Source organism: Chroicocephalus ridibundus, chromosome 1 (assembly GCF_963924245.1).
Source record: "Chroicocephalus ridibundus chromosome 1, bChrRid1.1, whole genome shotgun sequence".
In the NCBI taxonomy this organism is placed as follows: Eukaryota; Metazoa; Chordata; class Aves; order Charadriiformes; family Laridae; genus Chroicocephalus; species Chroicocephalus ridibundus.
Window position 1 is genome coordinate 170,878,097 of NC_086284.1, and position 232,688 is coordinate 171,110,784.

Consider the following 232,688-nt stretch of genomic DNA (forward strand, 5'->3'; position numbering starts at 1 on the left):
TGGAGTAGACTTTCAGTAATGAAGGTATCCATTACGTTTGTTTAGCCAAAAACACAGAAATATACCCATAGGCATCCACCTCACATATCAGTATACGCCCTCCAGAGTCTACGAGAGCACTGTGTGCAAAACTAATTTCTCAAGCACTACTGAAGGCTCTTTTTCCACTGATGTGAGACAAGGGGGAAAAGGATACAACGCTTTTTCCATCCCAGTCGTGTTCCACAAAACAGCTGTCCACAGTCATGAGCGTCAGGCACCCAGAACACCTGGGGTCTTCCAAGGGCCGTTAATCACAACCCGTCGGGGAGGAGAGGCACGCAGACACCAGCGTCAGGAGGACGGGCTCCGCGCATGGGGCCAGGGCAGCCACTCTTTGAAGGTGGCGTGAGACCGCTGCTCCAGCTTGCTTTTTGCTAATGCTCCAGGAGGAAGTCTGCACCAGCCAGAATTCCTCCAAGGATCTGGGGGCAGGCAGCAAGGGCTGTAAAAAAAAACCACGTTAGTTGGTCTCAGGCCATAAGTCTGCATCTGCATAGCAAGATGCTGTTTGCACATGGGTAAATTCAGGATCTCTATTCCCTTTGCTCATTTCAATACAGTCTGTGAGTTCGCAGAGTGAACCTTAAATGCAGATGTGGCTGGAAAAGATTGCCTTTTGAACTAACACTTCTCTTCTGTTAATTCCTTCTGGAGTGTATTGCCTGGAGTAGAGAGTTTACAAGTGCCAGGCTTTCAATTAATTTTGCCTACATCGGGAATCATAAATTAGAGATGGAACACATCTTCAGGTCGTCTAGTTTATCTGCCAGCATAACATTTCACAAAGAGAGGACACAGGCTGTTTTTCAATTGCTTTTTCACTCAAAAGAGGGCACTGTTTTTTTGTAAAAAAAATAATTCCTGCGATATTTTGGTGCCACTTGAGCCCCTGTAGGGCGTAATAGGTGTACAAAATGGGGGCGTGCACACGCATGTGTGTGTACATGTGTATGTTTGTGCACCAGGAGAAACAACCGATGAGAGGGAGAAAAACAAAATTAAGTGCTTTGTATGCATAAGGCATGTCTACGCAGATGAGTGCAGACAGATGTGGTCTCCTCTGCAGGGCATGTTAGCTTGGGCACAGAGCTGCAGGAACATGGCTTGATGGTTTCCAGACCAGAACTGGCTCCCATTCGATCAGCTCAGAGCATGGCAGATGAGCGTACTTGTCTGGGCCCATCCATGTAGACATGCCCAGACTCACCTCCAGACTTTCAAAATACTCCTGGAATGGAAAGGAGCTTTTCCAGTTAGGACCTAAAACAAATATTTGCTGGGATAACATGCGTGCTTGCTAAAGCGTTTGAAGTGGAGAAAGACAAAAATGACAGTAGAAACCAAAATTAGATGATGATGAAACGGGTTGTTTAAGGAGGGTTCACTTCTCACGAAATCATGGCAGATCTCCAGACCAGTGATAGGTATTTATTTCAGAAAACAGAGGGACGTGAAATATAAAGAGTAAAATTTGGCAGACTTCAAAGGAGAAGAGCACAAAAGGAGGAGAAAAGGCAAAAATGAATTCCCTTTATGAGGCTTATAGTCTGAGCTTTCCGTTGAGTACCTTGGATGCCACTGGCAGTCTTTCTCTCCTTTTCAGCTCTCTGACTTTTGGGTAAAAGAAGGCGTAAAGTCATCATGGTCACTAGCATGTTCCTTGATCAAATTTACCTTAAGCCATGGGTACCCTCATGGGTCTATGGTCTGTCCAAAGTCAGTGAAGAGGGAAAGTCGCTTCCAGAGGCTGCATTTAGGGTGATGAGAAATGAAACTTATAATAAATGACATGAATTACATATACCCTGTGGTTGGCATCTCTCTCCTTCTATTGACTGTAGCAGATGAGTAGCTTAATCTAAATCACCTGAAGCCAGGGGGAGATGAATCTTCAACTTAAAGGGAGTAACAGAAAGAAGAAAAGTAAATAATGGTCATGGAGGATTCTGCACACGCTGGGTCCACCTTTGTCTCTGGTGTATGCCTAAGAGTATCTCCTGGTGTAAGCCTAAGAGTATCTCAAAGATCAATGAGGGTCAACACATCTGCAAATTTTGTAGCTGAAGGAAAGGCCTAAAATTAACATCCTCATTTAAAGCAGAACTTGGAGGCAGTGCTGTCAGAAGAGGAAGACTCGCTTTTGACCAGCTCCCCATCTTACAACCCACATTCCTTGTCTAAATAAGTATCTCAATCTATTGAGGTACTTCAAAGGCATAATTTCTTTTTATGCCAGTGCTAACACTCAAAGGCTTAATAGAAAATTGCAGCTTGTGCCATGTGTTTCCTCTGCTTATACAGATATTGTCAGGTCAAATTACAAAAAAACACCACCTCTCTTGCTCCTTGTAAGAGTCTTAATTTAGGCTTTTTCCATTACCCAGTTTAGTAATGACTGAAGGTCAGATTCACCTCCAGGCTTCCCATAACAAATACAATCTGCCCATGATGTAATCTGAGACACGCTGGTATTCGTAGTACCGCATATTTGAAAAATTCTTGGTAAACAAAACGGACACTTGCTGGTTCTCTGTTCCTCACCACTTACCTGACCGATTCTAGCTGAAAGAGTGGCAGATACAGTGGCATCCTTGACCATCCTCACACGGGCTTTGAGCAAGGACTGGACCCAAGCGTCTAATGTTTACAACGTACGAGGATGAATGCACACTACAGGTCTGTTTGCCTCGGCGCTGCTCTTGCAGTTTATGAACTCCTTATGTTAGAGAAAGTGAGCAATAATAAGCGTGCTTAAAACAAAGGCCTTAATAACGCGGTAGAGGGGCCATCCTTTCCCCTTTGCCCCATAAGTGAGATGAGATAATAAAAAGTCGGTGCTGTAATCCCCTTTCAGGTAAGAAAAAGCCAGGATTTTCATTGCTACCGCTTGGTAAAGAGACTAGCACGGAAAGGATGGAAATTTGCCATATACTGTAAAGATGGTAAGTATTAGAATACCTGACTGAAAAAAGCCAATAAAGCATGGCGAGCCTAAGAAGGGAAAATCGCATCCGCAGCAGCTAATTATGCTGCTTGGCTGTAACGACCTGAAGGCATGACTGTGCTGTGGGGATGAGCGGTCCAGGCCTGCGTTACGGCTTGTTGTGTGTGTGGTATAGTAAAGGCTGGTCATGGCTAATCCTGGTCCTTACCCACTGCTTTAACTGACAGGCCTCACAGTACTCTTTGGGAATGAAGTAAACATCCAGCGATGAACCACTTCTCCACGGCAGGACCCATTGGCCCTCCACCCTCGGTCCCAGAGAAACCTCTGTGAAAAGTCCCTGAAAAGATAACATCATGGCACTGGGAGTATTTTAGATAGGGACCAGCTGTGATTAGGAGATGGCTATCATCTGAAAATCTGTAATTATTAGAATAACTAATGTTAACGTATTCCACTTGGGCTAGACCATCCATGCCGGAGATTATTGCAGTTTAAAAAAATAAAATGAGAAGCCTGAAGCAGTTGTGTTTCTCCAGGAATTTTTTTTAATGAGTGTTTCATTTATAAAGTCCAGATTTTAGTATCCTGCACAGCCACAAGACGACTAGGCCTACCTCAAACTGATCAAAATGGAATTTTTCCATTGGGTTCAGTGTTCAGTTGATCCAAACATCTGTTTTGTGGTTCGTTCAACCTTATACGTCAATATGATGTTAATCTCCTTTATACACAAAAGCTGAAGCAGTGCCAATGATTTAACTTCCTAGGAAGATGGAAGATCCTTTCTCAAGCTGTAAATCCTTCTGGCCTGTGCCCAAAGCGAAAAATGTAAATCACCAGAGTGGAAACATGGCAAACATGATTTTCTGTCGAAACAAGGGCAGTTTTAACTTTGGAAATTAATCAGACTCTTTCTTAGAAACACCTTCAATGACAATGAAGAGAAATCTCCCAGAAAATTACTTTGGAAATTAATCAGCCTCTTCCTTACACATTTTTTCCAGTAATTTTCTAGGAGACTTGTCTTTGTTGCCATTGTAGGTGTTTCTAAGTCAGTAAAAATCTCTTCTTCAAGAACAGAGCCAGCAAAAGCATTTTTTAATGTATTGCAAGCTTTCTTTCTCTACACTATTTTCTAAATAATACCATTCCTTCCTTTCCCTGAAACCAAACTGTTAGTCTGCGCAGAGGTGGACTTAGTGAGGGGGTCGGGGCAAGGGAATTTACAGGCACCACTCCTGCCCCCGCAGCTGGCGCTGTCCCACTTTGGAAGCAGCCACTTGCACCTAGACCTGCAGATACGAGTCACTTACTGTGAGACACAAAGCCCTTTTTTCTTAAAAAAGATGAAGACTCTAGTGAGAACAATCCCATCTTAACACGCTTATCATTCACTTTCAAACCTAATAAAGTTTCTGTTAGGAAGCTGCAGCCCTTTGCTTTTTCTGCCCTTATGTACATGCTTTATGGGTTCCATACACTACAGTGTCATTCCTAATAAATGATCAAATTTAACTGCCCCTGCCCCACCTTGTTTCTTCATTCCCCACAATTTTCTCCAATAAAACAAGCTGGGAAAATCACAGTTTCCCCTTGACACGGGCTGCTTCAGCCCTTGAAATCTGAGAACCACCACAAGCAATTTTTGTCACTCCTGACATAACGTGATGCCAAAGAGGAGCTGGACAGTTTGGGAGCGCACACTCAGGGATGTGGAACTGGGGCAAAGGGAAGTCTGGAGGGATTTTGAAACCGCAGCAAGACTTTCACAGAGTTTTGAGGAGTAAAGGCTCAAGCAAGCAGAAATGAAGGAAGCATGGCAGCATCTGTAGGGTGGAGGTGCAGGAGAGGAACGGAGGAAGGGAGCAGCTGCGGAGAGGGGAGGGATGTGAGCAGCAGTGTGAGGTGGGAATGCAGGAAAGATGTGGATGCGGAGGAAGGGAATGTGGGGAGCACATGATGCCATAAAGCAGCAGATCCTGCAGAAGGGCTCACAAGTCCGGAAGGGCAACCAGAAGTAGATGAGTGACACGGGAAGTGGGATTGTAAGTAAAAAAGTTTGGAAACTGCTGCCAAAAAGTTATTGAAGTTTAGGAACAGGAAAGCAGCTCCTGCTCTGATTCAGCCTGGAAACCTTGTCATGTCCTTCATAAATTCTGGCAGCAAATGCTTCAGGGGAAGGTGTAAGAGCTGTAAGTGGGTGCAGAGGTAAATGCAGCTGTGCTGAGGTTGGGAGGAATGGCCCGACTGCGTTGCCCTGATACCACCAGCGGTCAGAAACGTGTCACATGTGGCAAAGTTTGGGGCTCAGAAAGCTTCCTTAGCTCCTGCGTAAAATTGCTTATCTTGGGAGGGTAAGCCACTTCAGCACTTCATGAGTCACTCTGGCACTTTATCTCTAGAGACTGGCATGAATCTCGGAGAATGAGATTTAGCATCTTTCTTTGACACTGTTTTCAGTACACATGCTATCTGGAAATGTACTCTATCCACATCCATGCCCTCTGTGGCTTTTTGAATCTTACATCTCAGCTAAAAAGAGTTCCCATGGCAATGAATGGTCAAATTATAAGTCTGTGGAAGAAAAGGCTTCCTTTTATCCATCTCAAATTTCTTGTCTTTTACATGTCAGTGATCTATTATTAGAAGGGAGAAAGAACTACCCACATCTTCTACCTAACAGAAACAATCCAGACCTGCCTTATACTTTCACAGACATCAAGTTGCAGAGTAAATAAAAAGGAGAAGATTTACACAGGCGTGAGCACAGCAGGATTTTGCAATAGCAGGAAGATCGGATGAATGCAACTTTTTCTCAGCAACTAATAGAACCACCCAAAACACAAGACTTGCTGTTAATGAGATTAACTCCTACACAGACGCTTGCTAGAAGAGGAAAATAGCAGGGTAGAGAGAGTCCACAAGAGCTTGTGATGTGTCATGAGCAGCATTGTTAATGCAGAGGGTGTAGAAAGCAACTAGAAGAGAGGATCTTCTTCATTTGATTCTATACAAGAACATGGAAGTGAAGGCGACCTGTACAAGTGTCACCATGATATGACATATCCTATAACCCTTAGAAAAAGCAGGAAGAGAAAAGACTAAAATAAAGAGAACGGACTTCCTCCATGAGGAACGGAGAAGCAGTCCTCAAAATACTCAAAGACCTAGCAGGCAAGATCAACGTAGAAAATAAGTGTAAGAGAGAAAGGACTGAGGGAAAGTGGAAAGTCCCTGAATGTTACAGTAAGGCCAAAAGCATGATCTACTCCAGTGAGGAGAACAGCTAGAACTGAGTGTCAGAGGCAAACTGGGATAAATCATGAGACTAAAAAAAAAGGTCAGTGTAGTCTCACCATTATAAGGGAACAGGGGAATTACAAGGCAACCAACTTTTCTTCAATTCATAGAAAAATGCTGGAGCAAACAATCAAAGAATTTGGGGCATCTGGATGATAAAAACCAGATGAATGACACCTAAAAAGGACCTGTCATGTTGAACTAATATAATTTACTCTCTGTGGCAGGGCAACAGGTCTTGTTGGTTAGAAGGAGGAAGTTAATGGCACGTACCTTTTGTTTATTAAGGTTTTCATGTGTGACGTTCCCATAAATAAGCATGGAAAAAAGGAGTAGATAAATGTTAGGAAGTACCATAACTGGTTAAAGCCGTGTACTCAGAGAACAGTGATCAACAGCTCATTCTCAGATTTGCAGAAGGTATCTGCTGAGGTTCAGCAGTGCCTGTACTGTGTCCAGCACTATTCAAGATTTTCAACAGTTACTTACATGAGGGAGCAGACATATGCTTTTTAATTACACAAATGACTAAACTGGGAGAAGCTGCAGTGATGACAGAGGACAAGATGGGAAGGTAGAACAATCTTGACAAATTGAAGAAATGGCTTGGACGAAATAGGGTGCAAGTGAAAAGGGATAAGTTAAAAGTTTTACTAATTAAATAGGAATAGCAAACTCCAGAACGTTAATGCAGGGTAAAGCAGCTTGGACGGTACAGTAGTCTGTAAATTCACTACCAGCCAAGAATTCAGACACAAAAATGGCAACAGCTGTGTTATGATGGATAAAAATGACCAGTCCATGAAATGTGATGTAGCTCTTTTGCTATACGTGGTGCTGTAAAAGTTGTGTCCCATTTAGGTCTCAGCGATGCAAGAAGGATTTGTCCTCTAGGGGTTGGTAGTAAAGGGTCAGAAGAATTTGGCTCATTATGGAGGAGACTCCAATGAGAAATGATGAGACCTTAAATATTTCATGACGAGTCCTTAGACACACATAATTCACTAAACATAAAAATAATTCTTTAATAGGCAAAAGATAAGTCATAGGAAAGGAATAAACTCTTCTCGGAGTCTGCTGGGTGTTGGATAAAGAGTAATGTCAGGCATCACAGCAAAGAAGACAGGTTACTCATCAGGAAAATTTCTGCAGTGGTAAGGACCCTGCAGCCCTGGAGCAGACTGGCAAAGGCGGGCAGTAAAATCTCCATCACTGGAGCTTTTAAAAAAGGATTACGCGAGCATCTGCCAAGAATGTCATGTGTTTAATTAATCTGTCTTTGCTTCCTTCTTTAAATCACCCATAATTTTGTTACCTGACAACCCACCTTGCTTTCCAAAACATTGATACACAGGCACCAGGACAGGATCTTCTGCCTTTCACCATTTTGTCATAATGAAAATAAATCTTCAGCCCTACCCACTGCTCTCTGCCTCCTGCACAATGTTCAGCTCATGATAATGCTCCGACTCTCATTTTTTCTCTATTTAGCTGCTTGGAGTGAGACCTGACTAGATGGCTGCGGAAATCCAAACAACTTATTCTGCTTCCAGACATCTCACTGCTCTAGCTTCAATGATAGTTTCAACCAGTACAAATGCGTCAATTAGTGATTATGGCCAGATTTTTCCTTGTGTGTGGGTAAATACTGGATAAGCTTGCCACTTGAAGTCCTCAGGCACACAAAAAGCTTGCTTTCTTTCAGCCCATCAGTCTCCTTGAGGAGTGGAGCACCTTCCCGTTCTTGGATATTATTATCTGAATGTAGCAATATACAACTTTTTCAGTTTGCTCCAACATTTGGAGACCTCAGCACAAGAAGGACACGGACCTGTTGGAGTGGGTCCAGAGGAGGGCCACGAAGATGATCTGAGGGCTGGAGCACCTCTCCTATGAGGACAGGCTGAGAAAGTTGGGGTTGTTCAGCCTGGAGAAGAGAAGGCTCGGGGGAGACCTTATAGCGGCCTTCCAGTACCCGAAGGGGGCCTCCAGGAAAGCTGGGGAGGGGCTGTTTGCAAGTACATGTAGCGATAGAACGAGGGCCAATAGTTATAAACTAGAGCAGGGTAGGTTTAGATTAGACATTAGGAAGAAGTTCTTTACAATGAGGGTGGTGAGACACTGGCACAGGTTGCCCAGAGAGGTGGTGGAAGCTCCGTCCCTGGAGACATTCAAGGCCAGGCTTGATGAGGCTCTGAGCAATCTGATCTAGTTAAAGATGTCCCTGCTTACTGCAGGGGGGTTGGACTACATGACCTTTAAAGGTCCCTTCCAACCCAACACGTTCTATGAGTCTATGATTCTATGACCTCAGTTGTGATATTTCCTCAGCAGCTTCATCGCATCCTTAGGAACAGAACCAATATCGCTGGTGGTAAAGACTTGCACCAAAAGATAACTCCCAAAAAACGCCCTTGTCTTCCTGTCGTTGCTTCCTTCGGTCCCTGGTGCTCTCACAGCCCCATGGATTCTTTCCTATGACTTACACTTCTAAAGAAAACATCGTTTTATCTTTACTAATTTTTTTTTGCTATATTCCCTTCAAGCCTACGTTGATCCTTCTGATTTCCTGCTAATTTATCACCTACTGTAATTTATAATCCTGTTTATTGCTCTCAGTAGGGTCAGATTTCCAAATGCTGAAGGACTGGCTCAAGTTACCTCTTAAATCTTGCCACTTGGCATTCCTCTGCCCGTCTGGTTCCCTTTTATTCAGCCCTAGGCATATCTTCTGACGCTACATACCTGTTTTGAGTAGGCAACTTTCTAGGGATTTATTTTTTTTTAATTTTAATTTTAAAGCCTTTAAAACTAACCTGTTCATCTCTTTTTTTAATGCTTACCAGAACCATGTCACTTTCCGGCGTTTTATTTTCCCTTTGTGAGTCTAATTATATGGTTGTCTCTAATTATTTGAAACTCAGCTACTGTCATTTTCTTTGAATTAACTCCTGTGTGTTAATTAAGACTGCATCAGGAATAGCTTTCCCTCTGATGTGCAAGCTCTTGGCCTACTTACAGTGAGATCGAACACTTACATCCAAGGAACTGCCTCTCTAGGGCTGGTGCAATCTGTCCAAGCCATGGGTACGCTGATGAACTCCCCTGCCATTGCCTCTTCCCTGCTGCTGGGCTCATTTCTCTCTGCTCTCACTTTCCTTCCTTTGATCTGGAGATGTGCAAATCCGCCTTGATTTTCCTGTCAATCTGGCAATGTCATTTTTCTTTGCATTTGTGATGACATTATAAGCTTCCCCTTTCTCTCCAAAGGTTGGGCATATCTAGGTTTTGCTCAGGTTGGTGAGTTGTCAGCAACACCTATTGAATTGTGTCTGCATCGCCCGCAACTATTAATTCCTCTCCTAGCTGAGGAAGCCCGTAGCCCTTGGGCGGCAAGGATACGCTGGCCACGGCATGCTGCTGGGCAGGAGGAAAGCCCTGCTTCCCTCCTAAGCTTTGAAAAAGCTTCCTTTTCCCATGTCTGTCTTGCAGGGGTGAGGAGAGTCCGTGTCCCAGGGTGTATGAGGACCTCTGTGGCAGGGTCCAGCCCTCGTGTAGGGGTGAGGAAGCACAACGACTCGACTCACAGCATTTCACTTGGCCAACAAAGAGTCCTTCAGAGAAAGAGTTCACTGCTGTCAGTGGCGCTGGGGCTGCCTGGACTGGTGTGCCTCTATTTTAGTCCTGAGCAGATGATGTATCTCGTTAAGGAGAGAATACAGGTGACTATTAATACACTTCTTTTGAAGAGTTCTCATTTGGGGAGTTAATCTCATTAAATGCATCTGCAGCAGCCTGGGCAGTGGCAAACATCTGCTCGAGAGGCTGCCGTGACAAGGCTATGTCTTCTCCCCACTCAGCTGCCACCGGCACGGCCTCACCGCCGTGCGGTGCCCGTCACGCACTGCCGGCGACACGCGTCCGACTGTCTTTGGCAGGAACATGCTGCACAGTGTTTGGCACTAATCAGGAGGATGCGCTGGGTGCATGGACACATAAACCCTCCCGGCGTCAGGTTACGTGTTGCACAGCTGTTTAAATTGTTGGGAGGCTTTCCCTCAGTGATTCTTTTATATGGTTTATACGGTGTGAAGGGAGCATTACTCTTGAAGGGACTTAAAGACCTTGGCCCGGTTTGTCTGTGGTCTTTAAAGATCCCATGACGCTTTTTGCGAGAGCTGGAGAATTAATCTCGTTGTGCTGCTTAAATTTCAACAGGGAAAATTATATTTTGCTTTTCTATCCTTTCTCTTTCTGTGCTCTGCTTTGTAGATTCAGGCATTATTAATACGTTTTATAGTATTTTAAATGTACACTGTGTGTGGCACTGTGAATGGAAACCTGAGGGGTTAAACGCAAAGGAAAATCAGGTCCCGAACAGTTTATGTGCTGGGAGAAGATCATGGTAACGGGCAAGAGGCAGCGCTGGCAGCTAACATATGGGCATTGTGAATATTGCATGAGAAATTACATCAAGTTAAAGTCCTGTTAAGTACATAAAATATTTTTTAATTCCAATATGATTTTCAAATAGTTTTTTTATTTAAAAAAATGAATATTTGCTTCACAAGCTTATTTCTTTGACATTATGATGGAGTTCAAAGGATAACAGACCTCGCATCTGATGAAAATACAGAATACCGTGAGTAGGTGTCATAAAACAACTTGGTTTATATCAGTGTAAACGAAAGCAGAATCTATCCCGCAGCAGTACCCACATGGCAGGGCGTGTTAACAGGTCGGTTGTCTCACACGTGGATTCTTTCTCAATATAAGAAACAATCAAGTGCCAAATTCACAGAAATAATTTGGCTTTGCGTAACAGGTACATAATATCCATTAAATAAAAGGTGACGAAATGAGGGGAAATTAAATGGAAAGAGTTCTTCAAAAATGCAGGAAGAAAAATGGACAATGAGAAAGAAATGGCCTCAAATACAGGATTTTAAAACCCTCAATTAATTTCTAATAGCAGTCATAGGACATGCCTGAAGGTTTTCTACACTAAATAACAGCTGTAATTCAATTACTGAGGACAGAAAGACTATCAACACCACAGACCGCGTCTCTCCCTAAAATGGCCTTTCTACGAGACGTGGTGGTGCCCTCCAGACCAGACACTAATTGCCGTCTATGCCAGTCCTAACAACCACATCGTGCCCCAAACGGCACGTCCCAGAGGATGTTTTCTTGCCGGTGTGCCAGCCAGCCGTGAGCTGCCTACCACCCACCTCTCAGCCCCACGTCCCCACCCCACTGCCCCCCAGCATGGCCGAGTTTGGGGATCGGTGTGTAGCACCTCCTTTTACTACAGCAGGCAAAGCTGGGGAGCAGAGGAGATGCATTTGGGCAGAAGCCTTCGTGCCAAGCCATGGTGCGTGGGGACCCAGCCACACCGAGCACGGCCACCACCGGAAAGTGCTCTTCTAAAAACACCACCAAAGAGCCTTAAATTCAAACGGCATGTTCCCCCTGCTTCAGGAGAGACCGTGGTAGCAGCAGGGAGGTGGAATGCCAGAAATGTTATTGCTTCATGTCTAATAAGCAATAAATGGATTTTATTATTTGCCTTAAATCATAACCCCTATACTAGCTTTCAGAGCTGCTGCAATCCAAGATAGCCATTATATGAGATAATATATGGCTTCCTGAGGTTCCAACTGCCAAATCACACCCAATAGCTATTGTTCAAAAATTACGTGAGTGTTATAACTGTAACAGATGACACGGGGAAGCTATGTTGAAGTGCTGTAGTCAAATATCATCAAGTATTAGTAATCGCGCAGTGGGGCCATTCTGATTTAACAGAAGCTGGAATTAAGTTTGGAGCTGTATATCCTGATTTCTCTTTGATTTAACACGGGCCATGACATATGTTGTTAGCTTCTTCTCTTCCAGGCTGCGTGGAGGAAGCCTTCTGTCTAGTCAGTGGGTTAAAAACCTAATACGACGCCGCTACAGGAAAAACAGAAGCTTTTAAGTGAAGAAGCCTATACCTGGGCATGGGTTTCAGGCTAAAGGCTGCTATTTATTCGTAATCTAAACACACAAGACAAAGAGTTATTCTAATACTTGTCCTACAGACCAGGGATAACATCCAGAGGACATGTGGCCTCCTCGGGCTGACACAGGAGCTCCAGCTTTGCAACTCCATCTGACACGCAACAAGAGGCACAAAACTGCCAGTACCTAATAGAGAAGAGGGTTTGCAGCAGACTGATTTGTCTGATCAAGGGCATTTCCACTCAGAGTGAAAGAGAGAAAACATCAGTTCCCAAGGACTCGAAAGGAAATAAGGGATTATTCCAATGTTTGGGAAACTTCCTTAGTTCACTGGAAAGATTTCACAACTCTAAACCTGACACCTTCTTTGAGTCTTGCAAAGCTCATAAGCCTTTTCTCCAGACATACAGGCCAACTCCTACTTCTGCACAAACCCAGTTTGCCAGGGCAAGGGGGCTGCTCCGACTCCCCCGCCAGCAGCCACAGAGACCACGGGGGTGGTGACCAGCAAGGCACCCCAAAACTTAATGTTCTGGCTCTGCCGGACATACCCACTGACGGTGGCCACGTAACAGTGTCTAAGCTAAAATCGGCACTGAGATTTTCCGTGTGATGTGCCGTTTGCTCCCTTCTCCCCCAAACGGGGCAACTTAAAGCAACCAGGTTGTTCCCTGTTAGAAGCAGGCATTGCCCACGGTCCCTTATCCCACCCGGTGAAAGCACAGGAGCGCTATTGTCCCCCACCACTAAAAGTGACTCACTTCCCCAGGTGTAAGCATTGATGGGACCCTTCCCTTGGCAGGGCTAAACATGCTGGACACATGCCTTGCCACAATTAAAAAAAAATAAATAGCCATACCGCTATCTGAGCAGATTTTTCTCTAGCTTTATTCTAACAATTAAAACAGTAATGGCTCCCTCAGTGTTTCCTGCAGAAGTTGGAAGACGGCTTTTGAAACGGACTCAGGCTTTGCATTCAGGCTATCCAATCTTTGTATCATTCATTTGATTTTGCTAAATGCATTTTCAAATGAATGCTAAATACTATTAATTTTCATTTTCTCACAGGCACTGCAGACAGACGCAGCTGAGTGTTTGTAACCTTCCCATCGTGCACAAACCAGAGATTTTTAAAAACTTATTATCATACATTTTGAAAAGCTCAGTTGATTTCTCCGTCTTCCAAAAACTGAAACATTTATCCACAGCTGCTTTTAACAAAACCTGATTTGTGCACTTCACTGCATTTGAAAAATGTTTGCTCCAAATGAATATAAATGAAATGTAACTGTGAGGAGAAAATGGGCGCTCGCATGTCCTCTCTCTCCTACACACATATAAACACACAGACGCAGAGAATTAGGAAACTGAGGAGCCAAATTTCTATTAAATAGTTTCATTTGCATTTCCTTGAGCCCTGGTGAATGCGGATAGAAATTCTATAAACTATTTGTACAAGAAAAATTAAGATCAAAATTATGGTACCCACTGCCCCCAATACACTCATGCTGTGAAAGCTAATAATATTAGGTATTGTTTTTTATTTCATACCCTGTGCTTTGCAACCAAAGAAGATAACTAGGCTTTGTAATTTTGAGTACTGAAAGGGCTTGGCTATCTGCTGCCAGTTGTAGCGGCACTAATCCAAAATAATTCTATTACGTGCAGTTGTTTCACATTTGCTCCATAACGTGGCCATTAATTTTACCATCAAGGAAGCTTACTCCTACTAGAATTTAATTGATGTTAGCAGAGCATTTACTCCACGAGGCTGTACCTCAGCGCAAGGAAGTGAAATAATGAACTCCGCACCGCAGAGGACTGGGAAGAGCACACACAATCAAATAACCAAAAAGCATCCAAACAACTAATGGCAGAAATCATTATCTATCCTAAGGTTCCTTTAGCCGATGGAAATGAAGCATCTCCACGCGATTTTACACGGGAACAGGCTCTCCCGGGCTGTTGTACAACTGCCTGGCAGAGATCATCGCAGCCTCAGCAGAGGGGCGGCCGTTCCAGGGGGGACAGACCTGTCCTCACCCCAGGGGTGAGGATTAGGAGGTGCTGCTGGGGGGAAGAGTTACCTGGCTGCTCTTCAGGATAGTACCTGTCCTGGGACATATTCAGGGTTTCTAGCCTTGTAAAGTGACTTCACATAACTTTTTTTCCTCACAAACCTCTCCTTTTCTTCACGCAGAGAAACACATCTTCACACTTGTTTCAGTCCATCATATTTTGCATTTCTGTTTGCGTAAAGTGAAATCTAAATGTGAAGCAATGCCCTCCACCTCCCCAATGTGGTCTAAATTTCTTTGCTACATAGACCAAATCCTTGGACGTTAAAAACCCTTGGACACTGTTGTTAGAAATAAAACTTGACACACAGGTCATCACCCCCCAACACCGCGCTCAGCAACAGGCCCTGGGGACCAGGATTTTTGCCTTGCTGGCAATGCCCCAGCCATCACCATCGCCAGTGACTGAACGAGCCACAGCTTGGTAACATGCTCTCTTCTCTCTGCAGCTCGGGTGAAGCCATAAGCCAGAGGAGCACCGGTGGGTTAGAGATGTCAGGTGCTATGGGGGCATCTGACCAGCCCAAACCTACCTGATAAGGGAAGAAACCCCCTTCAGACATCCATCACTCCGGCTGTGCTCCAGCGCTCTGCATGTGGGACTAAGAACCAGTGGTATTTTAGGCTTGCTTTCACTAATCCGTCACAAGGTCCTCCAGGTTGTGCTTTGCCTTTCTGCCTCAGGTTACCTGCCCCTGCATGGCCAAAACACCCCCTTTGGCCACCCCTTCCCTGCTTTGCAGCTCTGGAAACGGTTCTGCAGTTCAGCTGGTCAGAGGGTTTAATGATGAAAAGCCATTAGTGTTACTCCACCCTCTTCCAGGCTTGGCTGACTCGGTAACCTGAAGAGAGAAGAAAGTTACAGAGGTTTTTACTACTTTGGCTAATGTGTGATGGGCCTCCTGGGTTATTTTTCGCTAAGTTTGTTTTTTAAAAGCCCATGGTGGAATTATGCAGAGCCTGCCCCACCTGCCAGGCAGTGGGGTGGCAGGAATGGGCAATGCCCGGGCTGCCCAGAGCCCTTCCTCTACCTTCTCTTGCAATTACTCATCCTTCCCCCAGTCCCCTCCTCCGCAGGCTCCTGACTGGAGGCGTTATCACACATTGTTCTTACGACAAATAATTAAGAATCAATTCTTTGAATTTACCTCTGGCACGATCAGGTTCAAAGTCTCTTACTGTGTTTTGCAGAATCTTTTGTAACAGGATTAGATACGGCTCTGCAGTAACGGCACCGTAAATAAGTCATGACTTAGGGCAATTTTTTACTAGAATACCTGTCTTAGTGATTTGTCATAGCTCAGGGTGAGCTGCCCGTCCTGACCTACACCGGCTTCGGGCCATCAATATTACGGCCTTACAGCCTTTACCTCTGTGGGCTGCAGTTTTTCCACTTTCAGGTTGCATCAGACCTTTCAGTTTAGCTTCGAATCCACTGCTGAGTTTAAGGGCCATTTTCAAAAATCACTTAAATGCCTGGAAACCAAAGAACTTACCTCTACTGATGCTCTTACTATTTTTATGTCTGTGTACTCTTGATGGATTTTCAACTTTTGTACCCGCCTGTGAAGACGGGAGGAACATCCGAGCACGGGATTCAGAGCTGCATCTCAGAGGCAGAGATTTTCAAGAACCAATCTTAAGCTGGTAATTGCAGCAAACCCCCTAAGGACTGCGTATAGTTATACTGATATCAAAGTGCTAAAAATGGACTGTTTTGCTGTAGGACCGGCTAAACTAAGGTTTCCCAACTGAACTCTGCCCCTGCAAAATCTTTTACTGACATAAACATGTATGAGGAAAGAAAAATCAAAACCATAGGAGATGCAATTATATCAGGAAAGCCTGCATTTCTTAAGGATTTCAGGCATGTAATAACTTTCGAAACAAATGAAATCTGCCCACCACTCGCAGATTTTAAAGCCTATCAGGCACTTGCACACCTTTAAAGAGCTGGTTCTAGGAGTGTTTTTGGTCTCTTCTTGCTTTCATTTGAAGCCAACGAGACTGAAGTGGTGCTGAGGATTTCTCTGTAGCTTCTCTGCCGGATGGGGAAAACCTGCATGCTGTTTTTGGCATCGGTTGCCCAATATCTGGCCCTCTTGGAATGAAAACATTGTTAGGGTCACTGTCGTCAGTGCTACCTAGTTTACTGGGCTGCCAAAAACTGAACAATGCTCACAGTCAGTGCAAATTAAAAAGAGGAAATCTTCAGGAACGCATGCAGTTTTGACACCATTCAGTTTTTGATGAATTACCAGCACCAAGACCATACCAGGGGACACTTTTGGTGCCATTCCCAGTCCCACCAGGAGGGTATGAGCGCAGGAGAAAAAAAGGCAAAGCATCCCATCACCCCCACATTCCCACAGCCAGGCTCTCCAGCTGGCCCATGGTGCATGAACCTTGCAGGATGGCTGCCCGGAGACACCCCAGGTGCCACGTGGCCATGCTCGGAGTGATCCCTCTGCACGGAGTGATGGCCCATGCCACGCGTGGGGAATGACTCCACACAGGGGCAACCACCCCAAGCACCTTCCACCATTTGCTGGGACCCCTCTGCTACCCGACGGGGGCTGTTGCCTCCTGTCCACCCCCACAGGGCAGGGCTGAGTGTGGGATTTTGGAAAGTGTGTTTATGGCAGCTCCCATACTCCTCCAAATAAGCCCTCTGCGGGCAGGACCCTGTGCTTCGGAGGAGACTGGCCCAAGGATTACCACCTCACCACTCTTTGCTGCTTTTCCTTAACGCAGCAGTCCTGATTTAGGGCTGCAGCTGGGCTGGGAGGCAGTTAAACACTTCTCATCGTATTGTACGAGATGGGGACAGACGGTAAAGATGATCTCTGAATTAGTACACATGGCAAGTTTATAGCATCAAACGCTTCTCTCAGTGCTTCTGGCATGCAGACCTGCTGCGGAGGGTAGTCAGAGCTGCAAAGAGCTCAGTGGGAAACCACGCGTGCAACCATAAGAGGTGCACACCCTCACTGACTAATGGGCAGAGCTTAGAAATGATGTTGTGTACGGGAGTGGAAGGAGCTTTAGCTGTTGAAACATGGGTGGGGGATGCCTGAGCATCCCCGTGGGCACAGGTGGGGTTGGAGCTGATGAAGCCCTGAAAGGGGCTGGGGCTCAGGCTTCCTGAGAGGGATGGCGAGGCTCCTGCAGCCTGCTACGGCCAACAGCCTGGCTGGGGGCTGGGGGCTGCGGGGGGACAAAGGCAGGATGGCGCCCAGGGCTTGAGAAAATCTCAGTGTTGGGAAACCTCTCCCCATCTTTGCTGGGGGAAGAGGCAGCGGGGCTGTTTTGGGGCCAGGGGCAGGCTGCTGCTTCAGGCTGCAGCCTGCTTTGCCTCGCTAACACTAGCTTTAAATAGAGGAGCTTGCCTGGCGAAAGCATCAGTTTTTACCGATTTCCTAAAGGGAAAAAAAGTTTATTGCAGTTTTGCATAACTGATGGTGTTATCTGAGAGGATAATTGTTGGGTGTAATAGCAAACATTCCTGTTCTCCACGCAGCCAGCAGGTTTTGGGAATGAATAGAGGAATCTTGTTCGAGCAGTTACCCCTAATGGGTTCCAGCTCCTTCCCTGAGACATGGCTCGCTGCACGCTGCGCCAGTTTGGGACTCCCTTGTCTCTCGAACGCAGTGTGCGTTTCAAGACTCTCCCAAAGGTCAGCAAGCCCACAAGGCAGCGGTTGTGATCCTCACCCTCTCCCATGTTTATTTTTAATCAATATGGATTATGTAGTTGTGGTGGGAACCACTGTATATAAAAAGTCTAGAGACCACCCCACAAGTGAGTTACAAGACAGCCCACGTGGGTTTTTTTGCCAAACACTCAGGTGGCCCTTCGAGCCCTCTCTTGGCCCATGCTATCTCCATAGGCACAACCAAGGGGTGGCACTTTGCTACCAGCGTGCAGAGACCCAAACCAGCCCATTCTGGGTGAAAGCAGCATCGGGAGGGAAGGTAAATAAAAAGGCAGTGGTGGAACAAGAGAGCAGGCCCACACACTATCAGCCCCGGCGTGTATGTTGCACGCCTGCTCCACCCCAGTGTGTCAGACGAGCAGGTGCAGACAGCGTCCTGCTCCTCTGCCAGGGTGCCAGGGGTGCCGGCCAGCTCGGGATCAGTCCGGTGTTAGCACAGCACTGACCACAACATATTAAGCTGGCGGGAGCACAGGGACACGCTATTACGGTAGCAGGGCTTGGGGACGAGGACTCGCTTGCATCTGTTTGCTCCTGACTGCGAAGACATGCTCTTGAGGGGGGAGTGGTGTCACGCTGGGGCATGAACTTTGCTTTACTAAGGTTTCCTCTTCTCTCATCATTGTGTCCTGACAGCTTTCAGAGAATCGCTGCGGATTTCCCTCCACCGCCTGCGGCCCTGGGCAGGTGTGGCTGGCTTGCCAGGCTGGCTCACCTGCCTGCTATTTTTTCCACAAGCTACTTTTTTAACTTGTACCATTGCAAAAGCTGGATGGGAGCACGAACTTTCATCCTCTTGCTCGATAAGGCTATCAAAAACTGTTGTGTCCCCTTTCTGGTGACAAGGAGCACGGGCAGGCTCCTTGCCCAGCACGTGTGGGAATGGTCAGTAAGTGCTATAAAAAGCCTTTGCGCATGGCAGCTTCACATCTTTGCTGGCATGTATATATACTGCCGTAAATTATCGGCCATACAGGTGCCTGCAAAGTTGATGCAGTACCCTTGAAAGCAGCAGGGCCTCTGGACATGTGCTTTGGCTTTGCAAAGTTGCTGCAGCCTACAGCTTACCTGGGGAAAGGGCCGGCCGCTGCAGATGGACGCAACCAGGCAGCCAGAGCCCAGCGTGTTCCCCCGCATGGTCTGCCTGGATCTGTAGGGTCTGTCCACAGATAGGGCTGAGGGGGGAGAAGGTGCACACCCTGCTTGGCAGGGGGAAGGACTGTGAGCAAGCAAACGAGCCATCTGAGCAGAGAGTCTGCAAAATCTTACCTTCTCCGTGTTTCTGTCTTGTCTGCCTTTCCCTCGTGCGTTGTCTCTGTCTATCTTGTTTTAATCTCTCTTTATCCATAACAAAGCAAAGAAAGGCTTCATTGTGCTGTCTTTACTGAGCTAGCTACCTGCTTCAGTGAGTTAGTTAAAGCACAGATTTTATAATTCCAAGATAAGGAAGCAGCAACTCAACCAGCGTAAGCAGTGGAAGAGGGAAACACAAGAAACCTGTTGGTGGGGACTTGAGCCTAAGAGAGGTGAAGGAACAGGCATTCTGGCTGTAAATAATTTGAAATGGGAAGATGCCACGTTCTCGGGTCACAAAACATGAAAATCTCAAGGGATGGAAAACCAGGAAAAAAAAATCTACATATTTTTCAGATAGGGTGTCTGTGACTTTCTGTGTCCATTTGTGGTACAACGTGTGCCTATGCACACCACTCTCAATAATTTCACAAGCGAGTCATTCTGGTAACGCATTCCTCCAAAAGGCAGGCAGCAACAGCTTCAGGAATCTCAGGAGCTGCCTCCAGCAGCCATCTCGGCACAGCATCTTCTGCGTCAAGCAGGAGATGGCGGAGGCAGGCAGAGGGTCAGTGTCCCTAGACAGGCGCTCAGCGCTGGGGCTCTGAGCAGGACACACGCTCCCCGTGCCACCAGCCTTGCTCCAGCACTGCCCATGGCCATGGCCACCAAGTGCAAAGGGTGGGTGGGCTGCTGGGGTGAGACATCGCATCACAGCATCTGCTTGGGCCCTTACGCTGCTCCAAAACACCAAGGGCTATGAAGCGCGATGAAAGCTTGAAGCCATTGCCCAGGGTTTCACCCCTGCAGCGTCCTGTGAGATTAAGTTCTCATTCCAGACACAGAACTAGTCAGATGTGAGCCGACAAACATTGAAATGAGCCTCAGGTCTGAAGCACTTTTTGTTCTTGTTGACAGCATTCAAATCTCTCTGGTTTTAGGCCAAGCTTGTTTTTAAAAAAATGCCTTGTTATTATTAGCACACCTCTGCAATTCTTTCTAAGACACTTCAAGCAGAAAATTCTTATGTGAGTACACCAAAAGACAACCGAGTTTCAAAATTACACTTCAAGCCGACCACAAAATAAAAGCAGGAAAAGAAAGGAAATCACGAAGATAATAATGAGCCCTCATTCCCCGAACAGGCATGAGGTTGCCATTTGCGCTGCAGTTCTTGGCTCTGACGTGAGCCCAGCATGTTCCAGAAGTGCCTTCGACCCAAGCGTGATTTGATTAGGAAGCTTGAATTAAGCGGCTACTACTTAAAAAGTAGCCTACCAGACTAAACTATGGGATTTTAATTAAGGCACTACCTTACGAGGAACAGTAAAAGGGCACTGGGAACAGGAGCTGTTTAGTGGATGAGCTCCCGGGCGGGAGCCAGGTCTCTGAAGGGGCATCGGCTGCAGTTCCCCTGGTCTTGCCCTCTGCCCCGCCACACAGGCAGGAGGGTTTCGGAGAAGGAGTCCTGGCCACACCTGCTGCTGGTCTTGCTGGCTCACATGCAGCATCAGCAAGTCTGGTCTTGAAAGCAGCCCTACGGCGGCTCGCACCAGCTGGTGTAGACATAACTGTGGTGGCCCAGAAAGGAGCCGCAGTGCAGAGAGAAGCGCCTTCTTTAACAGAAGCAAAGAAAACTGCTGGAGTGCACAAAGAGGATCTCTTTCAGGCACGCAGACCTAGAGGACTTCATGAACATCACAGTTTGCATGAAGAAGGGTATGGTCTACAGGACAGGGTGCACAGGGGATTTGATGTCAATGGCAGCTAGGCAGAGGTGTCTGGAAAATAGCAAACTGTGCTAACAGGAGACGAATAGATAGTCCTCTGACTGGGTTTATGAGCAGTTGCTGCTTGGTGGGGAAGAGATGAGAAGTGGAAGATTAGTATAAAGGGTGTCAGAGGCATGTTTTATTCCAGGTGCATCAGAGTGGAGGATATGCTGCTTCCTTGGGGATTTGCATTCTCGGTCCCTTCCTTCCCCTACCTTTGTCCCCTTGTGCCACAGCAAATCTAGTTCCCATCTTCGAGCTCCAATGACTACCCCCAGCTACGAGACTTCCAATTCCTCCAACATCTCCTAGATTCCTCGCTCCCCTCACACCCTTATCCCCTCTCTGTATCAACTGCTTTCAATGTCCCTCGGTTGCAACCTGGAGAGAAGGCAGCACGTACTATGCTGTGTAGAGCTGTAAACGTTAGATAAAATAATTGCTCCACTGTATAGATGCCATGAATTTGCATCTCGTTCCTCTCCACGGCTGCCTGTTACCCCAAGACTTGCAGAATCTTTGAGATTTCTATCTCACCGTCAAATATGGCAGAATCTAGTCAACCCGGTCAAATCTATGAAGAATGGGCTAACAGACACATAGGGACAGCACAGATCCATAAATGAAATTACATTAGGAAATCAGCCAACAAAAGGCTTCACTGCTAAACATAAAATGGAATAAATAAAGAGCTTGGTTTCAATTGCAAAGAATTTTTGATCTGGCATTTGTGGTTTTCTGCAGGAAAGACTCTGATAAAGGCTTGAATTCCAGTCAGGGGTGTAGGCAGAATAAAAGAATTAGTCTCCTCCTTTAAATGATGGGAAAAATCAAAATGGCTAGCCCAGCAGACTTGTACTAGGAAACAATTTTCACATCTGTGCTCAAATAACAATGATACAGTCTATTTTTATGGTATATATCAGTGGAGGATCACAAAGTGCCCTGGAGCTCAATGAGCACTCATACCTCCACTTAAAATGCACCATCTTTGGAGAGATATGCAATAGCCGTTTTGCACAAGAGCTGGCAGGAAACATGGAAGACATCCATATCACATCTTTCCTAAATGGGGATTGATCAATATGCTAAGGGTAATGGGTTGTACAGTCAAGAGAAAGGCTAGGGACACGGTTGTTTCACTTTGTGGGTTGCCTCTCTTGACCTAGCTAGATATGCCTACACATCATTTAGACTGTGTACAGAGCAATCCCACGGCGCCCATGAGGATTTGGCAATGTCAAGTCACCAGATGGCAGAATTGAGGACTGAAAGCCAGGATTTGTTGGTGGTGACCAAAAGTTTGTCTCCCAGGATGGCTGTTTCATCACCCATGGGACACGAGTTGCTGATCTCAGTGCAGTTCTCAGGGAGTAAGTGATCAAATTACCAACACTGTCACCAAGGTCAGTACAATTAGCTTTCTTCCTGGTTGCTTCAGAAATTAGCCCAAGGGTTGTCTCGAGCGTTTTCCCATTTACAATCTCATTGGGTTAAATCTAAGCCAGACCAAAACCTGGAGAGTCCTGGAGGGCGGATCTTCGTGTACCCTTAGGAAATGGCTGCTGAAAGAATTGGGAAGTACAATGGCAGGCAGCCACCAATGCTGATTTTCATCAGTCCGGCCTCAGCCTTGCTCTAGCTATATTTAAGCGGTCACATCTCATGATCTCTGTATGCGACTCTCACAGCTACCTTCTGCCTCACGCTGCCCTGCTCAGAAACCCCTCATACATGCCCAGTGCAGGGCTGTCATTCTGCCCAGTTTGGACTTACACTGGGGCCAGACACAACCTCCTTCGTCACACCTGCCCTGGAGAGCTGCAGGGAGACATGGAGCAGGACTGCCCCAAGGTGAGGCCCATGCTCCATCAGAATCCCCAGCCTCAGCCTTTGGGCACCAGCGCTGCTGCCCGACATGATCCGGTGTGCCATGACCACCAAACAGCTGTCTACAGCTCCTTTCGGTGGTAGTAGGGGTTGTGGGCAGTTTTAATCAGTGTATTCTTCCCCCAGATGAGCACAGGACTCTTCATATACTCATGAGTTAAGCTACTGGTCTACTTTGATCATGCTTTTGCAAGACAATTGTGCTGTTATTGTTCAGGAAAGTTTCCTATAATAGCTTAATTTCATACTCATGACTGTGTCAAATGAATGGCAGCCTCCATAATAAATTGCAATAGCTTTGCAAACCCCATTAAGTTCTTCATCCATTGAAGGGCTTATTTCCCTTTGTCACTGGCACAGGCTTGTTGATGGTTGTCTTAATAGAGCTAAGATCTATCTACGTACTTTGCAGCACTCATGCTTTCATAGGCACTTAGGTTTGCAGTTGTTTACTTTATTTACTACCACTGGTTTCCAAACTCCTCTAATCTCTTGGTTATGCTCTTCCAAAATTTATCCCAATTTATAGTGCCCACATGTGAACCTCTGAATTATCCAAATAATATCTTCAGTGCTTGAAGTGTTTGCAAGTGATCTGCTTTCTTCTGTGTCCAGCTTAAGCTGCTTGCACATAGCAAATAGTTTCCGAGTGTCTTTTGTTTATCTGGGGAAGCTGGCCTTCAAAACTACAGTCCCCTATGCCGCAAGCCTGTTTGTTAACACCATTGCATTGCTAATGCAATGAGAATGGAGCCTTATGGGGAATAAGAGGGCTCAAAATCTCCCTGTGTTCAAAAGAGGGTCCCCAGGGTCTAACTCGTGTTCTTCCATTGCACTTATGCCCTCTGAATCTCACTTGCAGGTGCTAAAGCTCGAGGCCGGGTCCACAATGGATAGCCCGCGACTGTGCAACACAAGGGAAGGGGTGGGGGCAAGGCTTGGAGACCACTCAGATATAATGGTGCAACCTAATACCCACAACAAATCCTCCTTACCGGGAAAACTAGAAGAAAAAGTGCTTAATGCAACCCTTGCTAGCAGACACCGTGGTGGGTGAGTTGGAGTCACTCAGAAGAACACGGGCGAGTCAGCCAGGAGATGCTCACGGTTCTGTTTGTTCATTCAGTAAAGAGAGGATCTCAGCCCCTCTTTTAAAAGAACAATAAATTTAATAACAATATTTTTTAAAAAAATCAACAGCATTAGAGTGGCACAGCTAGTGACGCAATCAAGTGAAAACTGTCAGCTGTGACAAATGACTCTGCTGCAGACAACCCATTGATGAAAAGCTGTCCTTTTAGATAAATTCCTTTATAGACCCCTGACACTCAGGTGGTGGCCTTTTCCACCGCCCCCGTTTTATACATGAGCTTCATAGCGTGCCCCCCTCCCCTCCCAGACCCCTCTGCCGTGTGTTGAAAGCGTCTACATGTGAAGCGGACCGAGCATCGAGCTCCAGGGCTCTTTGGAATCGCTACAACAAATTACAAATGATGTGATCTGATGGTATGAAATGAATAATCTCTGCAGACGGCATGGTGTACTAGCCTGTTTGCTGCATTAGTCAGACACACGCTTCGGTTCAGCAAAGTGCTGCCAAAAATTCTGACCACACCCAGAAAGAAACATGAAAATATTCCTCCCAGGAAAACAGAAAGCTTATTTTAGTTAATTTTTGAAATGAGATGGTTGCCAGCTAACTGGATTTGACACAGAAAGAGGGAAAAAAAGCAGTATAGCTCTCCTTCCTCACAAAGGAATTATAAATCATTCAAAGGGTTTTTTAATTACTGGGTCTTTCCAAAAATGCAGACAAATGCTGGATGTGCTTGAGCATATACAAGTGCGTGTGTGAATTTAGGGGTAAAAGTGTACATAGATCCTAGACAAGTGCGCTGCATATCATTAATGTCCCCTTTGAGGGTTTCAGGGTTTCAGAATATAAGAATGTGAGAAAAAAAAAAAAAAAAAGAAAAAAGATCCCTGTCAGGTCAAACTTCAAACTCAGCCTCGGCCAGCCCTGTGTCCTGACTCGAAGAGTCGCCAGTAGCAGATGCTTTGGAAAGACTATAAGAAAGCAAGCAACTACAGAGCGATCCTATGCTTCCAACAAGTCATGCAGGGACTGAGGGGACTTCCTAAGATGCAGGCTACATCTGGAGCCCAGTTTTTAATAGCTGCAGAGATGCTTACTGCTCAGGTGGTCTCTCCGCACGCCGGGGAACTTGGCCTTGTAAACAGCGATGGAGGAACGGCCCCCGGGACTGCACTCGGCTGCTGCAGAAAGAGCTACCACCTGCCCCCGCTTCTCCAGAGAGCCCCCACTTTGGGGCATATTCAATCCCGTGTTTCTTTGCTGAGACAGCCAACAAAAGTTATTATAATTAAAATAAATTGTGGTGATGGACTGCCTAATTCTGTTCAGAGAGGTTATTATGCAGCTATTAAACTGCAACAAAATGTGGCCACTACTGATCTGGCCTGGTTTGAATTAATGACCCAGAAATGAAAGACTTTATATCCTATTAACAGTCCGCCGAGCCATGCCAGATCCCATTACTTCGGTTTATTTGCAACCCGTCAGGAAGGACCCAATGCAAATCCAGATCTGGAGTCGATCCAGAACATCTCCAAAAGGCCCCTCCATGGTCTCTCTCGCATGGCAGAGCAGCTTCTGCCCAGTTCCACCCGGCAGGGGGGAAATGTTCATTTCCATGGGGTCTTGTTCACCCCGGCGCACGTCGGAGGACGACGGTGGAAAGGGACCGGTGAGACATGCAAAGGGACTCGAAGCCCCACTTTGCAAAAGCCATCTGCCGCACTGGTACCATGTTATAAATGTGTCAATGCAAGGCAATCACCTTAAATTTCTACTCCGGTCGGTGTGTGACCCTGGTTTGTATGTTGCTGGTTCCAGCTGGCAAAAGAGAGGTGGGTTTGGCAATGGCAGGGCTGCAGGTGACTGCGTACGTGGTGGGTACAGGCCCCAGCAGGTACCACCCGCCAACCCCTCTCCCTGCCGGTCGATTGGAGCCAGTGGGACCCTCCAGCCGGGACAGGGCCACCGCAACAGGACCTTCCCAAGGGCACGTTTCAGCCCCGCTCCCCACCCTGCCACCCAGGCAACTGTTGGTGCAGGGAGTGAAACCTCGGTGCCGCAGCAATAACTGCAGGTTATCGCCTTAATTCCAGCAATAAAGCGATAAGGGAATTCCAAGAATACCACGCCGGGAGCGAGTTATGATTGTGGGGGCCTGTGCCGGACTTGGCAGCAGATGGTAGTGATTGCCTGTGGAATAGCCCAGGTAGGTTGTGTGCCAGGCTGACAGCCCAGTCGCGTGCAGCACCGCAGGTTTTCCTATCTGCTCGCTGCTGGAGACGGCAAGTAAGGATAAACATACTAGTGTGCTGAGACGATCCTCAAAAATAAATAATAAATCACCCCTTCCCACCCCATCTGATGTGAAAGGAGGAGGAGAAAGGGGAAAAAACGCATCCCCTCCGCCCCGGCCCCCTGCATCCCCGGCTCCCGAAAGAGCTGCTGCGACAGCATCACCGTCTGGGCATCTGACTGCAGCCGTGATCCAGTCCAGGCTTTCTGCAGATCCCTACTGGAAGGAAGCCATTTTTCTTGAGTGTATTTCCAAGAAACAGTCGACAGGCTTGGCACAGCTATTCCTGGAAATGTTCAATAGGTCATCTTCTGGAAGAGAGTGCTGACTGATGGAATTGAACAGATCTTGTTCTGCGCGCCGAGCGCTGCTCGCTCCCTCTCTTGCGACAGCTTGGCGTTCGCCTTCACACTGTGCCCGGGGGGTCCCCCCTTTCCATCACCTTGGCATCCCCCCCTTTCTCCCCCCACTAGCTCCACCCAACCCGTTCTGCACCCAAGTGTCCCGCAGGATTCGGTGTGCTGCGAGCCGCGTCTCCCCTCCTGGCAGCACCGCCGTGGTTGTCCTGCGCTGCCAGAACAATTGCTGCGTGAAGGCGAACGGCCCCAGACTATAAATTAAAGCTCTGCCCCTTTGCACACCCGCTGGTGCGGTGGAAATCCCGTGCATGTACACACGCACACACACACACACACACACACACACACAGAGGCACGTGGTGGCCGGGAGCAGGGCGATGCCAGCTGTCCGACCCTGCTGTGCCCGGGTGTCCCTGGCCATCCCTCTGCGCTGAGGCGCACACCGGAGATGGGCTTTGAGCTTTTGCAGCGTGCAGCTGTTTGCCAGCCGCGAAAGCAGCGCAGGGTGAAGTCACGCTAGGAGAAAGTTGCTTTAAGGTGAGGCACGCCGGCGAGGAGAAAAACACCCAAAGATCCATGTTGGGTGGGTGGTTAAAGGCTTCTCCTGCCTTTAACCTGTTCCTGGTTGTAATTGCCCTGGCGAGGTCCACTTCTTTCGCTGATTTTGGGGCGGACCCTGGCACCTCTTGGGGACTGAGGAAAAGGTCTTGGACAGTCATCCCGGCCCAGCCTGAGCCAGGGCAGGTCAGGATGACTTGCTGGCATTCCCACCCAGGGCAAAGAAGTGCTGCCATGTGCCAGGACGTCCCCTCCAGCGGCAGCCGGGAGGGCCTGTGAGCGTGGTCAGTCACCCAGCCTCCCCAGCCCCTTTTCACCAGCCTCGGCATGTAGACAGTGACAGGGGTCGTGCCCTCAGGGCACCAGCCAGAGAGCAAAGTTGCTCTGTTTTAGAAAAGCACGCAAGGCCGCTCCCCGCAAAGTGCCACAGCCTGGCTCTGCCATGTCCCACCCCAGCCGGGATGCAGAGGACCCCCCCCGTGCCTTAGCTCCAGGGTCAGGCTTGCCCTTCTGCCCACGACAGCTATTTTCTCCTCATGTTCAGAGAGATTTAGCTGGCTGTGTTTAATGCTGGCCTAGATAGCTCCTTATCATGTTAAAGGATCTTTGCTTCTGTATCAGCACAGCTCAGCAGGTATATGCCGATATCACCGGCGGCAGCCACGTAATGCTCCCTGCTCCTGCTCCACGAGAGGAGCATGATCTGGGCTTGTCTTCATGTCCCTTCCCAGCAGCGTGAGGTGGATCAGGGCCAGGAGGGACAACCCAGGTGCTTAGCTGAGACGTGGTGCAAAGAGCCGCCCTGGCCTCCGCGTTTGGGCTGTGGTGATTCTGCAGGTTAAATGCTGTCTCTGCCCGGAGTCCCATGAGCTTTTTCTTTCTCTTCTGTAGCCTGTGAATGCAGCTGTTCACTAAAATTATTTTTAAATAATGCTCTGCAGGTTCTGTGTTATCCCTCTTCAACTCTATGAACAACAAATAATGTACTCGCTCTCTGCCAGGAATTAAATTTCATCCATATCTGTAAAAATATCAAGACAAAACACACTCGGCTCAAAACAGTTGCCAGAGCTGGCACCTGCTGGGTCCCCAGGCAGAGGCTCAGAGAAGCCTTCCCTTTTCCCCTCTCACATCATGGATACGTTTCAATACTGCGTGATTTCCCCCTTTTTGCCCCGCCCCTGATTGGCAGTGGCCCAGAGCTCATCTTGTCTGTGGGTTCCTGAAACTTGTTTAGCATACAACTGCAGAGGTGTAACAGAACCATAGAAAATTGCCTGGTTTGGAAGGGACCTTTCAGATCCACAAATTTTAAGACAGGAAAAATAAGGACTGGAAGGTAGTCCTTGTGCTAGCAATGCAAACGGAGGCGATCACGCAATGGACACTTGGTCCCTACACCTCTGGAGAAGACCCACTTCACACCTTCCCACTTGCTCTTGGATGTTGCAAGTCTTCCCCATTTGAAAAATGCAGAGTAATTTTCAAGGAGACAGTAAAACCACTGCCCTTGTTTACCGGTGAGCGGAGAGGTGTGAAGGGGGGCTACGCTGGGCTGGGGCACCCAGGCCACCGACTCCAAACTAGAAGCTCCCTCCCCCCCGCCAAAGAGGACCATGGTGCCCAAGGCTCTCCACCCCATTACCGTGAAGTGTAGCCCAAAACGAGAACTTCCCTCAGAGCTGGGGGAAGGTATGAAACGAAAGCCTGATTTTAGAGAAACTCAAAAGGAGAAAGTTGTAACCCTTCCGAGCAGAGAACAGGAACGCGCCTTTACTCTTTAGGCTTTACTCTCTACCTCCGAAGCGTGGGACTGAGGAACGCTTCTCCCATAAACACCCCCTTACGCGTGGGTGTGGGTGACTGCTGCAGCATGTTGGGGCGAGAGCCGTGTCCGTGGCTTCCCCCTCTCCTTCCCTTGCCCCAGCCCATGTGGGTCCTCTCATTTCCTGCAGATAACCCCAGGCGCGCAGACACCCCAGACCTAAATTGAGCTCACTGTGGGATGCACCTGCTCTTCAACACTGACAAAGCCATGTTTTTCCAAGTCTACGTCTCCTAGTCCTTTTCTTTATGCATTAATAAACATCTCAAATCATCATTTGTTACTGACTTAATTACCGGTTGTCACCACTCAGCAAATACTTCAAACAGCTGACAGCGGGAAACACCCTGTTATGAGCGGTACACAAGATGAGCTCTTCAAAAAAGATCCCTAAAAAGAGGAGTCGTTCACAGTGATGCTTTTTGGTGTCCTTGCCTCCTAGTGGGTGGGCATACAGAAAAACGTGCAAAAATCCTTCATCCAGCATTCATTCCGAAAAACCTTCTCAGCGGCTTCACGTAATTTTCGGGAGCTGATGGATAGGCAGTGAGACCAGCTGCCGTGCCTTCCCCGGGGAGGCTGCGGCTCCGTGGTCCCCTGGGCACAGCGGTGGGAGGACCTCCTGGAGCTGGAGACCGTGCAGGGCCGTGTCAGGCTGAAGAACGCACCTTTCACCTCATCTTCAAGAGAGCACTTTCTTTAACGTGAGACTTGCCGAGGCGGCAGGAAAAGCAGTTTATGGCTAAATGCAAGGAGGGTGGGGTAAGAGTGGGGAAGGGGTATAGCAAAAGGGGACAAGTTGTGGGTGTTTGAGTGGCTGCAGGAGAGCTCATCCTCCTCTGGCTGAGAAAGAAATCCTAGCTTACAGTTTGGGATAGGATTCATGTGGAAGATACAGCTTTTAAATCATACAGTGTTTATTAATAGATTACGCTCTCCTTCCCTAAACCTAGATCCCCTATAACGCAGTGTCTGCCGACGGGCAGCTAACACTCAGTATTGCTTTGTCATTTTTGTTCAGAGCTGTGGTTTTTTAGAAGCTATTTAGAAACGTCTCTTCCATTTTACTTGCCTGTATATCTCCCTGCTCTCTGGCCAGCTTGTGGCTGATAATTCTCAGTGACTCACAGATAAAAACTATTAAGAAAAAAAACCCCTAAGCAGTGATGCACCAGATGTGCAGTGAAATTTTAAAAACATGTTATGACTTTTTAGGAATACATGCAATTAATATTAAACAGATGCTCGAAGTTTCCTGCACAGCTGTTTCTCTATTACGTGTCATGACTTTTAATGGCACTGAGGTGAGACACACAGACATGAGGAAATGCAAGTCTATTCCAAATTCAAGCTTTTAAAATTCTAGCAACAAAGAAGGGCGGGGGGGGGGGGGGAGGATAAAAAAATCCAAACCACCAAACTTCTCACAAGGCGCAAAATGGAACATTTTTACTCTGGCACTTCACAAAGCAGACAGTGACGTACCTCGGTAAAGGTAACACATACCATCTACTGCTTGGTAGTTTATCACCTTTGTTAGGCACCCTTGTCTTTATTGGCTTCCTCTCATATATCTATTTTTGTAGCAGAGATCCACTCTGTGTTTATACACAGCTAGGACTAGAACTGGATTACAAGGCTGCGTTTTGTTCCAGAATCCCTCTTGCTGTGTGTGAACTGTTTATACAAACTGAGTAGGTCTTTTTCCAGGGAAGCTTGTCTACCAAGTTTCAATTTCCTTTTATTGGATACACGAGCCATTTATTACCCCCTGAAAGGCCTCCCTGAAACTCACGTTGTCAGGACCTCCACAGCTGGCAAGGTGGCAGCAGTACTGCAGGGGCTGTCCACGTTGGCAGCCAGAACCATCAAGTCCCTGATTGACTGCACTGTCTCAAAAAATCAGGACTTTTGGGTGGGATTCATTTAATCTGACGTGAGGGATGGGATTCATCTCAATTAACATGCATACCTACAGCTGGGCTAGGCATCAATTATAGTCACTGGGGTGTGAATTCATCCCATCCTAGCAAAAACATATGGAAAGGTAGATGAATTTGGCCCAAAAGGTGCCTGCTTCTCTCCCTTGACTATAAAAGAATGTGACAAGGATCAGCTCTGATGTAGGTGTCTCTACGGTAGATGTCTAGATGGATCCTTCTCTGGCTTTCTAACACTAAATGGTTGGCCAGATGAAAACTAGAAGGGATGAAGTCAGGGCTCCACCTCGTAGGGTTACTTTGCTTCAGGATCACACCCTCACCCACGACCTCAGTAAGGCCTCAGCCCACCTTTTGGCTGGCATGGTGCAAAGGCATTGGTGCTTTTCCGTTTCCTCAGGTATCTTTTCTGGCTTCAGGGTGAAGCAGTTAAAGCGACACGGGAAAGCCTCTGGATGCTAAGCAGCTCCACCCTGGGCACCCTACAGACCCTTACCCTTAGGGTGCAGTTCCCCCTCCCTCCCAAGGGGATCTCTCCTGCGGCCCCAAATTCCTCCGGCAGCGGCAGTAGCTGCTGCCGCTCCCTGTGTCCCTTTAGAGGCTCATTATAGTTCTGATATTTGCTCTCGCTATTCATCGTGCCTTCTGCGGGGAGTCACAGCCAGTTTATCAGCTACCAGGAGCATGCTTTCTGGGCTGAAAAGCAATTTCCTTTTCTCTTCTTATTGCAGGAGCCTAAGAAGGGTTTGATTTATGCCATCAGTTTTAGATTTAAAAATCTTCAGCTTCACCTAGGTACATTTCCTGGAGATCGGCAATGCTCAGTATAGTAAGCGTTTAGTAATGCTTAACAGATGAGCAATTCTGTTATGCCGTATGATCACCTCTTATATACTAGGTCTGGATTTTTCCTACCACGTTAGTTATAGCCGCTGTCAAATGGTGCCGTTCATCCTTTCCTCGTTCTCTCACCAAGCTCATGTTCCCAGGAGGGTTCACAGCAGCAAAGGTGGCAGCCCGTCGATGCTGCTTCTGATCAGCTGCACTTCTGGCTTACTTTTGTGCAGCACTCCTACTTGGTTGCTGCAATGGCCCTTAAAAAACATAAGGGTTTGCCAACGTGCTCAAGTACAGGAGAACACAATGGCACTATTTGCGAAATGCTGGCTTTTTAATGAAAAACACTGCTGTTTGCCAGGGGAAGTGGCATTCACCACCGCATGGGTAGCTCCAACTCAACGGGCCGCACTCGCCGTTGCTGGATCTCTGCTGGGCTCATCAGCAGGACACCGGGGGGGGCCATTACTCTGGCCATGCCCACGCTGTGACTCGGGTATGGAGCAGTGCTCCTGTGAGCTCCAGGGCACTCGCACAGCTCACCCAGCCACCAGTTTCCATGTCATTAAGATCAGTGAAGCCCAGGCTGCCTGCACAGTTGGTCTGGCCTGGCAGACGGCCACCTTCAAGTCCCTCTAGGAAGGCACCCAGATGACTCCTGTGCCCAGCACGTCCCAGTGGGGTGGACAGGAAATGGGAGTGGGCGGGTGATGGCACCATGCACAGCTTTGCCTTCCAGCAGGGAGGTCTCTGCTCATGGGGATGGTGAGAAGGAGCAAGATGGACTAAAACATGCCACCATGGTCCACCCTGAGGGTCCATGCGGGCCCATGCTGAGAATGCCCATGGTGGGGCAGGCAGAGCAGAACTAGCCACGAGCATGGGTACAGTAAAGGGGCATCCTGAGGAGCAAGCAGGAGTATGGGCCTCCACGTTGGGCCAATGCTCACCCACTCCTCTTCTCCTTGATCAAGGTGCTTTATTTATATCACTGAAGAGAAGAAACCTGCATTTCTAAGACAAGACACTTGAGAGCAGCTGATGCTTCTGTTGACTTATTTCGGTTCCCAAGGAACCAGATATTTCATTTGCCAGTTTGTTGAAGGCAGAAGGCAGGTTTCTCCAGCTGATGGAGCCTGACATTCTCGTGAGGCTTTCCAGCTCCAAGAAAGCTGCACCCAATGGCTCAGGTGGTTAAACACGTCCCAAAACTAGGCCACGACAGCCAGCAGGAGGCCATGGATGGGGTGGCGAGGGCTCATCATCCAGCCTGGCACGGTGCATGTCCCGAGGTTGGCCCGGTGCTCACGTCCCCCATTCAGGGAGGCGGTGGTGGCCACGTGCCCCTCGGGGCGGCGCTGGGCGGGCAGCAGCCATGGCCAGAAGTGTTTGCTGTCGGCCATGCTTGGCCAGGTGCCTGCTGGCGCTTCTTTTGGGTGACGACTTTGCTTCAGTCGCTCATGGTTTGTCCCCTCGCCAGGATGCACGCCTCGTGGGATTAGCTTTTGGAAATCGCAGCCGCGTGCCCTGTGAGCAATGTCCCTTCTAGGAAAGCATGTTAAACCTGGAGGCAGCCCGTCGGCTGGATTTCAGGGTGAAATCTGATGTGTTGGGTTGTGTCTGCCTGGGAAAAGAAAAAAAAAGAGAAAGAAAAGGCCTACCTGCTCTGGCATCTGCTGGTGTCAGAGGACACGTCTCCCAGCACGCAGCCTCGTGGCAGGGACAGGGACCTGGGGCACTGCTGAGGATGGGGTGATGCTGGGAGTGAGCCCTCAAGGAGCTCCGGAGCTCATTCTCTCCTCTCCCAGTCCCTTTATTTTTGTCCTCCACATGCTCAAGCATCCGTGTTCCTCTCTGATCTGTTTGCTATTCCCTGTCTTTACCAGGCGCCTGGGGGCTGACTCACCGGAGCCCCGAGCTGGCATGGAAGCGGAGAAGCCCACAACCCATGACACAGAGCCCACTGAAACAGAACAATCACAATCCTCAAATTCACAACAGGCTGGTCATCAAGACTCGGGGTGTTGTTTCCAGTCTAGTTTTCTTCAGATCTTTGCTATTACTCTTGCTTGCTTCTAGGATGTGACTCTCACTTTAGATAGCTAGTTTCAGGGGGTTTTGGTTTTTTTTTTCCCGAGTTCTGTGAGACCCAAATACTTGGTGCTGGGTGAGAAAACGTGTGCGTATCACAAGAAGGAAAACCTCTGGTTGCCTCCTCAAGAGCCGTGTTGCCACGCTTTGCGCCATGGCTGAGAAGCACGGCCACGGTCCTCAGAGCTCCCTCTGCTCTGCAGAGCTTTCTGTGCTCCACCCTGCTCGCCCTGCGATGGCCACTTGCTCGGACAGCAAACCCCAGGCGTGCATTAAGTAAACAATCTCAGGCTCGCTATACCTTCGTCAAACTCTGCTCATCAGAAGTCTGCATTCGCTCTACAAGTTGCAGCCTGAAGTGGTTTCTCAAATGTTGCAAAGTCAGGACCAGCAATGGAGAGGAAAAATATGTAATTATTGAGGCTCATTTCACATGCAGACATCAGACCTGATGGCACAGCGAGCCCAGTGCGAGGCAAGTAAAATTCCTTCAGAAGGCTTGATTTTCCAGGTCCCTGTGTGGCTTGTTTGTTAATGCTGAGACTTTTTCTCAGAAGCCCTTATTATCCGGAACAGGGGTGTGTGCTGATCGCACACGGCTTCTTGGAAATTACTGGGAGGCAACTTACTGGGAGGTAATTCTAGATGGGAATCTGAACAAAAGGTGTTGCTTAAGCATTTTGAAGAATAATTGAGCACTTGCTATGCAGTTTGTTTAATAACCCAAAAGACGGATCCTTATCAGCAGTCTCCACAAGCTCTAGTTATTCAATTGCTTTCTTATTTAAATAAAGCCTAGCAAATGTGTCCATAAAAATAAAATTACCTCATAAACGGCGGTATCACTGAGGTATGCCTGCTCAGATAATTGAAAGTTTTATTTTCCTGTTAGTATGTCTTTATATCCTTTATTTTACAGGGCTGTTGGGTGCCCATTGGGCTTTCAAGGCCAACGACTGTGCCATTCCTGTTAAAGTGCAACAAAGGCGAATGTGGTTGTGGGCTCATCCCGACCAGCCTCAGCCAAGTGGGAACACTCCCAGCCCCTTCCTGGTGTTCACAGGGTTGGGAGCGGGGACGCATCACCCTCCCCGCAGAGAAAGGGTAACTAAAAAATCAAAACGATCATCAACGGAGTGTAAGAGTTTGCGTGTGTCTGCTTCCCAGGGAACAGTGCTCAGCGTGCGCGCATAAAAATACCCCCACTCCGGTTTGCAATGATATCCTTCAGGACAATCCAAAATTAACGGTGCAAAGACAGAAGATTAGAGACAGTAAAAATAAAATAGCTAAGGATTGAAATCACAGTGAACAGCAACATGCAGATGTCACAGGTGCTAGAAGAGTTCGCATATTTTGGAAGTCAGAATGGCTACTTTTGAGGCCCGCGCCTGAGCTGTGTGCCGTGGGGCAGGCTGACTTACAGCTATGGAATGGCCATGCACAAGCATCCTGATCCCGGGGGCAAAACTCACTCTGCCACCACAGAACTCAAACCAGGAAGCAAGTGCTGGGTCAGCTCTGAATTTAAGGAAAAAAAAAAAAAGGCATTGTTAATCAGAAAACAACTCTGCCTCTGGAAACGTATCTTCAACTAGAAACACTACTGATGGGATCTGCCCGTGGGCAGCGCTCCCAGCTAAGGTGTTGTCCTACCCTGCCCTGAACCCGCTCATGGGAAGAGACTCTGTCATGCAGAAATGGGACTTTGGGCAGTTAAATATTATGCCTAGACACACATTTCTCAGGAAGGGCTATGACAGCACTCACAGGAGAGCAATAACTAAGCAACAAGTGAAAACAGCTTTTGAGCGTATGCTGCAAGGAGTTGTTACGGAGGTCCCTGTGTGTCCTCTCTGTGAAGGAGCTTGCTGTCGGTGTGGAGGAGGTCTGGGTGACATCTCGGGAAGCTGATGGCCTCTCTGCATGCACCATGTGAACACTAACACTGGCTGTGGCAATTCACGTTGCCTACTTTGCCCTCCCAGGGTCTAATGGGTTTGTCCCTCTTCTGGGCAGAGGGCAGGTCAGGCACTTGGCTCATTTAATCCTCTATGCCCTTTTCTAAATCTGATAGCAAGGGCTGGTGCTGCGTAGGTCAGAAATGAAAGTCCTAAAGAAAGAAGAAAGAAAATGCATAGTTCATTTTGCACAAGCTGCCACTAGGTTACATTTCTTCTGGGTCAGTGTGGGTTTGGATCCTTGATCTCGAGGTGGAAAACTCCATGAATCTATTAACAATCTCCTGAGCCATCAAATCCCACCTCTTAGGCGATTATTCACATTCCAGTACTCCAAACGTTCTCGGTTTTGGAAACATACCGATATCCTTTGCTGAATGGCTCCACTCCTCTGTTCTTTTTCCTTTCTTATGACGCTTACTTTGAAGTGAATAGTGCAAAGTAGCACTTGAGGCAGTGAAAAGAGGACCCCATAACCTAGACTGCTTGCTACACCCACAAAAAAAAACCCTTTTCTTTTTATTGCCCCAAATCCATAAAGACTGCTTTTCAAAGGGAGGTAGTAAAAGTACCACGCTTCAGCAGGTTCCAATTAAAGAAGGCCTAATCCAAAGCGCACTTTTTTGCCTCTTTGCTGTTGGGGCTTGGACCAGACGTCAGTGTCAGAAATGGTATCTGTAACACGTGCAGACGTGTTAGTGCAGTCACTGCTGCAGGAGTGCCGGGAGTCTTCCTGCACCCCGATCAGGTCTATTGATCATCCAGCTCTCCCCAACAGCTTCAAAGGGAAATTGCCAAGTCATCTCTTTTTGCAACTGAAATGCTAGGTTCAGAAGTGAGTTCTGCTAAAACACACGCTTCTTTTTTTTAGTCTGGAAAGATATTTTGAAAGATTATTTCCTTTTCCGGCAAATGTTCATTTTTTCTCAGGAAATCAGTTAAAAAAAGGCACTGTATTAAGGCCAAAGAAAAGGCAAATCACTGGTTTTATTTTTAGATCTATTTATCAGGCAATAGAAAGACACCTTGGAAATCAAAATTCTTTTCATTTAGGGAAATTTGGACAAAGCTTTTCAATATTCATTATAAATACAGAAAGCTTTTACTTCATCTCTACTTCTTCTATGCCTTGACATCAGCCTATGGCCATGGAGAATACGGAAGTTTATAAACAGATTAGCTCTCAGAGACTGTTTTTATTGCCAATAAGAAACAAAACTGGCAGCATGACCGCATTTAGCATCAGATGAGCGTGCCCATTATGTTCTGTGAATATAATATGACTTTGTTTATTTTTCCAGCCTTTTGCAAAATGTTTTATTCCATTGATCAATGACTGCCATAACATATGACTCAAGATGGAAATTTCCCCCACATCATCTGGGAGAAGCGGCTCAAAGACAACTGCATTTTCATTTTACTCTACAGTCCAACTACCGTTCAATGCAGCATAAAGCCTCCTTGACATGGTTCTGCCCTGAGGAGATCCCTCCTTTGTGATCATCCATGCTACTTTATACAGGTGGGAAGCAGTGCTCTTAGATCTTGCCTGTTGCTATGCTAAGAGTCCACCTGTACTTGCAGAGTACAAAACAGCTTTTATAAAGCCTGCTTACCACTTAGGAAAGTTACATGGGATCTCAAAGTGTCCTTTACAGACCAAGGAAGAGAATCAACAACTACTTTTTCCAAGGAACAGAAGTTAAGCCATCCATTTCAGTGGAAGGTCCAACAGGGGCCACCTTTACGTTTTCCTCTCTCAGGGCTCCTAAACACTGCCATAGGTAAGTAGATAGCCATAATACCATTTTTACTAGAAAGGCTTTTTCAACATCAGTTAAGAAACCCAAACACACCAGAGAACAGTTGCTGCTGCCTAGCCTTTGTCCCTGAGCCCACGCACTAGCCGGAAGCCTGGAGTGGCCACTCAAGGTAAGCAATGAGCGGTGGAAGAGGGACGAGTCCTTGCTGGGGGGGCTGCCCCCAGCTCTCAGCCTGTCCCGTGCACCAGTCCTGGGGGCACAGGAACCCCTGCGCAAGCCCCTTGTCGTCACCCAAACTGGTGGCGCAAGGCAGTTGAGGCGAAGGGAGAGATGGGGAAATTCACTCCCTGAGTTGCCTCACTCCTGAACAATACTGAAGTCCCAGCCTTGTCCATGAGTGAGATGTAAATAAATAACATTTGCTCCCAAATTAGCCAGAGAAGAATAAACATTTTAAGAGCTTTTGGCTGTCCTAAGAGAGAAAGAGAGGTCTTGCTATACATTTGAAGAATTAAATTGTCTTAATTGCATCCTTGTGCAAAATAAAGCATTACATACAGAAGAAAAATATTTTTAAGTGGACGGAAAAATCCACTGGGTTAAAGGAATACTACTGTCAAGTTAAATGTGTCCCTGCATTTGTGTGGTGCAAAAACAAGCTTTAATAAAACTGAAGAGTCTAATAGGAACATTTCCATGAATTTAAAAATAACAGCAATGGAAACAGCCTCATAAAATAAGTAAACCTCTCCCTTCAGTATTTGCAACTCAAGTATTACAGCATTAATTTAGGGCCTGGGAATGTGAAAGTAACTATAAATTATGAATTAAGTGCTTTGTTCTACAATACAAGAGGCCAGGTTTTAAATTCCTTGCTCAGCCATGGCTCCTGTCACTTCGGTACCACTGCCGGGATGCAGGATTCAGCCCACCTAAAGCCCAGTTTAAAGACTGTGGGGAAACTACCTGATGAGATAGTGACCCATCAGGTTTCCAGTGGCCCCTAGTAGATACACAGAAGGATACCTGGCTTGCAAGGAAGGCTTCTTTGGCGTGAGACTTCACACCTACTCCAGGCTGTTTTCTTAATCATTAAAAATGCTCTAAATATATTAGTTATGGATAACCTGACATTGGTCTAACAAATCAGGAACATGAAATACAAAGTTCATGCAAAGAAGGTGGTACTAGGGCCCTGTGAGTGTGCCCATTACACTGCTCTACCATCCAGACTGGTTGCCTTCCCGGAGCACTGCCTTCAGGCTGGGTTAACTGGGGATGTCTCCTTTGCAGACCAGTCTGTATTAAGACTTGGTCCGTGCCAGCTCAGAACAAGGTAAGCTACTTACATTTATATGACCGGGAGCCAGCTTCTTCCTCTACGTGATTTCAGTAGTTTCTTCCATCTCTAGCTTTTGTTCCTCCAAACTGCTGCCAGGGACACTGCTTTTCCCCTCTTCCCTAACACGCAGACCATGCTCCTGCTCGTCTCACGGGCAGAATTGCTTCAGAGTCCTCATCACGCTCCCCGTGCTGGGCCACGCTCATCTCAATTTGCCAAATGCCTGTACACCACCTCTAGGATGATTTTCAACCAAAAAGGAATACGCTGGCATTAAAGCATCATGAAACAGAAAAATAAATAAATCCCAAGGCCTAAATTTATTTACATTGTTTATTTGGGACTTGTTGATAGCCTTAAACCCTGTAAGTAGCCGTAACAGGATATGATTAGTTAAGATCTGAGTGAGGTATAACAGGATCATGATTTACTGAAGGTCAGAACTGTATGCAGAAGATTAAAACCAAAATACCATCAGACTGCTCTGGGACCTGTAGGAGCTGATACTGCCAGGATATGTTTTCTGTTTCCATGCTTCTTAAAAACAAGGCAGACAGCGTGTCCTTAAAATCTCTTTGTCTTTCCTAATTTCCCAGACGTCTTCCAAAATCTGGGCACAGGAAGAATTAAAAAAAAAAAAAAAAAAAAAGGCAGTAAAGTTCATTCATGCTCCAATAAAGACTTCTGACAAGGCTGTTAAGCTGTTAAATTATACGGGGCAGATCGTGTAGGATGGGAAGTAACTTGGCAAAGACTCTGCAGATGAAAGAGTCTACCAGAACTTGCTCATAAATAGACCTGGAAACCCTGCATCCAAACTTTGTTCCTCGTTTACTGTACAGCAAACTGCCCAGGGAGAATTAAAATGCATTCTGCCTCTTATCAGCAGGCCTCAGAGAGCAGCTGGTCACTTCCATTGCCTTTGGATGCGTACCCTGTGGACTGATCCCCACTTACCTGATCAGCAAAAACCTCAGTGGTTTCTTCCAGCAGGAAGAAAAACTCCCTGCCAGGAGGGGAGGAGGAGAAAAGCCCAAGCTTTACCATTCTTCTGGATAAAATCTAATCATCACTGGTGGTACGATTACAGCTGGCAAAGAACTAGGGACGGGAGTGTCGAAGCTGCCCCCATTAGGTGCAGAAAAGCTGGCAGAACACAAACGAGCCTGGTGGATGGCACAAGCTGGAAGGAGAGGAGTGGGGAGTTCATCTTGACCAGCAAAGACCTGCAAGCTTCAGTACCCCGTTGGGCACGCGGTGGTCAGAGAAAGGTGCCTATGACACTCAGCCTAAGAGTAAAACTCCTGTGAAACAAGATTGCCTGGATCCAGAACATAGTATAAAGACTCAGCAGGCACCTGATTGTCTCCCAGTTTATCAGCGGAGACAAACACGGACAACTTAGAAGTTGTCTCATTTTTTATGCCCCTTCTTGCTCTGTTTGCCGTCTCCTGCCTATCTTCTGGTCACTTTTAAACCATGTGTCTTACTAAGAACTCCCCACCCATGCTATGCTAAGAGATGGCATATGTGCACACTGCCTGTCTCCTTGCAGAAACGCATTAAATAATAACTGGAAAAAGCCTCACAGGCACACTAGGTTCCAGTTACTTCCACTTAGGGCCAATTTCAAAGGCAGACTAAGGTGGCAGCCATCTATCCTAGCAAGAAACCGTAGGTGCTAAAACTTTTATAAATGTGAAATTAGCCACCTGCAATAACCGTTGTAAAATTGTTAAATTAGTAACAGTGATTATTCTCATTTCTTGCTGGGATATCAGGGAACTAGCATGGAACAGCAGTAAAAAAGGCTCCTACGTAGTCCAGAAAATAGGTTAAACCAAGTGTTGCTCCCGCAATGAAACCAGAAACCTCGCTGAACTCACTGCAGGGCCTCCTGCTTGCAAGGACTTTAAGTGTCACCCTATATCCCCACTGGAATAGTACAAAAGCGAACAGGAAAGAGTGATCCATTTTTTAATGCCTGCTAAAAATTAATCTGGCATGAAAAGAATTACAAGTCACAAGATGCCACAGAAAACTGGAATGTTTAAGCTTAATAAAACCACACTTCCCAACCCCATTTTTTTCCAGTTTGAGGTGTCAGATCTTCAGTATACATTTCAGTGAATCCTCTAATTAATTTAACAAATTACTTGAAAGCTCGCAATCAATAGCAAAGCTTCACTCCAGCATGTACTGTATCACAGAAGGATCCACTTCTTCTGCCATCAGACCGGCTTGGAGATTTTGGATTGTGGCTTTTTTCCCCAAACGCTGTCTCCACAGGACAAATGCAGCTACGATCTGTGACTGCAGGTTGTGAGGGTGATTGACTTTACATCGATAGATGTCAGTATGGGACAAACCCAGGCACAGAACTATATGCTCCCATTCGGGTCCCAGTCTCCTCGCAAGCTTGTTCAGCTGCTGATCTGTTGGTGAAGTCTTCAAAATACATGGTGCGATTTCAGTTACAGCTGTGAAAAAAGAGAAAGAAAATGCGTACACATCTCACTAGGTAATGATGTAAACACCAACATAAGACCTTGACAAAAGAGGGAATAAGCAAAGCTGAGGTGAAATAATTCATTAATTAAAGAAACAGAATACATACTCACATGGAAAAATTAACTACAAAATCAAGCAGAATATTAATTAGAAGAAAAATAACGCTCTGTGGACCATACTAGGGAGCCTTGAGGGTTTGTGTGTCAATAATCCAGATACCAGAATTCTACTCCAAAGCCAAGACTTCCAAAAGTAATTACAGATTTTGGGGAACACGTTTCCAGCAGCCATCACCCTCTGAAAATCAATCTGCTTGCACCAGTATGATATAGTGACTAATGACAAATATGGGACCAATAACATCTTATTACTCCTATCCTGTGACTCTGGTTATATACTTCAGAAATAACTTTGATTCCTTAGTTACTAGGTAGTACTCCATTTTTTGCTGAGGGCTCTTCACAGGAAATTCTTCTGTCTCCTAAGATGCTACTTACCCTTTGTGCTCTGTCATACACGGCAAACTCATCTTGAGGAGACCAGCTCTGGGGGCTTTTCCTCTATTTGAATGAACCCATAAGCACGGTTCAGGGGAATCCAAATGAACAGGGCATCAGCACTGTTCCCCAATACAAATTATGCTTCCTTATCCCTCATCCCAGTTGTAGTTACACTCCTGAAAACAGGCATGTATATCCTACAGCCCCACTCACCTGGCCTCCTTGAGGCTGTTCTGAGGAGAGTGCAAGGAAGACCCATGTTGTCTCAGAGATTTCTGCCCTATGTCCCTTCGTATTGCCCAAGTACCCAACATGCTCCAGAGCGCATTCTTCACCCGAGAAGATGGCTCGGTACCATCAAAGTGGTACCTGAGCCATGGAGGACAGGACCAACACGACTATCAAACCAGCTTTCACAGGAAGCATGAAGGTAGCTGTAATTACCAGCGGTAAAAATCTCTTAGGGACCAAATCAAGTATTTCTTACAAACACAAGTGATCCCTTTGTGTGTGCCCTACAGTAATCTGATCATTTAAAAAAAAAAAAAAAAAAAAAAAGCATTGATACAGTGTTAATAGAACAGTGAGAGAATACAGTGCTATTCAGAAACGTGCTGTACGGGATCCATCTCACGTAACTACAGATAGCCTCTTCTGAACTAATTATACTAGGATTAGTTATCGCTTAGGAGAGAAACAGACCGTTCTAGAACACAATCCATCTCACTGGAAAGAAGATGCCTAAAATAATCAGATGAATTACTCCCCTAAACGTGCACATTTCTCTCCATTGACTGTAAAAGGAGCGCTGGGAAAAAGCTCAGATGTTGACGTCGACACTGTAAACACCCAGTGCTGGTGAAATGATTCTCTGCCTGTAAATTCAAGCCACATACCAGTTGCTTTAAAAAGGTATATTTAGAAAAGCAGCATAGGATACCTATAAAGCATATTTGCTCTTCGATACCCTTTGCGATCACAAGCTGAAATGAAGGGTCAATGTAGCCCTGCAATTGCTGCTCTACTTCTGTTGCTGAAGATACTGCATCAAAACAGAGCAAAAATATCCCCAAGAAAACGCTAATTATAGCCTGTCGGTCTGAAGCAGCAGACTCCCTACAGAAGAGCCGCTTTGCAAAATCTAATTTATAGCTCCAATATCATGCTCGCAGTCTCCACTACAGCAGAACAGCAACACTAGAAAGCACCACTCCTTCATTTTATCAAAAGTAATTGTTTTTGCATAGAATACCCAGAGCCTGGAAACGTTTGTACAATTTAAGCCCAATCATACATAAGTACTATACAAAGCTGCTTTGAGTAAAGGGAAAATTGCTTTCTGAAGAGTATTTAGGTCCCTTTGATCTTTCTGTCTCCAGATTGCCAAAGGAAGCCGGGGCAAGTGGCTGGTTCGGGGACAGGGCAGAGGATGCACGGCTCCTGAAAAAGGCTGAGCAATACTGGTGGGGCTGCGCTACGCTGTCACATCCCACGGGACACCAGCTCCGCAGGTAAGTCAGGACAAGGGGATGCCTTTTGTGAATGCAAATACTTGAGAATAACTAAAATTTAAACTAAATATAGCTACACTGTGCTGTCGGCAACACTGCCTTTTGATATTAAATCCTTGTATTGTCTTACTGAGTCTAAAGCGGCGTGCCCGAAGGAGCGCTACCTGCCAGCCTGGGCTTTTTGCTCTCACGCTGGAATTTTTATACTTCATGCTCACTAGCAGAATGATTTTATGATACTGAAATGCGATCAAGCAGGGAGGCCTAACAATAATACATGTCAGCTTGTCCATCCAGCCTTTGATACTAGGCAGATTTTTTTACTACAACAAGTATCTTGCCTTCAGCCTGTTATCAGCCCTTTAATAAGAATAGGAATAAAACCCATCCAGGAAATCTTTTCATCTTACGCTACCATCTGATTCTAATATGGATGTGGAAAATCCTGGGACAGAAGCCAAATGTTAAATTTAATACAAAGGACTGTTATTTTAGTCCCATTTTATTTTCTGTGATAGCTCTTTTTCAGCTCTGATACAAAGTCACTGAGGAAAATCTGAGACAAGTATTACATGATGGGTGATATTATTTAGAGGTATGGAGAAATATTTAGTGAGAACTTTTAGTTATGACAAATGCAAAATCACAAAAAGATTTGGATATGTTCTAGGATTAATGCCACTCTTAATTTAATAAACATAATGGCATTTCAGGTAAAAGGGAAATGTGTTTTCTGTGCTCAGCACCCAAGCTTCTTTGAACACATTGCAAAAACATTAAAGATGCCTTTTTTTAGTTAGGTTTACTACAGACCCTCACTTATAATCTCCATTTGTCAGGAACTGCCTGAGGGAAGTAATGAGACTAGAGCAAAAGTTTCAATTATGCAGATCCTCCAGTTGCATTTGAAAGGTACGTCGTGGAGACTGAGACCTCAATTTTGCAAAAAATGTGAAGCTCTTCTTGCTTTAGGTGGATCCGATGTGGAGGCATCCATGCTTACATCGGGTACATGCTTCAGCTTAGCAAAATGAGCACTGCACTGTCAGAAAGGGGAAGAAGCGGCGCTTGGGGCACCACTGGAGGGTGTTTAGGGTTTCCTTGGAGAAGGCGATTTGTGGTGCTGCCACCTCCAGCGAGGACATCGAGTGAAACACCGTGTCCAGCTAGGGACATGGTCGAGACCGCGAAGTGCCAGGGCCACACGCTGTGGAGATTTAGAGGCTGAAGTCTCGCTGCTCACGCTGAAGCCACGAAGTCCCTGAGGAAATGGGGAGCCGACAGCTTTGTGCTGGGGAGCGAGCCAGCCTGGTGCAGAGCTGCTCTCCCGGGACTGACGGCCAGCACGCTGGCACGGCGCTTGGGACCATGAAAATCCCCTTTCTCCAGGTTGGCAGTGGGGAGGACACTCTCCATCTTGGTTTTGGAGATTAAACCGACCCAGAGAAAGACCTGCAGCTCCTTCTATTCAAAGTTGCAGCACAAGGGAATGCGCTTCTCCCCATCTCCAGCTCTCACTGGTCAAGGAAGCTCATCCACCCTAAGCTTTCATCCTAGCTGTCCCAGTTAAAAAAACAGGAGATGCTGACAACTTCTGGCCTGTGTGTACATCTGTGCTTCCAGACCACTGCACAGACCAGGAGACAGGAGCTGGTGAGCGTGGACAGGAAACAGAACTGGATATAAATAGACAGTATCACAGATATGCACCAGACAAAACAGAGTAACCCAGATACCAAAGCTACATATGGGGCAAAGGCTGCCAGTCGCCGCTTTTGCGTTTCTTTTTCTTCAGGACCTCTCCAGCCTGAAGTAGGAGACTCCAAGAAGATGTTGCAACAAACAGGGGGACGGAAAATAAACTCACCCCAGCTCCCGCTTGGCACAAGTGGGAGGATGCAAGATAAAGTCCAGTGAAAATGGGCTTTGACTCACTTAAAGACTTTTTTTTTTTTTGCTTTTGCTTTCTCATGACATCTCTAGGTGATGAAAAAAAGCTGAGATCATCTCTTAGGCTGTCTTGTGCCATGGGAATATCTTTATCAGCATCGAGGAACTGACCTCCCGCTCTCCATGCTGTTGGAATGCAGTGGGGAGCAAGCGAGATTGGCTCCAACACAGGACACAGCAGTGAAAAGTGCTGAGGCATTTTTGGGTGATCTGTAAACTACCCAGCTGATTCCTCCAGACTGCTGGCAGCCCAAAGTGCCTTACGGTTTTGTCTAAAGGACCCCCCTCCATGTAAGTATGACTTCTCTGCACAACAAAAATGTGTAGAGACACACAAACCAAAAGCATCTGTTGGGAGTTTCAGGGAGTCTTCTCCCTTATGCAGTCAACACATTTTTACATGATGCAACACAAAACCAACTATTTAGCTTTTGCTCTTTGCTGTGTAAAAAGGACTTTGATGGAAATGATGTACCTGAATCCAAAATGCTGAAAAAGTCTCAATCAGCTGCTGCCAAATCCTGCAAGGACAACTCCACAGGCAGTTCAGGAGACAGCTGGGGAGCCAGGGATACAATGGCCCACCTCTTATCTAATAACTACGTAATAAATCTGTCCCTTGGGAACAGATGTTCTGGGGACTGGTCTCAGCTTCCAGTGCTGCCTCTGTATTTTATCCATTTAAATGACCATGTACATACTCAGTGGATAAGAAGACAGAAGCAGCCCTGGAAGCAGAGATGGGAATCCAGGTCTCTCTGAGCTGTACATCCTAACGCTGAGGCGCACAGTCATGCTCCTCTTAATTCCTTTTCTCCTGATAAATCATTCCAGCAAAAAATATAAAGATTTCCCTGGGAAGGGCCAAGAACGCTTCCCAGCCTCTAGAATGGAGCCTGGTGGAGAGAAAACTCTCCCGGGAATCAAGGGGTGTGCTGAAACAGAGCAAAATTGAATGCAAGAGCCCTTGGCAGAAACAGTGCTAGGCAAATGCTCTAATTTTTATATAATCACATCGGAAACAGGTAGGTGATTTTGGGCTTCAGACCCTGCATAGCTGGAATGAGACTGTAAAAAGGAGTAGTTGCTTAGGCATGCATCTGGCCTCAGCATCTCCTACTGATAGGTGTACAGAGTCCTTCAGTGATCTGGACTCAAGTCACTGTTGTTCACTTGACCCTCTTACCAGATCCTGTTCGTAATTTCTGAAGAGTTCAAAGCAAGCATTTCAGAGTCCTCTTTAATCATCTTTCCTGGCATCTGGAGTACAGTTCTTCCCTGAGAAGTGCTAAAGTTAGATCAAGCAGTTCCACAAGCAGCAAACCGAAGAAGCCTTGTTTCCCCCAGGTGCGAGTTCTACAGCTGACTCGTGCTTCAGGACGTCTCTCCTCCAGCTGCTTACCAATTCGCAAGACATCATGAAATTGCTCCTTTCCACAACAGCAACTAGGCAGGCTTCTTGAAGTTGGCCAACAGGTTCAGAAGCTACTAGGGGTACATGAATACACACAACGGCCCGCAGCAGAGGAGTACACAGACGTGGTTACTATAGGAAATTAGGCTAAAAGGGACTTTGAAGCTCCACAGAGTCATCGTGGCTACCATGCCAGCAGCCAGTGACATTTGGGGCACTTCAGCTAAAGGCCAACATATATAATAGAGAATCTAGCGTCAGGCTCTGCTTCCCTCCTGCCCCCTCAGAGCACAGCGCACTTGTTCCACAAACGTGAGCCACAGACCCAGCAGTGGGCACTGAACGGGCATGGTCATGGTTGCCAGACTGTGTGCTGTGTGTTTTGGCAGCTGTGCGATGTTCCAGAAATTATTTAATGACTGCATGTCACAATAGCAAACACAACTTGCACACAACCAGGTAATATTTGCTTTAAAGTGAAATCCCCTTGGCCTGAGCACCTCGGTAGAAGTGGGTCAAGCGGCAGAACAACACTTGGCGGATCAGGTTGGGACAGGCTTTCAAGAGCAATGAGGTGGGGTTGCACAACCTGAATTGGAAGGTAAGTATGCAGTGCTCCCACTAATGGAGAGATCGGAGACTTCTGAGAGCCGCAGCCCCCCCTTGAGCCACCAGAGATGCTGGATGGAAGGGAAAGCAGAGAGTAAGCATTTTGAGGGATCCCAGTGGGGGCTGTAGGTCACTGAAGTCAAAGACGAGATCACGGTGGAGGTCCTGGAGAGAAGGGTCAAATAAACAAATGGTGCTGGGAAACAGCAGGGGGTGGCTTAGCTCAATTTGTTAGAAAAGGGGATAGGAGGTGACAGTGTACGGCTGCTCCTCTGCTTTCTTTTTCAGCTGTTCTCTCCCAACCCTGTCTGACCAGGTGGAACTGCAGGCAAATGCCTGTCCCCTTCCTACAGCGCATCCAAATTCATGAGCTCTAAGCCAGCCTGTGGCAATGAATGACTGGAGTGCCAGATGAGAAAGTATCACGCTGGATGTAAGATACTTGGCAGGCCTGCATGGAGAATGCAGCGCTTACTCCCTCCTGTGCAAGTTAAAAATGATCATGGAGCTTTATAAGGTTATTTCATTGCTGTGAACTTTAGAAGACCCTTTAGAAGGGGCTGATTCGGGGCCTGTTTAAACACAAGAAGCAAGTTCAAATCGCTAATTGGTGAAAAAAGTAGAAGAGACTACCTAGAAACCAACCCCTGCTATATAATTTATGTGTTTCTTTTTTTTCTTGTTGTCGTTGTTGCTAATTAAACACCAGACTGATTCAAAGGCTGGGAAGGGAACATTAGTGTTTTGCAACAGCTCCAAATAATCATGCTCCAGGGAACATGGAAAAATACTTCTCTTCTATGTATCACCTTATATGTATCTTTTCTATACATCTGCAAACAGCATGGATCACGCAGCCCATTGAAAAGCCACCAGGTCCTCCTCCTGGTGTTGATGGGTTTCAAAAAGAGCTCGACCAAGAAGCGAGAAAAAATTGAACTGTAAATCCTGTACTACTTGAAGACAGATAGCTGACCCCATTATAGATAGATCTTTCCATATATAAAGTTAATACACTCAGATTAAAATAACTTACACAAGAAGATTACAATATCTTGGAGAAGATGTAGAGCCTTCTCCCGCTTTCAGCATGTACATAGCTGTTTCTCTGTCTCTCCTGACAAATGTGAGTGGTGAGTTACACGGGTAGCTGCGAGGCGGAAGACTGTGGTAGCTGTTCCACTTATCCATGTTCGTTGCCTCCTCTGTAGGCTTCTGCTCACTACCAAAGAGCTGCCCACCTCCTTCATCCCATTTGAGGCTATCGGAGGACACCATTTAACGATGGCTGCCAAGCATGTGCTGATCTCTGATCTCTGCTTGGGAACTTCTGCTTCTTCCCCCCATAGAGCTGACTCAGCACAGGGAAATCCCGGGAATGGAAAAACTGCACCTTTGTAGGAACAACAGGCCCCGTTACCTTCCTAAGAATAAATACTATCATCTTCTCTGATGCCATCAGAATCAAATCTTGGTCAGTTAAATTCCCAGACTAAACTGCAGACTGGACTCTGTACCATAAGCACATTAAAAGAAAAACACCTAAAACAAGGGTTTAGAAAGCAGCACATTTTTTTCAACTGACCACGTTACAGTAAAACAAATTTGACAGAGAATTTTATGTTCGTCTGAGTATATGCCGCAGTTATGCTTCACAAATGCAGGATTGTAAAGTTTTCGTACCTTGATAATTTCTGATCTGATGAATGCAAACAGTCATTAATATACAGAATGTGTATGAATAAAACCAATCTGTCAATTAATGATCATAAAACACATACTCGTAAGCATACTTCTATCATGGTAATTTACATTTCCATGTCTTGTAATTAAATTATGAAAGGCACTTATCAAAATGAAAGCAAATATGACTAAATTTTTAAGACTGGCTGCATTCCTCCGCATCGTGCTGTTTTTTTAAGACTTGCATTAAAAGACAGGAAGTTCTCTGTCTTATTTTAAATAAATTGGAATCTAATCCTATGACAGCCAACTTGCAGAATAAATTGTGGCCATGATCCCATGATAATCAAATCTATGGCAACTTTAAACAGTCTGCCTCAAGTGACGCAAAATCCACCCATGGTACCACATTCAACTCCTTCCTGCCAAAGGCTTGCTGGGACTCAGCATCACCGGTGTAATTAAAAAGTACATGTATCTTCATTTGTTGGCAATCTCTTCTCCTGTGCGAGCTCTAAAGCATCACGCTTTGTGACATTAAATACATTTTGGGTATTAGGGCAGGCAAAAAAAGACAGCACAAAATTTTTTAAATCTACAGGCAATTCAAGAACGCAGATGTTTCTATTTTGGCTCAATACCAGCAGCTAATTCGTATATTCTTTATCACTTGCTAATGACTGCCTAGTAGCTGCGGATGTGGCAGCAGACTGCTAAAACCTGAAACATCAACATTCAGATCTCGTGACAAAAGTTTTCAACTGTATTCCCACTATTCAGTTCCAGTAGCTACGCAGTTTTCCTGAACTTTTTTTTTAATCTGTTTTACAGGTTTTGTACCACAGATCTCTGCTATACTGATGGCCTTCAGTATTAATCCACGTTAAACAGATTGACAGAGAAGTCCCTAAATAAATTCATGCTGTCTTAAGTTTTCATCCTTTTCAAGCTGTAGGGAGCAATCCCTGGATTTAAGGAGTTGAAAGAAATTGGATTTTCACTTTTTCATTTGTATTTTATTGGGAAGAGCAGGGAGGAAGTTTCAGCAGTTAATAGCGTGGATTTTAATCTGTTTCCCATGCAAAAAATTCAATACAATCCCGCCTAGTATTTCTCTGCTGTTGCATACCATGAATTCAAATAATTAATTTCATAAATAAAGTGGCGACTGCAGATGCATGCAAAGAAAAGAATACCTATGCAAAGAAAACACAAACACAACACACTATAATAACTGTTCTCTTTTCAAGCAGGAATACCCTACGTTACAGACAGGATTAGACTTAATGATACTGTATTTTTATACTTTTTTACTTTTAGCAGCACTTGATGCTGATGTAGGCCCTGAAATGGAAGTGAAATTAGCTTAATATTTCCTATAGGTTTCTATATTGCTATAAGTAAATAAGCTATATGCATCAGCACTGAAGCCACAGCTAAGACTGGCATCCTTGCGGTGATACCTTTGCTATGAAAGCATGAACAGGTTCAGCATGCAGCATTAGACTAATGAAGAAAAAAAATTTTTACTCAGTTGGGAGGTTCTGAGGAATACCTGAGCTTTTAGGAATTATTTGGAAGAACTGCTGAAATAGAGATACTGAGCGTTCAGAGCTCGGCCAAAGATTTTTTTTTTTTTTCCCAAATGAACAAATACAACTTGAAAAGTTAAATGGAAAGAAGACGTATGACCGCTTTTTGGAAGCCAGGTGCTACCTTGATTGCCTGAGAGAGGAGAGGTGAGAGTCTGCAGTTTACATGCTGGCAGTTGCAGCAAGAGTCAACTCTAGAAATAATGGTGAAAAAATCAAATTCTGAAGTATGCCCGTGGATTTCTATACACTTTTGAATGCTCTGCAGTTCTTAGTGAATTCAATGGAGTTTGATAATACTCATGACACTTTCAACCATTAATTATTGGTCTGAAGCACACAAAGCCAACATTTCCCTCAAGTAAAGTTTCTTCTCCACGCTATCACAAATAATAATTAACAATCAGCGGATGATAATCGTAAAGCACATTCATATTTGCAGTAGATTTCTCACGGTTTCATAGGAGGCAAATGTTTACCCGGGTGGGCAGGGCAGCTCTGACAGGGTAATTCACCCACTTCAAGTGCAGAACAAAGACAACTGGAGCAATTAATGATTATTTTCTCAGCTAGGTGACAAACTCATCTATGCAACTTTTGTCAGGGGACTGGAAGTTAGCTTCTTTCGACAGATGCTACTTGAATGCTTATTTCAAATAGCCTAAGCTGTCTTTCAAAGAGCTGAGGCAAGTGTTAATCCTACTGCTCCTCTGCGTGCAAGAATCACGGCTGACTCCTTGGGCTTTTTATCTGCTGAGTACAATAAGTGAGTAAATTTTTCACTAGCAACTTTTCTACCGAGAAATCTTTCTAAAGGCTGCAGCATTTCAACAATAAAATCATGTGCTTGGACTTTAGCTATCGATGTTCCTTTCACGCAACAACAAAAATCATACTGCCAGTATAAAGGACTGTTTTCTTATACAACGCAACTAATCGCACATGTTTCCCTTACAGGACTTAAACCAAGTATGACAACAAGCCATTACATTTAGCCTTGATAAAACTGTTCATTCCTCCTAGAGATTTTTTTTTTTCCTTCAAGTTGGCTCTTCTTTTTCCTTTGGCTCGAGTAGTTAGAAATATCAGAACCGAAGATCTGCACAACAGATGGAGCTCGGTTGAGAAGAATGCCTTTGGCTGGTGAGGATCTTTGCCTGGCAGGTGTCAAACCAAAATTAATACTGCACATATTATGCTTTACCGAGTTTCAGATTTTAGCGAAGTGAGACTGCGTTCCTTCCTGACCACAAACATATATTAATAGAACAAGCCATGCAGAGCAAGCTAAAACAGTACAATCATTATGCTGAATCTTCCACTGCTTGGCATTTTAATTAATCATTTACACCCATGCAAAGCAAGTAAACAAAATGCAACGTGGTTGTTTAGTGTCTCTTTACAGACATTTTGTGCAGGTGCAAAAGGCTTCACAAAATGCCATAAGCAACACAGACCTAGACCGCTCTTGCTTTCTTTTTTTTCCTCCTTTTCTTGTGTCAGTGCCTTAAAGGCTTACGAAATGTAGTAGACTTTTCAACATTTCAAAATCCACAGGAAAAAAACAGGTACTGGTACTAAAATACACTGCCCAGCCACAGCCGGTCGCTACGCCCAGCTTGCCAAGCCTGCGATTCAACAGCCTGAGTCAGAAGACGGGACTTTCCATAGGTGTCAGGAAGGAGAGCTTCAGGTGGCATCATCTGCTTCTCTGCATTTCCAGCGGGAGTGGGAGGCTTAGCATCGCAACCAGCCCTCTCAAGTGCCAAGTCGCTTGAAGATCTGAAAGAAATTGATTTGGAATCTCAAGGCTGGTTTGACAGACCCGTACTGTCCGAAAGCAACTTTAGCTGACTGATAGGGCAGTAATTTTAGAAGGTCACAGTCACAGGACTTTTAATTATCTGTAAAGCAAATGTGAGATTATATTTGTCTGTGTGCATAAATAAGTAAATAAATAAACAAACATTTTCAAATCCTTAATAAAAAAAGATGAGAGTCTTAGACATCTACAAGTCAAACTCATCCCCTTTTAGACTTCCATTTCCACCAATTCAGGTCAGGGAACTGTCACACCACCCTGTGAGCAAAAAAGGATGAGAACGGGAGCATGGGCGAAGTCACTTCATAAACAGAGGTCCTAATTCACAGAGCACTTTACATTGCCAGGGGTTTGATGAGTGCTCCTTTCCCCTCTGAGTCAGCACTGACGCAGTATCCCGCGCCATGTGCTCGCTGGCGTGGCTCGTGGCTGCCCTGTGACACGGCTTTTCGCAGGTGACACCCCGTGCTGACCCGCCACCGCCATGACGGACCCCAAGACACTCCTGAAAGTCATGAGGTGACTCACAGCTGCAGCCACGCACTTGAAGGCGCTGCAGACCCAATTACTCTTTTACTCACTCAGGAATAGTAGTTTGCCAAAGCAACTGAAGCAAGTTGGAAAACAAACAAGCTATTAGCAAACATTTATATTACTTACAGCGTTTGTCAAAGATTTATGCTAGTATTAGTGGGACAATTCATACGCAAAACCTAAACATCTGAAAAAATCTTTTGCTTAAACAATTCGTTTTCATGTCTCATGCATACAGAACAATGTTTTCCCTCACAGTTTTGTAGTCTACCAGCTGCCAGATTTTGATCCAGAATTGAAATTTCAGTCATTTTGGCTTTCATACATAGCAAATCAGAAATAAAAATGTTTTAACATCAGAAATGAAAAGGCTGGAAGATCAGACAGACCATAAAAGATTTGTTTTACTTGGTTTGGGATTTTTACACAGCTATGCCTAACATAAGTGAGACTGAAACAAAACCAAAAGGCAAAACAAAAAACTAGACAGATCTGTTCTGTCCCAGAGATGCAGAAATACAAATGATGCTTGTGTCCCTGGGGCAGACAAATCCGAAATCCTGCTATGAACAAGAGAGAAGGGCTGTTATTTCCTCGACAACTGTTCCTGATATCACAGCTACCTCCTGGAGGTAACAATGGAAAAGCAATCTTAAGAAAGGATATTTTTTTTCCCTTAAGCAAACATCTTTTCAGTTCTACAAAGTCGTAAACAAAGAGACCAGGTTGGTTTTTTATAATGCTGAAAACTTTAGTGCCAGAACTGTAAACATCAACATCTTTCTCTTCCTTCCTTCTTCAGCTGTAACTGCTGTGCGTTGGTTGACTTTAGTAAAGAAATCAAACATACCCTGCAATGAACCTTCTAATTGACTTCGGTGTTAGACAGGGCTAAATATTTTGAGCTTCATGTTCAATGTGTTAACTGATTTTGAGTGTTGCGATCCTCAGAGCAGAGCCGAACGATCTGGCGATGCGAGGTTAACACATTCTGCGAAAGCGGCCTCGAATTTCCACCCGCGGAAACGCGCCGTACCACATCGGCGTATGCAAACGCAGCCTTGCTGGGTATGAACCACACAGACAGTGCCCAGCTACCTAACCTGACCTTCCACTTGCACTTTAGTGTGTGTAAATATGCTAATGACAGGCACGGAGGGTTCATGCGCAAGTTCACAAGTTCAAGTGCAGAAGACAGACGAAAACTTGGCTGCAACACTTTGGTTTTCCCTCATTTTGGGAGATGCCAGCTTTCCAAGTCTGTTATGCAGCCTAGGAGTTGCGTCCTAAAGCCACAAGACTGAACTATTTAAATATCTTTATTCAGTTCTGTAGATTGAAAATGAGGGCTTGTTTACTCGAAAGAGGTTGACAAGAACATGAAGGTACTGCTATGACTCAGGCTTTTCAAGATACATTATTTACTAGCCATTATTTAGTGATATTTATATTGTACCTGAATTGTTTGAGAACTTTAGGCAACCCATGAGAAGTCCTTGCTCAAGGCATCTTGGAATTTAAAGATTTGTGAAAGTGTTTACCTCCAAAATTGCCAAGTGCATGGGAGCAGTCAAGCTGAAAACTGTGAAAAGCCTCAATGCTTCCAGGACACACCTGCACAGTCCATGCAGGTGGATTGTCAGACTCAGGACAAGAATCCCTGGATCACCACAAGAAGCCACTAGTCCTTTTTAAACAACCCAGGTCCAAAGCATTCGACAAAGCGACTCAAGAGACCCCTTCTGTAAACCAAGCAAAGAAAGCAGAAGTGATTTTTAATACTGTTCTTTGTGTCATGCAATTATTTCCACATGCAATTAGAGAAATCGGTCAATGAAAGACTTCTGTGTCTGGAAGTATGGCAGGAGCACACCTTTTTCAGGGAACAGTATGTTTGGAACAGCTGAACATAAGCTTAATGGAGTAATTTCAAACAACATATAAAATCTGATATAAAAAAAAATCAGATTCACAACTGCAAAAAATTTGTAGCTCTGTAAACCCATGGACTGCTATTTTAAAGACAGTTTCATTAAGAAACACAGCTTGAGAATATCTATCAAATAAGATCAGAGCTACATGCAGGGACAGCAGGAGGCAGCTGAAGCAATCTGCAGCACAGCTCTTCTGCTCCTCAGTCTCTGACCCTGAGAAAAAATATAATCACTGCATGAATACACATATTAGACCAAAAGAGAAAGCCTAGGAAAAGACAAAACTCTAGTAGAAAGAGATGGTGAGAACTCCTCAGGTTTTATGCAACTGTCTCCAGCTCTGTATGTCCCGATCCGGTACACTTTGTTACACTGACAACATGGCTATGGCTTTAATTTTGAAGTCCACATTTTTCTATGGGAATCATTAAATATGACACACTTGTCCTGTTCGACAGAAAAACAAAATCTGCCTCTACTTTTTATTCCTCTGAAGCCTTAATTTAATTGTGCAACATTTGCTTTAGAAACATATTTGAAGATGTTTTAGATATTACCTCATTTGTACACCATCCCAGGCTTTCCAGGAACTCTGAACCAACAGCCTCCCAGCCTTTCTTATATCTGAACTACTGTATTTTATGGCTGCCACACTGTACTGTCTGGAAACTCCCCGTGAGACTGGCCTTGTTGTGTTAAATACAAACATGTAGGGAGGAGAGATGCTGCACCGGAGAGTTTGCAATCATCTCAGACGTGGCTTGTGAAAAAGGGCTTTGCATGTATTAGTTTATGTACACAGAGGTTGCCATGATTATGCTCAAATAACTCCAAAGAGCGCAGGTCCAAAAGGAAAAGCACTAGAGGAGACAACAGCCCAGCAGCTCATCCGTGCTGGATTCCCAGCTCATGACCACTGCTTCGAAAGGTGCCCATCGTCAGCTGCTGATGGAGCTCTGCAGTTCTAAACAGAGAACCTAATTTACCAGGTTCCAGAAGTGTAGGTAATAAATTGTCCCAAACGATCTCAGGTATGGAATCGAGCATATTGGAATTTGGAAATCCACTGAGGTACTGATAACCAGAGGGAGCAGACAACCAAAGGGGCCAGCAGCTATTTGAGCCAGAAAGGCTGAAATGTTACTGGAGACAAATACGCACACGTGACGTGTGCTTGGGACGAGGCTGGGGCTCCGACCGCGGGGCTCTGTACAGAGCAGATCCTCCTGAAGCTTTTGACCCATGGAGCTAGGAAGGCTCTGCACAGAGGAGCTCCCATGCGTTTAAGATGGAGACTTTAAGTGAAGTTTTGCCCTGTCTGTTGCCAGCCATCCAGTGACCGCAGGTAACTCACGAAAGTATCTGAAAACCTCTCCCATCTGTGCTCGCTGTGCATGCAGGTGCTGCCATGACCATTTCTCGAAAATTCATGAAAAGCTACACAAGACCGTAGCTGATCCACTGTCACTGCTTACCAAAGCATCCTCCAACGTCTGGACCTCACCTCTATTCTGCCAGTTGCTTCACGTGGACTTTAAGGCATTGGGTTTAATCTGGAAAAAAACACCTTTGAGTTAAATGCCGATGTCTGCATTTACATGAAGCGAGAGATTTTCCCAGACAGTTCACAGCATGGATTCCTTCTGGTCTCTCACGCTTAGCATTGACTTAGCCTATTCCCGCTGTCGGCCATCTCCTCCATCTCTCTTCTCCTCTCTGCCTTGTGCTGCGGCTGCTGGAGGACCCTGGAGCTGGGGCAGGGCACTACCACTGTGTCCCTCCATCACAGAAAGGCAACTGGTTTGTCTCCTAACCCACGCCGGGCAGGCACGCAGCCCTCCCACCGGATGGGTGGACTTGCCTGTGTCAAAGGTATGTTGCAAGTTTTTCCGTAACAAAACTCCCCTCCTACTTTTAAAGAATGAATTTGGTTTTTTCTTCTCCAGCTTTTTCTCTCCTTCCCCGCCCACTTTTTCAAGCAGGAAGGAGAGTGACAGGGAGAATAATGATTCCCTCAGCTTCTGTTGGAAAAAAAAACACAAAAATTTTCCACCAAGACAGAAATTTTTTTCTGGGTGTTTTTTTTTTTTTTCAGTGTGGTTCAGAAACCATTTTTTTATTTGAAATTTCCTAAATAAGTGTCCAGTTAATACTGGCATTTGGTGTGGAAGGTAGCAGGGAGCTGGTACCTCTGTTTCGTTTAGCACGGATCCCAGCCTTAAGTGTGGCAAGAGGTCAGCTTGAATTTTTCCTCTTGAATTGTATCTTTGCAAACCTCTTTTCAGGGTTTCGGCTGTATAAATCAAACCCCGTAGCCCAGCGTGGATGCACAGCTTGTGATGCTTTCCTGCTGCCAGTTGGCTTCGTGCAGCCCCGGTGTTAATCCCTGCTGCCTCCACATGTTCGGGAAGGAGGGAGGAAAGCACTGGTGAGTGAGGAGACGACCAGGGCGGCCAAAAGCTGGGGCAGCCTTCCCATGCACGGAGAGAGCGGCGGAGACCGGAGTGGCTGGTAAAGGAGAAGAAAAAGGCACTGGAAGCTATTGATTTTCCAATGGCGTTGAGGGACAGGGATCTGAGCAGGTCAGCGGTGAGAAGGGAGTGTGTGGATACATCGCACGCTGTCTCTGTTTCTGCTCAGGAGTCACCCTTGTTTAAGGCGTGCTTTGCCTGAGCAGATGGCAAAGCATGATGGCTGCTGGGTTAACATTTTGCTGCCAAACAAGCCCCCGGCTGTTTTCAAAAATAAAGACTGCTGCTCTCTTTAACAATGCAAAAATAGCCGTCTCTCCAATTCCCTCCTTGAAACTATTATGTATTACAGGAGCGCATATCTAGCCAGACTATATAATTAACATTACACAATTTTTAATTAACTACCTACAACAATCTTTTTGCTTTAACTGGTGGTGGTGTTGGAGTGTTGGTTGGTTTTGGTTTTTTTTTTTTGAAGCTACTAGGAAAATCCGAATTCCCAGCTAGAAAATCACATGGTTCAGAGCTGAGCCTGCACCACCAGGTGCAGAAGGTGACCCATCGCTCTGGCTATACCATGTCTCCCACGAAAAAAAAAAAGTGACACAGGAACAAACCCAAACTTAATTTGCAATAGCAAGTACATAAGGCAGGACTGTACCAGAAAAGACAGTGACAGAAACACATACTGATTTAGTTTATTCCCTCGGCAGCTTTTTTTTTTGGGTTGGTTTTTTTTTTCATTTATTTTTGGCCAGGAACCTCCTATAAGGCTTGGCTGTTAACCGACCGAGCCCTTTCCAGCTGAGTCTCCAAGGGTGTGCTGCGACGACAAGGCAGCACGGCTTCCTTTGGGTATCCCTCCTTCCGACGGTGCGGCAGCGCTCACCGGCACAGCGAGATGTAATTCAATGCCAGCCTGACCCAGCAACAGGGCGTTGGCCTCCTAAAACTCAACAACTATCTACAAAACATGAAATAAGTGAAAGTCCAGCGACCATCATTGGCACAAGTAAGTTCCACGCAAACCAAGACAAATAACAGCTCTTGGAAACATGACGAGTTCTGGGGACAAACAACAACCATCCTCTTTCCTCCGTGACTCTGAGTCTGCTTGCACCTGGAAACAGGAATGGAAGAAACATCCCAACCACACGCGCACACACACATGCAACTTCTCAGCAGACCACCAGCAACTGTTGATCCAGCAACTGCAGCTGGAACACAGCAACCCTACACCAGTGATAAAACACCGATGGGTCAGATTTTATGGTGTCAGCCCAAATTCAGTATCACGGAGCATGCATCAGCCAAGCCAGCTGTTCTCTCCAGCTTCAGTGAGGCTTGAGCTGTGCTGTATGGAATTGCTGCTTTCCACATGGAATGTCTCATTAAAAGCAGCGTCTGCCACAGCAACTGCAAGAGCACCACACATTTTTGGTGTGATAAGCTGTATTTAGAGTGGGAAAGTATTGCTTTGTGAACCGAAAAGCAAACCAAACGAGCGATTAAGTCCAGAGCTTCAGGCCACAGGCTTTATTAGGTTTATCCCACCTGAAGTACTGCATCCAGCTCTGGAATCTCCAGCTTAAGAAGGACATGGACCTGTTCGAGCAGGTCCAGAGGAGGGCCATGAAAATGATCAGAGGGCTGGAACACTTCTGTGAACACAGGCTGAGAGAGGTGGGGTTGTTCAGCTTGGAGAAGAGAAGGCTCCAGGGAGACCTTATTGCAGCCCTTCAGTACTTACAGAAGGCCTACAGGAAAGATGGGGACAAGGGGTAATGGTTTTAAACTAAAAGAGAGAATATTCAGACTAAATATAAGGAAGAAATTTTTACAGTGAGGGTGGTGAAACACTGAACCAGGTTGCGCAGAGAGGTGGTAGATGCCCCATCCCTGGGAACATTCAAGGTCAGGTTGGATGGGGCTCTGCGCAACCTGATTAGTTGAAGACGTCCCTGCTTATTGCAGGGGGGGTTGGACTAGATGACCTTTAAAGGTCCCTTCCAACACAAACTATTCTATGATTATCTGATTCTATGATTTAATAGCTGATGTCGGTCTCATTTCCCAAAACAAAGGATAGTTTACGCACGCTGTAGACATTATCTCTTTACTTACACTGCACATGAAGTGTCCTGCACCCCCACCCACACAATGGCCTGAATTTAAATTCACCCTGCTGTTGCTTGTGGGAGGAAATCTAGGTGTGTTGCAGAGCTGATGGGTGCTAATATTCTGCAACAACATCAGGCAGAAAAGACAACACGCGTCCTTCCTCACAAGGCTCCAGGGTCCTCCCAGAATGATTTTACTATCACCCGTGGCAAGGAGAGGGGGGAATGGTAGACAGAGCTGTGGCAGAGCTAAAAACTGAGGATTTCTGGAGTCTCCGTCATACGCCATAATTGCAAAATCATGCTTCCACATACACAGCAAAAAGTTTTTTCCCTTCATCCTGGAGGGGATGAGACAATTAGGAAATTCCCGAAGCTTCCCTTACTTAGGTTTTTTCCCTTGTTTCAGAACCTGACTTCAAAAAAAGACCAGGCCATTGAACGCTGTCTGGACTTTTGCTTCCAAATACTTCTTTCAGCATGGAAAGGATCAAGCAAGGAATAACCAAGCAAGTCACCCTATTATGCAACAGATGGGAAAACTATTTGTGCTGTTACGCTGTGGTTTTCACTCCTCTGAAGGCTCCTTTCCTCCAGGGAATTCCAGTAACTGGACTAATTGAAGTGTGTTTTGACAAGTTATAACAGCCCAGAAAACCCACCTATGAAATTACATCCTGGTAGCATCTTCCAAAGTAAACTGAAAATCTTGGTATCGCAGCTCCTTTGGGAAACTAGTATGCCATAGCTTTCATTTGTTATGAGATCATAGCTTGAGTTTTTGTTGTAGATAACAGGTGGTGTTACACCTAATGACGTGGGTAAATCTTCCCCTGTAACAGGTTTTTGTACAAGCAGAGGTTCCATGGATCATCTGCTGAAACTATAACCAGAATAAAAACATATAGTCTTAGTTTATTCTCATTTTGTCTACTTTCTTTCACTCTCACAAAGTCATCAGCTCACCCCTAAGGTTGTCCGTCTTTCCCCAGTAGACAAAATAATGGAAGAAAATCAGAACAAGCTGCCAGCATAGATGCCAGCCTGTTGGGAAGACAGGGACTCTGGCAGAGTACAAGGACCAAGCAATGTTACTCTGAGAAAGCTTTCTTACTACTAAAACCAGCAGTGCCCATGAGCCCCAGACACGTGCCACACGCCAGGCACAGCACCCGGTTCCCATCACTTAGGTTTTTGTGGTTTATTCCACTACTCCACAAGCCTAGTGGTCTTATACTGACTTTTGCTTGCTGCTGCCATGGAGAGAAAATATTTGGATGGGGGGGGGGGGGGGCAGGAAGCTGTTATATACAAATAATTTAGGATTCGGAAGGCAGAAGCTTTAAAATGCTAGAGGTTAGAACATTTTGGAAAGTGAGCCACAAGAGGTATGGATGGACCAACTCCTTTCTGGCTCCTGGGCTCAGCTGCAGCCTGGACGAGTTAGCACGTCCTGGAGATATCTACCAGGAAGACAAAGGAGACAGAGGGAGCGAAAAGGAAGGAAGTCCCAGACTAAAATATTTCATTTTTCCATATTTTTTTTCATGAATATCCCAGAACAGAAAGCAGACAGATTTTTTGCAGAAGTGACCAGGATTTATTAAAGACAGGATATTGATATGAAACATTCATGACCCTCAACTTCGCAGTATTTCTCTTGGAAGGGGTAACGAAGCGAATTTATTACATATCAGTGCCAAGAAGCTCATAATAAAAATACAGATTATAGTTCTCAGATTCATCAACTCAAACCAGATATTTTTGAAAAGACACTTCAGCAGGAAGAATGTAAGTCTCATAAGATACTTGGGCTACCAAAGCAGCATATGAAATACGTATTTTATCCAACAATAGGATACAAAGTAAATGATTTGATTTAAAAACCCTGGAACAAAGACTGTCTGTGAAGACATGAGGAGACCCCTTGTCATGTTATCCCAGGTGTGGGGCATGCAGAGGAAGATAGATATATGTGTTAGACATAAACAAAGCAAGCAGAGATTTTATTGCATTGGGAGCTGATGATTTTACAAGACTTGAAATAAAATAATAAAGCACGGATAAAGCAAGATTGAGAAACACTGAAACTTCATGGGAGGCCAGGTTTTGGGTTTTGGCAAAGGTTTGGACAGACCACAGCCACAGCAAACCTTCACATCTGTTCTACCCTGACCATTTGGTCTCCTCTTCCCTTCCTTTTCTGACCTTCATTTCTTTCTCTACTGAGACACATCTAGTGGCAAATCAGCCAAGGAGGTCCCGTTTATTAAATTCCTAATAGTGAGCTTTGAATATTTCATTCAGCTTCTGCCACGCTGCCTGCAAAAAGGAAAGATCTCTCTTCAAAATGCCCCCAGAGCTTGCCTACATCGCATCTGCATGGTCTGCATGGCTTCAGGAAGACATTAGCATTCTGTGAAAGAGGGAACTTGTATGTCCCTAGGTACGACTGAAGGCATTGTCACTACCGAAAGTTTCCATAAATCAGAGTGTAACAGACTAAGCCATCTCTCCTCATTTCCAGACATACTACCAAGGGGAAAAAATCATTTTGATTTTAGTGCCAAGGATTTCCAGGGTTTCCAATTCTTCACTTCTCCCAGCCCATCCTCAGGAAATACAAAGCAAAAAAAAAACCTCCAAACAAATCTCCCCCAATCCCCAAAACCCCAAAGCAAAGAAAAATAAAACAAACCAAACAAGTAAGTATTATAGTGTTTCTAATTACCTTCCAAAACACAACAAACAAAAAAGCATTTAAAATTGCTTTAGTTTGGGGAAATTACTAATCATGAGATCTCTAGTGCGTGTATGTGTTTAATAGAGAATGTAATGGAAAAAACCATAGAGCATTAGTGACCATCCAAGAAAGATTTCATGAAAAACAGGGTGGAAGGGAGTTTGTTTGGATTTAATATTTCCCCAGAAGCATCTCTAGTCCAAACATTACACCACAGGTCAAATGGAGGGGAGCCAGGAAGTGAAACATTTTAAAAATAGCCCTTAAAAAAGGAAAGTGAAAGTTGCCAGTCTAGTTCCACCTTTTGTGACCACGAAATGCAAATTCTGTGATGAAAACCAAATTTGGGCTCTGGTACCATCACTGAGTGTCAGTAAATACTGCAACCTATGCATGGGAAGTCCAACAAAAAAAAGCTTCTAAAATTCTTCCAGGCTTAGCAATCCAAGCTGGTACTACTGCTTATCAGTAAGCTCACATGAAAATATTTCCGTTTGGAACTGACAGTTTAAAATAGTACGAACTGTCCTCAGCCCTTTGCTGTAGCCCTTCCAAGCCGCCCCCTTGCAGATGGAGAAGCTCTCCCAGCTCCGTCTCCCAAACGGAGCAAAGCTCTTCCATGAGACTGACTGCCACCGAGATCAGAAAAAACTGCATGGGGCAGCTGCCTTGGTAATATTTTATAGCTGTAAAGTTAGTTTTACCAGCCTGTTTCACACATTTCAATACTTGCTTTACTTTAGACATTCCTTCCAACTGACGGAAAGTAACTTTGTTAATGTTTGGTAACGCTCAGACTTTGCATCCTGATGCTCATTGTAGGTTCATTTCTCCTTTACAGCATTTCCCTGGGCCTCAAGGTTGAAGATGCTGAGTGAAGAGAGAAGGATGGTGTTGGGCAATGGAAAGCAGTCACATCCTCCCTAGTAGATTCTTGCAGACAATCTCCGCAATCCCCCTCGATGCCTCTCAAATTGGTAAGATTGCAAAATGCCTGTAAGGCAATTTTTCTCTCTTCTCCAGCTGCTCTTTGAGAAAGACATGTGCACCATTAAACGGGGAACCGGAGGGTTAAGCATTAAATCGCCTGAAAGACAGAGCACTTGAGGCTCAAACAAGCTTGAAGTCTTAGTCAAAGAAAAGGCAATTCCAAACTTGTTGTCAAGCATCATTGAGAAAGAAGTGATCTTACTCAAGGATGAAATGACCAGCAGCTTGCAGCACTGAAGCAAGAAACACAAGCTCTGGGAGCAAAGTCTGACACGTTCTCAGAGGATGCTGGGAAAGCTTTGAAAAGGTAATCTCTCCTGAGGCTCATGAGGCTGAAGGGGCACCCCCTGAGAAGGCAGGGGAGGTGGCACCTATCTACTCTGATGTGTCATCTTCCGGGAAAAGTCGTAGCCCAATAAAGTAGCAAAGGAGAAAAACTGAGAAAAGACAAGTTCTGTATTTTGGAATTGACCCGGAGGGGGAGACCTGCTCCAATACTGCAAGCTGAGCACTTCAGGCTTCCGAAGTAAGCTACCTCTGCGTTTCTGAAGAGGAACAGGCAAATGTAAACAATGCTCCAGGGAAAAGACCATGATGAAAGGTATTGTGTGCTTCAAAAGAAAAAGAGCAAACTGCTCCAAACAGCTAAGGGCTCCACAAAGGTCTGAACAAATGCAAAGTGGGAAGTGCAAACTTGCCAGATTTCAAAGACTGGATTTTCATGGGACCTTTAGATGCCTTCCTGAAGGCAGAGGCTCCATCTATGCTGTGCATGGGGCAAGCGAGACTTGTGAGAGCATGATCCACAATAGCTGGCAGACTGAGCAAAAACCAACTTAACGAAATGAGAAGTGCTGAGCCGTTCTGCCCTCGAGAACAACGTAACACAGGGCCACAAGGAGGTATGTCTCCATTCAAGGTTCTCAGCCTAGAATCCTCTTCCAGAGCAGGATAAATCCTTTATTTCAAAATCAAGCAATGCCACGGTCCTCGCAATGAGATCCAAAGACCGGTGCTGTTGCTGACCCACCTTGCCCAACATCCCTAGGCACCTGCAATTCATTTCTAAGGGGGTTTGAATCCACACCTCTCAGTTCCCACAAAAATGCCTACGTAAAGCTGTTTTTCTGGCTGCCCTCAGGCACCAAACGCGCGCATGGCTTTCTAGCCTCCTGCCTCGGTGTTCACCGCCAGTGGCTGCTTGAGGGTCTGCAAATGACAGCAAAACTCTGGGCCTGAGCTGCAAAAGGAGATAAGACTCGAGCAGGGCGCAGCAGAACTTCCCGTCCCAGCACAGCTGGCGGAAGCCAGGGAGGAAATGGGAAAATTGAGTCAATTGAGGAAGCAGTCCTGGCCAGGAATGTCTTTGGTTTCTAAACTGCATGATTTAAAAAGAAAAAAAAAAAGGGGGGGGGGGCGGCGAGGGGGGAAGAAAAAAGAGAGAAGGAAAAAGAAAAAAAAAGAAAAAGGCTGTGGTAGAAAAAGCCCAGTCAATCAATTAGTCAGTCACTTCCAGTTCAAATATTTCCATAAGTGCTTGGCAGTGTTTTCTACGTAAAGGATGTCTACTGCTGGTGAAAGATTTCTTAGATGGCAGAGAATTCCCCTTGATGACAAACTCTCCTCAGACAAGCTCCAGTCTGGGCAATTTCCCTTTGGAAGCCCTCACAACTTGTTAATTTGTTCGAGCATTTTGAGTCTTCTTAAAAGAAACGCCAGTTGGCTATCAATTGCATTTCCAAGCCTGATACAAACCTGATACACTGAGAGAGACGGTGCTGAAATGTAGGAAAATTCCTAAATTTAAGACACCAGGAGCATGTTCTGTACCTGACCTGAATACTCTACCTTCACCAAAAACATTTACACAAGTCCTAGATGTGTCCCAAACCGGTCTGTGTTTCAGAATAATTTTGTCTGTTACTGAAATTCAGCCTCATCTGAATTATAACCTGGCAGCTGAAAACTGGCAGTTCTTACATAGAAAAGTATATAGCTAAAAGCAAAGAGAAATACTGCAATCTTTTATATTCTGATAACCTAAACTCCCACTGAAGTTCTAAAATCTAAATAATCTGACATTTGGCTGTGGTTTTGAATTTAGGCATCTTTTCTTACAAAAAAATATTGTGGGTTTTTAGACAGCCCCATGAGCTCAGCAGAGATTTACAAGATAAGGAGTTCACAATCTGGCTCTGCAAGCAGGCAGCAGTATGTTCCACTTCTAAACTTATTAAGGCATCTATGAACATCACGGCTGTTCTGCCGTCTTCCGCTCTGCTGCTGAAGGGCTATATCCTTTGAGATCACCTTCTGTGCTTTCCGCGTTAATCAAATCGGTCATGCAGGTTTGCTGAAAAACTAGAAGGTTTTGCCAAGAAGCTAGAAGCTGTTCTCTCCCATCCACGTTTTCCCTCCAATTCCTCATCACAGCCAGCCAGCTGCCTTACGTGTCAAGCGATGTGCATATGAGCACAACACGCCCGAGTCCAAACTGGAGAGCAGGGCACGGCCAAACTCTCATTATAAATCCTAGATCAGGCCATACTCCCAGGAAGGGATGTACAGGCCAGCCAGCAGGCAAGGAGGATTATGAACACTAATGACACAAATTTTAATTATGGTACATAAGTGTCTCCATTGGGCAACAATATCTAAAAATATCTACTCATTTATTCCCAAACTTCAAAAAGTGGTTGCAATGCCAGTAACACAGGATCTGCAATCACAGCATTAGGTGGCTTTGTCTTATTTTCCTTTATTGGTTATGCCAGCAAATCACATATGAGGATAGATGATAAATATTCTTCATACTGGAGAATGCTCTAATGCTTTCTTATAAAGAGATCTAAATGATGCAGTTTCTCTTTTTTTTTTTTTTTTGCTTGTTGTTGAGGATTTTTTAGCTTTGAAATGGGAAGTGAAGTGCTCACCAGCTGCAAAGTGTTACTTTAATATCACCCATGCAACAATTACCTCTGCAATAACCTTCATTACTTTAAATAACATGTTATCCTCCCTCAGCTCAGTGTGAAGACTAGCTGGAGAATAAAACAAGAAAAAAACCCAACCCACTGAAAAGCCATTGTACATTACTGTGCCTACACAACAAAGGTGAATGTACTTCCTGCAGGGAAACTATCACTTGAGAACTGCCTGCCTTTGTTTGAAGTCTTAAATAAAACCTAAGTGAAGTCCCCTCACCTATTCTGATATTCGTTTCACCGTATTGATGCGGTGCTATTGCTGAAAATGCGTATCTATGACTGCATAACTCAAGAGTGGTGCAATATGTAGTCATAAGGAGTTAAATAGTGAAGATGATTTTGCTTTCAGTGTTTTCCTAATTTTTAATAATTCTCTTAGCAACCCCAATAGGTCTCTTTCAGTACAGAGCAGAGATATACATATATTCCATTACTTTCTCTGAATAACCAGTACAAGTTTGTTTCTTTCTATTCCATTCTAAAGATATGTCTGTCTGTACTTGCTGGCTTTTAACAAACAGAATCACAGAATCACAGAATGGATTTACCTATTAAAACACATTTATAAAACATATTTACCTATTAAAACATATTTACCTATTAAAATTCTGAGTTTTTAAAGGTATTTTTTTTCTGAAAAGTGGCTTATCGAAATGACATTAAAATTCTGCACCTTGTATATCTCAGTGGCTTCCAGACAAAATTAATTCCATTTACAAAATATAAACATTTTTGGTGGTGTCTTTTCTTAACTCTCAGCCTTATTCACTGCCCAGGAGCTGAAAGCTCAGCTGCATTCTTTTTGATTCTGCCATTAATGCTAGTAGTAACAGCTATGCAGGACAAGACGAGAGAATGTGTCAGAATGCAATAACTCAGGAAAAGATTTAATTCAATTCAGTGACATCGAATAGAAAGCAGTTCATAGTTATGCAAAAAAATCAGTATTCTGAAAAAAAGGAAACAAAAAAGGAACTAGTGAGTTTCAGGACATTGTGGGCAAGGCACATTCCTCATTGATGAACAACCTCGTAGCAAGGCCATGAGAAACCGCAGCACCATGAGTGGAGGTAGAGTGAGACTGCACAACAGAGGTGGACTCTGATCATAGACTCATAGAATCTGTTGGGTTGGAAGGGACCTTTAAAGGTCATCTAGTACAACCGCCCTGCAGCAAGCAGGGACATCTTCAACTACATCAGATTGCTCAGAGCCTCATCAAGTGTGGCCTTGAATGTCTCCAGGCATGGGGCCTCCACCCTGGATGGAGCTGAATGGAAAGATGAAGAGTTCTGCTCCAGGATCTGCAGCCCCAGAGCGAAGTCTGAATATCGAATGACAAATCTTGTCCATGTCCTTGGACAGAAAAGGTCAGTGGAGGGCAGATTCCTCGGGGCCCTCTCCATGGCACCGTCCTGCCCCACGCCGGGCTCTGCGCTGCCGGAGCCTTGGGCTCGGATCATCTATCTGGTCATAACTCTGTGACGTCCTGGCTAAGCTGGACCAGTAATAATGATCATGTGTATGACCAATATGTTCGCTGGAAAGAACTTGGAACTGCGTATGCTCTTTGACATATGTTTATGCTGTGAAGCAATCACCACCTGCTGAAGTCTCAATGGAGACAGGGTATTGCCAGCTCTATCCCAGCCAGTCTGGATCTCTGAAAGTGGTCACGGCTTATTCTCTCCAGCCTTTAGAAACCTTGTTGGAAATTGGAGGAACTGGTTGAGAAAGAAAAAGAGACCACAAGCAACAAGACTATGATCAGTGTCCCTGAACTCATGCTCCTGAAATTCAAGTGTTGCTACTGTTAACACCTTTGGCAGCAAAGAGATCCATCACAGGAAGCCCCACTGATGTTTATCAGCTCTCTATCAGCTTCTCATGAAACTGCCCTCCTACTCAGCAAGTTCACAAGTTTATTTTTCCCTCCTGAAAGTGAAGAGCTCACAGAGGTACTCCATACTGCAAGCATTGTTTTGGGAGTTTGAGAACTCCTCCATTTCCAGAGAAACAATGAATGGGCATCTACTTGATTTTCTTGTCAAGCATCACAGAGATAATGTCCATCAGGGTCTGCACTGTGGATTTTTGACAAAAGTGAGAGAATACAGTACCATATTCATGGTTCAGAGTTCCAAAGCATTCATAGGATGTGATGTCTTCTAAATACCATGCCTGAAACTACATATTCATGTAGGCTCCCCAAATTATTATGGAAACATCAATAATCAAATCCTCTACTGGGGACTGGTAAGCTAAGAAGGAAAACCTGCTGTGGGAGTTTAACTTATCTGTCAGCTGGGGAGACATGAACCAGCATGAAAACTTTTCTGTATATTAGCTGTTAAAATAAGGAACAGGTGCACCAAAGTTAGAGCTTTAGGACACACAGGTAATGTCCAGCAAGCAGCAGCACATTCATGAACATCAAGGTATCTTACAGCACAACAAAGCATATCTAGATTGTCACAACTGGATTTTATTTCAGGTCATGTAGCACTAAAAGCAGCAATCATTAACACGAATAATTTTAATCTTTGTGTTTACCGTAGCTCCTATAAAATTTGTCATTGTTGGTTGCATCAGAGATGACATTACGGCATTTTTTTAAGACCCAGCACAAAACCCAAGAGAACATGTTCTAGGCTGTTTGCAGTTTGTTTTCTTTCTCTTGGGCAGAATTTCCAACTATCACATTACAAGACAGTAGGAATTTAATTGTTATTACATTTGAAGCTATGTTGAGGAATCATACATGAAAGTGTACTATGGAAAAATTGATTAGTACTTTCATTTATTTATTTGCAACATACAAAAATAAGCAGAGGAAAGGAGAAAGGAGGATAATCTTTATTCACCAAACAAATCTAGAAAGGACAAATTTGAAGTCTGATAAAAATACCCGGTTGGATGCATTTCATGGTCCGTCTCAGGACTACAGAAAGAAAAGGGGAGCTGTAATAGGATCACATTTGCTTTATTCTTTCACATCCTCATTGGAAAGACAAGCAGACACACAGAACATGAGTGACCCTGACAAACAATACCCTTAAAAAAACCTTTGCCAAGCTGACACACACCTATTGCAGGATGGGACGCTGACACATACTTAAAGAAGAAACAGTTTGGCCTCTGGCTTCTAAAGGAGCACCCATTAGGCACTGAACCTATCTTTATGCAATCCACATAGGACTGATGCTAACTGCCCTTAACACACATCAAGCTTGCCAGTGACTGGCACGTACAAATGCACCGTGGGCGAAATCTTGGCATAACTGAAGGATAGAATAATTCAGACTGGAAGGGACCTCAGAAAATCTCCAGTCCAACCTCCCACTCAAAGCAGGATTAGCTGTGAGATCAGATGAGGGCGTTATCCAGGTGAGGCTTGAAAACCTGCAAGGACAGAGACCACACAGCCTCTCTGGGCAACCACTGCCTGACCGTCCCAGTGGAGAAAAAGTATTTCCCTACATCCAGTTTGAATCCCTCTTGTTTCAACTTATGCCTGTTGACTCTTACCCTACCACCGTGCATTGGTGTGAACAGCCTGGTTCCCTCTCCTCGATTACTCCCACGTAAGCAGTGAGGGGCAGCTACCAGGTCCCTCTGAAGCCATCTTCCCTCCAGCTTGAACCAGCCCTGGTCCCTCAGCCTCTCCTTACACGTCAGGTGCTCCTGCCCCCAACCATCCTGATGGGCCTTCACTGAACTCATTCCAGTTTATCAATGTCTTTCCTGTGCTCAGGGGACCAAAACGAGCCACGATATCTGTATGTGCCCTCATGAGTGCTGAAGGAGGTAATCACTTCCCTCAATCTACTGTCTCAGCTTCTCTTGAAAGAGGCCAGGATGCTGTTGGCCCTCTTTGCTGCCAGGGGACAGCGCTGGCTCATGTTTGCTTGCTGTCTATTACATCCCTACATTTGCTTTCAGCACAGTTGCTCCCCACAGTCAGCCCCCAGCCTGTGTTGCTTCTTTCCTGGGTGCAGGACTTGATGTTTGTCCCTATTGAATTTCCTAAGGTTCCTGTTGGCCCCCTTCTCCAGCCCGCCTAGGTCCCTCTGAATGGCAACCTTGTGCTTTAGCATACCGGCTGGTGCCCCCAGTTTGATGTCATCTGTGGGCCTGGTGAATGTGCACTTGGTTTCCTCCCCCAGGTCACTGATGTCAAACAAGGCATGTCCCAGAACAGACCCTGTGCTAGTCCACTTGTCACAGGCCTCCAGGTCGAGTATGACGCATTAACTACTAAAAGAGTCTTTCCAACCTCATACCACCACAGAACAACAAGAGATTGCATCACCTGTGTAAAAATTAGTATTTTCGCAACAGCAATATCACAAACTGCTTTGTGGGCTACAGTGAGTTTCAAAAGATCATAAAAACGTATGTTCTCATTTTATTTGCAACTGAGTCTGTGAACACTAAAAAGCCACCATCTGTGCAGAGAATATATAATCTTCTTGAGAAGATTATTTGTGCTCATACTTTCCATTTGGTAATGATTTTTTATATTTAGTATCTATCACCATGTCAGCAACGCTCACTGAAAACAAAGGAACAGAAAGACAGATGCAAGCCACCCTTGAGCACAGGTGCTTACCATACATACCTTAACAGGCTGCGTATAACTAAAAAGCAGGAAGGAAAAAATTAGCTTTTTTCCTCACTACAATTTGCCAAACTCATAGACACAGGATGTTTTGGAGGCTGAAGTATAACTGGGTTCAAAACAGATTAGATAAATTCAGAGGATAAACAGTCTTCAGTGACTACAAAACACAGTGATTCAAATGCAGCCTTTGGACACGTTCAGGCCCTATACTTCACCACCATCTCCCACCAGCCTCTTTCAAAGAAGCAACACTGCGCCAGGTAGGCTCTTTTTCCAAGCCAGTCCACAGCTTTTCTCAGGCCTCTCTAACAGAGAGAAATGCTTAAAAATAGGGCCTCCCATAAAAAAAACAAACTTCCCATCGACTGCCTCAGAGGTTCATCTTAAGTTCTAGCAGAAGGATCCTACCATTTTCTCTCAGCATCACAGAATCACGGTACTCCAGGCTAGTGCTAAATACCCCTATGGAGCTATCATGTGATATTAGGCACCATGATGCAAGAAACAAATCAATCCAGAGGCCCAAGTCCAGATCATCTGAATACCCGGAGTAATTACAAGAATGCTTGCAGAACTTCTAGAAATGGGTATCTCTGTTAACAGGTTACATCAGCATCTTCTAACAGACAGCATCCATTCCTAAAGCAGCCGGCTAATCTGGAGGGAAAATCTGTCATTTGCTCCAGATAAGCTTCTTGCAACTCTTTCTCCAAAATTCTCCTTTGCTATGCTGCCTGCAAAACTTCAGCAATATTCAGAGCACAGAGACGCTGAGTTCAGTGCATACCATCTTGCTGACAAATATCACTTTATAATGCACCGTGGAGCATGGTGGCATGTTTGTTTGTTTGCTAAGTAATTGCAGTGGCGTAAATAAAGGTTGGGATTTCTGAGAGGCCCAGGAGATTAAGATCTCTGTTGGCTGGCCTAAAAGTCAAATAATTTCTTTTTCCATAACACAGAAGAAGGAACTGTTTCCTGCTAATTAGGTAAGAGGCAATGAAATGTGTTATGTGCTAATTGGGTAGCTTGGAATGCATTGAGAAGGTGGGGAAGATGATGTGATATAGGATGGGGAAGATGATGTGATATAGGATGATGAGAGCATTAGGGTATGACATTATGAGATAAAAAGTTTGCATAAGATATTTGTAAGGTCACTGTGACACTGATTATATTCAAAATTCAAAAGCAGGGTGTCGCGGGCGGAGTACATTACCCACACAGGGTAAATGTAATAAAAGCAGAGTTCCTATAATAAAAATCAAATCTGATAGTTTGATTTATATGGTTTATAAAAGGCCGTGTATGTGGAGCTTCCTCCAAAATGGTGACTCTACCTCTTTATCTCAACAGAACAAGATGACCAAAATATATGTATGAAAATTATCTCAAACCTCTGGGGGAGTTATGAATTTTAAGAGTACCTCTTTGATTTTAGTAACAATGAATGTTTCTGCTTACACGAACTAATAACTTTCCTTTAAGTATCAAATGATTTATTCTGTGCTATAACAATTTATGTCAAGAATGACTTAAAGCAGGAGATATCTGCAAAATGAAGATGACACTTCGCATTTGCATAATAACCCCTGGTTAGTCCCTAAGCCCGTAATAAAATGAATATAAGAAAAATAACAACAAAACCACACAACTTAAAGTAATGTTTCACAGTCAAAAAACATATCTCACAACAAATACCAATTTCCCAACAATGTATTACTCCCTGTCATCTTCCCAGCCCTACACAGAAGGATGAGAGCTGTTCCTGTGTTCTGAACACAAGTTCCTGGGAATTATAATTGATGGATTTCTGAAATGCACTATAAATGCTGTTTTTATTTTTAGGCCAGTTATTTGAATAAACAGCTTTTCTCATAGGTGGAGTTTCTATAGGTGGGTCAGATAACAACAGGTGATCTGCTTGGAGATTCATGTCTGAGATTTCTAGAGAAGACTAGTGGAGTTCAGTGGGAGCTAAACCCCAATGCACTGACATGTTTTTGGAAGAATCTCAGACTTGGCTCACAACAGTCTGTTACTTCTGATCCATGGGACTATGGTCACAATTCAGTACGATGTCCAACACTATCACTGCCACAGTGATTTCAGTGGGAGGATCACAAGCGGTGACAGACCTATGACCTAGCTACAGCAGTCTCAGTGTACTTTCTGCTGCCCTAAGAAGATAATTTTGCTAAATTATATGGGTTTCTTAATTGCTCCCCACATTATTAATTCATAGCTGACTCATCTTCAAGGTCTTACACACGCCCAGGATTACAAGAAAAAACCAACACATTGTAATTGTTGCACCTTCCATCGGAGGATCAGAGGGTACCCTATCCACACAGCTACGCCTTTGTGAATTAGCCAAATGTTTTCTCCATTTTATAAATGGACACGTTGACCTACAGTACTTTTGCTCCTTGCCCATCCTTGCCTTGCATCTATTTTTCCAGAAAAGTCTGACCAAGTTCAACAGAAGTTATGAGGTTCACGGAAGAATTACTGTGCAGAGTATGTGAGCTATAACGTGGGAGGGCAGGCTAAACAGCACCTTACAACTCCCCACTTCCCCCGCCTAGCCCAGCCTTAAAATTGCATTGACAGGATCCTTATCTTCTATGTTTCCTTCCTAGGCCTTAATTGCAGGGCCATCTTCTATCTCTTAAGGGGAGTTATGGGGTTCCTCAGCTCCATTCCTGTATGGTTACACTTTCCTGGGGCAGTTGCTACTCCCATATTTTCCAGTCTTTGAATTTTGAGTGTGGGTAGACCACCTCGTCTTTCTAAATGATTGTATCCACGTCTGCCCTCTTCAATCTTTTCTGCATATCTAATCCCAGACTTTTAAGCAGACGTTTTACAAGTGTGGCACTAGCTGAATTTCAAGGGCTGGAGTGAGGTACAACTAGGCTCCTGCATGCTCTTGACTGTCCTCAGACAGAGACCTGTGTGTCTTAGCAGAAGTAGCTACTGGCCACACTTTTCCCAGAGGCATGCTAGTTTTCACTCCATCTCATGATGGACGAGTGCTACAGCAACAGAGGGGGTCAGGCTGGATGAGGGGCCATGTATGACCCAGAGTTAGATGCTGAACCTCCCCGCTCTTGTCTAACCTTTTGCATTATCACAAACCGTTTTATTTCAGATTGTTGCTCTTGCACTAAGTTCAGCTGTGTTTGAATACAGGGCAAATTTATGTTTGGCTACAGCACATCTTCCGGAAAATTTTCTAGTCTTCAGTAGCAGATATCAAGAAATATTTAATTTGTCGACCAGCATTTTACTCCAAAGGTTAGCCACCTCCCTTATTAAAAATATGAACCCTGCTTCTAATTTGAAATTTTCTGGCCTCAGCTTTCAGCCGCTGATTCCTGTTATGCCTTCTGCTCCTGTTCAAGTGACCTTTAGTAACCCACTATTTTAGCATCCCATATTTTCTCCCCATGAAAGTACTTAGGCATTACAAATGACCCAATGCTCTATTTTCATTTTAACAAAAGAACTCAAATTGATAAGTTTAACTCTCTCCTTAAGTAATTGGAGGTCATATAAAAAAATTCCTTGTTTTCCCTCATTTCTTCATTCTCTTAATTAGAGCCAAATGTTAGAAATATCCTTAGAAAGACAGAAATAGGCAAGACATCCCTGCTTGGCCTAGTTACACAGCATGACTCAACAGTGGCCACAGAGTTGCAACACATTAAAACGTTAAGAAGAAAAAAAAAAAAGAAAAAGCACTACTTATGTAGGCAGTGAGCCAAAGTTACTCCCTGTAAATCTAGTATAGTATTGAACACTTATAAATTATTAACTAGCACAGAAGTTAGAAAGTTAAACTACAGCAAGAGATAAAAAAAGACCCCAACTGGAATAGCAAAACAGTACACAAAATCGCAAAGTCCAGATTTCACTCTGATATAGTTTACAGTATGAACAAATTTAGCCACATTTGAAAAGCCGTAATATTGCGGTGTTATGTGGCCTTCTTCCCTCTGATACCTAAAGAGCTCATAAATTATTGTTGCTAACCTGCGTGATCCAAATTTCAAGAATAATTTTTTGCACTGATTTTATGTCCTTTTTTTTGCAACTAGAATTATAAAAAAAAAACAGCTTGAAAAGTTTTACTAATTATTTGTTAAATTAAATTAAAATACATTTTTCGATCTTAAAAGTAGCTGGCTTCAGGCTTAAAATCGCATCTGAGTTTCACAGTCCACTGAGATGCTAGCTAGCAAATCCACTGTCTGAGAAAGTAATGCAACAGTGTTTTAGCTGCTGCTTTTTTCCTTGGTCCTTTCATGGCAACCTGATAGCCCAACCTGATAGCCTTCTATGATAAGATGACTGCTCAGTGACCAGGGGAGAGTAGCACGTGTTGTTTATCTCAACTTCAGTCATGCCTTTGACACTGTCTCCCATAAGATCCTAGCAGACCAGCGATGGGCTTCAGTCTAGTTAGGTGGACAGTGAGATAGACCAAAAAGGGAATGAGCTGGTGGGCTTCAAGGGTTGCACAAAGTCCAGCTAGAGGCAAGTCACTAGCGGCGTGCCCGAGGGGAAGATAGTGGGGCCAAAACTATTTAATCTCCTCATGAATGATCTGGATGATGGGACAAAGGGCACTCTCAGCAAGTCTGCAGACGATACAAAACTGGGAGCAGTGTCTGACACACCAGAGGGTTGTGCTGCCTTCCAGAGGGACCCGGACAGGCTGGAGAAATGGGCCAACAGGAACCTCATGCAGTTCAACAAAGGGAAATGCCAAGTCCTGCACCTGGGCAGGAACAACGCCAGGCAACAGTACAGGTTGGGAAGCAGCTTCTCAGAAGGACCTTGATGAACCAGTTGACCATGAGCCAGCACTGTGCCCTTGCAGCAAAGCAAGCCAACAGCCTCTGAGGCTGCATTCGGCAGAGCATCGCCAGCAGGCTGAGGGAGGTGATCCTTCTCCTCTCCTCAGCCCTGCTGAGACACAGCTGGAGGGCTGGGTCCAGCGCTGAGCTCCCAAGAAAAAGACAGACATAGACACTGTGGAGAGTCCACCAAAGGGTCAGGAAGAGGATGAAAAGGCTTGGAGCATTTGACATACAAGGAGAGGCTAAAAGAACTGGGAGCGTTCAGCCTGGAAAAGGGAAGCTCAGAGGGATCCTATCCATGTGCGTAAACAACTGATGGGGGGAAGTAAAAAAGATGGAGCCAGGCTCTTCTCAGTGGTGCCCAGCAACAGGATGACAGGCAATGAGTGCAAATTCAAATATAGGAAACTCAAACACAAGAAAATTTTTTACTGAGTGATCAAACAAACAATGGAACAGGTTCCCCAGAGAGGCTGTGGAGTCTCCATCCTTGGAGATGCTCAAAATCTGACAGGTCATAGTCCTGAGCAACCTGCCCTGGCTCACCCTGCTGTCAGCAGGAGGGTTGGACTAGATGCTGTCCAAGGGTCCCTGCCAGCCTCAACCATTCCGTGATGTCGTGACTGTGCCTATGAAAGTAGTAATTCTTTTCATTAGGGACATCGTTTTGCCGCTCTGAGAAGTCACTTGCCCCTTGCTGCAAACTAATGTGTTTTGAAACTTCCATGCTCTGTAGAATTTTGTTTTCTTGGTCTTTTTGATAAACATTTCTTTTTCCGTGCCTCATCCACTCCGTTAAGAGGAATGAAATCCTTCCAGTCTGAAAAAGCCTAGTGTGTTTTGGGGGTGAAAAAGCAGGAAGAGGAAGATAATCCAGGATGAAGGGTCAAATATCACTTCTTACGCTAGCAGAAAATACTATATTTAGAAAAGTCAGAAAATGGACTCTTGGAGACAGCTTTGTCAACACCCATGATAAGTGGGACTATCCCTATGCTTGAAGTTAGGCTTGTGATTAAGAACTCCATTGAATAAAGGCCAGAGTATCAAACGAGGAAGCCCCATGCTCAGCATATGGACAAAGCTTAGAGCAATAAAATCATCCAGACAAGCCAGACTAACTCAAATGCAGCTGTATCACTTGCTGGCTTTTCACTAACCATTCCTAGTAATGAGGATATACCCATTAGCCCTTGAAGTTACATCCAATTTACATGCCACTGATACCAATTCACAATTGGTTTGTTCTATATTCATAAAGCTGCTAAGAAATTATTTCTGTTTCAAACACAAGCCATTAGAAAGGGACACTAAGGTTCCTGGACAAACCCAGCTAGAGCCAAAATGGCAAAATAGCTTTGCTACCAGGAAACTGAGGTCATTCTCAAACACACACACACACGCCTTACAGTGCAAATCATCCTGAGATATCCACTGATGTGCACCACAGCCATATGACAGACCAGGCCATATATGCACAACATGTACAACATGCCAACATACAGTTATACTCATTACAGTGACATTTTAGCAGAAACAGGGCACCAGGGATCACAAACATGAAATACTCTGATCTCCATTCTGCTTTAACATAAAAATGGTCCTTAAGGTCAAGAGGACTGAGGGAAGAAGGACAGGGCAGTTTTAGCCAGTTTTGCTATTACTCACTAATAAATCAGCTTGGCGACTTGTCCTCATTTTAATTTAGATATTCTGGAGGGAAATTGGGGATAGATAATTTCAGAATAGGTAGCTGTGTTGCTAGGGAGTCCCACTCTGGCTGCAGTTTGGTTTGGAGAGTTGGTTGTTTTGGGTTTGTTGGGTTGTTTTGTGTGTGCACGTTGCTCTTCTTGTAACTTTGAGAAGTACCTGAGAGCTGTGTGGTTTTATGCTGCACAGAAGATACCACTTCCTACAGGGCTGGTGAACAAATACACGCTAACCACACTCAGAGAGATCCTCTTTTATTATCACCTTGAACTACATTTGAAGAGCTGTTTTTTTATCATTAGCTTGAATAAAAGAAATACGTGAGGAATCGGTTTCTCCCTTGCTTGTTTTCTCCCCTTCACATTAAAAAAAAATAAGACCGCCCCAAGATTAATTTTATCATTTAACACTCAAATTCAAAAGTGTAGCTCAGGTTCCTTATCAAATGCCAGTAAATTTTCTAAAGAAAGGACTGATCAGCCTCCCCCACCTTCCACAGCCATCCAAGGGCCCCAAGGGGCCTCCAGTCCCCTCTAGTAAAAGCAAACCCCAGTTCAGAGAGGAAAAAGAGACATATTCAGTATTTTGGCCTTGATACACAGATTCTATTAAAATGAGCAAACAAACCTCAGGGAGAAAAGAGTAACAGGAATGGGGGGCATGCTCTGAACACTGACGCCACCTGCTCTAGTCTCTCTAACCTCACTGACTGCACCTAAGTTTCAAGGTTTTCTTTACTTATGCTGGCTTTAGAAAGCTCTGATTTACCACAGACAAAAAGTACTTCAAGTCACTTCAAAAGCCTAACAGCCTAATAGAAATAAAAAGCAAAGCAGCAACTTCAGCTGACAGTCCCTGGTTTCTGCGAGGACCTCTGCTATTTGTATCACTCCACCAAGCAAAGCTCACACTAAATGGATGTTCTGGCAGAGGTCCCAGAGACACATGCCACCAAGTCACACCACTCTTACTAATGAGAAGGAGCAAGCTACAGCAGCAGTTCTTCAACATCTTTTCCTCTCTGCTCTCCTGGGATACATTCCTTATGCCCTCTCCTGCCTTCCCCAGCCAGATGGAGAACTGCTGAGACCCTGGGAGAAACAAGGAAAAGAGAGATGGGGAACTGCAGCCTGTGTCCTATAAGAAAGAGGCTGCTCTTCCAAGGAAAACCATGGAGAGGGCAGCTAGCAGTGATGACTGGGCAGGGGTGGCAGGAGGTAGGCACCCAGAACTGACCACAGCTAGAGGAGGGTAGGCTGGCAGCCTCCATGACTAAAGACTGATGCTGCGCCAGCCACTAGTTACCATGTGCTCCGGCTTCTCCTGCTTGCTGTGTTCTCCTGCTCCTCCTTCATCTTCCCAAAAAACCCCCCCAGCCCTGTACCAGCCACTTCTTTCCAGGTACTCCCTTTGCTCCACTCCCTGAAGCACACCACGGTGCAACCCGCCCTGGCCCCTCCAAGTATAGTCCACATTCCCCGTCAGACAGAGGTGTGTCCCAGCTTGGCAAGCCACCGTGCTGCATCGCTGGGAAAAGAGAACAGCAAAACATTATACGGTGTGAAAAACTACTTGGATGGGAGGGTAGGCAGCTGGTATGTGAGAGGAGGAAGATTCAGAGGGAAAAGTTGCAGAGCAAAGCCAAGCCCAGATGAGACACTGAGCGGTAGACACAGTAACAGCAGGAGCGAGAAAAAGTAAAGACAAAGATCTTCCTTCAAAAGAGCTGGAAAGGCTTATGTAGGATTGTGACCACATCTTTCCTCAACCATCCAGACCCGCCTTCCAGCTAAGCAGAAAAAAGGAGAGCTCATTTTTCATTATGCACAAGAAAGCTCTGGGAAGTTTCTTTTGAGATGAGTGGCTATTCCTCATTCAGGGGACAAGAAACAGATTTTCCTTTTGCAGATTGCTTCAAGCACTGAGATAATCCAGGTGGTGGTTTCTTCCTGAAGCCTGGGAGCCCTAAGCGTGTACAAAACATTCATGAGCAGAATAGCTAGCTCATTCCAGAAAGCAATGGGAAGGAAGAGCAAACAGATCCACCAGACTGTGACAGCATCTGTGCGTGCTGGAAGTGAAGTGGGACACTTTTGGGAGCAGCCAGAAAGGGGGATGGGTGAGGGCAGAGGCCTTGGCCACAATCAAGGCCCAGAGGTCTAATAGAAGGGACTGAGGGTTTGGAAACCAGGGAGTGGAAGCATGAGCAGCTTGAGGATTCTAAGGGGGAAATCACAAAGAGAGTCATGACTGGGGGAAAATGGAGAGAGCTCTCTAAGGAAGGAACTGAAACTTATATATATATCTCCATTACATCGTTGTCTTCCCCTCTAGGGAATTAGCATCTCTTCTCAATGCTCCATGCTGGTCACCCGGGTGGGGCTGGGGAGACACCGTATCACCAAGAGGGGGGAGACCCTGCTGCTGAGTATGCAGGATCCAGCACAGGTCTCATTATCCACTAGAAGACACCAGAGCCCTGAAGCCAGATTTATCATTCTGCTAAATCAATGCAATTTACCCTATGTACAAGGCAAAGTCAACGGAGGAAGAAGGCGGTTTCTCAATGCTGTTTTGGGGTGCGACATGAGCCACACCATCTAGCCTTGAATCAGTCTCTTTCCTTCTGCAGGAAAGAGGTCCCTCTTCCCACAGGCCCACTAGTGGGAGGGACTGGCAGATGAACCTGCTGGCACAGTCTCAAGGGGAGGGTGGCAGCCATTCAGAGGATAGGCAGCATGAAAAATCACTGTGCATCTCTGGGTTACGAGATTTTGGATGGTTTATCTTACCCACTTCTGTGGTCAACGTTGCTGAATGGCAGAAAAAGTTGTGATGTGTTCCAAGAGAAAGAAGGCTTCAGCAGGAGAAGGGGATCACAAGCTTGAGACCGACCTAGTAGGTGCCAGTAGAGGCACTGTCTGCACAGGGACATCGCGAGGGTGGTGATTTGCTGCCTTTTCCTGTCAGGTGTGCGAGTCCAGCAGGGCTGTGGCGACGGCAGCCAGCACCGAGTCCTGTATGAGGCGCTTGGGAGTGGTACATCTTCAAGGATCCAGCACGCCCTTCCCTTGAAAGGTGTTGTACAGATTACGTCACATTTAAAACACACTTCATCACCACGGCATACACTCTCCTTTCTTCTTTCCACTTATCTACCAATAAGTCATTCAAATGAAAAATTACTCTCCAAGACAGCACAGGAATTTACCACACCCAATTTCAACACCTGCTCCCAGCAGCACAAGCACAGAGACATTTTATGGAGGGATCTTCTTTTTTTTTTTTTTTTTTCCCTTGTTATTTTTACACGTTTCAGCTAGCCAGAGACTTCTGACCAACAGAATCATGATATGTGAGAAAACACTTCAGGTTTAAATAATTAATCTTAAATATTGGAAGTTCAGTACTCAAAGGGAACCTGATGGGAAAAGCAAAGACACAACTGATACCAGCATTAGAAGTAAGTCTGCACTAAAAGGCCAACTCTGCTGCTCCTTGGCAGGGAGAAAATTGCAGGTTAGGAAGAAGATATGTCTTTCAAATACAGAGCTTCACTCAAGTGACCTGCTACAATGAAGTGAGAAAATGGATGTTGCTCCTGTCACCTGTAACTGCTACAGGGTGGACTCAAGCCAGTCTCTACACACAACTACAGGTGCCAACATGTCAAGCAAAAGCATGCATATCAACAGGAATGTCGTTTCTTCTGCATGGAGAGAACTATAATTTAATTTACTATGGTTGACATAAAGCAAACACCAGCTATCGGAAAGGAGATTGCCTGTATCATTAGAATCTACCAAAGAAATTCAGCTGGAGAAAAGGAAAAGCTTTTACCCAGGAAAGTGCAAGTGATGAAAAAGAAGAGCAAGGCAATATTCAAGATGCCATTAAGATCAATTATCTGGCCCACCAATCCAAAAGAGCAGCATTAAATCTTGAAATGGGTAATCATGTATCTGGTTCTGAAGGCACGCTGCAGAACCTCAAAGAAATGCAGATATTACATACTGCTTACTTAGGATTTGCTTGGCTAACAGCACACAGCCAGTATATACTATAGTATTGGCCTTCAAATGGGACAAGTGTGGAATGCATCCCAGGACGTGCGCCAGGACAAGGAGTAGGAAGGTATTGCTTTGGGAGGCAGCGAGTCTTAGCTTTTTGAGGGCCACGTTAGGAAGGTGAGATAACGGGCTCTAATGAGGGGCCCGTTCCTGCTGGAGGAGAAGCTGCTGAGACCCAGGTCTGATGCAAACGGAAATGGTCAGCCCCCTCCGGAGCTGTGGAAGAGCCAACTTGGCTACCAGTTGTTGTCTGTTTCAGACCTGCTTTCCCCTTACAGACTATCTCCTCTTTGCACACATCAATAATTCTTACTCATAAAATAAACCTGGGCTGTGACAAATGAAGTATTTGTCACCGTGCACTGACTGACTCCTGGGAGAGCACTTGTACTCTTGACTGACAACTCTTTTAGGCTGGGCTCAGAGTCTTCCACCAAAGCCATTATTCACTTTTCTTGGATGGCAGAAACGGGTGTAATCCCAAACAGGATTAGCAGAGCTATATCATTTTACATCATGTGGGAACCAGCCTGTTTACCTTAAACTGCATTTAACTTCATAGGCTACTTATTTCATCTTTTCCCAGGAGTGATTACTGTGATCCTGAAAAGAGAAGGAGGAGAACCACACTGGGTATTAAAATCCAACAAGATAGGTCTGGCAGCTGAGAGGTACATTCTGAGATAACAGGACAAGTGAATTTCAGTTCCTAAAACCAAGCTTGAATTCTGCTGATGTGATAACCTACTTGTGTTTCACATTTACTAGCCCGGTGCTTCCTTCCCTCTCCTCTCTTTTTTTTTTTTTTTTAAATTTAAAATAATAATAATAAAAAAGTAGGCATTAATAATAGATTTCTGCTTGCAGCCCCCGGTGCTGGTGACTGAGGGAGGGATGTCTTCTACTCTTCCTCACTAAAAACAGGATGGGATCTGAAAGCCTAAGGAAAATACTGCCGTGGTTTCCTCTGAATACTGAGCATCATTGGACTTGGGCCCTGAGAAAAGAAGAATGAGGGTGGAGAAAATATGAAAAAGGCAGAAAAGGACTAACTTCTGAGGAAACAGCTGGAAAAAGAAAAGAATCAAATGAGAGAAAGGTCAAGTTTTGGCAAGTTTAACGTGAAAAACAAATTAATAGGAAAATTATAGGAAAGAAGGAACTTCCTACTTTCACAGAAGCCAGTGAGAATAAAAAGCAGATATGTTTCATTCAAGTGCAGAAGAGAATGGCAACAAGCTATTACATAATTTCCGTATTTTAAAAAATGTGATTTTTATTATTTAGTTAGTTACCCCTTCCTTTTTTTTTTTTTTTTGTTATTAAAATCACTCTCTTTTGGAGGGCAACATTTGTTTGTTTAATGTAGCAAGAATGTATCTGCAATTACTGCTTGTGGTTATTTGCTTGGTAAAGTGCAATTAAAGTATATTAAACAAGTTTACAAGATAGCACATAGACTAACAAATTAGAAACCTCTATTTCACTACTTTCCAAACTTAAAAACAAACTCACTGAACTGAAGGCTTTATGTTTTCAAATTCTAAGTAGAACATTTCTTAGTTCCAGAATTCCTGGAAAACAGTAAGAGTAACTGAGAAAAAAAGATAGGAACAGCAAAAGCTCAAAAAATAGCAACCGTAACTTAATTAAAATTTACCTAATTTCATGCTCAGCTGCAGGAGACATCTGCAATTGTAACAGAAATTTTGGTCTCTTATTCAACTATCAGACTGAACTAATTCATCAATATTGTATACTTTAATAGGTTTTGCTGGAGAGGGAGGAAAAATCCACTAATTTTTCACAAGCTTTAAACTATGCTGTTCTATAGAAAAAAAAATTTCGTCAGTCTTGAGAAAGAATAAGAATGTAAACCTCTGACTGCGACTCCACCAACAAACAAGCTTAAATAATTTCCCAATTACTGTAACAGATTTCTGTGAATGATAAGAAGTTATTCTGAACGTTGCCTGCATTCTTTTCAGGCTCAAACATACAATGAGAATTTATCTTATTAGAATCAGCCACATTAAAGAAATATGCTGCTTTTGTCTATTACTTAGACTTTTCCACAGCTTCAAAGAGAAACGCTTAATTTATAGAAGCATCCTCATTTTTCAGGAAAAGAAAACATTCTTTGAAATTGCAGCTTTAAAGTATCTCTGTCAATACGTACAGTCAAATAGTAAAATGCTTTCCCACAATGCTGCTACGCTGGGTTTTTTGGTATGCATTGTAGTCAGAGGTTCCTTTAATACAATAACAAGCAATATTAAATTCATCAACTTTTACTACGCTGCGTGCAATTCCTCAATGTAAGTCTTTCTATTAAGCAATTCACCAACTGATTACGGTATGTATTTTCTCGAGAAAGAAGCCAGTAACCGTGGACCAGATCCAGCAGCCTTGGAGCCAGCAGCGGAGAGAAGGAAAGAGGGCAGGCTGTTCAGGAGCTTGGAAGGGGAAGGCTTTTCTCATTGGTTTTGTTGTTACAAGTTCAGGGCAAGGATGAGAAAACGACGACAGTGACTACGGCAGCAGTGGGGCAGACCCAAATAATTACAAAGACAAGAGGCATGACTGGATATAGAAAGTGAGGCGTCCCACATCCTTGACGGTGTATTTGACAGATGCTTTTTTTACACAGGGAGACAACCAGTACAGCTCAATACCGTGGCAGGGACTTGGCACAGATTTGCCAAAATAAAACAAACCAAAAATCCCCTAGATAAGGGTGATTGTGTAAGCAGAGAATGAGACCTATGAGCAGTGGAGGGAAAGGGAACATGAGGGAAATAGCATTACAAGAAAGAAAAGAACTGAAACATGGAGGGACTGGATCCTGACTGTTCTGGAGACTGCAGCTAACACAGCAAGCAGGATGCTCCACTGACAGGAGAAAGGATGGAAGAGAAAGGAGTCAGTGTCCCCCCCACAATGGGGGACTGTCCTTAACACGAGCTGGAAACCTGTCATCTAACCAGATCTACAGATAAGAATTGTGTATTGAATGGATATAGGATATCGAGTTAGGCTTAAAAACGATCCTGAAAAATCATGCACTTAAAAGATATGGCAATGGGCAAAGGAACGTCAGTGAGTAAAAAATGAGAAAGAAAACAGATTCAACACTGCCGAGTACAGTGATTGAGAGGAAACACAGGATTATGCCTAATCCAGCAAGGGAAATGGATGCGGTTAGTGAGAAACAAGTAAAATGTTTGTGCACTAATACTTAGGCCACTGACCGAAGAAAAAGGGGAAATTTAATCGCTGGTGCAAAACGTGAAGCAATACGTTGCAGGAAAAAAAGAAAATGCAATCAGGACTAGAACACGACTGTGTTTTCTTAAGGTAAAAACAGAAGTAAAAATGATAGACAAGAACTGAGCATGAATAATATCAATGGCAATGTGATAAGAAGGAATAGCATCAATAATACAAAACCCATTTAGGGGAAATGCTCTGCAGTAGGCTCTCATTTCCTCTGCAGAAGATTTCTTCCATTTTCCCCAAAGAAATTTATACCTGCCACTCAAAAGACACAATTCCTACTAGAAAACAGGATTTTAAATTATGAGGTACAGATAGCAGAACAGCAGGGGCCCAGTTATTTCTGGATGTGAGATCCTGTGTATTCCTTTACCAAACACTGGTTAAACAAGAGGGTCTGTGGACAGTCTTAGGGTTGATTTTTGGAGTAGCAAAGATATCTGTAATACAACTGTATTAAGAAAATAATCATGAGTTGAAAGATCTTTACTTGCTTTTGTTTAAACTAAACAGAGATAAGCAAAATGCCTGTAATAAAAGTTCAGGACTTCAAAGGGGCAAGTTTGATAAACTAAAAGAAACCAGTTTATTAAATAATCACCTGGCCTGAGGAGATATCAACTAGGAAGAACTATCTGAGCTGGTGAAGCATTGCTTTAGAAATGCAACTGAAAAAGCAAGATCACGAACAAAAGGATTGAAAGCAAAATTTCTGCTATAAACTGGAAACTCATCAGCTAGAAATGTCAAAGAAGACAAACCCATAAAATCGCACAGAGAGTCACCCTGATATAAGAGACAAAGACACTGCTAAAGTGTATCAGATGTGATTCTGCTAGATAAAGATCGCTGCAAGAGCTCAACTGGAGCACTGAGCAAAGGCTTTCATTACCCATGTTGAAGGAAACTGGTCCCCAAACTGGTGCACAGCAGGGTTATTGGGGTGGTCAAGGGAGCAGACAAGCTTCTCCTAGACGAGAAGAGGACCTGAGGAGCTTGGCTCGGTTAGCCTCGGAAGACGTAGGTTGAGAGGGCTACAAGATTTGTTTCTATAAATATATTGCAGAGGAAGTAACAGAGCTATTTAAGCAAAATGACAATGTTCACTCAAGAACAAGTGGATATAAACAGGCCACAATGAAATTTAGGCTGAAGTTAGAAGAAGGCTTCTAGCCTGACCGCACTGAGGTTTTGGAACATATTTTTAATGACAGTAGTGAAGACAAAGAACTTAACGGGATTTTGATCAGTTTGCAAATGGCATAGCAGGAGGAGGTTGCCTGGAACAGTAAGAGAACAAATGCTAGGTTCAGGAAATCTTTTCCATTCCTAATTTAAATAAAAATTTGTTCACTGAAACTTGGCAGAAGTTATTCAATGCTGTCTTTTAATGGCTGTCTTTGTTACTTCATGAAATATACTTAAAAGGATTGTTAAAAGGAAAACCTTTCTGTTGAAAGATAGCATGGTGTTTTTATGATGTACAAACAATAAGTATCCTGGAATCCTAACAAGCACTCCGAAAGCCTCTAAAATAAGCCGCAGCAAATTCATTAGGAACAGTGATAACTATAAAAATGAGGAATTATTGAAACAGCTTAAACTTCATGCATTCTGGAGTTATGTATTTTGGTAAGTTTCCCCAAATCCAATTCCAGATTCCAAGTGAAAATTCTATGCAAATAATTTGATACCTATTCTTCATGCCCATTGGAATCTTATGTTCAGACATGTACAACTGTACTGCAAAAGAATTTCTCTTTTTTTAACACATTCATCTCCGTGCCGCCTAATTCCCGGAGCAGGAGTAAGCCCCTGGATTTACAAGGAAGGGAGTAAGAACGATAGGAAAAAAGATATTTAGAGCTAATATAGGGTTCCAATCTTTCAGGAATTTAAAGAATTATTTTACCAGGTTTCCTAGAAAACATACACACTGATGGTTTTGAAATACTACCTCAAGAAATTCTCTACAGAGGAAACAGCAATCTCTGTCTTCTCTTGGGACCATGGAAGAATTCAGAAGTGAGATAGTAGGAGACTTCAATCTCAGAAGTTAAATTCCGGCAAATTTTGAAGTAAAATAGATACCAGACATTAAAACACTCACAGGTTAAGATGGACCAGTGCCGTCAGCTCTGAGGTATCCCTGAAAAACAGCCTTGAAAGCTTTTCATTTAATTGATGATAAGAAAAACTGTCTGTGGTTAGGACAGTGGACTGGGACTTAATACTTCAGTTCCTGAATGCGCCATGAACTTTGGCGAAACTATTCATTCTGGTGCTCAATTTGTTAGCTGCAAAAGCAAAATAAACATCTTTTTTTCCCTTGCCCTACGTATTGAGGTCTCCACACCTGGAGACGGTGACTGCTGAGAACAACGGAGCCGGTTCTCATTTTACATTTCTCCTGTTACCGCGACCAGCGAGTTGATCCCGCAGGATGACTTTGGCTCCGTTGGCTTATTCCCACTGTGCTGACTTCTAGCAACTGACAGGGCTAAGCTTTTACATGTAAAATTGCACAACGACCTGGAACCCAACCATGTCAGAAGTTGACATATCAACCATATTAGGTCTGTATCAACTGGGAAGATCAAAGCTCTGGCTTGGAAATGAATTATACATAAGTGAAAGGCAATGCGATTATGATCACACTTCACAGGGTCAGTCACAAACCTTCATATTAATAGCCCCTAGTCTTCGAGTTCAAAGGTCAAACTCAGTCATACTGTTAATATTTAAGTAAAAATAAAATGTACATTTTAACTTCATCTTTAATATCTTTTTTCTTCACAGAATATACCCTAAATTTTAAGGCATCTCTCTGAAAATGCTAGTTTCATTCAACTTCAGTACCTTCACAACAATGTAACAAAAGGAAATGGGACAAAACACAAGGATCTCAGTGTGTGAGCAGAGACCTGCTGCACGTCTGAAGAAGTTTTTGTGAAAACAAGGATTACCACATTTGAATAAAAGTTGACTTGTTTTAATCCATATTTTGTAATGGGAGGCCTTTCATAATTTTCTTGCTGGTTATTATTATTCTTACAACCTATAGGGCAACATGGAAACCCATTCTACCCCCTGTGAATTAAACACCCACAAACTTTCATCTTCATTTAAAAGCACCTCAAGTGGCTATGAATTAATAAGCACTACTTAATAGGACATAGGACAAATTCTATCTGTCTGGTATGCAGAGAGCACCGTTTTATTATCTTCCTTATGACTGTCAAGAAATCCATCGAAGAGAAGAAGTGGCAGAGCAGATGGAGTGGCTCTTTCGATAGACATGGAAGACTGCCTGCGTTAAGCAACTTCCACAACACAGCACATACAATTTCGCATTACTGCTGAACGACTACGCAAATGGCATTGATTAATCCTATGCAGAAAAGAGATCATCAATGCTGCAAGTTTCAAGCTTTGTTTATATGGGTCCAAATTTATCGATGGACCTTTTACAGTAGTATCTTGTTTACAGGACTTCAGAGTCCTTCATTACCAGTTATCTACAAGTCACATTCACTTAGCGACATGGTTTAGTGGTGGTTTTGGCGGCGTTAGGTTGATGGTTGGACTTGATGATCTGAAAGGTCCCTTCCAACCTGGGCAATTCTATAATTCTATGATCCTAAGATGTGCCAGCCAGAATGCAGCCACTTATAGTAATGCTGCTAGGGAACTACTTTATACAGGGGAGACAGACAGACAGACAGACATTGCCCTTCCACGTGTGAAGCTGGTTTGTCACGCATCGCACAGTGACAAAAGGAAATGCTTCAAGTCTTCATGCGAGGCTTTCTGTAAGTAACACCAAACTGATACCTTTGGGCAGTTGGGTGCCATTATTCTTTATCAGAAGCATTTGTCAGACTAAAGCAGTCTCACTACATAACTCTACAGAGCCAATCCTAAAGAAAAAAGGCTCACTTTGGTCTCCTGAGCCGAGCAAGACCCCTGGTGAAGGAAGAGGAGAGGAAGGTCAAAGAGAAAGGGCCTTCCTGCATGCATCTCTTTGTACAACTGGACCTTGCCTTTGTGCTTGAAGGTAGATGATTTATTACATAGTCATCACAGGCTACATCCTTAGTGAGAGTATACTGCTCTCTCTCCTTCAAGCCAACCACGCTTGGGGAACAGAATGGGAGAGTAGGTCAAAAGTCGAATCCGTCACAATCTCCCAGCACCAGATTTCAACAGGCACATTCTCTAATTCAGGGAGAGAAAAATCCACGGAGTACTGTACAACACTGAGATACAAACGGCAGCTCATGACGCCTCCAAGCCCCAGCCTGAAGGAAGAGCAAGGCAGGTACCCACTGCTACAGGCAGATCCTGTTCTTGCTGCTTTCCCTCAGCCACGGGGCTACTGATCTTAATCAGAAACAGGTTGCTGAGACAGATGGACCTTGGTCTGGCTTCATATGGCCATCCTTAGCTTATTTTTATGTTCAGTTTTCTCGAAGTCTGTTCCCAATACGCACACAATATGTCGTTTCAAAGAGTTAACACATGGGTTAGAAGAAATCAGTGGTAACTTTGTACAACACTGCCAACCCTGAGCGGCTTACGCACCAGCACAACAAAATAAAAGAAAAATCTGGAAATGGCAGGGACGGGAGAGGAAGTTTAGTTTGCAAATTTTGACAGAGTAGCCAATTTGTTTTTTATAGTTTGTTTCCTTAATTGGTAGGGGCAACATTTTGACATTATCAAGAATTCTTTGCAGGATTCAAGTACCTTTGCAAAGGGAAAATGAAACAAGAAGCTCTAAAATTGCTACAGATCTGAGCAGCACAGTATTCAGCATGTTAATACCCTCTAAAATCAGAACTGCCTTCTTCTTTTTCTCTCCCAGCACTCCTCAATATTAGCTCATCTAGCGCACATTGCAAGCAAAAACTGAACCTGCTGATGAAATGGATGCAGAGGTCTCCCTCCTATATAAAACCAAAGAAAGAAGGTTTAGGAAGAAAGTCAGGGCGGCACTTCATCTACTGCAGCATGAGATTTGTCTCCCTCTGCTTATGTGGGAGGAACAGCTGTCCCTGAAGAAGATTCCCAAGATATTTCCTTGATCTTGGGAGCGCCACGACATCCCACTCTGGCGTCAGTCCCACGAAGGACCAATTTCAGAGCCATAAGCCTAAACCATGAGGGTGACTCCAGGGGAGCTGCACCTGCCCTGGCCTGGCAGCAAGATTCTCGATGGCACACCTACAGCTCTTTGCTAAATTTTCTTTCCTAAGCTATATGGCACCAGGGCTGGGACCAAGCATGTATGATAAAGGGCAATGCTCTTTCCTTCTGCCAAATCTCTGCTCCTGCCACATGAATCTGAGATCCTTTTGGCCTACCCAAGGAGTAGGAGAGGAGATGGCTCAGCCTTTGATATTGTCCCTGCCTTTACATAGTAATGAAAAAAAATCAATGACCAGAGGAAAAGTATCAGTCCATCAGGATGTTCTGTATCACAACAAGAACAAAGTTACTGAAAATTTCCTCCCGTGCCAGGCAAACTACAGCCAAAGACAGAAGAGCCTGCTGGTTACAAAGCATGCTGTTAATTTTTGCTTTTCCCTTCCTCTTGCGGGCAAAACAGTCTCAACTCTGGGAATTTTACTTAATTCACTTAATTAACACAAAGTTTTAATTACTGATTCAGATGTTGAGGTGGGGAAAAAAAAAAAAAAGATGACATGAACTTCTCCCCCTTCCTAGCCTCAATTTCCCTGGTTTTCCCCAGGTGCCAGGCTCGTTCTGCGGGCTGGGATCCAGTCCGGCAGCTGCTCCTTCCTGCTGCGCCTCCATCGTTCCTTCTCCTCCCCACATCTCGTTCTCCCCCGGCCCCTCCGAGGGCCAGGAGTGGGTCCCCAGCCATGTCCCCAGCGATGGTCCCCTTCCAGATGTCTCCTCCCGGTGGCTGCTCGTCCCCCAGCACGTGTGGGCCAGGCGGCGGGAGCTGCTCAGGGACACCCCCCTACCGTGGGGCACCCCACGGTCCCCTCCACCCAAACCCCACAACTTACACCCCCAAATCCTCACTGCCACCAAAACCCCAGAAGTCAGGGCTGTTGCAATTTCAGAAATCAAACTGTGAAGCCTTTTTTTTTTTTTTTTTTAACCAGCAAAACAAGGAAAAGAAACAGCGAGAGGCCAAACCACGCATTGCCCAGGCATCTCCTAAAGCTGCAGCGGCAGGGCTGCTCACAGGCTGCGTTTTTGCTAGCTACTCGTTCTGTAATTCTTTTTTCCAGGCAAAATCAGTTTTAGCCGCAAAATCCAGTTGTCCAGGTGGGTGTCTCTGGTCTGGGGGGAGGGAGGGGGGTGTTTCGAGCATGGGGAAAAAGCACGGGCAGGGTTTGGGAAGGGGCAGGCGTGTGAATTTTGTGCCAGCAAAACTTCCAGCGTAATGCTCCAGAAGTAACAGCTGTAAATATTTATCTTTTATGCTTAAAAAACTTGACTGCACAGAACGGGTAGATGCTGGTGCATGCACTGGGGGACAGGAGAAGGGGAGGAGAGTCGAGGCCCTGAAGGTTGCCCGCTAAGCTCCTTCTAAGGTAAATTTTCTGTAGCCTGTTCGCAAGAAATCATCCGCTTTAGAGAGAAGCATGCATTGGCGTGTTTTGTTTTCTCAGAGAAGTGTGGAATTTGAAGCCAGGTCCTTTGGCTTATCTGTTGTAAACCATGACTGCTTCTCAGTGCCACACCACTCAGTATTTCCTAGAGAAGGGATTCTGAGAAAAAAGAAAGAGCCCCAGTTCCCTAGAAGCATTAAATTAACACAAGGGATCTGTAAACGAAACAGCAGAGGTTTGAAAGCCTTACCCTTTACTGTTTCCTGCTTTCTTGGAAAAATCTCAGTATTAAAACAGATTGGATTACATTACAGGACTAGTTGCTGCTGAAGAATTTTATTTTGGGTTATAAAACACAATGTTTGCTGTTTTTCTAATTCAATTTGCTTTTACCTTCGTTATGTCACACTGTTACTAGGGTTCCTGTGAGAAAATGCAGGTTGTTATTGCCTGCAAACTACCCCAATTATCATCTGCTCTCACTTTGCAAAGTAATCGTGGGTAGAAACTATGTAGTGAGTATAATCCTGACCTAAAGAAATATGTCATAATTTCGAATCTATTTACAGCTTTTACTTTGGGCATATAGAAGAATTACATTAAGAACCTTTCTTCAAAAAAACCACCAAACCCTCCAAAGGTTAACACATTTCCAAATTAAAACAAACACTGACCATAACACTACCAAACAGTTTACATCTCTGAATTATAAAATGTAAACAAGTGATCTTGTAAACTTTATTTTCAAGGGCTTGTGCCTTTGTAGAGAAGTTTTCAGCTAGAATAACAACACCAGCAACCTTGCGTGGGCTCAGAATAATTTCACCACGAAGGGCTGACTGTAACTCCAGCCCTACTCCTGCAGTCCTGACACAAGGAAAACTCGCGTTTAATAGAGTGGGAATTTTTGCCAGGTGATAGCCACAGGATCAAGCTTCCTGGGCAGGATAAAAATCTAAAGCAAATTTTTATATTCACTTTTAAATGTTTTAAGTAGGTGAAGTGAAAATTCTTGGCACTCCCAAATTACATCAAAGATTGAGGGAGGAAAAAACCAGAAGATTCTTGGTAGCAATATATTTAGCACCTTTCTTGGAATGTAATTGTTACTGGAAAGTTTGGGGGTGTATCCATGTGCGTTAACCACTCTTGTACAGTAAAGTCCAGTCTCTGAACTCATAAAAGTATTACACAATATTCTAACTACCTCGAGAGGCCTGATAATGATCATAAAATCATAGCGCTGCACCATAATCCTAAAGATAAAGGGAATAATTAATTTGCAGCTGGAAAAAATATGCTACTGCATGTGTTACCGCAATTACAATTTCTCTGCATACTGCAGTGATGCTTCTCACATAGCAAGAAAGAACAGAGTTAAAAATATAAAAGTGGCAGGCCCAGACAAGAAATTGACTCTGCCAAATTTATAGATGCATGTAAAAATTTGATTTAGCAATTTTTTTTTTTCAAGTATTCATGAGCGATGTGAAAAATGGGGGATCAGGGGGAAGTTGCAGTGAAAACAAGCGATGCAGGTCAGGATCAGATTGTTTTTCCTGTCGTCTTTTAGTAATATTATTCATCTGCTTGGCTTAATCTTCCTACTGCCACCTGTATGCTAAAACAGTGAAGTTTTAGTGAAGAACATTTAATGATACTATCATGATTGTAACCAATATTCCTTCTTGAAATGGCACAGCACAGCACTATCAGATTTGAAAAAGAGGGAATTGTGTGAGTGAAAATCTCTAGCCACTGCCCAGTCTGTGAGCTTGTTCTTGAGTGTTTGTAAGCAGTTTTGTTCAAAGGTAAGAGAACAACAGGACAGGCCATCAAAATCCCCTGTGCATTCCTCTTGGCAAATATTTCGCCACCACCACCTTTATATTTAGACAAGACATACACCAATCCAAAACCAGACTGTAGAGCCATTTTTAAGCTAGACATGAAGAAAATATAAATGACATGAACTAACTAATGAAAATGACAGGAGAGCCCTGCAGATTTTTAAATTATTTAATTCTTGTTCCCTTGTACATACTACTGTATTTTCATATGCCACAAGAAGAAAATATAGACATCCAAACATACAGTTATTACAATATTAAACACATACCTAGAGAGTAAAAAATTCTGCATTTGAAACTGAAATACCGAGATTTTTTTCAAAAAGCTAAACACAAAAATTATGGCTCAGACCTGCCTACAATTTGCAGGTGACCTAAAATTACTTGAAAAATAAATTAAGATACTATTCACCCAAATGAATTCCTAACTGAGTATTCAGACCAAACAGCAACAAGGACAGTAGCTTATATCATCTTGAGGATGTACTTTTTAAAACTCAGCCATGGAATTATAGCAGTTTTGACAGCACAAGGAATATAATTATGGTTCATACAGAAGCCTTTCTGTCTACCAGCTTCACATGTATCTACTAAGTTATAATAAGATAAAAAGGTACTTGCTGAAGGAAAAAAATTATTTTAATTTTTGTTGTTCCATACAGAATATTCCTGTTCAGCTCTCGATATTTTCAGAATTATTTTCTTTTACCTCATCTCCTTCAGAGTACGTTTATCACTGACCATGAGATTTTTCTAAGTGCTGCCACTGTCTGCCTCAGGACATGAGGGGTGCTCCTTATTTTAACAATTAAGCCCCAACTACATTAAAAAAGCATGGAAAACATTAGTGGACTGAAAATTATTCTAGGCTGTCACAACCAATAAATATCCACGTCTGAATGTTTTTAAAGGAAGTTAATGTTAAATCTAGGTACTCTATTTGAGTTACAAACATACCCACTATAGTGCAAGTCAAGTAGAAAGGAAACAGTCCGAATTCTTCCCTCTCTTCTACAACGCAGTCCCTACCAACTTCAGGGAAACTTCGTATTTCAGGAAAATCAGACCAATGTTACATGAGAACACAGAATTTAGGGAAATAAAACATTTAAACTCCTTGTAAGGTTCTACACCCATGTCTTATTTTTATATATATATATACACACACACACACACAAATATATATGGGTGGGTGTGTATGCACATCTATTTTAGACATCTGCATACATCTGACCTTCAAAAAACTTAAATATTGATCACATATCGTGTGATAACCATGAAGTGCTAAGCTACCCACAGCCAACAACAATAACAAAGCTATTCTCAGAAGAGATTTTTCTTAGGCTCTTGTAATATTTGCAGAAAACAGTTCTGCATGGTTAATATTTATAACTAAAAATTATTCCACTAGCAGATTTGTGTGAAAAATACAGACATACTTAATATTTGGTATAAATCTTCAGAATAAATATAATTATTGAATATGGTATAGTATCAGTTATTTTATATAAACATTTAGATTTTGAGAGTATGACACACTTTTTTTTCAAGAGGCTCTTCTAGCAAACAGGTTTTAAGAAATTACTGAACATATAAAATATATTTATCATGAAAATTATATGCTTGGAGGAATACAATCCTGATTTAAATGTGGATGATATGACAAAATATTTGCTTCGAGGACAGGGAGGGACAGAATTAGAAGAGCAAACTCGTTCTGTCTGAAATATTTAAACAATTCATCGAACTTCCTACTCTAAATCCTACTCACGATATTCAATAGGAAACCAGGTCAATATAGCTTGATAATAAAACCAGAGGTAGTGCTGTAGCTGGGAGCCTTGGGTGCAAAGGAGTAAGTTGCTCAAATGCAGAACGTGGGGCAGGTTCTCAGTTGACAGTCCACTGGTTTAGCTGCTTTCAGTGGGACTATGACAATTTAAACCAGCTGAAGGGCTACCCCACCATTTTGTTGTTCCAACAATTCAATATGACCCCTGCTTCAGGGAGAAAAGGAGGGCAAGATTTCTAATAAAATGAATACCACCACCTGATTTTGTGTTTTCTTTATTTTTAAAATAGGCAGAGCCCTAAAAGTCAATAATAATATCACATTGTAGATGCAGGACCGAAGTCAATAAGACACAGTAAATTCAGTTATGGGAAACAGCTCTGAATGGTTTTAATTATATTTTCCTAGAAAGGCTTATAGAATGTTATTGATATTTGACCTGGATAATTCTGTTTTCTATTACAAAATACATAATATCAATACAGCACCATATATGTCTGCATTCAGCAGTCCTTAACCCTTTGTAGGCCCCAAATGAAAGGAGAGGCAGGTGGATACATTTACTTTTTTTTTTCATCTGAGAAAAGCAGATGCCATCAAACCTCTCACCTGTCATAAAGCATTAAACCTCAGCTGAAGTAAAGAAGTAATGAGGTCTGAAACACCATCACATTCTAGCATGACAAAGAGAGCAGACTAGTCATTTTGTGTAAGGTATTTGTATGTTAACTGCATTAGACATCTTTTATTTTACCGTTGCCTCATTCTTTCTCTCTCTTAAAGCCGGCTCATGCGCCCAGCCTCCCCTGGGAGCCTCTGCTGTCTGTCACTTTGCAATGTGCACATTCCAGCTGATCGAATCCTTTATTAAATTAGATACCCCCATACTGAAAAAAAAAAAAAAAGGAAAAAAAAAAGAAAGAAAAAAACCCCCATACAGTATGAACAAAGGAATCCAGTTTCTCAGAACTATAAATTTCAAATCCATCTGGCCTGGGAGGGGGACAATAAAAATATAGAGAAAGTGATTAAGAAGTACTCCATTGATACGCACTGCAGCTAGTTACTGCAGGTCCTGTGGGTCCATCCACCCTGTGCATTCATACCGCAGCTGAGCAGCTCCAGGAGATGCATAAATGAATATCATTGCCTCCAGTGAACGTAAGGGAAAGCAGACCAGCAGTCACTTGCCCAAGGCCACGCTTTAAATCAGCGCTAGAACTGGGAATAAAATTCCCAAATCATTCTGTTTTCCTGGTTCAGGCGCCATTCAGTAGATTGCAGCACAAAAAAACCAAACAAGCACACAGACAAAATTAACAGTTTGATGGAAAGGGAAAATTCTTTCAAGATCGGAGCATTGTGGCAAGGCTGACGGCAGCTGAACACCACACATTTGGGCTCAATCAGAGCACCCACCTGAAACGGGAGTGCTGATAAGCCTCAAAGAAAAGTGGGCAATTTTAGGAGGCCTGGGCATTATCAGCACACCGGTTCAGGAAAAAAGCAGGATTTTTACACGCTGCGGCCAACAGTAACCACCCCACTACTTACAGTATATATACTGTATACATACTTGTGTGTGTGTATATATATGTCCACATAGACACAGAAGACAGCTCGCCATGCTGATTCAGTAAAGTTAGAAGTGAAAAGGAGGTGCACAGCACGCGACGTGATGACAGAAGCAAGCAGAGACAGCAGGGTTCGGATCCATGCCCCTGTCAGACATCGGCAAGACACAGAAAATCAGAGCTACAAGTTTGACAGCAAATATAGGTTAGAAATACACGGGAGTGACTGGTGGAATAGGCCAGGGGAGTTGTTTCAACACCCTGGCGCGCTGCTCACAATGATCTTTAAAATCCATTAAAAAGAGAATATGCAGTGAGAGTGAAAAGGCAGCAAATGTAAAAGATTAAAGAAAACAGCCTCCTGCCCAGTTAAGGCTGTGCTAGGCTGTGTCCTGCTCCGACACAGCATCAAACTGAAACCAAGGGGGCACCAACACACACAGCAACTTTTCTCCCCGGTTTTCCTTTTTGTTTCAAATACCAAAACAAGCTTCCTTCTGCTCCACCGCTTAAATGCAACTGTTAACCCTAAGAAGGCAGGGAAGCAATTTTTCATGGAAGAAGTTATATCCGTAACTTAATAATATGGGGATTCTTGAATATTTCTGAAGAAGCTCTAAAACTAACCAGCCTGGTATTATTTGGAGGGATGGCACATCTGGGAGTAGTTTGAAGAAGCCATCTTCTGAAAAGGTAAGCAAAGGGCTCTTAGGGTAGTTTTTTGATGCTTGAGGAGGAAGTCTTCGGAGGGACCATTTACAGTGATTTTAAGGGCAGGGAGTAAATTCAGTAATCTTAAAGGAGGAAGGGAACTGCCCTCAAACTATGACAGGATCACTCTTTTGGAGTGTAAGACATATGGCACTCGGATAAGTACACCAGATCGGGCCAAAATGCAAAACAGAACATAGATGAGACCACACGGTGGGTTGAGAGGCAGCTCGACAACAGCACGTCAGGAGACGGTTTGTGACCTGCGAGACGGGACGTAAAAAGGCACAGTTAAGCTCGGGTGAGTGAGCCAAGAATGACGAATGCAGGAGAGCTACCAAAGTGCCCTTTAATAAATAAAAATCCGGCTCACTACTGCAAATAAACGGAGATTTGCACGTCAAGGAAGGCGTGAGTTGAAGAGGCCGTCTGAGGAGTGAGGCTGCTGTCTGAAGCAGGAGGTAGCAGTCTGGTCTCCATGTCTTAAGGCCGTGGTGTCCACATCTCACCCTTGCCTTCCCTACTGACCCAGGACCGGCAGCAATTTCTCCACAGGAACAACACCCTTTGCTCTTTTGCCTAAATGCCCGGCTCCTGCCATCATTTTGCCAAACCCACTGCCCTTGGTTTTCATGAAGAAAAAGACCCCTCCATTCTTCATGATGAAGGGAGGGAGTGAAGACTTGAAAACTTTCACCTCAAGAGTCAGAAATGAAAGCCATGCATTGCCCCCTTTGCCATGCCCTTGGCTGGGGGTCACAGGCTCCAGCTACCCCCCATGACACCCCAGAGAAGAGGCAAGTGATCTCACAATGGCCTCAGGAGACAGCAGATTTCTGGGATCTCGGTTTGGCATCCAGACAAAGTTTAGTCATGGTCCAGATCGAGACCAGAGTCCCTTGTTTAAATATCTCTTCTGCAGGCACAACTGTCATGTAAGCAATCATCTAAAACCCATTTTCTTTGGTAACATCTTTTAGGAGGAGAACAATAAGATGGCACGTCTGACTGTAGCCCATCTCAGCCACCCATGGCAGTGGAGCAGACAGTCTACATTAATTTTTTTACATCATTTTTTGCTATTGAGTTGAAAGGGGAAATTTCTTTTCCAAACAATTTTTATGGGTAGTCAGCGTGTCCTGGACAAAGATCCATGTAGAGTAAATTACAGAATAGTTTGGGAAGTTCAAGTGCTGTAAATCACTCGCATCAGAAATTCTGAAAAAATAGCATAAAGCAGCAATGACCCTTGCTGGTAGAGCAAACTGAACCCTTTAAAAGAGCAACTATTCCTGAAAAGTCAATTATGCAGTGCCATTTTTAAAAGTAGTCAAGTCAAGGCAGAACACGACAATTAACACACCAGACATTACCAGCAGCAAACCTTATCTCAGTCCAGGGGAACGGAGCAAGACAAAAACATTAGGTTACACGTAATATCATACAGTCAAATCAAAACAGATTGGGTAAAGGAAAATTGAGGTTTGCACAGCTACTGAAACCATGAGCTCAGTCGAATGACAACGTGTACTTTAGACCAGTTTCCTCTTCTCTTCCAAATGCAATACAAGGTGCTGATCACAATCTGAAACCCTAAAAAAACTGTACTACAGTTAACAAAGATGTCTCCCATGGCAAGTTACGAATACCTGGCACTTCCCGGCTTCACCCCTGGTGTTAAACTCCCCTCCAGCAGCGAGAGGTGCCTTGCAAGAAAAGTTCAAATCTTTGCAAAGTGCACCCTCTGAAACACCATGCTACAGGGCCCCTGGGCCCTAAGGATCTTCTGTATTATACCAGTCAGCTGTATGTTCTTTTATGAGTTTTAAATATGAACCACTGTAAAAGCTTCAGGGCCTAAGAGTAAAGTGCCTATGCAAGATCAAGGCTTTCAAGATTTTTTTTATGTGCTTCTTAATTAAAAAAAATTAAATAAATCTTTGCTAGCCTTTAAGAAGCCTGGGAGCTTTGTCCCTCTTAACAAGAGCTTTCTCACTAATCCCAGTGTCTGGTGGGAATATGAGATGTTTATACTCTGAGATGTTACCTAACACTAACTCGGTTTGAAGTTCAGGTTTCTCCTGCATATTCCTTAGGGGAGGTCACAGAGTAGACTTGAAATCCAGCACTTTCAGCTTGAGATGTATGTAATAAAAGTCAGCAGGTGATGCTGTGACTTCTGCTCCACAGGCAAGGTTCTTTATAGAAATTTCAATAAATTGTTATCAAATTAAATGATTTTTTATGTCACTGTCTAAAGGTCCTGCTATGGATTTTTCTTTACAGATTACAATCCGACTGTTCAACCACAGAAAGAACAAAAAACAAAAAAAACACATTATCATGGAAAGACAAAGGAACGACAAAAGACAGCCTTGCCTTGTTCCCAGAAGTGTGTTGGTTTACCAAAAACTTTGATAAAATAGCATGTTCTACCTGTGGTTCACGTTTCTCATGGTCTGCAAGAAAACAAGAACTACTAAGAAACATGATGAGAAAACAGATGGACAGAACTTCATACATCAAAATCACCTTTTCCTTAATCTTTCCTGATATTAGAAGAGTTCATTTGTGTTCAGAACAAAACCAACCAAAACTTGAATCTTCACCTTGTAACAGAGAGAGTTATGACTGGGTTTACCTCCAGACAGGAATGATTCTTTAAAATTCCATTTCAAGACTTCGTAATGAAATTAGACCAATTACTAGGCTTTGAACATTAACTGAAACTCTACAAAACAGCTGTAGACAAAAGGCAAACTTCAGCTTCTCCTCTGGCTTTAGTCACAAAGAAAACTACCCTGAAATTAAGTTTTGGTGTATTTTACTGTATAAATGTAACACACACAGTACTTTTGGTACTGGGGCAAAGCTCCTGCTGCTACGTACTGCTTGTTCAAGGTGCAAGACACTTTTCTGAGAAGACTCAGCTCAGCTGGGTGCTGCCTGGAGCGTAACACACCCAACTTGTACAGACGGAAAAAAGAAAGTGATAAAAAACCATTCTAAAGACAAGCCATTTAGCTTTCTTCTGTACAAAACATAATTCAGTCATGCAGATTTTCCCATGAGAAAACATCAAGAACAGCAAGAGATTCAGCTGTTTTTCCTCCCAAGGCCAAAGGTTCACCAGCCAGCCTGGGTACATCACAAGCGAAGAGAATTGTGGTCTGCCAGAAGCAGCAGTTCTCTTGAACAACCTACTTTCAGCTACTTAAACATACATTTCCCGTTGGAAATAAACTACTTAGGTATGTATATGTATTCTGAATTCACGCTACCAAAACCAGGGTGACCCACTCAAAGCTGAGAACAGCTCTCAACACTTTCTCATAACCTGTAGGCAAAAACAAGCGTAGAATTGGTTGTAGTTCTGTCAAAATAGCTACATCCTCTTTGGCATCCCTAAAGCACCAACCACATTTGTGTGCAGGTGCCAATACTTATTTTATAAACCTGGAACGGTGGACGAAGATTATCTAATAGCGCATTTCCCATATCTTGATCCTAAATCGTACCTTGTTTTGAGTGATTGCCTTCTGCCTGTATGTCTGAAGTAATTCATTTTGGTGTTCCAGACATGGCATATGCGCTTTCTTCAGGTATGTGTTGTATTATCACTTTGCATGAAAATAATGATGACTGTGGTGTTAAAAGACAGAACTTTGATTAGCTGCCTCCAGTGAAATAAAAAAAAAAAAGTCAAACTGAGTACTAAAACCTATGCCTAAAAAGGCAGTCACTGAAAACCCTGGAATTAAATGCTCACTCTCAGCTTACTTCCTACACCACTATCCTGACTGACTTTCCTACCTCGGACAAGCAACAGATGGCTAGATGTAGGGGAAACAAGAAAATGACCGCGTGTGACTATCAAGAAAAAAGGAGAGAGGCTTGAGGGTCATGGAGTTCAAAAAATGTAAGAATAGGGGGCCAAAGGGGAGCTTCAAATAAGGCATCCCTGACACCATTTCCCAAAGACACATAAGAAACTATCAGGTGCCACCTGGCACCTCTCTGTCTGGAGACAGGACAGCAAAAGGGAGTGGAAAGAGGTCCTACCCCACTGCTGGCATTTCCCCAGTCAAGCTTCCTTCTCATGGTGGTGTGCATGTCTGGCTTGACAGAGCCTGGCAAAGGTTAATGGTGAGCTCCTTGGCACGGTGGACATATTGAGCAAAACAGACCCAGCATGACTGCCCTTTCATCATCTCTCATCCCAGTGGCTATATTACAAAAATGCTGAACAAAACCTCAAGCATCTCTCCTTTTACAGCTAAGACTTCACGGGTAAGGAAGTTTTCTGAGCACCTGCGAGACTACTACAGGAGAAGTAATATTACTAACAACATAATGGATCCCACAGGCAGAAAAAAAACCATCAAAGCCCATATGCTCCTACAAGGCCCCAAAAGGCAAGGCAAAGAACACTGGTAAGTTTGTAATGTAGGCTATGCAAGGATAGGATAGGTTAATGATTACGTCTTGAGAAAGACCCTTTTTCAAAAACAAGGTGAGGAAATCTATAAAACATAGTACGAGGAGTAAGCCCACCAGCTGTGGTCAGGAATCAGTGAGTGTCTGCTACACAGCTGCAATGATTCAAGGACAAAGCAGTAATCACAACTGTACATTAGAATTTATAACAGATATATTACAAACTGGAAAAGACGAAAGACCATGATGGCAAACATGAATGTTACCACTGCAAAAGAAAGATGAACAGCTTTTGTAGAAGGAAGATACTTCAGGGTCATTTTGGTGTTGACAATTTTTAACACAAGGAAGAAATTATATCCAAAAACCCAAATGCAATATCCATTTGCAGTGTCATGCAGAAAATAAGCACATAGATAACTCACAGCAGTTCCCTATGGTGAGGCAAAGCAGTCAATTCTTCATACTTCATACATTCTATGTGCCAATGACATTTGTTTTGGCCTTGTAATACCACTGGACTCAGAAGCCGGTAAGAAAGGACATGAAATAATAACGTGACTGCTCCAAACATCCTGACAAAGGGAGAACATGCAATCCTAGAGAAAGGCCCAAGTAATAACTTTGCTTTTAGGTCTTTAAAGAAGATGCAATACAACGATGTTTGGTTTCTTCACAGAAATGCTATTAAACTCTTCTCTGGAATGTATGACCAACGTGCTTTGCATCTCAGAATTAAATCAGATATGTTATAATGTTAACTGATCTGTGAAAGGGTTATGTATATGGAAATAGTAAACTGAGAAGGAAAAAGCCGTCCAGAATGGAGAAAGGCTCAATAGTTGTGGCTCGGAGATGCCTGAAACCAGATAAGGAGAAAGGGAGCCATTTAGAACTGGGTGTACATGGAAGGCAAAAATTTCTATACGTACAATAATGGTAAGAAGACGACTAGGGAGGGTGTGGGCCCCCTCAGAAACAGGAGAACTGGTGACAAGTGATATGGAGAAAGCCAAGGTCCTCAACAACTTCTTTTCCTCGGTCTTCACTGGCAAGGGCTCCAGCCACACTCCTGGAGTCACAGAAGACAACGGCAGGGGTTGGACAGAACTGCCCATCATAAGTGAAGATCAGGTTCATGACCATCTGATGAACCTGAAAGTGAACAAGTCCATGGGACCTGATGGGATACACCCACGGGTACTGAAGGAACTGGCAGAAGAGGTTGCTAAACCGCTCTCTATTATATTCCACAAGTCATGGCAGTCTGGTGAGGTCCCCACTGACTGGAAAAGGTGAAACATAATCCCCATTTTCAAAAAGGGAAAGAAGGAGGAACCAGGGACCTATAGGCCAGTCAGTCTCACCTCCGTGCCTGGTAAGATTATGGAGCAGATCCTCCTGGAGGCACTGCTGAGGCAGAAGAATAACGAAAAGGTGATTGGGTACAATCAACACGGCTTCACCAAGGGCAAATCGTGTCTGACAAGCCTGGTGGCCTTCTATGAGGAGGTCACAACATTGATAGACAAGGGGAGAGCAACTGGCATCATTTACCTGGACCTGAGCAAAGCCTTTGACACTGTCCCGCGTGACATCCTGGTCTCCAAGCTGATAAAATATGGGTTTGATGGATGGACAATTCAGTGGATAAAGAACTGGCTTGATGGCCACACCCAAAGGGTGGCTGTCAATGGGTCCAGGTCCAAGTGGAGGCCAGTGACAAGTGGAGTCCCTCAAGGATCAGCACTGGGACTGGTCTTGTTTAACATCTTTGTCAGCGACACGGACAGTGGCACAGAGTGCACCCTCAGCAAGTTTGCTGACGACGCCAAGCTGTGTGGGGCGGCTGACACGCTGGAGGGAAGGGATGCCATCCAGAGGGACCTTGACAAGCTGGAGAGGTGGGCCCATGCCAACCTCATGAAGTTCAACAAGACCAAGTGCAAGGTCCTCCATCTGGGTCAGGGCAATCCCAAGCACCGATACAGGCTGGGCAGTGACTGCCTTGAGAGAAGCCCTGAAGAAAAGGACCTGGGGGTGCTGGTAGATGAGAGGCTCAACATGAGCCGTCAGTGTGCACCAGCGGCCCAGAAAGCCAATCGTATCCTGGGCCGCATCAGGAGAAGCGTGGCCAGCAGGTCGAGGGAGGTGATTCTCCCCCTCTACTCCATTCTTGTGAGACCCCACCTGGAGTACCGCGTCCAATTCTGGAGCCCCTACTACAAGAGAGATATGGACATCGTGGAACGTGTCCAGAGAAGGGCCACGAGGATGATCAGAGGGCTGGAGCACCTCTCCTATGAGGACAGACTGAGAGAGTTGGGGTTGTTCAGTCTGGAGAAAAGAAGGCTCTGAGGAGACCTTATAGTGGCCTACCAGTATCTTAAGGGGGCCTACAAGAAAGGTGGTGAGGGACTTTTTAGGATGTTGGGTAATGGTAGGACTAGAGGGAATGAATTAAAACTAGAGATGGGTCGATTCAGACTGGACGTTAGGAAGAAGTTCTTCACCATGAGGGTGGTGACACACTGGAACAGGTTGCCCAGAGAAGTCGTGGAGGCCCCATCCCTGGAAGTTTTTAAGGCCAGGCTGGACGGGGCTCTGAGCAACCTGACCTAGTGGGAGATGTCCCTGTCCATGGCAGGGGGGTTGGAACTAGATGATCTTTAAAGTCCCTTCCAACCCAAGCCATTCTATGATTCTTTGATTCTATGACAAGTGGCTTTCCAGGGGATATTATACCCTGCTCCTGTACTAGCTTACTCAATAAATCAAAGGATTTAATCTATTCAGAGGGTAGCTCTTCACTAATAATATGACAATATGAATGCTCTTCTTGATGTGTAAGATTAAATTAGCAGTCTGAGTAACTAAACGGTGGTAGCTCTATGGGAGGAAAAAGGGCTACAACTTATACAGTCAATAGGAACTGCACAGTCAAAAAAAAACCAAAAGGCCACACTTATGGCATAAAATCGGAGAAAAGGATTTTGTTTGTCAGTGCAAACCCCAGAGGTGTACAAATGTTAGCTGGTGCCAAATCAGAAGGCTAATTAACGCCTGGCAGCACAGAATCTCTTACCACGTCCCTCTCCCCACCAGGAATAGGCATGCTTTGGGACTGTGTGCCCGCTCTGATGCTCCACGATTAACAGTTATTGGATCCCCAATTCCAGGACTTCTGTTATTCTCCAGCCTCGTGTGGAAGAGTTCATAATTACCACAGGCAGTAATGCAAGAGAGCAATGAAGTCTGAACAGCTCCAAACTTGTCTGGATATGTCTGTCTCAGACAATGCTGCTGACATGATGACAGTTTCCCAGAAAGATCCTACAAGGTAAGGACAGCACATAGAAAAAATAGTGTCCGTCTGTACATAAAACTGGAGAGGTTTTAACTGGACAGCATATTATTTAGTACAAGAAAAACTAATAATGCTGTAACCTGCATAAGTAATTCATAACCCTTCCTCGATTCACACCAGGAGGAATCAGTAGGCATGAAAGCTGTATCAAGACGCGGACATCCTGTATATTTCCTTAACTTAGACCTCTGAAGCTTTATGGACAAAATATTATCCAATTTTTGATAATACTCAACAAAAGGATGCTGAAGTTGAAAGACCAAGATGAAGGAACGTACAATGGTGAACTGCACCTTGGGGCACGCTATCAGGAGGTCTACAGGAGGAATTTTAACAAGTGCATGGGCTACTGAGCAGTGGAAGGGAAAGCTGCTAAATTTATGGTTTCACTCGATGATCTTAAAGGTCTTTTCCAACCTGAGTCTATGACTCTGTGATTCTAAATCATAAATTCATGGCTGAAAATCACACTTCCCTTCTTATCTGGCTTCATAAAACAAATGGGGAGAAATCTTCTAAACCAGAGCCTGGTATGCCAAGAATTTTGTAAGAGGGTGCACGTACACTCTGCAGTGGACATATAATCACACTAGGAATGCCTCTGATCAGCATTAGCCAGGAAAACACCTTGTCATGCAGCAGGCTAGAGCATGAAACTCAAGTGAACAGCAAGGTTTACACTCCAATTCTTCCTGATATTAGTGTGAATGGAAAGGCACCACACTACACAGTTGCACAAACAAACGTTTGCAGGTTGAGTTTGACAATAAAAATATACTAGCTCAGGCCTTTTAACTAGCTATTCCAATTAAACAAACTTTAGCAACACATGTTTCCACTAATTGAAAATGGACACCATGTAAGATGACCATTGCCTTCTGAAGACTGAGGAGCTCCTTTCAGGCCTTCGTCTTGTGCAAGATATCAGATCAATGCAGTGCCACGACAGCAGCTGGCCAACTTAATTTTATCTAAACAGAAGTATGGTAACACACTTCTAATTAAAGGGTAGAAATTTGGGCTGAGCATGTATTATACATTTCTTTCTTACCTATATTCTACGGATTGATCATACTGGAAGCTGAAAAATCCCTAACATAGATAACAACTTCAAATAGACAGGAGAAGTGTATGTATTTATAGTTTGCATAGGAGAAGAAAGATCACATACTCAACTGAACAATTTAAAGATACAATAGAATCATAGAATGGTTTGGGTTAAAAGGGACCTTAAAGATCATCTAGTTCCAACCCCCCTGCCCTGGGCAGGGACACCTCCCACTAGACCAGGTTGCTCAAAGCCCCATCCAGCCTGGCTTTGAACACTTCCAGGGATGGAAGCATTGCTATATACGAGAACTAGGATCAATGAATTATATAAACAAATAGTGATCAATGAAAACAAGACTCTCTGTAACAGGGTCAATTCTCCTGGATCCAGATGCAAGGAAGAGACATGGGTTTATCATCAAAGCCCTTCCCCCAGAACAGGTCTGAATTATTTCTCTCAAATCCATGCACAATTTCTGGGGAAAGCTAGGGGCATTAAGAAGGGGATTCACAAAGGCCAGCACGCCGACTTAGAAGCTGCCTCAATTAGCCCAGACGAAACAAGGAGGAGAGGAAGTCAAGCCCTACCTTAACTCTTTCTGGAACTTACACTCATTTCTTTCAACTACTAGGAAGGACTTTATTCTAGTCAAAATTCAAGATTTCACAGAATCATAGAATGGTTTGGGTTAGAAGGGACTTTAAAGATCATCTAGTTCCAACCCCCCTGCCATGGGCAGGGACACCTCCCACTAGACCAGGTTGCTCAAAGCCCCATCCAGCCTGGCCTTGAACACTTCCAGGGGTGGGGCATCCACAACTTCTCTGGGAAACCTGTTCCAGTGTCTCTCTCTTTGAGCTCTCTCTTGGAGCTACCCCTCCACCAAAGATTTATAAAACACAACTGAGGGCGCACCGCTCATATAAACCATAGATCCGCTTACTTGGGGAGTGCCTAAGAGGTCAAGTCGCAAGGTGGTATCCTACCCATTACAATGTGGGGTCCTATTAATATTAAACTAATCCATGCAAAGAGCTGCACCTCGCTGCCAGCTGCTGGCAGGGATGCAGCCCCATCTGACAGCTGTGTGCCGCCACCGCCCATGGGATTTGGTCCTGCGGGCAAGATTGCTGGAAAAAGGCCTGGCTGCGTGTCCCGACACTGGCCCTGAGCGAGGCACGGTGCTGCTCAGCACTGTCAAGGGGGCAGGCAGCCTGGGACCTGCCCAGAGCAGGCTTTGAAGTGCCCGGGGAGCTCCCGCACCAAAAGCTGCGGTGCCCAGGGACCTGGCTGTGAGCACAGCCAGCAGCTGGGTGGGAAAAGATTTAAGGCTTCCCCTTTTTGGATGCGGGTGCCCGCAAAAGGAACGCTCCAAGAATCCTGAGTTAATTTCTACTGCAAACAGCCGGCTAGCATTTATAGTGATAACCTGATCCTGCTTTTAAAACGAGCATTTTGTAGGTGAACTCCCCTGATCCAGCATGAGGACACGAGCCACGGGGATGATGCGAGCATTTTGCAACCCTAACTGCAGCAATCGCTGTTCAAGGGTACGAAGATGAAACCAATTTCATGTGGGATGTGGCAGAACTGGATCACAGAAAAATACATGATGTTTTAATTAAACAGAAGAGGAGTAAGAATAAAGAAAATGTCTTCTCGCTTTGAAAAACTGAGCAAACACAGCCATCGCCTACAGTAAATAAAAACATATTTATATAAATACTTTCTTCACATAAAAATACTAGAAAGTACTGGTTTTCCTTTTTGCTCCAGCTTTCCTTTCTCAACAGTTATTCTGCTGAGGATTCCTATGCCCCTGCTTAAATGCAGCTTCCCGTGGAGGAAACCCACCTCCCACCAGAGCCAGCCAGAGACACCCAGGGCCGGCAAGGGGCTCCGTCAAGCCGTTACCTGTGTAAAGTCCTTTCACTCAACTGTAGCACATGTTTTATTAGAAAGATCCAAAGACTGAAACAGGCCGTTCGTTAAAGAGCTCAACATATTATTAACTGCAAATGAAAGGTAAGACTTTCAAAAGCATCAGCACAGGACTAAAATTGCCTTCTTTAAAGCCAAGGGGAGCTTACCCTTGACCTTGACGGGAGGAGGGTTGGGTGAGCTTGGGTTAACTATGAGTCCTTTTGAAAATCCCAGGCAAGGTGGTGAAACACGAAGATTAAGAAGGCTGCCAGAAGAAGTGGTGCACTAATGGCAATTTATTCCCCTTGACCCGATGCATTAATGCTTATTTCCTGCACACACAAACTGTATCATATAAATCAAATCGGCTCCTTCTCTAAATGCAGATTGGAAGAAACACCAAAGCTTCCCTTCAGTTCGCAGCAGAGGTGTTTGTTAAAACAGCTGTACAACTCCTTGCCAATACATCGATATATGAGGGAACACAAATCTATTCACAGACAAAGCAAGAGCAGGAGGAAAACTTACAAAGAAAATTTGGCATTATACTGGAACAATGGTCCAATGGCTAAAAGAAGCAACAAGATTGGTTTTCTGTTTACACAGACAATTGCCAAATAGATAAAAATTGGCTTTAGAAGCCTTGTATACAGACGCATAAATCTTCTAACAAGATAAACTGCAGCTACATCACTCTGAGGTAACAATGAGTGATACTCAGCCGCTCTAGTTCTCATTCATATAAACACATATATGACCGTAAACAAATCTGGAAGGAGAGCTTAGTTGCATATGGCAATGCAGGGAGGGTTTCAAGATATAATAACCATGCATAATTAACTGTATCCTAGAGGACCGTCCTGACCTTTTCCATGCAAGTGACATTTCCCAGTGAGAAGTAAGTCACATCACCGCTGATATTCTCAGTCAACAGGAAAAAAAGTGCAAAGTCTGAACTAGTAACAGCTTTTCAGCCGCAGAAATTATTTTTCTTTGAAGGTCAAGACATGCTTCCACATCAGTGTAGGGAAGACGGCACAGCACCCATTCCCTCACCAGAGAGAACATTTCAGTCACCAGTGGCGAGACCTTTGCCCTGCCCTGGTCAACAGGACTTCACAGGAGTCAGACTTTCACTGTGAAACATGGGTTAACATTTTTGCTGACACTCGATGGCTACGCAGCCTCCACAACACACAGAAACTAAGGTGAACGTGTTTGCTGCTTGGTTGTTTTTTTTTTTTTTTAAAAACAGCATTCGTAGACTTAATTTATGAAAGACAATAGATTTTCCCCACAATGGGAATATAAAAATTAAACAAACATTTTCAGATGGAGCTCCAAGACAATTCTGGAGGTGCTAAAAGAAGAGCTGGCCAGCTCTGAAGGAAAATATTAATGAAGAAAAATTTCATTAAAAGAAGTCTACAAAGTCTTAAGTATGCAATTCTCTCAACTGCTCTGGAGCATATATTAGTGTGTATCAATGGGCCACAAAGGCCATTAATTAGTATCAATTGAATGCCTATACTGATGACATAATGCAAAAATAACAACTGCATCTTGCTTTTTCATGTTTACAAGTAGCTTTATCAAGCTGCAGGATCAGGTCCTTACAAGAAAGTTTCCAGTCTATTCTAGAAAACTATCATTGTCTGTACAAAGCTTTTTCAATGGTTCCTTTGCCACATCCTGAGACAAGACCAACAGTGGGAAGCTGGCAACAATTAACAAAAGATCTCAAGGATCAGAGAGGACTGCAACTATGCATGTTTTTTTGGAAATACAAGACGCAGGCATGATTTTATCACACTGTGATGTAAGTTGAGGAGGAAAATGGACACACAAGATTATTTTGTCTAATGGAAAACTAGAGGTAGGGAACTCTGTAAGCCATTTAGAATGGACATACCCCAAGATGAGAAACAGTACTATAAACTCCGGGAAACAGAGATGCTTAAATAATTAAAGAAAAGAAATGCATTTATTTGCATGCAGTAGCATCCCTGATGTGATGCACATCTACATCTATGTGTAGGTATGAACACAGAATTTTGGGAAGAAAGGATTCCAAGACTGCAGGTGTTTGTGGACAAAACCATCACATTCACTGGACAGCAAAGGCTACGTCTATATTAGCAAGCAGTACAGATCAATCGAAGAGGACCTACAGACTGATACAGACTATACACAGCTGGAAGGTTTAATTTCCAACTGGCTCTAGACTGGTCCTGCGGACTCTGTGAACACCCAGAGTTCATTTTCCTTTTTAGACTCACCTGAGAGAAATCCAATTCAAACACTCCAATATACTTAAAAAGCACCTTCCTAATCTGAACTAGAAGTCATGCATACATATCCAAAGTATCCCACGTCAGCACCAGTTTTATTTGGATTAAAATCCCACATACTGAGTACAGAGAGTGTGATGCCAAGTTTACAGAATCACAGAAAAATTTAGGTTGAGAGGGACCTTTGGAGGTCACCTAGTCCAATCTCCTGATCAAAGCAAGGCCAGATACAAAGTCTGGTCAGGTTGCTCAGGGTCTTCTACTGCTGAGTGTTGACTGTCTCCAAGGACAGAGATTCCACAGCCTCTTTGGGCAACCCTACTTGGGCTGCAGCCTCTGGTGTCCAGTGCTTAACCTGTCTTGTGAATTTTTTTTTCCTTATATCCAATTAGAACATCCCTTGCTACAACTTGTGGATGCCTCTTCTTTTCCTTTGGCTGCATACCTGTAGGAAGAGTCTGATTGCACCTTTTCTGAGTCTACTTGGCCTTCTCTTCTCCGAGAACAAATTCACTTGTCTCAGCCTTTCCCTGTACTTCACGATAAACTAACCACTTTAGTGGTATTCCACAGGACTCTCTAGTTTGTCAGCCTCTCCCTTGCACTGGTGGCACAAAGCTAGACACAGTATTTTGAATACGGCCTCCTACTACCAAGTACAGGGGAATAACCGCTTTTTCAGCCCTCTGGCTTTGCTCTTGCTGATGCAGCTCTGTGTGCGGTTAGTCGTCTTCATCATACTTGCTGTCTATCATGACATCCAGCCTCTTTTCTGCAGACTTGCAACTGGCCAGTCAGTGCCCATCTTGTGTTATTTTGCATCCCAGGTGCAGGACTTTACGGTTACTTCTGCTGAACGTCATGAGATTCTTGCTGGCCCATTCATCCAGCTTGCTGGGATCCCTCTGAGAGGCAGTCCCACTCTTCTGCGTCAAGTGATCCACAAGCCCTGGAGTCATCCTGCCTCCCTCCTTTAGGCACAGTTCAGAAGATCCCAGAACACAAAACTGACAAGTGTGCCAACAAAGTTAATTCACCTACAAACTTCCTGAAGATACCATCCCTCCCATCACCCAGGTCACTGACAAAGAGGTTAAACAATTGGTCCTACTGTCAGCCCTGAGGAACGCGACTCGTAACTAGCCTCCAGTCAGACAGATATTGAACCACCGACCACCACCCTTTGAGCCTGGTGGTCAGGCCTTTTTTTCACCCACTGTGCAGTCCACCCATTCAGTCCATACCTCCCCAGTTAGCCACAAAGATGCTATGAGAATGTGCTGAAAGCCTTGATGAAGTCAATTAAACAAAATCTACTTCTGTCATGTACAGTGGCCGTCATTTTATCACAGAAGGCAAGAATCAAGTTGGTCAGGCTTGATTTACCTGTGGTAAACCCAAGCTGGCTGTTCCCAGTCACTTTATTGCACTTTGTGCATTTGGCTTTCTACAGCCTACCAAACATGACAGAAAACAGCTTCTCAAAAGCTGTCTCCCCAGCACTCTCAGACACATCCCATCCAGCTCTGTGGATTTGTGTATGTCCACTTTACTCAGGCAGTTCCTAACTCAATTCTCTTCTACTATAAACACCATCTCCCTCATCCAAATTCCACTACTAGGCACAGAGACCAGGGCCAACTGACAGCAGACTTTGCATATGAAGACCCAGCCTTTTCCGTGCCCTTCATCAGTTTTTGCCTTCTACTGCCAATGTACCTGTAGAAGTCCATCTTGTTGTCCTTCACATCCTTGAATGGTTTCAAACTCAGATAAGCTTTGCCCTTCATAACTCTATCCCGAAAAGCCCACAGAACGCTTTTACATTGCTTCTGGGTAGCCTGTCCTCACTTCCACCTCCAAGACAATTCCTTTTTGAATTCGAGCTCAGCTGGAAGTTCCCCTTTCAGCCAAGCTGGCCTCCTGCCATGCCTGCTGCTTTTCCTGTATGTAGGAATGGACCGGTTTTGTGCTTTGAAGAGGTTTTCCTTGATCAGTCAGCTCTCCTGGGTGCTTTTGTCCTTCAGAACTGTCTCCTACAGTGTCCCATCCATCAGTTTCATGAACAAGCTAAAGTCCAGGACCTTTACTCTGCTACTTGCTTTCCTCTCTTCTCTCAGTATCTTAAACTTGAGCACTGCATGGTAACTGCAGCCAAGAGTGACATGAACAAATACATCCCTAAACAATTGTTCCTTGTTTGTGAGTAGCAAGGCCAGTAGAGCACCTCCCTTAGTCTACCCCTCCAGGACATTCATCAAGATATTGTCCCTTCTGCATTCCAGAAGTCTCCTGGATCGCTGTACTGCGTCACGTTCCCAGTAAACACCAGGGTTATTAAAGTTTCCCCAAGAACCAGGGCCTGCAATAGAAACACTCTTTTAAGAAGACTTCATTGTGGCCATAGAGTTCAAAGTGCTGCCATGACACCAGGTGCAGAGAGAGGTGAGAATATGCAGGATGCATCCACCCTTTCCCAGGTTTTTCCCCTTGAATGGCAGGATGGAGAACACTGCTTGGGCTCCATCCCTTCACATGGGATCACTGAGCCCCGTAGTCATCCTTAATTTGATGAAGTATTACTAGTGCCCACATGAGAGAGTAGCAAAGTCTGATGATTGGCCAGGCCTTGGCAACCTCTGTGATGTCCTGGATCCAGTCTCTGGGGAAGCAGCAAACTTTGGAAGTTGTCAGATGCGGTCAGCAGACGGATGTCTCCGTTCCCTACACCAGGGAGTCTTCAATCCCAATTACCCGTTGCTTCCTCTTAGTGGCACTGGTTATGAGTAGCTGATCAGGCACAGCTGGCGCAAACACCTCTCTTGCCAGAACTCACTCCTCCTCTCCTGTTTCCAGGGACTATATGTTTAATTAAATCATTATTATTATTACCTTCACATATTTGTGTTACTGAGGATGACACCAAGTATGGTTATATATTTCCACTAACTTACCTGAAAAAAAGCTGTTTGAGACTGTTCAGAAAATATTATAGTTCGTAACAGTGATGCCTAAGAGGTAGGCTTCAAAAAAGTGAAAAACATAGATGTAAGCAGCATAAACACAGCTGCTTATTAAAGGTCAAAAAAGCAAATATCCCTTAAACGGTTAAAAAAAAATAAAAATAAAATCTTATGTTCATATACACATTACAACCAGAATACATACACAGAATGCTCTGTAGAACGAGGGACGTTGATTACTTGTCCATGTCACGATGCATGCTGTTAATATTGAGTGTGTGCACAAACCTTTAATGCCAGACTTCACAGATCTCACTGCGGTCAGGAACAAAGCCAAAGCTGTAAATGTAACACCCGATTTTCAGGAGGGATGGGAATGTGGAAAAGGGTTTGGGAAATTCTCCTACGAGGATGCCTTTGAATCTCTCCAGAGAACATTTTCTATAGCCTCCAGGCACTGGGATGTGGCACAAGGGCAATTCCTTCATCTCCAGGTCAATCCAGTGCAGCCAAGGCTGCTAAGCCCATCCCTTTCCTTCAGACATACATGGGAGGAAACTCCCCCTTCTGCCACTGGACTATACAAGAGAGGAGAGGGAAAGGGAAGAAAGAAAAAAAAAAAAAAAAAAAAAAAAAAAGCACCGTCTTCTATCCACCATTTTAGAGAGAGAAAAGGAATTCATCAGCTGCTCTCCTATCTGACATCCAAATGGAAAAGGGCAAGAGACCAGGCTGTTTCCTTGCTGCATTAGACATGAGAGGAAGCAGGATAGGAAGAGGGCAGGAAGCAGCCAACAAAAGGTAAGAAGAGATGCTAAACTTCCCCGTGTCCTAATGCTGTTGCATTTGAATCTGAATTCTTAAAATCCTACAACCTGGCTGTGGAAAAAGGACTTTGGAAAAGCTGGGGGGCGGAGGGAAGGATTATTTTCTCAGCAAAAGTACATGTTTTGCTTTGTTTTGTATTTGCATGCTTCATCCAAAGGGTTACACAACATGAGCTTTATATAGCTATATGAGAACACACGCTCCCCACACATCCAGAGAAAAACCCCAACCACACCAAAATCTGTTCAAATGAACAAAAAACCTCACCCAAGACTAACAGGACCCTAACGCAGACTGCTCACTAGGTACCACAACAACAACAAAATCATGGATTCGAAAATATTCCTTGCTTAGTTGCGAGAGAACAGCCTTCCCAAGACAGTTCTGTGTAACTCCATGCCCCAAATTCACTAACATTTGCCAGAGAGCAACGGCTGCTGCAGGATTCCTTTGGCAAACACTGTATCTCAGACTTTTCCCTTTCTCAATATGCTGCGATTTCCTGTGGAATGGAGAAATCATCTATATTACAAAGAGGTGCAGTACTAACACTTTTGGAAGTAAATAATTTTATAGCAATATATAGTATAGAGAGAAATATAATACTTGGGCAGAAAAATTCCTGAGTGGAAAGAAATTAGAAAAACAGTCTGATAAACAAACGCTGTCAAAGCTTATATTTTTTTATTCAGTGCAAAAAATACTGAGTAACTGTTTGCTGTTCCTAGAAAGAATGGAATTCTGTTGCCAACAGCTGTAGTTTTCCATAGGAATTATAATACTATATTGAAGATTTATGTTTCTGACAAAGGCATAAAGTTATCCAAACTAGGGCAGAAAAAGCAGAATAGTCTTTTCCCAATGAAGCAGACCCACATTATTTTTGTTAACTCTTACTACGGCAGAAGTTTTGATCTTCAAAACCAGGAACTCATGCTGCAGTTCATGCTTATAATGATTAAGTCTTGCAATGCCACTCTGCACAGGGTGAACTGTTTTATCACAGGTTCTTACACAAGCGAGAAACACACCCTATCACCTTGAAATCAATTAAAGTCATAAACATTTACCTCCAAAAGCACATGACTTTATATTTACTTCTTGAGATTCTGGGGTTTTACAAGGATGCTTTCCCTACCTTAAGAAAAGTTTTCCCCAAAGCTGTGGCATTCTGCCAGACCCATACGAGAGAGGAGAGAGGTGACCCTCGGCAAAAGGCTGCCCTGTGCATAAACAAGCAAGGGGAAGGAATCTGGGGCGTCTCTGCTGCAATTACACAGATACAAGTGGCCCTACCTGCCTGCACATCACTCTCCTGATTCCCATGCAAAAACTATTCCTCGTGCTCTGCAGGATTAGGCTCTTCTGTGTTTCTTGGAACTACGGCAGATAACAGTATACAGAAATGTTATTTTTTAAGTCAACTGACATTCAGCAATAAAACTCAGGATATCGCAGGTTTTAAACTTCGTTTATTTGCAAGCAGCCAAACTGCGTACTCTGGGTTGAATCCTGGGCCAATTTACAGTTACACTCTATGCTGCTCCGTGAACATTACACCCAGTTACACAACTTGGGAATCAATAAATCCATTGCCTTGGAAGAATTTGCCCAAAGGCTCCCGATGAGTCAGTGGCAGTCAGTTTAGGTCTCAGACTTTAGCTTCCATTTTGTAGTTGCTCGGTCCACCAGATCGTATTTACACTACATCACCAAAAATGTTTTTATTTCTGTCCTTCTGAAATTGCTGTTTGTTTGGTTCAGTTGGTTTGTTGTTTTGGTTTGTTTTTTTTTTTACTAGGGGAAAAAAATAAATTAAAAACTTCTTAATAATTACAGTTGTGATTTATTTTTTTTAACTGGGAACCAACAAACTATATTTCTCAGCCAAAGCAAAGATAGAAAGCCTGATCTCTTTGAACAAAATGCACAATAATCCAAAGGCCGACATAGAAAAATCACTGTGCATGTGCCACAGTTTTTACATTCAGATGGAGAAAACGTAATAGTCTACTTTTACTGACTTTAAAAATCCTACGTGCAGTCAGTGAGAGGTGAAAGACTATAGAATAAAACCTTCCTTCAAGGAACAACTTGCCACCAGTCCTTAGTCCTGCAAAAGATCTGCAAAAACTGAGGCTATTTTGCTTGAGTAAACAGAATTTTAATTGAGCATAAATAAGTGAACAGCAGGAATGTGATTTCCATAAGTATGCAGGATTCAAAGGAAAAAAAGATTTAAAAATCTGGGGTCATAAAACCAACTTCAATTTTAAAAGTTCTAAGGTCTAGAATAAGGTAGTGTGTATGTGGCAGGCTTTTTTCACTACAAATGGATTCTTTAAAAGAAATTGCCACTGACAAATCATCATTTATAAGGACTGTTTCCAATAAGGCAGAAGTTATCTAGCATGGCACTGAAGAACACATTTAATTTTAAGTATGCTTATAGTTTTATTAGAGCAAATGGCTTTTTCCATGCTTAAGGCCAAGCATATGCTCAAGCACTCTGCCGAGACAAAAGCTTACAAGTTTGTTGTTTAGAATGCAAAGCTAGGCTTTTTATCCCAAACCACATTTTCTTGCATGTAATCAGCACTGATGATGCCGCCATAGTTTCCAATTCATTCCAGGGTGCACTCAGCATTTATTAGGGCACAGATGGTGCTCTCTTTCTTTGGCTTCTAAAGAACATGCCTAAATATTAAAACAAACTTGGCTATCTGCCTCTTATCGTGTTCTTACACTCCGTATTGCCACAGTAAAAATAACAGTAACCTTTGATCTAATCTGGAAGCCTTTTCTAATTTACACACAAAATTTGGCAATAGGATTATCAAGTACAGTCAGCCCACTCGAAACCAGAGAACCTGATACGCATAAATCCAGCACATTAGTCACAATCGATCAAGAACAGGAACAAGCAATCCACAAAACAATCAAAAAAACCAAAAATCAGAAACAATTTTTCTGCTGACAAAGTACGTGATCCTGACTGTACTCGATGGCTATGTGTGCGTTTCTGGAACCGTAAGGATTATTTCACAGCTTAACCAGCAATTAGCAAAGGAACAGGCTGATTTGTAAGGCAAATAAAGAGCACTGGCATGACAGGATTTGTCATAACAACGAGCAAGGTCTCTTCCATCACACTCAATGCTGCAAGTTTGCGTTGTGCTGAGAACTTGCAGTGTTTTCCCGGATGGGTAGCATGGGACATTTATTTCCCAAATTCTGAAAATTATTCACCCATTTCTGAACAAGCATAATGCAACCTCCACAGAGAGCCAGCAGAAAGACAAGCTGCCACAATATTCCGTTAAAAATGTCCTAAGGTAAGATAATGTCAGATTTGTCCAGCAGATCTTGACAAAATGTTCTTGAACGTGCAGCTAACTGGGATGCAGGTGCACATGGCGGTCAACGGGTCTTAGTCACCCATCTTCACAGGCTTTCAGTCTCAGGCAAAGCACATTGACACTGGAAAAATCACACGTCACGTGCATCAAAATACATACGACCAAACTCTAACAGGGTGGGGGGCTGGGGTTGGAGGGCTTGGAGAAAGGTTAATCAGACTGCTCGGAAATGATGTGCCCAAGTGAGGATTATTTCACTATCTCACTGGTAACATGAGGTTAGCAGCCAGCGCATGCTGCCAAAATCTAGGGCAAGAAACGTGCATTTTAAGCAGTCGTCTTGAGTTCAAAACAGCTCAACAACTGCGTGCACAGATTGGCAAAGAAATCACTTCTGAACAAACACCAAGTCTAGAAAACTAGTTCTAGAAGTACATTTAAATGTCAGAAAGCCAGAGATTTGACTAAATGAGATTATCTAACACCCACTAAATCAGTTAGCTCCTAAATTTGTTTTAAAATTAAGCAATGGCTAGTAATTTTGGAAGTAATGATCCTAGACATTGGTACTCCAGTAAACATAAGAAACTGAATAAATCTAAATTAGCACATGGTACTAAATCAAAATTACATTAAAATCATAATAAAAGTAAGCAAATAAAAATTCTGTCAGTATGTACAATCCAGAAACAGACCACTGTAAAACACACATAAAACAAACAATAATCAGGTATGGATGGCAAAAAGACTGTTCTGTAGCTAGTCAAAACTACTTTTTATACCCTGTTCCCTTTGAGGTAATGGAGTCTGGGTCCTCCTACATCCTAGCCTCTCCCAAAGCAGCCCCTCCTGCCGTCTCCCAGTCTCCTGAAACTCAGCCCTGCTCACTCCCCAAACTTTGCAATACTTCCTGGGGTTTGGCTGGCTTCCCCTTTTGTTGGCATCCTCCTCCATATCTATATGACGCATAACTTGAAATTACTGGTACATTCAATACTTTCAAAATTCCGGCTTGAGAACTAGCTTCGAAATATCAGTAACAACAATGCTGGCCTTACCTGCAGGATCTTGTACTGTCATTTCCTTACGCTTCATCATCAGCTTCTCTTTAACCCATGGGAACTCCTGCAAGGAATCCAGAAACGCATCAAAAGCCTTGGGTCCTCTGGTGGGGAGAATATCAAGGAGCATCATAGTTTTCCTCTGACTGGTGGTTTGGGACTTTATTTCTTGAACGTGACTGTCCGTGAGAATCCCTTCTTGGTAGAGATACTGAATAACAAGTCCATCCACCAGCACCTCTGTGCAGAGCTCCAGGCGCAGGGAGCGTAAAAGCTGCTTGTCTCTGGCATCCATCTGACAACCTAGAGCGTGAGAAAAGGAGTAGGGAAATGCGTGAAGGTTAAAATACTTCAACCTTTAACATCCAGAAGTGATGTCTGATACCCGGCAATCTTTAGAAAGAATGACAAACTCAGAATCACCAACCTTGGAAAACTATTAATGATCCCCACCATCTTCTTTCCGCTCAGATTTCACTGTCTCATGAGCTAAAATGCAACCATATCTGGGAAATATTAGACAGGAAGAGAACCTTTGGCATTGTGAAGACCAGTCCTTCGCTGGGATAAAAACCACGCCAAATAATCCCGCTCACTAACTGGTCAAGGCCCATGCTAAAGGCAGCTGGAGCATTTGCCAGCCCTTAAGAGACTCTAGCCCCCCAAAGTCAGAGAAATGTCACACCTGACCTCTGTTACCGATGCCTGTGACACTACTGCTGTTGCAGCACTTTTGCTGCAGCAGTGCAAAAGCAGCAGCCAGACTGGCAGAGGCAGCACAGACAGGCGGCAGCAGGGACAGAGTCAGCAGGTAGCTTTGGCCTACGTGATGCATTTTAATTTTGCAAGGGGTGGAAATGTACCTCAGGCACCAGGTCGTTCTTCCCCCTGACTCATCCTGGAAGGCTGCTCTGGAATTCCACTGATTTGATGATGAGAAACTTTCTTCGAATTTCCATCTCAAATTTATCCACCTTCTATTTATAGGCATTTGTTCTGCCAAAACTGTTCTTTAGCTTAAGTAGCTCTTCTCCCTCCCTGGTATTTACCCTTCTAATGTGTTCACAGGAAGCAATCGGATGCCCTCTGCCAGCTTTCATTTCACTTGACTAATACTCTGACTAGACAAAAGCTGGAAATGATGCATTTTATAGCCACTCTACAGAAGAGGAATCAAGGTCCAGAGAGACCAAACAACTCATCCAAGATCATACTGGGAGTCTGAGCCAGATCTATGAACTGAATCAAGATGTCTAGTCTAGACCTTAACGACAAACATATCCCTGGGCCTATTAATGGAACTTGAAAAGGAAAATGACAGAGTCATACAATTAAATCTCATGCCTAAATAATGAAGTCAAAAAACTGCAGCAGGTGTTGAGTGTAATTACCAAAAGAGTTTACGATAATTAAACTAGAAGCTGCCGTTTGAACGGCTAGACCTTGCAGAAACTGCACTTGATTCAGCTTGAGGATACAAGGAGAGGCAGAGGTTTTCAAAGCTTTTCTAAGAAACCTGCTCAAGTCTTTATATCATCAGAGCTGCCTACTGACTCCCAAGGCCCTATCAAAGGTTGGGTGGTTGGCCTGGTTGTTAAAATCCAGGGCAGGCAACCAACAGAACATATAGGCACATAAATGGCATCTTGGACAGAATGCAAGAGCATAGGACCACAAGAGAGAGACTGGAAAACCCTATCTGTGACCCTCTCTGATAAAGCCACTTTCCAAAAATGCTTCCCCCAAGTGCTGAAAGCATTGCTGGATGGCACCTTCCCAGGAGGACTCCATTCCATCTTCCCTGGGCTACCCAGTATGTTTCTTCTATACTGAAGTGAATTTTGAGGTGCCTACCTTCTGCCTAGCGGTCATTCGGGGATCAAACCGCTATCCTGGCACATGTCCTTAAAAAATGTGTTTGCTAAGCATAGCTCAAACATCAAACTCCACCACAGAGTGAGATGATAGTGCAAGAAAGGGGCTGGGAAAAGAGCAGGCAAGGAGAACTGGATTTCCCCATTTGATGTTAGGATGCTCATCTTGGACAGGTGAAGCTGCAGATTCTGGTCCCTAGCACGCACTACCTTTACACTACTGGGAGCAATCACCGGGCTAAAGCAAAACCAGATAAAATTCAGGCAGCAGATTCCTGCCATTTCTCCCATCCAGGATTCCCTGACTGCCCCCGAGCTTATGAAATGCTCAGAGTCCAAGACAGGCATCCAGTGGCGGCTCTGAGGGCCTTATCTCAACCCAGACGGAAAAACCCAGGCAGTTCCAGACGAGGAACATTGACTTCTCCAGCCACTGTACAGCACTTGATGAGCTCCCCTTCTTCATGACCAAAGCAGTCAACGCTTTTCAAAAATAAGGCCTTTTCAAACCATCTCAGTTTGCACCTTTGTGCACTGAAAAAATGCCTATCAAGCCACGAATCTGAAGGGGGAATTTCTGCTGAAAAAGGCCTTTGGCTCACTGACTGCAGAGTGAGCACAACTGAGGCTTTAAAGCCCTTAACACCAAGGCTGGTGGCCCAGTAAACTTCCAGGATGGGGTGTACTGATTTTTAAGGTCTTTTTAAAGATTAAGTATTTCCTTGTGTGTGTTTACTGTGAGAAGGAAATGTCCAAGTCAGTAGCTAAGCAGCCCAGATATGTAAATGTATCAGGATTTTGGTGTGTAACAATGTAGGGACGGAGCTTAGTGCAATGTAGAATTAAATTAAAATTAATAATTTTAATCACAGTCTATATCTGGAGATCCAAAGTAAGCTCTAAAATAAATTTTCCTCTAGTAATGCTGGTGCTAGAGGGAATGTAAAAAGATGAGATGTCCGTTTACCCAAAAGATTACATGGCTCAGACCTTCCCCAGATGCTTCTAAAAATGCATCTTTTCTGTAATAGAGCCAAATTTTACGAAATCTACCCCCACGTCCTGCTGAATGAGCATAGTCCTTGACTTATCACCACACCAAAATGGGCGCATTTGCATTTTTCTGGATCCAACGCAGAATCTGTCCGTGAACGGGGATAAAACTTCTGAAAGCCTCGACCCTAAAAAGACCCCTTCTGATCCTAAAAAGAGTACTCAGTTCTTGCCTGGAAACACCTTGGCACTTTCCCAAGCACCACCTGCACCGGCTGCCCGTGGCTCCCGGTACGTTCCCACGTGCTAAGGGTAAGGTCCACCCTGCCTAATTAATCCATGAGTGATTTCTGCTACTGGCTACACGCCTACGGGTTAAAAATCGCACCCCCACCCCAAAAAAAAAAAAAAAAAAAAAAAAAAAAAAGTTTAGCTTTCAACTCCTCCCCCGTAACACAGGTCGGGAAGCCGCCGCTCCTGCCGCCGCCAGGGTCCGGCTGCCCGACCTGCCGCCACCCGGGCCCCCAGCCTCCCGCCGCGGCCCCGGCCCCACGGCCGGACCCCGGCCTCCCTCCTCTCCGCCTCCCTTCGCTCCCTCTCGCCGCGGCTGCCGCAGCGGAGGCGGGCGCTGCCGCCGTCCCGCGGCCCCCGCCGCCCCGGCCCGGCCCGCCCCGCGGAAGCCCGTCCCCTGCCCCAGCGTCCGCAGCGCCGCCGGGGGCCGCCGCCGAACGGCCCCGCTGGGGCTGACGCCGTTACTCCCGCCTCCCCCTCAGGGCGGCGGGAGCCGGGCCGAGCCGGGAGCGGGGCGAGAGAGCGGCGGGGGCGGCGAGCGCCGTGAGGAGAGAGCCCCCTCCGCCCTCGCCCCGTACTTACACCAGGGAAGTGGGGAACTACACGGGGCGCCCCGGCGCCCGCCGAGCCTGCGCGGGGACCACCATCTTTGTTGAAGGCAAGAGGGCTTCGCCGGAAGCCGCCGCTGCCGCCGCCCTGCCGCGGGCAGGCTGAGGGAAGGCCGCCGCTGCCGGCTCCGCTGAGGGCGGGAGTGTGGGGGCCGCCATGTCAGCTGTGGGCAGCGGTGGGCTGGGCGGCCCCCGCCGGTCGGGAGGCACTGCCGCGTCCCGGCCGCCTCCCCGCCGGGAAGGTGGGCCTCGGGGCGGGGGAGGCGTGCGGCGGGGAGGGGGTCTGCTGCCGGGTTTGAGGGACGGGGGAGTGGGGGGGTGGCAGCGGGGAGCCGGCCCACGTCCACTTCGCGAGTGGGCAAGGGGGAGCAGCCCCCGGCCCCACGCCGGCTCGGGAACGGGCCCCGCCGGTTGCCGGTGCCGAGGGGGGGCCGGGGATACTGGGGTGAGTGGTGGCGTGGGGGGACCCCGCGAAGGAGGCTCCGCGCCGGGAGTTTGGAGGGAGCTGCTGCGCTCTCAGCCGCTGGGTGGTTTTTTTAGAACGTGGAGGAGTTGTATCTAAAATTAAATGAGAAACTACAAAACTCGCAGTTTTCGGGGCATTAGAAACAGCTGATCTCATTGCTGTCTAGGGATACTGGTTCCTATTTGCAGGCATACGCGAAGCCAAGCTTCGTGCGGGTGCTGGTATCAAACATACAGCGATGTTGTGTGGAACACTATATGTATTTAGCTTGATTACTTTCATCCGAACAGCCTAAAAATGAAGAAGCTTTCACAGATGAAAACCGCTGAGTAAGATCCAGCCGGTGTCTACCACATTTCAAGTGCTGTGGATGTTCTCATAGTGTTCTTCATCCATTACTGAATACAAAAACATCTCTTTCACATAATTTTATGTGAATATTTGAAACCCAAGTACAGTAGAAGAGGGGAAAACTGTGATTCATAGGGCTATAAAAACGAGGCGGTGTCATTTCCTATCGCATCTCATTGAAGAACTTTTTCCCATATTTACGTAGGAGTCAGGTGTCACACGGGCTTCAGCAGTGTCAGCCCTTTTCTTTCATGCCGGGACCGCAATAGCGATGAAAGAAAAGAAAAGGGGGAAAAAAAAAAAAAAAAAAAAAGAAGATCCTGCAGAGCTGGAACGCGCTACCTTGAAGCTGCCGGCAACCGCGGCGAGCTGACTGTGGTCTGCTGGGCTTGCGAATGCCTACCCTCTGGAAAAGCAGGGAAGGTAGTTGCTGCAGCTGCTGCTAGAAATGCTGCCACTGTGTGAATCCCGTTTGTACATTCAGTGTAGACTAATCATACAGATTTAAGGGTATTTGTGGGATTTAAGGGTATTTGGAAATTAGTTATGGAAACCTTTACATGCCTTTCCATGATGTTGTACCCAGGAAATATTTGCCATGGAAAAATATAGCTGAAAGTATTATTGGTAGAGCTCGTGTGCTGCGTATGCTCAAGATGATATTTATTTACAAAGTTTTGCATACAGATACACACCTTAGGCATGCTCAGAAAGCTTAGATCCTTTTCCTTCGATTTTCCTGTGGCTGACAACAAAGTTGAGAATTTATGTGGACGCAGAATGTAAATCATAGTCTTAAAGGCAAAGTTTGTACGCTGGATTTGAGAAATGCTTAAAAAATTATATACGTTTATTATGTGTCCAGCTTCTGCAGAGATGCCAGTTATTTGGCAATTTTTAAGCAATATTTTTGGTTTAATTGACATAGGGCTTTTATCTAGGATCATTTCCAGACAATAAATTTGATACAAGGGCGTTAAATTGCTTTTAAATAATTGATAAATAATACCTTGTTCCAATACACCTGTTAAACCAAGGTAAATGGTTTTTTGTCTCAGGCACATGTGTTAGTCTTCTAGAAACACAGATATCAAAAATTTAAATACTCCTATGGGTTGTTTCAGAGTGATGCATTAACGTATTTACTATGACGTGACAACACTGGAAACCACACAAGTCGTTATCGGTAACTCTAAGACAAGAAGTATGCTGCTGTTGTAGCCAAAGGACAGCAGAGGTGGTTTTACATTTTCATGTCATGGATAGTTTGTAATACCGGTTGTGAGAAAAATACATTTGTAAACAACACAAACGGGCACCAGGGAGCAGAGAACAGCACAAACCATCTATATGATCATTGCTCAGCACAGCGCTCTACAGCTGCTGAAAGTTTCCTTTCTTAGCTTCTTGTATTTCTGATTGCCAGCTTTTTTTTTTTTTTTTTTTCAGTCACGATCTAAGGAACTGTATTATATCTGGAACTGGAGTGACCAAACTTGGAGACTTAAAATATCACATCATTGTGATCCTGACAGCTGCATTTAATTGCAGATAATGTGCACATTAAAATAGAAAATGAAGACAAGCAGTTACATCACTTGCATTACTGTATCTTTTTGCCAGATGAGGCAATTAGGATTATTTATTTTATACTGTCCAAGAATATCTTAGAAAGTTAGTAAAACATATGGATAGGCACAGAGCAACTCCGGTTCCCGCTCAAGTAAATGGTAGCAGTCGTACAGCCAGCATTTAGTCACGTCTTTGCCTACAGCCTAAACAGGGATGCAAGGAAGGAAACCAGTGAAAGGAAACAGATAAGCCTGGGAAGGAAGAGGATGACAGCAGATGTCCAAGTCTAATTAAAGGAAAAATCTGGCGTTTCCTTTTCCTTCCACGAGTTTATACCTAGTGCTGTGAATTCACTAGCGGATACTGTAAATGCGCTACTGGTGTTCCATCTTTAGCAATGCCCCCCAGGCTCACTGATTATACTCTGCAGCTACAGAGTAAGGATGCGGCACAGGTAATACTTGAAGTTCAAGGAGAGAAGCCCTTGAACTTTTCATTTCAGTTCTGTTTGGGTTCAGCCGTGACAAGTTCTTCCAGTTCAGTTCCGGTCCAAGTTCAACAAAACTTCAGAAGGACAGTTCAGCTATATTCCTGTTTTAGGGAAAAAAAATAACAAATATATATATATGTATATATTTGAGCCAGTTTGGGTTCAGCTCAGCTCCCCACTAACTCTGCTCAAATCTCAAAGCCATGTAAATTAAAAAAGTATTTCCTAAACTTTGTGGATCAACAAACCACAGTCAATCCTGCACATCAGTATCATTAGACTTTTAGACTTAAAACCTTGTTCTTTCTGGTTCTGTGGACTGGGGAATCGCCGGTGGTTGTCAGGCCATGCTTTTGAGGACTGCTGAATTTGGGGTAGCGAGTCTGAATCTGTAGGAACCAAGTGAAAGCAGCATCTCTTCGGACAATGCTCTTCTATTTAATGTGGGTTATTCCAGGTCAGAGTACCAGAATTTTAAATATACCATACAGTTTTTTTAAAGCTTACTTAAAAGTCCCAAATCTTTTTAGAAACTGTACAAGTATAATGAGATTCGAAAAAAAAAAAAAAAGCTTTTGAGAGGATCCTTTATGCTAATTAAAGTCAAGCTGTATCCTAGCATGTTCGTATTTTCTTTGTTTTCTACAGACTAATTTGTTTCTGCTGATAACGAGAGCCAAAATGTGTTTTTAAAACTGGTGCAAGCAGATGTAATCTATTAGGACTACGCTGTTTTCAATTGTCTGTAGGACAGCATTCCAACTTTAAGGACAAAAGAAAAGAAATATGAGCCTCTAGATTTGTTTATTAAAAACACATCTAATTGGTTAAACCTCTCACAAAACCTCTGAAATGAAAATGGAAAAAAAAAGAAACATGTATTATATGGTTGCCTGTCATTTTTAGAAAGAAGAACACAGAAAACATTTCTGAATGTGATGTATCTCAAAAACACTGCTAAAACACGAGTCGGGGTGGACCAAACTCAGTGGCCTGAAGACCACATTGAGGGTCTTGCAAGCCATTGCCATCCCGGCAAGAATCCCTTCCTTTCCTCCCTCTCCTCTTCCTCCTCACCCTGGTCCCCGTTGCGCTCCCCTTTGCAAGGGTGGCCCTCCCTAGTGCACGAGCCACCGAAAACCAGGCTGATGCCAAGGAAGGGAAGGTTTTTGGTATGGGAAGAGTGTCCAACTTGTAGACGGAGCTTAGGTGCGCTGTGCCGGGTGCCGGCAGGGCCTGAGGGCACTGGGCTGTGGGTTGGGAGGGGGTGTCACTCTTCAGGTGGCATTTGCTACTCCAAAAGTGATTCCGCATCGCTCCTGGGAAAAGGTGACGGGCAGGACTGAAGGGGATCAGCCCCTGAGCTGCAGCTTACATTATTCTGACACTTCGTTAGTTTCCATCCATTTAAATAATACAGGCTTTAAATTAAACACAGTTCAAAGAGAGCAATGGCTACAAAATGAAGGTGACACATCATGAACTTCCTTAAAAGTAGTATTTTATTAAAAGGCATGTCCAGCATGTAGGTAAAGTTTCAAAACACAGAAAGTTTCAAAACATTTTAAGCCATGGGGTTTGAAGTGACCATGTAGTGTCTATATATTTACATTTGTTTCAATACTAAAAATGTTTATTAGCCGTACTGCAATGACTTAATTCTTAATGCTGTTTATTTTGATACAAATAATCTCTAGGCAAAAGTTGAATGCAGAATAGTTATACGAAAAGAAGCAGGCATCCAGTGTGAAACTTTTGTATTCATTTCAGAAAAAAATATAATAAATCTCTGCAATGAATTGTAATAAAAAACCCGCAACTAATATTTGCAAAATGTGACTCAGTATTTCTCAGAATTTTTAGTCCATTTTCTTTAAATATATGAATAATGTAGTTCTCTGGTTTTGAAGTTTAATTTAAAGATGCTTTGAGGAGAGAGATGAAATAGTGCAAGCCTCTAAATATTTATTCCAGACTTACGAAACTGGTTTTTAAATGTAAAACAACCATTTTAATAATGAGAACAAACAACGAAAATTCAGAAATGAGCCTGAAAATCAAACATTGACAAATAAGTAAAAGGAATTTAAGATTCAAGTCTGAAACCTTTTCCCAAACCCAGCTTCTTTTATTTGCAAATTACAGCATATGAAGTGGTGGTCTAGCATTTTAGATAAAAGACTGGAAGGTTGGTTTTACTTAGGAGGAGAATAACTACTGCTTTTTGTCATCTTCTGTTTCTTTCCCAGCCTTTGAAGTGGACAAACTCATAAACAGTACTTACATTTTTAAAGGGTCTTACTTTAAGATTAAACTTTTCAGGAGCTAGTAAGGAATCATGGAAAGATTTTACAGATAGCCTAGCAAGAGATTTGCCACTGCTTATACTTCTTCCATAACGTCCCATTTTCAAACAAAAAATACCCTTGGATTAAAAATTCACTTACGCAATTTTGTTCCCTTTCAAAAAGCAATCTGTCTGCAGGCGTGGTTACGGTGGGCGAGTTAAGCAGCCTGCAGTAGGTACTGCATCCTCCGTCAGGGGAGTTAAACAGATGAATTTCCAGAAAAGAGTTCTCTTGCAGGCAGTTTCCCTCGCAGACAACACGCCCCTGAAGCGCTTCAGCTCACCAAGGAGCTGCGATGCCACTTCCACTGCAATCGAGTGAGACAAGAAACTCACTTTCCTAACTTATTTTCTTCCCGCTTCCGAGCAATGCAGCCATTCAAAGACATAACCATCACTGCAGCTGAAGTTCCTATCAATGTTAATAGAAATATACGCGACTTTTCACCCCACACTGATAAATTACAAAATGTTAAGCCTACTTTGCAGGCAGGTAAATTGTAGCTAACGTAGGCTCAGTCTTATTTAATATTGCTCTTCCTAAAAGAAAGCGAAACAGCTGAAAATGCCATAAGCAGTTAACAGTTGATCCACAACTTATTCCACCCTCCAGACTGCATCAAGGAGCAGCGCGCTAGGTAAAAAAAAGCAAATGCATGATATGCGTAAACTAGGTGTCCAGAGCAACCCCTCAGATGCGGGGATTCCCCCTGGGACAAACTGAGTGTGGGTTCAGAGATTAAGCTGAACAGATCCTATTTCAGGGCTGCAACCTAAAGAGATACAATGAAATTGTAACAAAGCATTTTGAAAAGTGATTTTACAGCCTTCAGATATCAGCCTTGCAACTGTTTCTTATATAATTCTTGTTATCATGCCTGATCCAAATAACCTCAATAAAGGCAAAAGAAGAATTTGCGCTGGGCTTTGAACCTTTTCCCATGTTTACCGTAACCTCCGCATTTACTATTTTTTAACCAACAGTGCACAAATTGCAATCCTCAGCTATGAAACATCAATTATGGAACAATTTGACTGCAAACAAAAGGGTTTACTTATATAAACCCTGCCTGACAGCGAAAGAAAACTTATGGCAGGCACATTGAATTTGGGGTTTTTTTTTTAATGTATTTTGTTCTTTGCAGCACTCGGCACTAAACTTTTCTTGGGTATTATCTGTCTGAACTTCTTCCTAATAAATGTCAGCTTGTTTCTTATGCTAACATAAATAGCTTTTGCTCCTGCATTTTTTTACTCCTAATATCATAGAAAGTAATTATATTATTTTGGTGTTTCAGTTCCTGGAGAGTTAATGGCTCCAACTCTGAATGAAAAAAAAAACAAAACAAAACACAAAAACAAAAAACCACAAACCAAAACACAGGTGCAATCTTTTTTTTTTTTTTAAATAGGATTTAAGTAGAATAAAATCACAATTTATCAGGGAGATTAAACACCATAATTATGGTGATATGTTTTTACATTTCCCTAGACTTTCTCATAGGCACTGGCTACTTCAAAGCCCTGTAGATAACCCAATTAATAAACACAGTTAATCCCTCCTGCCCTTGGCAACCCTGTGACCAGGACAGACTGATTTTGATATAAGCTTCATTTTTTCCCTGAAGTTCAGTTATCTAGCCAGACTTTGTTTCTATGTGGTTTCAACTCGTGTTGATCCTAGTTACTCCCCCGGAGCTTTCAGCACAGCACTAGTCCCGATGGTTAGTTATTTGATACACCGTGTGAGAAGCGCCACCTCTCACAGGAGCTGCTGCCTTTTCCACGTTCTTTCCTTTCGGTCCCTTCTCAGCCACCCAATAATGACCAGCGATGTCCGGCACCGATGCCTTTCACAGCCCTGGGCACCGACGACTCTGTCTCCCAGTTTCATGGACGGATCTTCAGCCCCTTGTAGAAATTACCCCATTTCGGTAACACCGTGGCGAAGCGCCATGTTGTTGTAAAGCGAGCTCAGACCTTGGTGATCTGAAGTTACGTGTCAGTGGAATGTTGTTTCCAGGCATTTTCAGTCATGCTAAGGGCTTAGCAAAATACGGAGAGCTGCTGAAGTCAACACTAATAAAGAAGCGGTTTTCAGGAGCTCGGCTGAGATACCAGAGTAACTTGTCATCCCCATTTCCTTTGTGTATACAGCGCTAACTAGCTCAGACCTTTCAAGTAATTTCTGGTTATTCTATTTGGAAATTTTATGGCTTATGTACTAAACGTTTCCCTTATTTCTATAGGTTTTTTTAAATAAAATTTCTCCTTTCAACAGAAAAGCTTCTTGTAATTATTGAGAATCAGTAATACAACCGTTAGAATCCCTCAAGCCATTACTTCCTCTAGCAGTCAATATGATACTTAGATTTATTTTAGTGACAGCAAAGTTAGCAGAAGTTTTACTTTACTTTATCTTAAATAACTGTTAGACACGATACCCACGTCTAAAGGCATCTTTTCCCATTTCCATCATCCGTTTTGGCTTTAAAAGAACAAAGCCCTGACACCTCTCAACTTACTTTCTGCTAGATCCTAAGCTTATAGACAAAGGAAAAATCCATAGGAATTTTATCAGAGATACCGGGAAAAGCTCTTGAATAGCACATATAAGTAAATAAAGCTTTTCTATGATCTTTAACAAGGTAATTCACACACAGAAACACTTTGCTAAGGCATGAGAGGTGGCTAAAATACAGGAATTCATCCAACTGTAGAACCCTGTCCTTCCTATCATATGTAGATTCTGTTTTCTTAAGGTAATGAGACTTAGTAAGAGTCTCAGATTCTAAAGCTCCACAGTCTTTAGTAGGCAGTAAATTCTGGATTGTTTTAAGGTGTAAAAACTCCTCTCCCCCCATATTCTAGTGAACAATTTTTCCTTCTTGCTAATAATTGTATATTGTTTATCTAGAATGTGGTTACATAAAACCTAATTAGGACAATACTGAAGAGATCAGATTAAAATAAAATTAATTACAATGCAATGGGCGCAGCTGCTTGGTTACATTCCCACTCTACCCACCCGGCTTGTACTTGAACCATTTTCTGTCTCTGCTGATAGCACTAACAGCAGGGAAATACCCATACAGCTAAATTGGAGCCACAGTTCACACTTCTGCTAGGTTTAGTGCTAAACCAAATACAGTAACCAATTCCATTTCCATCATTCATCTTGCAATTATATTTTTTATTATTTTATTCAAGCATCACTTTTAGGATTGTGGGATTCTCGGCTTCCTTTAATTAAAATGAAGAGGTTTTCAGCAACTAACATTATAAACGGGAAAATCTCAAACCTCAAGCCTCAAAAATGAAAAACCAAACCAAAACATGGGATGAAACAAAAAGTCTTAGGATTAAAATCCTTATCACGATTTTCAGTTGACTCATGGGCATCGAGCCTGTGAAACTGGCTTCACTGCACACTCTACTAGCAACTCAAGATGACATATATCAGTTAGAAGTCATTTTTGGAATCTGAAGAGCCAGCAATTTAAAAGATAGTGCTGTGAACAAGCCACAGCAACTTCCATAAAGTAAAAAGAAAAAAGCACTGGAAGTTTGAAAAAAATGTTTGGAAAACATGATCGTGCCTGAAAATTCATGGGGTCTACATGAAAGATTTTTGCATCACCGTAACCTAATAAAGTGCTATCCTTGGATTTTTTGTACCAGAAGAAGTTATTCCTCTGTGCTGTGTTAGAATGAAGCCGAGCTTGCAGCAAGCCATAGTGTGGTTTAGTTTTACTTGTGCAGTGCATCAGCCCCAGGGCTGGCATCCTAATGAGGACAAGAACTACGCTTTCATACAAAGAGGACTAGTTCCCCCTCCAGTCTGTTCAAAAAATTGTTCCCTGCTACGCGCACACCATAGATCCAGACCCTACTTATTCCTCGCAGTAACCAGTACAAGTGATAGGAGGTGTAAGTCGGTATGCTCAACGTTCGGTGACTTGATTCCACATCACAGTAACTACTCTTGATTATTTACAAGAATCGCCACCTTTCAGTTTACTAGCGCTCCCTGCCTTCAGCCTGCCGTTGCCTTTGTGCTTTGGAGAACCGCTAACAAAAAGCCCAGCGACCTGCCCTGCATCTGCCCCGTGTCATTCCTCAGAGCTCGGCTCTGCTGTGGGGTACACCCGGGGCCTGTGTCTGCTTACAGCAGGCTGCCAGCAACGAGCCATACATCATTTCTTATATGTACAACACGACTGTCTCAGTGCACCCCAAAGCTTTTGTCTTCTCAGTCTGCTTGTTCCAGCATTGGTGTCCGGGATTTTAAATCCCCAGGCCAGGGGCTAGCCTGGAGGGAAATTATTTCAAAGGACCCAAGTATAAGTGTTCGCCACTGAGACCCCAAGCATATCACAGCTAGGTATTGCCTTGGCTAAAAATGCCCAGTAGTAGAAGGCTGACGTAGCAGCGGTTAGCGTGTTTCCTTACTGTAACAGGAGTTGTTCCATATAACAGCTATCTCGGCTCAAGGTAGAGCTAGACAAGAACTGTAAGAAAACAGATTCATCTGCATGAAAAGGGTTCCCAGGAATACATCTCTCTCATGGGCACTGCTCGCAGGAAAAGCTCCTCAGCTTCAGGGTGGCAGTCCCTAGCAAGACAGATGACAAGCAGAGAATAACCATGTGATTATGACACACACCTGGAATACAAGAGCTCTTCTGGGCTGTGTTACGTGAAAAACTTCCAACAATCTACATTTTGGCAGGGCATGGGGAAAAAAATTGACATAACAAAAGCTTTTGTTTTGTTTTTTTTCGGGAGAAAACTCACCCCATTTCTATACTAAAGCTTCCATTACAAACGGGGAGAGAGAATTGAAGTCGTGGAGGAGAAGGGAGAAAAGGCAGGTGGCTTTTCCACAGGGAGAACAACAACGTATCAAACATTTGCCATACTGAGGGACCATCCCCTCTGCCTTGGGTTCTTGGCGTCTTCCTGGTCTCAATGGACCCGCTACTCATTTCTGCCAGCGTGTTAATGACAAAACTGTGTGCATGACACTGGGAGTTTAGATGCAACAAAATAAGCTGGTCAGTGCCCCAGAGTTTATGAGAAGGGACAGAGCATCTTGACTCTACTACAGAGCAGTTAAATCACAAGGAAAACAAGATTATTATATGTTGTTTCTATTTCAGCCTGGGCAGGGCTAGATTACAGCAAGTCTTGACAACCCTCCTTGTTCAAACACAGGTCTATTTGCTTTAATTAAAACATAGGCTAGGGAAAGAGTTAAAACTATGAAATTGTTGGCTGAGGATGAATCTATGTCCTTGTTTCTCTCTTTACTGCTCTCCTATTACTCTCATCCTGGATAATTGTTCTATTAAATACTTTACATTTAGACTGAGGAGCGGGTACTGAGGGTCTTAGTCCCTTCTTCCCATTTGGGAGACTGCTGTGACACAAAAAGGGATGTCCTACGCTAATACCTAACTACAGGAATTCAGCAGGCACCCTCTAAGCCGCTAATCTGAACATAATCCGGCTATACCTTGGAGCAGCACCACAAAGGCAAAGCAGGGGTATTCATCCTCACCAATACATATGCATTTATTTGAGTATTAGCTGGGAAATTATATAGGTTCATAAAATCACTGTTTCCTGAATAGCAGCAAATCCACACATACAAAGATCGGGAGACTGTTGTGCAATTTGATTTACTTTATTGAGTAATAGTCTGATAGCTACAATGGTGAATTAGAAGAAAAGGGAAAAAAAAAAAGAAGAAAAAAGAAAAAAAGAGAAAAACCAAAACCAATCCCCTCCAAAATCAACCCCAAATCCGTATTTCCCCACATTTTGGGAAACAAGCTGAAGAAAACATTCTACACTGTAGAAGACAGCTGTAACTGCTGATATCCATGTTTTGGATTGGAACTCAGCAACTGCAAGTCTGCAGCATACAGTCCTAAAGCCTCAACCAAAAGAGGCTTAATAGTAATAACATGGATATATCACCACTGGGAAGATGTTAACATGTTAACAAACATTCTGGGATACCAATCTGGTATAATCAGCAACATACTGGGTTCCTATGAAAGATGCGGCATTTCTCCTTAAGGTCAGCTTTTAGAGAACTTTGAAAAACAATGTTTTAAACTGATTACTTACAGTACTCCTTTGCTTGCAGAAAAGCACAAGAATTATAGTTCAATAAAAACTGAATAGATGATCACTTTTTTGACTGGATTTGATTAGTTGCATAACTTTGGCAGATTATCACAGTGTGATCCAGTTAAACTTTCAGGATTATACGAACACCAGCACCAAATTAATCTTGGAATCAGACAACTGAGATACTTATGGACTCTCATACATCTGACCACTTCTGTAGTCTCTTCCAGTCTCACTGCTTCAGTTAGCATTTGATAGTGCAGTATTTTATGCCATTGACAAAGCAACACAATCTGGACAGATTCCTGGCTTCTCTCTCCTCGCAAGAATAGCGTGCCACCTTGTCGAACTCCCGAGGATGCAATCTGGGATCATTCCACATAAAGTCACCCTTTGTGGCATCTGAAATAAAAACCTTTCCCCCAGAACTGCCACTGTTTTGATAGGGAATTCCATGCCGAGTTGTACAACTGGTTACTCAGTTCTTTGGCTGATTTTAAGAATTGCATTTAAAAGTTACTCTACATTAGAGGCATTTAGAAGAGATATTTATACCTGGTATTGGTACTCTTTCAAGTACTCTTTTAGTCTTGTTGGTAAAGGCAGCTCCCAGATCTGATTTGTACATTTGTTTATAGTTATTCTGCAGCGGTGTTGCAGAGATGGAGCAGACATATAGAGAGGTTTGTTCAAGTAAAGATGAACAGTTCCGTTTGAAGGCGTTTCGGTTCTGTCCTTGCACATAAGAACATAGTACTCAATCAAATGCACAACACTGTTGAACTGTTTAAGTCTAGACCTGACACAAGTGATAGAGTCCAGTCTAAACTTGCCATCTTGGTATTCTATACGTAAATTGGTCGGTCCTGCTGATGTTTTTACCGAAATAGTCAGTAGATACTCTGAATGTGAACTATCCCTAACCAAGAAGGTCCCTTCGGGGGCATCCTGTAATCTCTCCTTGGCTTCAGCAACAGTCATGTTGCCCCAGTACCACCCTGTTAAAAGAGGAGACAAAGAAGGGTTTTGTTTATTCCTGTTTGCTTAAAAAGCTGTTCTTTGGCTGATACGCTTGTAATAACCCGTTTCCTTTATTGTTTGAAAGCTACAGTCCTGCAGGCATAGTAAGTTTTTATTTGCTATTTAAATTAATTTGCTTTACAATGCGTCTCGTTTTGACGGAGCCTTTCAGGTCACTGTTTATTTTCATATCTGCCCATACACACGCACAAACTTTCCTGCAGCTTCCTGCGAGGCTAATGCCGAAGCCGCCGACCCCACGGACCGCCCGTGAGGTAACGGGGACGCGCCCCGCGGCTCCGCGCTGCGCACACGCCGGGGCGAGCGCTGCGCCCGCATGGCACACGCCGGCAGCCCGCAAAAACCCCGCTTTTGGTAACTCTAGGTAGGCTGTTGTTGAAATGAGCTTCGTTTAACAATCGTAAGCAGAGAAGGGTAAGAAAACAACTTCGGCGGTGTGGATGCGGTCCTAGAGGGAAGACGATGAAGAAAAAAGCCCTTCCCTCCGCCCGCGGACAAGCCCCGCGTCCTGCGGGGCCGGGCGAGCCGCCGCCACGCCGGCGAGAGAAGCGCAGGTACGCAGGGCCGAGGGGATGCGGCGGCGGCGCCGCCCGCTCCCCGTGCCGCGGCCGCTCCAGCCGGCAGCAGCGCCCGGTCCTTGCCCGGCCGGCGATCCAGGGCTGCCGCCGGGGCGCGGCGCTGCCGCTGCGGGCGCTGCTTTCGCTTCGGCCGCCACAGCCCGCGGAAGGTCGGAGCCGCCCCTGCCCCTCGCCGCCGCGGGGCCGCGACCCCGCAGCGCCCGGCGGCGACGGCCAGCGTCACCCCGCCGCCTACTCCCCCCTCCCGGCCCGGCGGGGCTGCCCGCCGCCCCGCTCCGCCTCCCCCGGGACCGCGGCGCGGCGGCAAGCCGGACACTTCGGCGAGCGCCGCCGCTCTGGGCGCTCCCCCCTTCCCCACCGGCCGCCCGGGCTTACCTGCCCGCCGCAGCTCCTCCATAGCCGTGGCCAGCTGCGCCGCCTCACGGGACTCCTCGGCAACGGGCGCCGCCGCCGCGGGCTGCCCCCAGCGCGCCCGGGAGCCCTCGGCGCTCTCCAGGGACCCGGTGGAGCGCAGGGTCATGGGGGGCGGCGGCGGCGGGCGCGGCCCCGCTCGCACGCAGGTCGGGGGCTGCCCGTGGGGAGAGGGCTCCGCTTGGCCGCCGCGGACCTCAGCGCCGCGCCGGGTGCATGGCCCCGGTCCCCGGCCCGGGCGCCGCCTGCGAGCGGAGAGAGAGCGTGGTTAGCAGCGAGCCCCGCGAGAGGAGCTCCCGACGCAGCCCGTGCGTTTCTGGCGCTCCCGCTTCGGAACTTCCCAGCATCCAGAGGAGGGACCCGAGGCAAGAGATCACCTCCCGGCGGAGCGGGGGAGGGACATCTCCTCCCCACCCCCCGCCGCCCAGCCTGCCCCCGGCTCCCCTCCGCCGGGGACGAGGCGGAGGCAGCGGCCCGCGAAGGTGGGCTCGCTTTAACGCAAGGGCAAACCCGCTGATGCGCCGCTCCCTCGGACGCGGTAGGCGAGCCCGGCCGGCAGCGCTGGGGAAGGGGCGTCTGGGGAGGGACGAGGTCGCGGGGCAGAACCGAGCAAGTAAAGGTGCGAGTGGGGAGGGGTAACCGAGGAGCAGGGCAGGTCCCAGCGCCGGAGCGCAGGAACGGCACGGCACCGGGACGCCTTTCAGTAAGGTCATACGCTAAGTCGTACCTCTAGGAACGGGACCCCGGCGTCGGCCGCGCTCCCGGGGTGGGAGCGAGCCTCTCCCGGGCAGCGGCGGGCCCGGGGGCTGCAGGGCGGGTGCGCGGACAACGCCGGCTACCGGGGCTCGGTGGCCGGTTGGGCAAGGGAAGGGGTAGCGCAGCGGAGGCCGCGATATATTTAGCGCAGGGCAGGAAACGTGCTTTTCCCGTTCCATTAAATGCTGATACTATAAAAAAAAATTACCTTTCCGCTCGGCTGGATAGGGACGGGAGGGACAAAAACAGCCTCTCGTTCTCCCACCGTCACACCGTCACGCGAAGCCGGGCAGCGCCAGCGAGGGGGAGCCGAGCAGGCTTGGCCGGGGCCGGGGAAGGGGCTCACGGGGAAGACCGGGACCCCCGCCGGTGCTTGCGAAGCGGGCAGAGTTTCTACCCCCAGCTAAGCAGCAGCCGCAGGTGAGGGGTTATGCCGAGGTGGCTCCTCCCGTCACAAGTTCCGCGGCGGCGCTCAGAAAACTTTTCCAAATTAAACTTTATTGGCAGCCGATAGGTTGCTCTGCCGGGTTTCTATCGCAACATATGCGAGCACACACACGGCAACCCCCCGACAAAGCCCATCCCAGTCCCCATCTCCCCCGCGCTGGACCTGCCGCCGCCGTCTCGGGGACCGGGCGCAGGTGCGTCTGTCACCGGAGCGGCGGCGGGCGCGGGGCCGCCGGTCGCAAGAGCCCCGGCGCAGGTGGAAGCAGCCTTGCCGGGGATGCCCGGGCGCGACCCGTTGTGAAAGGAGCTTGGCGGGGACAGAGGGTTTGCGAGGCGGTGGCAGCTAGCTGAGGCGGGGCGTCCCCCAGAAGGGACGACGAGCGCCGGAGCAGCTTGCCTCCGGCGTCGGGGGAACCACCATCCCGCCTGCCGGCAGCTCCGTCCCGGAGGCAGGGCGGCGGGCTCCCCACTCTCGAGGAGCGGCGGGGCACCGGGCGCAGGGGGACGGCGACGACGGGACTCACCCGGGCTCGGCGGTACGGCGTTTGGGGCCGCCGCTGACGCCGCCTGGAGGTGTGGGGGGAGTCAGGTTGTTCTCGCTCCCGGCGGCGTTAAGGGGTTGGGGGGGCGAAGCGGGGCGGGCGGGGAAGAAGCGTTGGGGCTGCGCTCGGGTAGACAGACAGGCTGCCGCTGCCCGAGGAGGATGGTGCTCCTGGGGAAACAACACCCTCCTCTCCCCCACTCCTCCTCTCCCCGGCGCGGGCGGTCTGTTCGCCTTTGATTGCGAGGCGAGGGCATCCTCCCCCCGCCGCTTCCCCCCCCCCCCCCCGCCCCCCCCTTCCCCTCCGCCTTTCCCGGGATGGCTACATACAAAGGCTGCTTTCCAGGAACTTTCCAGGAACCGCATCATGTGACAGGACCCGCTCCGGCGCCTCCACCGCGATCGCGGCCAGCCCGCCGGCCGACGCACCGAGCCACCGCCCCTGTCACGCCGGGGCAGCGCTCGCCTAACCCTCCCCCCAACCCCGGAGCTTCCCCCCACCCCCTCCTTCCCTGCCGCCGCCGCGCCCCCCCCCCCCTTCACCTCCGCCCGCGGAGCCGCGGCAGCGAACAGGTCAGTGGCCGGGACCGCTGAGGTACCGGCGCGCGGGCGGCCGTTGGAGCCCGCCGGCGGGGCCGTGCCTCGCGGGGTGGCGCGCGCCACCCCGCGAGGCACGGCCCCGCCGGCGGGCTCCAACGGCCGCCCGCGCGCGGGCCGCGCGGCACCTCCTGAGGTAACCGGGCGAGCGCGGGAACGCCATTCCCCCCCTCTGCGCCTCGGTCTATGGCGGGGTGAGGGCGAGAGGTTGCCGGCCGACGCTGTGTAGCCGCGGACTGAGGTCGAGGGGCTGGACGGCCTGCCCCGGTAGCGGCGGGCACCTGAGCACGGTGGTGGTGGTGGGGCCCGCCCTCAGGGCCGAGGAGCCCGTCAAGGGCCGGTGCCAGGAGCTGCGTGCCAGGGACTTGCGGCGGCCGAAGCTCCTGGGACACCCCACCCTGGTCTCCACCCCCCTTCACCCTCCGGCGCTAAATACCTCGTTGCTACAAACAGCCATTACCCGCCGATGCGCGCGCCGCTCCTTCCCCCCCCCACTTCCCCTCCGCGATTTTTTTTTTTAATTATTTTTATTTCTTTTTTTTTTTTTTTTTTAATAAACCCGAAGCTGTGTTTCGGCGCAGAGATGATTGATTGCACCGCGGGTGCTGCTCGGTAAACCAGCCGCCTTCCGCCGCTGCCCGGGCGGCCTCGAGGAGCCGACTTTAGGAAGAGGGGGAGAAAAAAAAAAAAAAAAAAAGGGAAAAAAAAAAGAGGGGAAACAAAGCAAGAGTAGCCGCATTAGTCTCACCCCTGCCCCTGGCAGCAGGTCAAGGCTCCCTGCAAATTGCACGGGGGCGTTTGGGAGGGAGTATTTTTCGGGTTTGACGAGAGAAGGATTAAGGAGTAGCTTTTTAAAGTCCTCGGGAAACAAAAAAGAATATAAAATGATACAAAAGAATCTCTGTAAAAATCCGGGGGGGTGGAGGGGAGCCTTTGTTATCATAGAGATAAATGAATATGTATTAGGCTGGACGGTCTGGCTGAGGAGCGGGGCAGCACCGGCACGCCGGCTCCCCTGCACCGCAGGGAGAGCTCCCAGAGGTACATCCCTGTCTGGGGTCGTAGTCCCCAGTAACTCCTGGAAATCAACGTTTCTTTCCCCCTCCCAAAAAAAAAAAAAAAAAAAAAAAAAAAAGGACCGTGGAGGACAGTTCCTGAAGGCTTTTGTAATAGATATTATCTAGAATTTTCAAACATAAAGTAAAGAACATTTAGAGTTAATAGTTCTAAAAAATAAGTGCTGTATTTAGTAATTAAGCAGATTCACCTGAGGGGAAAAAAATAATCTACTTTGTTCAAAGTGAATTGGTCAGTATGGTTTCATCTGTTTGTAATGCCTGGGTGCTTTTGAATTTAATTTATTTGGTTTATGAAAAAAGGTGGTTTTAATCACTGACAGTATGGCAGATTTAAAATGAGGTTTGAGAAACAAACGTGGGCTTTCTTACTTAAGCATTCTCAGAAATGGTTTAAAACAATTTAGGTCTTGAAGGTCTTTCTTGTTCCTGTTTTCATCCGTGCAGTTTGGATAGCCTCAGATTCAGCCTCCAGTGACTTTTGTGGAATCCCCACAAACTTTTAATGGGATAGATGTGAAGATGGGAGAGAATAAGTCTGTGTCCTTTGAAATGTAGTTGACAGTTCTGCTACCTATGACATGAGAGATTGCATAAAATCTGATTTACTTTTTCAGAATTGCACTGGCTTCACTATGCTCAGAAGAGCAAAAAAAAAAGGAATACAGAGCTACTTTTATTACTAAAATAATTCCCTATATGTGTACACAGACAGAGCTTTTGCTCAAAAATATGTTATTTTGATAAATAGTGTTCAGATTAGGGCTGTCCCTTCAAAGTTCACTAATTCATCTTGGAGAAATGGAATGCATCTTGTCTAGATACAGAGCTGCTCTTTTACAGCTTTGCTGTAGTTCCTCTTCCCCTGTGTTATTTATTAATGGCATTTTTATGTGGATAGTATCTCAAGACTTCCTTTGCTTCTGCTGTTTATTCGTCACTTGAAGTCATAATAATTTGTTTCTAAAACCACAGCTGGCTGCTATAAAGGCAGAGAGAGGAAGACCATGATTTATGTGGTGAATGAGAAACAAGAACAGAAGAATGTAATAAATATTTGTTACTTAAAACTTCAGGTATTGTTATGAAAAAGGCAGAATAAAAATTAAATAGGCAGTATATCAGCAGGATCTTTCCTAAACAGAGTTCTGTCAATTTATTTTCATGAGAAGTTAATGTCTTTTAAAAATAGTACTAAAGATCTGATAAATTTACAAGAGTAATGAAATTCAAACTTAAAAACTGCGAATCGATTTGCAGTTTTTAAATGACACTTTTGGCACCTCATAAGAGTACTTTGGTTCACAGTTACCTTTATTCTGTGGTATGAGACTTCCCTAAGTACTATAGGCTCGGTGGAATAAGTATTTCACTATTTCTTTCAACAATGTTAGTTAGTTGGTTTTCTCCTCTGTCTGTGTGAGTCTCTCGCACAGTCACAGGGGAGAAAAAAAATAATTTTTAAGTGTAAGAAAAGGTGATTAAATTAAATTACTTTTGGGATTATGGGCCACATGTGGTGAATTAAACTACTTTAAGCTACTTTTTAGCTTCTTTGGCATTAGGATGTTTAATACATACTTGGTCTGCCTTAAGTGTTTTACTGTATAAAAAATTAGAATGGAGTAGGAGAAAGATGTGAAATGGAGAAAGAGAAAATAAGCATCACGGAGATGTCAGACTGTGAAAACTTAGCTCTCCATCATGTAAAGAAAACAAGGTTTTTTCATTTGCCATATAACAAACAGTAATTCTTCTAAACAGAGTCACTGATATGAAGAGAAAATTAGTATATACAAATCAGGATGTAAAATTTCTAAGTACAGTTCAAGACAAGTTCTTTATTTATTTTTAGTCTGTATGTTTCGGGGTAGCAATTCTAGGACAAATAATGCCTGTATGTATACAGTTATGAATTTTTCTGAGCCAGTTTTAGAGGCGTATCATCCAACTGGAGATGAAAGGCACAAACTTAAGGAATCTCTGATTTCTTTTCCAGATACTTTCTACTGTGCCTGAATGTTTTGGTTTGGGCAGTATATCATCTATATATTAGATATTTTTAATCGAGATTTATACTAGTAGTGAAAACATGAACATTAAGAGTTCTTGAAAATGACAAGCAGAATTTATTATGTTTCTGACTTGTTTTCAAACGTGTGTGCTCAAAAAGAGAAGGGGAGGGACAAGTGGATTTATTTTTTATTTTTCTTTTAGGCAAAAATCCCTTTCACGACCAAGGAAGGAGGCAGCAACATTTTTACAATTGCCTGAAGTGCCTGTTGCTAGAAATGCTTTTCACTTTGTTCCTGAAAAGTATGCCAAATTTACTGGAGAGCTAGCACGCTGATTTATTTATATAATATGCCGTGAGTGGAGGAGGGGGTAATGCATTTTTGCCTCAGCTGCTTTTGCTAAATTTGCTTTGATTTGCTGAAAAGGTTTACTGATTTATTTATCTAGATTTATCTAGCTACCTGAAGGAAAACAAGGGGCCTTTCCTTGCTCTCTGCATCCTCACTGATGCAGAGAGCAAGGAAATGCAAGATGCAGCACAGAGTATCCATTATCCATACCATTTGGTCAGATAAAATCTGCTTTAGTTAAAAGACCAGCTATTGCTTATCACATATGTCTATTTATTGACCATATTTTGACAACTGTTTACCTGAACTGATCTAAATAACAATGTATTACTGCCACGGTTCCTCCCTCTCCTGTGATTACAGTGGCCAGGCAGCATGTCTGGTTGTTGAGCAAAGAAATATGAATATTGAGTTTTTATCTCAAGCAAATTAGAACAAGTTAATTGTAGCTCTGCACCACAAACAAGGTCCACAGTGCGAGCCCTTAGAGAATTTTTCACTCAGCAGTCAGGAGGAAGGTTTGCTTATTTCACAGAGTTCCTAAAACATAATACAGCAGAGAGAAGACAAGTATTTTCGTAAATGGGATCACTTGGCTCTTTCCAGCTCCCCAAAGAACAGAATGTTTTGATTAAATAAATTATGATGTATACCAAACAATTTTACTCTTAACCAGCTGCCACCTTATTTCCTGCCATTTTTATCTATTCAGATGTGAATGCTTTGTCTTTCCTGAGAAAATACATTTGGTAAAAGAAAATAATCAAAAATTCAGTGAATAATTTCTATGAATCAGTGGTGTTCTAAAAGAAAACCAGCACTTGTAATTTAAAAGCAAACCATCAAGCGATAGCACTCTGAGAGCAGTACTTTGAAATAACATCCAGATTATTTTCTTTCAGGGACGGTCGAGAAAAAGAAGGACCATTTGGTTTAGTTCAATGGATAAGGTAGATGGATAATCACTGGCAAGCATGCAACTCTGACCATAGAAAGGTGGCATTTAAGTCCCGCTCTCATCTCGTCATGTGCTTTATACTATTTAAAACTTACGGTAACATCTGAAGGCCTCAAACGCATTGAATAAGAGGTTATCTAGCCACACTTAGCATCTTTAATTAAAAACATTAAATACAGTGCTTTTATAATTTCCCTGATTATTTACAATTTAAAGAAAAAAAAAATAATTTGGCTGGACTTGTTAAGGAAAAGTGGAATGTGGCAACACAGATTATGAAGTATAAAAAAGATAATTTACACAGCAGTTTTCACCTTATACTATGTTAGGCTTCTTTATAAACAGTGAGCAGAGTTCTGTTCTGTCACTGTTATTCTGTGAACTATGCAGTTTCACTCTGACTACAACTAGCTAAATATTGCTGAAAGTTACCCCAGGATCATTTGTAAACATACATGCTTTGACAGCATTTTCTTCCATATCATGCTTCCTTTTTATGAGCACGATAGAAAAAAAGACTACGTGCAAGAACCATTTTGATAGCAGTCATTTAAAAAAACTTCTAGGAGAATATTTGCTATGGATTTTAATATTCAGATTATAGTATAAGATGCCGTGACTGTAATATTTATTTACCTTGTTTTTTTGGCTGAGAAAGTGTCTATGTGCCTGAGAAAGAGTGTATAGGTGCATATATACACATACACCTATATGTACACATGTCCAAAACCACCCTCTTTGAAGTTCTGGATTTTTGGAGAAATGTACACTCTGGTCTTTGTTTTAGAAAAATCCTAGAGATAGCACAGCTGAAAGCACTCTGAAATCTTGCATTCTCGTCCTAGGTGCTGCCAGAAAAAACAAGCCTTTTATGCCTGAGGAGGCTTGAGATGTTTTCTTGCCAGTTGCGAGTCCTACTTCTCAAAGTCAAAGAGAGCGAGTAATGTCTGTGAAAAACGTTTTGCTGAGACGGCATGCAGGCAGCAATCCTGTGCCCTGCCAGTCCATAAGTAATTAAAGTTCCTTTGTTGCTGAAGAGTCAGTTCTGAAACTAACATGGAAAATTAAAACAGGTGATGCAGCGGCTATCTCCAAAGGAGAGTTTTGAGTGCAAAGTTAAATGAAGATGAAACTGTGTTATATGTCTCTGAATAAATGGTCTCTCATCAGAAAAAGATTAATTTTAAATCACTGTTCTAGTTCTATTATTAAAGATGGTTTAATTCACCCAGAGCTATTTGGCCTTGAGGATGAATTCCTACAATTAAGTGTTTATGATTGAAAGTGCTGCCATGGAAAGCAGACAGATGAATATCATTTCAGGAGTACTGTGAATCATTAAATGAGTTGTAGAACCTTTTCCTGGGCATGAGCCACTTTTAAATTTCAGACTAAGGCTATAATAGACTTGAGCATAAGGCCTGGCGTGTTGCTGTGTTTAGGAGTTTGAATAACAGGATAATCAACATGTACTAATGTGTTTATGTAATTTTAAACTTCTTATAGTTAATAGAAAATATGCTGCCCATGGTATGTCTATATGCTGCTCGGATCAAATACATTTTTCAGATTAGCGCATTAAGTGTTAGTGTCAGGCAATGAACTTAACCTGACTCTGACGCGTTGGCTTCTTTTGGCTCAAGACAGGCATGGCTGCTTTCCCCGCTGCAGCATGAAGAGAGGCTGGACATGGAACGTCATACAAACCTGAACAGATGACAAGAAAACACTGCTAGCTGCCAACTACCTTCTCTCTCTTTATTTATCACGATTGGTGCTTGTTTCTTGTCAGGAAGGCTCAAGGCACCATCCTAGAACTGATTGGCATGTTGGGAGGACGTAAACTGAAATACAGGCCCGACAGACAGACTGGCATTTTTGGGGCTCAACAGAGGAAACAGACACAGGGCTACTCTTCCTGGTTAAGGAAAGAGCATTGGTCCACAGCCTGCCTTTTCTTGGCACTGCCTGCCCATTCCCAGGATTGCTCACCCTTCCTGTAAGCAGTTTTGCCAGGTAAGTGCAAATTAAAGCTCAAAGAGTACTAGATAAAATTGAATAGACTGCTTGAGGCAGTAGTATCTCCCCTTATACTGTACCCGAACCATCCTTCCTGTGGCTCTGACAGAGTGCTGCCTGCAGCAGGGACGAGAAATTAACTCGCGCATCTCCTGCTAAACAACTCCAGCTTTCAGGCTGGCATGTTAAGATCAATCCCAGTTTCAGTGTGGCTCAGAACTGCAGTCATTCAGGAGCGGCTTCACGAGCTGTTTGGTCGTGAGGTGGCAAATTCTGTCACGGGGTGGGGTGAATGGTTGAGGATGAGAGTAGTAACTCCTTCAGCCATCTGATTTTAATCCCTTACCATATGTGACTTGAAGTCCTTAGATGCCCTCTACTGCCATATACCAGAATTAACAGATGGCTCTATGTAACCGAATTCAGATTTGCTGAAGTTTGTTATTATCTCTCTGTCTTCGTAAATGAATGGGGGAGGGGAAATAATAGCCCTAATTATTACAAAATACACAAAGCCTTTTTATAAAGTGTGAGTTTGGGCTAGACATCTTTTCTGACTTTCAGTGCCATTGCCCTGTATTTCAAAATTTTAACACTATTTTTAGCATTCTCATCAGAGCTCACTTCTCTGATAAATTATCCCTCAGGGAATAAATTTGATCCAGAAAGATGCCTGAGGCACAGCAGAATTTCCTCCCCGGCATTTCAGGCTGCATCATGCTAGACAGAAGGAAGCTGCAAAACCTGCTGCTGTAGATCAGTCTCTGTTCTGGGAAGGAACTAAAGGATGCAATTAGCCATTGGATGTGTCGTTTGCATAAGACAGAACAGCAGGCGGGAGTCTGTATCTAAAATGGAACAAAAACGAAATTCCTGTCCCGTGTTTGCCTGTGTTATGGACAGGTTTTGTGTGCTGGCAGACACAAAGCAATCCCAGGTCAAACAGAACTAATCCTGGAGGGAATCACTCTACAGGCTCTAAGAATCAAGTGTTTCTGCGGTGCTTGAACTTTAGCTGTGTTGATTGTATCAGCTCCTTTTCCCCTCTGTAAGGAAAACCCAGCAAAACAATCCCACCTTTAATTCCCCATCCCACATTCCTAATGCTGATGTGACTGAATGGGTTTGGTCCAAATAAAATTAGCAGCTATGTTTTGTGTACATTTTTAAACACGCCTAACCTTTTCTGAGGACAGTCTATCGCTGTTCGTTTTACTCTAGGTGGTTGCCAGTGATGTTACAGAGAGAAGCAGCCAGGGCGGGAGGGAGCGTGAGCTTTCCAGGGGAACACGTGGCAGCGGGGATCTGCTGCAGGTAAGCGAAGGGGGACGTGTACAGGGGACATGCAGAAGGGCCTCTGCCAGGCGAATACAAAGATAAAGCCTGGGTTCATTGAAGGAGTGAGCTTTCACACTGTGCTTTCTTTTCCCTCCAGCACAGTCCTCCACTTTCAGGCACACTCATCTAGAATATGCTACTTACATTTTTCAGGAGCTTTTGTAATTTTTCCAGAACCTAATCTCCAACTAATGGAGGTCCATAGCAAAATCTTGTTGTGAAAGGGGGCTTTGTTCTGTGAGACTATTTCTGAAAACGCCTGACGCTCTGTGAACCATTGCATAAAAGGCTGAAGCATGAATTTGTTCATACGCTTTTGTTTTCAGCGTGTTCATTCCTTCAACTCCCCGCCTTTCTTCAAGAAACAACGTGAAGCTCTTCAAATCCTTCTGGCAGGTGGGCTATATATTGTTACGGTGGTAAATCTGTGAAGCTATACCGATTTATACCATTCGGCAATGTGGTCCATTGCATATATTTTTACTAGATCCATATTTTTCCAATTTCTTCATGTTCTTTCAGTGGCATTTATTTTTCTGTCCATCAGGGAGTGGAATCCTGTACCCAGAGAATGTAAATAACAGCTGTTTCCACTCAATTTGCATTTAAATACTTAACACTTCAAAATAGATTATTTCTAGAAGCTTTCACAATCTAGTCAAAATTCCTACTTAGTCAGAGGTACTAGTGAGATGTTAATGAAATCCCTTTGGACTGGTTGATGGAAAAGATGCAGCAACAACAATGAAATTCCCCAAACGACTGATCAGTTATGCTTCTGACAGTTAATCTTCAACAATCAATTGAAGCTTGTCTTTTAATCTCCTTGGGTATTCTCAGGATCAGTTCCTTGGGCTGTTCTAAGGGGGCGAGAATATGCCAGGTAAGGAGATGAATTGTTAAAAAAACTATGCTGAACGGGTAGTGTATTTCTAGCAAAATTATTTTATCATATGAGTACAGCTGAAAAGCAAAAAAACCCCCAACACCAGGCAAGCTATTTAAAGTGAACAGCTTATTTGCCAGTGTTAGAGATTTTTAAATAAATAAATCCCTCTGTCCTGAGAATAACAGAAAAACAGCTTTGGTTTTTATACCACTGTTTTCTTTTGTTGACATTTCACTAGCCCTGAAATGGAAACACAACATTTTTATTTAGTAATGCCTAAGTGAAGATTTTAAGAATTGTGTCCAATTACTGCTTTTTTTCCTCCAGAAAACTTTGAAAGCCTTTCACCTCATTATTTTGCCAAATGCCTCAACTTGAACTATTTCTTTAGATTTCTTTGATCCTCTGAAGGCTGAGAATTACAGAACATTGACATTTAGTGACCTTTGGTATGGTTCATTTACTCCAATGTGGACTGTTCAAGAAGATGCTTGCTCCTAAATCCAGATTTTGTTTGAAGTTATAGAAATGCATTTTCTTCTCTGCATGTTTAATTTTGTTTATTCAGAAGAAAAATCCTTTTGTTTTTACAGGAGTCTCAACTGGAGCACCTCTGAACTGGATTGGACAATCTTGATGACTCAAGTTGCTTAGAGAGAACAGTAATTATGTGTGTGTTGCTGGTTTTGCATATCTCGATAAGCCTGTGCCAGACTCATTCAGATTTAGTAGCCTCAACAAGGACAATCTGAGCTCAGGTTACCTATAAAAATGATGTGGGTCCCAACTACCTGATTTCAGAGGGCATGCTTGTGTTTCTAAATAAAAAAAAAAGTCCCCGAGGCCAAGGCTCGGCTTGTATTCACACTAACTGGAGCTAGTTCCCTCAGGAGCAGACTCCTGTATTTGGATCCCACAGTTCTCATTGGACCCTTCCCGGTGCCCAACATGTAATTCTAATTTTTTGTGTATCTTTTTCAGTTTGAAGTATCTGAAATTATGTGAAACTGCACTGCAGCCCGTGAGAATGGTGCTTTCCTAGCATGAGGGTGTGGGTACGTATTACATGTTTTGGAACGTGTTAATGTTTGAGGGCACACAGTCAGCTTGAGCAGTTTAGAAGAGCACATGGGGTAAAATCAAACAAGATGTGATCTTGGGAGCAGTGCTTGGTGTGAACTCTCCCTGCAGCACTGTGCAGCCATTGCTTTAAAGAGGGATAGGCGGAACAGAGGGAAGGAAGAGGGGTGGGGATCAGCAGCCGGAGCCTGAGGTTGCTCCCCAGCCTCCAGCAGTAGGGATGTACTCAGAGGGACCCCGAGTATCACTCTGCTGCTGGAGACCACCTGCCTGAGGTAAAGCGTAGACACAGGTATTTTGACTGCAGGATAAACGCTTCACTCTTACAGAAATTTAAGTCTTCTCCTGTATCATCTCCACAAAGTCATGAGTTAAAATCTTGGTCATACCGAAGCAGAACACTCACCCAGTTCCAGCGATCCAAAGTTTTGCCCTCGGTCTGGACAAGGGCTGGCTAAGCACTGTGTAGGTACTAACCACAGCTGCTCTCCATCAGGACTGCCACCGCTCTTCTCTGCACAGACCATTGTGTCACCTTTCAGCCGTGCCAGTGGCCTCTTTGGGCTCATTTCAAGTATTTTTCTTCAACAAATATGGCCATATAAAGTCAATGAATTGTAACCCATGCAGCCAACATACGGCATGTTTATTTTAGATTCGAACATACAAATACACGCTCCAGAAAGAGAATTTCTCTGCTATTTTTCTTATCTCTGCTTATGCTGCAGTTACCATGAATTTTGTTCGCACTGTGCCTTTACTCTGGATAGGAAATCCTTTTTCTTAATCCAATTCTAAAATTTGTAGAAGATGCTGCCACCCTCAGTTTCTTCATCACTAATGCCAGGATTTTAACTGTATGAAAAACAGCACAGGGGAAAGATATGAGGTGTCCTTGCAAAATAACAAGTGAACCCATATTTAAACCAGACAGGATTAAAAATTACAAAATAACAAAAAATACAAAGAGGGGTGTGAAGCCTTATGCGACTGTATACCGACCGATTGTTAACTAATGAGGGAGGGGTCAAGGAAAATTTTTTCCTGGCATTAGTTTATTATTCAGTTGAAATCCTCAGTGTGTCTTAACTAAAGCAGAAGCTGAAGAGGATGAAGCTCTGATCCGGTGTAACTCCTACAGATGTTGACTTCAGAAAAATGCTACTGGCTTATTATTTGTTTAAACAAATGCAACATAAATTTGAATAACGAGAAAGAGTAGCGGTATTTAAGAAACACTAATCTTTACAGGAAATGTATTATGAATTTACATGAATTGTTAGCAACAACTCACTTATTAGCATCAGTGAGTACAAAAATATATGTTTGTACAGTAGGCTCATGCTTTAATAGCTTTATCTTTTGCTTGGGTTAATTTTTATTCTACACGATAATGGCTTAATGCAGTAGCCTAATTTAACAGTCACTTTTCACTGTTCATTTATGTTTTCTGTGATACATGGTTAAACTTTCATTAGCTTTGGCAGAAGAGATGTTAGAAAACAGCTCTTCCAGATTTTTTTATTTCTATGCTATCTCATATTTTGCTGGTAGGGAGATTCTTTTGATGAGGAATTGTAAACTTTAGTAGCAGTCAAAGCTGGTCTTAAAATGGTAAACTGCCTCTGACCCAAGACTGTTTTTCATCTTGACAAGCAGTAAAGCTGAATATAAGCACAACTGCCTTCTGTATTTAATACTTATTTAATATTTCAGAAAGACTAGTTGGCAACGTTTCTCGGTTTTATTGGCCATTCCAACCTCCTGTGGTGCCTCTAGGTGATGAGCAGCTGTGTGATACATTGGTTATCATTTCTCACCTACATCATGACACCGAATAAAGTGGTACTCCAGGCCATAAACTTCTACTTCTCCAGGAGCCATCCATTGCACCGTTGCTGACCAAACACCCTCTTTGGCTCATGCAGCTTCCACGCAGCTCCCGCCTTCTGACATGCAGTGTCCTAACTGCTGTAGTTAAATACAGTGGAGTTAAAGCTGTAGTTAAATGCAGTGGGACTAACACTCTGTGTAAGTTGTATTTAAATTTTCAAATAATTCTGTGCAGATTACCCAGTAAATTATCATTTATTGTGTTCATTTTTCTAGAAGTACGTAGAGGTAACAGTTGGGATCATGAGCTCATTAAGAGGTGCTACAAAGATACATAAAATAAGTAACTACCTTATTTCTCCTGTGACTACACAGTGAATGAAACAAAAAAAAGTCATGCTTGAGGATTATCTTTTAGCATTGGAGGGTTGATTACATAAAAGGTGAGATTAAAATCCTATACATGATTTATTCAAAATTACAAATTAAATGTGTGTGAATGAATCTCCACAGAAAACAAAGAGTTCCTATATATAGACTACCTCCTATTGCAGGCTAGCAGAAACAGCAACTATGTTTTTATCTTAAGTATTTTACATATATGCTTTCTTAAATTAAAAAAAACCCCACAAAACAAAAAACAAATTGTAAGACTGCTTTCATTTACTCTGATGCAGGCATCTGAATCTCAACTAAACTTCATCCTCCCTTCATAAAAGGAAAGGGAAGGAAAGAGCACCTCCAGAGAACAACGTGCACGACACATTCTAGAAAATAAAATCTTAAAATAAAATCAACAGCCTTGTGTAGGTACTTTTTTGTGTCAGTTAACTGAAGGGAGCCTACGAAGATTAACGCAGCCTTAGCTGTCTCAATCTTATCCATGAATTCAACTTTTATGTATTGTAGGTACACAATTTGCCTGACGTTTATTCTAATGACTGGTGGGCTTTCAGTCAATTTTGTTATATTGTAGCATTAAAACAAAATATACATCCCCATTACAGCAGAGGAATGGTGTCTACATCTATTTGATGTCTTCATTATAGAACTTTGTACTCATTTTGAGGCTGGAAGGAGCATGTGAGAAATTACAGCGGAGCAGCTGCTGAAATTCATAAAGATGGGAGTAACTGAGAAAAGCCGTGTTGGCTTTAAATAGCCATCATTACTGTGACTTAGAGTGGAGCTGCAGCAATGATTTCTTCTGGTACAGCAGAATTTAGACGCAGCAGCTGAAATTCAGACCTATTACAACAGTAAATGGACAAGGAGGGAACTTCCCGCAAAGGCTGGATAACTGGAGGGCCATGAAGGGAGGGAGGGAGGGATGGATGGATGGTTGCTCCTTCCGTAACAGTCATGAGGAACTGAGGCATGAAGACATGGCGCTTGTCACCCAGGTGTATTTGGCAGTCATGTCCCATTACTGCTCCACTGCTGGCTCACTTTTTTTCAAAACTGTGAGGATGAGGCTTTTTTTGTTTAAGCCAACATCCATCTCTGCTACACGTTACAAAAATCAATCAGTTAAAGCAAACAGGCAAATCCTGCGAAAGAACCTCTGACCCTTTGAATTCAACCAGTTCCAGACCTGCCAGGGAGTTCATTTTACAAATTTAATCAAAAAACAGCTAATGCATGTCTCTCGTAGCGTTAAATTTGATGAGATAGCGAAATCCTCTATAGTTTCAGCAAAATCCAGTTGAGTTATTGTGCAAGATTGCCTCCTGGTGGTAGCACCAAGAAGCCGCAGAACAACATAATTTGCACATAGAAAAGGCAAAAACCTGTTTTAAAAGCACAATTCCTTTTTAAATTCAGGTCTAACTAGGAGTGAAAGAACTTTCCTTTCGCTAGAACATCAAGATAAACTGAACTGCCATGAATTGACAACAAAGTTTTCTAATGGCACACTAGCAAACAAAGCCCAAGACGACTTTTAGCCAGACATTTAAAAAAAAAAAAAAAAAATCAGTAAGATGCACCCAACTGTATATTATCCACAGTAATGAGCCTAATAAGGTCCAAAACACTTAATAACTACTGGACACAAAGCAAATGGCCAAGTGCCTAAAATTGGATACAAAGACACAAGAGCAGACCTAACGTTGTGAATTTTACGCAACTAAAGTTTTCAATTACAAAGAACAAGAGTGACAGGCAACAGAAATCCCCCAAATTCACTTTCCTGCATAAAAGCTGGACAAGAATCAAATCAATGGATTTCTAGTTCCAAGTTTTCAAGTGAAGAGAAACAGATAAAGGCAGCTTTATGTAGTTGTTCAAGACCTAGAAAATCAGGAGGGCAGCTTGGAATTACTGCGAGAGGAGGATTTTAATTAGGTCATGCTTCAGATGACCCAGGAGAAAGATTTAGTAGAACAGAACATTGAAAGATTGAGAGTGGCGGCACAATGCAGGGAAAGATTTTAAAATACCAGTTTTATGAATTAACGTAATAACAAAATGGCAGAGGGTACATGCAGTGAACATGTGTTTTAAGCTCAGTTTCCAGTGACTGGTCAGAAGAGGAAGTACTCTGAAGATAGCAGTCCAGCACATCATAGATTTTTAGCCCTCAAAATGCCTGAAAAGCATCCAAAAATGTTTGGGAAAACATTGAGAAATCCAATATTTCTACAGTGACTGTGGATGTTTGATCATAAACAGGGTCAGACAGGCAAGAACAGACAACTGTGATAACAGAAGGTTTCTGTAAAGCAAAATGCCTTAATAGTATTAGGCAGCAGTAAGTGAAAGTATCGGAGAGAAGGAGGGGGTTAAAGGAAATGAAAGTTTAAACTAATCCAAGGATACCTTTTCTTACACTGGAGTAAAGTCAAACAGTGACAAATTAGGTTTCAGCTTTCCAAAAATAAAAGGGGCTTGATTTTATGCAGTGGAACATAACAAAACACTGAACGTGAGCTGTAAGCTTCTCACTTACGGACCAGTGTCAGTACCAGGCACCATGAATTGATGAAAATACTAAAATTTGTTGTATTACAAATTACTAGAAACTATTTTAAAAGGCAGATTCTAGGCAGAAAAAAAACCCAACAGTTATTTTCATGCAACTGAACTTGCAGCGTAAGCAGCGATCCTTTTCACAGACACAATAGACATTCCTTCCCGATGGCATGTTTGTTGTCACACAAGCAACACATCATATAATAAGGAGCCAAAAATCACTTGGCTGATGTGGGCTTAAATATGGACTGGACTGTCTTACAAGCAGAACAGAGAGAAAAAGCAAAACGATGTCATGCTCTGCCATGACAAACCGTTGTCAGCTAACTGGCATTCGGATTCAAAAATGCATTTTTCAAAATACTACCAACATAAATACTTAGACTAGCTTTATGTAAAATTTTCCAGAAATATTTAAAGGCAGTCTTTTTACATACATGCAATATTATTTTGTCACAATTGAAGGAAATTTGAGGAAAAAAGTTTATTTAGTAATAACTTTAGAAAAGTAAGTGTCCTTTATACTAACAATGACCAGGATCAGAGACTTTATATGGTACTCCACTTCTTGCAAAACGTGTGGATAACACATGCTGGCAAAATGACATTAGGCTAACACAAGAAACAAGAACCTGCCTGTCTTATCCAAGCTGCTTTGGAAAGGAAATGCAATCAACATGTGTGACACATGCAGGATAATTATTTTCTGATTATTTATTAGGATCTGTTAAGAAGGCTTAATGAAGTCACTGGGATCTCCGCAGAGGCACAGTGTTCCAAGCTAGCCCTTTCTATCAGATGGCTGATGCCTAAAGCTGTAGACTGGAGTAACGAATCTCCTTTTCCTGAGAAAAAATGCTAGATGACATCGAATATTTTAATAGCAGAAGCGTTTAAGCACTACAAAACGCTATAGCTATGAAGTAGAATCCAGCCACATTAATTTAAAGTATTTTATGTAATAAAGGGCCAATCCCTCCCCTTACGTAAGCTAGAAAGAGCTGGGAGTCTTCATGGATTACCGTGCTGAGGCCAAGAACTCTTCCTCCCCTGAGCTACAGCTGTTCTGATTTATATATGAACATGCCATCCTCACTGAATGGTAGTTGGGGTGGGGTCAAAAAAAACAGAACAACAAAAAAAACCAAACAAACCCACAAACCACAACTGCACACAGAAGTTATCTCAGATATTTGGGAATGCTGGGTGATTTAGAAGGGTGAGTTAATTATTATGCCTTGGAAGCTATAACTTAACCAAGTTGGCCAGTTTTCAGTACGTGACGATAGGCTTAAATACAATCACTCGGCTGATGTAGGCTTAAACATGGAATCAAATATTTCACAAGTGTAATAGAAGAAGCAAAACTATTTTGTTTTCATGAATACCTCATATTATTTTTCATAAATACTATTTCATTAATACCTCAGTATTCTAGCTCACCAGCATTTGTTACTACATTTCTAAAAAAAAAAATAATAAAAAATTACCCCCCAAAATAACACCAAACCCTAACGTGTCCAGTTCTTGACTTCCCATTTTGAAATAAGACTTCTATGCATTCACTCTACCAATGGCAAGTCTCTGACCGAGTTTAACCGGAGCAGGCCATCACCCAGTTCTAACACCAGCACCTTCCCTGACCGTGCATGTGCAACAGCCTTCACTGGATCCTTGTTTCTTTAGTGCAGTTTTGTTGTTTTTCTGTTAACTAGTTGGAGTAGAAAATAACAGTGAAATTTACTCAAGCGTGTTATAGCAGTCACACAGAATTGCCAAACATCTCACTTTCTGTAATTTTTATTTCCAATGAAGATTAATAGCAAAGTGATGATGAACAAGAAGTTATCTTAATTATCGGTCTTTAGGAGGATTAGGATTCTTGCGTCTTCTATGATACCTAGAATTAAAAAAGGCTGCAGTGAATGCAAGCTTTGGACAGTCTTTGACTCTCCTGACATTGCCCCCCCCGCCCCGCCCCGGTGAGAGGTCTGGAGGTTACACAAATAAGCAAAAGACAAGATGCACAAGCAGAACCCATCACCGCTCATTAGATGTCATCTCTGTTGTTCACAGAGTTACATAACGCTACTCATTTCTACCGCTACATCTGCTACAAGCACGCAATAATCCAATCCGTTCTACAGCGGAGTAGGTACAACGGCTGCTGTTTATTCTTAATCCTTTGTGTGAAGTTAATTTTATTACGTGGTCAGCTTTTCCTTCAGCTAAAATGATTGCTACAGAACAAAGAGGCTTGATGTTTAAAGGAGTTATGCCAGACTGTACGTTAAATAGTGTAATATTTTGCAGGCAAACTGAAAAACAAATTCTTCACACCAAAAGCGATCCCTACTTTCCTCTTAATTACCCACCCTGAAACAAGGAGGATCCTGTTTGATGCTCATTAGAACAACAGCTACCCTTTGGCCACAGAAAGTTCTACCATTTCACTCCTTTTATCTACTCCTAAAACACAGTAACTAAAATGTTGCCTGTGGACAGAAAAAAAATTAAATAATTCTGCCTGTATCAAGTCTCCATAGCTATAAATTAGCAGCTACCAAAAGGTGGAGTAACACAGATTGGAAAGGAGTAAGACAAATTTGAATGCCATGTGTTTCCAGTGGTGTATCTGAATGTATATAGTTCCTCTTCAAGCTCAGTCATGCACATTTGTATCTCTCCTTCTCGCTTTCAGAGTACAAGGTGCACCAAGGTGCACTTTTCACCATTTCAAATGAAAAACCTCTACTATTCTTAAGTCTGAGAATCATCCTCAAGTTTTTTTCTGAAAAGTTGTTCAGGAATAGACAATGCATGTTTCCAGGCTCTATTTTGGTTATATCCGTTGAGGGTATTTTACATACTAGATTCTCTTATGCCGATTTATGTAACTTTAATAAATCACCTGAACCAGTAGCTAACTAGATGCTATGACAAATTTCTACTCTGTGACATATTTTACCAAAAAAAAAGTTGCAAAGTCTACCAAGGGGACAGTGTTAAAAAAAAACCTTACGAAATACAGACGTCCATTTACACAACACTGCATTTAAGATTTTATTTAGTAGCCCATGGGCTAAGAGTATCTTGCGTCATGTGACTTCTCCTAGGTTGAATCTAGTCATTACATTATTCCTGTACCTCCTTTTACATCCCAAAGGAACAAACATTGAAAAGACAATACTTACTGTCCCACCGGATACCAGCGATGTTTTGTTGTGTAAAACATTTTGCTGAGCTCCTCAATTGTAGGACCTCTCTTGTTCTTCAGCTCTTTTTCATTCAATCTGGATTTCAGAACTTGATCAAGGTTTTCTTCTTTATTATTCACTGGATCTGGCCGTGGTATGGGCTATAAAAACAACAGTGTATATATTTCCTTTTTCTCCCTTTTTTTTTTATTTTGGAGAAAAATCAAGAAGCCAAGCTACATAGATAGCATTACAATTTACTCTTGACAGATAAAACCGAAAGCACACAGAAGAATGCCTGTTTAACACACACACCTCCCCAGCCCACCCTGAACAAAACCACAGCACTGTGCAGCACATGTCTGGAAACCTCTACCTACCTCAGGTACTACAGCCGATTACCCTACCCCTAAAATCAGCACTGCTGTCATCATTATTGCTGATCTCATCCTTACAATTCACTAGCTGAATCATAAGCTTCAATCCTACTCGTACAAAAGTACTCATGCTATTCCTACTTAGAAATTTATTCATAGTGACGATCATCGTTGCTAAAAAAGCTTTTAGATAGTTTGTACCCTGGAGAAGAATGTCACTTCCTAATTGTTTGTGCATCTGCTTAGACCAAGACGTTTGCACTAAACCTGAAACCTACTAGCACAGTTACAAATATTTTTCCTTGTTTTAGTCTTTTACACCTGTTTTTCCTGAGACACACAACTGAAAAATTTAAAAATATTCATAAGTAGCTTGCAGACAAAGAGTGCTAAACCGTTTTCACTTTTCAACAGAGAATTTTCACATTGGGTTCTTCAGCAACCTAGCTACCATTTGCAGTATTTTACTAGCATGTGAGAACTGGAAATTGAAACAAAGAGTGTACGCTAGAAAAGTCTATCATCAGTGTACAGAACACACTGAAATTACTACTGATAGATAGAAATTCAATATTTAAATTTTTTTGTGGCGTTTATGAACCCAGAGTGCTGAATGGAATGTAAAGCTCCAGTTGAAAACAGCAGCACTTCTTTATATCCTCTTGCCCAAACTGCTGCATCTGTACGCAGTAGGACGTGTGAACTATAACCTGCATTTCAAACATCCTCTTTGCGAATAATGCTCATAGACAGACACTAATTTTATTTATAATGCACAAGTATTTGAGTGCCTCATTTAATTCTATTTGAGTTACTATATGCTGTGATGTCTGGGTATTTCTTACTCTGCAACTTCCCCTGAATTCAGCTAAGAATAAAGTCCCTCTCATGGCAGCAGCTATATTCATCATTCACTCACTTCACAGATACGCTGATCACAGACTAAAAAGCACCTCGGTATTTCAAATTAAAAAAACATGCCCTAAAGACTCAAAATTACAAACTACTCATGCCTTTACAAGAGTAAGAAATATAAATGTGTACATTTGGACATACTTTTGTATGCTCGTATGGAATCTCAAGTGAAGGGTGGTAGCAGACGATGGTCTTCAAATCTGATGTCACTGCAAGTTCCACTTTGCTATAAAAATAAAAACTTACACTCTTAAATATATCCCTTACAATTTTCAGAAATGCTGAGCAACTGAGCAGCCCGAGTCCCAGAGAAAACCAGATTTGACCCTGCATTTATGAATCCTTAAGAATCTTCTATAAAATAAACCCTTGTAAAATAAAGGTCACGAATACTTGATCTGAACTAACTTCCTTCTCTTTTTTTTCCAGCCATCTTCATGTTTCTTTTTTGGATGGAGAGGAAAAAAGGGCTAAAATAAAGTATTGAAGATAGCTGGGAATATGGGTTGAAAAAAATTTTAACACTTTGAATAATTGTATATAAAACTGTAGCGACAGATGGGGATAATGATCTCTAGGACAACATGCCTTTAGAAGAAGTAAGCACGGCACCTACAAAAGAAAGAATAGGAAACAAACTCTGTTTGGGGTTCCAACTTTTATATCTGGTACGAGACGATGATCACGATGAACAAGAAGTCCTATGGAAAAGTTCCTTGAGGGAATATGACTTTTCTCACCTTCATCCCCCTTCCCACAACACATAAGCTTCCTAAAACCTTGTATGACACGGATCCTGTGCTTCTCGGTATATTTGTATCGTCTTTTCTGGTTTCTACACAAGTTTCCCATGCAGCAGCACAAAAATCCCTGGACTTTGTCTTAACAACAAGCATCAGTGAAAATGCTTGCTCTTAGCTACTTTTGCTGTTCCACAAACAAAACTGCAGGGGTACTGGGGTCATCACCATGTTTAGAATGAGTCCTGCGTGATTTTTCATTACGCTTGTTTTTCGAAACATTAACTTCACAATCATGATGACAGGAACCAGTACTTTAGTTAAAATTATTACATATATCCAAAACTGGGAGAAGATGTATTTGATACCATTATATGACAACTTCACAACAGAGAAAGCAGCCCTGGAATAAACATCACATGAAAAGGACACACGTCAAAGCACGTTTAAGTACCAATTGTAGTCTTCAGGGAGAACTGAGTACGTAGATTTATGGCAAGCAAGATACACAGCTCCATCTGCAAAAAAAAAAAAGAAAAAAAAACAAAACCAAGAACACTTGTGAAAACAAGCAGAGCTGTGCCAAATTTAAGAATGTTTACATTTTCATTCTGTTTTAAGTCTTAATCGGAGATTGTGATCATACTCAGATTAACAAAACACAAACACTGTCTAAATGGAAGTTCACTTTACTCCACAGATTTCTAGTGCAATCAAAAAATACAGTATCTAGGTAGCTATGGCCTACGCTTACCTTTCCAATTGTATTGTTTTCATAAGAGAAAAAAAAAGTCACAGTATTAACAAAATACCTACAGATTTCACCATTAGAGCACATTCTTTATATATGCAAAGAATATTACTTTATGACTTACAGGGAAGATCATAATTTCATCCGTAGCAATATTTATTATAAAAATCAAATTTGTACTTCGCTGGCAACTGCTATATATGCTATACAAAACACAAAACTATAATGTCCTGGCTGCTGTAACACTGGAGAACTTTACCCCTTTCCCCAGGTTCCTGTTGCTCCAAGGAAAGCAATCACAAGAATTACAAGTAGTAAAGAAGGCCTGCTGGCAGCTGGGACTGTACTAAGTGGAGTGAGGAAAGGGTGTATCTCCCTCTACTCAACACCTGTTAGACCACATAGATATAGCCGTAGATACTATGGCGAATTTGGGGCCCTTTAATAAAAGATAAGCCTGAATGAGTTCAGCGAAGGCCCACCAAGACGGTCGGGGGCTGCAGAACCTGCCCTGTGGGGAGAGGCTGAGGGACAGGAGCTGGCTCAGCCCGGAGCAGAGAGAGTTTTGGGGAGACCTAACAGCAGCCACCAGTGATGACAATGTATGAGGATTCGGGTTATTGAGGAGAGGGATCCAGTCTTCACAGTGGTGCACAGTGGGAGGACATGAAACAACACCCATGAATTGAAACGAGAGGCTCTCACTGGAAATTCAAAGAAACGTTTTCCTCATGAGGACTGGCAACCAGTGGGACTGGGGCCCAGGCAGGCCTGTGCAGTCCCTGTCCTTGGAGATTTCAAAGACCCAGCTGGACAAAGCCCTGAGCGAGCTGGCATGATTGCAAAGCAGAGCCTGCTCTGAGCAGGAGGTTGGACTACAGACCACCTGAAGGCCGTTCCAACCGAGTGTTCCCATGATCCCATTCCCATTTTTTCATAGAATCATTTAGGTTGGAAAAGACCTTTAAGATCATTGAGTCCAACCACAAACCTAACATAAGATGTTAAATAGTCACAGTCCCTTATATAGGAACCATTCTGTAGGCGTTTTGCCTTTCACAACCGTGTGGGTATGTTGCCTAAGATGGGCCTGGGAGGTGTCTGGACTTGACCTGTACTGGCAAACCCCTTCCTTTGCTGCCGGAACCTGACACAAATCCACATGTAAGCTTCCGAGTCCAGTGATGCTGCTTCTACCACTACGCTTTAAGAACTGAATTATAACCATAAGGACTAAGTCTTAACGTATTCTGAGCCTTCTGTTTTCAAATAAGTCATAAAAAGTTTTCAACTTTTTTCTGACATGTTATTTTATGTAGACCATCTTTAGCTTTAATACAAAGAGAATTCTTCTTGGCTGTTCATAACGGAGGGGGAAAGCATTCAGTGTGTCAAAACTGTGAAAGCTGAAACAACGAAGAAGAAACTTTAGTGTAACTATTTTCCTCTCAGAAATATTTTAAGTGTAAAATTAGTTTAAGGTATAGCTAATATATTTAAGTATATATTTTAGATATCAAATTCTTTAATTTAGAATTTCTGTTAGCACTTCCCATGCTTCACTTCTTCCCATTAAACCAGTCTTAGTTATTAAGAAGTTGAGTTCTGGTAAAATATTACTGCAAATAGTTCATATTTCTTCCTAAGATTTCCTTCCCTTTCTTGCCCACTAACCTCTAAAATGCAACATGTCCATTATATTTTTTGAATTCCTGTCTTTTCTACCACCTTTACTAGCTCCCCTACATCTTTCTATTGACATCTAAAACATGGACACAAATCTAAGAAATAATGTTGTCTATTTTCACTTGTTCTCTGTTTATGTTACGCAATGAGATTTTCCTGTAGCCTTTTCTCACCACAGTTCATAAGCCTGAAAAAATAAATTTAAATATTCAAATATAATCAGTGGTAAGAGGGGTTGTATTTACAAGCTAACTGATAAATTAGAGAGGAGCGTCATATGCAGACGATGGAAGCTTTAAAAGAAAAAAAGAAACAAATCAAGATATCCTTTAATTATTAGCAGAGAACACAGAATATCAGATTTGATTCTGTTCAAATAAAAATTCATTTCCGTGCTTCCATTACTTTAAGCAGTACAAGAAAGAGGCTCTCAAAGAACAAATTTTAATACAGGGCTTCTACAATTTCATCTCTACTTACTCTGCAGCGGGGCCTGCTTAAAGGATGCTACTGAACGCATCCGAAAGAAGCTGGAACACGCAGTTCTAAGAGATGTTGCCATGCTGACAGCAGAGAAGAAACCGGTCCTGGACAAGATGGAACTCAAACGGACACCATATCCTTTTTTGCTGCAGAACACCCTCTGAAAGAAACCGGTTTTGTAACTGTTCAAGGTACAAGAGACCAAGAATTTAATTTCTTGCCTATCTTAAGGTAAAATAAAATTTGTGAAATACATTCTTCATTACCTGTCAGTTGTTTAGAAGTCCTTATTACTTGAGACACTGGCACCTGCCTCCTTAGTAATTAAATGTGGTACAAGACTTTACTGAGAGGTACTCTTTGAAGGTACGTCATTAACTTTAAAAAAAGTTTCCAAGCTTGGGTCTTCTCACAGTTTTTCTACTGGCACTCACCCACCTAAGTTTTGCATCCTTCCTTCTGCGAACTCCACAGAATTATTCCTGAAACATGCCTTTCTTCTTTATGATGTAAATATCTTTGCCCAGTATAAAAATGGAAGTACTTATAAATAGCACTTGCTGTGGTTAACAAACTGTCTAGACACAGTTGGTTTTATCCCTCTCAAAAGCAATACACCTAAAAGCTATGAAACACCGTATCTTAAATATTACCCCAAATTTCACAGTAGAAAGACAAATATAAACACCTTAAGTTTTTATTGTCTACAGGAAAAAAAATTGAAGAGAAATGTACAATAATGCTCAAAAAAGCATAATTAGAGACAGTTTAAAGACATACTCATAAAAAAAATTAAAATTAAAAAAACAAGACCTCTTTTCATATTTAGCGCTTCAGAACATCACCAGAAGTGTGCCTTTACCAATTTTAACAAATAATTATTCATTATTTTCTCTAATTGTGACCAGTGCTGCTGAAGTCAGAGAACACTAACGCAGCATCTACAGAGCTGCTCATAACCTGCCTCGGAAAGCTCATTAACAAAAAAGGCGTGAGGAACACGGCGGATCTGGACCGCCTTGTGGAAGGAGGGGGTTCGACCACCGGCCCATTCTCGGCCTCAGCTCAAGGACCACCACAGTTTAAACCGGCGCATCCCTGAGGCAGCACACAGGAAACTCTTAAAGGCCTGTCAGCTACAAGCAGGGATACGAAACCCCACGCATCTATTATTAAAGGAAAGGCGAAGCGGCGCGGCGCAGCCCGGCCCGGCCCGGCCCGGCCCGGCCCGGCCCGGCCCGGCCCACGGACACGCAGAGCGCAACAGCCAGTCCCGACAACCACGGCCAGGCGGGAACTGACCCTGCCTGCCTGCCTGCCTGCCTGCCTCCGTCCGCGACATCACAGCCGTTACCTCTGCGGCCACCGCCGCGCCTCCTCAGGAGCCCGCCGACGGTCACAACACCGGAAGCGGCACCCAACACCCTTCCGCTTCCGGCGGCGTCTCGCCCCGCGGCACGCCGGGAAAGGTAGTGCGGGCGGGACGGCGGGTGGGGCCTACCCCGGGCGGAGTCGCCACCGCCTCTCTGCCTGCCCAGCGCCGCCCCGGGCCCAGCGGCAAACCCTGAGGCGCTTCGAAACGCGGTGTGCGGCGGTGGCGAGTCGCCCCGTTGGTCGGGGTGTGTGTGTGTGGACGAGCTCCTCGGTGCTCCCTGACCGTTCCTCTCCAGACTCCCGCTGTTCAGCCTGCCAAACCTTCGCAGAACCTGTAATACCTTTTCACAGGGAAGGCCTGGGTTTTATGTACGTGAAATAGCACATTTCGGATACTTATGGTGTGCAGAAGACTCTTCCGGACTCCCCAAGCTCGCTGCTGTTCTGGAGCTACTTGCTTTGCTTCTTATGGAGACCGAGTCACAAAGCGTTTCAAAGATAACATTATGTTTACACAACATTAATAAAAGACAAGCAGTAGAGACAAAAATCAATGATCCGACCTGCTGCTCTTGTGCCTGAAATGGCTCCAGCACCGTGAGCTTTCATGTGCCCATGAAGCATCCCTAAGTCATATCAATCACTGTGGCTTGGTTCCTTTCACAGAACTACTCTTTCGGAGAGCCTTGGATAATGCCTCCTGAAAAGGCTGCAACCTCTTCCACATATGTCTTCAAACCATTGCATCTTTTCTGGTCATCGGCAGTGGTACAGCAATTTCATGCAGTTGTTGGTGGAAGCCTCACAATTTCAGCAATGTCAAACATTGTTCTGTAGCTGCAGAGTTGTAGTTACACTGATAACTTCCAGGAGTGTAGCAGAAGCGTAGGCAGAAATCATTAGTCAAGAGCTGATCGATCCCATTTGCGGTGGCAAAGGTTTCATTTTGAATGTTTTTCTTTACAGTGGAAGATGGCAGACATCCATTCTGGGCTTTCTTGCAATACTGAACTCAGTAAGTCATAGAGAGAGGGGGCAGAGATGGGCCAAAATATTTGACATACTACTTGGAGAGATACAACCAAGGCAGGGGACCACATCTCCACTACAAGACTCCTCCACGTTTGTGGAGATCAGCTCTCTCCATCATTCCCGTCAAGTTTCTACATGCAGCTACAGAGGGGTCTGATCTGGGGTCAGGCAACAAACAGAAGCAACACAGTTCTATGTATCTTCTGCTGCATGCCAGCTCATTATTCCCACAAGGAAATCCTTGTAGTAAGATGAGGGCAGCCCTTGGATGAAGAACAGACTTTTGAAGCTGAATACAAGCAAGATAGAGGTTATACTGATGAACAAAGAAAACATGTTGAGGATTTCAAGCTCAAGGAGAGTGCTGACAATAATAAATAAATGGTTATAAACGGTCTGAAACAAGTGCAGTCTGGAAATTAAAAGAAAGGCGTGAAACTGCATTTAAGGAGTGAGCTTCAAGAATATCTTGTCCATAGGCATAGTGGGGATAAACAGAGTTACTTCAAAGTTTATGGCCAGGAGCAGATCGTGACAATGGGAGAACTGCTGCTCAGGATTCTTGCCTTTCTCCTGGATGGCTGCAGTGTAACACACCTGTATGTCACGCACCTTGCTACGGTCCCTTAGCACAAAACGCTGTGATGTGCACTGTGTGTGTGTGTTTGTGTGTGAACCTGTGACACAAGCAGATTTGGTCTTGTTCTAGTTTCCTAGGAAATATTAAGTAAAATTAAGGCTTCTCTGACATACCTTGAAGGTGCTGACGACTTAGTTGTCATAGCTTCTTTAAAAGATTGCCTAAACTCAGTGATGATGATAACTGTGGTTGGCACCTCTGATTCTTAGATGCCTTCTCAAAAGGATATCGTTCACCCACGCAGGAGACAAAAATCCTTTGCTGTCCAGTGGAAACCTTTAAATTAACTCCCTTCACGGCAGGAGACCACTGCAAATCGCACCTGCTTCTTGCTGGAGTGTAAGACACTTTTTTTTTTAACTTGTCTTCTCTATATTGAGCAGCATCTGTTGGAAAAATTAGTTTTTAAAAACCTCTCACAAGCCCCTTAGAACATTGCCCTCTCCAGAAAAAATACTAGATCTTGATATGCTCAGATATATTAGTCATCATTGTAATATAAGCCTTCTGTGGTGCTACTACATTATAATTTCCTATATCAATTCATTTGCTTTTATCAACACAATTTTTTTACTCTTCAGAGGAGAGCATACAGACATATACTCACAGGTATGTGCTCTCTCTCCCCTCAGACACAAGTTTGAGAAGGTAGGGTTTCTGATGTTACTGATGAATGTGAACAACAAGCCTTCTAACAGTGGGATTTTATAGGCTGGCGGTATTCAGTTCTTAACAGCTGAGGAGCTAATTCATCAACAAGATTGTAAAGAACAGCAAGAGATCTTGAATTTGAAGTTTCTTTTATTATCTTTTTTTTAAATAAATGTTGCACCACGTGCCAGTCTGTACTGTTTGCTTTCAATTATTGCATTTTATTTCCAGGTAGCAAATACTACGTAGTTCTCTGGGAGGAATTTCTGATTCCAGACAGGAGGGCAGCTACCAAGATGATTACTGGTATCTGTTGCCTAGTGATACCACATCTTCAGCCTTCTCTTTCACATCACCGCAATGGAATATCACTTGCAAGGTTCATCAGAAATTGTTAGCAATCTTCTGTCCCTTGTGTGAACTCATTGCGAACACTTGATAGCCCTCTGGAATCTTGATTCACGAAACAGCCTTTACTAGATTGTTCAGATTCCTTGCTTTTACAGCCTCATTACATAATTAGTTTTAAATTGGAGATAATCTGTGGGTATTTCTGTAATTATTGTATTCTGGAAATGTGTGCTTTAAAAACATCACTGTAATGGCAAATCTTGTAACTTAAATCCTGGTTCTAAAAGGTTACAACTGAAGATACTGCTGAACTTTATTTTTATTTTTTAAAAACTAAGCCACATTCCCTGTTAAGCTTCCAGGCTATTTTTAGATGGTTTCTATAAAAAGATTCTTTAGGAGACGGTAGATGAGGTCTACCCCCTCCCTGACACATAATGCTCTGCGAGTCTATTCTTAGAACCATGTTCTGACGGATTACAACTTTCGTGTAGGGAGATGGGAATTGCTTAAGGACAGCTCAGAAGCGTGACTACACACTTCTCCGGCATGTCTGGAGATGGGGTTATTAATAACTGCCAACAGCCTTGCTTGCTTCCGCAGGTTGTAGACAGCGAAGAGGGGAGCTGCTCACTCTGTATTGGCTCAACAGAAAGGAGATCGTTCTCTCCGTTAACTGCGGGGATGCTGTGGAGGCACTAATGGTGATGAGCTGCAGACCTCTGGGACATCGTGCCTTTGAAGACCTGGAAAGTTTTGTTTCTAGGTTGCTCTCTCACTGAAGAAAAAAATCATCATCTGTTCCTACTCAGTCAGTCAGTTACAAACTTCTCCAGGAAATATTCTAACTGATAAATCGGTTGCCCTATAGTTAGGCAACAAATGCTGTGTAGTAATGAGGGCAGGACTATGTTGGTTGGCTCTGCTTTAGAAGAACAAATTTGTAAATCAGAGCTGGTATCTGGATTGGTGTGGGTTTTGTGTAAGCAGTAGCACATCCACTGCCCGGCCCCCCCTCCGCCCCCTTGTGGGAAATGGAAAATGGGGATTTGGCTGTTCTAGCTCTTTTGCTGCAGCGGCATATTTAGGAAATTGTTTCTTAGTAAAATCATTCAGGCTGCTCATTAGCAAACTGAACATAATAAATATTTATTTTTCATAGAAACCAATGTTTCAAAATCTTCCAGGAATAAGTATTTGGTTTCCATTTTTTCCTTTATATCTGGAGTTGAAAAGATACTATACAAACATACCTAGAACTGAATTTGTGAATGGATGGGTTTGTTTTATTGCAAAGGTGGTATCTTAACAATGGAGGTGGACGATTCCTCACTCCTGAAATAATGTATCTTAATCTTTCTGAGGTTATTCTATAGATTTAGAATAGCAATTTCTAATGAGACATGGTAGTTTAGTTATGGTCTTAATTCTCAAATTTTCCACCAATTATGCTGTAGCCAGACAGATTTCTATTTTTTAAGTCAATCTGTAAACACCAAGAGTAAAGGCCAACACTTATGTCAATAGGCCATCTTCAGTCTTTAGCAGATCTCACGCCATCTCATCACTGGTCCATCCGTCACTTACCATCCTGGTAAGGAGTCAAGCCATGACTGTAAATAACAGATGACAAAACTAAAGTGCCTGTAGTGGTCATATGCAGCCTAAATAATTCATGTTTATCTTGATTACTGTAGTTCAAGTAAGCAATATTATGCCTCTGGTCAAGCAGCCACTTAATGGAAAAAAATCAAAAGTTGTTTGCTACAGTGAAGGCTCCTACTCACAGCATGCCATTCTGATGTCCTAAGTTGGTAAAACATGCAATGGGTGGGTTTTTTCCTTCTCTCGGTACAGTTTCACCCAGTGCTGCCAGTTAAGATCATTCAGAAATTGTCCCGTGACTCTTACAATTAGTGCTAAGTGAAAAACACTGCACTTTCATGCCTCAGTTTCTCCATTTGTACATAAGGATCATAATAACTCTTGCAAAATACTCTGTGATTTACTGAAGAACCTTTTTAATACGAAATCTAGATATTACTCTGATAATTCTGTGTGTGTACATCCATCTGTTTTTTGCTGTTGAACAGACTTCCTACAATATTTGAGAAAAATATAAAAATGCTTTTATGCAAAATAAAGAATCTGGGCTTTGAGATAGAGTTGTAATTGCAGTATGACTTCTATAAGATTGCAAAGAGAGGGTAGGAGGAAGAAGTAAGATTAGTCAGCCACAGGCTCAGCTGGCCTGGATGCACCCACTCAGTGAGTAACTCGATGACAGCAAAAGCTGTCATAGGAAGATGGTCAGCAGCTGTGTTGAATTGTTCTGGGAGTATTAATTGCATAGTTGCAATTACTTGTTTACCTTTTCTGCCTACAGTGACATTATAGAGTGCTTTGTTGGTGAATAAGGTGGTTGCCTAACTTTTTTTCTCAGAACTGCTGTAATCCCAGTGATAATCACAGATTTGTGGGAGGAGGATCGTGCTCTCCATCCTGGCCTTCGCATCGGTGTGGTGGGATGAGATTGGCTCAGCCAGTAGAACAGGTCACTGCTGCAGGAAGGGGGAAATCCTACATCTGCCACATCTCACTCTGTTTCCTGCTGCTTCTCTTGTGACGGCTCTGATGCCTCAGTGACCTGGTCAGAAAGGTAACTCAGCCAAAAAAAAAATAATTCCTGCACCCCAATAGATAAGACCCAAAGGAAGGAGGGGATCAGGGATACAGGGCAGAGCGCAGGGAAAGGGAGCAGGACCTCGGTGTTGCCTCCAGCTTCTCCAGAAGGATAAGAGGCATCCAAAATTGGGTTAGTAACTCCTGGATACTACAAGGGACAACTTCACTCTCACTTGTGTTACTTACCTTTTGTTGTCTCTGGTGCTTGCTAGACCCCACTGTAAGCCAGATCAATTCACCGATTTACCAGTCCAGCAGAAGACCAGACTAAATGGCTGGTTTTCTGCCAAGTTAGTGCATTGAATCTGCTCAGCAGAATCTGACAAACCCCAGGAGTGAAGGGTGGGGGGAAACACTTTGCGTGAGGAAGGAGGGTAGAAGCAGTGAGATGGGAAGGGGAAGTGAGAAGTCCTCTTTTTGACAGATTGACTCAGCTGCCTGGTATAACTTGACCCCAAATATGTGGTTTCACACTATCCCTAATGCGGTGAACTACAGACAGTCCCCTTCTCACGCCCTCAAGTATGGATGGGTTCCTGTCCCCTTTCTCATGCCAGGCCTACACAGATGCGTGACTGCCTGTGGTTCACAACAGCTCACTGCTCACCCAGGAACTAGTCACGCTTTTGATCAGCTCGTCTTCCATGGGACCATGATGTGAGCTGAGGGAGCAGCGGTGCATGGCAGAGGAGGAGGGCAGGAGCCCTCTTTAGCAGCGATGCAAATACAAAGTGGCGTAACCCTGACATGAAACTACACCCTAAGTAACCGCTGTGGAGGCAGGTCTTGGTGGAGCTGGGCTGTAGGAATGGACTCTGGTTTAAATGGGGACTGCAGGTGTCACCAGTCTTACTGAATACTGTACCTAAATTTCCTCTGAAATGCAAATATAAATGTTGCTTTATAAAAGCCAACCAAACATACATTTTCAGGCGCTCTGAACTCAGAAGCAAAGCATGAGGGTGCAGCAAGGGTGGCACAGCCCCCCCAAGGTGGGGGAGCCAAGTGATGACCCCACCACTGAGGTGCAGCCCCACCACGCCAGAGGCAGGTGAGCAGAGCAGGGTGGCTACTGCAACAGCGCCTGTTAGTGGCCTAGGGGTCATCAGGTGGGACATGATAACAGGCCAGATCCAAGGATGGTCCAGGAGGCCCCGACACCCAGGCGGGCGCAGTTGAGGTGCAGCTCAGGCAGGAATGAACACCCAAGCCTATCAGAGGGTGAGGGTGGAGGCCCCCACTGAGGCCATCACAGCAATTAAGCTCTATTTGTGCACTCATCTCCCTGACACAAAGCTGTGGAGTCAAAACAGCATCTAATAAATCCTTTACCGATCTAAGAGTGGTACAACCATCCAGACTCCTGTCTGATATATCCTTGAACTGTTTATCAGCATATATCTCACAAAATATAGGCATATAATATGCCCAGATTTCCTCACGTTCTGCCTGAGGTGCAGGGTTTATTTCAGGATATTAAGGGAGCAAACAGTTAGCAATTGACAGTGCTAAGAGAGCATCAGACAGAATTCCAGGCAATGAGTCTAATAAAAAATTCAATTTAATTTAAACAAAAATATAAATCTAAATGACTTCCAAACACATAGCATCTAATCTTTCAGCCTAGCAAAAGAAAAATACCAGGTTGAGTCAGGGAGGGCAGCTGTCTAAATGAGGATGCATGACTTCACTAATTACAATTCTTGGGATGAAAGCAGATTTTTTTTTCCATCAAACCTTGATTTAAAAAAAAAAAAAAAAAAGATTGCTGAAACACTCTGCGAGTTTTGACAAACTACACGTGTAGCACCGTGGAAAGCTAGTTTTTCAGATCTATTTTTTTTCCTCTCCTTTTCTCCTCTCTGTCCCCCCTCCCATGCCCTCCAAGAAACTTTTACATTTTTTTAGGTGGTTTTAATGGCATTGTCATATGTTCAATGGCATTGTCATATGTTTTATGGTATACGTGGCACTAAAAAACTGTATGGATAAAGAATCCCTGTGACATACTGCTCAAAATAAATAATCTGTCAGAGAAGAATAAATATATTTTAGCAAGAACCTTGAACGCCAGAGCAGGAGTGCTAGAAGTACTATTCTATCCAGGGAAGCGGAAAGCAAAAGCATGCTAGGCTGGATCACCTGTGCTGCTTCTCCAAGGATAAGGATATCTTCCAAGACACATGCCAAATGGAGGATATGCACACAGTGTGGTGCAGGCTGTGGTCCAGAACCCAGTTACGGTAGCAATAATGGCTGAATGGAAAGTCCTGAAGGACAGGGGTGGACACTGGAAGGTCATTGGGTTGGGACAGCAAAAGGAAGATGCAAGAACTGCTATGGGGTGTGGCCGGCTTGAGGAGACAAATCTCCCCTGGCACTTATGTGGCTTGTTCCAGCTCTGATTCAGAGGATTAAGTTGCTTCCTTTGGAAATTTGAGAATGGTATAAAAGAAGGACAATTTTTACTATACCTTCTCCTGGATGATATCCCTTGGCACAGAAGGAGTGCAAAGAAGCAAAATCTAAAGCCAGATTTCTGGAGTAGCCAGATTGGATGGCTTTTCCAGCACCTGTATGGACACTCTGGGATCTCTTCAGCAGTCCTTGTAGGAGTTAGAATGACTTAACAGAACAACCTAAATCTTTGTAGATATGACAACAGAAAGCAATGGGTTTTGTTCACTGCCATCTCCTGAGCAAGTGGACTTCAAAAGCCCCTTCCTAAGAGTAGCCAGAAAGAGAGGTGTCATGAAAACTGCAACTTTCTCAGGATGTGGCAGGGCACTTGTCGAGCGATGAAAACTATCAAAACATAATAGCATGCCAGATTGACTTGCTGCAACTCCAGACTGAAGCAAGATCCCTGCACTGAATGCAACATTCATGAGCGCATGTTTGAGCGAACTATGCTCCACTTTGTTGTTGCATCTCGCAGACATAGGGCAAGGTTCACAGAGCAAAAGTCCCAGCACTTTCAAGAAACTGAGTGGCATTTTACTCATATTTAGAGCCTAAAAGCATCTTTGGCCCATGTTTTCTTCCACTTATGCTAGTCCTTTAATGGTGAGTATTCTGGGAGAAGGGTAAAAGGGGAAAGAAAAAAAAAAGAGTGGAGAAGGCAGAAATGAAGGAAATGAAGTAATTCTGCAAGCAGTGTAACAAAGTACATTGGCTTCCAATTACTTTAGTCTTGAGGATATGGCCCAGTGAAGATTCTTTGATGTCTAATAAAGTGTTGGAGCCATGGATTCTTTCTCCTAGTGGGATTACCAGCAACATTTTTGTTTTCTTGTGTCTTCCTACTTTCATAAACTTCACAAGGAATTGCTGTCTTTCACAAGGAATTGCTTCACCTCTCCAGCTGTATCTTCATGCTTGTTTGATGCTGGCAAGTGTAAACAAGGGTTACTAGCATAGGACAGAAGGGTGAAAAGGAATCATTAGTTTTAAGTACCATTTCTGGTCTTCGTCCCTAAGCTGCCTATTGTATTATGTGAAAATGACACAACACGGAGAGAACAATTTTAAAAATAACCTAAATATTTGCATTCTTTCTACATATGTCAGTACACCCGCTAACTCAAAATGAAGGCTCCTAGTTATAGCTGGGTGTCATAGCAACATGATTACAAACATTTTCAGTTATTCACAAAGTTTCAAGATTATATGAATGTTGATTTCCTCTTTTCACTAACCTTCTGTCCTCATTTTTTTCTCCTGACTCCCTCAGCAAAGTTCATTGTATTTCCATTCCTCAAAAGCGATTCTCTACCCCATGCACATGCTGCTCAGTGGTAAACAGTTATATGCAGGTCAGCACTGTATTGGGGTCGTCACTAGATGTTTTTAATTCATTTACACCAACCTCACAGCTCTCCCAAGTGACAGACAATTTGAGAAGGCGTTACTGTATTTACGCCTTGTAAAATTTACTGCAAAGTAAGCCTTCATTTGTGGAGATAGGATTTCTAGAAACAGGCACTAAATAAAGCCTCAAAATTCTTCCAATCAAACAAGGTTTGCTCAAGAGGCATTCCTCAGGGGTCGGTACTGGGACTAGCGCTGTTTAACATCTTTGTTGGTGACATGGATGGTGGGATCAAGTGCACCCTCAGCGAGTTTGCCAATGACACCAAGCTGTGTGCCATGTGGCACTGTCAACACACTGGAGAGAAGGGATGCCATCCAGAGGGATCTGGACAGGCTTGCGAGGTGGGCCCATGCAAACTTCATGAACTTCCACAAGGCCAAGTGCAAGGTCCTGCACCTGGGCTGGGGCAATCCCAAGCACAAATATAGGCTGGGTGGAGAATGGATTGAGAGCAGCCCTGAGGAAAAGGACTTGGGAGTGTTGGTTGTTGAGAAGCTCAACATGGGCCAGCAATGTGCGCTCACAGCCCAGAAAGCCAACCGCATCCTGGGCTGCATCAAAAGAAGCGTCGCCAGCAGGTTGAGGAGCTAATTCTGCCCCTCTACTCTGCTCTCATGAGACCCCACCTGGAGTACTGCATCGAGCTCTGGAGCCCCCAAAATAAGGACATGGACCTGTTGGGGTGAGTCCAGAGGAGGGCCATGAAGATAATCAGAGAGCTGGAGCACCTCTCCTATGAGGACAGGCTGAGAGTTTTGGGGTTGTTCAGCCTGGAGAAGAGAAGGCTCCAGGGAGACCTTATAGCAGATTTCCAGTACCTAAAGGGGGCCTACAGGAAAGATGGGGAGGGACTCTTTATCAGGGAGTGGAGCGATAGGACAAGTGGTAACGGTTTTAAACTGAAAGAGGGGAGATTTAGATTAGATATTAGGAAGAAATTCTTTACTGTGAGGGTGGTGAGGCACTGGAACAGGCTGCCCAGAGAAGCTGTGGATGCCCCATCCCTGGAAGTGTTCAAGGCCAGGCTGGATGGGGCTTTGAGCAACCTGGTCTAGTGGGAGGTGTCCCTGCCCACGGCAGGGGGGTTGGAACTAGTTAATCTTTAAGGTCCCTTCCAACTCTAACCATTCTGTGATTCTGTGAGAGCAATTTTAGTACCACACAGGTTCTGAACCACTCCCCACCCCTCCACCTCCTCCCCCGGTATGATCCCAGGCCTGAGGTTTACTTTTGCCCATAAAAAGAACATCTTGAATACCATACTTTCCATATAGGCTATTTGTTTCTGCGAAAGGCTAGGAAGTTGTGCTATAGTCATTTGGAAGAGGTTTCACATCTCTGTGTGTGATCTCACCTATCTGAAAAAAAAAACGCCCAAAACCCAAACCCAAAAGCAACCAAGTAGAAAAATCACCAAGGCTGGTGCCACCAAAATCAAACAATGTGCATCCTCAGGAGGAGAACTGTGTCAGTCCAGATTATAACTGTTTATTCTAAGGCACCAGATGTGCTATAGATACTTCAGTATCTGTGAAGCTAGGAAAAAAAACATGCTAACATCCAGCTGATAAAACACATTATCTTTACGAGTTTTTTTCTCTTCCTTACAGTTCTTTTTTTCTAGAGAACAGCATTTCACCTTTTTAGGCTAGATGGTAAGTACTGTGAAGGTGCTGAGTATACAAAAGTATCTATTCGGTCTAGTTTAGTAGTAGCAACAAGTTGTAATAATTAAGTAAAAAGAAAAATCTACAATTAAAGAATAGTTCCATGTGTAAGTAGAAAGACCAGATTTTGCTGAAGGACCACACCTAAACACGTCCGTTTCACGTGCTAATGTATTCAAATGAACTGACCTGGGTCCACTGTAGAATGAGGGAGTGTTACTGATGAATGCTTTGTGCCCCAATTCCCCAAGCGTGTTCTCATGCGCTTCTCTTGCTGCATGTCACTTCATTGTTGATTTGACTGTAGAGGAAGTTACATCCAGAAAGTTAGGAGAGCAACTAAGTGCTTGAAGGGCTGAGGATGTGCACAAAAGTTCACATGGATTTACATGAAGTTTGGAATTACTGGTGTATTCAACAGCTGAGGATATCAAATAGTGTAGAACAACTCTGACAACTCTGTACTTGTTAGTTGCCTTCTATAGTGCCAATGGCTTAGTGAGGAGGATAGAGAAGGAAAAATAGGTAAGTTTTTGGGAAGTGTTGTGGGGAAGGTGAAGGAAGGAAGCATACCACTCTTCTGACACATACTTTGTGTTATTGTAACCATCGTGTAATAATACAATAATGATACGGTGCAGATTTTCAGACGTAGAACATGTTTGTAGGATCTGTGATAGAAGCGTTTCAGCAATTACACAGTCCAGGTTTGCCACTGTTGGAGAACTTTCCATTCTACCAAAGTGTAAAGAAATGATGTAGATCATCTAGATGTTCTGTTTTTAAACCAGAGGAAAACACTTGGCAGGGAATCACATCCACAAGGTCCTATTCCTGGCTGCACCGCTAGCCTGTTTGGTAACCTGTTGCAAATTGCTTCATCTTTCTGTGCTTTTATTTCCCATCTCTACAGCAACAATAATGACTCACAGTCCTAGATCTTACTATTACTCTGTAGCTGTAGTAGGGTCATAGGATGCTCGTGTGGTAATTACACTCTTAACTTCTACAACATTCTTCTGCTAAAAAAGAAGGAGGTTCACTAATGAGATGTTACTAAGATGAAGATGTTCTAAGATGTCTTTGTGACAAGTTCAGTGACACTCACACTGAATAAAATCAGGAAACGATACACCATTACAGTGCACAGGACACACTGATGAAACCTTAATTCTGTCAGATGACCCCACACGCTTATTGCGAACGGGTTTCTCCCGCCGTGGCAGATGGCCGGAATGCACCGGGGAGGGGGTCAGTCACAGGGACCATAAGCCGCTCTGGCAGCGGGGCTCTGCCGGCTCGTATCGGGGTGCCCGAGGAGGCCGCTGCCCCCCGGGCGTTACCTGCTTCTCCTGCAGGTCCTGGAGAAGCGAAGGCCCCTCCTGGGCCCAACATATTTGAGCATGGGGCAGCCCGTCAGCCTGTGAGGAGAGGCAGCGGGCCTGTCCCGCCATCCACGGCCGGGGCGGCGCGGCCTGAGGCGGAGGGCGGTGCGGGCGGCGCGGACGGCGGCACGCCCCGGCCCTCCCACCGCCTCACGGCCCCTCCCCAACAGCGCTGTGCCGCATCCTACGGGCAGTGAAATCTCAGGGATCCCCTTTCAGCCCAGGGGTCCGCCGGGTCCCCGGGGCTGCCGGCAAGCTGCCGAACCGGCGGCGGAAGGAAAGGCCGCGGCCTACATTGCCCGGCGTGCCGCGCCGAGGGGCGGTGCCACCGGAAGCGCGGCGCGGGCTACTTCCGGCTGTGCGCGAGCCGCGAGCGGAGGCGAGCCCGCGAGCCTGCACCCCGACGAGACAAGATGGCCGGGCTGCCCCGCAGGATCATCAAGGTACCCCCCGCCTTACCCTCACCGTCCGCCGCCGCGCCGTGCTCCGCGGGGGGTTCAGGGGGTGGCCGGGTCGGGTCCCGCCTGCCCGGCGGGTAGGGCTGGGCTGGGCCGGGCCGGGCGCCGCTTCCGGTGCCCGGGAGCAGGGCCGCTCCCAGGCCTCCGCCTTCCCCCGCCGGGCGGGGGGCGACCCACCGAAGCGCCCGGCCGCCGCGGGAGCGAGCGGGGATGAGGGACTGCGCTAGGCATGGCCCGCCCCTGCCGTTTCCCGCCGCCGCTTGCGGGAGCTCCTGGGCCCAGCGGCGGCGTGCGCGGTCGGTCGGGAGCGGCCGGGCCCTTCTGGCGGGCTGGGGGCGGCGGGCGAGAGCGGGCCCGCGCCCATCTCGGTAACCACCTAGGTGACGGTGGCGGCGCCTCACGGCCCTCAGTGCTGCCGTCCGTCGGGTGCCTGCGCGCTCTTTCCCAGGCCCGGAGCTTGAGAGGCAGCGGGCGCGCCCCCCATCCCCTTCCGCCGGCGATGCGGATCCTCGCCGGGGCGGCCCGCAGGCGGGCAGCGCTGGGCCCCGGCTCCCCGGGGTAGCTCTCGCCGTGTTTGGGCCGGGGGAGCGCAGCCGAGGCGCGGTGCTCGGGTTCCTTCACCTGTGCGAGGAGGCACAGAACACAGCGAATAGTTACCCCGGGGCTTGAGCTGTAGATCGGGGGCATCCGTGCCGGTACAGGCTAGGCCAGCCTGGTTGCTGCTATGTGCGCTCCCAGCTGTCGACCCGTATGATATTTGTGTGTTTCTGCTGGTTGTTCAGTGTTTTGCTTCAACTTCCATTTACCAAGCTCTGTAAGGGCTCTCAACTTTGAGGTACTTTCAACTGACCCTCCGAGTGCCATTTCAGCTTAAGGCTTGAATGGTTTAGAGTCACTCAGCAGAGATACAGGTAGCTGTGTTGCAGTACCCATCTCTTTGATAGCTTGGTCCTGTAGCAGTCCAGCACAAACATCCACACTAGCCATCTCCCACTTGATTTGCAGTGATGTGAATTGAAGCCCTCAAATTGGCGATTGCTCCCTTTGCAGAAGTTACTAAGTGATTCCAGTAAGGTTTGTTAGCCCTCATGGGAAATAAGAGCACCCTTGTTACCTGTTGAAGTGGATGAATGTCACAAATAATTTATAACACTCTGAAGCTCTCTTGGTTGAGCATGCGGTGTTGGCAACCATTGTAAAACACCTGAGTGTAGAATATGTTAAACAGTGGATGAAAAAATAAAACTGGATTTTCTCTAAAAAGTCAAGTTATCTTAATAGGTGATAAAGGAGATGAGGTAAAAATGAGGCAGGAGTAGCATTTATCTTGTGTGAAACAGACCAAACTGCGATTGTTGCTCAGAATTTTAAGCAGTAAAAATAACGAAGGCAAATCTTACAGAATGTGTTTGATACTGATCCAGCTGCTTTAGTGGACAGCATGCAAAGCTGCATATATTTCAGGTGTGAGAGGGAACACTGATTTGTAATACAGTGGAACTGGTATTCATCACAGAGATGTGGTGGGAGCTTAGTCTTGAGGCTGATGTCCATGCTAAATATTTTTAATAGCTCTTGACAATTCCCCTGAAAACAGCCAAGAAGCACGGTTACTTGTAAGCTGATACATAAATTTCCTTCTTGGCGCTTTTGGCTTTTTTCATGCTTTTCTAGATAAAACCTGGAGCGCTTCACAGGACTCACTTCAAAGATGTGTGATGGCATAGGAATGTTTCTTCTCCTCCTGGAGAGGGGAGGTGGAAGGCAGCAGAAGAGAGACCTAGAAACTCCAGATTTCTTCTGGAGGATCCCCTTTAGAGTTTTCAGGATTATTATCCATTATAGCCATGTATGTGTTATAAGTTGTCTGCAGCCAATCTAGAGCATTTAAATCCTGAATTGGTTGTGTTAGATGACCAATTCTTTAGCTCCCATGCTGTGCATGTGTTAGGTTGCCAGATGTCTGTACGGTCCAGGACTTGAATCTTGACTACAGCTTCAAAAACGTGCAAAGTCATATTTTGCAATATTGCAGCTGCAGAGGTGCAGACCTAGAGATATGTCTGCTTGAGTCTTTAGGAGTCTTGAGTGAGACTTATTTTGACCTTTTCTAACCTGCCAATCTTGATGTTAAATTTCCTGTTGCTAGTTCCCTTAGATGGAGGGGAGTAAGCGGACTCTGCTGCTAGTGAGAGTTTGGAAGATCAAGAATGGAAATGTAAGAGAAAGAGAGATATTAGGAAAGAGCTGTAGAAAGGTGAAATAACTCCAGTAACAAGGTGATCTGACTTTCTTTATGCATGGTAGTAAATTTGATGATAAATCAATGGCTTAGGTTGCTGTTAGGAAAAGACCTTCTCCCTTTGATCCACGTGTACCCTTTGTGTTGCCATTGGAGGGAGGCTGTTGGTGGCTGATTTGGGATAGGAGTACATATTTGGACTGTAATGAAGTACAGAATCTAGCTAACTGCTCGAAATGCAGTTGGCGTTCCTTGTCTTGACCAACTGCTGGCAGATGGCCTGGCTCTCAGGTTGACTAGCAGCCCTGTACTCCTCAGCCTGCTTCTTTGCTATGTGCAGGCTGTCATCTAGCCCAGTAGGAGAGCAGTAGCTTTCCTTCTCTCAGCAGAGAGCTCCATCTATATTTCCAATACTTCCCCCAAATTCAATTAAAAGGTGACAGTATAGATGTTGCAAAGCAGTTGGTACAGAAGATACAGAATGTCTCCTGGTTTGCTGTCCTCAAATTACTTAGAAACACAAACTTTAAACAACTGGGGGAAGAATGACATGTTAGCTCAAGAGTTTACTTGCTTGAGAGTTATTACTTAAGTGTTAGCACATCACAAATGATGAGTAGAAAATGATATCTTTTTGAATCTTTAAAGATATAATCTGAATTGGAAAACCTTCTGTCTTGTGAATAGAGAAGTATTTTTATTTTCTTCAATAGTCCAAAACCAGGGGTCCTCTGAAAATCACCTTGACAAAAAAAATCTGTTAATGTAAGAAAAAATAAAAATGTGGCACAGCACATTTACATAGATGTGTGTCTTTGAGGCTGTACAGTTGTTTTTCCTATTGCACAGTATTCAAAAGTGAGCCTTTGCAATATATATGAGAAATAAAGCCCAGCAATTTTTACTTTCAAGCACTTATTACACTGGTTCTCTCCAATGTTGCAAAGTCACGTAGTTCCAGTCGAGTAAGGAGTTGAATTGCATCTGATTTTTTTTTTTTTGGCTGACATTCAAACCACCTCATTGCCGTGTCAAGTGCAGTCGGTATATCTGAATGGGATGGGCAATGCTGCCTCCTGTCATCTTTTCAGATGTTTTTTCTGCTGTTTTCACTGCTGCAGTGATCTCGTCATTCATAATTTGATGTCCAGGTCTATGCGTTAACTGTGTAGCCAGTTGTTAGTAGTGCTTCTGTTACAATCACTGCAGCTGCTCCTATCATGAAGTAAACCATCTGAAGCAGCATCTGACACTCCTCCAATTTTTTTTTATTAACGTATTTATCAGGGTTAAAATGCTGAGGCTTTGATTTCCTCCCCTGCATGATACCGTGTTATTGTCTGAGATATTCCTTTCTTGCTGTTTACTGTGAGAAGCTATTTCTGCATCGCTGCCAGTGAGCTCCTGTTTGTAGTATTTTTTCAGAATCTGGGTAACGTTTTATCTTCTGAGTTATAAAATGCTGCCTCAAATTGTAAAAACTCTGGGAGGTTTTATGGAGATTCTCATGGTGTGTGTGGTGATAGGCACCTACAGTGTTCTGTATTAGAGGTCACTATAGTCAGCTTTATATGTTTGGTTTTTTAAATATCAATCAGGTATTTAGTCTGTAACTTATGAAACTTTCTAGAAGTTCTTATTGTATTGCTGACAGCCAACTTGAAGTTTCTCACTTTGTCTTGGAAGCTATGGGCTTCTGGGGTATGGACATCTGTCTCCATGTGAAAATTTAAGTCGCCATTACTTTTTGATTTCTCTGTTTCCAGACATTTCTTAATAAATAAAATTTTATTTAATAAATTAAAAAAAGAAGACTGGAGGTAAACTTAATACCTTTGCGTGGTATTTTGCGTTTGTTTGGGTGATGGTTAGGCATAGAAAATATTACTTCTGGGCAGTGCTGTTCCTTGGTGTTTGTCAGAGAAGCTGTATATTTGGTCTTTGTAATGTCTTTTTGCCCGTTGTATGCTGTTTGAATCTTGTGGATAACTTAATTGACAGAAGGGTGAAAACTTACGGAATATTCAGAGGTTTTTTTGTACTGTTCTTCTTAAGACCACTTTCCCCGCACCTCCCCAACAAATGTAGGAAGACAATACATGTCCTACTTTGAGACCTTCTTTGAGTCTTCTTGCCGGGCGACTAGTACAACATAGGCTGGCTGTGGTAGTGGGAGGGGTGTACAAGCATGTACTGGAAGCCTGAAGTTTGGCAGAACAGATCTTTTGTGGAGGTCCTTAGGCCCAGAAGGGCACTCAGAGCCAGAGGATAAGAAAACTTTCAAGTTAGACCAAGGTATCAACTTTGAAAGGAAAACATGTAGTCATAATAAAAGGTCTTAAAGACGACACTAGTAACTTTTCCATAGCCTTTTCTTTAAAGCTTTCAGTAGACACCAGAGAATAAAAACTGAGGGAAAAAAACCAGCAAATAATCCAACTAGAGGCAAAAATCTTGTTTGGACCACCTTCTTGTATAACATCTGAGAAACTTTAGGTACAAGTCTATAGTACCTCAAGCTTTTTAAGTACTGATGCTAATGGGTTTTTATCGCTTTGCATCGAGTTGTTTTATACTGGACTTGTCTCTTATGTTTGGCTTTCAGTGTATCATCAAAATTTGTTTTGTGCAATAGTACAAACACATTTTCATAGTTACACGTGACTGATGGGTTAATAGTGAGAAGCAAGTGGCACATTTTGCCATAGATGTCATTTGGACAACAGCTCTGTATGAATTATTGTTTGCTTTAATCACACTTTGATAGTTGACTCCACACTGTATATTAATGCAATGGTCTAATGCAAATGTGCTCCATCAGTATAATCGCAGGAATGGTTTACACTATTAGCTTAGTGAATTTAGTCATGCCTCACTTTACTATAGCTGGAGATGGACCATGAAAAGCTTGATCTGTGCTGGTACATAGATAATCCTCTAGGAATTTGCATAGGATCTCAGCTTCATAGTTCCAAAATCCTGTAATCTACTGTGGAAGATTCGAGAACAAGGTCGTACTCAGGGGAGAGCGATGCTGACCTTAAAAATGCCCCTCTTCATGTCACTGTTGTTTGGTAACAACGTTGTCTTCCATGAGTGGAAGATGGGTGTTTTTTCTTTTTTTTTTTTTTTCTGGGAAGGTGTAGTTACCTGATGTATATTTGTCTTCATATCACTGTGAGTGACTTTGCAGTGGTTAAAATTGTTTGTGTAATGATGGGAACTGGAGAACCAGAAGTGTGTGAGGGAAGATTGTGAGTGATCCAGAGTTCATGGTGCTTCCTTAGCAGAGTTGTAATTTCAAATTGATGGACAATTCTCCATAGACTGAGCACTAGTTAAATCTACTGTACCACTGTTCTAGTCTTTCTTTATCACAGCAGATGCATTTGACATTTTGACATTAGAATGTTTTTTTGTTTTTTTTTTATTTGAGGGTGGGGTAGATACAGTCGGGGCTGGTGATGGGGTCTAGGAACCTGCAGGGTGGTGGAAGCGTTAGTGTACAGAGACGTTATCCTAGTAATGAGTCCAGGAAGTGGAGTCATGTGGGACACTGACGCTCGGGGATTATATGGCAAGGAAGAGAAGAATTCGTGTGGAGGCCAGCTACTGGAAGCCACAAGTGCAGCCTTCTATTTATGATGTTTGACCTTAGGTTTACAGTTTAGTGGGCTTTATTGCTAGTTCTTTTTTTCCTAAGACACAGACATTATTTTCAGAAGACTTTCTCCAATGTAGTTGTTTTACAGTGGTATAATTTTAATCTAAACATTCTGAAATCTCTCTGACAATATGACATCTGCTTAGGTAACCAATTTATTTTCAGTAATGCTGGTTATAGCCAGTTCTTTAGATAATTGTAGCTAACAAATTGATAGACCCTGTAAGAATTTGTGCCAAAATGTAATGTACTGTTATAAAAAAAATCTTTTAAGTCTTTGTGGTTTTCTGAGGTAGCTTTATCCTTATATGTAGAAGACAGTTTTGACTGATATGTTTCACTTTCTCCTACTGCCTCCCCCTCAAAAATCAAAGCAAAAACATGCATGAGGTTTATCTTCTTGTGTGCAACTTATCAGTTCTTGGTGAAGGAGATCAGTATGATCTTCCCCCTTATCCCACTCTGACAGAATAGGAAAGAATTGCCATTTGGCAAGTAATTATAATTTGTCCATATGCCAATATGCTGCTTTAAGTTTCACCCTATGCAGCTAAAACCTTTAGTTTCCATTTCATACTCCAAATTAATCCAAACTATTAGATGTAGTTGGAAGATAACGGCACTGGCAGCTGGCGAGGGTTTCCTGCAATCAGAATAAAAATATTAAACAAATTTTTTGTTTGTCTGAATTGAAATGCTAAAATTGGTGGTGTACTGCTGTGGTTTTTGCAGAGAGCCAGCACAAGGTGGAAAAGTTACCACCTAGTTAAGTTAGATTAACCAGAAGTTCTCAAGGTGATTACCCTGTGGTTCATGTTGAGCAGCCTCGCTGCATAAACAGATTTAGCCTGGGCTGTGCTGGCACAGAAGTTTTTGTGCTGCTGCAGTAAACTTGAACTGAGGGACAGATTTGGCTCGGAACTCCGCAGTAAAGGTTATTTCTTAAGCCAAATCAGTTCTGTGATCTCATTTGTTGTTTGACTTTGTAAACGCTTGGGCTGATGAAAAGGGTGCATGGAACGGTGACTGTACGCTTTAGTGCTGCTGCTGAGAAGTTAGGGCTTCCTGCTCAGGCAAACCCAGGCATTTTGTGAGGAAAGGAAAAGGTGGAGTTAGTTACAGATGTGAGTGAAGTTGATCAGGAAGAACTGAGCACCAGGCTGAAATGGTGGGGAGAAAAGCAATTTGACTTGATTTTAAACTCAACAGATGAAGCCAATGAAGAATGAGATAAAGCACGTGCACTAATTTTTAGTCATTGACGGTGGAATCTAGGTGTAACTTCTTATTTTTTTTTATCTCTCTCTGCTTTTAGCTATTGGTAGTGACTTTTTATCTGCTTTAGATATCTTCCTGGAGGACTTGGCAGCAAATGTCTGATCTCCCCCAGGAAGCAAATATTGAAGAGACTGATGAGCAATCAGTTAAACTGAAAGACATCTCTCTTTCCTCATCACATACTCTCCCACATAAATTGGTATGTGTGGTACCCTCCAAGTGATAAGTGTTATCATTTCAACTATAGCAGAAAATGGAGCTAGTGGCTTTCATTTTAAGTCTGTCATCTCTTTTTGAAAAACTAATTTGCAATATCATCTGCAGAGTCTGAAACTGTCTACCACATCCTCTCTAAAAGTGCTTCTGGATACAACAGTTCAAACACATTTTGGTTTAAAAGTTAGTTTGTGATTTATGCTGTAGGAGGTTGGCCTTGACCAGCTGCCCACCCAGCCACTCTCACTGTCCCCACCTCAACCAGGCAGGGGGAGAAAATAAGATGGAAAAGCTCATGAATCGAGACAAAGACAGGGAGATCACTTATTGAATGCCATCACAGGCAAAACAGACTCGACATGGGGAAAATTAATTAATGTATTTCCAAGTAAAATATAGTTGGATGGTGAGAAACAAAGACGAAATCAGAGCCTTTTGCCTCCCTTTACCTCCCCTGTCCCTGGTGGATGCAGGGGGATGGGGAGTGGGGTCTCCCTTCTGCTGGTCTTTCCTCATGCCTTTCGCCTGCTCCAGTGTGGTTGTCTCCATAGGCGGCGGTGCGGATGTTTGGTCCTCTGTGGGCTACAGAGAATCTCTGCTCCAGTGCCTGGAGCACCTCCTCACCCTCCTTCTCTGACCTTGATGTTCACACTAGTTTTCCTCACACTTCCCCCCCCCCCCCCCCCCGCCCCGCCCCTGTTTTCTCTGTGTGACGTTTTCTGTCCTTTCTTAAATACATTTTCCCAGATGTGCCACCAGCTTGGCTGACAGCCTCAGCCATGCCCTGTAGCAGGTCTGTTGGAGCTGGCTGTGTCTGGCACGGGGCTGCCCCTGGCCTCTTCCCACAGAGGTCACCCCTGGAGCCCCCCTGCTGCCAACACCTTGATGCCTACAACCTGTACATATGCCTAGATGGTTATGCAGTTAAATTAGGCAATACCAAATACAAGTTTTGTGTCCTGAAGAAGTGAAGCAAGCTGATGTGTATTTTTTTTTTCAATCATGAGTGCCTCTTTCATTTTACCAGTAATTTTAGTTTTTTAGGCCATCTTGGGACTATTCATGCAGTGTTGCATCTTACTGTTCCTTCTATAAACGGCCAAGGCTACCAAAGAAGTTTGTGTTGTAGCCAGCTGTTTGGAGACTCTTGCTTGTAGCACCTATGGAAGAAGTATGTCGAGATGCCCAGATTTCATTCATCTGTACTGGTAGAAGATGTTTTACCTACAGCCAATGCCAACTGTTCATCAGTTTCTGTTGGAAGTTACTGTCCTCTGCTAGATGGCAGCAGAGTTTGTATGCTGTCAGTCAACATTTTTTGGGTTAAAGATCTAGTTAATAGAGCCCAGCTCACTCTTCCTGAGTTGAATTGGGAATGTTGGCAGGCTTTACTTTCTCAGTAGATTTGCAGGATGGTGATTTCTGGCAAGGGGGCAGCAGTAAGCACTGGGAGTTGAGCTGTAATTCCTATTGCAGATTAAGTTTTATTAAGACAAAGATACTAATTCATCATTGGTCTTCACTGATCTGTTCAGAATAAAGCCACCTAGGGTTAGTTGAACCTACAGGTAAAGGTGGATGGTACCTAAATTTTTTACTGTCTGAACTAGATTAGAGAGGGCTTGTACCTTGCCTTGGCCTGACAAAGTAGTAGGGGTGTAACTTCCATCTTAGTAGGTGATGCTGAAGGTAAATTACTTGAATATTGCATAGAGAATTGAGCTAGTAAATGTGCTGCTGAAAATACAAGGAAAGAATCATTCTCCTGAGACTTTGCATAAGGATGTGGTATTGTGCCATTTTAAATATTTAACAGCTCTGAGACCTGTGATATTTTCTCTCTGTGTAAGAGGCCTTATTAGTATTTTCTGTTTTGAAGTTTCAGAGTAATTTTATCACAGCTATGTTGACCTCTGAAAGTCTTAATGATGTTCTCTCCCTTTTTAAGGTACTAGCATAAAGCTGCTAGTCGTGAGGATGCTTTTCTGTAGTCTCAACACTATAGAAGGTTGCTAGATAACTGTTTATAACAAGTAAAAAGATATACAGAGTCTTGGTGTTTAAGACTTTTATAGATGGGTGAAGACTTTAATTTAGCAGTTTACCATCTGTTACTGAAATTAGCCCTGTTGGTAGTTAAGCCTCTTCCTTTGGAATGAGGAGGTAGCCTCTGCATTTCCTTTTAAGGTTGGTTACAGAATAGTAATGTTACGCTAGTATCGTGCTGTGATTAACACTGCAGCCTCAACTCTTTAAACCAGCCCTTTCAGCAAAAGGAGCAGTCTGTTCTCCCATCCTTCTGGCAGCATATGTTTGCACCCACCGTTTGGTTGGCACAGCTGTTTGTGTGGACATGTGGTGAACTGCATCAGGAACCTCTCTTGCATGATTTTTTTTTTATTTATTTTTTTCTTCCGTATCAGCTACATGCTATGTTTCACCATGAGGTCAAGAGAGAGCTATACAGGAAAAAGTGAAGGTGCATAATAAGCTGAAGTGGAAAGGCGGCACAGCTCTTTTTCTTCCTTTCCCCTGTGGCTGCTCATTTATCAGCTTAAAATGTTCAGGCTTTAATCTTTTGATAGCAAATGAGACTTCTGAAGTAGCTTTTTGTTTTTCAAAAATGTAGCACACAGAAATCTTTTTTTGGTTGTTTTGACTGAGGCCCTGGCAACTTGAGGCTTTTATAAACACTTCTGTAAGACTGGAAGTGATAAAAATAGTGGTATTTTTCTAATGGATTCTTTCTTTGTATGCTTGTTCATATCTCCATGTGCGCTAACAATTGATTTTCATGTGTGTCTGTATGGAAGCATCTTCTGGGTTGTTCAGTTCGCTTCTTTAAAGAAGGGCTCTGTCTTGGTCTAGGTGCATGAACCAGGAGAATCGTGGTGATTATGTCTGCTTTTCAGTAACTTTTTCCTTCCACTGAAGGCAGGATAACTAAGCAAAAGCTCAAAGAACGAAACGCATACCCCCCCTGCAAATCAATCTCTCATGTTTGCGTGGCTTCTCTCAGTCTTGGCAACCTGAAAAACCCTCACCCCCACCTCTTGCTCTGCTGGTCTCTTCTAAAGGTCACAGCTTTCCCTCTTCCTGAGGCTTCTTGTCCTCACAGGTTACTGTAAAAACAGGTTGAGGGTTTCTCCCCCTTGGGTACAATTAGTCTTCAATTTAATGTCTTCATAGAAGAATAGCTGTGGAGAATGTCAGCTACACCATCTGTCCCATCCGTATCATCTGTCACTCCACTTCAGGCCACCTGTGTTAGTAAGAAAAGCTTTGCTTTTGCTTGTCAAAACACCTTCAACACTTCTGTGTTTTTTAACCACTTAATTAAAAATAAGAAAGATAAAATTGTGGGTGGCATAACCAGTTGTGAATGACAGTGTTGTGGCTTGCGGCCTTTTTTTTTTTAAAGTACTGACTGGCAGGTGTCTTCATTTTGTGTTTATTAATTTTCTTCAGTCAATGGAAATTATGACATTAGCTTGGAATTGGTAAAAGCAGGAGTGAGAAGACATCTCAATCCAAAAACATTGCAGAGTATGACAAATAAAAATAACTGCCTATAGCAGCATGGAATACTTCATTAAGTGCTTTAGAGCTCAAAATATGTCCTGAAATCTCTTCTGTGGAACTTGCGCATGCTAGAGGAGACTTAATAAGAAACACTATGAAGTGCTGTTCTGGAACACTTACTTGACGGGAATTTGTATTCTCATGAAGACAAAATTAACTGCTGTATTGTAAAGACATTTATTGTGAGCAGCAGAACTGCAAAACCTAGTTTTCTATGAATTTGTCCTTTTTCCTCTTTAGCATGTTAACATTTGGGTGTCCAGCTCTTTATATCGTTATTGGCAGGTTTTTTTTCTTATGCTAGGCAAGCATAGTACATACTTGGTTCGAATGAACTGGCCAAACAACATGTAGTCAGAGTTCTTCATGTCTTTTTCTTTGATAGCACTGAGCTTGGCTTTTGTCTTAGCCACTGAAAGCTTACAAAATGTACAGAGATGCTGAAATTGGACAAAGGGTTCAAAGGCAGTTTTGGGGAGAAATAGGGAAGTAACATATTGCACAAAACTCACTTTCTCAGCTAAGAAAGTGTTAGAAAGATTTTGCCTAAAAAGACACTGGAAAGCATTGCATATGCTTGATCTTCCTGATTAGTTAAAAAAAAGTGGGAAGGTAAAAGTTTAATTAGAAGTGATTTATTTATTCATTTAACATGTTTGAGAGGCTGTTTTTTGTTGGGTAACCATCCTCTGGGGAAGGTAATATAAAATTACAAAATAATATCAGCATATAGTTAAACAGTTCCTTGTTCGTAGACTGAGTCCACATCTTGTGACTCTCTTGTGGGTGACTGACAGGTTTGGTTTGGGTTTTTTTTTGTTTTTTGAGCTAATGTATACTTAAGAAGAAAATAATCTCTAAGCAGTTCAGTTTCCTGACCTGGTGCATAGTGTTGCCCTGTATACTGACAACTGTTTATCTCAAATCTGTCTTTTTACTCCAAGTCTTGTGGCAAATCAAATTGATTTTATTATCAGCATGTCTTTAACTGGCCATCTTACTGTAAAATGTGGAAGACCAGTCCCTGATACCACCTTAGAACAGGACCTACTTGCATGTTTAAGCATTTTATACGCTTAGATGTTAAATGTAACTTTGATTAATTTCTCCCTTTCTGTTCCTTTTCCATGGTTTCCCCCCCAAATATAGTGAAGATATTATAAATTTCTTCATAATTGAAGATCAAAAGCCTTATTTACTGTCAGAACTTAGCAGGTGGTGTTGATGTATTAAAGTAGAAACATTTCATGCTCTCTTAATAAATGGCATCTTCCTTGTGTTTTTCACAGTCTAACAAGCTTGACTGTGTGACTCTTTTAAAAAGATGCCTTTTCTCAATCGAAGATGCTTCTTGGCTTTTGCATAAAAACGGTAGTGATGTACGTTCACAGGAGTCAGGACCTATCGTTTTGTGTGTCAGACAAGTTTAGCCTGGTGCTTGCTCTCTCAGCATGATGGCTGCAGCGGAGCCTGGCGGGTATGAGAGATGAATGTCAACCCATTCCCTCACAGATTTCTTGCAAGTATTTCTTCTCGTCTCTGTTTGAAAACAGCTTCAATTATGCTGATAGTAGTGGAGCTCCGTGCGCAGCGCAGGAAGCCAGGCGTGCTTGCTTAAAGCATTTTTCATCTAATATTAATGTTCCACAGGGGAGGGGGCCTGAATGGTTTCTGAGTAGCCTCAGCACTAGCGTAGCTGTACGCAGCATAAACGCTTTTCTTTGCGCTCCCCTTTTCTGTGGTGGTTTATAGCAAGATAATCGCATAAGAGGCAAAAAGGGCTATCTGAATGTGATGACATACTAGCAGCGGTATAAACCCTTCAGTATAATGTGATACCTCGATTAAAAGAATCGTTCTACATGATGACATACTAGCAGTGGTATAGCCCCTTCAGTATAATGTGCTACCTCCATTAAAAGAATTGCTTTTCTCATATGTGGGCTCTCTTATTGTTTGTTGACAAATGGGTTTTAGTGGCAGAATGTGCAGCTCTCAGCCAGGCGTTGCTCCCTCAGTGAGGCTGGCAGGTAGAAGTGCTGATGCTGCTGCCAGAGAACTGCTGATTCTGGGTTATTTTAAACCAGGATTGGCTGCCCAGTATGGTCACAGTCAGCGTACTGGCATAACTAGGGAAGCAGTCTGGGGACCAGAGTGACTGATGGGGGGCTAGGGACTGCCGAGATCAGCCCAGATATTAAAATGTGTTACCCTTAATATTTAAAATAATAATAATAAAAAAAGGTCTTAAATTTGAGCATGCCCACAAGAACCAAACCCACGATTTGCCTTCTTGTGTGTGTCTGGCAAAGTCCAGGTGGTAGCAGCTGTGAAGAAGTTTAAAAATTGGGTCTTTCCGTTTTCTTTGTTTTTAAATTTCAAGTTGGCTTGCTGTATTAGTTTGTGTTTGGCATAAGATGCTGTTCCCTCTGCCAAACCTGTCAAACTGTAATAAGTATATGATCCTTTACAGGTGGAAATCCAAACTGTCCCATTTACCTGTGGCAGCACTCATACTGAAAACTTGCTAAAAGAAATGGAGAACGTTTTATGCATTTACAGGAATAATCTGTAGTTTCTTACTGACTTTTATACCACTCAACTAAAGCTTTAAGCATTTGTTTTTAACTGCTGTTCTACAGAATCGCTGTACACGTAAATAGCCAGCAGAATATGAATTCTGAGTATGTGTATCATTTAAAATAAAATATACTTGCAGAAGTGAATGTAGATAGCTCTAAAAAGCTTGGAGGGCCTTCCAGTAAGTTGTATACGTGTCGTTGGCAGCTAATACCTATGCAGATAAGTATGCAATATGTAGTCACAACATGGAATTAGACCAGATAAACTTATTTTTATGTTTGTGTATGTACACAGTAATAACTTCAGTATTATGATTTGTAGGACCTTGACAATTTTGAGATGAATAACTGGATTTTGGCATTAATTACTGTGACTTCACCTCTTTATATTCTATATTTTATTGTTTTTTGCTGAAGTGAGGTGTTATTTACCTGCATCAAGGTGGCCATTATCACTTAAATGCTGCATGAATTTATTTCTACAAAATGCCAGTATCGTAGCAGTGCAGTTAGATTTGAAGAATGTATTTAGCCAAGTAGAGGCAATCTGTCTATTTTGTACTTGTATTAGTGCTGTTGTAGACACGCAGAATAAATATGCTATAAAACTAGAAAAATAAATTAGTATTACATCTGCAAGTTACCATGTTTCTTCAGTAGAAATGGGATGATTTTTCTTTGTGAAAGCCAACACAGGTGGTGAAAAAATTAACTGTACCTAGTAAAAACAAGCCAGAGGAAAAGCAGGAAATGGGGCTAAAATTACCTGAGGAAATGAGGCTTCAGCAGGACTTCTTGTCCCTGCCTCATGTCCGGTTGCCCATATTGGCCTTGGGTTTCTTTTTTGTAAGAACGAGCAGAATGGTGCCTGTGCCAAGCAGAGGAGAGGGAAAGGTGCTGAGGACTTGGTTGGTCTGTCCACTCTGCGTTGGCGGGATGGATGGTCAGGACGTGGGCAGCTATTAGCTATGGCCACAGCGTGGTGCCTGGGGCTGTGGGCAGAAGAATTGAGCAACAAAGAACACAAATCTCTGTAGGAAACCAGGCTTCCCTAATTTTGCCACTTACTGAACAACTTGCCTGTCTCCTGCTGTTTGTTAGGTGACTTTAAATGTGGTTATATGGAGGCTGTAAGTGATCACACAAAGCTATTTATGCATATATATGTGTAAGTATATAAAACATCCTTAAAAACACCTTCAGTGTTGCAGCAGAGTACTTTAGATCTTCAAAGTTGGATCTGATTCCAGTACAAATGTTCATCTTAATAAACCCCTCTACTCCCGTTAGAGTAAACCTTGAACAACTCTCGAAGTGATTAACCCCTTTGGCTTTTCACTTATGGGATTTTCTATTTAAGGTAGAATGGGAAGTGCTTTTGGTCTTTTCATTGTGGTGTTCTTTAATGTGCTTTTAAATATATTCGGAAAAAAACCCCAACCAACCAGCTTGGCAGTAGTTTAATCAAAAGTTAAGAAATGTGATGACAGCTTAATTGTTATCTATTACCTTGCGCCATAGAAGGCACACACTATTACAGCAGTGGAGGGATCCGAAAGGAGATGCGTACCGGTTTACCACATCCTCATCTTCTTTCTGCAGATGTTCTTTGACTTTAAGGTATTTGTGTAACATTATTTCTGTGGATGTAGGCAATAGCAAATACCTTTTGTTTTTAAAATACAGGTCGTGTTTATTTTAAATGGGTTGTATTTGTTACATTGCTGCTTCTTCTTCTTCTAGGAAACCCAGCGCTTGCTGGCAGAGCCAGTCCCTGGGATAAAAGCGGAGCCAGATGAAAGCAACGCACGTTATTTTCACGTGGTCATTGCAGGTCCACAGGATTCCCCCTTTGAGGGTGGGACATTTAAACTTGAACTATTCCTTCCAGAAGAATATCCAATGGCAGCTCCTAAAGTACGTTTCATGACCAAAATTTATCATCCTAATGTAGACAAGCTGGGAAGAATATGTTTAGATATTTTGAAAGGTAAGTGCTACCTTATTTTCTTTCTCTTGATCTTAATAAGCACAGAAACTTGTGAATTGACCCTCAAAAGAGATTTTATTTGTTTAAAAAATACCTTGCTTATTCTTTAATCTGTGAGAGGAAAATTTACTATTTCTGTAGCCTATAGTAAATGTGGTGTTTCTTACTGCTATAAATGTCTCTTCAGATAAATGGTCCCCAGCTTTGCAGATTCGTACAGTTCTGCTATCAATCCAGGCTTTGTTAAGCGCTCCCAATCCAGATGATCCACTAGCAAATGATGTAGCTGAGCAATGGAAGACCAATGAAGCCCAAGCCATAGAAACAGGTGATGTATCTTACACTTCTTTTCTTCCTAGCTTTAGGAAGCAGCTGATTACTAATTGGTTGGGGGATATAAATCCTGACCTCTTGTTTTATGTCTGCAACTTGCAACATTAATTATTGCATGCAGTCGTAGTCTGATTACCCTGAATGTGCCTGCTGTGGTCTGTTTTCATGTCTGTGAGACCTGCTGGAAGAAAAGCACTCTCGATCCATTTTATCTTGAGTTTTCACGTTCCTAAGTTGCAAGCACGTTTAATTTGGACTCCTGGTAAAATAAAAATACACACCACTGCTTTTTCTGTAAAGCTGAGGGAACAGATTACCTAGTTTCAGAAAGTACATCCCTTCCATACCTGCTTCTGTTGGAATGGGAAGAATGATTATGTTACCCCTCTTCACTTTGGGATTCCCTGCAGTCAGGCCATTTCAGCAGCTGTCAGCTTTTTTTATAGGAGTTCAAAATTGCCCTTCATCTCAGAATGGATACATTTTGTATACTTGCAGCAGTGGTATAAAAGTGATCTTTAAAAATAAGTATTTAAAATTACTTTAATAAAGCCCCAAAAAGATATAATTTCTTAAATCTGTTTCTTTTTCTTTACAGCCAGAGCATGGACTAGGCTATATGCCATGAATAATATTTAAATGCGCTTTGAACATCAAGTGTGCATCACTTCTCCTGTTCTGCCAAGACCTCTTCCTTTTTTGTTTGCATTTAATGGACACAGTCTTAGAAACATTACAGAATAAAAGCCCAGACATCTTCAGTCCTTTGGTGATTAAATGCACATTAGCAAATCTGTGTCTTGTCCTAATTCACTATTGTACCGCATGAGCAGAGGCTAGAAGTATCATCTGGATCGTTGTGAAATTGTTTAAAAGCAGCAGCACATCTCTGCTTTTAATCATTTTTCCCATCATGGTTTAAGTATAAGCACTGTGAATGAAGGTAGGCAGGGTTAGCTGTGGGGCTTTTTGTTTTAATTTTGTGGGCTCCTTCTCCCTTTTTATGGTGATGCTAATTGCATTGGTAAAAGCAGCTAACCAGTTATACTTTAGAATATACCCTCTAGCCCAGTCTAACTTAGACGCTGTAGATGGACAAGCTTCATTGTTTGAACAAAAAATGGGAACATTAAACATCCATCACCTTCACTAATAATATTGTGATTCTGCTGTCAAGTGTAGAAAAAAAAATCCCTCCAAGAAAAAGCTTGTGACCATTTTGTATGGCTTGTCTGGAAAATCTCCTGTAAATCTTATGTTTTAGTAAAATATTTTTTGTTATTCTACTTTGCCTTTGTACAGTTTATTTTGCTGTGTTTTCATTTCTCTAATGTGACAATCGTATTTAAAAAAAAAAAAAATTGAAACCAGAATTGACGGTTTGTCTTCACCAGTCTGACAGATTAAACAGTAAAGAGGTGGAATTCACAAATCTTTTTTTTTTGCTTCTGTTTGCTGACTTTTTTTAATTAGCTTGTGTTATGTGGGTGACCTTACCTGGCCAATTTAATATGAAATCGCATTTGGAGTAACTTTTAGAAACAAGTCTCTGATGTAACCATTGTAACCGTAATTTTAGTAATGCATTGGTATGCGTTTTCCTGGAAAATAACCATACTTGAGTAGGAGGTTGAGAGCAAATGACAGCACTAATTGTGAGTATCTGCATAACTTCTCTTTGCTGATTATCATCAGATGTTAGGCTACACAGTTTTCTACTTTCTTCTTTAATTCCTGCCCTCTATTAACACGAAATCCCAGTGCGCAGAACCACTGTTACAGCCAGCTTGTGTATTGACTGATGTTCGCTTAACCACTTAGAGCTAGCGCCTCATACCACTGGTTTTCTCTACAAGCCTTATTAAGCTACTTGCTTGAGCAACTGGTCTGCTTAAATAGCAGCAAAGCTTCTTTATTGGAGGGAAGGAAAGCGATTTAAAAGCTTCCTTCCTATCCTTGTTTTTTGGGTATGCATCTTGTCTGGGAGTCCAGCATCTTTTCTGGGAACCCATTTTACTGCTTCCCTTAACTACTTGTATCCCTGTTCTCTTCCTTTCCCCAAGCCCTCTCCCTGACCAAAAAAAAAAAAAAGAAAAAAAAAGCGCAAGCTTAAAAGCTTTTGGCAAGGCCAGCCTGAAGTGTATAAGCGACAGCTTGCAGTGGCTGCAGTAGGGAGTGTTTTGTCATGCAGTTGAGGGGTATGGTTATGTAGTCCATTGGTATTCTCCCTCTTTCACCTCTTCTTACTCTGGTGTCATCTGAAATTTCTATAGAATGTGGTGTATTTATTGTGCTCTTATGTAAGATGAAGAATATCTATTAAAACTACGTTTTCCAACAGACAGCGCTTTCAGTGGTTGGTAACCGGCATTGTCCCTCAAAGTACTCCTTGGAACATGGTTGAAGCTTGGTTCAGAATTCAACTTTTTCACTGTTTGAGCTGTAAACCCCCCCATTTTAAAAGTAATTTCTGTGTTGAATGTAAGCCAAAGTTGCATTTGGGGCTTGTAACAAATTGTTTGTTTGTTGGAGTGGGAAAGCACCATTAACCCTGCCTTCTGGTTGGAAAGGGGGGTGTGCCTGGGTTTAGCTGGGGGACATCCCCTGCGGGCCAGTAACACGGGCAGCTCTCGCAGCAGGCAGCTGAGAATACGTGAGGCAGACTCTGGATTCACTTCACCTACCTCTTAAAGCTTTACCTTACACTACGTATACGGCTCTCCTGGCCTCTTTCTCTGGGCCAAGGACGTGTGTCACCCCCAGAGGACAGTCAGACCCTCCCCAAGCCCCCGCTTTGAAAGTGGCTCTCCCTCCCTTCCCTCGAGAAACAGGACCCGAACTGGCACTAAGACAATTTAACCCCAAACTAGGTGGGGACGAATCCAGACCCAAGGTCGTTTTGCAGCTGGCTAGGTGCTTGTATGTTCAGGGTTTAAAATTCGGCTGGAGTTGGCAGCTAATCGGAGGATGTAATTGAAACGAAGTTCTTAATGGAATATTGTTAATGTCTTAACAGGAAAAAAAAAATATCCTCTGCCTCCATTTGCTAGTGACTGACTAAGGTGGATTATAGAACCGTTTGAGTACACAGCAGCCAGTGTGTCCCTGGGTTCTTTTTCTTAACTATCTCAACAAACTTGAGATTTTATTAAAGTCCATGCTGTCTTAAGTGTGAATGTGTGAGTCCATAGTGATGGTATGTTTGAAATTAATGGTGTAAAACAATAGGTAAAATACTGCATTTTAAAACACTTCAGAGGATTTTCAAATGATGGTTGTAATGAGAAAAAAATTAAATGGGCTTCCTAAAAACTAAAATGTGTTTGTTCTGGGGTCTGTTCAAGCATATTTTAATCATTTTACCATTGATTATATATATTAAATAATGCGTATTTAACTTTAAACCTGATCTAAGAGCCCTGTATAAAGCCAAGCTGGGAATTTCATTCTGTCTTATGTTGGGGAATGTGTGAAAAATTTAGTCCAAAATTCTTTGAAGCCGGTTAGGTAGAACTTTTTCCTGAGTTAAGCGGGTGTTTATTCACAGCTGTTACCTGAAACTCAAACGTACTGTTGTCACATCTGCCGTTCCAGCTGGGTAGCAAATGCAGCCATCTTTTAGGGAGCGTTAGTTTTACCTCCATTTTTAGTGCCTGGCCATTGGATAAATTTACAGTAAATTTATAATAAATGGGGTTTCCTCCAGCCGTGCTGGTGCTCTGTGTCCAAAGTCCCGAAGTCCTGAGCAAGGGTGGTGACATCTGCGTTTTGTACGTCAGTGTCTGGGTAGTGACGGTGTAGCTGGTTGTCACGTGGACTCTAAAACTACGCGTGCAAAATCCTTTTGCAGTAGTTTCCTTTAGAGGAAGAGGAGGATGCGGAAGGCTTTTATTTTTGCAGAACCATTCAATGGCGGTCTCTTAATGTCGTAGCCATGTTCTGTCACGGGTGTGAAGTGTATCATCCCGGGCAACTGATGGAACCGGTCTTTGGTACCTTAGCTGACTTGAGTCTGAACCACGTGAAACGTTGCTTCTGTAGCTTTCCAGAAGGTGTAATTCCAACACATTGAGATTATTGTGAAACATCTTAATGGACTAGTAACATCAAAAATTGTGACGTCTCGGATTTATGTACATTCCTTCTTGGGATTTTTTTTTTTTTCTTTTTTGAGGGTTACTCTTAAAAGTAAAATGTCTGGTAGGTTTTGTCAATAACATGTCTTGACTGTGATGTAATATGACACTGAAATAAAAGGAAGAGTGATTATTCATTACGTAGACACGGAGCTTCATTTAACTGTAGTGGGCTGCCATCGCTGTGCAATACAGTTTCCTAATGTTCTTAACATCTGTTAAAATAAGGGAGGTAAACTGATAACTTGTCTCAAAATTCACTTTCCAATTGCTGTACTTTTGTGTCCGTCCCCCGCCCTGCCCTTGTATGGGGAAAAAAGAGCGACACCTCTGTCCTAAAGCCATCAGAGGGGACTGCTCTGATGCACAAGCTCAGAGGGTATTTGTTTTGTTTTGGGTTTTTTTTTGCCTGCCTGTGTTTAAATCTACCTGTTTCAGTACCAGACTTCCCTACTTCAGCGTAGAATTTGGACAATTTCTAACGCGATCAAATTGATAGATGTATTAAGCTATGCTGAACCACGTTACATTATGAGCGTGGCACGAAGTTAATAACTACGTGTCTGCTATGATGGATTTTGTGCTGTGCATTGCAGCCTCTCCTCCCAAAGCGTGGAGGAAGATTTTAAAGCAATTCTCTAATTGTTATGTTGCACTGAAGCACATTAGGAGAGTGGCATCAAACAGCGTTAACTGCTTTTATCTGTGGTGTTTGCTTTCATAAACTCCCCTCACTCGAAGAGGGCAGGTGTGAGCAAGGAGCCTATTCTGTATTTGTCTGCAGAGCAGAATATTAAGGCTAAAATCTTTCTTTTGAAGGGGGGTGGTGGTGGGAGCTGTCAGCTGAACGCTACCCCCTGGATGACCTGTGTTAGGAAAGGGAATTATCCCCTACGATGCCTAATCGGCATAGCTCGGTTTGTTGCCAGGGAGTTGTCACCTTTGATCAGCCCATCACCGAGGCGCTGAATGCTCACGAATCCCCCTCGAGCTGGGGAGCACGGGGAGGTACGGTCCCTGCCGCTTCTGTGTGTCACACCGCGTGAGCCTTCGCGGGTAAAGACATCAATGCAAGTGTGGCGTGTCACAGATTTTTATTATAAGGAGAATATAAATTATTTCACATGGGAAGCTCATCTCCATCTGGGGTACTTGTTGCAGGATGGTGTTTGATATTCCGGCGTAGGCTGGGCTTTGCCTCCAGAGCTGCTGTGAAGGAGTGTTTCTGGTTCGGGGCTGATGTGCGCCTCCCTGCCCGACGGGTACCCAAGTTGAGATGTCCATGGTTTCTGTAGCCAGGCTTGCAAGCTCAGTTGCACATCTGAAAGATTTCACGTGCGACGTCCAGCTGTTGGTTGCTGTAGCGGGTGTGCTCATCTCAGCCCCGATCCCTGCTGTGCCTTCACAAGTACTGACCGCTGGGGTTTCCCCGTCAGCTACTCATCACTATTACAGGTAACACGGAAGGCTGAGGATGGTGCTGATAAATTTATGGAGGGGTGTCTATGGTCTTAGGCCCCATGCACAGTTATTCAGGGCAGGCTAATCTCAGAGGAACACAACACAGTAAGGTGATCCTAATGGTATTTTTCCTTTCCTCAGTTGCTGTGGATGTTTGCCTGCCTTATTCAAAGCCAGGTTGTGCTAGCAGTGTCCTCAGAAAGCAGGAAAGAAGGAAGTGTTTAGGAGAATTAAGGCGAGTGGCAGCAAAAATTCCCTTAGGACAAGGGCCTTGTCACAAAGTCCGTCTGGATGTACCAGGCGCCAGGCCACAGGTGAGCCACCGCCAGGGTAAGTGCACAAGGATGGTCTTTGGCAGCAGCGTGCATTGCTGCGTGTGCTTCTTCATACCCTCCATCCATCGGAGGTGGTGGTAACAAATAACGAGGGAAAGCTACTGGGAACCAGCGCTACCACCGAGAGCTGCTCAAAGTTCTGTGCGGGCCATCAGGCAAATAGCAGCTGATCAGCCAGAGGGCTCATTCAGTGGTCTCCAGCCTTCTCAAACCACCTGTTTGAACTGCATTTCCCGCTTATTTAGGGACAGCAAATTGAGAGCAGTGCTCTGGGTGGGACATGGCCCATTGCACTCAGATTGCCACAAGCAGGGACGTGCCTGCAGGCACTGAGTTTGCAGGTTACAACGTGATACCATGCCTTGTGTGGAGCACTGTCCTCCTAATGTGGACGCAGCGCTGGCTTCATCACCTCTCTCTCTCCCCCCCCCTACTTATGCTTGCAACTTCACATGATGCATGGGAGATACTCTGGTAAGGAGCCAGACACAACTATGGTAAAACTCCCTTAAATGTCCACTTGTCAGAAGCCAAACAGAGCATCCGCTCACTGTCAGAGGAACGGAGAAGGATGCAGGTTGAAAAAAATGAGGCACGAGGAGGTGGGTCTGCAGCAGCAGGCTGGGCTCTGGCTGTGCTCTCCAAACTGGGGTGGGCACTAGAGATGTGTATGTTCTAAAAGGGGGTGCCTGGCATCATGTTCAAGGAAAAGAAATCCATTCCTCCTACCAGCACAAAGAAACTGTCTGGTGGGGAAGATCCTGAGCCACAGCTGGTGCTAGACGGGGTGCACTCGAGGCAAATACTGTCCTGTTGTTACTAATGCCTCCAGGCACTGTTGAATGGGAGACACTGGACTAGACGGACCTTTGGTCTGACGCAATGCAGCTGCTCTCGCTGTTGCTGTACAGATAGTACATGCAGTTCTGCGCTGCAAGTGGCAGGTTATGATGACAGCAAAAGGAGGGAGCGAGTTAGAAATCTCCTTGGTGTGGGTAACAGTTCCATGGGAGAGCACTAGGACAGTCATGATGGAATGAGCTCTTCAGAGGGCTCTTCCAAGGGGCTGGATGACGCTAGAGTGCAAGGATGAGGCAAGAAGTAGGAAATGTGAAACGTAACTAACTCTATTTTAGATGAGACTGAAGATTCCTGCAAACACACCACTTCTGCAGTATTTGCAATGGAATGACTGCATCATCCACAGGACTAATTCAGATTTTATTCTGGTATTTCTCAAATATAAAAAGTCAAAATTCTTACATCAATCTTTAAAGAAAATCCATGCAAGCAGGTCAAAATGTTTACAACTTAATTTGCACCGCGCCCACCCCCCCCCCAACCCCTTCCCTTCAGTTTTCACTTCACAAACCCTGTTGGTAAGTAAACCAAGCGTTTGCCTCGGGTTTTTTTTCACAGCACATTGTTAACAGACCAATGCTAGGCTAAAGTCAGGGGTGCAGTAAGCACCAAAATAAGATTTTTCACTTTAACAGCCTCTCTGCAATACCTCAGCATTTCTTGTGGTGTTGAAAAGCACATCCCACTTAAATTAATACAGGCTCCACATGACTTTAAACTTTAAGGCTATTTCTGTTTGATACCATCATAATCTTGCTCACGATCATCTCAAAGCCTAGCAGCTGGGAATAGCAGCAGTACAACAAACAGGACTTTTTGAAGAGACAACGTGTTCTCTGGAGGAGAAAGGGAAGAGACCAAATCTGGATGTTTTGTACAGAATTTATGACATGAGATAAAGTCCAAATCTGCTCTGTAGGAAATAGGTTTGGCCCATCTAAATAGAGATGCATGTAAAACCAAAAAAATGCTTCTGCATTTAAATTGATAGGTAGTAGAAAAAAAACTTTATAGCCTTCCTATTCTGGTTTTTACACAGATCCTTTAGTTTACTGTCAGGCTTCATTAGGACTGAAGCCATACTGCTGCCTGTTTACGACAGTTGTTCCCTGTACTGTAACTGCAGTATTTTCAATTTACCTTTACAATTCACAGAAAGTTTCTCTTTGAAAGGAGTAGAGTCAAACTAAGCAACAGAGCTTCATTCTGAAGGTTGCATAGAGACTGAGAGATTTATACAACAAATGCTGTTTAAAAACAAAATAATAAAATCTGTCTGGCACTACAGAACAGCTCAAACGTGTGTGACCAAAAAATAACCAAAATATTTATAGGCAATCAACTCTGAGTTTGTTAGCAACAGCAATACTGTACATTTTTACATTATTATCAAATACATAATTCAAGAGTTACAAAATAAGATCATGCATTACCACTAAATCTCATATAAGCTTGGATTGGTTTCATTCCAAGAGTCTGAAACTGAGACAGAAGCGTTTTTATGAATAAGAACTCAAACTCTGGATTCTTGTTTTAGCTTTCACAGATTCTATATGATCTTGTTACAAGAAAGCCTGGACAAGTTTGCTCAATTTAAAGTGTTAAAATGACTACTGAACAAAAAAGTGAGCATCGAAGTGATCAAAAAAAGGGAGCTAAACTATTCACTCTTTTAAAAGGCAGCTGTTGAGCCAGAGGTACCCTTACACACCGCGGATACGATTTTAACAAAGGTTAGACGTTCTTCATGCATGCTCAACTCCACCTTCTTCTGGTTTGCCTGGCAAAACAGTGCTTTTGATAGACCATTCAATTTTAAGAAGTGAGCTGAGCAAATGGCGTCCCGGATCTGGACGAGGTGCAGTGTAGAGTACACTACCACTGCTCCTTCCCCAGCTTCGCCCCCCCATGACTGGCAGGCAGGAGAAGCTGTTGGCAATACTCCCACCTCCGGGTGCCCCTGAACAGAGCTCTGCCTTCCTTCCAGTTCCGGAAGGGACCCGCAACAGGAGACAGAGGGCTGGAAAAGCAGCATCCTACCCAACATTTCAGAAGTCTTCAGCTTTTGGCTCATGCCTCTTGCCAGTAGCATTTATGCCTCTTCAAAGAGAGCAGCAGTACGAGATCAGCTCATCTGTCTCCCTAGTTTCAATGCATTTACATATGGCACAAGATCGGTTTTCTAAGGAGTAACTTGTGGCAACAACGTTTTTTTTTTCCTAAAAAAGTGTAACAGCACAAAAAAGTTTAATTTATAGCAGCATTTTACACAATTTGTGTTAAAAAAGTAGAAGTTAACCATTTGTGTATTGAGTAACAAAAGGTTTAAATTACATTTATTTTCCATTTTACACTCACTATTTACTAGTTGGACTATTTACAAAGGTTCAAACGCTGTGTAAGAGAATGAGCTTTACCCAGAATAAACTTCACATGTGAGGTAATGGTCTACCTCAACCTCTGTTTTGGCTGACTATAGAGGAGGTACAGTTGGGTTTAGATCCTAGAAAAAAATTCAGAATTAGGATGTTCATATGAATTAGACTGTGTTCTCGTAGAAGAGACCATACATACACACATACACAGGAGAGGGTAATCCCATGGTAAAAACATTAAGACCAACAGTGGATTTAGTTTTCATCTTTTTTGGCTGAAAAGAGGAGAAAATAATTAAGAACAAGGAAGTTGTCAGCTGTACCTCATTTATTCCAACTAAGTTTTATCAAGAGGACAGCTTGTAATTCAAGAAGCTTAATCAATTGATATTAAAACAGTAGAACTGAAGCATTTAAGAATTAACTTAAAGCTAGGGCTTTCCGCACACCTTCTGACAAAGAATATTATTTCTCCGTTTGTCTAAGTAAGTATCAACCCACCTGCCTCCAAGCCCAGGAGGTACCACCACCAGCTCCTGTGGGCAAGACACCTCAACCCACGCTTGCTAACAGGCACCGCAATGTAAGGGTGTCCCTTGGGTAAGTCTTACTTTCCTCTATACATTTTTAATTTACTACAGACTGTGGGAACACTACAGTAAAGATGCTTCCCACTGAGGATTAGAAGTTTTTGGAACCTGCAGTGTAATTACACCATGAACAAAATGTATCAAAACGCTAAAAGAAAAAAAAAAAAGTGGGGGAAGACAGATCTACAATGCTTTTCATGTTAAGTCTTCTGACAGTTCATCAGTTGGCCAAGTAACAAAGCAGCAGTATAGTGGGTAATTTTGGTAGCTGCAAGACAGAGTGATTGTTCTTGCTCTGGTTATACATTACACGAAGATTGCATAGGACAAGGCAACCTTTTGGGTGACTGAGGCAAGCAGTGCTTAGTGTCCTTTCTCTCATCCTTTGCTCTCGACGGACTGAAGGTGGTTTAGTGCTTTATCGTAGTCACACTTAACGCATGTCTGCCTTCAACACGCCCATTTACCCAAACAGTGCCATCTTAAGATCTTAGCGCTTCATCTGCGGATACCGAATAAGTTTAGTAGAAGACTATTTGCTCAAGCTTTCTTCTAAGCAAGTACTCTTGCGGAACTACTGACTAAAACTGACAAGTCTTAAATAAGCTGAACACCACTGAGATGCATATTTTATTTTAGCAGATATGGAAATTTATATACTCAGTTTTCTTTTTTTTTATTTTTTAAAAAAAATGGCCTATTAAGGCATCTTAAAAAAATCCATATATGGCTTTGGTTTGCTGAAATACTATTTTACACTGTTAAAAAGGAAAAACATGTTAAAATAAATTTGACATTATGACACATTCACATATTTCACTTAGAATTGACAGTTATACAGATGCCTACATGTGATCACAGATGTCTCCCCTTGCGATGACACGAATAAAAAGGTAATCCAAATGTTTATCTCACAGTAGAGGGCAACCCAGAAGTCTGTGCAGAAGTGACATATAAGGAGTTATTATCTGGAAGAGGGGGAACCACAGAGTTTCCATTAGTGGGTGAACAGCTCAGTTTCAGTTTTTCCAAGTACTCTGCATGAACAGGCTTGTGACACTGAAGGACCTTGATTGCGTCTTCTACTTTAAACCATTCTCTTTTCCTTCCTGAATGAGTATAATCCACAAAGAAAGAGAGAGTTACAAATTTGTAACAGCACCATTTGTTGCTACCTGATCATGCACTTTTTCTTTCTTTTACTTCAGAAGTTCAAGTTGTCAGGCAAAAGACGCAGAGTGAAGAGACACTGAAAGAGCTGATGAAGGCAGGAGATCACTCAAGCTTACTGAAATGAATTCATAATAAAGCTTTTCAGATTTCTCTCAGAAGATAACTCTCTTGAAGCAGATACTGGGCAGATCATATGACTGTTCATATGCTCCAAAAGTCCTTACAGAAAAGGATATTATAATTTAAATTACTTAACACTGCCTTTCTACATTGTCATGCCTAGCACAAAACCAATCTGAAGAAAGAAGATGCGTGCAGTTACAGAAGAATGGCTTGGCCTGACTTAGAAAGCAGCGTTCCATACTCAAAACATCCATGTACGGAGTTACTCAGGTTAGCGTTAAGTTTTCAAAAATAATATACCTTATACCAGAGATATTTTTAAGTTCCAAGACTTGCCTTAGTAAGATAGTCCCAAGACCATCTTTGTTAGGCAAGTAAGTCCTTGTAGACTTGGCCAACAAGGTCAACAATAGTATTGTTAAAAGTAGGTGAAATTAAAAGGGTGTACTCCCCACAACTTGATACTTTTACAAACAAAACATGCTCCATCCACCTGAAAAATTGAGCACAGTTTTGAGAAAACCCTTTACAATCACATGACATTTGTTGAGAGATTAATAGTGCGAAGTTTGTGAATGTTAGAACTCCGAAAGCACCACCTCCTGAAAGAGGCAAAGCATAACCAAAGTAGGATGTAATTTTTTATACCAATTCTTAGTTAACTCAGATTTCAGCTGGACAAACGCACTAAGTTTTGTTTGTTTGGTGTTTTTCTTTTTTTTTTTTCTTCTTCCTTTAATTAAGGACAAAACCCAGTTAATATGTTTACTTAATTAAATTCAAAGTGTAAGACCCATACAACATCATGAAGTATTTTAGTCTAATTAAACTGCATGACATCAGCATCTGTATGACACAAATGTATATATAGGAAACTCTTAAGGTCAGCCCTGTCTGTACTGAAAAATAAGCCTAAGGTGAAAGTAAATACTAGTCTTTTCTTTTTTTTTCCTCCAGGAGAATCAAGGGAAACTTTCCAAAGTTTTTTTCCAAAGACACTTTCAAAACCACCCCAGAGTATTAGACAGCAAAACATTCTACTTTTAAAGCAAAAAATAATTCATCGGTACAATATTTGGCCTAAAACCAAGATTAAGAGCTGCACCAGCAACTAATAATGAAGTTTATTCCATATTAATACTTAGAATACCCTAATTAATATAATGTAAGAGTAACACAGTGTGTTGGAAACAACCCTAATTATGTGTACAAAAGCATCGAAGAACAGCGTCACTATTTCCAGTAACTTCAGTTTATAGAACTGAATTAGTATTTCCCCTAGAGTTATATGAATTGCTTCAGAAAATGAAAAAACGTTTGCTTAATAACATTTCAAGTTTAGCACATGAAGACAGAGAATAGGTTTACCTATATTAACTGAATCCTCCCAGTCTTCCAGTATTTCCGTCACAGTAAGAACATAAACATATGTCCTATGCTTCCGATCCTGGTTCTGCTTGAATAGAAGTAGACGTTTTAATTCTCAGCAAAAAGTAGCTTGCAGACTTACCACAACTATAAGATTAGAAATTACTTAACTCTGAAGGACACTTGCCAGCAAAACCTGGCTTTGATTTTCACTAAATAAAATCTGTACTGAGTAGGCCCAAAAGGATGGGAAAACTGAAGTTTTATTTGAGACAACAGCTGTTTTATTTTACAAGGCTAAAAAAACCCCAATCAAACAATCCACACAAATTTGAAGATTGTGAAGTCGGGACCAAACTATGTTCTTGGTCATCCAGTTAAATATTAGCAGCTGTCTACTAGTACTGCCCATTACTTATCTTTTACGTATGTCGTAAGTTACCACAGTAGAGGGCATTTGCTAAAACTGTTTCTGCAACTCATGTTCCTAGATGAAAGGTTATTAAAAAAAACTTTGTAAGATGGAACCACTGTATCATGTGGCCAGATCATCTACGCAATGCTGGCTATAAGGTTTCACTCAGTAAGTGAGGCAAATTAAATAACCTGTGTTTGCAATCATGACAAATGTGAAAATCCTTGCCATCTGTTCACTCGCCAAGTTAGCCACGTTAACAGCACTAACCACCTAGTCAGAAAGCACACACTTTTCGGATGAGGCAAGTCAAATTCAGAGACTGACAGAGGTAGCCTGCTTAGGGGAAGGTGCATGTGCCACAGCCAGGCCACACCAGGTCTGTGCAGACATTACTCCCTGCTGCCTCCACAGCACACTCTTAGAGGTGCTGCCCCACTAACCATACCATACCGCACCGCACCACACCGCACCGCCCCTTGGAAAAGAACTGGGCTCCTAGAAAACCTAGGACCATCTATAATTACAACTGTATTAAGAACCAAGAGATGTCATGCCCAAGCTCCCCTTACAGATGGTTTTATCCTCATGCCAATGAACATTCCTACTTCACTCTGTTTCACTACAAACATAGTATAGTTTTAAACTGTTGTGCTTTACTAGGAAATAAAACTAGACCAAGAGAGTTGTTTGTCAATATCACTATTAAAGGGAGTAAATACATCCGTTAAAAAACCCCAGTATTTCTGGCTGTAGTTCCCAAACGCAAGGACTCAGCAGCAGTATCAGTTCCATTTTCTCTTTACTTCCATCTCCAGTTTGCACCGTGTGCCCCCCTGCAATGGTACTAACAACTGTTTGTGGGACCATGTTGTGAAACTGAGTCAGGGCCTCAATTTCAGTTAGCAGTAACCTAGAGAAGTGCCACTCTGAACACTTATCTCCCCTGGTCTAGACCGTTGGTGATAGATGGCTTCAGAAGAACAGACAGGTACATTACCAAAGAATCATCATCCCTTGCAGCCCCAGTTTTAAGGCAACAAGATGACACGTATTTTTTTTTTTTTTGATCTGAGCTAGAAAATATGGAATACTTCTGCAGCCTAACCAGCAGAGTTAAAAACAGACAAGTTCTTATTGCATAGGACCATCCAGGTATATTCATGAATCCAAAACAAATCAGAAAAAGGGAACAGGTAGAGTGAATGCTACTAATTACAAACATAAACTTCTCTTAATTTTGTCACGGTTTCCATACTTCACAATGGGAACACCTTTAGCGTTGTATTGAGTAGTCATACGTTACCAAGTAATACTTCACACAGGAAATCCCTATCAGGAATACATTGCCTCCGAAAGTCGCTTTTATATAAACTGTGGAGATTCATACCTAACTACTAGACTAAGGGACTTCCACTCTCACCCATCATACAGCACAACATAATAATGTTGGATGTATTATGATCTGAAGGCTCACACATACGTTTCTACAGTCTACTCCTATCCAGAAGCTGAGCAGAAGCGGGCAACGCCAACACCAAAATAGAGTTATATCTAGTACGCATCCCTGTGCTGTCAGTAGCTCAGAATCTGATGTTTATTATGAAATACAAGTTTTGAACTACATAGCATTGCAAAAAGGTTAGATTTACCTGTAATCCAAAGCATTAGCTTTTTTAGGGAATCAAAGCCATAATGAAATATCTCAGCAAAATCTAACCACAGAGGAAAAGTCAAAATATCGCCCCCAAAAAGGCATGTGTGACATTTCAGAAATCCTACATCTATCAATGTTCTTTTCATTTTTTTTTTTTTAACCTTCTAGATGTTGTCCAAGTACTAACATCATCTTCCCAGGAAAGTTCGAAGTACATTGAAATCTGCCTATTCAAACCTTCCCATATCATGTAACGACTAAAGGAAAACACCTGTCTAACACAGCATTTCCAGTAGCATTGCAAAATTAAAGGCAGATAATCCTTAAGAACTTAAGTCTGATTCTGCTGTGCAGATGTTGCATTTCTGTAGTTTATCAGCTCTCAGAAAAAAAGAACATTGTTTTTAAAAGGTAAAAGAAATAGCTCACCTCAAATATCCCAAGCAGTCTCCCTAGCTTTCCCTTTACTCCAGCCTACAAAACAAACAGGAAAAAGTGTTAACATGTGCTTTTTAATTTAAAAAACCCTAAAATATCAGTACCAGCCTCTTACGTCAGCATAAGTGAATTACTCCTCCTTGTGAGTGTTATTTAAGCAAGTGTTTTAACTTAAGTTTTAATTAGACAACGCTGCATCGCTTCTGGAGTTTTAGTTTTAGAGTATTTAGAGCATCAGAACACAAAAGCCTGTCCTAATGAAGTGGATCAAAGAATGCATAAATCTTTCAAGTTTTCAGAACAAAATAGTATTTTACTTACCATCATCTTTGTGTACTGTATTTTATTAGAGAGATAAATGACATTCAATACTGAAGTAATCCAGGGAAGTAGACAGGACAAGAGAGAATTTTAAGTAGTGTAGTAATAAATCTAGAGAAGGAATCATTAAAATCCCATTTCTATTTTACACAGAAACTTAAGTCCAAGTCTTCAAAATACAGCAACAAATTAAACTGAAGGTTATTGGGTGGATCTTAATGACTTAATGTATGCTAGTTTTCATATGGAAGTGTAGCTTTTGGCATGTAAGCTTAAAATCAAATTTATAACCCCAATTCTCTACAAACAGTTTTGAATTCTTCTAGTTAGTAACATTAGAAAAGGCTTTACATTTAGAGTTTTACTACAACTTTTTTTAACGACCCCTGCGTGTGTCAGCCTGCGCTCAGTAATTTTTATCAATACAGTTAAGGTGGTCGTTATGTTCTAAGACTCTAGGGTTTGGTTTTCCAGAAGTAATATATAATGCCTCTTCCAAAAGAAGTAGTTTGTGATAATCCATTTATTCTAAACAACTCTGAGTCCATACGCCTGAGACATAAAAGCATATGTAGTCTACTGGTAGACAAGGCCATATTTAGAATTTTTTGTCCTGTTGTATAACCGATATTTAAAATAGGGCTTCCTAGCGCTAAGATGACATTTTCCAGCCTTCAGTCTTTGTTTTCCAGCTTTAACCAAAGAAAGTTACTGATGTCTTATGTCTTTATATAAAGGACCATATGGATCTTAATTACATTTTAATGAGTAACTCTTGACAGTCAACTGGGCAGGCTTTAGCAGTAAGCCTAATCAAGATTTTGCAAGTGAATGTTTTCTGCGTCTTTCTTTTTAAAGAAAGCAGATGGCTGGTGTTATTTATTAAGCAGTTTTGATGAGGGAAGTCTGATCACAGCCCCTGCAACTCAACAAGCATTTTGCTCATCTAGAGCAAGAGCCAGCCTAAAGTTAGTGCAAAACTACATACAGTATTCTTCTGGCTGTCTGCTGTGATGACAGAGGTATCTGTTAGAGCTCATGAAGCCGAAATATATAACTGGACCTGCCAGATAAGTGATTAGGCAGCGCATTAATTATGAAAGTGACAGACCTTTACTTTGGTTGAAAGCGTCAGCTATGCCACAACAGGCGCTGAAGACTCCTTGTGCTTTACACTGGGCAATGAAAAAGCAATCATTAGCCTAAAGGAACACAGGCTGAAGAAATGTTTTACTGATCAGTCCTAATTTCCTCAACATTACAGTATCTTTTAAAAAGAAGAGACACAGAACCTAGAAGGCTACAAGCTTACGCTTCTGTCCCTGATTTTTGCCTTTCTTCTCAAGGAGTAATATCGAGGAATCACTATATCCTTTAAGATTTCTACTTTGTGTCAAACTAAATAACTAAAAAAAACAATTATCCATCATCCTATTCCATCAAAAGTAACAACATGAATCTGCGGGATTAGTCTTTTTGCAATACTTGAGGTGTCCAAGTGTGCAGTTTTATCTGTGCAAGTTTTGTAATTTCTTCATTTTTTTTCCCCTAAAGTTGCAGCAAAAACCCAAGATTGTTTAATATCTTTATAGATATGGCAAGATACGGTTTAACAGCATGACTCTGTGTAGCCCAGTATAGACTCTGCAGGTTTCTCAAACATTACGAAAAGCTTTTCCAAGTGCCAAGGAACTGCTCTGAAGGGGACTATGCTCTACCAGAGAGAGGGAAAAAATTACTTCCCCCCCCTAAACCCAAAGCTTTTGTGCAACCAGATGTTGCTACGTAAATGTGATTGCTGTCACTGATGCCTAGTTACTCTCTAGGCAGAGATATGTGCTTCTAAAACATCATTCCTGCAGACAGCAGTATCTTTTGAAACCTCTATACTCAAAAGTATAAAAAGGTGGTAACTAGAGTCCCATGATTTTTCTCTGAAAGTAATTATTCAGCTCATCTTCCTTAGTTTAATAAACTCATCTTCCTTAGTTCAAGAAGTCCCACTAAAAAAATAATAAATTCACAGTCAGTTTAAGTGCTTTTGCTAACAAAAGTATTTCCTTCAAAACATGTCAAAATTAAGTGCTAGGGGACCAAGAAATGCTGCAGCTTTTCCCCTGGAAAGTCAAATAAAGTTCCCACTTTCCTAATCGTAAGCTTCTAATCCAATACACTGGTTAATTTCTTAGACTTTGAACCATTTTGTCTCTAATAAAAATATCTTTCTTCCTTTGGCCATGATGTGCCTGTAGCTGTTAAAACACAGTTCTTTAAGTAAACAAAATCTAATAGGCTACAATAAGCAACTGAGACAGGCTAAATTTTGGGAGAAAAGCCTGAAAAAACAGCATTTCTTTTGGCAGACAAGCAGCTGAATTAAGCACTACACCTCCCCAGAAGGACTCCCTAAGGAAGTCTATTAGTACTACCTCAATAAGGTCTCAAATCTGAATTCATGCACATATTTTAGTATTAGTCGAAATCCAACGCCAAGAGGAAAAAGTGGCCACTTCATCTCATAATCTTTCTGGCCTGGAGGCCCTTCACTGTTGGCAGCTCTAGCCATGCCGCAGTCGCAGATGTGCGGTCAGACTTGCCTTTTGTTTCCTGTAGATGGAGCAAGAGTCATGCTGCCGTTTAATTTTTAGGCTGACAGTCTACCAGACTGAAAGCAGAAAGTTGCTTAAAATCTGAAAGATTTAAGAGTTATTTTTATCTGTGGGATCTGTTGGATAGTACTTTAACAGCTAGGCTCCTGAAGGCACAGTGCAAGACTATTCCTGCCCTTTCTTGAGTACTCTTATAAAACCCAAAGGGTTTCGTTGTACCTGCCACAATCTTTCAGCTGAAAGAAGGTTTTATTTGTTTATTTTTTAAATTATCTACCTAGTCCTAGCCTGTAACACCCAATGCTTTTTCAAATATTAGACACTCACTGGAGCAGATTCCTCTATTTCCTGCAAGAGGTCGTAGATAACATTACTGCCATTTTCACTGTTGGCAGCAGATTCACCTCCAGAATCAGAAACCATGTTCACACAGGTCTGGGAGGACGGCGTGTTTTTGGTAGGCCTTTCAATATACTACTAACTACAAACAAAGCAGGAGTCTCATTTTTTTTTTGGTGAGAGGGAGGAAGAAAAGGGGGGGTGCTCCTTCCATTTAAGAGGCTGGACATGATCTGCTTGCCACCCTTATTATTTGTGTCGTATTTCTCTTCGAACACCACATGTGCAAACAGCTCTTATTTCCATCTTTCATGCTACCGATTAAAGACTAAGCTCCAAATTCATTAACAGAGTAGCTCCTCATTTAGATGAGGTTTAATATCTTTCTGGGATTCTTTATAGTTTAACTTCATTTTGGTATTTTACTTTCAGGTTTGTAAAAACTTACTGCACCTAAGGAACTTGACAGGTTATCTTAATTACTGTAACTCGTGAAGCGGCAGACAAACATACATGAAATTCATACTAAATATTTAGTAGAAGTAAAAACCTAAGTCACTAACATGAACAGAATTTAAGGATAAAAAAAATTCTAGGGGCAGACAGACTATGGGACAACTGCAGTGCATACAGATTTGACTACAAAGATCTTTGCTTGGGTTTTAAACAAGAATTTTAAACATGCAACTACTGCTGGGAAAGTCAGGGATATTTAGAGCCAGTGGGCTCTCTTGTGAAGTATCAGCACTCCTACCACTAAGAAATGCCATTACAACTCTCACTATCAATTTCTCCATTTTAATAAATTAATGGAAACCAATGCTTAGTTTGTGCATGACCCAATACTGAAGAAATTCAGTTGAAACTAGTGGCACAGCGTGCCTCCTTTGAAGTTTATTCATTCACAAAACTCGTAACAGTTCAGTTCACTGTGCTGTAACCAGCCTGCCAGGTGACATTGACCTTAGTATAAAAATAGAAAGGACAGGCATCTCTAGAAAGGTTAGTATGAATTTCCACGGCTCAAGTCAAAACCCTGAATACCATTCTGGCTTTTCTTTAAAAATGGCACTTTGCAGTCTTGTGGCAGCACACAAGATTCATCCTGTAGCTTAAGAATATTTTACTTTAAGGTATGAGCTTTTAATGCTCATCAGCTACACAAGCCATCAAACCCCAGAAACTCTGAAGCTGTAGAACAAGTGCCACCAAATGATTTTTGCTTATTAAAACCCCTAGCCTTTGAAAAAAGTCTTTACGTATTTGCAATCACAGTTCAGAGCTGAACATGGCTGGCAGTTTGTGCCTTACTCGAGAACATTAAAAAAAAAAAGCATAGCTGCTGGAGTAAAAGTGAATAAAAATTGGTTTAACTTTCGAGCAAAATGCCCCTGTGCTAGCACCACTCAAGAGCTTCGCATTTGCTGGGTTCTCTTCTTTACCTTTAGAAAGAGTTTCTCTTGTGGTGTACAAACACTGACAATGCTGGCATTTTTTGAGTCATTTACAACATGCAGCTTTTCTATCATAAAGCCTCTTACTGAAATTTTGATGACAACACGTATTTTCTAAGCAGCTACAGAGCAGCTTAACATACTGGCACGGTTTCAGCTGGGATGGAGTTAACTTTCTTCCCAGCAGCTGGTATAGTGCTACGTTTTGGATCTGGGATGAGAAAGTGTTGATGGCACACTGGTGTTTTTGGTTGTTGCTAAGCGCTCAAGGCCTTTTCTGCTCCCCACACCACCCTGCCAGCGAGCAGGCTGGGAGTACACAAAAAGCTGGGAGGGGACACAGCCGGGACAGCTGACCCCAACTGATCAAAGGGATATTCCATGCCACATGACATCATGCTCTGCATATAAAGCTGGGGGAAGAAGAAAGTGGGGGGGATGTTCAGAATTATGGCATTTGCCTTCCCAAGTAACTGTTGCACGTGATGGAGCCCTGCTTTCCTGGGGATGGCCAAACACCTGCCTGCCGATGGGAAGCAGTGAGTGAATGAATCCCTTGTTTTGCTTTGCTTGTGTGCACAGCTTTTGCTCTACCTACTAAACTGTCTTTATCTCAACCCACGAATTTTTTCGCACTTTCACTCTTCTGATTCTCCCCCCATTGCAACTGGGGGCAGTGAGCAAGCGGCTGTGTAATCCCCGCTGCCAGCTGGGGTTAAACCACAGCACATACAATACACTGAAAGGTGATCAAAGCACCTGCCTAAGCCACATGTTTACATGTAGTTGGTTTTAAGACTTGCTATGTGCGATAGCACTTAAACAAAACACAGTCAAAAAAAGAGCTCTGTGTATGAGTGAAGGAGGCTTACTCTGTCTTCAGGATTCAAAACAGCCTAGGGTTTCTGAGTACTGCAATTCTTGACCAGAACCACCATGATGTATGGGAAAGTCTTTTGCTTTGCCCTCAGGAAGAAATGAGGGCAAGAACAAAACTGAGCTATGGAAGGACTGCTTCACATCATAACAGCAGGTACTCCTATTTTTCCACTTTCTGATTTGTGCTCTCTTTTTTTTTTTTTTTGGCCTGCTGGTGTGAAAGCACATGCAAAGGGAAAAATGTAATTCAGAAGTATCTAACACTTTGGTGTCTGTATGAACCAGAGAAGTTCACAGTGTCTGGGCAGCGTGCACACTCTTGGGCTTTTACATTGAGAAATTTGTACAAGTTTACACTATATGATGTATCATCCAGTAATATTCTATACCCATTCCTTAGCTATCCCAGCTTAACCCTCTCCAACACTCATGGGCCATCCACTGCACCACTGCAGAAGTTTGCAAGCAGAGCGCCAGCAAAGCCAGGACTTGGAAGCGTTCCTCAGAATAGTCTCAGGGCAGACCCAAGTGTAGCAGTTATCAGCCCCCAGGTCACAACTCTCACTGCTATACTACTTTGCTATGAAGTCAGGCTGAGAGCTTTGTGTGCAGCACTGCATTCCCTGCAAGCTGAGAAGGCAGACCATGCAAGCAGCTTTCAATAGTTGGTCAAACCCCCACAGCAACTTTGATGACATACTAACTGCAGACAGGTCTCTTCAAGGTGATCCATTCTTCACCACCAAAGAAAAAAAAGCAAACATGAATACAGGTCAGTCAGCTCTAGTTTGACATGGAGATGAGACTTTACTGTCCCTCATCTTGGACTGTGCCTTACGTCAGATCAGTGATTAAAACTACCAGCGTTCACAAGAAGCCACGATCCTGTGTCTTTTAATCCTACCCATCAACTTGCGACGGGGGAAGTGCCAGGCCTTTTCCCCAGAAGTGCTACTATTGCCTAGAAGCCTAATTCTTTGCTGACTCACTCCTAGAATTCTAAATCTTTGCTCCTTTCAAATCAACTGCCTTGTGGCTATCTCCTTTACTTTCACAAATACACACGCACTTACCTGAGTATGTCTTGCACAGCTCAAAGTTAGCTCCCCCAGCAAAACTGGACACAAAGTCTGGAATAACTTTGTACCATGGAGACATATTTATGCTTGAACCTTGCTGCATTAAGGCTAAGAGCGCTGAATACTGAACTAGTCTGTTGCCCATGTAAGAGGGGAGGAGGGTTGCTGAATCAGGGTTACTAAACCACAGTTCACAAAAGATCTCATTTTGACACTCAATAGCAGACAGAATTTGGTGCAAGTTGCACCTACATCAAGTTCACAAGGCTCTACAACCCAACAGAACCAGTCTTAAGGGTAAGCAAGCTAAACCACTAGATAGCATAGCTAATAAAAAAATCATTATACATACTAATTAGCAACAATGTTGGTGTGTTTTGTGAATAGTAGTCAAACCAGCAGAAGTCCTGTGTTCACTCACTTGCCAGGATACATCCACTTTCTGCAAAACTTTATGCCTTTTATTTAAGAAGTATGACATAAAGAATTAAGAGTTGATATGTGGTCGCACTTCTGTGTTGCATAATTTCTAGCTAAATCAAGTGACTCTGATTTTTCTTGAAGTTTTATTTGGCTTATAGTCCTGGCTGTTAGATATTCAAGTAACATTTAACATTTTTAAATAGTTTGCCTAGGAAAAATAGAGAGCAAGTTAAAGAGCAGAATTTTGAATTTGCAATTTAATTACTGTACTAGAGTAGGGAAATGGCATTCATTCATCAGGACTTAAAGCTCTGTTTTGCCTAGAGATAGGGGCAGAGAAAGAAAGGAGGACTATACTTGTGGTGCTTTTTTATAGACAAGCAGCCTTAAATGTACTTAACAAGGCCTTTTTATTGTTGAATTCTCAACTGCTCAGATATATCAGTTTCTAATCCGTTTAGTTTGGAATCTCCTCAACGGTCTGTTTATTTCTCTTTCTTTTGTGGCTACACATTAATGGTTAGTTCACCTTCAGTCTGTTCTAGAAGAGGTTCGAGTCAAACATTTTCTGCACAAACACAGAAATGCTACACTACTATAATATGTCATTTGGCATAAAGTCACAGTTTCCCTTCCATTAAGTATTTATAAAGGCAGACAGAAATTTAGCTATGAAATGAAAGCGTGCTGGGAAGCAAGCTAGTTAGTTTACCTCACCACTGTATACCCCAGTTCTAACACACAGAACTGCAGTTCTTTTGAATTTCACAACCACGGAAGTCTCAGTCAAATCCCAGACAAAGGAAGTAGAGTTCCCTCTTTCTTCTTGATTCCCATATTCCCATCTGAAGATAGCAGCAGCAGAAAGAAGCTGGATTTTTTTTTTTTTTTTTGCTTTGTTTTTGTTACCTCTTCATACACCTCTCTGACGGCTGCTCCCCCTGGCTCTTCTTCTGGTTCCATTCCTCCACCCGGTACAATCCACTGATCTGGGTATCGGCTACTGCTTACCAACAGCACCTATAAATAATTGCAAATGACTGTTAAACATAGCTCACAAATCAGGAATCTTGGTACTATCTACTTTTTCAGCAATGTACTCATCACCTAGCCAGACGGATTATAGACTTTAGAAGTGAAGCATAATAGGCAACCAGGATTTGTAAGAAGTAAAAAAAAAAAAAGTGAAGTTATTGACATCCAGTCTTCTTAATACAACTAAGTCAAGACAACGTCACTGTAACCTCCTTGCACAAACACTTTCATACGATGCTTAGGCACAATGTGAAAAATACATAATTCAATTTGCACAAGAATGAAGATATACAACAAAATAATAACAACTCACCAATACTGAGTAATCTTAGGGTCCTATAGACAGCAAAGCATGAAAATTAAGACATTTCCATCACACAAGTTAAAACTAATTCTTCTGAAATGGCATCTTTGGGCTAAAAAATTGGGCTTTTGAAAAATTTTCTTGTTTTCAGTCTTAGACAAGCTTCTTAGAAGAAGTGTTATGCTAGCATGACATGCTTACAATATTGCGAAACTAAATTATCAGGAGAGTACTTCACTGGCTCTTGTCCAATTTGGTTTCTTCTAACATTTCTTTAACAGGAAAAACTGCAATACATTGATTTTTAAATGTTTTCTAAATTTAATAACTATTTTTTCCGAGACACTTTAATTTCACTTAATTTGACTCTGTTACCTGGTCATGTCATTGATAACTAATATTCAAAGCTGAGAAGATTTTAGCCACCTGTCTAAAAAACTAGGATACCTCATATCTAGAGTAATTTGTAGTAGAAGACAATGAAAATAAGACCTTCAATTCAGGACCACACAGAAATAAACAGTTTAACTTGTATTCAAGTCATGTCCTGATTAGTAAGACATAATCACCTGTGTAGTAACACACTTCATATGCTAGGCAAAACTTACATAAGCCCTACCCTGAAGTCAAAGGACAGCTCTGGGGAGCAAAGGGACAGGGTCAGTGCTCAAATCTTTAAAAGCAATTAAAAGACTAGCAGCAAGAACCTCAGTCTAAAGGTTAAAGTATTGACTGGGACCAGACGACTGAAGTGACAGTCCGGTCCTCACCAATTACCTTTATGGTCTTTAAACTCACCTCCTGTTGGATTAAACAGGGAAACAATTCCCTGATGAGGGCAACAGGGAAGTGCTTATCACTTATACTACGTCCCTGTGGTGCAGTGTAGGTTCACCTACAGAAACTGTAATTGGAGTGCAATTAAGGTGGCTGCATACCTTCATGAATGCAACAATGCGTGTGCATACCGAGGTGCACCTAGGAGAGCATTATCTGACAGGTATTTTCTTGTTGTAGTGTTTATTTTATTTGCAGTCAAGATTTGTCCTACTCTGAAGAATTCTCCACTGTACTGATTTCCTCCAAATTCTTCCTATGCTAAATAAGGAACACAGCAAAGACCTCATTTAGTACAGAATCATTCTTAGCAACTGATCTAAATGTTCACATTTTCAGTCAACTCAAATATTTTATTCAGCTATCTAAAATCCTAGAAATAGTCAGGAAAGGCAACAAGGTTAGACACAAACGTGTCTCAACTCAATCCTTATAAGCAAAGGTTTTAGCTTCCTAGGATCTTTTGATATTAACAAAAAATTCCCAGAGGGTACACAGCTCTAATAAACGTAGTTTTAGAAAAAGTTTTTGAACATGTAGGTGGAGCATCTGTATCACTACAAAGAACCACCACGTCGGCAATGCTTAAAGAGAAGTTTTAAAAATCAAGTTATGAATTCACTTGTGTGATCCCAGACATAAGCATTACACATTACTTTCCGCTGATGAAACTAGCACTCACTGCAGTCATGTGGAAGCTAGCAACAATGATGAACAAAAGGACGATTATATCGCATTAAATCATTCCCGGTTTGGTAGAATGGTTTTAATCAGCATTCATTTTTTAGTTAAGGCTAAACATAAAATTCTTAATTACTACTAAGAGGTAAGTCAGGTTGCTGGTTTTGGCAGTGTAGCATAAAGCCAGGAATTTTTTATGCCTTTATATATAATAGTTGACTACCGCTAACCTGATCAAGAGTCTGTTGAGCTGGATTTGTGTATCTATTAATTTTAAATTACCCTTTTAAAAAGCAGAAACATACATCTAGCAAGCAATCAACATTAAAATATATAAACTCGGGTAGATTGGCTTTACAGCTATACATACAATAAACTCCTAAGTGTTACAGCTTGGGAGTTCATTTTGGCAACTACCAAAGTCTCCACTAACCTGGGAACTGAAGCATTTTCTCAAGCATCTTTCCCTCTATGCTTTATTCTCCTGTGATCCCACCGCCTTTACAGTCTGAATCCAGGGGACCACACTAAGGTATATTCCCGAGACTTTCAGATGCTCAATTTTTTCCTTCCAGTAACATTAACATTTGAAGCCACTAGGGCATTAGGAATCCATCCATCCCGGGGTACGCTAGCAAAAATGTATTCAGTGGCGATCAATTTCTACAAAAGCCAAGAGCTGACAGCTAGCAATTACAAGATTTTGTGCTAAGGCTGAAAAGCACTCCACGCAGATTCTTTCTGTTAGGGTAGCAAGCAATCTTGCACTCACTTGCATGTTTTTGGTTTTGGTGTGTTTTTTTTATTTCATGTAGTAGATACAGTTTTCAGGTGTTTCCATCTGTAAATGGCCAGGAGACACATCCCACAGTACCTGAATGACTAGGCTATAAATGTACAGATCACTTAAAAATGAAGACACCAAAAAGCTGTGGTCGGTTTGACACAATGCACTTGTGTCAAAAGAGGTGCAAAATCAGCAGGGAAACGCCAGCAATTCATCTTCCCATAATGTACGATAGGCAAACCAGGAGAATAAGTGATCTAGGTTGCCTGGACATACAGTCTTTTTTGGGGAAGTTCATGTTCACACAGATTACAATCATCTACCAAAAAATCAAGACTACAGAGTCTCACACACCTAAGTTTTTTTCCTGGCCTATGCACACCAAATTTTACACCATAACCTCATTAGGCTCAGAAGAAAACAATGGAACTATGCAGGGAAATCTGTATCACGTATCTCTGAATGCGGAGAAAGGAGTGAGATTTCTTGTATTGTATTACCTGCAAGTGATCACTGCCCTCCCCATGTCTCTGCAAAAGCCTTGCTACTGATGACTGACTCACTTCTTCAAAAGATTTCCAGAGTAATGGCATCAGATCTGTTTGACTAGTTATAATGTTAAGTTTATCCTATTCCAAAGACTAAGGTAAAGCTATTATTTTCCACAATACTGATGACTGAAGGAACAGATCTGCAGAATTCAGCTGAGAGGAGGAAAAATAAAATTCCTCCACTAAGTCTTACTAGCCAAGCTTTTACCTTGTTTTCAAAACCAAGAATAGCAATGACCTTTGAGTGCAGTGAGGAAGAGAAACTGCTAACCAGCCTACTTGTAATAAGCACCTATTGATATGCTTAACCAAGATATGGTTAACCAAAAACCCAAAGGTAATTACAGGGCATGCGGCATCATGGGACTTGCTCACTATAAATGCTAAGCCTGCAGACAAACAACCGAAAATTTCTACAGAAAGATGCCAAAGTTTTGGCCCGTTTACTGTTCTGAAGTCAAAAGCAACTTACGCAACAGTTCGCAGCCATGTATTCCAGAAGACTAAAATGGCAACAGCTCAGAGTAATACAAATTACAACAAAAAACTATTCCTCATTTTTTTTTGTTTTCATATCAGGCACTCAAAGAGGTAGAAAATGACTTAAGATTATACAAAATACTATTGCTTTCTATCTTCCTTAACTGTGGGGCATTATAGCTTACAAAAATAATTGTATTACAATCAGTTACATTAAAAAAATAATCATGGTTAAAGTTGAAACTTGCTAGACAGAGCAACCCCCCACGGTTGGATTCTTTGACTTCAGAACAGAGTCATCCACAACTTGAAGTAATGAAGCAAGAGCAGCAGAAGCCACCATAAACCAACTGTAGGATGGGTATTTTTCCATAGAGGATGTATTCCTTGCAAGGATAAACATATTTACAGTTGAACAGGTTCCACAGAAATTATTGATTTGGCATTAGATATCTTTGCAAGCTCTCTCCTCTCAGCCTGATCACATCTATTACTCTCTTACCCACTGCACACCCTATTTTCTACCTCTCATCACCCCCACTAATCCACTAGCTATGTTCAACTTGCTGTTTGAATTACCTGATGGAGATAGCTACGTTTGCCTTTTTTTTCTAGTAAAACTGGCAGTTAAAAGGAACTACTTTCAAGAGGAAGGGAATCCACTCCTTGCCCCCAAAAGACCACTGAGCACTTGCGGCTCAGCTGCGAAGAACGCCACGTTGCTCAGTGTACGACTAAACACTGTGCAGAGAAGGAAAAAAGAAGGCAGCTGCATGGAAGGTAAAGCATTTAGCTCCCAAGCCCTGTGAAACTGAGCACGTGTGAACAATCTCAGAATCTTTAAACTGGTCGAAGTACAGGAAAAATCTTAAGGGCAGCAGGAAGTACCTTTCAGGTACAAAAAGTGCCAAAATGCTACTATAGAACAGATGAACTGTATGCTCTCACAGGTGTCAGAAACATTAAGAGGCAAAAAAATACAAAAATACACCCTATTCTGAGAAAAACAGGACCCGCTTTGATGGAAGTTAATATAATCTACCCTCGCTCACTCAACATGGAGAACTTCAATCTACATGGTTGGTCTGCCACCATTACAAGCACCTGAAAGAGTCATAAAGATAGTTTAACCCAAACACAACCAAAATGGTCAATCAAGCCCTACAGTTTGTTTGGAAACTGCCATAAGCAGATGTTCAGGGAAGAATATGAACAGGAAATATTTCACCGTTCCCTAACGCTTCCAACTTCCAGTTGTTTTCAGCTCAGGATCTTCCTTAAAAGTACTGGGAAACTACTTTCAATGCTACAGCACAGAAACATTACTAAGGAGCACAGAAAAGCACCTCTTACAAACCCTGGATCATATTTGCAGGATTCACCATATGAATTTTTAGGCAAAAGCACACATCTCAAGTTAGAAAGCACACGTCAACCTGCTACTGTAGTTAAGAGATTTCCTTTATTGAAGACTTTTTGCTATTTTAAGAATCCCTGCCTCATTTCAGTAGTTCTGAAACAGTTTCTCAGTTCCCTTATAGGTTACCGTGATATCCTTGCCCTAGAATGCCATCGTCTCTTTTTGGACTCCAGAAAGTTGAAAAACGCAAAGGAGTCTTACAACTTGCCTTAGCAATGCCACACAGATAGCGTTTAATAAGGAACATACTTCTGCCTTCCTGAAAATATTTGCAGTAGAGTGATTGCTTATAGTCCTCATCCTTTACTGCAATCATTTTCAGAATGACTTTTCTTGAACTGGAGATGTAATGTGCACAAAGTTTTGTAGAGTAGTAAAAAACCTTGGGCTCAGACTTGACAGCACTTTAAAAGCTAATTAAAGTCAAGGCTGCAACATCTTTACTTTCTCCTTTACACTGGCACAATGAGTTCAGGAAGCTGATCTAGCTGAAAACTAGCTGGTACCATTAAAGCTTCGTTTTCAGCCTGCAGACACTCAGCACTGTCAGTACACAGCCATACAAGGGTCATCACCACACAAACTGGGGCAGAAAGGCATGACTGCAGCTACCCAATTTCAGATCAGCCTAAGTCAGTTCAAGAGCCTCTAGCAAAGTACTTCACAGACAATAGACTCAAAAGCAGTCCCCAGCTATGACAGAAGCTAAAAAGAAGATTTAGTCTCAATGAACAAGGAACTAGCAGAGCAGCAGTGTAATGGCATAACAACTAGTAGTACATTAATCCTAACACTCATTAACTTGAGCACAGCATCTTGAAAGCAACCCAGAAAACTGGGTTCTGTCTATAAAACATATTAAATAAAGTGTGAAATATCCCCCAAACTTTAAGTAAAGATCACTTTTGGAAGCAGCAGCATGATGCTTGGACATCAGTCAGTGCAACTTTATTGTTAATCTTCAGAATGTCAGTAAAGAAATATATGCATATATTTTTATAGTACTTCAAAAACAGATCTGCAAATGATTTTTCCTTGGAAATCTTGTGATTTTAAGGTTATATGGCAATAGGGAGAAAAACATCAGCCACCTTCAGAAGCAGTTTTGCTTTCATTTTCAATTAAAATTCTATTCTAAAATTTTTATTTCGCATGAAATTCACATTTTCGTCTAACATGTTTTTATAGTGATTCAGAATTTGAGTACATTTCTCCACCTATTTAAAGTACTTTGTTTTGTTCTTTGGCTAAAGTGTTCATATCAGGAACAGACAGCACTATACTACTATGGTACATCAGTCAGAACACATTTCCTCACGTCAACAAGCACTCAAGTCACCTGTAACATTAGATCTCCCCCTAAGCTTTGGTATGCTTCGGAGAATCAGATGTGACAGGTCTCATGGTGCGATGAAGGGTGCGGATCTTGCACCCAGCCATACGACAGAAGGAGACTCCTGGCTGCAAAGAAAACCTGCAAACCAACAAAAACCCACCACAGGTGCCTATAACAGAGTTTTACTTCTCACACTGGGTCAGCTCCCCAGTCCACTTTATGGTATGTCCTTCTTCCCTTATGCTTGCCAATACAGTCCAAGGGAGAAAATACATAAGGTAGTAGGGGAACAGCTAAAACTCACGTTGCTGCCCACTTCTTTGTAACTTGAAACCATGGCCTAATCTTGAGCAGGGGAACAGGGCTTTACCGGTTACTCAGCAACATAATCTGTTTGACTAAGGGATCAGCCTCCAAGCACTCGTCAGAAACAAGAGCTCCAAGTCTTTGAGAACCATTCAGCTGCAGGTAAAGACATGACAAGGTTACTTGACAAATACCAGTTAACCTTTTAGCCTTTTTTTGGTCTTTGAGAGACTTGGAAAAAAAACATACCTCTTTGAAGGCAAAATTTGTTTTAAAATATTTACATTTATAGGACTGGTTCCACTGAAGTGCTTAAGCACTAAGTCAGATTGTAGTGTTTCATGAAATCAGTGGCTGGCCAAAGCCAAACACATCTTTCTTCAAGTTGAAATAACTGGTGAAAGCCATCTAATCAAAATAAGCTTTTTAAGCATTCTACAAACAAGACTGGAAAAAGAATACGCATCAACCTGTGGTCTGCAAACTTGCACATCTACAAAAGATGTTTTCTTACACATGGCTACAAATCCTAGCTAGAGATATATGCATATATACACACACGTATATATTTCTGAAAAAGTCTGCTACTTTGCTATTTTACAGAAACTGGTAACTTGGAAGTTTTGAGCACCACTAAGTTAACTGGGGCAATTCAAACAGAAACTCAGCCACCAGTTTAACTTCTCAAAGTAAACTTAGGATGGTGCAAGTAAACTATAAAGGATACTTTCTCAAGTACGCAAACAAAATATTACTAGTTCAAAAAGCACCTTCGAAACAGGGCAAAACACAAAACACATTTTGTTGCAGGACACCTTAGCCTGATGTTAGACAGGTACAGCCATGTTCCCTTCTCCCATCCACTCATTTTTAGCGATTATCCAATCCGTTAAAAACACCTTCATATGGCATAGACAAGTAATACCATAGGTACTGGAAAACAATAATCAAGATTTCTCAATTATTTTGAGCTGCAACAAAAAGCAGCTCATGGTTGACTGATTTCACTACCTGAAGAGGCATGAGTAAAGACTGACGCTTCCTGACGTGGTGGACAGCTGAATTCCTACAGCTCCACTGAACTTTCAGGCTTCCACTGCTGGCATGCAGCTGCAGTTTGTCAAAAAAGATTCCAACATATAGTCAAGGTGGATATGCAGTGCCTGCAGAAAGCTGTTTTTCTCTGGGAGGAGGGATAACAAGTGTTTTATAAATTGGTTACCTGATATAAATCCTGCCACAGCAACCTAGGATTCCATTATTTTTATTAACACAAGCTTAAACCACTGCGGAACCCCACGCAAACCTGTGGGGATACACCATAAGCACACGCTGACTCTGTAGACACATAAAGAGCCATTTTGGAAGCTATTTATAGGTCTTGATTCTCTTCTACACCCCTTCCTACACCACACAGATGATGTCTGAACATCAAGAAAATGCTGAGGAAAAACTAAGGCAGCAATCCTCCTATGTCAATGATTCCTTCTGTATGTTAGCAGGGCAGGGACATGAAACAGAAATGTAAAAACCACCGTGTGCCTGAAATGCATATTGAAATGTGTTATTCTCTGGTATTATAAAATATGCTTGATATTCTATTAGGCAATCATGGAGTAAGCTAGGCAACCTGTAGCAGTCCATACGTTGCTTTGGAAAACACGCCAGACAAATATGGTGCCATGGTCATAGTCATACTCCAAGTTATATTTCAAAGCACACATTATCTGTATGTTTGCATCTGAGAGCTTACACTGAAGGATAAAGAAACCAAATGGCAAACTCTTGAGTCCAGTATGGAAGATCTTTCATCACTGTGCAAGTTTATTTACAGTAATTCCTAGAACATCCCATTTTGCCAGGGTAGTCAGGTGACACTTCTGGGCCCTAGTTTTATAAATCAGGTTACATTAGAACACGTCTTTCTGGTTTTCATATGATTTAGACCAATGCAAATAAAAATAACATTTTTACCTTTCCCTTTATTATCCTTTAATAAAACCATTGCTAATACGAAGCAACAGCTGTAGAAAACTGAAGAACACTACTATCTTTAAAAATAATAAAACAGCGTCCACCAGAACAAGGTGGATTAAACAAGGATTTCTTAAATCTCTACATTCTACAGCCGAAGAAATAAAATTCTCTAAATCAGACCAAAAAGGAGATACAGTGTTAGGAACCTATCATTTTTAACTCAAAATTAAGAGGCAATAATTGACATTCAAGTGTATGCTCTGCTACAGGAAAAAAAAAGATAATATACATTTCCCGTAAGTGTGTGACAATACAGTTATCCTCACTACTGCCTCAACAGTAACAGGAAACCCTTCCCATCTATTTTCATCCCTTGTACAAGGCTAAACAACAAAAATGGCAAAATTAAAAACTAAAAAGCTTGAAGACTTTTTTTTTGTATATGAAAGTATTTTTTATATCTGCCACTAGCAACCACTGGCTAAACACTAGTGCTTTCAATACTATATTCAATTACATAAAGCCACTTTACAGACACCAAAATAATTAGAACGCACTCAAGTTTTATATTCAAGGTATTTAAAAATAACTGCTCATTTATTTGTATATGTAGTTGATGGGAGAAAAATTAAATTAGCTTTTAAAATCGTTTTAAGTCATCAAAATTACTAGGAAAAATATGTTTATTACTATTTGTTCTTGCTGCTTTAAAGGCCTGCGTCGTTCTCTGCTTTTAGAGGTAAGAATTTTCTCGCCTACCCTCCGCCCAGACCCTAAAACAGCAGCATTTTATGTAAAAACAGTGTTTGCGGAGTACTGAATGCATAAGCAATTTCAGCCCATGGAAGCGGTCGCTCCTCACAGTACTGAGAGGTTCTCCTGCGGGTTTATCCTAAAGCTGCCATCCGCATCTCCTAGTTGCTCAAGAGACTGGCATTTCCACATACACAAATCTGCCAGCCCATCCCAGTCTGCTGAATTTTCGCACACACCTAACAGCTTCTTGCTTGTTCAAAGCAAAAAGCCTGCAGCCCCCACGCATTTCATGCCCACATAGCCTTCTTTCATTTTTCATGGGATTTCTCCTGCTTCATTTCCAGCGATTTTTTTCATTCAAAGGGCAGACAGTGCCTGCCTGCTTTATTTCCATTAAGAACGATAGAAGGAGCCAGCACGTAAGCTCATATCTAGCCATCTTGCTCTCTCTTCAGCCAAAACGACAGCATTGAGAGACCAAAACAGGCAACACTTTAATAACAGTAGTCTAAGAGATCTTCTTCTAAAACACTCAAAATTCCAAAGCTATTGGCCACATTACTTGGCTATTTGGGCTTCCTCCAGGATTTTTTTTTTTCCCCCCTATCATACAATATCACAGCATGAAGGCTACAAAATCTAAACCAAGATGGGCTATATAGTAGTAAATTGGCATATGTTGGATCACTTGAAGATGAAGAAAGAAAGAAAGAGGAAGGGAGGATTTTTACAGTGGTGCATCTGGACAACCATCAGTCATCTCACAAGTACATGCTTTCAGCTGCAATGCCAGCTCTCCAGACAAAGCAGAGGAGTTTGACAGGTTGCAAGACTGGGGGCAAGTCCAGTTTCCAGCTCGTAACACCCAAGAAAACCAACTCAACCATTTTAAGTCTGGCAGACTGTTAGTAAGTGTAACTGGACAGGATGCTGTAAGCTGGAGGAGTTCAGCAGCTGTATTCCAAACTGCCTGCAGACTAAATTTTGCCTCAGAGGTAATCTAGCGCCCACCTATGTTTCAAATTAAGAAATAAAGAAGTGAACAGAAAATTAATGGAAATACAGTAGATTTTTATCAAAAACATCCTTTGTTAACACAGTCTTTTTCAACTGACACATTGCTTCATCATCCATAAAACTCAGCTGTAACACAGGCTTCACCAAGGCTACCAAGGTAGAATAAGTATAATACAGATATGGCTGCTTGGTCTTTTTCCTAATAAGCAAGTTTTGCTAGATGATGATTAACAACAGAGATATTAAATGGCCTAATTTTCATTAGTGATGATCACAAAAAGCTGTTACTGAAATTCATAAGCCTCCAAATAGAAAGGCAGTGTCCGTAAGTCATGGTATCAACAGAGGATCTCACGCTGAAGTTGTCAGAGGGATCACATTTGTTAAGAACAATATGTTGTGAATCTAAGACACAGGACACTACAATTTTCTGGCACAAGTTGAGAGTTCACAAGATGGGAACAAGTTAGAGACAGATACCACCACTAATCACAAGATGACTACAGGATAGCTTTACAATCATGACAAAGATGGGTCCTATCAGAATGCTTTTTTCTGGTGTAGCTAGAAAAGTATTAGTAACCTTTTACACAACACAGTGAGATTCCATCTAAAGCAACCACAACTGTCGCCCGCACTCAAAAAATATGGCTGTCAAACTGAGGGAGATGAAAAAGCTACCATGATGACTAGAAAAAGTGAAAAATGGTTTAGGAGACAAGGCTGTAAGACTTCAAGTCCATCAAAAAGGTCCTAAGAAAGGAATGAACTGCTGACTGCAGATACGTCAGAAAGCTAAGTGCAAGAAAGAAGGAAAAAAGCTAAAGCACACGCACAACTGGATATGGACTGGACTTTCTCAGAGAGTCAGAATGGAAGTAGGAAGACAAGTTAATTCTAAGATTTGTATCAGAGGATGCAGATACTCCTTCCTCCAGATGAACGCAGATTTCCACCAGCTGAGAAGTGGAATGTGATGCGTTGACAGAGTCTTGCAGATGTTATCTCCAGTAAAAAAAAAAACCAAACAAGTTAAGATTTTGATTTCTTGCTTTAAGACTCCTAAAAATAGAAATATCGCTTAAGATCGCCTTCAGTTGTCTGTTCTATTGTCTTTCCTCCGATGTCTAGCAACTCTTTGCTTATGGGGTAGTAACCCTGCAGTTTAAAACAACTACAAAAACTAGTTATTTTTTTTTCCCCAATAGCTTCTACAGAAGTCTGCCGCTGTTCTCTTCTCCCTCCAGTCACCCCCGGTACTGCCACTGTGCTCCTTCAAAGAAGAAGTTACCCTGAACTTAAAGATGCAGGTCAGCTGAAAATCGATGGTATGATCTCCAGAGAATTGGAAAGGAAACACTGAAGACATTTAGGTGGAGTCTGAAGTAGACCTACACAGATACAAATTAAGACAACTGTGTTCAACAGCAGCGGAGGCAAGTCTCATCCAGCCAATCTGGGGAACGTGCCTGGTGATACAAGTTACACACTTAGCAGTCAGGCATCAAACTTTCAAGGAATGGTTTCTGTATTGATACAGATAGAGCTGGCACTTGGGAAATGGCTAAGCAAGTTCAAGATGTTGCCATTGCTCTTCTGGAAGTGACTTACCAGGAAATAATTTGAACTGTTTCCACACGCTTAATCTGTGCCTCAAATCTGACTTGGGTGTTATCCTATTCATTTTGTCCTCAAGTCGTGTCTACTTACACAATGCCAAATCCCAGCCTCGTGCCAGCCGTACAGGTGCTCCACCTGCAACACCCCAAAGCGCTCCAGTGCAACAAGTGTCAGCATCCACCCTTCTCACACAGTCCAGCAAAGCTGCTGCTACTGTCCTTAGCCTTGGACAGTGTCCTTACACACAAATAATTTTTGAAGCAGACAGTGGTCTCATTTGGATAAAAGATTGAAAGAAAATATAAACTGAAGCAGAAAGTTAAGAAAGAATGGAAGTTACTGACAAAGGTGACCCCAACCAGGCATTTCCAACTCCAGTTGGTGCAGGCAAGCTGTAAGAGGGACTCAAGTGTTTGGACTCCAAATGAGCCTGAGCTGGAGTAGCATCCAACAAAATTTCTGCTAGGCATCTTTGTCCTTTGTGATATGAGGAAAAACTGATCAGCGTGATCCCAAAGCTGTATTTACACCATGTAGGGAATGGCATATACCAGAACTCCATATAAATTTTTTCCCTAAATTCCAGGGTCAGTATTTTGAGATCACGTCTCTCCCTACTGCATTATATCCCTTATTAGATGTTTAAAAATAAGGAAGAAGTTTGCCATATTGACAGTTTACGTAGGACACCAGCTTCTTCCAGCATATAGATAAAGGCGGGGGGGGGAACCACACCCAAGCCCTAACCTTTGTAGTTATTTTATAGCTATTAACCAACAAAATGAAAAGGAAAATCAGGGAAGGGTACGTTTCCAGCCACAGACAGCCTATAAACGCATTGTGCAACGAAACCATCAGCAAAGTTTCCAGATAACGGCCGGTGCAATTGACCTTGGCCAGGGATATAGGACAACTTTTGTTGCCACCTCCCGATTCTGCTGCAACATAAAACCCCGGCTGAGCGCGACCCGCTACATCCAACACCGCAGCACGCCCCCCTCCCGCCGGCAAAATATTTTTAAGCAGCATTTTACTCTCTTTGGGGGAAAGGGGGGGGGAGGCAATCCCCCAAGTTTTTCAAATGTAAGTTTTTGTGTGGTGTTTTGTTTGTTTGTTTGGTTTTTTTTTAATCCCACCAGGCATGGCAGGGGGCTCGTCCTAAAGGCCACACCAGCCCTGCCCTCAATGCGCCATTACGCGTTAACCGGTTTTCCGCGTGCCGCGGGCACACAAAGGATAACCCAGCAGTGGCGCCCGGGGTTCGATCCCGAATCCCGGACCCTTCCCCGGGCGCTGCCTTCCACCCCCCCCCCCGACTCCGTCCCGCCGAGGGGCGCCGCCCGCGGCCGCGCACAAAGGCGCCGCGCACGTGGGCCCGCGCCCCACCGCACCGCCCCAAGATGGTGGGCGAGAGGCGCGCCCCGCCGCGGAGCCTCCGCGCCCGCCGCCGACGCCCCCGCTCCCGGCGCAGGATCCGCACGGCTCCGCGCCCGTCGCTCCTTCCCCCTGGTTAGGGTGCCCCGGTACGACTCTGTGTGGTCCCCCGGGACGGGCCCACCCACCCCCCCCCCCCCCCCCGGCCAGACAAAGGGACGCGGCACCGGCGGCTAAGGGAACCCCGCCCGGGCCCGGCGCCCACCCCCGGCCCATGTGCGCGGCGGCTCGGCGGGCTCACCTCGTCCTCCCGCTCGCTGCGGAAGCAGAGGCACGCCGCCCGCTTCTTGTAGCCCTCCCGGTCGTACGTCCGCGTCTGGTTCGGCTTAAATTTCATCATAGAGGCGGTGACACGCCGGCTGCCCCCGGCCGCCGCCGCTGCTGCTGCCACGGCTCCGCTCTCCGAGCGCCGCCGCGCCCCCCGGGACGCCGGCGCGGGGCCTCCCCCCGGGCTGGGGAGCGGGGTAGGAGGAAAGGCCAGTCCAGCTGCCAAGCTCCTGTCACAGCAGCGCCACGCCGCTGCCACCGCCCCAGCAGCCGCGCCGCGCCATGGAGGCTCCCTCGCCGCCCCGCTCGGCTCGACCCGGCTTGGCCCGGTTCAGCCGTTGAAGAGACACCGGCACCGGCACCGCCGCCGGCCCCGAACCGCCGCGGCGGCCGCCCCTGCGCCCACTATTTAACCGTAACGCACATTCCTGCGCCCGCGCGCGCCGCGCCGCACCGCGCACGCGCCGGGAGCGGCAACGGGCGGGCGGGGTGTGTGTGTGGGGAGGGGAGGAGAGGAGAGGCGGGGCCGCGGCGGCGGGAGGGGACAAGAGGTAAAGGGCCGGTCACGGCGCGGCGGCGGGTGTGCTTAGTCACCGACGGGCCCCCCCGGTCGTGGGGGCTGCCCCTTCCCCTGAGGGGAACCGCGCTCCGTGTGAGACGGGGCCAGGCTGGTCTCGTCCCCTGCCCGCCCCTAACAGCGCCGCTGGCTGACAGGAACCGGGCCGCGGCTCGGGGTCCGCCGTCCCCCACAGCGTCCCACCGGCCGCCGTTGCCCCGGGGGTGGGGGCAGGGCTGCCCCACCAGCTTGTGCCACCTCCATCGGGAGGGAGGGGACCCTCTGGGCCACCGTTGGCGTCGCTCCAGCGGCGATGGGCCTCCGTCCAGCCTGGCTCGCCGGGCGGGGAAGGGACGCGGTCTCTGCCGGCAGCATCCGTGGCAGGGAGCCCGGCCTCGGTGTGCCAGGCGGGGCCACTTCCCCGGCTGCGGGCTCGGTAGGTGGAGGAGGCACATGGCTCAAGAACCGTAGTGAGAATGTAGATTTGCCCAACGTGAGTTGTTCCCGTTTTGGAATATCTTGTTTTTAGAAGATGCTGGTGTATGCAGGCTGGGAAAGCGGGCAGCTCACGCTATTTTTTTTGTTTTGCTTATGTAATAACATTATTTAGGAGGTAAAGATGGACAAACAGCCTTCCCAATACTGACGAGAGGCCAGAAAAAGCTGTTACCTGCATACCTTTGTTACGATCTGGTAGGGTGAAAGCCCTGGTGTTTTCATTATCATACCAAAAATCCCACAAAACCCAACCCAAAAGCAAAACAAGGAAGCGCTACTCTCTTCAATGCCCCTGGGTTGCTCTTGATAGCAAGTAGCCATCAAAGCACTTGCTGCTTGTGCATGAAAGGTTGCTTAGCCATGTCGGCAGATGAAAGGTAGTGTGCACGTACTACATACTTGTACTCATAGAAATCACCCTTCCAAACCTTTTCATATGCTTTTTCCTTCATCTGAATCTTTCAGATGTTCAGTAGGCTTCTTTGTGCTTTTACAGTGGACCAACGTATTTTTAATGTCTATCCTACTTGTTTCTTGTTGTTGCAGAACACCTACTTTTTTCACACTAAGGTTTTTTTTTTTAACAATTTTGTTAATCTGTAACAAATCAGACTCTTTATATGTTTTTTGTGGCATGCATTGAAAGGAGATTGGTTCAATCATCACTGGTTACTCTGGTTCTTACTGAAATTTGGACCTTATGTTCTTCAGAGTGTGAACTGAGTGCAATGACACTTGAAAACCATGGAAGCTAAAGGAGGGAAAGCACAGTTGTATTGAATTACATTATTTTGTTAAAGTTATAACAAGCTGTAGAGTCAAACACCCAAAGATTAAGAAACTCCAAATTTAATTTGCTTTTACACATTGATTACTTGCATAAGCATACTTTTCTTAAGAAGGCCCCTGCCACTTTTGCCACTTAGCAAATGGACCAGCAGATTAGATTTCTTCTTTTTCTCCTCATTCAGTGCAGATCCAGGTCTCATTTTAATTACTGTCACCAGTCAGGCCTCAGGCTACATGCAATTTTAGTAGGTATTTAATAGATACTTAGTCAGAATAAATTCTTTTTTTTGTGAGGGAAAGACCAATACCCAATTAGTATCTGAAGTTTTTAGTTCAAAGGGTTGAGATCTGAAACCTTTGAGAGTGCTGAGGAATAAAAACATGCTTTTGGTGCTTGTATTCATAAACTTGTCCATGAGACAGAAAAGGCAGTGTGGTAATGAAACTTGAGGGCTACAAATTAAGATTGCACACTTAGTCATTGCACCAACATTTCTTGGTTTTCACATGTTTGACCTTGCCACCTTTGCTGTATTCCTGTGTAGTTTTAAATGTAAATCACAGCATAGATGTGCATTTATGTAATGCATATAGCAAAAAAAATCTTGCCATTGCTCTGCTTTTTATAATAGACCATTATGATAGAACTCATTTTGCTCTGGAGTGTTCCTTGAGCAGCTGTTTCAGGGTTTATCTTTTAAGACAAACATGTTTTAAATCTTCAATATGGCTCTTCCTGAATTATCTTTTTTTTTGTTTCATTTTTTTGTTTGGGAGGCTTCACCTCTCACGCAATTGGAGGAAGTTCAAAAGTAGGATTTATACTTAACGAGAACAGTGTCCAAAGATCAGATGAGCTTAGGCCAGCTTTTCCACTTTTGTACTACTCACCCCTCCCACCCCCCAAAACCAAACAAAACATTTGACTGCCAAATCAGAACATAACGCACAAATCCTATCTCTGTTGTGAAACTCGATGGTTTCTTTGTCACGTATCACAGAGGTAAGAGCCGGAAGAGAGAGCTCCGCAAATCAAGCCAGTCAGTAGGCTGGCTATAGTTATGTTTTCTAGTCCACGTATCCTCAAACACAGTAACAGCTCCAACGATTTGTAAATTCATTGGGGCTGTCTTTGTTTTTGTGAAGGCCCCAGCTTCTGCCTGTATGTAATTAGGCTTTTATTTTACAAACTAGAAGGAACCCGACTTTGTGAATGTGGAAAAAATATTAAAAAATAATGACAGATGAATCCTAAAAAGTGGAGGCACGTTTTGTTTTTTTTTGACTTTTACCTTGAGGGATTTTCTTTTGAGAGGTGCTGGGTTTTTTGTTTTGTTTTGTTTTTGTTTTGTTTTTTTTTAGAAAGTTTGAGATTCATTGTGCTAGGAATTAATCTTAAATGCCTGAAATGATATTTTTTGTTTGGAGATGTCATTCTTAAATGGCCCTTGGTTTTTAGACCCATCAAGAGGCTTGAATCTTCAAAGTTTTTGTACTTTTTATTTAAAAAGTTTTTGATCTTGTAAGTCTGAGTTACGTGGTCTGTCTGTACACAGAAGTCAGCAACGACTGTATGTGAAACAGTCAAATATCATCAGTAAATAAATAACACTTACAATGCTACCCCATATTCACATTCACAGTAGTTCTGTAATGATGCATTGCTTCGTATTCTGTTAATGCAGTGTATGAATGCCGGATATCAAATTATGGTTGCATGGGATATAGTACTGAAAAGAACGGCTACAATATGGTACCAAAGTTCTGTTTTATTCAGAGGTAGGGTTTTTATTTGCTTTTGTGAAGAGCATCTCTGGATTTTGCACTACAGCAATAGTAATTGTGATTAACTGACGATAGCTTGAGTACAAGTGTGAACCAGAGCTGTGTAAACAGTGCAGGATGCAAAGACACTTTAAAGGAAGTTCAAAAACCTCTACATTCAGACAAAAATAACTTTCCACCTAGCTGTAGTTACACTTTGAGTGAAGTCAAGTCTGCTTAAATGCAAGGGAACAATTTTCTTTTCCTTGAGAAGAAAGAAACAGGTTTAAAAATTTACAGAGTAATTAGATTTTCCAGTTCCCTTGACCTACATTTATTGTCAAGATTAGAAACTGCAGTGTTCAATAACTATGTTCTGGCAAGTTTTATGTAACTTTCTTTTCCACTCTTAGTTTATTATGGTTAATAAAAGTGAAATATTTGCTTTGGAGGTACTTTCAGTCCTCTACGTAACAATTTTCTGAAGAGTAACAGATACTTAGATTTTGTTATCACCTCTGCAAATAGCACAACAAATGAATTGCTTTGTATTAGGGGAACTAGTGTTTTTAGCTATCATCATCCTAGATGGTCATTTGTTCTCTCATGGTTATAACATTTCTTTAGTATTCAACAATTAAACCAGCACAAAAATCCAAAAGTTCAGGAGCAAACAGTGTATTGAGAATGCATCCCTCCAGTGCTGCATTGTGTCGGCTTTTGGAACAGTAAATCCTCCTTCAGCTGCACTGTAGCCCCGTGAAAGGCCGCCTGCAGCTCAAGGCCCAGTCATCATTTTAGCAGAACTTAACGGTAACTGGTTAGCACCTTTCTCAAGCCTAGAAAAAAAATCTTAAAATATATTTGTATATAAGAAGCTTTGGTGTATGGAAAGGGGAAGCATTCATCAAGTTAGTTCCTTTTTAAGGTGATTTACTCCCCCAAGATACAATAGGAGGGAGCAGTGATTCTTCTGAGATTTTCTACTACTTTGTGGTTAGCTATAAGGAAGCAAATGAGAACAGTGCCAAGTTAACTCCCTGCAAACTTAAAATTTCATCTTTCTAATGATTTAGCAGTTATGAAAATGCCAGCATTAGTCTTAAAATACTTTTAAGTGACAAAAAATATGCAAAAAGCTTGCCAAAGCATACACACACTCTCTTCTGGTAAACACTGAACAGAGAGAACTTTAAAAAATGGAACACTTATTTATTTCTA

General features: G+C 43.4%; 5 protein-coding genes and 3 long non-coding RNA genes across 29 annotated transcripts; 3 read left to right on the forward strand and 5 right to left on the reverse strand.

The window, feature by feature from the left end:
- Positions 1-37,103: 37,103 nt before the first annotated feature.
- CRADD (CASP2 and RIPK1 domain containing adaptor with death domain) lies at positions 37,104-122,710 on the reverse strand. The gene is made up of 3 exons (XM_063322798.1): positions 122,568-122,710; positions 118,825-119,130; positions 37,104-41,588 (listed from the first exon to the last, which is right to left on the reverse strand). Exons 2-3 carry the CDS (start codon positions 119,120-119,122, stop codon positions 41,293-41,295), a joined length of 594 nt encoding a protein of 197 aa, XP_063178868.1. The 5' UTR covers positions 119,123-119,130; positions 122,568-122,710; the 3' UTR covers positions 37,104-41,292.
- Positions 42,743-44,733, forward strand: LOC134510031 (uncharacterized). Its single transcript, XR_010069482.1, has 3 exons — positions 42,743-43,348; positions 43,499-43,630; positions 44,603-44,733. It is a non-coding gene; the product is annotated as an uncharacterized LOC134510031 (long non-coding RNA).
- LOC134510032 (uncharacterized) lies at positions 49,478-57,465 on the reverse strand. The gene is made up of 3 exons (XR_010069483.1): positions 55,726-57,465; positions 54,776-54,976; positions 49,478-52,660 (listed from the first exon to the last, which is right to left on the reverse strand). It is a non-coding gene; the product is annotated as an uncharacterized LOC134510032 (long non-coding RNA).
- LOC134510030 (uncharacterized) lies at positions 113,543-158,149 on the forward strand. Of its 20 annotated transcripts, none has more exons than XR_010069466.1 (8): positions 136,116-136,528; positions 144,524-144,747; positions 145,972-146,064; positions 146,415-146,484; positions 146,929-146,971; positions 147,571-148,032; positions 149,774-150,088; positions 150,568-150,753. It is a non-coding gene; the product is annotated as an uncharacterized LOC134510030 (long non-coding RNA). The 20 variants fall into 20 exon arrangements; XR_010069481.1 differs by lacking the exon at positions 149,774-150,088 and having other exon boundaries at positions 136,228-136,528; positions 147,571-147,649; positions 147,959-148,032; positions 150,568-150,751; XR_010069464.1 differs by lacking the exon at positions 150,568-150,753 and adding an exon at positions 143,577-143,804 and having other exon boundaries at positions 136,228-136,528; positions 144,379-144,747; positions 149,774-150,561.
- SOCS2 (suppressor of cytokine signaling 2) lies at positions 133,517-136,107 on the reverse strand. Its single transcript, XM_063322799.1, has 2 exons — positions 135,955-136,107; positions 133,517-134,958 (listed from the first exon to the last, which is right to left on the reverse strand). The coding sequence occupies exons 1-2, from the start codon at positions 136,097-136,099 to the stop codon at positions 134,510-134,512; spliced, it is 594 nt and encodes a 197-aa protein (XP_063178869.1). The 5' UTR covers positions 136,100-136,107; the 3' UTR covers positions 133,517-134,509.
- MRPL42 (mitochondrial ribosomal protein L42) lies at positions 153,328-162,488 on the reverse strand. 2 transcript variants are annotated; one of them, XM_063322801.1, is made up of 6 exons: positions 162,367-162,488; positions 161,010-161,172; positions 158,547-158,610; positions 157,494-157,578; positions 156,058-156,221; positions 153,328-154,763 (listed from the first exon to the last, which is right to left on the reverse strand). In XM_063322801.1, the coding sequence occupies exons 2-6, from the start codon at positions 161,089-161,091 to the stop codon at positions 154,718-154,720; spliced, it is 441 nt and encodes a 146-aa protein (XP_063178871.1). In that variant the 5' UTR covers positions 161,092-161,172; positions 162,367-162,488; the 3' UTR covers positions 153,328-154,717. The 2 variants fall into 2 exon arrangements, with proteins under 2 accessions (XP_063178871.1, XP_063178870.1); XM_063322800.1 differs by lacking the exon at positions 153,328-154,763 and adding an exon at positions 154,839-155,358.
- Positions 162,489-174,864: 12,376 nt separating this feature from the next.
- UBE2N (ubiquitin conjugating enzyme E2 N) lies at positions 174,865-193,358 on the forward strand. The gene is made up of 4 exons (XM_063322804.1): positions 174,865-175,114; positions 190,437-190,683; positions 190,871-191,011; positions 191,615-193,358. Exons 1-4 carry the CDS (start codon positions 175,085-175,087, stop codon positions 191,653-191,655), a joined length of 459 nt encoding a protein of 152 aa, XP_063178874.1. The 5' UTR covers positions 174,865-175,084; the 3' UTR covers positions 191,656-193,358.
- Positions 193,359-201,391: 8,033 nt separating this feature from the next.
- NUDT4 (nudix hydrolase 4) lies at positions 201,392-228,313 on the reverse strand. 2 transcript variants are annotated; one of them, XM_063322805.1, is made up of 5 exons: positions 227,835-228,313; positions 213,962-214,072; positions 205,940-205,984; positions 203,439-203,526; positions 201,392-201,883 (listed from the first exon to the last, which is right to left on the reverse strand). In XM_063322805.1, the coding sequence occupies exons 1-5, from the start codon at positions 227,931-227,933 to the stop codon at positions 201,681-201,683; spliced, it is 546 nt and encodes a 181-aa protein (XP_063178875.1). In that variant the 5' UTR covers positions 227,934-228,313; the 3' UTR covers positions 201,392-201,680. The 2 variants fall into 2 exon arrangements, with proteins under 2 accessions (XP_063178875.1, XP_063178876.1); XM_063322806.1 differs by having other exon boundaries at positions 203,439-203,523; positions 227,835-228,307.
- Positions 228,314-232,688: the final 4,375 nt, after the last annotated feature.

Excerpts from the sequence above, each read along its gene's own strand:
- MRPL42 (XM_063322800.1), bottom strand. The coding sequence starts at position 161,091 with ATGGCAACATCTCTTAGAACTGCGTGTTCCAGCTTCTTTCGGATGCGT. Across the intron at positions 157,579-158,546 it reads CTCCCTGAAGACTACAATTG|CAAAGTGGAACTTGCAGTGA; the intron begins GTACTTAAACGT and ends TTATTTTTATAG. Across the intron at positions 156,222-157,493 it reads TTCCATACGAGCATACAAAA|CCCATACCACGGCCAGATCC; the intron begins GTATGTCCAAAT and ends TTGTTTTTATAG.
- CRADD (XM_063322798.1), bottom strand. The coding sequence starts at position 119,122 with ATGGATGCCAGAGACAAGCAGCTTTTACGCTCCCTGCGCCTGGAGCTC. Across the intron at positions 41,589-118,824 it reads GACAGTACAAGATCCTGCAG|CTGTAACTGAAATCGCACCA; the intron begins GTAAGGCCAGCA and ends CTTTTTTCACAG.
- UBE2N (XM_063322804.1), top strand. The coding sequence starts at position 175,085 with ATGGCCGGGCTGCCCCGCAGGATCATCAAG. Across the intron at positions 190,684-190,870 it reads ATGTTTAGATATTTTGAAAG|ATAAATGGTCCCCAGCTTTG; the intron begins GTAAGTGCTACC and ends ATGTCTCTTCAG. Across the intron at positions 191,012-191,614 it reads AGCCCAAGCCATAGAAACAG|CCAGAGCATGGACTAGGCTA; the intron begins GTGATGTATCTT and ends TTTTCTTTACAG.
- NUDT4 (XM_063322805.1), bottom strand. The coding sequence starts at position 227,933 with ATGATGAAATTTAAGCCGAACCAGACGCGGACGTACGACCGGGAGGGC. Across the intron at positions 205,985-213,961 it reads TCAGAGAGGTGTATGAAGAG|GCTGGAGTAAAGGGAAAGCT; the intron begins GTAACAAAAACA and ends TTTGTTTTGTAG. Across the intron at positions 201,884-203,438 it reads GGAGGATTCAGTTAATATAG|GAAGGAAAAGAGAATGGTTT; the intron begins GTAAACCTATTC and ends ATACTCATTCAG.
- SOCS2 (XM_063322799.1), bottom strand. The coding sequence starts at position 136,099 with ATGACCCTGCGCTCCACCGGGTCCCTGGAGAGCGCCGAGGGCTCCCGG. Across the intron at positions 134,959-135,954 it reads GGAGGAGCTGCGGCGGGCAG|GGTGGTACTGGGGCAACATG; the intron begins GTAAGCCCGGGC and ends CTCTTTTAACAG.